The following is a 246,205-nucleotide window of genomic DNA, read 5'->3' as shown; positions in this document are numbered from 1 at the left end:
TCACTGAACTGCATTGTGCCTCACTTAAAATTACCAACTTGCAGCTACAGGTGAACAAGCAACATAACTACTATCTCCCTCGGGACTGTTACAGGGATTAAATATGATCACATATGTAAAGTGCCATGCAAACACACTGCATGGGTATTTTTCATTATTAATTTGCTGTTCCTTGTCCTATTCAGAAAGGATTTCAAGAAGCCTGATGGCTTAGTACAGTAATTTGTAATTATCATATGGGTAGGGATCTGTCTTGTTTAGCACTATATGTAGCACATAGTAGGTACCTTATAAATATTTGTTATGTAATGGTCTGCACAAAGACGAGCTGAATTAAAGGACTAATTAAGGATCCTTTGGCCCTGTGAGTTTGTGAAAATGTTTCTCATGACAAGAGATAGGTTAGTATGATACATGAGTCTTTCTCAAATTTTAAATGTTGGTATGATCACCAGTGTGCATTAGAAAAATGGAGCAAATACTTGGTCTTCCCTAAATAGTTTACCCTCACAGGGGCTTTCTACAAGGCAGGGTGCACATCATCACCAATAGGATGTCTTTAGGTGGTCGCAAAGCTTGGAGATGTTCACTGGGACCCTGATTCTGTTCAGTAGCCTCTACTAAAAAAAAAAAAAAGAAAAATTCCAAGCATATACCATAATAGAGGAGATAGTAGAGTGAATTCCCATGCATCCATCCTCCAACTCCAGTGACATAAATTCTTCAATGTGTATTTCTAATAGATACAGCACCTCAACATGACCATAATGTAATCATCATATTCAACACAAGTCACAGTGATTCTTTTCTATGATCCTCTGTGTTGCATACCCCCTGCCCCTTACTGGCCTCATGGCCTCAAGAGCCCATGGTTTGGATGTGAGGTGTCCCCCAAAAACTCATGCAGGAAGATGTTCAGAGGAGAAATGATTAGGTTGTAAGAGTCTTAACCCAATCAGTGGATTAATCCCTGATGGGATTAATGGAAGTGGTAGGGTGTGGCTATGGGGCATATATTTTGTGTCTGGAGAGTATAGTCTCTCTGCTGCCTGATCACCGTGATGTGAGCTGCTTCCCTCTGCCACCCTCTCCTTGCCATGGTGTTCAGCCTCGTCTCCAGCTCTGTGGAATGGAACCGGCCTTCTATGGACTAAGACTAAGACCTCTGAAACTGTGAGCCCTCAGATAAACTTTTCCTCTGTAGTTGTCCTGGTCAGGTCATTTAGTCACAACAGCCAAAAAGCTGACCAAAATAGTTCCTATGGCAGGAAAGATGAGTTCTGACCCTTAACTTGGCAACTGGAAACTCTTGGTGATCTTGATAATGTGGATGGTAGAAGTGAAAACCTGGGAGTGGATTAAGGAAGAGTTGGGAGAAGAGAAGTTATAATGAGTGAGCATGAATAATAGTTTTGAGGGATTTTATTGAAAAGGAAGTAAGAAGATGGAACCATAGCTGGAAAGGAAAGTGGAGTCAAGAAAATACCATTTATTTTACTCATTTCTATTTTTAAGAACTTTCTTATTGGTGCATAATAATTATACAGAATAGTGGGATTCATTGTGGCATATTCATACATGCACATTACATAATGTGAACAGTTTCATTACCTCCCCTTGTATTCCACTTCTCCCTCTCCTTCCTCTATCCTGTTGTTCTCCTGTCCAGACATTTTCATGTGATTCCTTCCTTTTTTTTTCTCTAGAGCTCCCACATATGAGAGAAAACACCCAACCCCTGACTTTGAGTCTGTTTTATTTTGCTTAATGTAATGCTTTGCATTTCCATCCATTTTCCTGCAAATGACATAATTTTTTCTTCATGGCTGAATGAAACTCCATCGATATATATATACCACATTTTCTTTATCCATTCAATAGACACCTAGGCTGGTTCCATAACTTGGCTATTGTGAACTGTGCTGCCATAAGCATGGGCATTTATCTCTACAGTATGCTGACTTTAATTCCTCTGGGTAAATAGCAAGGAGTAGTATAGCTGGATTATTTGATAGCTTTAGTCTTGAGGAACCTCCATACTGATTTCCATAGTGGTTGTACTAATTTAAAGTCCCACCAACAGTGTATAAGAGTTCCATTTCATGACATCCTTGCTGACAGTTATTTGTATTCTTAATTATTGCCATTGTTCCTGGAGTGAGACAACATCTGCGTAGTTCTGATATGCATTTCCTTGTCTGCTGAGATTGTTGAACACTTTCATATAATTGTTGTCTGTCCTTTTGAGAATTGTGTGTTTAGTTCATTTACCAATTTATTGATTGGGTTTGTTTTTTTTTTTAGTTTTTTTATATATTCTGGATATTAGTTCTCTGTCAGAAGAGTAGCTGATAGATTTTTTCCCATTCTGTAGGCTGTCTGTCCACGCTATTAAGCCAGTGAGTCCCAAATTTTCAATTGCAAATACTTCAACAGAATTGACACAGGTGCATTAAAATAGAATGAAATCATAATCTAGAGTTTATCCTTTATTGTCATTAAGAACAATAGTGCAGATTGTCCTATAAATAGGACACTGGTACAGTATAGTGTATGTGTGTGTAAATCTATAGGATAGCTTATATACATATGTGTATATCACACACGTATATAAGCCATCCTGTAAATGGGACATTGGGCAAATATGATATACATTATGTGATATAAAAAGTGATTTTTAATGATGTGTTCAACAACGTGGTGGAAAGGAGCAAAGCACTTCAAAGGGTTGCAGTACATTTTTGTAATATGTTGTTGGTTTCGCACAACATGGCTTATTTTGACGTTGTTCTTGCCACTTGAGAATAATGCTTCTCATGTCAAATCGACATCTGGGACAATAGGTCTGGGAGTGTGACCTTTCCTGATGGTTTCTCCGTACATTGCTTTAGGTACACTAAGCACATGTCTCTTTTTGAGATCTCTCTTGTCTTTGTTCATACATCTTGAATAATCCTTACATTTATGATGACTATATCAATTATTTGTGCAAAGATCAATACCATTTTTACCTCTAATAGACAATCATTTGACTACACAAAGACCATTATAATTTTTTACCTCTAATAGAAGTGGACTATTTGGAAACCAGTTGTGTTTGTCCACATCACCATTGAAAAAGTTATAGACACCCACTACCTTTGGTTGAGTTATATTGATTTTACTTTTTTTTTTTTACCATTTTTGAACTTTGCCAAGTGGTTCCACTGTATTATAGGTTGTTCCAACAATGACATGTTTATTATCAAATCATTTTGCAATGAGAATTTCATTATTTGTATTGAATTTATAGCATTTGTATTGAAATTGTAGCTTGCATTTTCATCAGTGTTGTTGGTTTCAGAGGACCCTTGTTTAATCTGTTTTTTTCCCTCATGATGCCCTTAGCTTGGCATTCAGTGTTTTGAAGGTATACCAAGTCATAACTAGTGAATATGTTGTCAAATGTGAGTGTGATTGTGGATTCTCTACCTTTTCAAACAGGTAAAATGACCTTACTCTCAAGCAAAAGATTATTGTTGGATCCTTCTTGAGCACTTTTTTCCCTCATACAAGTTAAAGTTAGAGCAATATCCCTGTATTCTGCACAGGGCCCCAAATTGTAGCCGAATTGCATGGGCTTACCTCTTATATATTGTTTCAGTGAGTTTTGTCCGTAACATGATGATCATTTCACCCACTGTCATATATTCTTCAGAGATGCCAAAAACTTACCAGAGATTTTATTTTTCTCAAGCATTCAGAATAAATGTTTTCTCTAATATATTCTTCAGAGTGTGAAACACTAGTCACAACTTGTCAGCAAATAACCACAACGAGCAACATGTTAGTGTTTGTCAGGTAGCAACACATGCAGTACAGTACACACTATCATGAAGTATATGTTGTCCCAGTGTCCTGCTTATACAACAGGTAACTTTGAACATTGACCATTTGAAATACAGTAAATTCCTTGAAATAAAATGAGAATCTAGTTCTAGAAAATGCTTTCATGAGTGCATTTCTTCAGTTATGCATGTACTGTTTTGTTCAATTGAACATTTAGTAAAAGTAACTTTTGAAATAAAGTTTGTCATTTTCACAATGAATTAAAATATTTCAGCTGGGCTGGATGGCACATGCCTGTAATCCCAGCGTCTGGGGAGGCTGAGGCAGCAGGATTGCAAGTTCAAAGCCAGGTTCAGCGATTTGGTGAGACACAAAGCAACTTAGATGACCCTGTCTCTAAATAAAATGTAAAAAAGGACTGGGGATGTGGTTCAGTGGTTAAGCACTCTAGGTTCAATCCCCTGTACCACCGCGGCCACCAAAAATTCAAATACTCTGTTACTTTTCCCAAAAGAATGGAACTCTAGAAACAATATTTGTTTCAAAGTTACTACGGGTAGTAAATTTTCTGTTTTTTAAAAATAATTGTCCAATACTTGGGATGATGGGACAAAATTTAATAGTTTCCTTTGCTGTGCCAAGGTTTTTAATTTGAAGCCATTCCATTTATTGATTCTTGGGTTTATTTCCTGAGCTTTGAGTCTTAACTGAAGAAGTCATTGTTTGTTCCTATAAAACTGTTAGTGGAAAAAAAGCAAGGTGGGAAAAAAAAACTTAGTGTTTCACCTTTTTTCTTCTAGCACTTGTAGAGTTTCTGATCTAATGCCCAAAACTTTGATCCATTTTGAGTTGACTTTTATGTAGGGTGAGAAATGGGATTTAATTTCATTCTTCTACATATGGATATCCAGTTTTCCAAGTGCCATTTGTTAAAGAGGCTGTAGGCTCTTTTCTCCCAACTAACGTTTCTGGTGCCTTTGCATCTGGGTTTGTTTCTGTCTTCTGTTCCTTTGGATTACTGTTTTTATACCAGTACCATGCTGTTTATTTTATTTTTTACTGAAGCTCTGAGCTGCAATTCAAAATCATGTACTGTGATACCTCCTGCATTTCTCTTTTCAATCAGAATTGCTTTGGCTCTTTTGGGTCTTTGTTCTTCCATATTAATTTTAGGACTTTTTTTCTAATTCAGTGGAGGATGTCATTAGTATTTTGATTGGGATTACACTGAATCTGTAGATTGCTTTTGGTAATATGGTCATTTTAACAATATTAATTCTACCTGCCCATATATATGGGAGGTCTTTCTATTTTCTAATGTCTATTTCTTTTTTCAGTGTTCTGTAATTATCTTTGTAGAGGTCTTTGACCTCTTTAGGTAGATTATCCTGTGTTTGTTTTTGATTTTAGAGCCTTTGTGAATAGACTTGTTTTTCAGATTTCTTTCTAAGCAGGTTCATTATTTGTTTATAGAAAAACTACTGATTTTTGTTTTTTAAATTCTGCTTGCTGAATTTATCAGATCTAGAAATTTTCTGGTGGAGCCTTTAGGATCTTCTAAGTATAGGATCATACCATGAATAGGGATAATTTTACTTCTTTTTCTATTTCCCCCTCTTACCCAATCCCTCTGGATAAAATTGCAAATACTATATTGAGTAGTGAGAGCAGACATCCTTAACTTGTTCCTGATTATAGGGAAACAGTTTGTTTTTCCCCATTCCACATGATTTTAGCTTGGGGTTTGTCATACATACTTTTATTAGACTTCTGTATCTTGTTTTTTTTCAGGGATTCATCATGAAGGGGTGTTGCTTTTTGGTCGAAGCCTTTTTCTACATCTGTTGAGAGGATCATGTAGTTTTTGCCCTTTATTCTGTTTTCATGGCATATTTACAGATATAAAAATGTCAAACCATCCTTTGCATCCCTGGATGAAGCCATATTGATCATAATGTATGATCTTTTTGATGTGTTCTGAATTTAGTTAGCAAGTATTTCATTAAGGAGTTTTGTACCTTTATATATCTATGGATATTGGATATATAAATTTTATTTTCTTGATGTGTCTTTATCTTTTAGTATCAGTGTGTTGTTGGTTCTGTAGAATGGGTTTAAAAGTGTTCTCCCCTCCCTGTTTCTCAAAATAATTTGAAGAGTACTGGTGTTAGTTCTTCTTTAAAGATGTAACTGTGAATCTGTCTAGTTCAGGGCTTTTTGCTGGGAGCTTTTTTATTACCACTTCTCATTGCTTGAAACTGGTCTGTTTAGATTTTCTATAGGCTTTGTTTCTAACTTTGTAGGTCATATGTGTCTATAAATGTATTAGTTTCTTCTAGATTTTCCAATTGATTGGAATATGGATTTTAAAAATAGTTCCTAATGATCCTCTGGAATTTCAGTGGTGTTTGTTGTAGTATCCCCTTTATTATCTCTGATTTTATTAAGTCTTTTTTAAGGGGCTTATCAATCTCATCTTTTCAAAGTTAACTTTTTATTGATCTTTAATACTTTTTTTAAAAAATCTGTTTCATTAATTTCAGCTCTCATTTTTGTTACTTCTCTCCTTCTGTTGGTTCTGGCATTGGTTCTTGTTTAAGACCTTGAGATGTATCATTATGTAATGTACTTGAGATCATTCTGATTTTTTTTTTATGCAGGTACGCATAGCTATAAATTCTTCTCTTAGAACTGCCTTTACTCTATTCCACAGGCTGTATTTCTGTTCTTGTTTGATTCTAAGAATCTCCATGTGTTTGTGTAGTTTCTGTAGGGTTTTTTGGGGGAGGGAGGTTGGGTTTTTTGTTTTGTTCTATTTTTTGCTGTTGATTTGTAATTTTATTCCATTATGATCAGATAAGATGCAAGGAATTATTTCACCCTTTATCTCTAAGACTAGCTTTGTGGCCTAAAAGATGATCTATTTTGAAGACAGTTCCATGGCAGCTGTTGTTGAATGAAATATTCTGTAGAAGTTTGCTAAGTCCATCCATTTGATATGCAATAAGTTTTAACTCTGTAGTATCTTGGTTGTTTTATGTCTGGATGACCTGTTAAGAGAGGTATATTGAAATCACCCATTGTTATCATATTAAGGACTAGCTGAGCCTTTATGTTGAGTAGTTTGTTTTATGAAATTAGGTGTGCCAACATTCAGGGCATAAATATTTACAATCATTCTTCTTGTTGGATTATTCCCTTTACCAATATGCAGTGACCTTCTTTGTCTCTTCTAATTTTGGCTTAAAATCTGTTTTGAGACTAGCTGTTCCTTCTTGTTTTTGGATTCCATTTGCATGGATTACTTTCCATCTTTGGATGAATGTCTTTGCCAGTGAGATATATTTCCGTCAGGCAATATATAGTTGGGTCTTATTCTGTCTTTTTTAAATTGGAGAATTAAGAGCATGTACACTCAGTGTTGTTATAGCAAGAAATAAATTACTTCATGACATTTTATTTCTAATGTTTGATTTGATCCTAATTCTCATTTGCTTATCTATTCTTCTAATGAGATTCATTCTTTCCTTATCTCTCGTTGTTTTTATCTTCTCTGTGTGGGATTCCTTTAAGATCTTTTTCAATACTAGTTTAGTGGTCATGAATTCCTTTAGTTTATGCATATTTTGAAAAGTTTTTATTTCTTCTTTAATTATGTAAGATTTCCTGAATATAGCAAACTAAGTTGGTAAATATTTTCCTGCAAGGCTTGAAATACATCCTCCTGGCCTTTAGGATTTCTATTGTTATTCTTATTGGTTTATCTCTCTAAGTGACCTGTCATTTCTTTCACAGCTTTTAAAATTCTTTGTGGATTTTTGGTATTTTAACTGTAATGTGACATGGAGAGTTTCTTTTCTGCTTTTGTCTATTTGGGGTTCCACATGGCTCCAGTATCTGAATTTCCATCTCATTCCCAAGGTTGGGAAAATCTTCTGCTGTTATCTCACTGAATAGTTATCAGTATCACTAGCCTGTATATCTTTCCTTCAATATGAGTGATCCTTAAGTTGGATTTCTTGATATTTCAGAGTTCTTGAGTATTCTGATTATAGGATTTTTGGTTTTGTTTTTATTGCCTGTGTTCAGATACCTTGGCTTGAAGGCCTGAAATTCTTAGACTTACTGATATCTTATTAAGCTTTCAACTGAGTTTTATTTGACTGAATTTATTTCCAGAATTTGGTTCTCTCTCCATTGTGATACTGTTGTATAACCTGCATTTTCTCCTTTAGTTTATTCCTTAGGTCATCTTTTAGTTCATTCATCATTTTAACAGTCAACATTTTGAATTCTTTATTGGGCATTTTTTCTACTTTGTCTGAGATCAGTTACAAGTGTTATGAATTCTTGGGGACATCTTGTTTTCTCCTGTTTCCTATATTTCTGTGTTATTTGTACATCTCCTGGAATGGATCTATTCCAGTGTAATATAAGGAATTTTTAGTGAGCTGCTTTCTCCTTACCATGTACCTCAGGCTGTCAGAACTCCCACTCAGTGTGATCATGGTGCTGTGTTCGGTCCCTAGAACCATTCTGAGATAATGATCACTACTGTGACCACCGAAAGCAAAGCTATATGCCAGTAAATCCTGAACATATTGAAAATGTTTTTCATGACTCCATTAATCTAAAAGTGGAAAAGGAATAATGCTCTAATATAGAGTGAGATACTGTGTATTAATGTTACTACTAAACTATAGAGGGCATGAAAAGGGGTGGGGAGAAAAAAACGAAGGGGGCAGAGATGCAAGAAAAGGGAGGAGAGTATAAAAATGAGCAGGGAGAAAAAAGACTAAATCCAATTAACATTTAAAACATTAAAAAATAAAGTTGAATAAAGGAATGAAATACCAAATCATGGAGGTAACCTGTCACATCAACACAGAAGATAATATCAGTGAAATTTTTAAAAAACCTGACTGTTAGAGGGTCTTTAAATTATTCCTTGCCCAACTATTTGAATAAATGCAGAGGTTTCTTATTGGACCATCGGGACTTGGATCTCATCAGGTTTTGGGATGGGGATGTTAGTAAATGGTCACACCTCAGCTTGTCCTCTTGAGTTTCTCTAGGTGTGGAGGGAGTATCCACATCAGTCATTTTTACTGTATTGGGAAGCTATATATTAAGTTTTTCCCTGTCTAGTTGAGGTTTTTGCTTCAAAAACTGTACAGAACTTTGTCATCTAGTCTGTCCCTACAGACCTTATTCCACTTGCCTCTGACATGAATCTGGTAGTCTCCCTCCATTTTTTGGTATGTCCAGATACCAAACTGATGGTACTGATAGTACCAGATATTAGCTCTTGGGTCAGAGAAAACATCCTGCCTGTGGCCTAGCAGCCAGTTCTCTCCCTGGTTGGGACTGCTATCTTGTGTAACTACCTGTATAAATGCTTTGTGCACCCAGCATTGTCAAAACAGGTGTGAGTTCACCTGTATAGTTTAGGGGGTGTGGATCATGGCAGCACATAGCAGAGGCATGGGGCAGTGACCCTTGGCTGGGGTATGTCTGGTTGCTGGCTTCTGAGGCACATGTATTGCTGATAGGCTCCCTGTAGCTTTGGTGGGTCACTGCTGGGACACAGTAGTGGCCAGCATCTGGGGCACACCCATCTGTGGGCTGCTTCTGGGGTAAGTGTGGCACTGTTGGGGTGTGGGCAGATTCTGCCAACTGTTGGAGTGCTTGTGGTTACACCTGCAGTGTCAGCAGCCTGGTGCTGTGGTGTAGTTGGTGGTGGCTGGTATCTGGGGCATGAATGTCTGCAGATGGCTTCTGCTGACTGCGGGGATGGCTCACTACTAAAGCCAGCAACAGGGCCTTGTACAACTGTGACCAGTAGCTAGGGCACTTGCCACTGCCCAGATGCCACACTACGAGTGACTTGCTTTCTGTTCTGCACCCCGTTCCTCTTTGCAGCATTACAGGGAGGGAGGTTTGGCAACCTACATTTAGCAGGGTTCCTCCTACCCAGATTACTCAGCTTGTTTCAGAGGCCTGCCTTATGATAGTATTTGCTCTAGGTGATAATTTTGCTCTAGTTGATAGATTTAACTCCTTCCAGCATGGCAGGCTTAGGAATGGTCTCTACAAAATGGCTGCTTGCCACAGATTTGCACCAGCAACGTGAGATAAGCTGTGCACTTCTCACCAAGTGGCTTTGCAGCTCCTGTCTCTGCTTAACAGTCTTTCTTTTCTATGGTCATTGTTTTTCAAGTATGCTTGTTGTCTCATCCACAGCCCAGTTGTGCCAGGACAGTGGGGTAAGTTGGAGAAGGGCCAAAGAAAGTCCCCAGAGACAGTGTATGAGACAGTTTACCGGGGAAGGCTTACAGGAGATCAGTGACTGCCCCAAGAAGAGATCAGTGGCAACAGGCCAAACAGATAGCACCTCCATCCCTCCAGGTGCTTCACCAAGCTGCTGTTCTCCACCCCATGATGTTTTTGTCCAGTGGTGGCTGGCTAGGTGAGTAACACGTGCCCTTCACAGTGCCCTCAGTTTCATGCCTGTCCTCTCTCAGGGGTGTTATATGTTAGGCTGCAGAAATAGTAACATCATCAGCATTAGCTTGCTTATATGACCATCCAAGGAGCAACTATCATGCAGGAGAGTAGCTTTCCACAGATAACACTAACTTGCCCTAGTTTCCAGTGTGCATGAGAAAGCTTGTGTCCTTCATAGTATATATTTGGCCTTTCTTGGCCCAGCCTTGCTTTCATTGTTCCCTCAACTTGGATAGGTTTTTGGGAACAGAAACCTAGCACTCAGGAACATGCTGTCCTGTTGCCTGGGGGATTTATGGACAATACTACTTGTCAGCTTTGCCTTTCCCTTTTTTCCTTTGTTCCCCTACCCCCCAACCCACCCTGGTGAGGGTTAATGAATTCTTTCCTTTTTTGTTTTAGTAATCAAAATTTGAGTCCAAGTGACTGCCCAGCATTGTGTCTTAGCACATTCCCTGTTCCCCATCTCTCTGATCTATGTTCTCACTGCTTATAATCCAGGTTGTGGAAGGGTTGAGATTTGCTGCCTAGTTCTACTCTTCCATCTTGCCAAACCCCTATTTGTTGTTTTTTAAACTTTTTATTTTGAAGTAATTTTATATTTAAAGAAGAGTTGGAAGATTCACATATACCCTTCCCCCAGCTTCTCCAAATGTTAAAAACATATTTATCAAAACAAATTAACAACATAGTTAAACTGGTACAGTATTAACATAGCCACAGATTTAAGATGAGAGAAATAGACCAATTGTTTGAAAACTGAGTCGTTCAATGGGAATCCAGTTTGGGAGATAAGTTTTTCTAGAGATGAAGAATTGATTAACTGTCATTTATTGATAATCTATATGCTGCCATTGAGGAAAGTATAAGACAAAAGTTATCTTGAAAAGTGAAATACCTTGATAAACTACTTTTTAATGAGGCTAAAGAATGATATAAAGTATCTTCTGTGAAGTATATTACTGAAAACATTTCAAAAAGATTAAAAACAGATGATCTGGAAAAAATGTGTTTTTTGTACCTGTCAATGGTTAGAAGAGAAGCTGTGGACATTGGATGACTGAGTAGTTGGAGTGATGGCATCATTAGGGGTGGAGGGTAGGAGGGGGCCGTGGGAAAAGGCTGCACCCAAGCTTTGCAGACAGTGCTTAGGAGGGTACTAGGGTTAGGGCTAGTTATACATGTGTGCTTGCAGGTACAAATACTTGCCTGTATACAGTGACTGCCAAATGATCCAAGTCTTTGAGAATTTTTTTCTTTCTGAATGGAAAATAGCAATTTCCTTCATTCCTGGTATTACAGATGATCATATGCTGATAATTTAACCTGAGAGCCATTGTTGGATTTTTACTTTAAATCAAACTGAAGTATATTTTTCTCATCTCAGAAAATAGATGTCTTTAATATTACTCTTCCCTAATATGCACGTAATCTGTCAGTGTGGTGATGACATATAAAGATATCTACTAACCCATCATCAAATCAAGGCATCATTTAAAAATGTTCTGTGCCTAGGAATCCAGACTTTCCCAGTTGCTGATTGGCCATCTTTACCAAGTCTGTTCAGATTTCTTAAAATGTTGCAGGAGCCTGTTGGCCTGACCTAGTCCTTTTTCTCATCCATATGTTCCATTTGGTGTACTCGAGCATAAGATTTTTTTTACTTTTTTTTTTCTTCTTAAATTACCTGATAAATATGACCATAAATTAAATGATATGAAAGTAGGAACTCTAAAATGATGAAGCCCCTTCTCCCTCATCTGTTCCCATCTCATTCCCATCTCATTCCTTCCTGGAAGAAACCTTTATATAAAGAGTTTGGTAGGCATCCATGTAGACATTTTACAGATTAACCTTGTATAATACCTAGCTATATGTGCTTCTGTGTATCACCCTTTTAACACACTCCACATTATGGGTATATACCATAATGTACTTAACCATACCTCTGTGGCAGACATATAGATGGTTTGCAGTTTGAGATTAGTGCAAACAGTATTGCAGCAAATTTGTTCATATAAATTTTCTACATGTATTCCTTTAAAATTACTGAAGTGTCATTGCTGGTAATGATTAGTGTTGATTGCCAAGTTACCCTATAAAATGCTTAATTTATATACTCATAAGTTATGAAAATGTCCAAGCCAATAGTTAGATACCCAATAGATGTGAAATAGATATTTCAGTCTTCAGATATTTTTTCCCTAATCTATTGAATGAAAAATGAGCTTTTTAGATACCCAGTAGATATGAAATAGATATTTCAGTCTTCAGATATTTTTTTTTCCTAACCGTTGAATGAAAAATGAGCTTTTTAGATTAACTTTTTAAATTAGATTTTGGATTTTTTTTCCATTGCATTTTTTACCTAATGTTTTCTTTTTGGCCATTTGTTTTTTTTTTTTTTTTTTGAGAATGGTGTGTTCTTTTCTGTCCATTTTAATCTTACTGATTCGAATTTCCTTATTAAAACCGTAAGCCCTAATTCTTTGTTTTATATATATATATATTAAAAATAATTTATATATATAAATATATATTTTTTAATATATATAATTTATATATAATATAATATATATTTATATATAATATATATAAATAAATATATATATTATATATTTATATATAATATGTATATAAATTAGATATTTTTGTCTGATCTGTTACTAGTCCCTGGATTTTGTTTCTTGTAACTAATATCAAAAATATAAATTGATAGTCTTTGCCCTTGCTTTTTTTGATATTTTCTTTAGATAATTTATAGATCTTTAATCCATTGGGAATTAATTTTTGTGCTTGAAAGGGATAGGGATCTGACTTTTTCCGTTGACTCTCCAATTTCCCAGCACCATTTACCAAATATTCTGTACTTTCCCCAGTGATTTCAAATGCTTCCCTTATCACATACTAAATTCCCCCCCAATAGATTTTTCCCTCTAGACTTTCCACTGTTTCATAGACTTGACTTTGCTTTGATATTATATTTAGTTTCTTAATATCTACTTTTATGAGTATATATTATGTTTTAATGGGATTCACTTTGATTTTCATACATGCATACAGCATGCACTGGATTTCCTTTTACCCTTAGCCCCCTGTTTTCCCTCACTCCCCACCCTCTGGCACCCTTCCCAAGTTCCTAGTAATCAGTCTACTTACAGGTTGGGTTTTTTAGTTTCATGTATGAGAGAACAATTGTCTGATCTCATATCTGGTGTGGCTTGCATAACATGATATCTTCCGCTTCCATTTTTTCTGCAAATGAGTTTCATTCTTTCTGGCTGAATAATGCTCCATTGCATATATATCCCATGTTTTCTTTATCCATTCCTCTGTTGACGGACACCTAAGCTGATTCTGTATCTTAGCAGTTGTAAACATAGTGGTGCAGTAAGCATGGACATGCAGGTATCTCTCGTGTGTGCTGACTTCATTTCCTTTGGATATATACCCAGGAGTAGTATAGCTGCTACAGTTTGGGTTTTTGAGGAACCTTCATACTATTTTTCATAGTTGCTGTACTAATTTATATTTCCACCAATAGTGGCTAAGAGTTCCTTTTTTCCACATCCTGGCCAGCATTTTTTTTTTTTTTTTTTTTTTTTTTTAAATAATAGCCATTCTTACTGATGTGATAATGGTATCCCATTAAAATTTTGATTTGTATGTCCCTGATGTTTAATAACATTGAGCATTCTGCATATATTTATTGGATTTCTTTTGAAATGTTTGTTTAGATCTTTTGTACATTTTTAAATTGGATTAATGTGAGCTGCTTCCCTCTGCCACCCATTCCCACCATGTTGTTCAGCCTCACCTCAAGCCCCGAGAATGGAGCCGGCCTTCAATGGACTAAGACCTCTGAAACTGTGAGCCCTCAAATAAACCTTTCCTCCTCTATAGTTGTGCTGGTTGGGTCTTTCAGTCACAGCAGTGTAAAAGTTGACTAAAACAGTCTATTTGTCTGTTTTTATGCCACTACCATGCTGTTTTGTTACTATGACTCTGTAGACCATCTTTAAATCGGTCGTTATTGTGATTACTCCAGGCTTGTTCTTTTTTTTGCTCAAGACTGCTTTGGCTATTTGTCTTTCCTGCTTCCGTATGAATTTTAGAATTTTTTTTTTTCTATAAAGAATTTCATTGGCATTTTGAATGGGGATCATATTAAACCTGTAGATCACTTTTGGTAATGTGGACATTTTAGCAATATTCTTCCAATCTATGAACATGGATGATCTTTCCATCTTTTAGTGTCACCTTCAATTTCTTTAATCAGTGTTTTTTGATTTTTAATTGTAGAGGTTTGTTACTTTTCCCATGGTTTCTGGCTGGGCTGGTGGGGGGGCGTCTATTGCAAATGGGATTGCTTTTAGGATTTTTTTCAGCAAATTCATTAGTGGTGTACAGAAATGCTACTGATTTTTGTATGTTGGTTTTGTGTCCTGCTACTTTATTGAATTTCAGTTCTAATAATTTTTTAGGTAACATCTTTAGGTTTTTTCATGTAAAAATATAATAGCATATGCAAACAGGAGTAGTTCTACTTCTTTTCCTATTTGTATGCCTTTTTTTTTTTTTTCTTGCCAACTTCTCTGGCTAAAATTTCTAGTACTGCATTGAATAAAAGTTGTGAAAGTGTATACCCTTGTCTTGTTCCTCATCGTAGAGGAAGTGTTTTCAGTTTTCTCCCATTCTGTATTAATGTCGACTGTGGCTTTGTCAAATGTAGCCTTACTATGTTGAGGTATGATCCTTCTGTACTCATCAGGGCTTCTATCACGAAGGGATGTTGAATTTTATCCAGTGCTTTTTCTGAACTGATATTTTTCTCCTTTCTGTGTATGCAATGTATTATGCTTATTTTGAATTCCTGGAATGAAACCAACTTTATCATAGTGTATATCATAGTGTATTTGACATCTTGTCAAATTCAGTTTGCTAGTATTTGGTTAAGGGTTAGTGCATCTTTTTATGTTGTACTCTTGTCAGGTTTTGATCACAAGGTAATACTGGCCTCAGAAGGAGTTTGGAGGGATTTCCTTTCAATTCTGTGGAGTAGTTTAAGAATCATTGGTAAGATTCAGCAGTGAACCCCATCTTTAACCCTGGACTTTGCTGGGAGAATTGTATTACTGATTCAGTCTCATTATTTGTTATTGGTCTATTTAGGCTTCTTATATATCCTTGTGGTTCAGTTTTGATAGGTCATATATGTTCAGAATATCTATTTCTAGATTTTTACTTGTTAGCATATAATTGTTCAAAATAATCCCTGATAATCCTTTGTATTGTTCTGGTGTGAGTTGTTACCTTTCTAAGTTTAATTCATTTGGGTTTTATGTCTCTCCTAGTCTACAGTTTGTTTCCTTTCAAAGAACGAACTCTGGGTAGTTAAGACTTACATCCTTGAGATGAATCATGAAGTGGTCTCAGGTGCTTCTCTTTGATGCAGGCACTCAAACTACCCTCTTAGTACTACTTTTGCTGTATCCTATGGGTTTTTTTCTCATTTTCAAGGAATTTTTAAATTTCCTTTTGACTTCCTCAGTGACCCACTGTTGATTCAAAAGTGTGTTGTTCAGTCTCTATTTGTATAATTTCTAAAGTTTCTCTTATTCATTTCTAGTTCCATTCCATTGTAAAAAAAAAAAAAATGAAACGATATCAAGATTTGGGGGTGGGGATATTCTCTTTTGACCTAATACATGGTACATTCTAGAGAATGTTCCATGTGCTGTTGGAAAAGTATATTCTGCAGCTTTTTACAGGAATGTTCTGTAAATGTTAAACCCATTTGATCCATAATATAATTTATCTCAATTTTTTTTTTTGTTTGGAGGATCTACCCATTGGTGAGTAGGGTATGAAAATCCCCTGCTATTATTATATTGGAATATCTCCATCACTTAATGTCTAATTGTTTTATAAAATTAGGTGCTCTGCTATTAGGTGCTTAGATTTACACTAGTTCTATCTTGATGAATTGGTCCATTGATCATTATATAGTGCTCTTTGTCTCTTAAAATGAGTTTTGTCAGATATAACAAGCTACTGCTGCCTGCTTTAGGATTCCATTTGCTTAGACTATCATCTTCTCAGTCTGCCTTTACTGGTGTTTTTTAAATAATTTTTTAGTTGTCAATGGACTTTTATTTTTTATTTATTTATATGTGGTGCTGAGAATCAAATGCAGTACCTCACACACACCAGGCAAGTGCTCCATCACTGAGCCACAACAGCAGCCCCATGGTGAGTTTCTTGTAGGCAGCATGCTATTGGATTTTTTAAAAATCCATTCAGTCTATCTTTTAATTGAAGAATTAAGTTCCCTTTACATTCAGCCTGTCATTTTGATTTTCTTCTATTCTGAATATTGTTTGTTACTTTTTACTCATCTTTTTGGTTTATTGAAAATGTGCTTCTTTTGTGCATCTATTCTAATAAGAGTTATACTCTCACTTGCTATTGTGATGGTAGTTACCTTTCACTTATGGATATAAACTCACATGAGCATCTTTTGTAAGGCTGGTAATGGTCAAATTCCTGTTTTTGCTCATCTTGGAAAGTCTTTATTCTTTTTCTGAAGGCTGCCCTTGCTAGGTGAAGTAATCTTGGTTGGCAGTTATTTCAGGACATCAGATACATCATTCCATGCCCTCATGGTATATAGGCTTTCTGCTAAGAAATCTGTTAATCTAATGGGGTTGCCCTTCTGTTGCGACTTGGTGCTTTTCTCTTGCAGATTTTAAAATTCTTTTCTTGTACTTTTGACAGTTTGTCACCATGGCATATCATAGTAATCTTTTCTGGTCATGTCTATTGAAATTCTGAGAGTATCTTGTAGTGGGCATCCATGTCTTTCCCAAGATTAGGAAATTTTTCTGTGCCCCTAACCTTTATTTCTTCCTCTTCTGATATGCCAGTGATATAGCCATTTAACGGGGTCCCAAAGATTTTGAGTGCTGGGTTTTTCTTTTCTGAATGTGATAATACAAGGACCTGTCTTCAAGCTCTGATCATCTTTGTCTTTGTTCCACTCAAATCTAGTTTTCTGTCGAGACTTTCAACTGAACTTGTTTGACTTATTCAGCTCTCCTTTTCCAGGATTTGTTTGGTCATTTTTCAGAATCTCCATTTCTCGGCTGAATTTCTCATTCAGACCCTGCACTGTCTTCCTTATGTGCATTTTCCGAGATCTCAGTGAGGTTTCTAAATTATTCTTTTGACTTTATCAGGCATTTCATTCATTTGTGTCTTTGCAGTCAGTTACTAGAGAGCTTTTTTCATATTTGTTCTTCATGTTTCTGTCACTTTTGTGGGGTGACCTTCTTAGCAAACAGCTGTCTTCCGAATATGTGTCTTGGGATATTGGTACGTTATGCAGTGCTGAGGTTATTTCCAGCCGGGTGCCTCTGTGTAGTCTGCCTATAGCTTGTTTGGCTGTGTTTTAGTGAGTTTGGGCACACAGAGTCAGACAGTTCCACCCTCTGTGGGTCGCACAAGCGTGTGGACACTCTAGCAGTGCAGACAGCAGGGTGTGGGTGCACCCTGGTTACTCCTGCCGTGGGAGTGGTGGCCTCCATCTGGTTGATGGGGTTTTCCCAGGCATTGATGATAGTGGCTCTTACTTGAAAGGGTCTCTGGCACTAGCTGCTCCAGTAATGGTGAGATGCCTGACAAACTAGATAGTTGTGCAGGCCCTGGTGTTGCATGGGGAGGAACCATAGCTCCCTCTGCGTGGCACGCACACCCATGCTTTTCAGCAGTGTGCAACAGGCAAGGTGCAGAGAGGTGACTGATGGTGTAGGTGAGGTTGCAGCAGCTGTAGTGTTCCTCGCTGCTGTTTCTGAGTGTGCCTGTTCAAGAGCAGGACCTCAGAATCCACTATCCTTGCCTGGGGATGGGACATGGCTGGGTCCAACCAGGAAAAATTCTATGGGGTGCTTCCAGAAGCAAGGGAGAATGGAATGCAGCTGACCCCTGTTTCTCTCTTTACCTAATTCTTAGGTTGTGCACCCACAGGATTGGGAGACGGCCACAGTTGCTCAAGACTGCTTCAAATTGGTTCCACTGCTCTCCTGCCCACAGGAATCTAAGAGTTCTTTTTCTGAATTGTTAGTGACAGGCGCCTGTGCACAGGGCAGTGGGAACCATGTGGGTAACTGTCTGTATCCTGGCACCAGGGTGAAACCACACATGCCTGGCAACACGTGGACTCAGAGGGCAGACTCCCCAACTTCCCAGTTGGGGGCAGTACTATCCTCTGAACACCTGTCCCCTACATTGCAACTGTCAGAGGGTTTATGTCAGAATCATTCTATTGAACAAGTTTGGTTCTTGAGGCACCTACCTGCTGAACCAGTGCAGTGAAATGTCTATGGTGTCCCAGAGGCCTCTGACCCCCAGAGCAGTCCAAATTCAGAAAATAGGTCCTTTCGAAGGAGGCTCCTGGTTATAGCCTCTTGGGGGATGATAGGAATTCCTTTTCCAGAGCCAGGCTACTGTGCAGATTTCAGGTTAGTTATCTAGTTAGACTGAGAAACTTTTCAGGTTCCTGTGCTAGATTTCTAGTACCTGTGCTGATAGTTTGCTGGGGTTCTTTCTTCCAACTTTATCTCTGTAGAGGGGCAACTCCCCATCTCGAGCTGTAGAGTCGGGCAGCAGGCTCTGGTATATATTGTTTCTCTTGTATGCTATCGTCCCACCTCTCAGGAGCTTACAAAGTTTCCAGCGTTCTCCTGTAATCACTCACCTTGATATGCCACTGTACATCTGTTGCTTTGGTGTTTCTTTGTGGAGGAGCTTATGAGTGATAGGTGCCTCTAATAAACAATCTTGCTGTCTCCCCTCAATTACTTTTGCTTTTTAATATATTGTGTATATTCCTTACTACTTTTTTTTTTTTATTTCCAGGTTATTTACATACAAATAGATCCCATGCTTAGCGTTATATCTGCAGAAGTTGTAATGGGAAATAGTAATTCTGGGGTTAACCTGAATTCAGCTGTGATCTGGATTTTGGTTGGCACTCTATTAGCAATTGAACATGACAGCAGTACCTCTCAAATGCCAAGTGTTTTATCTCATTAAATTGCCCTGTAATATTTATGTCAGGCAGTGTGAACGATGTTCTCCCATTTTACTAACAAGGATAATGAGACTGAGTGGACAGATTGCTTGCCTGAGGTCACATGACTAGGGAGAGCGACAAAGTAAGGACTATAGAACTTGGTCTTCTTCTCTTCATAGGACTTTCCTCTCTTACTCTTAGCCCCAGACTTCTTCCAGAATCTTCTGCACTACTAAATGGGGGGATCCTCCTTCATTTTTTTTTTAACCCAGTCAACTAAAGTGCCCATTTCCAGAGCTACCTAGTTAAATTTGTTTTGTTTTAATCCATCCAGTCTTATTCTTAAGAGACTTCAGGAGCCTCGAGAGAAGAAACCAAAAATGAATTAGAATGGTTGGTTTGGTGGCTCAATGGAAAGAACATGGCACCAGGCTTCTGGAAATGTTGGTCATTCCTTTTCTACAATTTGCTGCCTATGTGACTTAGTCCACCTCTGTCTTGTGGTCTGCTTTACTTATCAGTCAGGGTGGGGGCAGTGGGTAGGACTTTCAGCTTTGCCACTTCATAATTTCATGGGGGGAAAAATAGTCTTTAAAGAGCAAAGGGACTTGAGGTTGACCTTCTGTTGAGAGATGACTAAGATGGGTCTTCACTGGCTTCAAATGTTTGATGAATTGTTGCAATGACTTGTTTGCATCTCCAACGCTGACAGAATAAGGAGGAGCTGTCTTGGAATAAAGCAAGAGAACTTTGGCTTGATGTAGAGGACTTCTAAGTCTAGAAGTCTAAGTGTATACTATTGATTGGAGTCAGGGCTCAAGAGAAACGATAGAATCACCTTCAGTAAAAATTAGCATTTGCCTATTGGGGCTTAAAGTGGACTTGACTGAGACAGGCCAAATTGATAACACTCCAGCTTCATAGTGAGAGTTTGACAGGTACTAACTTAGGCATCTGATGGATCCAGAAATTCGTCAGTTTTGTGGCTATTCAAGATGGTTTTCTTGTTTTCATAATCAAGGTTGGAAGCACCCAGGACTAAAGGTTGTCAGAGAGGTCCATTACAGCATTTTAATGCTTCCCCTGATAAGCGAAATATATTTCTTACCATTATTAAGCCTTTGTGTTATTTAAGAGCAACAGAAAATACAAATGTTTGATTAACTGTTGCAATAACTATTGTTTGCATCCCCAATGCTGACATTAAGGGCAACAGAAAATACTAAATATAGAAGTGTAAGTTTTACTCTATCAGTTACCGGGTGACAAACTTTTCTTCTTTCACCTGTCAAAACCTGATTAAAAACTGTTAACCCAATTCATTCCTAATCCACAGTTTCTGCAGTTGTCAACCAGGGTGGCTTCCTTTGGATGCCTGGCCAAGGGTATTGCCTCAAGTACCAGCATTACCATTAGAAACCTTCAGAGTCAAGTCAGGCAATGCTCTTGTGCAATTCCCCTCCTTCCAAACTTTAAAGACCTAGTTCATCTGTTAGGAGGCTCAAGACTTTTTCTAAGACTTTGCTAGTGACTTTTTTGACTAATGCTCAGTTGATCATTCGAGCCCTGAAAACATCCGTGCAAGCAATGGCTGTCTCACTGGAGTGCTTGTTACTTCCACAAAATGCCTTTGATAAGGACAGTGCTTATCAAAGGTTCTGGTAGGGTGGCTTCAGTAACTCCCAAATTGATGACAAACTCCAGCCAATTTTTGCTCCTGCTCTCAGATTTGTCCCCCTTCTCTGCTATAGGCCACCAGCACTCCCCATCTGAATTAAAGTACCGATCTGTTCACTTGCCTCTGCGCACCATTCCCAATCAGTAGCCAGAGAGATCTTAAAAAATGCAAATAGGGTGTCATTCCCCTGCTTCTAGGACTGACCAGAGGGGTCCCCCTCAATGCTCTTACTACAGGGACCAGAATCTTTAGCCATGGGTCACAGGGCCCTTCAGTATTTCTTCTCAGCGCTTAGCACAGCATGTAGGAATTTAAACTACTGTGTAGTGAACAAGCTTATCCATCATTCCCATGTAAACAGTCTCACTGGGCACAGTGGCACATACCCATAAGCACAGCAGCTCAAGAGGTTGAGATGGGAAGATAGCAAGTTTGAGGCCAGCCTCAGCAACTTAGTGAGATCCTGTGTCAAAATTTTAAAAGAGAGGGCTGCAGCTCAGTGGTAAATTGTCCCCAGGTTAAATCCTCAGTACCTACCCATTCCCAAAATAAATTCTCCCACACAGCTTGGCTGCCTCTGCTGGAGGAAGTGCCCATGTCACTGTCTGGCAGGCCTGGGGAAGCAAGTGCCAACCAGGTTCCCAGAGCCAGCTGTTCTGCAACCAGAGTTAGTTTTCTTAGTCTGGCCACAGAAATGACTATCAACAGGAACCTGTGGTGAACATTGCTTTGCTTCCTTCTCTGGCAACAACCAGCTCAGAAATCATAGCCAAGGGCTTAATGGGTCTTGTCCTTAGATCTAACGTCCACGTGCTTCCCTGTTCCAACTCTGGGAGTCAGGTACAGGAAGCACGGACTCTCCTGGGAAACTGCATCGGTCATTTTGGTGGGTCATTGAACGGGCAGAGCACTATGCAGTAGGGGCCCACCCTGCACTGCTTATGGTCTGGCAGGACCTCTGGAAACAGGACCTACAGCAACAACTGGGAGTCAGTGCCCAGCTCCTGGCTGCCCATGTACCCTCTTCCACCTCTTACCAATCCTTTCATGGCTTCCTCTTTATCCCAGACTGCTGTGAGCCCCAGCAGAGTGCCTGGGTCACTGCTTCCTCAGCAATCACCCCACGCTGGGTATGAGCTCAACCAAAATGTGGTGTGTGAGTGATGTTTAGGGACAACATATTCCTATTAAGGCCTGCCACCACTGAAAACTGTCCCCAAAGACAGTCTGTGAAGGAAATTGGGCCTTGATTGACTTCTTCCAAGTACTGATAAAGCAGGCTTCATAAGCAAGGATTTGGAATGCTCCTGCTGAAGCTTTTTTTTTTTTTTTAAACTGCTGTCTTCAGGCATCAACTCTAGTGAAGTGTGATCAGTTTGGAGATTTGAAAAATTCAGATTTTCAACTGAAACTTTACCTTTTTGTTACTTAAAACCACTACCAAATAAATTAGGAGTTTATAAATATTACTGCAGTATTTCTATTAAGGTAGGATATACTATGCTGTAGTATCGAAAACACAAACATCTCAGTGGTGTGGCTTAGAGCAGAGGTTATTTAACAGCTATAATGGTCCATCTTGAACTATGCCAGGGGTGCTGGAAATAAAGGGCTAAGGGTTCTAGGTGTTTTTAAAGACCAGGCTCCTAAGTGGCTTCCATGTGCTCATGGCCCCAAATTGCAAGAAGAGGAGCCCATGAATCCTGGGCAAGGCTACACCAGTCACTGCTACCCACAGCCTAAGCACTTCACAACCATCTTTATGCTCACAAAAATCTGATAAGGTGAGTACTTTTGGCTCCTTTTTTAAACATTTAAGGATAATGAAGAAATTAACCTGAGGTTAAAGGCATAAATTGCATGTCCTAACCAGCTCTCCCAATTCTGAAGCTTGGATGGGCTTTTCCACTACATAAGCCCAGTGTAAAATAGCGTCCCACTTCACGAACATAGGTTTCCTCATGCTGTACAAATGTCAGTACTTTGACTTTGTGGTCCTGTCACTTGAGAGCAGTGTACCTGCATTATTTTAAACATTTGATAAGAATTCATCTCCTTCTTCCTCCTGCCTATGAATGATGCTAAACCACCCACTACTTTATCCTGACCCTCCAGAGGTGCCCAGTGGGTCTTGGAAATACATTCTCAGTGAAAGAATCGGAATTCATCCTCTGCTTCCTAGGAATGTCACATTTCAGTCACCTAATCACCCTCAACTCCCATTCCTTGTGACCAATCCAGTAGCCACAACCCCAAAGACTAACACCACATGCACAAGCCACGGTAAATCTGCAGCTTTTGTTAAGTTACTGGGGCCTCCTCGAAGGATGGCCTTCCACCCCGTCACAGTCACAGGAAGACAAGATTTCCTTCAAGAGCCCTCCCACTTGAAATGCACATTCAAGGAGGTTGGGATTGAGTGTTGGGGGCCTTGGTTCACCATTTGGAAAAAGTGTTTTATTTCCTGAAGAACAAGCTGTGATTCCATTCACAGAGATCCTGTGGCTGTTGGTTCTCAATCTTGGCCACACCTTAGAATCCCTAGGGAGCTTTAAAAAAAAAAAAATCCCCATGGCCAGGCCACCGCCCAGACCATTCATTCACAGACTCTGGGAGTAGGCCCTGGGCATCAGTGTTTTTTAAAGCACCCCCAGGGATTCAAGATGCAGCTAACTTGAGAACCTCCACTGTGGACTGATGTTTTGCCAGAATCAGTAGGAGTACAGAGAAGGGAGGAAAAAACAAGACCTTCTGGAATTATTTGTTAGCCTGACACTAGGGCAAACTCTAAGGAATTCAAATTAGCTACAATCACCTTTAATTCCTGCCCAAGCAAATACAGTCAACATAAATGTCACTTAATAATTGAGAAATGCACCCAAAGCTGAGTGAGATAAGGTCCTCCAGCCTGGGATTGTATAAAGTTTCTAGAGTGGTTTTCATCCAGCCTCTTAGAACTAAAATTTGTGCCAAGAGAGATTTGTATTAAAGTGCTGAATAGAAATTAACAGGGCAACTGTGGAAAATGTCATTTTAAAAACTAGGTATCTTTTTAAGAAAAAAAAAAATCTAAAACTAGGTGTCTTTAAATTTGAGTCTTCAACCTTTAAGCTCTGAGAGTTGAGTGGGGGTTTGTCAAGAGGGAACCACTGAATAATACAGCTGTATACAGGTTCTCAATTTTGCTTTATAAACATGTTACAGATGGGTTTTGTTTTAATAAACTTGCAAATGGAAAAGACTTGCTTCATTAACTAATTTACTTCAAAGTGTGGGAGCATGCTTAGAAACTGAAGTGGGGTTTTTGGTTTATTTAGGAAGGTATTTGTCTCCACCCCCCACACCCTTTACTCACCTGGTGGCATCTAAATGTCATTTTCCATCTTTCTACGGACGATGAGAAAGCACAGCATGCCCAGCTGCTCTGCAGTGTTCCATGGGAGCTTTGTTCTCTTCCCACAAATCATCAAGCTGCCAGGAGTCAGAAACTTGTAAAACATGAATAAGGGAATCCTTTGGACATTAGGCCAGGACTTTTGTCACACGATAAATACTCACAAGGCACTAAACTCAGATGATTTATTGCTTTAAGTAACTAAACAAGAAAGAGAAGAAACAGGCTGTTGTTTCAATCAAGACAATTGGCATTCTCTCTCCAAGGTTTGCCAGATGCGTCTACTTAAAGCCTTAACAATACTTTCTGAACAATATAAACACATGAGACACAGCATACATGGGTAACAACTTGGCCAATGATACACTGATTAAAATAGCACATAACGAGGGCACCCAACCAGCCTGGATGCCCCGAAGTGACAGAAGTAACATGTATTCATAGGATGTGCTGAATACAAAACCTTTCAATTCTTTTTTTGGCATTAATACTAACACAGAACACTTTTAAACATTCTGCAAGAGTAGGTGCACAAAGAATCACCTTTTCATTTCCCAATTCCCAGTGTCTATCACTGTTTTGAGAAAGCCAGGAGGCTGGGCACCTCCCCTCCCCACTGTTGTCACTTTTTTTGCCAAAGCAGCAGGGTCTAGCTGGAGAAGAGAGCCCACAGGACTCTAGGAGGTGGTTAAAAGTCACCAGGCAACTGCTGCACAAAGCAGCAGGGGGTAGACACTGCCCTGGCAGGGTGGGAGGGGAGCAACAGTCTTGATTTGGAGCCAGGGATATCCATGGATATGACCCAAATGCGCCCTGGTGGTCCTGTGGGGTGGTATAGGCACTGGATGGTCCAGACCCTCCCTCAGGAGGAGTGGTGGAGTCAGGGCTGGGCCGCCAACCCTGAGGTCTAAAGGAAGTCACCTGACCTAGAATCCTAACACAGGGTCATTACACCACCTTCCTATCAGATGTGCAGAAACCAACACTGTCAGAGACCGGCCCTGGGAGGGCCCAGGTGAGCTCACAAGGAGAGGTCAAGCCAAGCCAAAGGGTAACACACAACACTGGGCAAACCAGCTGCTGGCAAGGTGCCTCGGGTTTGCCAGCTCATCTAGCTTCAGCGCAGAGTGCCCGAGCCTCAGTTTTCTTCTGCTGGAGCAGGCTCTCCAACAACTTCCTCCGCACCCCCATTCCCAGCATCCTCTCCAGGATGGGAGTGCCCGGGGGCCACCGGAGCCCTACTGAAGCTGGCAGGACCATTCTGCACAGCCCCACACTCCACAGGCCCCCCACCCAGAAGGCCGGCAGGGGCCATCTCTTCTTCCCTGACGTCTTGCACAGGGACCTTCATCTCCTCGGAGGCCCCATCCTCTTGTTGCCTACCCAGCACACAGTTTCCCACATCTCCATCTTTGGGGAACTGGTCTTCTAAATTCTTCTCATTTTCTTCTGCTAGTCGTTTGTCTCTGGCACTGAGTTTACCTTTGGATTTTCTCATTTGCCTGGTGTGCATGTCTTCTCGGGAAAATCGCCACTGAAACTAAAGATCAGAGAATGGGGATAAATACACAGCCTGTGACCCCAGCTTCATGCTCACATCACACGAGCCTGACAAAATTGCCAGGATTCCTGCGTCAGCACCAACCCCCAGTCAGCCCACCCCTGTCCTGCCCACCCTCAGTCTGCTCCATGCTGAGGGGGCAATGGGGTGCCTGACGGTGATGCACCCCTTACCAAAGTGGAGAAAGGGATCCTGAAACCCTGTCATTTGGAGCACCAGGAATGGCAGTTACTGGGGCCATTTTTGCAGCTGCTCATTTCCATTCTGACCTTACTATGGGTTACTAAGCACTGGGCCTGCATTCTCCCCCCAGCACAGGACATGGGGCAGATGCTGTTCCGTGTCACCCAGAGCCTTCTGCAGGACTGACAGATCCCTTCCTCAGTTGTAGGGACTGCTGCCAGCCCTCAGACCATCTTACAAAAGGTCCTTCCCCGGCACCATGGTGACCTACAACCAACAGCTAGTCCAGGTGGGGCATCCTAAGGGCATGCCCTCCAAAAACTTCCTCCACCAAACTCTTATCTAGCAGGCTGCTTCCCAGGAAGCCCAACTCACAACCAAGCATTTCCCCATGTGACAAGGACTCAACAGAGGTTCAGAGTCCCAAGGTCACAGTACCAATAATAGACCTGAGCAAGAACCCTGGTCTCATCAAAGCTCTAGAGAAAGACTGCCCAGAAAAGAAGGCCCAGTCACGCCACTCCCTGGCCAGATTGCTCAGCCTGTTTTCTCATCTCAGTGACCTACAGGATACACAGGGATTTTGGTTTTAAGGTCCCACCATGGTCACTTCCTTCCGCTTCAGCTGTACCACACTGGTTACACCAAATATGTACTTAAATCTTAAGACACTGTGCAAGAAAAAGGGAGCCTTTAGTTCCTACAGTGTCTCACATGGCTGGAGAAGGGGGCCCAGGAATGCAATTGCGCCTTCAGTGGGAAACTTTTTCCAAGCACTCACTTTTGAGTGCTTTGCTATGAAAAACCAAACGTGATATGTAAATTTTTAAAAACCAGCCCATCTTTGCAGAGTTTCCCATGGCAGAGATCTATTTCCTTAAATAAAACATTTGCCTAAACACTCACAGGGTTTTGAGATTTAGTGTATCGTGGGATTCGCTGGATTTTATACCTTTGGACAAAACTGGTAAATTTTGAATATTTCATTGACATAGAGAAAAAGGAGTGAAATACATGTTAAGGTCAGGATCTGACATGTATCCTGTCCTCCCCACCCCACCCCCCAAAATCCCCAAACAAGTTCACTTTACAGTGTTGGGTGGGTTTCACCTTTGGTTGCTCATTTCTTGGGACATTTACACTGTGGCTACAGACTTTCCTTTGGGGACAATTGGAACTTCTTCCACACAAGCTACCTGTTTCCCATGGTAGGACCACTCCACAGGCTAAGGCATCTTAGACCCCACTCAGCTTGTAGATGTGCTCACATCAGCCAAGACTGCCCAGCAGGCATCTGGAGGTGACACAGCGCACCAGAGGACCCCGATTTCAGACCCGAGTGTGGCTGCTGCTGCCTGCCACACCCACCCTCCAGAGTTCTTGGGCACCGAGTTACCACAGTTCCTAACAGCTGCCTTGTGATATGCAGCTGCCATTGCACTTTGATTCCGGCCCAAACAGAAGAGCCCTTTTAAAAAGTGGATATTCCCAAGAAGTCAGAACCTCTTCACATTTTACATATTTTTAGAGAGAGGCCAGTTAAGCCTGCCTATATATAAATAATCCTCAGAGAAGGAGGTCAGCTATTGGGGAAGTCAGAGGAAATTTTGTTTCTACCATAATTTGGTGTGATTGTTTTGGCTAAGAGGCCCTTCATGCTAAAATGTCAAAGTGCTGTAGTGTGGCAGCTAAGCCCCGAGTTCAGATGCATTCAGGTATCTGTTAGCTGTCAGTCTTTGGGCAAGTGGTTACCCTCCGACCCTCTTCATGTCTAAAACAGTTCCTATCTCTGAAATAGTTGTCTCTGTGCCAGGGCCCGTCCACACCATCAATGATGTGAACAGCACCCTCTGCAGTTGTGCGGTGTACTGCTGAGAGCAGTTCTACCACCGGCCAGAACTTCCGTCCTTGAGACTTGTCAGTTTCTAACATGAGCCCAGATATCCTCTCAGGGGCTGCTCTGGCCAAATACACAGAACTCCCACGTCCCCTCTGGATGCCTGGCCACATCGTTTCCTGTTCACATTTTGTTGATCTCATACAGTCCGAGAGAAGTGCACAGGCTGTGGGAAGGCCCATGGCAAGCACACTGGTCACTTTCTCCATGACTCTTCCTGGATTGTTGGGCAGAAAAAGATTCGGAACTATCCGTGCTGAGCTTCGTGGGAACTATTTTGCCATTTTCTATCCTTCAACGTCATGACAGAAGAATCTACCAAGCCAGATGCCTTCTAGGACTACACTCTTTTCTGTGCCCCCAGATGGATTTGTGGGTGACCTCATGACTCCCTGGCTGCCCGTCCCACAACAGCTGTCATGGATGCTACAGACAGATTCCCAGGAAGCTCTGACCCTGGCCTTCCCTTTCCTCTGCCTCCCCTTTGCAGGGGGAGGCTCTCAGGAAGAGGCAGTGGCCCAAACTCAGGAGCTGCATAATCTGGAAGCTGAACTTAGATAAGAGTCACGAAAACAGACTGCCTTAGAATACCTGCTGAGGAAGGAACAGGAACACATGCAACAGCCACTGTGTCACTCTGGATCAGGGGTTCTCATTTCCCTGAATCCCAAAGCAAGACCCTCATTCAGCATGAATAGTGCTATTTTAAAGATGATCACAGAGATTCAGAAGTAAGCAACTTGCTCCAAATCACACAGCTGGAAAATAGTGCTGCTGGAATTCAAACTCTGATTTTCCCAGCTCCACCCTTCTAGCCTTTCTTTCTTGGCTACAGGCTTGAGTCTCTTGCTTCAAAAGGAAGTGAGGAGAGGAATTGACAGGAGAGGCCACACCCTTGGAATACTTAGCCCAAAGCCTGTCTCAGCCTTAAGGCTTTACAAGGACAAGATGTATCTGCTAGGTCAGGTGCTTGGCTCATTAGGCTGAGTAATGAGCTAATCAGAGTCCAGACTCAACTGCCATTAAAAATACTTCATTTCTGCTTATTACAAACAAATATCTACACTGAAGTCTCCTTGACAGGCACTTTTTGTTTTTGTTTTTGTTTTTTAAACTGGCAATTAGACTCAGGGCGCTTAACCACTGAGCTACATCCCCAGCTCCATTTTGTATTTTATTTAGAGACAGGGTCTCACTGAGTTGCTTACAGCCTCACTAAGTTGCTGAGGCTGGCTTTGAACTCGCAATCCTCCTGCCTCAGCCTTCTGAGCCACTGGGATTACAGGTGTGTGCCACTGTGCCCAGCAATAAGCACATTTTTAAAAAACCAAGCATGATAAAATTGGAATGGAGGTCCACAGTTTATTCTGAAAAAGGGGCCAAATTAGTCACTAAGATTCCTGGCCCTTTGCCCTCAGCAGATACCAGGATCACTGGAGGGATCCTTAAAACAGCTACCCACCCTCCCATAGGGTCTGCCCCAGTGTGCCTGGGAAGGGAAGGCAGACTCTAATCTGACAAACTCCAGGGTGATGCTGATACTGCTGGTCTATGGACCACATTTTGAAAACCACTTAACTAAGAAAAAACACCTGGGCAGGTTTTTTTTCTAGTATCTAAGGAAAAAAATATCTCCCCAGCCTCCCTCTGCCATCAGGGAACAGCTTCCTCCGTTTCCCTCCCTTCCACCTTCTGCCCATCTCCTTCACCATGAAGGCCTAGCTCTTTGTCCTGTAAGCAGAGGACAGTCACAGTCTTGAAAAAGCAACAAAAACTTCAAGACCCAAGGCTCAAAAAGGAAACACCTCAGAAAGCAAAGGAGAAGCCAGAGGCACGCACTCTTCTTTGGCCCACCTCAGACAGTGTGTTCTGCTTTCTGAGAAGAACCAGGCAAAGTCTGAGCTCAGCTACCAACAGCCTTCCAGAACCAGAGCATGTGCAGCACCTGGGTATGCCACCCAATCCAGCTGGCCACCCAACTCAGAACTAAGAGGAAGAAAACCCTTCGCCTTGCAGTAGTGTGTGTCGGGAGTTCAGCGGGGGCTAATGCATTTAAATTGCATGATTTAATAAGTCATCTACCATGTGTCCACTTCAAGCAGTTTAGCTGCAAGGAAGACTTCTGCCTAATAGAAATCACCTATTCCCTTTGAAGGAGTTTAGCAGTTGCTTTGGAAAAAAAAAAAAAAATCACACATACACAGAGGTTTCTTTCAAATGCTGAAAAGTCTTGGAGAATTTCATCCACGTTGCTCATTAAAAGCGGACTGGATGTGCCACGTTGTTGATGTGCCCATCTTGTGGTTTCTTTCAAAGTTTCAATGCTAGATTGTAGCATTGTTCTGGGCTCAGAATTGTGATTACTTATTCATCAATTCAACAGATATGTGTTGAGCTCCAACCAAAATCCAGGGACTGGGTGAACAGTTACAGAGGGAAAAGTCCTTGCTGTCCTGGAATGAACGTCTGACTCCCAGGAGAGGGTACATCAATGAGCACAAATCATGAGACACCCACCGAAGAGCTCTGTAGGGAGGTTCTTCCCCATTGTGCTGTGAAGAAGCCTGGCTTGGCCTCGAAGGAGAGAAGTGTCCAAGGAAAAGGGTGCCCGAGGGGAGAGGAAATGGGAAAGTATATCCTAGGCGAGGGAACGGCCAAAGCAAGGCCCTGTGGCCAAGGGGAGCAGAGGAATATGGACGCTGGAATGCAGAGTAGGGGGCTGGCTGAAGTAAGAGGGGGCCAGATCACACTGGACCTTGTGGGCCACAGTATCGATTTCCATCTTTAAAAATAACACCAAGTTTTTTGGATGAATGGATAAAAAAAATATGGTACATATGCACAATGGACTACTACTCAGCCAGAAAGAATAATGAAATTATGGCAATTGCAGGTAATTGGATGGAACTGGAGACTTAAGCTAAGTGAAATAAGCCAATCCCAAAAAACCAAAGGCTGAATATTCTCTCTGACATGTGATGCTGGCACACAATGGGGAGTGGGGAGAACAGTTCATGGGTTTAGATAAAGGCAAATGAAGGGAAGGGTGGGGAACGGGAATAGGAAAGAGTAGAATGAATCAGACCTGACTCTCCTGTGTTCATATGTGAATACACAACCAGTGACACTCCACATCCTGTACAACCACAGGAATGGAATCCTAATCAGAAAAGTCACACTCCATGTATGTGTAATGTGTCAAAACACACTGTCATGTATATCTAAAAAGAACAAATAAAAAATGGGTCAAAAAGAATAATACCAAGTTTTAGAAGTATCCTAAGGAGTGGGGTGATGAGATTCATTTCACTTTTTAAAAGATCACTTTGGCTGAATAGAGTACAGGCCTGTTACTCGTTGAGGCAAATGATGGGAAAGAGACATGGAGGGATTCAAGAGTTTCTAGGGCCTAAAGCTGATAGATCTTAAGTGTAGGCTAAATATAGAGGGAAGGAGAGGGTAAGTCAGGGAGGACCCCTGGGGGACGGGTGCTGTTCCTCTAGATGGAGCCAGGTGGGCCAGGTATGGAAGGGCAAAGTCCTGTGCATGCTCTTGGGTGGAGCAAGGGACAGGAGGGATGGAAAGTCCTGTGCAAAGCAAAGACTGAAAGTACAGGTGTAAGAGCCATCGACGCTGAGGTCCTGAGCAAAGCCCTGGGGATGGACGATTTTCCGGGAAGACTCTTGTTAGAGGAGGGGAGAGAATCCCAAGGAACTTGAGTATCAGAACATGGTGGGACAGAACCAAGAGAAAACAATGTGGCCCACAGTGTCAGAGATGTGGGTGCCATTATGAGGACTATATGGCATCACCAGGGGATACGGACCAAGGGGGCTGAGGCATGAAATGATGGGGACAAAGAGATATGCTGAGGGCAGAGGAGGCATTCAAGATGTTTGGTGGCATATCCCCTCTCTCTGGGACTCTACCAGTGAGGTGACTTGGAGGGTTTCACAAGAGCACAAGTGTTTGACACTAGCCACCTCCAATCTTGAAATGACACAGCAAATACACAGGCACATCAAAAGAGAAAGCAGTTTACCTACATTTATAGCACTGATTAGGGCTGGAAGTTCTTACTACATTGGGGGTCTTGGGGGAAGACTCCCATCTTCTTCAGTTTTCCCCCCCAAAAAAGTCCATCCTACCTTCTTGGCGATTGAACTCTCTGTAGCTCTACCACACTGAGCTACATCCTCAGCCCTTTTTATTTCTTTATTTATTTTTTAATTTTGAGACAGGGTCTCACTAAGTTACCAAGGCTGGCCTCTAACTTTCAATTCTCCTGCCTCTGCCTCCTGAGTCAGCGGGATTACAGGTGTGTGTCACCACACCCAGCCTGACTTATGGCCACTGACTTGTCTCTGCCCCGCCAGGGCCTTCCTACCAAAGTCAGATTGCACCACAGCAGACACCTGGCAAGGAAAGACAGCACTGTCTCCTTAAGGGCCAAAGCCGGATTCCTTCCAACGTCTGGCAGGAGACCTCATGTGTGCTGCTTGTTGAATGTCACTTTCTGTGAATAATGCCGTCCCGTGAGCCTGTGGCAGAGCAGCACTGACAGCGGGCCGTGGCCATTCATCTTCCAGCCTGAAGCTGACTGCTCCTGGTGGTTAATAGTGGATCAGCGGCTGCCTGCTGGTCCACTACTGCTGTCACCTGTCACATTACCATCCCGGAGCCTGGAGAGAGCCCTTCCTCTGCACTCCAGCCCATCTGGCTTCAGGTCCCCACTGCCTTGGCATTCCTTCTGTGAGTGGGCACCCCCTGGATTTGTTGGCTAGTGAAGGGCTACTCCAATCTGTTCTCTGGCTGGATGTTCCTGCCTGGGCCTCTGTGTCCAGAAAACACAAGGAACCAACCAAGAGTGTGGAACGCGGGGATGGCGCATCCGTGAAGAGGTGAGCAGTTCGGGCAGGTTCTGCCCAGAGTGTGGCCTTAGCCACCAGAGTGGAGTGAAGTGGCTCCAGGGGACATCTAACGAGCTTTGGTGGATTCGTTCAAGTTCCTGGACTCTTCCTGAGCAACCAGTGACAAGCCCACAGTGTTAGACAACTTTCACAAAATACCTGAGAAAAACCAACTTAAAAGGAGGGAATGATTTATTTTGGCTCATGGTTTCAAAGGCGGGTTCAGTATGTGGTCGGTTGGCACCATTGCTTTTGAGCCTGTGGTAAGGCAGCATGTCATCAGGTAGAGGAGCTGCTCACATTTTGGTGTCCAGGAAGCAGAGAGAGAAAGGGGCCAGGTCCCTGTAGCCCCGTCAAGGGCATGCTCTGATGGCCTAACTTCCTCCCACTAGGCTCCACCTCCTACAGTTTCCACCACCTTCCAATAGCTCCATCAGCTGGAACCAAGCCTTCCACACATGAGCTGCTGGTGGATATTGAACACTCAGGTAAAGGCTGCAAAGCATGGGAGTGTGAAGCCTCAGAGTCGAATGGGAGGACTTGAACTCAACTTAAGGAAACAGCCTCTTGGTACAACGTACCCAGGACCATTCATGAGCAGTCTAGCAAGGGGGAAAACACCCTGGGAATCCCTGACCATCACCTGGCCCAGGACTTGCTGCCACATTCTATGGCTAGCCTCCATCTGCCTCACCGGCTGTTACTGTGACCATCCATCCTTGACAGGTCAGAGCCTGTCAAGAAGGGACTCTAACAGGGTCTTTCTGCCAAGACCAGCAAACATTTATGTCCCGAGGGATCAAATGGGCAAGCCAGAGCGCCAACCAGCTTGTCTTGGGATTACAATACAGGGAAGCCAGCTATGAGCTCAAGTTGTCCACGGTCAGACTGCAGCTGATGCTGTGCCCCTGATTTTGGCCTTATGAGACAATCTGGCATCTGGGGGGTGTCTAGAAGAGCCTGTGTCCTCCCTCCCAGCCCGGCCTGCAGGAGGCTGGCAGAGTAGCCCTCTGGCTCCCTCGACAGCCCCATTTTAGCAGCCTCAGGTTTGACTCGGTTTGCCAAGGACCTCAGGTGTTCCCTGGGCTCCGATAGCCCTTGGAATTTGGAGCAGGCTCCCCACCCGGCTGCTGTGGAAAATGCACTGGAAGATGAAGCCCTGCTGGGGTTCCTTACCTTTGACTCCTTCTTCTTGATTTTCTGAGGTAGACACGGTCTCTGGAGAAAGACAATCTGCTTGGTGGAAACGCTCCCTTCCCTGCAACACAGCGAGCTGAGACTGAGTCATGCTACACCTGGAGGAACCCCAAACCCAGCCCGGTGCTACAGTCCCTAACTTCACAACAGTGAACATCATCTGGCTGCACGTCTGCATCGCATGCCTGAGCCTGTGGTGTCCAGGTCCTCTGCCCACCTGTCATGGTGGGAGAGGCCACCACAGGAAAGGCACCACCAGAAGGTGAGAGGTGAAGAGGTGGCTCCACTCCACTCACCCACCCCCCAGGCTGGGGGCTATCTCAGATGACCTGCAAAAGCATTCTGGGTATCCCTGAAAAACAGGCTCCCTAGCTGGAAACTCCTTTCCCTTGACGTGAAGGAGCAGCCGGCATCTTGGTCTAATGGGGACACACTGGCTGCTTCAGTGAGTCTCAGAGGCAGGTCCTCTCCCAGGTCTGTCTTTGGTAATTATGGCAGGGATGGGGGTATAGAGAAGGACCTGCGTGATGAGCTCGGTTCTCCAGCTGTGACAGGACAGCTGGCAGAGGTATGGCCAACGTGAGCTCAGCCACAGTGTGGCTCCTGCAGACACGCAATGCCAGGTGGGCAGCACCATGGCACCTGCTAATCAGCTCTGACCCACATGAACAGAACTGGCAAGGGTGGCTCGTCCCTGTGATATGGGAAGGCAGGCCCCACAGAGCTAAAGATGACAAATAGTGTAAAGGACAGCATCATTTTCTCTTGCCTCCACCCTTCTGGTTACTTTGTAAAATCTCTACCTTGCAAACATTTGGCCCAGATGGCTAATCTTAGTCCCCTGGGGCAGGACAGATTCACAGTGCAGAAAGGGGGAAGAGGAGCTCTGTGTGATGGTGGAGAAGGCCAGATTCTGGCTCTGCGCCTCCCAGCTGGAGGGCTTAGGCACCAGCCTTGTGGGCTAGTCGCAGGATTCAGTCATCCACGTGGAGTGCTTGTTAGGAACAGTGCCTAGCACAGAGTAACTGTTCGATAGTAACAAAACCCGGTCACTGTTACCTGGTAGTCTTGACGACGGGAGTTGGTAGCACACAGGTGAGCTGCCAGCCGTAGGCTGCCAGTGAGTTCAGCAGGGGCACGTAATCAGTCTGAATCTCCACACCCTGGGGGAGAAAGGCCACCATTAGCATCGCTGCTGCCTTGAGCCACCTCCAAGCCACACAGGACACTGTTCCATCTCCCAGCCCAACAAAGCCAAGAGGAGGTCTGATGTGTGCCCAAGAGTTAGATTTTGGAGCCAAACTGCCAACATGGGATTTCTCTGACACAGTCTGTGTAGTTGGCAAGGAACTAGAGCCCAAAAGATTAGTCCATTAATTTTGTTTTATTCTTGTCTGGACAAATAGCCTTCTGTGAGTTGCACTGAAGAAACACAATCACCTTGCCTCAAAGACACATCCAGCTCCTATGATAACACACACTGCTCCGGATGATTTCAGAGTGTCGAGGGGCATTAAATTGCATTTGACAAATGATGGAGTCGTTTGCATCCAGTCATGGCATGGCACGCACACCTGTGCACACGCAGAAACAGCTTTACCTGTGCTACCCACCCTGCCATCCAGAGAGTGGTGAATGCTGCCCGTGCTTTATTTCAAATTAGGAACCAGGGGACTAACACTGATATTTCAATTTTAAAATGCAGCCCTGCTCACACAGGGAGACGGCCCCAAGGTCAGGCCAGCATACCAGCTAGGCTCCTCAGCAAACCTGAGAAGACACCCGGGACTTCTGTCTCTTGCTTCTTGTCATTGGCCTCAGAAACTGTTGAATATGCTTCCAGATTCCCTGTGTCCCACAGGTCCCCACAACTCATTGTCTAGTGTTTCAGAGATGCAGTGGTGGCACAGGTGAAAGACAGCACAGCCCTGCCCCAGGAGGTCACAGTGCAAACAGAACAGTCACCAAAGTACAGAATGGTCTGCTGCCAGGCCCATAGACTTCAAAACGTCAGCAAAAGGGAAGATCCAGGCCACGGTCAAAGCAGGCTTTCAGGAACATGCACAAATTATAAGACGAGGCTGGGCCCCAAGCTCCGGGCAGAGTGGGCTTCGCTTGGAGGCTTCCGTGTGCTGTAGCCTGGAGCTCTGTGCTGGCGAGGGGAGTGGCCCTGGTGAGGCTGCCTGCTAGTGGCCATGGGGGAACAAAATCAGCTCATCTGGCTGCCCTGCACTTGGGAGCCAGAAGGAGATGAGAGAACAATCTGCCGGCCTCTTCAGATGGCGTTTAAAGTTTCTCTAACTGGGCACCAGTCCCACCGTGCCTACACCAACTCAACCGAGCCCCTTGCAACTAACGTATTCTTTGGGAGACTCAGTTTTCTCAAATGTGTACAGTAAGTATGGGCCTAGGCAGTGGCTTTCGATGCCTGATCCTGAAGCAGGCAGCATGGGCCTTACCTGGAACTTAGGAGAAATAGATTCTCCAGACCCACTCAATCAGAAACTCCAGGAGTGGGCCCCGGAAACAGTATTTTAAAAAGCTCCTCTCAGTAGTTCCTTTACAGCTAAGCATGAAGCTCCTGCCTCGATAATCTCTTAGGTTCCTTTGAGCAGTGGGGGAAAAAAAAGTCTAATTCTCCAGCCAGAATCTATCAGCTGTCACTCCCAATCTAAGCATTCCCATTATTCTCCATGTAAGGAAGAAAAAATAGATGGACTTTTAAAGGATCAGCTATCTCTGAGAAATGCTGCTGGGGCAGAGAGTGGAGCTGGGAGGGGAGTCGGGAAGAGAGGAGAGAACCATGTGATCCCTTTACGGGAGGGTGCAGCAGGGGATGCCACTGGGCCCCTCCCCAAGCCCCAGTCACAGGAGATGGCCCAGCACTTAGCCAGCGGGCTCCTTTCTGCAGGCCCCCTGGGTACACAGGCACCCTCCCTTCCAGCCCAGCACCCTCAGCCAGTATCCCTCCTGCCAGGCTGGAGGAAGAGCCCCGTGGCTATCGTGGCCAGAGATCCCCTGCCCCCACGCCTGCACTCCCGGTCTCAAGAGAGAAAGGGGAGAAATTTGTAAATCCACATTCTACAGCTCTGCGAGGTTATGATTACTTGGGCCTATCAAGAATAACCTTCCCACTTTATCAAGCACTGTGACAAACCCGCCACAATCAGACAGTAGCCATAGCAACCAGGACAAGCTTTGGCGCCTCACAAAGCCCTGAGTGGCAGAATGGAGTCCTTTTATTGGTGGCTGTACCCTGGCCGGGTTTTCTCTGCGTGAGCCCAGAGCTGCAAGACAATGAAGGACCCCTGCAGCAGCCTGACCCACCGGGGTGGCTTCTATTTTGCTTCCATTTTATTTCATTTTGTCACTACCTTAAAGAGAAAAACAGCAGGATTTCACCCAAACAGGGTGGGAGATGTCAGCCAGAGGGTGTGGAATCATAAAAAGACCAAAAGGAAAAGGGAAAACACAACCAAACATTACTGGTCCTTGGGAGGGTTCAATCCCAAGTGTTAATTCCTGGTCATCAATCACGTGGCGAGTTGATGAGTGAAATCCAAATGGTAGGATGAGGTGTGATGCTCTGCCAGGCTCTCCCACTCCGACTATTTGGGCCGTCTCCATTTAATTAACGTTCAGTGTGGCTTTCCGTAAGCATCTATCAAAGGCAGTTTGCATATTATCAATGCAGGAAGAAGACAGCACTTCTAAAACACGAGACCAGCCCCACGCAGAAGACACTTTTAAGTCCATTAGCCAAGAAAGGTGGTAGGAAACGGATCTGGATGGAAGGCTCACTTTGATCTGCTTTTTTGTGACACTCTAGTGAGGAGAGAAGAAAGCAGTAACCGGCACTCTAAAGCCAGCCTGCTTATCAAACGAAAAGACATTTCTTTCTGTGAGTCAGAGCAAAAATTTTAATTAACTCTCCACTCTCTTGTGGTGGATACGTAATCTCCCATCACACCTGGAGTGTTAAAAAAAAAAAAAAAAAAAAAGTGGAGCATGTCCTGTGGTTTTTCAACTTGTATAAAAGGAATTAATTTGTATTTATGGCTCTTTTCCCCCTTTGTTCCCTGTAATTTCTCCAGTGGTTGCAAATCAGCTAAGAAAACAGACATCCAACACAACCTTCCCTTAACCCTGCAAAAATGTGGCAACAGATCATAGAGTTCACTAAGAAATGCATTTGTCTTTCAATAATTTTTAAAGATCCTCTGTGCCAGCAAAGAATGAGGAACTCACATATTGGTCCAGTGAGAAAGTTCAGACCCTGAATACGATTTGCTCCTGCTTTTTTCCCATGTTTCGATTTGTAGAAACAATCTGGGAGAAACACAGTCTGAAAGAAAATATTTTGCCCTTTACACATGACAACAAATACATGATTGCAGATGAAGAGAGGAATTCAATTTCACTATTGAAAGGTGCTGGGAACCAAGTCCTGCACAGTTTCCATACCTGAACAGTGACTAGGGACAGTTTACTTCTGTTCCTCAAATCCACAGGACTGAGTGAGCCTTTACCTTTCACCAGGAGGGCATGTGAAGTCAGAGTCCTGCATAAGCACTTCTATATCTTTTGTAATTACTACCAAAATACAAATGCCCCAAACTCTGTCAGGGTATGTTTATTTGCTGGTATCATACTTACCAGTTTTAGGTATCTTCTGATTTTCTATTATGGAAAATAAAGGTTTAATGCTCCCATACACATTTCTCACATCTGAGTGTCCCAAAATGGTTATAATCTTGATTAAATCAAACATCAGCGTTTATATTATTACAACTTTGTAAATATGCCTCAGAGCTGGGTCAAGTAATACACTGTGACCATGCCTTCTTTTTAAAATAAAACCCTTCATTTTTCCTGGAGTTAACTATTACTTCAATTTTTTTCATCTCCCTGGTAGTACGTGAACCTACAATAAATTTGTTCTACACAATGCAGTACCTCTGTTTTATGCCTAAGTGCATTGTCCCCTATCTTTCTATTGGAGACATCATTTCTGGGAGCTCTCTGAATCGTTGCCCCAATGGTCTGGCTGCTTTCCATGCCTAGGTTCCCCATACACTGGTGTATATGGATAGTGTGTATGGTATATTGTCTTTTTTGGTCTCCTTCTCATTTTACTGAAGCACATCCTTTAGTGGCTCCCTAGCAAATAGTGTCCTGGGAGTCATTTGAATCCCTGCATTCCTTCCTCAAGATGCCTTTGTCTTTACCTTTAACTGACATTTAAAATAAGGAAGTTGGGCTTAAACCTATTTTCCATCAAGATTTTGAAAATACTGCTCCATTAATTTCTAGCTGGTGGCATTGCTATATATACACACACATATACTTATATACACACGTATATGTGTGGTGTGTTTCATTCCTAACAATTCTTGAGTATAACCTGTTATAATGCTCTGGAAATTTAAATCTTTTCATGGTATTCTAGAATTTCACAGTAGTGTGCCTTACTGCAGGTCTTTTTGACTCAAAGTGATGATCTTGCAATCTGAGTATTCTTGTTCTTTAGTTCTAAAAAGGAGATTTGTTTTTAATTAACTTTCCTCTCCTCCAATTTCTGTCTTCTCTCTGGACCTTCTACTAGTCTACATGTGGTATTAATGTATTAGTTTTATTACCGTCTCCCCTATTTTTTTATTCTGTATTTTACCTTCTTAGAAATTTCAGATTTCCTTTACTTTATCTTCCAATCTTTTTATTATGCCTTTATATTTTCTGTTGCCCTATTTTTAAGACCCAAAAGTTCTTTTCTTTTTTTATAGCATCTTATTTTTGTTTCGTGGATACATCGTTTAATTTTAAGAGGTTTCTTTTTATCCCTGCATTATCTCTACAGTTACCAGGTTGCACATGAGGGAGATGGAGAAGGAGGGACCTTAGGGAGATGGAGGAGGAGGGACCTTATGGCACCCAATTAGGTTAAGCCAATTTCCGGGATTTCAGCTCCGCAGTTCACTACTGGGGGTGCTCTCCCCTGGTAAATTTAGCCCTCTTCTCACCCAGGTGACAGCTTCCTTCACTTTGCTAGATCAGTTAGATTTCTCCACTTTCCTTCTTCTAAAACTTTCTTGAAATCACTCATCTTTTCCTTCCTCCTAATCTTTTCTTTCTTGTGAGTATCTTGATCCTCACTATAATCTTGGTAGTTAGGTTCTATGAATACTGAATCAGTGATTATTCAATTTCTTCCCCTAGAGGAAATACAGGGTTAGGTTCTTATGAGCCTCAGGTTAAACATTTTTGTTGCCTGATCAGTGCATAACCTTGTTTTCTATTGGTTTCGGCTTCAAGACACCTTATTAAGTATATATTGTTGATTCATTAACACTGAGCTCATAGTCAGCAGCATATCACTCAAGCCTGAATGCAACTGCTGTAACACCCATATTGCTCTGTGAGATACATGACAGCATTCTGTGCTTACAAACACTAGAGCACCTCAGCACTGTTCTTGGGGGAACCATTTAACAGCAAAATCACCGAAAGACAGCACAAAAATGTGAAAAGTGTGGCAGCAAGCAGACTGAGAAAAGGAGGGTTGCTCACAGCAGGAACACTGAGACAAGAGGCAGAGGAAGGCCTTGTTCCTCCTCAGCACATTGGGTAGCTCAAATCATCTGTTCTGCCCACATCTGCAAATGACCATGAAGATGCCTTGTGGATTGATTTCGGAGTTTCAAGGAAATTTCCGTGGGCTGGTGAACATGCAAACACAGAATCTGTGAATATGGGGATCACCTCTATTTTCTATTCTTAGCACTTCTTTAGTATCATTTCACTTGGATTTTTCATAATAGAAGTAGATGCCTGTGTCAAATTATCCTCATTTAACACGATTTTCTTATTTTAATGTTTAAAGGGCCCACCAGAAGCCACTTTCCTAATAACTTAAGACTCCAGAAACCAAAAAATAATTTTGATGACATAAAAATCCATCTGCATGACAATAGACAACATACACAAATTCAAAAGAGAAATGAAGAAATGGAAAAATATTTGTAGCTCATATTACAGATAAAAAGAGCTTTTAGGAATTGATAAGGAAAAAGTCCAATAATCTAAAGTTTGTCGGTTGGACAGGATTTGAAGTTAGATCAAAGAAAAGGAAAATCAACTGGTCATTAAACATGTGAAGAAAAAAGCAGAATCTCATAAGAAGAGAAATGCAAATTAAACTACCCTGAGATTGTTTTCTTGCCTATCAAATTAGCTAAAAAAAAAAAAAACCTGCAAGTTTGACAACATACTTTGTTGATAAGACTGTCGGGAAACAACAATTTTTTCACATTGCTGACAGGAGGGCAAACTAAGTCAACCCTTGTGGAGGACAATTTGACAGTATCTCTCAAAATTACAAATACATTTACCCTTAGACCTAACAATCTCACTTCTGGGAATTTATCCTACATATAAAAAAAATGAAAAATTTACAAAGTTATTCACTGGAAAACTGTGATAGCAAGATGCTGAAAAAGACCCAAATGCCCATCAGTGTTAGACTTGTTAACTACATCATGTTTTCATATGGAGGCTGGAGGAACTGGGAATTAATGGTGGCTCATGTGTTGAGCCAGGGCATATAGGACAAGGGGTGGGGTGATGAGAAGAATGGATGCTCCTCTAAACATGCTGAAGTTGAGGAACCTGTGAAGATGTCTTGGAGGCAGCTAAATGAAACAGCATGTAGGTAGACAGCATAACAGCCCCCAAAGATGTCTATACCCTAATCCCCAGAGCCTATGCATGTGTTCCCTTACATGGTAAAAACAAATTAGTACAAACACTTTGGAAATCAATATGGAGATTTCTCAGGACTAGGGGTGGAACTAGCACATGACCCAGCTATCTCATTTCTTGCTAAACTGTCAGACTACAGTGATCCCTGCACCCCAATTCAGAATAGTCAAGTTATGGAACCAGCCTAGGTGTTGGTCAACAGATGAATGGATAAAGAAAATGTGGTATATATCCACAATGGAGTTCTACTCAGCCATAAAGGTTGAGTGAAATTGTGTCATTTACTGGTAAATGGATTGAACTGAAGAACATCATTCTAAGTGAAATAAACCAGGCACAGAAAGTGAAGGGTTGAATGTTTTCTCCTATGTGGAAGCTAGAGAGAGACAAAGAATAAGAAAAGGTGGATCTCGCGGGGCAAGGTGGCACACAACTATAATCCCAGCAGCTTGGGAGGCTGAGGCAGGAGGATCACGAGTTCAAAGCCAGCCTCAGCAAAAGCAAGGCACTAAGCAACTCAGTGAGATCCCATCTCTAAATAAAATACAAAATAGGGCTGGGGATGTGGCTCAGTGGTCGAGTATACCTGGGTTCAATCCCTGGTAACCCTCGCCCCCTGCAAAAAAAAAAAAAAAAAAAAAAAAAAAAGAGTCCTGCCTATCTATGATAGAGGGAACAAAGAATCCTGACCAAGAACTTTTCAAAGAAACCATTCCAAAGATGTGAGGGGAAACAGAGCAGGTGTACTCCTTGAGGAGGAAATAAAGATCTGTTGATTTCTTAAAATCTGCCCTTCTTGTGATTCTGCAGCTAGAAACTGTGGCCATAAGCCAAGGAACAGGGGTAGTCTCTGGGACCTAGAGAAGATGAGCAACAGACTCCCTGGTCCTCAAGTTTCCAGAAAGAATGTGGTCCCGGCAACACTTTGACTTTATCCCCTTAATACCCATTCCTAATTTCTGGTGTCCAGATAATGAACCTATGTTGTTTCAAGCTATTGAATTTGTGGTAATTTGTTATAGCAGCAAAAAGAAGCTAATCCACCACCAATGTCAGTCTATCCTTAGTGTGGAGATAAGAACTTGGAGGTGTCCGCCGGCACAGGATGAAGTTGGCTGAGGACCAGGTTTCCTGGGGAGGAGGATGAACCAAAGATGACGCCAGCCACAGTGGTACATGGGCAGATGAAGGTCCAAAATGGAGACTCACAGATGGGGAAGGAGGAGAATGCCAAGCCAAAAGGGAACATTTCACCTATGATCAGATGCAAAGTGGATGGGACAACACTGGGGCAGGCTTGCAGAAGACTCAGCATGTCTGTCCCTCAGCATCCTGAAGAGTGAGGCTATGCCTGGTACCATGATTCGTTCATCAGTCTCCACATTCAGTAACCCTGGCTCTGTGCTGGGCACTGACACAAAGATGTGTGAGCTCTTCTGTCCCAGGGGAGCCCGGGCCAGGAGATGAGGAGAATGGGCACATGGCTCCCCACCAGATGGAAGCTCATGCACACATGGGGGAGGGAGAGACAGAAGTGATGGCTGTTCCCTGCATTTTCTCTGGATAAGAGCACACACCCCTGAAGCCAGCCCCGGGGCCTGCCGGCCTCACCCTCATCCTCCTCCAGGCCTCCCCTGTGCCTGCCAGCCAGGGGGAGGGACAGGCAATACTGGCCGGCTGGAGATGTTGTTTTCCTCTTTGTTTTACACACAATGCCCCAGAAAAACATTTTGCTGATATGTAATTAGGCCAACATAATAGAGTCTAAGAGAGCAGTCATCTCATTTTCCACAACTTTGGCTTTCAAAATGTTCAAAGAGAATAAGTTAAAAAAAAAAAAAAAAAAAAAAAAAAAAAGCTTAGTTCTTAGATGTAAAAAAGGGGGCAGATGAAAATACATGTAGCCTGTAGAAAGCTTCAATTCTAAGACCCCCTCGCCCACCCCTGCTGGTGAATTCATATCTTTGCTTGATTTTCTGTACCAGGCAAGCAGGGCAGCTAACTCCACTGTAGCATTTTAGGAGCACGACAGGATAATGGATAATAGTTTGGATAATAGTTGTTATTATTATTTGAAGTACATTGTTTGCAAAAATGGTCTCAATTACAACCTCCCTGAAAAGGCCACTTTACAACGTTACTCTGCAGCTTCTTGCATAAAGAGGGAGAGACCATTTCTCCACCTCTTGAATCCAGGCTGGTCTTGGAACTTGCTCTAACAGAATCTGGCAGATGAGATGACGGAAATTCTGAGCCCAGGTCTCAGGGGACCTTGCTGCATCTGCCTGCTCTCAGGGACCTTGCCCCTGCCATAAGGACAAGCCCAGGCTAGCCCATAGGGTGATGCCAGACACATGCCCAGTCCATCGGTGGACATGTGGGAGATGCCATCTTGGACCAGCCAGCGGCCAGACAATTCATCAGCGACTGCATATACTTGAGTCCCACTGAGCTTGGCGGAGCCTCACCCACATGATGAACAAGATTCCAGCCAACCTTTTTTTTTGGTACTGGGGATTGAACCCAGGCGAGCTTTACCAGTGAGGATCCCCACCCTTTTTTGAGACAGGGTCTCACTAAATTGCTAGGGCTGGCCTTGAATTTGTGATCCTCCTTTCTTGGCCTCTGAAGTTGCTGGGATTATAGGCTTGCACCACCACGCCCAGCCTCCACTGCTATTTTAATTCACTAAGCTTTGGGGTGCTTTACTATGTGACAGAAGCTAACCTGTATCTTATTCTAGGGAGAGCTGACTACCCAAGCAAACTTTCAGGAGGAAACTCTTAGTGAAAGTCACCTTGATAGGGAACAGACAGACCTAAGTGGAGGGCAACATGAGGCTAAGGGAGTAATTCTATAAAAAGGAACCAGTGCTGAACCCCACATGCTTTCTTTTCCAAGAAGCAATTTGCCTACAGCCCTGCCTGGCTTAAGTGGACAGAATATGTCACATTCCTCAGCAAAACTTCCTGCTATCTCTCTCTCTCTCTCTCTCTCTCTCTCTCTCTCTCTCTCTCTCTCTCATGTGTGTGTGTGTGTGTGTGTGTGTGTGTGTGTGTGTTGTTTTTTTGTGGTGCTGGAAATTGAACCCAGGACCTTATGCATGCAAGGCAAGCACTCTGCCAATTGAGCTATATGCCCAGCCCTCTTCCTGTTATCTGAAGGAGAAATGCAGACCTGAAATAATGTCAATAAGAGAACACAAGATGCCCTGAAGGGAAGACTTTTGTGACCCCTTCTACAGACCAGATGCTGGAACTCAAGGAGATAAGGATAATTCCTCCTAACCATAAAAATCTAAGAATTTATGGTTAAGAATCCAATTAGAACCAGTCAGCTTGGACCAAAGTGACCTAGAGTATCATGTCAGTGGGGACTTGAAAGTCTGATGTCACCCTGCTGTCAGTCAAAAGTCAAGAGGTGGACCTAGGCAGGACTCTGGAAACTTCTCCAGGTACCCCACTAAAGCTAGAGGGCAGGAGAGGCACTTTGAGAGTGTCACCTTTTCCCCTTTCTCATCCCTCCGAATAAACTCATTTCTTGTTACTCTGAGCAACATGTCTGAAATCTTACTGACCTGATGGCAAGAATCAGGGTTTAAGGGGGGCCTTCACACTGCCTCAGTTTTGCAGAATGTTCTAGCTGAAGGGTTATGGAAAACAATATTCCAAAAAGACAGCTCCCCAATAAAAACAGAGGGATAGTGTGGCTCGGGAGGTGGGAGAGGAAACTAGCCAAGGAACAATGGGCCCTGGGGGAAAGGGGCAGATACTGAATGTTAGACCCTAAGCCACGACCTTCCCGCTAAACAGAAGCTCAGCAAATACCAATGGGCATGATTTGAGTACTCATCCCTGGGATCTCCCCAGACAATACTGAGTTTCAACCATTTTACAACTACCTTCCTAAATTAAAGTTTTAACCTGTTCAACTAGCCCCTGACTGTCAAAACTGCATGTACGCAACTCCCAATGATGACATCGTTGTACCCTATAAAACCAAAATCCCCTCTGTAACTGATGGCCATTTTCCCATCTGGAAAATGGGCCCAAATGGCACCCGAATCTGTGAAGGAATAAAGGTTTCTCTCAATCTGTCCAGGTCTGCCTCTGGTCCTTTGTGCTTACACTAGCCATGTAACAACCTCATTGGATTTAAGAGAAATAAATAACATAGGTACCACCGGAAGAGACTCAGTGTTGCCAGTTTTTCACCATGCTCGATGCTGGCACGCCTAGCCTTCGTTTCCTCCATGCCAGACACATGGTGACTTTGCATGACCTTTGGAGGCCTGATGTCTAATGAATGGTAACCCACCATGAGGCCCAGCAGTGCCACCAGCCTACCCTGAGAGGGAGAGATAAAAACCCCAATGTCCTAGCTTAAGAAGCTGCTGCCCTGGCTTCTCCCAAAGTGCCATGCCAAACTGGCAGGAAAACCAAACCTGCACGTGTAAGATAACAGCGCCCCGGATTCTGGGACACGCTGGTGATCGGGTTCTGGTATGCAAGGTTTCTCTGAAGTCCTACTTGGAAGGCAGGTAGGGCAATGAAGAGATGGGATGGAGGGACAGGAGACTGACGGCTGTACCTGGTTGCATGCACACAGAGACTGTGGTCATCGGTAGGGACAGACGCTATGGTTCCGTGTGCAAACAGTGCAGTAACTCAAAGCTGACAGATCCTGTGAGCCACTCAGCAGGACCACACAGAGCGACAGCCTGGGGCTGGGAGCCTCCAGAAGCTGACACCTTACACACACACTGCCTGCCTGCATTGGGGGAAGCAGCTTTGTTTGATAACAATTAAACAAGAAACATTTTCTCCATCCAGGGACTTGCCAAGTCCTTCCCACTTGCTTTGATGAGTGGGAGGAAATTAGACTTTCTGGGAGTCAATGAGATTTATCACTTTATTACTCTCTAATTTTTCACCTTCTCTGTTAGCTAGAAAAGCAAGAAGATTAAAAAAAAAGTGCTTTCCTAAGGTATACGATTAAAAGATATTTATTTGAGAGTGGAGGGACAGGAAAGGGAACCTGAAGCGATGTCAGTTGTCACCTTTATAGGAGATCCTGACAGCTTACCAATAATCATAAAATGGTAATCCAAAAGGTTTCTTTGAATAAAGGTTAGTTCGAAATCTTGAGAAGGAAATGGAAATGTTTGTTCCACTGTCCAAGTTAACAAGGGACAGAGCCACATGAAGCACTTGTGATTTTTCTCATCCTTTCTCTACCTGGTATATTTGAGGTGCCACATTCCCAATCAGCATTGGGGCAATCACAAATTGGTCAATATTCTCTTTGTGGTTACCCAAATGTCAGCATCTTGTTGCTATGGTTACCACCATTCTAACTCAACCCTTCTTCCACGCCCCTCTCCTCAAACCAAATTACACTGTGTTAATCCCACAGCATGGCCTCCGAAGACCCTGCTCCTGGTAAGTGCTATCTATTAGGGCTTCTGAGGCACCAGGAACCTCCAGCTGGAATATCCAGCCTGCAGGACATGTCAGACCCCCTGATTATAAATGACTCCCCACTGCCGCAGCAAGCTACCTCCCACTCTCTCCAGCTCCCTGCTCTGACAGGGATAAATCCACCAGAGCCTGCCACAGATGCACTGCTGGGTTCCCATCAGCATCTGGACAGTGACCTGGACAAGCTAATGAAGAAAAAAACAAAGTCAAGAAAAGTAAAATAGTCCCAGAGAGTTTGGACAGATCTAGAAAATCCTCCTCCCACCCTCCGTTCCCTGCCTTAGCATTTTAAGCACGTCAATCATGCTTAGCATTTGTTTTCTGTTTATTCCTATCTCCTGCACAGGAACTCAGTCTTCACAAAAGCAAGGAGTTTATCATGTTCCAAGTAAACCCACACCCCCACTTAAGGAAGCATCTGCTCAATAATTAGTTGAATAACTAATTATTAGTTATTATTATTAGTTGAATAACTAATAATAATAACTAGTTAAATAATGAATGCACCCATCCTAGCAATTTGTGGGTAGGTTCTGCTATCATGTCTTATCTTCTCAAAGTCTTATCAAAATTCTTGTCAATTACTTCTACCAAGACTTGAGTTTGCTCCTGGAAATGTGAATTTATCTGCCACAATGCTGCATTACCATTCTTCTGGGCATTCTGTATATGGAAGTAGGAATTATATTTATATAAGAAGTTAAAAGCAGAGAGTCATATGGTGGTCACCAAGCACCAAGGCCACCTGGAATTTTCATAAACACAAGTTATTAAGCTGGCTACACACAAATTCATCCCTTCCCTGCTTCTGTATCACTGCAGTATGTCACTGACTGCCCTTTGGGAGGTAACATCTCCTTCTCCAACTTGACTCTGAACTTGGATTTGTGACTTTCTTGTCTCAATTTATGGCCTGCCTTCTATAGCGTTCTCTTGTGGTCCTTACTTTTTATTTCACTTTATCTTATGTGGTACTAGGGGTTGCACCCAGGGGTACTCTGTCACCAAGCTACATCTCCACACCACCGCCTTTTTTTTTTTCTTTTTTTTAAAGACAGGAGCTCACTATAGTTGCCAGGCTGCTTCAAACTTACAAATCCTCCTACCTCAGCCACCCCAGTAGCTAGGATTACAGGCATGTACTAATCAAGGAGACATTAACAAATGTGATACCCACTAGGGCATGAAATAAGCTAGCACTTTGGGGCCCCAGCAGTGTTTGCTGCTCTTGAGAACACCCTATGATTTCACCTTGTGAAGAATCCTAGGCCAGCCCATGGGTATCAAGATACCCGTGGCTCTGGTGCCCTAGACCACAGCCGGCCAAGTGCCAGACATGAGTGAGGCCATGTTAGATCATCCAGACATGGGTTGACAGGACAGCCCAGCAGAGAGAAGCCGACCCGCCCTAGAGAAGAATTTCCCAGCCGACCCAAAGAATCATGAGCCAAATCAATGGTTCCTGGAAGCCACAAGCTTGGAATGGCTGTTACACAACAAAAGCTAACTGATTAAATCTGGAAAACAAAATATCCAACAAACATTTAATAAGAGACATTCTACAGGATTCTCTCAAAAGTGACTACATATCAGAGGGTGTCTGAAGAATGCTATGGTCCTAGTAGATTTTTCAATAGGATGATGCTTTTGTGCTAATCCTGTTCCCTTTCTTGCCCAAAACCTTTCCTCAAGAATTTTCAAGATGAAATTGAAGGTAAAATGTGTTTCCATGGTTTAAAAGTTCACTATAGTAGTTTTAAAAAGTAAGGACCTCTCTGGTACCATGGTGCATGCCTATAATCCTAGCTACTGGGGTGGCTGAGGTAGGAGGGTTTGTAAGTTTGAAGCCAGTCTGGCCAACTATAGTGAATTCCTGTCTTAAAAAAAAAAAAAATGTGGTGGTGCTAAGGATGTAGCTTGGTGACAGAGTATCCTTGGGTACAACCCCCAGTACCACATAAAATAAAAGGAAATAAAAAATAAGGACCACAAGAGAACTCTACAGAAGGCAAGCCATAAACTGAGACAAAATATTTGCAAAAGCTCTATTTGATTAAGGACTATACAAAGAAATCGAACAAGATAAAACAATCCAATGAAAAATGAACAAAAAATCTGAACAGACATCTTACCAAAGTAGGTACACATTGATGGCAAGTCAGCATATGAAAAGATGCTCAGTATATGCCATTAGGAAAACACAAATTAAATAATACGATACCACTACTACATGGCCAAAATCCAAAATGTTAATGCCGTCTAGGGTACCTCTGAGCAACAGGAACTCCTAGACATTGCTAATGGGAATGCAAAATGATAAATCCACTCTGGAAAACAGTTTATCAGTTTCTTACAAAACTAAACATACTCTCACCATATAACCAAGCAACTGCACTCCCTAGAATTTATACAAATGAGCTGAAAACATTTGTCCACACAAAAACCTGCTCATGGATGTTGATATTGGTTTTATTCATAAAAGCCAAAACTTGGAAGCAACCAAGATGTCCTTCAGGAGATAAACGGACAGATAAACCATGGAAACCCATACCATGGAAAAAAAATTTGTCACTAAAAGGAAATGAGCTATCAAGCCATGAAAGACATGGAGGAACCCAAAGTCCACGTTACCAAGCCAATCTGAAAAGGCTACTTACTGTATGATTCCACCCATAGAGCATTCTGGAAAAGACAGAATAATGGAGACAATAAGATCAGTAGTTTCTAGGGATAGGGTGGGGAGGAGGAATGAACAGGCAGAGTGCACAGAAATTTTAGGGCAGTGGAAATTCAGTCTGATACTCTGAGGGTGGATCCATGCCATTATATATTTGTTAAAACCCATAGAATAGAGCTGGAGATATAGCTCAGCGGAAGTGCACTTGCTTAGTATATTTGAGGTCCTGGTTCAATACCCAGCACTACTTAAAAAAACAAAACTCCCACAACCTATGGAATACACAACACCAAGGGCAAACTCTAATGTAAGCTACAACTTCTTGTTATCATTGAAAGCTCAATGTAGGTTCACCAGTTTTCAAAAATGTACCCTGTGGTGTGGGCAGTGGATGCTGGGGGAGGCTACGCTTGTGTGGGCAGAGGACTCACAGGAATTCTCCGTAGTTTCAAGTTCAGTTCAGTTTTGTTGTGAACCTAAAGCTGCCCACAAGTATAAAGCTCATTCTTTTAAGAGTGAGGATGTTTGAATTAAAACTGATAATGAACTACAATGATAAAGAATATTCATGATTTACTGGCGCAAGAAAACTAACATCACTGAAAATTCACCAGTGAAAAATTAGTTAAATAACACAATTATTCATAAATTGGAGTATTTTATGGCCATTATAAATGATGAAGTAAAAGCCTACATAATGACACAGAAACATTTTCAGAATATACCACTGCATGCAAAACTTTATGATAGTATGAATGATGCAGTCCCATTTTTGTGTAAAAAAAATGTGCACCATGTAGAGAAAATACACAGTGAAAGGCTAGACACCAAGATATGGGGCTATCTTCTCAGTGATGATTACAGTAAGGCTATTTTTCCTTTTTTCTTTTTCTTATCTGAATTTTTAAAATTATCTTTGATGACCAGGTATCACTTTTTTCAACTTCTTTATTGACAGAATTGAAATGAGTCTCCTAAAATTCACCTATGTGATGTCTACAATTCAATGGTTTATGCTGTATTTACAGAACTGTGCAAAAGTCATAACAATCTAAGTTTAGAACATTTTCTACCTGTACCTACTAGCAGCCTCTCTCCTCTCCTCTACTCATCCTCAGACATCTACTTTCAGATTTACCCCATCTGGACATCGCATATAAATGGACTCAAATAATGTGATCTGCAACTGGCTTCTTTCACTTGAGCAAACGTTCAAGATTCATCCCTGATGTAGCAAGTATCAGTATTTTATTCTTTTTCATGCCATACAATATTCCATTATATGAAGGTACTACAATTTTGTTTATTCATTATATCATGAACATTTAGGTGGCTTCCATTTAGGGGGTATTATGAATAAAGCTGCTACAAACACTGACATACAGGTTGTTATGTTTTGAATGTGGTATCCCCCAAAAGCTCACATGTGAGAATGCAGGAAGGTTCAGAGGAGAAATGATTGGGTTGTAAAAGTCTTAACCCAATCAGTGAATTAATCCCAGATAGGATTAAATGAAGTGGTAGGAGGAGGTGGGAATTGGGGTGTGGCTATGGGGTATATATTCTGTATCTGGAGAGTGGAGTCTTTCTCTGCTTCCTGATGATGTGAGCTGCTTCCCTCTGCCATGCTCTCTCCGCCATGATGTTTTGCCTCACTGGAGCCTCAAGGAATGGAGTCAGCCTTCTATGGACCAAGACCTCTGAAACCATGAGCCCTCAAATAAACCTTTCTCCTCTGTAATTGTGCTGGTCAGATCATTTTAGCCACAGCAGCAAAAACCTGACTAAAACACAAGTTCTTCGTGTGGACATTTTTTCACTTCCCTTGGATATACGCCTAGGAGTGGAACTCAATAGTTATATGATAACCATGTTTAACATTTTGAGTAATTGTCCACTTAACACTTTTGTAAAAAAGTATAGGGCTGGGGATGTAGCTCAGTTGGTAGAGTGCATGCTTTGCATGCACAAGGCCCTGGGTCCAATTCCCAGGATCTCACACACACACATCCACAAAGCATAAAATTAAAACATAGAACTTATTAACCTTATCAGACCAGTTCTTGAGTCTTCCTAAGTCTACTTTCTATGTGATATAGGCAGTGAGAATACCCTCTTCAAACTCAGCCAGAGAGTGTTTAAGAGTCCCCTCAAAGAGAACATGGATTTAAAAGCAATGGATCAACTACACATCCAAACTTATTAAAGATGGAAGGCATGAGGTGGTCCACCAATTCAGTGGTCCTTGGGTCTGGCTGAATTTTTTTTTACACACAGATCCCCAATCCCCACCTGCAGACCTACTGACTGAATCTCCAGTGGGGACAGGGAGGCTTGGAAATCCATGTTTTCAACAAGCCCATGGTGAATCTGAGGATTGACAAGGTTTGGGAACTTCTCAAGTCCTCTGCCCACCTGGATCATTCCAGTATCTGGGAGTGGACAACCCCAGGCCCCAATCACCACCGAAGAGTTCCACATTCGCTCTTCAGCTGAACCTAGTTTCTCTGTCAAAAGTCAACACAAATAGAAGCTAGACCTTTTATTGCAAGTCAGCCCTTCAAAGATACAAAGCCAGCTACCTGGTGGCCCTTGCTTTTTCCTCCTCCAAGAAAGGTTATGCCCAATTGTTTTCAGCCACTTCCAGACACATCTTCTACCCATCTGTCCATGCTGCTCATCAAACATGGGGGTCGTAGTAGAGCACAAGACTCCAAGACAGCCAGCCACAGATGGAAGAACACAGGGATCAGTACCTCCTGTGTTACATCTTCAGAAACGTGATCAAAACTACCTTTTCTAAGCCACCTCATTCAATTATTCGTTCAGCCAATGTTTGTTAAAATCTCACACAAAAGGAACTAATGTGGATCCAGGGAGCATAAGTATCAGAAAAGGCTGGATCCTTTTCACGACAACTTGAAAATGTAAGTAATTCTAAGATAAAACCAAATACGGTTGTTTCAAAAGGAGGGGAGAGCAAATCCAGCTGATGGTGTCACAGATGGCCCCATCAAGCTGGTGGCATTAGGAAGTGTGAGTATAAGGGTCTCAAAAATAAAGACCTGAGGTAGAGAAGGGTACTAGCAAAGGGTGGGCAAGAAAGTAAGTGTGATCTGAAACTCCAGTTCGACACAGCCCAGAACCTTTGGAGAGGAATAGCAGGTACATCCTTGTCTTGCATTAAACTCTTTTTCATTAGAAGTGCTGTCAAATCAGATATTGCCCATTCTGTATTATTGATTCTTTTCATTTAAATGCCATTGAATTTTTATATATAAATGTATCCTTATTACATTTTATTGTACTGGTTTTGGTCCAACATTCATAAACTAATAGGTAATGAGATTGGAAAGGGTTTAAAAGAACAGTAAGCCTACCAAACAAGGAAACTAGATCAGTCATTTTCAAGTTTGACTTGTGTCTTTTTTCTTTTCTTTTTTTTTTTTTTTTTTTTTTTTTGAGTAGTAGTGGGATGCTTCCCATAAGCATCAGTTGTAATCTTATGCACCCAACATGAAAAAACCAGATAAATCCAGCTGGGTGTGGTGGTGCATGCCTGTAATCCCAGCTGCATGGCAGGCTGATGTAGCATGATAGCAAGTTTGAGGCTAGCCTGGGCAGCTTAGGGAGACCCTGTCTCAAAATTTTAAAAAGTTAAAAAGGCTGGGGATGTAGTTACATGGTACAGTGCCCCTGGGCTCAATCCCCAGCACAAGATGAAAACAAAACCAGATAAATTCAGAAAAAGCAGCCCTGGTTGACACTGGCATATGTGGATTATCCAGAGCCTTCTCCAAACACCACCGCAAATGTGCCTTGATCCTCTTCCACTATGTCCAACTGGAATGCTTCTTAGATCCAAGAACATTCTTCAGATCCTCATGGCCACCCAGGATATCCCATGGCCTTCCATCTTGGGTCTCTGGTAGGAGTATCATCTTCTAGACCTAAGCACAAGACCCAGAGAAAGGACAAAGCCCAGGACGACATCATAGGGCCCATGAACAAAGACCTCCCTCCAATTAAAGCGTGTCTTTGCTGAGCAAAGACTCTCAACACTCCATACATAGCCCCTAATGTTTAATTTAGCTTTATTAAAATTCTTGGCCAAGTGAATTTTTAAAAGAATATATTCCAATGCATGGTGACAACTAAACAACTATAAGAACATCCTCCAACCCTTTGGGTTCATTGATACTTCAATTCTCTTTGGAGAACCATTTGCTCTGACTTCATCTTCGGCTCTTTTTAAAAAAAATAACTTTGTTTATATTTTTTATGTGGTGCTGAGGATCAAACCCAGCATCTCACATGTGCTAGGCAAGCGCTCTACCACTGAGCCACAACCCCAGGCCCCACCTATGATCTTAAGTTGCCTATGTACTTTAAAAGTTATCACAGGAGGCCTGCCTTAATACATTTTCTGTTGCTATAACAAAATACCTGAGGCTGGGTACTTTATAAAGAGATTTATTTAGCTCACAGTTTGGGACCCTGAATACTCAAGATCAGAGAACTTCATATGTTCAGCCTCTGGTGAGGGCTCCCTCAGCTGGGTCACAACATGGCAGAGAAACAGAAAAGAAACTGGCTGCTTGCAGACAGTGCCAAGCTTGTGGGATAGCCTCGCTTTATAACAACCTACTTTCACAAGAAGTTACTCTGAGAACAGCATTGATCCCAAGGGCAATGTCTTCCTAACTTAATTACCTTGCACAAGGTCCATCTCTTAAATGTTTTCAATACCAGCACATGGGGGACCAAACTTCCACCACGCACTTGTGTCTTTGGGGTACGAATCACATCCAAGCCATAGCAAGGCCACATGGAAAGCCTGAGAAGGAATGTTCAGCCCCTCTAAACAAAGACCAGTTCCTGGCTCAGATCAGCAAGGAAACAAGGATCTCAGCCTGAAACCATAAGGAATAGAATTGGCCCACATACTAGAGTGAGCTTGCATGTGAAATCTACCCCAAAGCCTCCAATCAGGAACCCTGACCTGGAGATGCCCGATTTTGATCTTGTAAGACACTCAGTGGGACTGGGTAGAGTACTTGCCTAGCGTGTGCAAGGCCCTGAGTTCAATGCCTAGCACCACCACCATCACAACAAAAAGTCCTAATTAGAAGACCCTGTCAGATAACTGAGCTGTGACACATTCTTCTCCCCTCGATGCTACTGGCTCTCAGGCATTAGGGCTTGGGACCTGGCCTGGGACCTTCACCACCTACCTATGCCTCTCAGACCTTTGAACCACACCATTGGCTTCCCTGCGTCTCCAGCTTGCAGACTGGAAGACAGCCTCCATAATCACATGAGCCAAAGTCTTCTAATAAATATATACCTGTACACACATGCGTACGCACTCTCTCCCATTGGTCCTGCCCTTCTGGGGAGCCCTGATGCACACATCCTCCTTATGCAGCATACACCAAATGTTTTAAGCATACTATTTTTCCCAAAACCACCCTTGTCAAAGGACTTAAAACCGTGGTCACGTCTTTCCCGCTCTCTTCCCCGGCAAGGAGACTCTAAATTCACCGTGCCCCATGACCTCCAGAGAGGCACACTTCCTCTCCCGTCAACTCCACTTTAAAAGGTCCCTGTGATTGAGGGGCTGACACCACCCCACAGAAAGTATGACAACGAAGAGAAATTGCTGATGGGTGTGGAAAAGCCCAGGGGCAGGGGCGGGGGGTTCACTTTTCATGAGCGCAGTCCTTCCATGGAGTTAACAGCAATCAATCCTTCCTGCCCGAATTTCCTCCATCCATCATCCGTCAGTTGCTGACACACAGTAGGAACTGAATGCATTCTACTGTCATGTACAACTAATTAGAATAAAAACATTTAAAAAGTTTTTCAAAGGCCTAACTTTCTCTTATTTGTACACAGAGTGGAATAGGGACGTCAGAGAGGAGAATGGAGCTTACAGAATGGAAAAGTGCATCCGTCATTCCTCTGCCCAGGCTTGCGACAAGTCCACTCTTCCAAACACCTGTAGGAGCATCCCTTGCCTTTCTGGTCCCACTCAGTGGCACATGCTGTTGGCTGCCAGAGGCAATAGACTCTGGATGCCCAAGTCCCCCTTCCCAGCTGACACACCCTCTCCAGCTTCAGGAGACTGTGACTCTTGACAGGGTCTGTGACTCAGCCTTGTCCAAGGAGACCCAAAGGAAACTCAGCTGAGGCTTCTGGGAAAGGTGTTTACTTGCTAATAAGGATGGACACATGGCAAGAAAACACGGATTCTGTTCTTTACTGTGCTCAATATGTTCACCTGTGATGTCTGGATCTGCTGCAGCCACCTTGTGACTAGAATCATGAGGTGAGAGCTGGCAGACAAGCTGAGGATCAGTGTGCACAAAGGTCACAGGATCTGGGTCCCTAAGGATGTCCTTAAGCTGCTGGAATAAAGGTCACTCTGCAACCACCTTGCCTTCCTCCAGACGTCCTGTTCAGTGAGATGAGGTGAAAAATACCTACTCCCTGAGCCATTTTTAGATGGACTTTCAGTGACTGACAGCATCCTAACCAATACCCATGACCACTGTCCTTGTTCTCTGACCTGGGAACCTCTCCCCAAGCCTCCCCCCCTCCCCCAATTCTGGTTCATCTCTCCAAACCACACGATTTAAGAACTAGTCATCCTGATGTATTACACTGAGGAAGTCCCTACCACGGTTCCCTTCAGCCCCTACAAGAAGTTCAGGATCTTTCCACCACCACTAAGTTCTCACCAACTCTTCACATGCAAATAGGCTGTCAAGTACACCCTCCAGGGCATCCTTGGAGAGAGGTCCCCAGTGTCACACCAGGTTCCCAGGGCTGCTGTTTACACCAACTTGGTGGCTCACAACAGTAGAAATTTATTCTCTCACCGTTCTGGAGGCCAAAAGTCCCAAAGAAGTATCACTGGGCCCAAACCAAGGTCTTAACAGGCCTGCACTCCCTCTGGAGGCTCTGGAGAGAATTCACTCCTTGCTTCTGTCAGCTTCCAAGGCTGCTGGCATGTCCTGGCTTGTGGATGCATTACTATCTTCTGGCTTTACAACGTCTTCTTCCCTCCGTTATGCAAATCCCCCTCTGCCTCTGCTTATGTGGACGTATCTGATTGCGTTTAGGGCCCGTGCAGATACATCCCATCTCAAGACCCTGAATTTTAAGGCTCATCCAGATAATCTCCCATCTCAAGACCAGCAAGGATCCTTTATCCAAATAAAGTAACATTTACAGGTTTCAGGGATTAAGACCTGACATTGTCAGGGGGCATTATTCAACCTGTTGTGTACCCCAAAATCCCCAACATCTTATTTTTACTCCTACATAATCTTCCACTTGGTACTAGTACCCCCTACCTCAGGAAGCCAGAGGTCTAGCCATCATCTTAGTCCTCCACTGCTCCAATCCACACGACATTAGGGATCCCAAAACCAAGGGGCTGCTACCAAGGAGGGAGAAGGTAATTTCTGGATGAAAATTATGAGAAAGAGACTGCTATCTAGGGCCCTACTCCTCAGCATAGGACCAAGGCTCTGGTTAGAAGTCAGGACTTGATGACTTGATTTTGTGGATTTTTTTGGGTGGGGTGGGGGGTGGTCACCGTTTTTAAATATGATCCCTATGGTTTTGAGAAGATAAATGACTTACTTGGGGAACAAAGACTACACAAACCAAGTTCTCCTCTGTTGGGTTATGAAGCCCTTTTTGGAGACCAGAAGAGAAAAGCTTTCAAAAGTTCAAACATTCAGTTCAGTATGGCTCTGTGGCAAGAACTGGAAGGGAAGCTGGTTCCAGGTGGAAGTGTCCCCATAAAGTAAAAGTTGGAGAAACCAAGGAAACCTCCGTGACTGCAGAGGTTGGCAAGTGCGGATTTCTGAGGCTAGAAGTGGGTACCTGACTCTCCAGGAACAGTGACACAGTGGAGAGAGGAGAGAGGTTAAGGGGGAATGAGGTCAGGTGCACAGGACTGTATTTATACACAGGGACCTTTGGAGATTCAGTTCAAAGCACAGGATACAAGGGAAAAGAACACTGAAGAGGATAAAAGTGCAATTATTCAACTACTATTTTACCTCCTTTTCTACAGGGAATCAAATAAAACTAAGGTCTAGGGCTGGGGGTGCAGCTGATGGAGTATTTTCCTAGCATGCACAAGGCCTGGAATGAACACCCAGCACTGCAAGATAGATAAATAAATTCTAGGAGACTTCTGTCAACTATTTTCCCCCATTAATGGCATTGAGTTATTGGTATCTGTATTAGAGTTCTCCCAAGAAACAAAACCCACAGGATATACGTATAGACATTCATATCAGTTATCTATAGAAACTTATTTGAAGAACTGGCTCACACGATTGTGGGGGCTGGCAAGTTCCAACGTTTGAAGGAAAGGTTGACAGGCTGGAAATTCCAGCAGGACCTCATATTGTAATCTTCTCGAGTCTGCAGGCAGAATTCCTTCCTCTTCTGGGGACCTCAGTCTTTTCTCTTGAGGATTTCAACTTATTTGACAAGGCCCACCCACATCATGAAGGGTCATCTGCCGTAGCCTTCCACTGGTGTGAATACTAATCACATCTAAAAATATCTTCCCAGCAACATCCAGACTGGTGTTTAATCAAACAGCCATACTGGCACATAAAATGAACCATCACGGTATCATTCTGCAACTTTTTCTTCTTCACATTTTCTGGAAGTCCTGGTGTCAGTTTAAGGTGAATGACCTCCTCCATAATAATGTATCATCCTTTATTTAGCTGTACCCCTACCGATGGACATGTTTGGTGTTTCCTTTCTTTCTATTCGTAATGCTGAGATGACATCCTCACGTGTACATTCTTGGGAACACATGCATATGTTTCTCTAGGAGAGACGAATGAGAGATTCGGAGCTGCTCAATCATGGGCGAGGTGGGAATTTTAAAAATTTAATAGAGGCTGGTGATCTGTCCTCCAAAGCTCCAGCCTAGAGATTCTAAGGAAAGGGGACAGCACACCGGTCTGTCACTCTCAGGGCCAGGTGGGACACAAGGAGAGGATAAAAGTCAAAGCACTGAGAGCTGCTACAACAGACCGAGGTACGTGGAGCCTGGCCCATGCCCGCTGCAGTGACGTGCCCTGGGGTGGGAGGGGAGGTACCTGCCACTGGGAGGGCTGTGTGTCTCCATTCCTGTCCTCTTCATGGGAATGATTCTTCACAGAAAAACCATCTGAATGAATCACAGGGAAAAGGCAGAGAACGGCCGACTTTGGCACCAAAGGCTATGATCTCAAAGCCAAAATAATTATCTTGGAGAAACCATGGCAATGAAAAAAAAAAAAAAAAAGCCAGATGGTTAAAAAGAACAAATATTGGCTTCTTTGTCAGAGCAGAAGGAGGTACATTCTAACACCCTAGAAATGGATGGGTTTTTTTTCCTGGAAAATTCTAGTGTGGATTCTTCAAAGAGATGGTTGGGAGTCTCTGGAATCAACATCGATCCCCAGAGCCCAGCAGAAGCTCACGAAGCACAGGTGAGACCCAACGTACTGTGGCGCAGGATTAAGGGGCAGGATTTCAATTACAGCAACACTGTCTTACATAGCCTCTCGTGAGATCATCAGGGATAAATAAGATGAGGAAATATACTGGGCCCAAAGGGTCATCTGAAACGCCTACAGAAGGGTCAGGTTAGCACTAGCGGCTGGAGGAGAGACCCCCACAGCACACCAAGGGGCAGTGACCTTGATCCAGTCTGTTCACTGCTGGGATGACATGGGAACAACTTTACATGTGCAACTTCAGAGAAGCCAAAGTTAGGATGGCCCTCCAAATCCAGGATGATGTAACCATGACTATGAATGTCCCAACAGGCTAGAGAAAGAGCAGAAGTAAATAGAAGGAGGTGAACAACAGACAGAACTGAGGATGGAGAAGAGCTGCCCTCCTGGCACCTCACGGGACCAAACATAATGACTTAGAGGCCGTTATGGGTGCCTCCAAGCTATGTCCCTCTTCCGTACATCCAGCCCAGGAGGTCAGGGCCTCAGGGGCAGCAGCTGCTCTCCAGTCCACCTGTCAAGCCCTTCTGCCAATCACCAATGGAGCACATTGGTGTAGGACCCATGTGTTCCCAGGCCTGTTTAAGTCAGTAAGACCCAGCGCCAGCATTACACATCTTAATTTAATTTATCTAAATTGATAAACACCAAGTGCACAAAAAATGTGTTCCGAAAACCAAGGTGAATCCTTCACAGAGATCCAACGAAGGACAGCTGGTTAAAAATGACCAACTCTGGAGCCACACTGGGTGGCACACACCTGTCATTGCAGCAATTCAGAAGGAGGAGGCAGCAAGTTCGAGGCCAGCCTCTTGGCAACAGAGCGAAAGACCCTGTGTCAGAAAAGGCTGGGGTCTGAGCTCAGTGGTAGAATTCCCATGGAGTCAATCCTTAGTGCCAAAAAAAAAAGAAAAAAGAAAAAAAAGAAATTAGATGACTGTGATGGAATTAGATGTGGGGGAGGGGAGACTGGAAAAGACTAGAAAAATCAAGACGATGGACTCTGCAGTCAGACCCTTCTGTTCTACTTTCAAGAAACGAACGCTGCTCATTGTAGGGAGCACACCTTGAGCGGAGTTTATACAAGACAGGTGAAGTGGAATTCCAATAAGCGGAACCCAAATTCAAAATGACTGGCAAGTGGATGTGGATTTCCACATTTTACATTAAAATAAAATGTTAGGTATAAATACCATCTTAGGTTCTCTGTCTCTGGCCTCTTCAAGGAACCCACCCACTCCATACCAACTGCATCCGCTTTGTGTGCTTTTTCCACAAGTTTGTGTTCTTTTCTGGCACCAAATGTCAACAGGAGCACTAGTGAGCTAGAACACAGTCCAGGGAGAGGGACGACGATGGAGAAAGCTGGACACCTGGAGGTGTCCACAGACTCTGATGGGCTGTCCAGTCCAGATGCACAGAGAAGAGGGCCTCTGTCAGCCTGTCTTGCTCTTTCCCTGTTCACCTTACAGTCCTTCCCCTTCCTTCCAAAGAATCACCATTCCTGCTTATGCTACGGGTTGTAAACTCCAGGAAAATCAACAAAATATCTACTACAAAGGCCCTATGGATGGACCCTTACCTACCTCACAAATGCTTTTAAATCTTAAGCTGTGGGTTTGCAACTGAGAAAAACGCAGTCATCTGTATTTGACAGCACAGGCCCAACCCTCTGGTTTTAGAAGGGAAGGCAGTAGGTAGAGGATCTGTCTGTCTCACTGATGATACCAGGAGACTGATAAAGTGGTGTTTGCTGAGGGCTTACTCTGTGCCAGGTTCTAAATAGTTTCTCCTTTAAATTTTCATCAATTTTGACACATTGTTACCAGTGTCTCCATTTATAAAACTGAAAAATGGAAAAACAGGGATTGGTTTGCTTTTCCTATACTCAGTTGCTCAGCTGGGAGTTGGGGAGCCAGGATGCTCTCCTTGGCCAGACTCCGGAACCTACACCCTCTTCTCAACATGCCGCACTGTCTGCAGAGCTAAGAGCCGGGTCAGCTTTCTGGTGAAGTGGTGTGCACGTTCATGGTGTGTGTAAGGAGGGAAGCCAGGGTGAAGTGGCAGGGTTGGAACGGTGCCCCTGCAAACAGAGCTGGGGTACAGGGACAATGAGGCAGGAGAGGGGCGAGGGGCAGAGCAGTTCCAGTGGTGGGAAAAGAGAGAGAGCTGCAAAGAGTGTTTTGTGGTAACAGTCCAAGAGGTTAGGCGCTGGTCTGGGAGGACAGTAGTTGCCAGAAAAACAGGGTCAACTAGAAGCCAAAAGGGACCTGCCCAGGGCTGAAACAGGAAAGAGCTTTCCCACAGGTCAAAAGGGTAGGGAAGAGAGGAAGTAGCTGGACTCGGTAGTGGAAGATGTGAGAGCTGGACAAATACCCACATGCCCTGGAGAGGGGCTCTCTGTGGGTTGGAGCAGGGGTCTGATAGCCTCTGTGAAGAGTTTAGCCATAGAAAAAACTGTCCCCAAGTGAACACTGCTCACTGTGCTGGTAGCAAGCTCTAAACACTAAATTCCTCCAAGGCTGGAATTCTTAAAGTGTGGTCCCTAGACCAGCAACATTGGCTCACTTGACAATTTGCCAGAAATGCAGATTCTTGGCCCCTCAGATCCACTGTTACAGACTGAATATTTTGTGCGCCCCACCCCCACCAATTCACATTTCAAGGCCCTGACCCCCAGAGTGCAGATGGGGCTTCTAAGGAAGTAAAGTTAAATGAAATAATAAAGGCGAGCCCCCTGATCCTATAGGATTAGTGTCCTCATGAAGAGACACATCAGAGGGTTCACACGCTCTGCCCACCAGCATGCTCAGAAGAAAGGCCATGTGAGGACAGAGTGGTCACCTACAAACCAGGAAGAGAGCTCTTACCAGAAATCAAACCCTGGTCAAAAACTGATCTTGGACTTTCCAGATGTAAAAGAATAAATTTGCTGTGTAAGCCACCTCATCTGTGATATTTTGTTCTGGAAGCCCTAGGAGATTAGGATACCTACTCAGGAGGAAATCATGAGGTTAGAACCCAGACATCTGTTTTAAAAAGCTCTCCAGGTGATTTTGACACAAAATCAATTTCGAGAACTAGTCTACCCGTGGGCAGAATCAAATGGCCTACAACCTAATTCGGAGAGCGTTTATTGGAATGCCTTGGAGAACAGAGATGAGTATTTTCAGGCCAATGCGTGGAAAATCAGTCCATACGTAGGTAGGGGGGTCCTTTTACTCAGCAGGAAGTGACCTGTGAGCTGGGTCCTAAAGACTGCCCATGCCAGCTACAGGGGGAAGAGACCCCTGTAAGATTGGCAATCTCAGAGGCTAGTGCTGCTAATGGGGGCTGGGAGCTGCTTCCACTATGGTAAATTCAGAGCTGCTTCAGAGAACAGAGGGAAGAGCAAGCCTGAAGACTGGTACAGAGAAAAACCAGTGAACAACAATAAAAATTATATTATAAAAATTAATAAAATTTGTTTCTGCCTAATTGGCAATCTTTGTATCATAATGGTGAAAGGTGAAGAAATAAAGGCCCATCCAGTGGATCTGGTAAAGCTTACAACTGGCTCTCCAAAGAGGGGTTTAAAAAAAAAAAAAAAAAAGAATCCAGGGGTTGCCAATTTCCATCATGGTCAATTTCAAATTACCAGCCTGATGTCACTGAATGTGGAGTTTGGGAGAGAGGCGCAGAACTGGTTTTGAGGACTAGTGAATGCCATTGAGCCGAACATAGATCTTTAAAACCCAATTTCCAAGGATTCCTGAAGGGGGGAAACAGCGCCCAAAATCAATATCAAAGAGATGATGGCATCAAAATAAGACATCAAAATGAAAAAAGTTCAAACATCTGATAGAGAAAGCAGATGGACAAATATAATGGAAATCAACCTGCAATTCCAGAAAACAATTGTGATAAACATTATTCTTTCCTGATCGAACATTTAACCATACAAGTGATCTCTTTTTTCAACTAAAAAAGACAACTATCTTCTTATTTTAGTCTATAATCTCATCTCCCTCCCACAAACATTTTTATGTACAGATGACGCATACTTACAGTGGTTGGACTTTTCAGACAATGGTTCAAAAGTTATATGCATTCAATAAAAACCATACATCCGATTTGAATGAGCTCCTTCCCCAGGCCAGTGACAGGTAAGATGATACTCTGAAGGGCTGGGCAACTGCAGGGAGGTTCAGCTCCCAGTCAGCCACACAATCATGAGGAGAAACAACTGGGACTTCACGGTGTGCTAAGTAGGGTGTTCAATAGGCTAGGCATATCAAAGGCATTTTTGACTTTAAATATTTTTTATTTCAGATGTGTTCATGATTACCCCATCATAAGTGAGGGTACCTCTGAGTTCACCTACACTAGGTGTTCACTAAGGCTGCAGTTTCAAAGAATGGAGAAAGACAAATCCGTGAGTACTCTTCCCCTTATGCCCCTCATCAAATAATGCATGACCACAAACCTCTACAGAGTCCTTCTAGACATTGGTTTCTCCCCTCCCACACACACAAGAGATTTTATTAAGTGGACAGAGTGTCTGCTCACAGGGTGAGAGAAAGACAGAGAGAGTGCACACAAGAGAGAGAGCAAGGGAGAGAGAGCTAGACATTGGTTCTTAATGGAGTGAAGCATCAGAATCTCCTGGAAAAGTTTTCAAAATACAGTAGAGTTCTGACTCAGTAGGTCTGCTTTTGGGCCTGAGATCTGAATTTCTAACAACTGTCCAGGCGATGATGATGCAGCTGGTCCTGGGACCACACTTTGGGAACCGCGTTTGAGACAGCACTGCCATTAAGTCATCTTTTTTGAGGAGACCACAAAACCCCTCCCTGAATGGCCACATCCAGAGGCCAAGGAGATCTACTCGTCCCTGTGGCCTGCCAATCACTTCCACACGTGCACATTTCTGGGTGCAGTCGCGTATCACTACCGTTGCGGAGAAAACTGAATGGTCCTGTTTTAATCAGGTCCTGCTACTCTGCTTTATTTTATTTCATACTCCCCCTCCCCACTCCCGTCCTTCTCCCGTGGGCTGGATGAACAGCACTGTGCCAGTGGAGGAAGTGCAGGGTCCTGAGCGGTCACCTGCCCCGCCCACACTGGGCCCTGCATTCTGGACTGGGCCTTGCTTCTCCTCCGACTCCAATTCCAGTTAGGGGCACAGAGGCCAGAGAGAGTCTGGGGCACGAGGGTCTCATGAGAGTCACTGACGGAGCCTGATTGAAAACCAGCTCATCACCTGGTTTCTGATTTCCTTTACAACATACACCCTCAGGACTTCTGGTCCCTCCACCAACGGGCCCTGTATGCTGTGGATGTCACAAGGCTTGTTTTTGATTATTCCAGCTTCTCTGTGTCCTCACAGTTGGCACACTACAAGCAGTTATTCCCCATCACTGCTGGAATGAGGCTTGGACTCAGCAGCCCAGCTCCGCACCTCACACCCCCGGGAACTGCTGTGGCTTAAAGGTGAGTAGCAGTGGCCTGGGACATCTAATTTCTACCCACCAACCAGGCACCAGGGACTGCCTCAAGGCTGCAGGCATGGCAGAGACAGCAGGTGTGGCCAGCACTAGCTGTCTGGGGGCCTGTGTGCCCCACAAAGAGCTACATCCACCTCTGTCTCACTCTGGCCTGGAGAGCCCTGGGGTAGTACCAACCCTGGCCCTCAGGGCATTCAGAAATCAGTCCTTGATGTCCAAAGATTCCCTTTACATCCCAGATGCTGTATGCACGAGACTGGTTTACAACTTCTGCACTTCATAGCTGGGCAAAGGTCAGCGAATCTTAGAAGTCAGTCAGCTCCTTCAATGCACCAGAGGACCGTGGCCAGAGGAATTCCTCTGCCCATGGCTATTTGGTGGCCTCACGGTTCATCATTTCTCAGATACATAATGCAACACTGAATGCATAAACCTTGGGTGTGGGACTTCATCTCTCTGTGTCTCAGTTTCCTAACTGTAACACTGGGGCGATCACAGCACATATCTTATAGGTTTATCATGAAGATTAAGCCAGCTCCTGGGCAGAAGTCTCTTCTAGGGATGGCTGGCAGAGGGAGGCCAGGAACTGTAGCTCCAAAAACAGCATTGCTCTTATTATTACAGAGGCCACAAACTATACACTTCCCTCATTATGTCACTTAGAGTTTTCAGTGATGTGCAAATTAATGAAAGACGACTCTTTCCACCCGACAGTCTGGCACATGCAGCATAGTTAATTTTGCAGAATGGGACTAGTGAGACCCACCCCTACCTGGGCGGGGAGGCCTGGGAGGACTAAGGGGGTCCTCATAGTGTTTACCCAGGTGAGCTCCATTTCAGACCAGAGCCACAGCTGAGCCCCACCATCAGTTGGTCTGTCAGTCGCATGGAGCAAGCAGATAAAACAATCGCCGCCCAAACAAAAGAAGCGCCCGCTGCCAGCCCCACACTTACTTCCAGGACCGTCCATTGTTCAACAACAATAGCATCATAGCCCTGTATGGTTTTGCTATCTTCGGTGGAAACAGCTTCAAAGATGAATACTCCATCTGTCAAGCCGGGTAAGGAATCTGTGGAAAAAAAAAAAAAAAAAAAAAAAAAAAAACCAGGGGGGCTGTGTAAGCCGTCTGTGGCAGAAGCCTTACAAGCAGCAAAATTTTCACTGCATTCATTAATAATCCCAATCAGAACATCTTTTCAGCATGTTAATTAAAGAAGGCACACACAGCCATAGAGTCTAGCCCCATCAGAATGAATGAGACTAATTTACCTCGCAGTTTTGAATAATATCCTTGATTTATGAGCCCACATTTCATTGTTAGCAATCACCATTGATTTCACGCGTTTACCTTCCTTTTCACACTCCAGCGTCAGGATGCGCTGGGGAGAACTTATCCAGGGTAAAACACATCCATTTGGAGGATTTTTTTTTTTTTTTTTTTAAGAAGAAAACTATATTTAGGTGAGGGGGATTTTTTTTTTTTTAAGGAGGGGTAGATGCAACAAGATCTGAGCCTGTTGGGAGCCTTCGAGAAGCGTTGATTCTAGGAGGCTCACGTGATGTGGCTGTTGTATCCATGACATTTCAGGCAGCTCTTGTCAAGAGGTGGAATCAGGTGGGGGAGGTTGGGGGGGTGGATCTAAATGACTTGACCACTGAAAACCTTTCCTTGAGCAATTGCTCTGGTCAATGCATTGGGTTCTGAGTTCTGTACAATTCAACAACCACATACTAAACACACAGAGACAGTCATGGGCAATGGGGGTTTAAAGAAAAATAGAACAGGGTCCTGTCCCTGCAGAGGACACAAAGGGAAGCCCTTCTGTTCTTCCTATGTTCAGGGCTCCTAGATTCATTTAGATAAGATTGTGGAAAAGAGGGCAGATTTAGAAGCCTATGGTCTGGGTTCAGGCTCTTTCAAGGAAAGTTCTGTGGCCCTCTCAGGAGCTTGGCTTCTCATCTGTGAAATAGAGTTGTGGACAGATACTTCCTCCTGGCCTCTAGAGTCTACCAACACTGCTCCATCATACTTTATGGGCTGAACCTGTCCACATTGGTAAGTTGAAGTCCCAACCTCCAATGTGAACATATTTGAAGATAGGGCCTTTAAGGGTCATTAATGTTCAATGAGGCCTTAAGGTGTGTGGCCCCAATCCAAATGGCGTGGTGTCCCTGTAAAAAGAGACAGACAAACGCTCACACACCAGAGATCTCTCCTAGTTCCCCACCCTGGGTGTATACCCTTGGCCATGTGAGGACACAGCAAGATTGCACTGCCTGAAAGCCAAAAAGAGAGCCTCACCAGAAAACCAACCCTGCCGCACCTTGATCGTGGGCATCCAGTCTCCAGAAATGGGAGAAAATAAACATCTATTTACTTTATAAGCCACTTTATAAGTCTGTGGCATTTTACTATGGCGACTCTCGTTGACTAATACAAATAAAACAGTGCCTGACTCAACAATATACTATTTGCAAAGGACAATTTTTAATAGAAGAAATCCATATTAATGTGATTTTTTTTTTTTTTTTGGCAGAGAGGGAAGGAAGACAAATTCAGAAAGTTCCCTAAATCACACTGGAGTTCCTAGACCTATATTTTCCAGAAGTCTCTAACACACACAAATGACAAATGTGAACACACAACTATCTGTAGTGTGTCTTCCTACAGACTCCCATAAACAAAATGAAAAGGTCATCAACAGGAGAAAATCATTTACAAGCATAACAAAAATTAATAGGAGGCTAAGCTTAACATTCTTTGTATATAAAGTGTTTACAGATCTCTAATTAAAATATTAGAAACAGGCAAAGAATATGAACTAACAATTATTTAATTCTCTCTCCATAGCTAGAAAATATTGGGAATAAAACCTCAAACTCTTTTTTTCCCCTCAAATCAGCAAGTTTGAAAAGAGAATTCTCACTATGAGTAGAGGTATGTGAATATGGAAAATAAGGGAATAAGGGAATTTGACTATACCATCTTTTTAGAGGGCAATTTAATAATGTCTGAAGGGCCTACCACAAAATTTTTGACCCAGAAATCCTACCTCTTTTAGCTTTGTCCTGAGGCAATAATCACCAGTGCCATCAAATAATTATCTACAGTCATTTTTTATAAATTACTTAAAAACTTAATTGAAATGTGCAATAATCCAAATATTCAATCATGGAAAAATAGCTGAATAAATCATATTTCCAACAAATACTATACTGTTTTCCCCAAAATACCCTGGGATTTAATCTTTCAGGAGAATGCTTCCCATACAATATTATGGGGGAAAGAAAACAGATATGAAATTGCAGTATGAGCTGAGTACAGTTCATATTTTTTGTTAAAAATGTGAATTTTTATGTTAAAAATGTCCAGACAAATAAACTTTAAGAACATACAGAAGATCCTAGAAATAGGTGCGAGTGGTGGAATCTATAATTTGAATTTTCTCATTATCCTCCTCTGCAGGGTTAATCTAAGAGTCAGACAGGTGTGACAAAAGTAAATGGACAGCACTCCTCTGCAGCTCTGGAAGCAGAATTAGATTCCAAACACTGCAGAACAATGGGGACACCATCTAAGTGGAGAGGACCTTTCTTAGAGTTAAGTCTAGAAATGGAAGATTGGGCCTCAAAAGGGTAAGCAACATGTTCCTGGAAACACTCAAACTCACCCAAGTGACCTTCTGGCTACTGGCTGGTTCATTCTGACACCTCCTGACCACCATTATGTGCTGAGCTCTCCGTGGTCACTGGAGATCTCTGAGGCAGCAAGACAAAGTCCCTGACACCACAGAGCTTACCTTGCTATGGAGAAGGGAGACAAGAGCAGAACCTCAGAAGTGACAATGCTACAGAAATAGTGAGCTATGAGAGAGCCAAGGTGGGAGCGGGTGCCGGTGGCTACTTTCTTTCTGAAAGGTGTGCTCAGGTTCGGGCTTTTCGTTCTGAGTAGGTAAACAGGAACTGAATTAAGCAAGTAAGGGGTATGGATCTGCAGGGTTGGAGATCCAGGAAGAGGAGGGAGCAGCTCTTCATGTATAATGCAGAGTGGAAGGCAGCCAAGGCCGGATGAACCACAGAATCATGAGGGACATGAACACTGAAATGACTGATGGGGAGAAGACGTGAATAAGGGTTTATCATGTGCTTGGTTGACCAATGGGATGCAAGCAGGTGAGATACAGAGGCTAGAAGAGCATGCGGTGGTTTAGCTTGATCTCCCACCTCTCTGCTACACTGTGAAAACCAGTTAGTTCCCGGAAGATAAACAACACATGAAGCAGAGCTGCCCAAAGGTGCCAGCTTGTATTAGCTGAACTACAGATCGGTGAGTGTGCCTATCTGAGTTCATCAGGGCTGCCAACAAAGCAGCTCAGGCTAACCAGAAAATCCAGGGGGATAAACCCCTACTCTCTACACCAGTGAGTTCTGAAGCGATTGTTACACAGCATTATGTGGCAACAGCTGACTGATAACAGTGCCCAACCTATATGAGACCAGTGTGCTCTCCTCAGCCTGGGGGATAGGGATAGTCTTTATTCCAGAACGACACAGAATCTGAACAACCTAATAAACAATGGCAATGAGGGTGTTTCCTGGAGCATAGAAACCTTATCCAGATAATAACTCAAGCTGGTAAGAAAACGTTCCATTTCTAGTAAAATCCCTGTGGGCAAAGCAATGCCATGCACCAGTTTCTTGTTTCCTATTTGGAGAGTCTGTTATTAAGTAGCCTCGGCAAATGTAAGCTTGCCTCTTTCATCTGCTTCACAGAATAGATTCCCCCAAGTGTTAGTTCACAAGCCTCCTGGGATGTTTTTTATAGGTGACCTGGGAGAAAGAGCCACTCCTCAGATGACCATATGACAAATATTTCAGGGTCCAGGACAAGCAGCTCAGTCAAAACTCTCAGCAATACTCCAGAGTTGGAGCCTCTGTCACAGCAGGGTTGCCTGAATAAACCCCTTTGAATAAAACATCCCAGTCCTGACCTGGGGATGTTTGGGACCAGAACACTCAGTAATTCCTTGGGATCAAATCAAAACACATTTTTTCCTCGAAGCTTCTACAATAATGTGTTATAGTCAGCCCCTCGATCTGCAGGTTCCACAGCCATGGATCAACCACTACAAGATCAAGTTGAAAAGGGTTGTAATGAAACAGGTATGCATCTTTTCACCCTTCTCCTAATTCCCTAAACAATACAACTATTTACATAACATGCGCATTATATTAGATGTTGTAAGTAATCCAGGGATGACTTAAGTATACAGGAGGATGTATGTAGATTATCAGCCATTTTAGAGTAGGCACCTGAGCCTCCATCCACAAATTTTGGCATCTGAAGGGTGGTTCTGGAACCAAGCCTCTGTAGATACCAAGGGATGACAGTAATCTAATCTCCAAAGCTTCTACACACACATCTCCTCAATGGAGGACCTCAAGTCCCCTAGGCGTGCCTACCACGTGCTTTAAGTACTAAAGTGCCCAGTTCAACATAAATAACATAACGGGCTTTCACCTGCCAACAGCTGAGTGCAGCAGAGTTGGGACCAGGAAGAGGAAGGGGTCACTTGCAGCCCATCCAGACTTCCTCTCTGCCTCCTGCCTGGCTTCCCCTCCTTCCTCCCAAGTTCCAGGCCTAGGAGGGGGGCTGTGCGGGTCCTCATTCACTATCTGCTCTGTGCACTGCCTGCCTCCCGCCCCCCCCACCCAGGCTCTGCTCACCAATTCCAAAATGCTGATTCACCTGCTTGGCTAAGAAGCAAGTTCAGAACGGCTGTCAAAATTTGGTCATCTGTAACAGCAAAAAAGTCAATGAACCACAGAGAGCAGACAGCCAGGCTTTTAAAGAGCCCCTTGTTTTGACGGCCCTGTCCACTCCCCATGTCCTCATTACCTTCACGGCTCAGCCTCTCTGAAATGTGCACCGAGTTGGGTATAAATAGGTCTATCTGAGAGTGAAGCCTCCTGATGTAGAAAGGTTAAACTGCCCTCCGTCTATGGAAAACATTCCATTATCACTGCATTTTTTATTAAAGTAAAGATGCTTCCCTACTGTGCACAAAAAGCTATTTGCTCTGGTATTGTATAAATATTTGATGCTGGTCTTTTGGCAAAAGGCCACCTTGACATTCCAAGCTTATGATTTACAAGAAGGATGTGGGAAGAGAAGTTCTGCCATGCTATCTCAAGAGGTAAGGTCTATGAGGCAACCACTCTCCCCCATAGGCGCAAAGACTCTGCCCATCAAGCCCGACCCTTGTGTTGCTCTCCAGAGTGTAACCTGGAATGTGCACGCCAGGGCAAGCAGTCAATGTATTTGGTTTACTTTTGCAGGTTTACAAACAAATGTTATTATTATTCTCCTTTTAACAGGCAAGGCTGAACAAACTGTCCACACTGGGGTAGCAGGATCGTGGATTCCTTGCTCTCAGGGCCCTGTTCCCCACTGGAAACTGCATGATGTTCTCAGTACTGATTCCAAGAATGGCACTGGCCAACCACACAGCCATAATTGCACATGTGGTCATGCCGAGGTGCAATCCAGTGCAAACCTAATCACTGGCCAACCAATCTGGGACAACTGTGGCATGTTGCTTTCCAATCATGCTACTACTAATGTGCTCCATTAACTGAAGAATGAGCAGACTGCTGCCTTCTCTTACCTCTTGAGCCCCCCCTGCTGCTCTGGGCCTGCGTGCCTTCAGGATTCTGATTCTGAAATGCTGAAGCATCTAGAGAAGGTGTTACTCTTCTTCAGTGACAGTAGGGATTAGCCTATAAGTTTCAGTGTCATGAAACTGACCAGAGTATTTCTGGCTGAATGTGAGGCTCTCTGCCCAATTGGGTTCATGGCTTCTCATAGAATCCTCCTAAAATTTCTGCAAGCGTCATCATTCCCTTTTAGATGAGAAAACGGAGATGACGAAACTTAAATAATTTGACCATGTTCAAATGGAATGCAAGGGTCAAACTAGATCTGAAATGTGGTTGGTTTGATCCCAAAGCCTGTGCTCTTGTGACAACTAAGAAACATTTATTGAGCTACTACTAAAATGAGCCAGATGCAGGTGATGGACAGACAGACTAGATTTCCAGTCATGGAGCTGGTGCTCTCTGGCCATTGCACTGTACCCTCTGCCACAGTGTTAGGGTGTTCAGGCACTGAGATGCTAAGGAGTGGCCCAGGGACTTGCAAGCATGACTGTATAAAATGTATGTTTCTCTGTCTTTAAAATTTGAAATATGCATTTCTTTTTTTTTTTTTTTTAATGTCTGTAGGATATGCTAGGTGTCAGAAAATGTGGGGTAAATACACAGTGCCACTTGGATTTAGATGAAGCTGGGACATCAGGGAAATCCCAAGGATGATGTAGTGGGGGTTGGAATGGAGAGACATGGGCATAATGTGACCCCTGTGTCACACAACATGCAGATCACTGGGAATGTACTCTAGTCAGATTTTCATTTATCAAGGTTGTAGGACTAACTTCCGTTTAAAGGAAATAGTGGCAAAAAAAAAAAAAAATGACAATAGCTGGGCATGGTGGCACACACCTATAATCCCAGCGGCTCAGGGGGCTGAGGCAGGAGGATCTCGAGTTCAAAGCCAGCCTCAGCAACATGAGGCACTAAGAAACTCAGTGGGACCCTGTCTCAAAGTAAAATACAAAAGTAGCTGGGGATGTGGCTCAGTTGTTAAGTACCCCTGAGTTCCATCTCTGGTTCAAAAAAAAAAAAAATGGTGATTAAGGACCCCACGAGGCACTGATCCAGATAGATCTAATGCAGGACATTCTGCAGGATATGAGGCGAGCTTCCTCTGAAGCAAGCAGGGGCAGAAAAAAGGACTCTCGCAGGTGAAGAGAGATATGAGGACAGGGTCATCTTGTGCAGCATGTGTTGCTGGACTGGATTCTGGTTTGGACAATCAGCAATAAAAGGCATTTTTTGAAACAAAGAGAGGCAGGACTACCAGGGTAAGAAAGGGCAAGGACAGGAGAAGGCCAGGGGAGCAGAGTGAGGGTGGAGATGGGTGAGGGCAGAGTAAGGAATGCAGGGCAGGTGACAGAGGGGGCCAAGGCAGGGAAGGGAGAGATGAAGGTGGCAGCCAGCTCTGTGGCCGATGATGGCAGCAAGGATGATGAAGCCCTTGGTGAGGAAACAGCCTCCCAGCCAGGCCTTTGGGTGGGGCCTCTCCCACTCCTCATCAAGAGCCCGGTCAGGAGGGTCCCTCCCCATCCCTAGAAATACAGACTCTGGCCTTTGCCTCACTGTATGGGGGGCTCCTGAGGCTGCTGTCTGCTCTGCCGTGTGGTCCCTGGGCTCATTCCTGCTGTTCCCTATGGTGACCTATGAGCCCTCCTCTCCCCATCGGCAGGCCACCCATGACCCTGTTGGTGGCCTCAACCTCCCACCACATAGCCACCTCTCTCCTCCCCTGGCCTCACTCTTCTTTCCACTCACTGCCTGGCCATGTTCTTACCAGCTGGCAACCTTGGCAATGACATAATGTCTCTGTGCCTCAGTTTCCACATCTATGCTGCATTCCACTGGACTGAGGACTGAATGAGCTGCTCTGTTAGAAACACCTGGAGCAGTACCAGCACTGAGTCCTGCAGGCCCAGGTCCCCTCACTGTGCTCTCTGCTGTGCCTCGAGCTGGCAGGGCTCAGGCTGGGGCCTCCCCAGCCAGAGACACTGGCCCAACCCTGGAAGAGGAGTCCTGGAAACCACCAGCAGAAGCCCAAACCTGGGGAAGGTATGGGTGTTTCCATGTCCTTGGAGGTGTGAAAACAGAAGCTGGAGTCTGAACTGGGTGATCTGGACAAAGTTCTCATGAGTTTTATGACTCTGGAGTATAACTTTTATGATTTTAGACTATAAATACCCTTTTAAGAGTCATGAATGATACTTTCCCAGGTGGCAAACAGCTTGAAGGTGTGTCTAGCTCTGCCAGGTTTATTAGTAAGGATACTAATTACCTCTTAGAAATAGGTTCCTTTCATGATTATGATTAGTTTGCCTTTTTTTTCTTTTCTTTTCTTTTCTTTTTTTTTTTTTAATTCTGGGAAAAGAACATATGCCCGTTTCTTCCCTGCAACAGAAACCCTGGGCTTTCCCAGAGCCGAAAAGCCTTAACCCACTAACATCATCCCGATTCACACGGTCCTCCCAGCAGAAACACACCGGGAAAATCACATCTCAAGCCAGTGTGGGTTTCAATAAACTCGGTTCAGAGGCTTCTCAACCCTGGCTGTGATGAAGCCGAGCCACTGCCTGCGGCGCTAGACTAGATACTGTAGATGCCTCGGGCTCAGCGGAGGACTTCACGGTTGCACTTGCCAGGGGACATTTCACGTTCTGTCTTCAAGGCAGGAAGGCTGCCTTTAAAGCAGCTAGAGCCAAGGGAGGTTATAACAGCCTTTCACACGCTGAAGGCAAATCTGAAGAAAAAGCTGTACAAATTCTCTGTGCTTTTGGATGCATGGATGGAAAGAGGGGGAGAGGAGGTGAACTCAGCCTTGACTGCCAAAACCATAATGGTGAGAGACACTCAACAGCTTTGTGAACTTTCAAGGTGTTCTCCCTGGGGGGTTCAGCTTGCCCCTTGCATATTCAGACAGAAAAAACTTCTGTTTGGATGCACCATAATCCTAAGAGGAGATAAAATTACCAGGGGCATCCTGTGCTGCTGCTACTGCCAGCGCATCCTTAAGAAACTAGCCATCAGGTGCCCAGGGAGAAATGTAAAGCTCCACACAGTCACAGACAACTTCGAGGGGCACTAAGATAAAAAAGCTGCTATTGCCCCAACCTAAGATGAGTGACAGAAGTCCTGCAGGAAGTATCGGGCAAAGAGCCCCTCTCCACCCACCCCCACCAATACTTAGGAATAGAGCATGCTGCCCCTGTATTCTATGGTGCCTCTGGCCAAACAGATGGTGCCTAGCCCTGGCTTCAGGAGCCCCTGCAGGCACCATGGAGGGTTTCCTTGTGCGCAGAGAGGTTATCAACCTTGCTGCCAGGGAACAGAGGTTAATTTAGTTGCATCCATGAAACATATACTCTAGAACTGCACTGTCCAATACACTAGTCACATATGGTTCAATTTGTGAAAATGAAATAAATTTCAAGTGCTCAGAGCCCAAAGACGGGCTCCCACATTGGTTCATTCTGTTAGATTCATTCCGTTATTTTTGCCACATTGGATAACACAATATAAAATGTTCTACCATCAGAGAAAGTTCTATTGGACAGCATTAGTCTGGCAGTATTCTTAGTGAGCTGATCGCCTTCTTTATGTCATTCATCCATTATAACAAATGGCTATGGCCCAGTGCACTACGCAGTGCCTGCTGCTACTATGACATGTTGAGACTGGACACGGATATTTAGAGAGCAACAAGGGATTGCATCCAAACTAAGACCTATTAGTGCTGTGTCATCTTCTGAGGCATTGAATGATTCAAATATGTACATTCAGAATTAAGAATAGCATCTCTATTCTAAGGATGCCTGTTGGCATTTCAAGGATTGCCAATAATATGGAATCCAAACTCCATCCCTGACTCTGTTAATTCTTGAGAGAGAAAACTGTGGTGCGGTTGATGCCCCCTGCCAGGTTTTGCTGGAATCAACAACTTTGGTGTGACGCTTTGCTTGCTTAGGAACCCTGCTGACTGGCAGTCCTCAGGATCTGCACATGCTGGCAGGTAGGCCCGCTCTCCAAATTGCCTCCCAGCTTCAACACACCCTGGTGACTTAACTCGCCTTCATGTTAACCCGATGCACATTCTTTTCTTGACACCTTTTCCCACTGTGGGTAGACTTACTTCCCACCTTGGAAGCTGATGTTCATAGTACTATTTCATGCAGCAACTCCCCAGAGATAACCCACTCCCGGGGAGGGGCCCAGGTGCCATGACACCCAGACACTGTGTGTGGAGCTTACAGAAACCAGGCAGTGCCATTTGTTTCTCTGCCGACAATTCCAAGGTGCCACTGCTACTTCAAACTGTAGTAGCATCTGCAAACAATTCACACTCTGGCGTGACATGATCCCAGGGGATAATTAACAATCCCAGGGAGTCATCTTTTTTTAAGAATCTCTTAAAAGCAACAGAAACAGAGGCCATCTTCATTGAAACAGAATCCCGCCTCCCCGCCTCCCCCATTTCCAAAGATACCTGGCTGACTCCTACTCAGGTCACTGACTTCGTGGGAGCTGCTCGAGATGTGTTAATTAGAAATCAAATGCTGCATGTTTATTGGCTGAATGAACAGCTTTCTAAATGGAGCAGGCTCCAAAGACAGGTTAAGGTTATGAAAGTTAGAAGCAGAATTCTTAAGGACCACCCAACTGTGGTGGATTCCTTACCATTCGCCATTCCAAGGTGGAAGACTGCATTCACCAGCACGCCTCCCTTCCGGAAGTGGTCACTCATGTGCTCCAACCAGTTGGCATCCAAACTGCTCACCGTCTGGCCATTTTTGGAGACCCGGAGAGGAATAGTGACAGGATAGTATTGCCGGCACTTCTGATGGCTCTTCGGTTTGTTGAAAAGGGCAAAGATCTCTATTTCTGTTGAGATTTGTAAAGAGGGTGGGGAAAGAAGAGGTCAACCAGTGATAAAAATCTGCCTCAGTAGGTTTAGTGAAACCTCTCAGGAGCCTAAAGAAAGGATACCAACAGTGAAATCTGTGAGGCTGCACTGTTGCCAAGTAATAAAACTTGATTCCAAGTAGTAAGTTGTGGCTGGGCCATGTCAAGTGACATGGGCCTCAAAGGCTAGGCTTCAGATGGGGGACTTAGGTTTCGAATCTGGAGTAAAATGAATTAATATCTGGGATTAGTTTGTACAGTTAGGAGATAGAGCAGAAATTTCTAGAAATACATACAAAGACATGTTGGAAGTGAAAACAGACATACCTGAGTGAGATATGGACTTTTATTAAAAAAAAAAAAAAGCAAATGTACAGGTTCACATAAAAATAAACACACTGCTCTAATTCCAGGAACTTTGTCCACCCCTGAACTATTTATAGACTGCAGTGGTGTTTCCTGGGGCTGAGCCCATAATACTTAATCAAGTACATCAAAAATACATCGATATGTAAAAATAAATATGCACCTGTAATGAGGGTTCCTGTCTGCAGTGGCAGATCAGCTCACTCAGCGCAGCAGGCTCTGGGAGTAAGGCTCTGAGCTTTCCATTCTTTCATTTATAGCTCAGTTCTTCAGAAATCAATAGTCACTACCACCCAGCTGATCTGTGCCTGCTGTACATGCTGCCAGGTATGAGTTAGCAGTAGCTGCCTCCCAGAGCAAAAATCTGCAATTTCAACCTAACTCTGAAGGTCTATTTTTGCAATACTCATTTAGACAAGCAATCAGAGTCGACCCAGCTTAGAAAGCTTTGCTTACATAGGCTTCTCAAGAATATGCTTTGGTTTCCAAAAATATCTTTTGGAATCTTAAGAAAATCCCCAGTCTTCTATCAAAGAAAAAAGTTAAAGGTCATAAACAATGGCTGACATTAGCAAAAAGGACAAAGGACATTCTTGTTCCCCACATGGGATACCTAGACCTACATTGTGGGATGCTGTTTCCCAAAATGTAATATTTCACAATTTCTGTGGTATCCAAATACTGGATGGATTATTATTTTCTTAAATTGATGTACTTTCCATTATTTAAATAACTGCATTTTCAAAGGAAAATTTGCTGCATGACCATAAAGGCAAACCTCTACCATTTGCCATAAATAAGTGGAATAACAAGGCTCATTAATACAAAATATAGTAATCCATGTAACATCTGAAAGTTTCTCATACAGGTACTGTATTCTGGGACAAAGGAGGTCTTCTCACAGTCACATCTGAGTAAGCCTCAGTGGTGTTACCTGGGCCAATGATACTTATCAGCAACAGCTAATGAACAGGAAGGTCATTTCAAGATGTCCACTCAAGAGAACCAATACCCATCTGCAGAAGTGACCACCAGGATTTTAAACACCAACTCTAGCCTGGTCATCATCCCTACCCCGTATTACCTTACCTTTCTTAGTCCACCTGACTGACTTGAGATGCCACCTCCAACTAGGAAATAATTTCATACAAGAAATGAGGTCCTGGTGTATGGAGCCAGCAACCACTAGACTATTTCATGACTTTTTGAAATATCGGGCGGGCATGGTGGCATATGCCTGTAATATCAGTGGCTCAGAAGGCTGAGGCAGGAGGATTGTGAGTTCAAAGTCAGCCTCAGCAAAAGCAAGGTGCTAAGCAACTCAGTGAGACCCTGGGGCTGGGGATGTGGCTCAGTGGCCTAGTGCCCCTGAGTTCAATCCCAGGTACTTCCCACCTCCAAAAAAAAAAAAAAAAAAAAATGGAATGATAAAGAGGAAATCAAGCCATACACTGGGAAGTGGGGGTCAGGGTAAGGATGTGAACTGAGCAATCAGGGGTTTTCTATCCCAGATGCCAGGGATTCAAATAAAAATGGCAGCTACAAAGGTTAAGAGGATGAACCATGCTTTAGTGAATCCCTGAATCATTTGATCATTTGTATTTCTTCAAAAGCAGACTCTGCAACCCTTCCATGTGCAGGCTGCCTGGAGAGTGATGCTAAGAGAGAGAAGGAGGGAGGTGGGATGGGAAATAAGGAGGAGATGAAGCCAATGAAATATGCATTAAGGAGCAGGTTACCACTGGGGCAATGGGGGCAGAGTCCCACAGGCCACCCTGAGACACTATATAGAAAACACCTCAAAGGGACCCCCCAAGAGCAATGCAGCTGGAGTATTCACTCTCATGGTCTGGAGGTCACTCCCGAGGAACTAACTCCCCAGAGTATCTGCCCTGCATGTTCCCATTCCCGAGAAATGCTGGTGAGCGTAGAGGCTAAGGAAACCATTAGCTTGGCCAGAACTACCTGCAGGTGACCCCTATGGTGGGCCAGAGCACCAGTCCCTATATTATGTTACAGTCACGCACAGACGCCACAGAATTAAAAAGAAATCACAGTTGCTTCACAAGGAGTTTGGAAGTGACCAAAGTCCAAACCTACAAAGTAACACTGGATCCCACAGAAAGATCCCACACTCAAATGACCAGGCAAAACCCTCAACTTTCCCCAGTGCGTAATGAAACAGAAAATGGGGAAGTGTCAAAAGGAGAAGCGAGGAGGCTGGAGTGGGCGGAAGAAGAGACTTCTGACAAGGTACTCGGTGCTCACAGCGTTCCGGCTTTCCCGTCCTGATCCTCCCCAGGGGCAGGACTGAAGCCAGAGACAGAAATAAATTTTTTCAGGAAGGAAAAGGAAATGCTGCTGGAATGGACAGTCTCCAAAGCCTCAGGGGCAATGAAATATTGGGAGAAAACCTGATTTCAGATGTGTAACCCTTTAGGAGACTCCTCTGTGCCACCACCTCCTTGGCCACAGTCTTCTCTCTACTCACATGGAAACCAGCCAAGAGAAACTGTCCGAACATGATCCCCTTTGATGTTTTTATAGTCCGATTCTTCAACACACATCTTCACATGAGCAGGCATCAAGGATTCCAAAAAGAAGCCCCGAATTTGTCTAAATTTTCTCAGCTGCTCTGTGACTCTGCCATGACCTCAGCAGGAAGATTTTTCTAGACATGGGACAAAAAGTCCCAAAAGAATAGGGAGAGCATTGCTTCCGAGAACATTCTGAGAACAGTTGAAGCGCTGCTCTGGCTGAGGGTTGGAGAAGCACCTACTGTCTTCTTGTCCTTCCTCCCCGGTCCCTGCATGGGGGCCTTGCCTGGTGGCAGGTAAGATTCCTCATGTACAGCAAAGTGCTGGCACTGTGACAGGAGCTGTGATGTGTCTGCTGGATTGACCTGAGCCAGACAAGTGGAGAAAGCTGGGAAGGACAAGCTGGGGCTGGCTAAATGGCCCCCTCCTTTCAGGCCTCCTGGGCTACGGGCAAGTGGGAGCAAAGAGGCAGGTGGCCAGCTCTGAGGCCTATACCTGGGCACAGGGACTTGGGCTCAGAATGGAAGTCTGCACTCTTGTCTTCAGGTTCTGCCCCAGCAAGCTGTGACTTGAGGGTGAGCCAAAGGGGCTGGCTGGTCAGGATTGGAGTCAAGGCTGAAGAGAGAATATAGAGTTTGAACTCAAGTGTGGGCTCCAAAGGCCAGACTTAGGAGGAGAAGGCTGCCAACGAGTTGGCTATGTTGGAAGGAGGAAGTGGAAGTCAGATGCAGCGGGTGGCCTGAGCTGGGTGGAGTCTGCACTGTGCCAAGGCCAGGCGCAGGGGGAACAGATGAAAGGTCTGCCCTGGGAGGGCAGGCAGTGGGTGCTGTGGAGGGAAGGGAGGGCAGAAGGGCCGGAAGCTCTCCATCTAGATTCCAAAGTCTGGGGAAGGCTGCCTCAGGCTCCGTCAGGCTTAGGACTAATACAGGGCCTCTTGGTGGCCCACTTGCTAGGACAGCAGAGGTGAAGTGCACACACAACAGTCCACAGGTATTCAAGTGGAAAGTCCACAGCAGCCCAGACACCTGCACCATGCTGATACCGCCCCCTGTGACTCTCCACTCTCCAACCTCCAGAGGGGGCAGCACTAGTTCTAGGCCCAGAAGCATTAAGCAGATGTCCCAGAACCACAGATGGTGTGGGAGAGCCAGGAGTCTTGCAGATCTGGAGCCCTGGGCTCCTTCCCTAGTCCAACAAGAGATCAACTTCATCAGGACACAGAAAGTGGGCACCGGTGGCCACAGAAGGGACTCAGTAGCTGTTTTTGTTTCTGGACTGAGTCAAAGGACTGAAGGAGAGGCAGAATCACAGGGTCAAACTATCCTGAGGGTATGGGGAGAGGAGGGTATTGGCCTGGGGAGGGGAAGGGCCCACACATCAGAAAAGCCCCCTGAGTTTCAGGTATCCACACTGAGCTGGCTGCCAGGGAGATCTACAGAACAAAATCTCCTCAGCCAGAACTGCAATTGAGGCAGTGACTACAGCTTCTGGCTGGAAAGTCTCAGCAGGTAGGAAAGCCAGTGCATGGAAGACTTAGAATAATGATTTTGGTGATAGTGAGAACAATCAGAATTTGAACGAACCCGTTCAGCCTCATTTCTCTTGACTGAAGTTGTCGCAACAGAGACAACTGGGGCTCAGAGGATCACTGCACAGCCAGGATTTCAAACCAATAAGAAATCCCCTGGTGTGTGGGGCGTGCGGCTGGGGTTGTAGCTCAGTGGTAGAGCACTTGCCTAGCATGTGTGAGGCGCTGGGTTCGATCCTTAGCACCACATAAAAATTTTAAAAAATAATAATAAATGAAGGTATTGTGTCAATCTATAAGAACAAGAAAAAAGAACTTTAAAAAAAAAAACAAAAAGAAAAGAAATTCCCTAGAACCAGGAAATAAAATTCAATGAGCAGGAAGAGAAACCCAGGAGGACCTAATTGGGCCCTGGGCTGCAGGGGTGGGAGGCGTGGCCTGCCCCTGCTTCCAGGTGGAGACTCAGGGAAAGTCCTGTCTGAGCTGTCCCCTCCTGGAGTCTTCTCCCCTAGGCTTCCTATATAGGAAATAAATTAAGCGAGAAGGAGAAGGAGGGGGAAGGGGGGAGACTCCCTCTGGATGTTTTTTAATTGTCTTGCTGTGATTGCCTATTTAAGCCCACCTGGCAGAACGAGGAGTAAAAACACTTCACCCTCCTTAGGGGGGCCCCAGGAAAAAGGCAAGCGAGATGAGAGCGGCAGGGAGGGGGCCGTGTGTGTGCTGGGGGTGACGGTGAGCTGTCACCTTGTTCCCAAGGAAGGAAATAAGATTCCACAGGGGAAAGATTAGGAGTGAGGCCAGGGTTCAGGTGAGGGCCATGATCCATGGGGACAGGGTCCTGCATATCCAGCTGTGGGGAGGCCAATGACCTGACTGTGGTAAGAGACTTAGCTGCATGCAAGGGACCTTCCGTATCTGTGGAGTGGGCTTCCTAGTAGTGTCTTCTGTTAGGAGCCGTGATGAGGAATAACTGAAATGACAACCAGGGAGGAGTCAGAACAATGCTCTCAGGGTGACCACCATCGACAGCCTGCCCCATGTAGCCACTAGGGTGTTATCACTGATGGAAAAGCCAAAGGCTCATTTTTTCTACAAAAAGATAATTTTTTTTTTTTTTTTTTTTTTAAATAACAGTGAGATCCTAAATTGCAGAGCCCTGTAACCTCACTTACTCTTGAAAGAGGTAGCTGTGTACCTGGAGAGATTGGAATTGGGGAGGCTTAGAGAACCCGCATAGCTGAAGTTCCCCTCCACTGTTGGGCTTACACCTTCATTAACACCCATTAGCCATTTACCAGCACTATCTGGGTCACCAGCAGAAAATAGGGTCTTGGGGTGGAATGCAGGCCCACATGCTTCGGGAGGAGGGGTTCCTGTGCATTCAGCTATGAGGAGTCTAAGTGAGGTAGACAGGTAGCCACAGGGCAGCAGGAGGGCACTGGGCACCTGGGGACAAGTCTTCCCAGTTAGTAATTCTCTGGGGTCAAACACAGAGGCAGGAAGCTTAGAAGGAGTCTCTGAGAAAGGTGGATTCTGGAAGGCTGCGGGTAACGGCACACTTTCTAGGGAATCTCAGTGTTAACCACCTCCTTTCTCAAACCAGGGTTCCATGAGGGGTGGAGGTCAAGAGCCAGGAGCACAGTGCCTGAGCCCCAGTGGTAACAGCTCACACTGGTGAGCTGACAGCACTGAGCAGCTTTGAAGGTACATCTCACCTTCCCATATGAGAAGGCAATCACGGCGTCCAAGGCTACTGCCTAGCCACAAGGTGGCTGGAATGGACAGAAAGACTGGACTCATGTCTTTCTGATACCATCTGCTTCCTCATGACACCTCCCCTTCTGCAGGCCCTGTGCCTGGCCTGAACCCTCCCCCAATACTGGACAACAGCAGGTGTCCCCAGTGGCCCACCCTCCTCCTTGGGATCAGCATGCACACCTTACCTACACCTCAATGAGAAGACAGCTTTGAACACTGATTGGGAGGTGCCTCCTAGGTCTAAATGCACTCTTCGAAAGAGTGGAAGAAGTCTTTCAATCCCGTGAAAGAAATCAGGCAAAGGGAGAGCACTACTTCAGCACACGTTTAAGAAGGATCCAGACCTTGATTAAATAATAGCCCTATATATCCCAGAATTGAGGTAGCTCCAGTCTCTCCTTCCAAGTAACTTTGCAAATAAACCCCCAGAAAAAAGCATCCTATAATTTTCCTTTCAAGAAATACAAATGTAGCAAAAGAAATCATTTCACCTTGTTCTTCACTCTCAAAGCATAAAATGTTCCTTATCATTTGTAAGAGGCCAATTTCAAGAACGAGTAACTAAATAGTAACAACATTAACCAGGCATATGATCCAGAAAGTCCTAAACAAACAGCCCTCTGGGGGCCGGGTGATCTCCGGCTGTCAGTCTCAATACTTGTTCATCTTCCAAAGACCGGAAGAGGCCCCACTGCTAATGTTAAGTACCTTGCTGTCAGGAAGTAGCTGGATGCTAGATTTCCTGGAGAAAGTAGAGAAGAGGGAACTCTAGGGAGGGAAATGAAGAGAAATGTCACTCCCTGTCAACCAAGGGCTTCGGGAAATCTTGTCAGGAAAGACCAAGCAGAGAGGCAAAATGGGATGGAGGTCCAGTCCCATGGCATTCAAATTCCAGATCTGCCAGTTTCCCGCCCAGGGCAACAGGTTTCCTCTCTAAACCCCGGATTACTCCTCTGACAAACGGGCAATGATAACAGAGCTCACCCACATACAACACAAGGCTGCCTGGAGAATTGAGGTCAGTCTTTTAAAAAGCGTATGGGCACAGGGCCCGGCCCTCAGAAGTACTGATATATGTTGGCTATGATTGTTGCTGTGCTGTTATTTGAAATCCTCACGCCAATGTGCCGGCTCTCATGTCTCCTTACAATGGGACGAAGAGGATTCCCAGACTGGTGGCCTTTCCTCAGTGGAGTGTTCTACCACAGTGATTTGTCCCTGAAAGCTGGCTGTTTACATTGTCATGAGTTGAATCACAGTTTTCCGCACAAGCTGCCCTCAAGGGTGTTTGTGATTTCTTGCTGTAGGCAGACAGTCAAAGCAGTGACAGGCCGGGTCTCAGTGGTTCCCGGCAGGCAAACACTTCCTGTGCAAGGGCACAGTGATGCAAGAGTGCAGGAGGTGCAGTAACTCAGTGTCTAGAAGCCACTTAGAACCGCATCTTTTAGAACAACTGCAAGTCAATTTCACATGGCTCTGCTTGACCCTGAAGTCAACTTCAGCAAGTAACTAGCTGGGCGGCCCAACTACGTAATTGAAAAAGTTTCTAGTGTTTGATGGACTGCTGTGTCTACGCTTCCCTCTCTTCCCCCTAAAATGCCCTGGGAAGGACCGGAAAGCCGTTAACCTCTCCAGTGGGTCAAACGCGCAGTGCTTCATACTTACTCCTAGAGAGCCGCCCTGCATGTGTGTCCGATGGGTCACCATCTGGTCCATCCAGTATAGGGCTCATCCCCCGTGGGGAAACTTCTCCACCCTCTCCAGAGGATAAGCTGGGCTCCTCAGTGAAAGGCGGCTCTCCTGTGTGGCCTGGGCCAGACTCTGGGCTCCCATTCATCCCTGCGGGAGCAACACACACACCTGCAGCAGCCCCTGGGTTCTCATCCTCCAGTGATTCGTGGTCCCCACGTGCCTTTTTTGCAGCCCTGGCATCTGTGGCACTGTTGGCCCTGGGCGCGAGAGGGCTGCCGTCCACCGAGTTGACCGGGGAGTGGTACTGAGGAATAACGCCCACAAACTTCAGGCCCCGACTTGCAGCCTCCTGGACCTGGGAGGTCAAAACAAAGGCAAGAGCATGAATGGGATGGTTTATCAAAGGAAGCCTGCAGCACCCTGCATCTCACTGAGCTGCTTCACTGTGAACAGGGAGAACAGCAGGCTGCAGAGGTCCCGTGCCAGCAAGGCACCCTGGCCCTGGCCCCCCAGGGATATGCAGGCTTGGTGTGTTCACTACCCATGGGAGAACAAAGCTTTGGGGAAGGGTTGGGACCATCCCTCCTTAAGATGCTAATGGTCCCTATTGTTTTTTTTTTTTTTTTTCTTTAAACAGGTTCTAAAAGAATAAGCTCAAATAAATAGTTTGAAAGAAGTTTATTTTGATAACAATTTTTTTAAATTTCTTTTTCAGATGAATTACCTACTTCCTGCCCATCGGGCTACCTTATAAATATAGTGCATCTAGCCAGGCATGGTGATATATGCCTATAATCCCAGAGGCTTGGTAAGTTGAGATAAGGAGGATTGTGAGTTCAAAGCCAGCCTCAGCAACTTAGCAAGGCTCTAAGCAACTCAGTGAGACTCTTGTCTCTAAACAAAATACAAAAATGGGCTGGGATGTGGATCAATGGTTAAGTTCCCCTGGGTTCAACCCCTGATACCAAATAAATACATAAATACATACAGTGCAGCTTACAACTGCATGGTAACCACCAGATGGCATCTTATGACCCAAAGAGCTTCCTTTTTGAGTCCCTAGTTTTGACAGAGAAGGGTACAGAGGTGGGGAAAAGACTCCATGGGACCCTCAGGCCTCAGGGAAGCCAAGGAGGCTAGTAGTCTATAACCGACCCACTGCTGCAGGCAGGCCCTTGGCTCTCCAGCGCCTCATATAGCCCAGACAGCATGGGCAAACAGGAAACTATTCCTTCTTGCTTCCTGTGCCCCCAAGATGGGACAAAGAAATCTACAGAGTCCTGCAAATACTTGAACTCTCTTTGCCCTAAAAAGTAGCCCCACCGTCAGTGCATTTAATAGGCAAAACTTTGAAAGAAAAACTGAAAGTGGTGGCCTAATAAAATCAAGAAGAGCCAGAGGGTGGGCGTGTAGGGACTTTCCAAGCAGGATGCTCAAGACACTACGTCACCACTGCATAAGGAGGCAGAAACCCCAGAGCTGTCCTAAGTCTTAGTCACCACCCCTAAGTGGATGACCTCAGAAAATCTGGAGTTCTCCACAGAACATCTACTGCTATTAAGAATGAGTAAGAAATACCATGGGAGGCTCTCTGCGCCAAGGGGAAGCTAGTCCTCACACTCTCTAATACACCACCCTAACGTGAAGTAAGGGTCGTTCAGTTCCACACTTACATTCTGGAAAAAAAAGTCTAGATCACGTGCAAATGTATGGTCCCAATCTTTCCACAATTCCAGCCTGTACTAGACATAACACAATAACTATCATCTGCTGCAGGCCTACTATGCGCCAGGCACATGACTAGGCATTTTACAGTAAGGTCACTTTGTTTAATTCTTTCAATGACCATTCATGGCATCATAATCTCTATTTCAAGATGAGGACACTGAGATTCATATCAAAGTCATAAAATAAGCAGTGAGAAGCCAAAGTTCAAGGCCAGGCCTGACCCCAAAGTGGACTCAAGATCAAGTGGACACATGTCAAGACATCGAATGCATACATGTCCACGGTCACGTCTATGTCCACTCACACACATGCTTCGGTCAAATCATTCATCAAAGTTAAAAAAAAAAAAATACCCCTTAAAGTATCCTTTCCATTCTGAAAATTTACTGTTCATTCATTAATCTGTGATGTCCACCTATTTTAGAAGTTATCTTGAAAAGTTCTAAAAGAAAACACAGGAAACGAAGTTCTTTAAAAGAAGTTTGGGGAGATAATTTATACCAAGAACCTTATGCTAGGCAAGCTATCACCTACAAAGCATAGCTCTGAGCTTCCCGGTGACAAAGGCAAAAAGAGAAAAGGCAATGAGTTTTACAGGCCCCAGATGAAATGATGAATCACCTTGCACTAGCTCCTGAGACTACCGTCTCGCCACACAGGAAACGTTTCTAGAAATGGATTCCAACCGAGGCTCAACCACAGCCAAATCTCAACATGAGTCAAGGCAATGGCAGAGACACATGGTCTGAAGGCTCTCAGAAAGGCTGGGCTTGGAGCCCAGATGTATCACCCCTGGTGTGGGGAACCACAGTGGATGAAATAGCTCTCTGTGCCTCAGTCTTCACATCCATAAATGGGGAGGGTTGTGTTTCCCTTTTGCAGCGACTCTGAAGGTCAGACATAACATAATGGTAAGCATGCTGAAGGGGCCCAGAGAAGGTACATGTGGCCCATCATGATTGCTGAAACCCAAGATCAGCCCTGGGGCATCTGTTGCCCTGCAGAGACTGCTAAGAGTCATCCATAGAGAAAAGAGGAGGATTCTGGACACAGGGGCATTTTTCTAGTCCCCTTCCTTCCTCTCTGAGATGTGAAGAATCAGAAAGGCTTAGACATGTAAGTCAGACTTCAGCCCTCTTCCCCACAAAACCAACAGCTGTTTCCCTTTTGCCACATTGTACCATGAATTTATCCCTTAAGCCGGGAATTCTCAAGTGCGGTAGCCTCAGCATCCCCTGGGAACATGTTAGCAATGCAGGCTCTCAGACCCTCAGACCTACTGAATCAGCAGCTCTGGGGGTGAGGCCCAGGGACCTGCAGTTCACAAGCCTGGCTGGGGATCCTGGTGCAGCCTAGTGTGTGCAAGTCACTGCTGGGGAGCACACACTTCACGAGGCTGGGACATTCTGCTGTGTCCCCAGTGATAGAAGTATGTCTGGCAGATATATAACAGTTGAGTGGATGAATAAATACATTAAACAATGAGTGAATAAGCATGTTTTGTCTCCTAAACAAGTTCCTTGAAGGCTGGATGGGGACAGGCTAATTTTTTAGCTTCAGAGTTCAACACATATTAAGTCCCTATACTGGTCCAGACCAACACTCTGCTTAAGTACTGGGGAATCTGGACCCTCAAGACGATCCAGCCAATTACTGTAAACACATTTTAAAAATAATTACACAAACACAGAACAAGTAATGCTCATATTATGTTTTATAAAAAAATAAAGATTCCAAGCTTTATAGACATAGTATTAAGATGACTCAAATATTCATACACAAACCATACCCAGAAACATTCGCTAACATAAAAACATCCATGTTCTTGGAGAAGGGAGATAAAAGTGACTTTTTCCTATCTGTGGGTAATTTTTTCAAAATATATTACCATTAGAATTGAAAAAGGTAAATATTTTAAGAATTACTCATAAGGGTGGTAAATGGAGTCATGAATGTAAAGGTATTACTAAATTAACAAGGACCAAAGATACACTTTCTACCTGAAGGGAGGTGGATAAACATTTGTCACTGAAGGTCAGGGCTGTAACCAACAAAGTAACACAATAGGGAGGAGGGTGGTAGAAGTGGAGTGTGAAGCCTTCACACCCTATTTGTTCTTCAAAATGCTGTGCTTGACAAAATCTATTTGGGGAAGAAATCTAAAAGAGGCTTTGAAGGATGAATAAGAGTTCACCAGAGAGGTGAAGGAAAGAAAGCAGGGCAATCCATGTAAAGGCAAGAAAGAGTTATGCTGAGTAAAAACCTTGATGGTGTAACAGCCTGCTAAAGAAACTTCTAGAAATATTTCTCAAACATGACAAGAGAAGCCAGGAGCACAAAAAAAAAAAAAAAAAAAAAAAAAAAAAAAAAATTGAGGCTGGATTAGAAACCACCAGGGCAGACCACATACATTTTTGGATATCAAGTCAACAAAGGCTATTAGCCAGTAAACCCTGGGCTTTCCCACCACAGTAACTTCAATAGGAGAGAGTGGCATCTAAGGGCAAAGCTAGATTTCTCTGAATACTCATCTTGTATTTAAACATCAATGCAGATTTCACATCCTGTACCATGGTACTGTTGTGGTATTCAAACCTTTCTAGCTATAGTTAAATGCTCCCTCCATCCCAAGTCTTCCAGAAAAACTAACAAGATGAGAAGTATCTTTGCGCATAAATCTTTATCTGCACCCTCTACTTACTTGCTTCAAATGGATTCCTGAAAGTGGAATTAATAGGTCAAGGGTTATTAACTTTTCAAAGGATTGGTACAGGCTGCCAAATTGTTTACCAGAAAGGATGAGTAGTCCTTTGTAACCAGAAGACTGCATTTAGATTTTTTATAAAAATCGATATTTGGCTAGCCTTAGGGGCCTTGAGTCTTCTGGGTTTTCTACCTTACCCGAGGATAGACACTTCAATTTCTCTTTTTTCGTAATGTCATTTGACCATGTATATAGCTAAATGGAATCCTGTTTCTTGTTCATTTACGGCCTTCTTTGGACAAGTCTCAAGTGCATAGTAATGGCAGGCATAAGTGGTGGACACCAGGGTTCATCCTCAGCCACCAGCTCTCCTCAGCTCTACTCTACTCCCCCTTGGTGACTCTATTCACATGGTGTAGCCACCAATCACATGTTATTATTCCCAAATTTGGACCTCTAGCCCTAACTTTCCTTGGAGGCTCAGACCTACAGGTCAGCAGTCACAGATGAAAGGTCCACCATCAACCTCGTCTCTGAAGCTGGAGTCACTCAGACTCCTTCCTCAGCTCTTTCCCTTTCTCTGATCCTATGCATCCATCCACCACATTCACCCCCCGATGTTTCTGTAACCCTGCCCCCATTCTCCACACACCCAAGGTCACTTTACTTCAGGCCCTCTTCATCTGTAGCTGGACACCACCGTGACTTCATGCTCCATTAGGGTCTTAATGAGCCTGGGATCAATTCAGTATGGAAGGACAAATCAAGGACTCGTCAGGTCCCCTTAGCTGTGGAGTTCCCAGAGACCGTCACATGCATGACCACAACTGTGATCAGTGAAAATGACTATTGACATTATGCAACTCTTCCATAAAGAATTTTCACTTGCATTTCTTTTAGGCCTCAAAATACTACCTTACAGAAGAGAAAAGTGGTTAAGAGATTATAAGAACTTCTCAGAGTTAATCAAAGGCTTTGCCTGGATGTGACTCCAAGTATCTAAGGCCCCAATTGATGCTCCTTCAACAATACTAGTCTTTCCACTTTGTATAATGCAGCCTGGACCAAGGTGCCCACTTGCATACCAGTGTAAACTGAAATGTACTCTTATTTCTGCTGTCTTTTTAAACCATCCTGCACCTAATGCTTAAAGGAGTAACAATGGTTGGTTCAGGAACCAAGAATTAAATAGAATCATTTTAACTGATCCAAGACTTTATTCAATTACTCTATATTGTGTAAGAACAGTTTCATAATAACCATAATCTAGGATAATGTTATGAAAAAGATTTCTTTTTTAAATTTAGTTAAATAAGAAGTCTTAAGTCTGTGAAAAATCATATCATCTTTGGTTATTTATCTAAGGGATCATTTTTATTAAAAAACAACATGACAGTGGGATAGCCCCAGAAAAATTTAAAGTGGATTGTGTGTTGGTCAGCTTTGCATCACTCCTGCCAATTCACATGACTGGAAAAACTTAAGGGAGAAAAAGTTTACTTTGGCTCACAGTTTCAAAGGTTCGGTCCATGATTGGCAGACTCCATTGCTCTGGGCCTGAGAAGGCAGAACATTATGGAGGAAGGTTGTGGCAGAGGAAAGCAGCTCAGGACATGACAGCCAGGATGGACAGAGCTTGAGTGCAAGAAGTCAGAAATAATATAGTCCCCAAGGGCATGTCAGGAACCTACTTCCTCCTGCCTTACCCTACCTGCTTACAATTACCACCCCGAATCCAAAGTATTAATCCATCAAATGGATTAATCCACTGATCAGGTTATAGCCTTCATAATCAATTACACCTCTAAACGTTCCTGCCTTCCTTCACACAAGTGTTTTTGGGGGATACTTCATATCTAAACCATAACAGGAAGGTCACTCTAGCCCAGGTAAAGGAAGCTTCTCCCACCATGTTTGACAGATAGCTGCTACACATGTGTAAGTTCCATCTGAATGATAAACTTGATAGAATCTCTATCATTAATGAGCTAATTAATGCCCCAAATCAGAAACGTACTGCTTTAAAAAAAAAAAATACAGAATTCTGCTACCCATGATAGTTATTGGCCACATGTGGTTATTTAAATTTAGATTAATTAGAATCAAAGAAAGATTGAAAAATTCAATTCCTCAGTCACATTAGTCACATTTCAAGTGGTCAGGAGACACCTGTGGCTAGTGACTATCCTATCAGACAGTGCAAACAGCATTTCCATCATCACAGAAAGTTCTATTGGACAGTGCTGCTGAAGGGCCTGATAAATCACATAAATGCTGAAAAACAGAAATAGGAGTTTTTGACAATGATTTGGGATATAACCTAGGTTAAAAAACAGACTGGTGAAATGAGACAGACATCATTACCCTATGTACATGTATGATTACATGAATGGTATGAATCTACGTCGTGTACAACCAGAGAAATGAAATGATGGACCCCATTTGTGTATAATGAATAAAAATGCAGGCTGTAAAAAAAAATAGGGGCTGGGGCTATAGCTCAGTTGGTAGAGTGCCTGCCTCACAAGCACCTGGCCCTGGGTTCAATCCCCAGCATTGCAAAAAAAAAAAAAAAAAAAAAATCACACACACACACACACACACACACACACACACCCATCCCAAGTACACCCTAGACCAGGACACTGTCCACTCTGACCCTCGTTCCTCACTCATGGCCACTTTGGGGAGCCATGGCATTTGCAAGGAGCCCATAGACAGACATGCACTGTATGTCAAGAACAGCCACAAAAATGCTGTTCTGGATTTCACGGTTAACATGAGAATTTACAGTGAATATTTTATCATACCCACTCAGCCCTTCCCATCTTTTGTCACCTAAACTCTTGTACAGATTTTTGAAAAGGAAGACTCAAAAATAACACAGGTTTTAGCTCACATCTGAAGCTGTCTTTAGTTCTGATGTGTTAACACTTCGCTTCAGGAATTGAAAGACTTGCCAGGCATTTCTGGGTGTTCGGCTTTGTTATGGGGCTATAAAGAAAGATCACATCGACCTTGTGGGTAGTATTTTCTCTTTTGGTGACTGCCTGTTCTTAGCACAAATCTTGAAAGGAGACTGAAGACCTAACGCTTGAACCCCACTCTGCCACTCACTAGTTATGCTACTAGTCAGATGATTTATCTGGGCTTTAGTTTCTTCCTTTTTAAAATGGGGTCAATAATATTCATTCATTCATTCCATTAAACTTACTGAATACCTACTATATTCTGGGTTCTAGAGAAACAGTAGTGAGCTGGGGAAATGGGCACTCCTTCTGCCATCTTGGATTTCATGATTTGGCTTAACTCAAAAGGTAACTCAGACTCTGAACAGTTAACTGGTTCCATTTTTCTCAAACTATCTTACTCAGTTTCAAGGACCTCTGCTTGTCCTTAGACCCCTGGCAGAGCTGGGGTAGCAGGGACGAGACAACCCTTTTTTCTCCTCTTCTATGAAGGGTGATTTGGTAGGAAGCTTGAAAATGCTGTAAGAACTCAACAAAATAAAATCCCCCTAAAAAAAACAAAAGGAAGAAGTAGAGGTCAGCGTTCTAGTGGATGTATGAAACAGATTTGTCCTTTGGTAGCTCTGTTCAGAGCGGACATTTCTGACAAAAGGAGTTTTAGGTATCTGAATTATCTGTTAGTGAACTCAATTTTTTCACTTTGATGGGCGTTTAATTTCACAGCTCATGGAAAATGGAACACACAGGGGGTTAGACGGCAATAGGACTGAGAAGGTGCTGTTGAACTACTATTCCTCAAAGATCATCAATTAACTTTTAGTGCCTCTCCCAAGCCGACCTACCAGAAGACCCAACCTCAGGTCAAAAGTAAAAATGAAATTTACAAAAGGGAGGTGAAGAAGGAAAGGCCTTCCTTTAAGGAACAAGTGACCAGCAAGGCAAGGCCAGAGGTGGACTCAGTAAGACCTGAATGTGCATCCCCAGCGTTATGAAGAAACTCTCTCCAAGTGTTGCCCCTATTTTCTCTTTGTTAGCATTATGCTTTCTTATCTAGGACCACTTTCCTCTAATAGCAGAAAATATGACCATTGCCAATGTCTAAGTTTTTTACTAATAGCTTAGCAACTAGAGACAGAAAATTTAATTTCCTGGTTACCCACAGCACAAGATCCTAGGGAAGGACTCTGATTGGCTTAGCTTATGTCAGGTATCCATTTCTGGACCAATCACCTCTGACTGGGGTGCAGAGTGGTTCACATGGAAATCGTACAGCTCTCAGATGAAGAATTACTTCAGGACAAACAAAATGAACACCTAACTATCTCTCTTATATGTACATTATTTGATACAAAGTAAAATCCAAAATTTGCTCATGACATGCAAATACTAAAATGAAGAAAATATCAAGCAAATGTTATATAAGACAATTGATATGTATAGCAAAGAAAACCAAATAAGCAACCAAACACTGTGATACATGCCTGTTATCCCAGTGGCTTGGGAGGCTGAGGTAGGAGGATTGTGGGTTCAAAGCCAGCCTCAGCAAAAGCGAGGCACAGAGCAACTCTGTGAGACCCTGTCTCTACATAAAATATAAAATAGGGCTGGGGATGTGGTTCAGTGGTTGAGTGCTCCCGAGTTCAATTCCCAGTACCAAAAACACAAAAACAAAAACTAAGCAACTCTACATCTATTACAAAAATGTTGATATTCTGTCAAAACAGTTTATCAGTGCTATTGATTATTTATCTTCATAGACACAGCCTTTATCTACTTCACAGAAGACAACTCTGCATACCTCCCTCAGGCTGTTTATGATTGTTTATTACTTTCTGGAGTCACTATGCAACCTCCAACCACTTCACTCTACAGAGCAGGCTGCCCTGATAGATGGACAGTCAGACAAGGAGTGGCACAATGCAGAGCCAACATGCTAGAGTCCCCAGGAGTCACCTCTGGGCTAATTTTCATTGGCCCAGCAAATCCTTAATCTCCCTCAATATATGACCCTCTGCAGAATTGAGCCTTGAGTGGTTTCCTGTGCTTGGACCAGAACAATGGAGCTAAACAAAAACTTCAACCCAAAAGGATGGTGTCTCCTAGGTGGAGCACTGAAGACAAGAGTTGGCAAGAGAATCTGTCACCTACCACTCAAGATATAAGCCCCTCAGCCTTCTGTTAAATTCTGGTGCATACACACAGAAAAAGAATGGATAAACCAAACCTCAAAAAATTTTGTAAGCAAAGCACTTAAAAGAGACTTTCATCAGCATTCCACAGGAGTCAAGAATGTGTGCCAGACTTCAGCTTGTTTGTTTTGAGGTTGCCGCAATCCATGGCTGGCAAAATAACCATACCTCGGGTAGAATCTGTGAGTGCAGAAATGGTTTGGGGGAAGAATTCATATAAGGATCAAAGCTAGCCAAAGCCAAAAGGTAAGAAAGTATCAGAAATTCTGTAAGGAAAAGCAAACATTCCATGTGCCTGCACCAAAATCCATAATCCCAAGAGTTAACATTTACTGAGAGTTTACTGTGTGCCCAACACTGTTTCAAAGACTCTACGTGGATTAATTTGTTCAATCCTTATGATAATTATAGTAGGCATTCTTTTTTGACTCCCATGTTACAGATTAGAAAGTTAAGGCACAGAGAGGCTGGGCAATTTGCCCAAGGTCATATACCCAATAAATGGCACATTCTCGTCTGCTATGATGCTCAGCACTAGCATTCACTATAACATAACCTATACTCTAATGTATACTGACAAATATCAGGGGCTATATCTTGGAGTCGTGAATTTTTAGAGTCTGGACTTTTTATTCAGCGAGATGTGTTTTAGTAAGCTTTTCCCACTGCTCTGACCAACAAACCTGACAAGAACAATTTTAGAGGAGGAAAAGTTTATTTGGTGCTCATAATTTCAGAGGTCTCAGTTCGTAGACAGCTGGCTCTGTTGCTCTGGGTAAGAGATGGGAGAGTGTGGTGGAGGAAAGCAGATGGGAATATGGCACCAGGAAGCAGAGAGAGCAGGTTCACCAGGAACAAACTATACCCCAGAGGCATGCCCCCATCAACCCAGCTCCTCCAGTCACATCCCACCTGCCTACCATTACCACTCAGTTAATCCTATCAGAGGATTAGGTTAAGACTCTCATAGCTCAATCATAGCACCTCCAAACCTTCTTGCATTGTCTCACACATGAGCTGTTGGGGGATGTCCAATATCAAAGCCATAAGATGCTACGCCATGGTTTCTAAGCAATCAGACCGGCCTAAAGAAAATGAAATTTCCTACCAAGATGCAGTATGGATGGAGGCTGGGATTGGTAAGACAAGAGAGGCGATAGGAAGCAAAGAGTGGCTGGGGGCCCTGTAGTCACTTCAGAGTCTCTGGGAGAGGTCCTGAGAGCCTGTGCTTGCCACAGGAAAGAACGTGAGAAGCAGAAGGTAACCAAAAGGAGAGACAGTAGCCTGTTGACTAAAATGTGACACACACTGGACTCTTACATGTAAAACCTACCATTCAAAGAAGGACTTTTTAAAGCAAAAAGTGAAGCAACTAATTATGCTAGGATGACTGACATGAACTGGGACTGTCCAAGCAAATGGCCACCTATTAAACATGATCAGCAGGGGAGACCCAGAAAGCTGCTTGAAAAGACACACAGATGACTGCTCTTTCTCATCCTTCCCCATCCAGCACACGATCCACTTCTTCCAACACCATCCTGCTCCGACATCCCCAGCTCTCTCTGTCTGGCCCATCCCATGGAGGTCAACCCATCGCAGTCCACCTGGGCCACAAGGAAGGCTGCTGTAGGCTACACTGTCCTACAGTTCTCCACTCATCCCCGCCCAACTATCTGTGCTTCCCCTCAGAGCTTCTCTCTCCCCTCTTCAGTCCCACTTCCACTCCTCTCCTGTCCCCTTATTTTCCAGAAATGACCAAAGATGAATCAGGCCAGCTGCTGCGAACCCCTGGCCCCATGACCTGTTCTTGCCACCTCTAAGTACAGCACCCCTCTTTCTGCCCCCACATCAGTGGGGTCTGGCCGAGGCTAAACCTGGATGGGGGAGGTCACCTTTTTTGGCCAACTGGAGGACCTGATTTCACTTTTCTGTTGTAGCCTCAACCTCTCCCTCTCTACTGGCTCTTCCCATTTAGCATACAGTTCAATTTAAGCCATCTTAAAAAAAAAAAAAAAAAAGTGGGGTAAAACCAAGCAGCAGGAAGTAAGCTTCCTGCCCCGCACCCTACCTCACTGACTCTACCTCCACTTCCTGCCATCCCCTGGACCACACTGCTAAATTCCTCAGGCCCTTTCACAGTCCTTGCCACCATCCTCTCTTGGACATGCCAAACAGCTGAGATTCCCTCCCCACGAAGATGCTCCGCCTTGGCCTCGCTGCTACACCTCTGCTGATTTTGCTCTTCCATGCTTGTCTGTTGATAGTCCTCACAAGCAGCTGGACTGGCCTCTGGAAGGTGCTTATCAGTTAGTGTGGCTTGTTAAACACTCCAACAGATCCCAGCTTCTGCCCCTGTCTGCAGCACCCAACACCCTCCCCACGCCCCCACCCCACTTTGGGCTGGGGTTTGCCCACCTCTGAGGCCATATCCCCTGCCTCCTTCTTCACTCCCTGCCACCTTCACAAGACGTGTGTGTGTGTGTGTGTGTGTGTGTGTGTGTGTGTGTGTGTGTGTGTAGTCACTGCAGTGGCTGAACTTTATTGGAAAGAAGAAACTTTACATCCTGAGTGAGCGAGCTCAGGGGCTCAGTGGGCAAACTGCTGGGGAACCAGCTTGTAGCGGGTTCCACAGTTTGGGCAAGCTGAGTCTCGCCATTGTGCAGCCAGAACCAGATACAGCACTGCTGTCCTCATCACAGATGCAACCCACAATTCGCCTGTTGGTGATGGATGGGACTAAGTTAGGGTCTTCCTTGGTGCCTGAAGCTGCCTTTGGGGGAAGTATATTGTACGGGTCCTGTCCCTTCCTTGCAGCCATCATGACCTCCTCCTCCAGTCCCGTGGCCTGCTCATCATCAGTAGGAATACCACCTCCAGAAGCCATGGAGCGCACGGCAGTCACCCCATTGGGACTGTGGGCCCTCAGGGCCTGCACAGCCAGCACTCCCGCTCTGAGAAGTAACCCTGAAGCCATCGCGCCCGCTTCAGGCAGCAGCACTTTCGGGCACTTTTTTTTTTAACCAGCAGGGGCTGCGGTATGTGCAGATCCCCATTTGGGATGCGCTCACTTCAGTCTTCCAGTGACTTACTTCTCCAGTTGAATGAGAGCACCATGAGGACAGGGACCTTGCCCATTTCATTCTGAGCTACGTCCCCAGCACCTGGAACTATTCCTGGTACGTAGTACATAGGCAATGAACATTTATTTAAGGAATGAATAGGCAAGACATTACATTTTAAGCATCTGAGGCCACCTCCAGATGGAAACTTCTATGGTTCTACAATTACAGGAAATAGCCATCTGAGGCCAATCACGTTTTGAAAATACTTTTATCTGAGGTTCTGAAAACCTGCACATCATTTGCTATTCCTATGGTCTTAATGGCAAAGAAAACTGAGGCCTAGAGAAATGAAGGGAGGTTGTGGGTCTAGGGGAACATTTCAGAAAGCATCACCATTAAAATGAGATCATTTGCAGCCCTTAGGTTTCCTTTCCATCTCTTAACAAATCAAGTCAATCTTCCCCTCAGGACAAAGAAAGAGGCAGCAATACAAAATTTGTTAACATCAGTACTTCTTATCAAGGTAAAAAATGCCGTGAAACCAGACTCACCAAGACTAGGCAATGAATTTCCTTAAAAAACAAACAACAACAACAACAAAAAAAACCCCAAGCTTCCCCAAACAAACAACCCTGGAGCTGTCAAGGTGACAACCCCAATTTTACACTTTGGTAATACCAGTGACCCTGGAATTACAAGTGTGGGGCTCGGAATCTCAAGGGCTTATTAGGACTCCTGAGAATGTTCTGGAAAACCAGTTTTAGAGTCCTCATGGAACCCAAATCTCAGCACCACAGTCAAATGATTGAGGCAAAAGAACATAAGTTTTAAAGAATTTAACCAGGAACAGATGTTTCCCTTCACACCATGTTGCTTTAACATCTAGTATTCCGACTTTTCCTCCCCACACCATTCCCTGATTTACATAGACTTCCAAAACATTAATGAAAGGCACTTTAACAAAATGTTGAGATGATGTGGTCAGGCACTGCTATCCTAGTTTTAACCCTTGATTTAAAAACCTTGTTCTATTCCCATGACTCCAGACCAACAAAAATATAACAAGGTCCTAATGGCATTTGAAACTCCCATGGTAAACAAAGCAGTTAAACTAAGTACTTGGGGATGGTTTTCATTACAATGTGCTAAAGAAATGAATGTTTTATTGTTCTTTTGTAAATACCCTGGAGAACCCTGGGATGGTTTTTCTGGAAGATGGAAATGATTTGAGAGTTTCAGATCTCATGAAGATATGTGATCCCTTTGAGTAATAATATGTTCTGGAGGGGGGAGAGGGAGAATTTTAAGAAATATATAGTTAAAAATTATTTTCAATGCTCATTACCCTTACATTTAATACTACATTCAGTTTCTGTTTATCACAAGTTACAAATGTACAGAGCATGAATGAGCAATGATGCTTTGTTCTGATGTCTTGCCTTTGTTTTTATTTTATATTCTCAAAGTTCTCTCCTAGTAGGACTAACTGAAAATGAATACAGCACATCTGATTTCATGTAGGTGACAGACTGCATTTTCCCAAGATGGTCAGGACAATACTCCCCATCTCATATGGTCACACAAGAACCCTGCTACACCCCCACCAAGTGGCAGAGTCTGTGTTCTCTCAACTTGAACCAATGTAGATCTTTGTGATGCCTCATGAGTAAGGTGAGAAAGAATACTCACCTCGAGGTCCACTTAAGGACTGGTCATAAAAATCCCATGAACTTCTATCTCGTTCTCTTGGGATACTTGCTCTTAGAACCCAGCCAGCATGTTCCAAGGATGCCCAAGCAGGTGGTGGAGAGGCCCATAGCTAGCATCAACTCTTCAGTCATGTGATTGCGCCATCTTGAAAGCGGATCCTCCAACCACCAGCAAGCCACCCACTTGGTACACGTGGAGTAGACATTAGCTATCTCTGACCTGTCCTGCCTGAATTGCAGACTTTTGAACAAAATAAATGACTGCTGTTGTTTTAAACCAATACGCTTTGGGGTGGTTTGTTACACAGCAAGAGACATCTCTAGAAATACAATAACGCTCACTAATTCATACCCATAGGCAATACCAAGCTACAGTGATTTCTTGAAGGGCAAAATCCACAATCATCTATAAAAGATGCAGTTAGCAGCACCTTCAAATATGCAGAAATGTAAACAAGGGTAACACAAAAGCTCCCATGAAGTGGGTGTTCCAGGACTTGTTTTAATGAAGAGGTAAGAGCAATTTGTAATTAGCCTCTCAGTTTGTGATGCTGCATCCAAACTGCTGGAACAAACAGGTACCCTGAGGTAAACAAACACTGCCCCTGCAACGTGGTTTACATTATTAATCGCTTAGCAAACCTGTAGGCAAACGTAGTCTCAGTTCTTGTTTATCACAAGTTACAAATGTGCAGAGCATGAATTAGTGATGATGTTTTACTATTCAAGAGTGACAGAGTGATGCCCATGTTCCCAGGCACAACTGGAGTCTGCAAGGGTCACAGAGATGTCATGCTTGAAGCTTAGGAAAAATTCCATCTGTGTTGTTCTGTAGGCATCATAGAGAGAAGCTTCCCTCGCCCCCTGGGGAGTGGCTCAGAAGTTAGAGAAGCAACTGCAGCTCATTCAAAATGAGAAGTCATTGAAAATAAACTTTCTACACCAACTGAATGATGAACAGTTCCATCAAAAAACTATTTCCACCAGGAATACATTTAAACATTTTCTTTGAAAATTTTCTATCTCTTCAGGCATTTTGTTCTTCTGACATCTACTCCCTGTATCCTCCATATCCCAGCCTTTCTGAAAGTTTAACTGCTTTCCGCCCAATAACTCCATAATCCCCACCAATAATACCCCAATCATCTAAATCAATAACATGCCTACCTCCCATCTCCCCAAGGCACCTTCTCAACCTAGGAATGATGCCATTGGGCTAACCAACTGAAGATGTAGAATGGGAGAAGTAATGAGATGGGAAACCTTAGTTTAATTCTGTTTTCTGTTATTGTTTAGGCTCATATTAATAATTTATTATTCAAATATTCAGGCCTTTTCCTGACATACATATCTTGGTTTAGAGCTACAAATTATAGCACCACCGTCCTAATGGTAATCTGTCCTGTTTTCCATTGTTTTAAACACTTAGGCCAAAATTTGTTATGGTTGAGATATAAGGTGTCCCCCATGTGTGAGACAATGCAAGAAAATACAGAGGTGAAATGATTGGGTTATGACAGCCTTAACTTAATCAGTGGGTGGTAGCTATAGCCGGGTAGGTATGGCTGGAGGAGCTGGGTTGATGGGGGCCTGCCTTTGGGGTATATATTTTGTCCCTGTGAACAGAGCTCTTGCCATGTGCTGAGCTGCTTCCCTCCACCATGCCCTCCCACCATGATGTTCTGCCTCACTTGGGCCCAGAGCAATGGAACTGACCATCTGTGGACTGAGACCTCTGAAACCCAAAGTCAAAATAAACTGTTCCTCTTCTAATTGTTCTTGTCAGATCTTTTGGTCACAACAATGAAAAAGATGACTAAGACCAAAGTGATCCAAGAAATGAATCATTTAAAGTTTAGATTTTTCTCATGTCAGATGTGTTCTACCAGAGCATCAGAAGGCAATGTTTATTTCTAACCTTAAAAAAAAAAAATTGTAAAAATAGCAACCCTTGAACTCCAATTACATTTATTAAGAAAAGGGACAATAGTTACCCACCCACCCACCCACAGAGCTGTATTGGATGAAGACTGGAGGGAATGCTAAGAAGTGCCAGCAAAGCCACCAAACCAGAGCCAAGTCTCAGCTTGCCACCCTCCTAGTCCTGACCTAATCGGGATTCTAATGAGGGGGAAATCATTTAAAAGCGAACTGATCATAGAGTCACAGACTATTAGAGTTATCAGCAATCTTAGGGATTATGATTCTAGGCCAAAGGTTTCCCTTCAGAGAAAACCAAAATTAGAGAAAGTGGGAACTTCACCCTCAATGACAGCTTGTTATTTGTTGGTGAGTTTCCTTTACTGGAATCAGAAGAAAATTCTGGAACGAGCTTTTAAAGTTCCAGATTTCTCCTGGAAGAGGTAAATCAGTTTCAGTAACTGAGTGTCTGGTGTCCAAGTGCCTTCTCCCCCTCCCCCAGGCCCTGGGGCCACCTTTGACACTGCTCGCTTGGAACCCAAGGGGATCTGGCTCTTTGACTAGGAGTTCTCCAAAGGCAGAAAAGGGAAAAACCTTACATAAGTTGTAATCCTGCTTTCAAAACCCTCAGGAAAGACAGCACAGAATCACAGGCAATCCAAGTGAAAGTTTCCAGTGTCAGGGGAAAGATACCGCAGGCAGCTGAGCCGGCTGCCAGGATCAACTGCCTGCTTCTCGGAGGAGACACCCCGCCCTCCACATGCCTCGAGGTTAGTCCAAACTCCCACTCTCATTATCTGTGCTGGATCCCAGACAACCGTGACAGACAGGAGGCTTCACGGAGGGGGGTGCTCAGCACCTCTTGACACGCAGATGGGGGGGCAGTTCAACTAGTGCTGTAAACCCAGCGGCTCACATGTGTTCACTGGCAGTGCATAATTAGCACTCAAAACATGCTCCATCTTCATAAAAAAGTGTACACACACACATACACACATCCTTCTTTTCCCCCCCTGGTGATAACAGCAGATTCCACATTTGTCAACCTGTCTGCTGAGAAGTATGAGGTGGAAACAGGTGACATCTAACCCTCACCAATCACTTCCCCGAGGGTTGACTCAAGTTTCAACCACCCCAACCACAGAAAAAAGCTACTGCAAATTACGGGGTTGGCGGGGGAGGGGGTTCGGGAGACTGTATAAATGTCTCCACCCTCTTATCTACTTATCCTCATGGGGTTGCCTTTCAGGGACAAGGTCCTGTGCAATTCTGATGGCCTGTCAGACTTGGAATCACACAGTCCCTTGTTCCTTCATCCCACAGCTACTCATCGAGCACCTTCTACATGACCAATGGTGTTCTCAACGTGGAAAGAAGAATCAAGAAACGAACAATAACTAGGTACAAAGAGCAACTCCAGAGGTGACAAGAACTACAGATCAAAGTAAAATGGAGGGGTTAAAAAGAATCAAATACTAGAGTGGAGAAAGGCAAGGGGAAAGGTGCTCTTTTACAAATGAGGGGGCAAGGTGACCTTGAGCAAAGATTTGCAAACAGGTTCCAAGGAGGTATCTGGAGAAAAGAAGCCATAAAAATCATCTCCCCTGCCAACAGTTAGACCCATATTTGGCCACTCCAGCAGGATGAGCCAATTCATGCTGAGCTGGGAGGTGACCCACAGTGCAGCAGTACTCAGACACCACACAGCCTGGGCACAACATGGAGATCGCCAGCATTTCACCCAAAGTGCCCCTTCTCTGAAATGAGGGAACTGCTGTGTAAATTCACACCTTTATCGATCCTCACAACACAAGGACTCTCGACTCCCAAGTCACTTTAAGTGGGACAACGACGAAACATTTATTGGGGAAAATAATACATTCATCAAAGCAAGTTTGGAACATTGAAGTAATCTGATGGACTTTAATTATTTTTTTTAAAGTAAATATGTTTAATTAAAATTTAGGGCTGGGGTTGTGGCTCATAAGTAGAGTGCTCATCAACATGTGTGAGGCCTTGGGTTTGATCCTCAGCACCACATAAAAATAAAGGTATTGTATCCACCTAAAACTAAAACAAAGTATTTTTTTTTTTAATTTAAAAGAATTCCTGCAGCAGAAAAACATTTAGGGTGCTGTAGTAGGCAATCTTCCTTAAGAGAGCCTTTAAAAAGCTGGAATTCTATGCACAAATGAACGGGAATGTACCATCACGATGTGGTGAATGCCACAGTCACAGGGCTGAGCTACAGATCCATTTACATAAATAGTCTGGATCGTGCCCTCTGCTGCTAGGAATCACCTTTGGGAGGAGTGAGTGGCTCTGGAAGGGTCCAGCTAGTGGTCCTGTTCTTCCTCCTGACCTGGGTGTTGGTGCTCTGGCACGTCATTTTGTGCAAGTTGTACACTCGTGATTTATGCACCCTCCTGTATGCATGTTACCTTCAATAAAGAGTTTTTCTTTGAAAGTGACAGTGGTTCCGTTATGCAGATTTCTCATTCACCTCTGAGCTGCATGAGGAAAAACAGCTTATCCTAATGTTAGATGAATGAGCACTTGTAACTCAGGACAGAGTTTCCAGCAATGCGTCATTCACAAATGATCACAGTGCTGAATCCCAAACGATCAGGATGACAATAAATAAGATGAACCTGAAATCTATTTGATGCCGCTGGCCCCCCACCCCCCAAAAAAAGTCACTGTATGTATGAGGTTCCTGAAGGCAAAGATGGATGAGAAAAAGCACAGGAATAAAATTGTCCCATGAAATGTAAGCATGTGGGGGTGGTGAGCCCTATTTTCAAATGTATGTGATTTAAAACACACATGTATAACTAAATTAATATTAGAAGCAGAAACATACTTATTTCAAATGTATTCCTAAAAGGTAATATCTTAAAGCTGGCCCCAAATTATGTTTTGGAGGATTTTTTCATGGAGAAATGGGAGATTCTCTTTAGTGACCTTATATTTGGGCACATATGCCACACACAGTTCTGGACTCCACCTTCCCCTGGGGAACATTTGTGACTCAATCACAAATGTTTTGTGTCAATTCAACTTAGCAAACTGAAAACTGTTTAAATAAATGAATTCTGTATAACGGTAGTCAGATATGTCTAATAAGTACTTACAAGTGTGGCTAGTAAGACCAAGAAGTGAAATTTTTTATACTATTTAACTTGAATTAATTTTAATTTTAAAACTGAAGCAGTATAGAATGTGTTTCTGTTCAACACTACTTTATTTTGTGGGATGTTTTATTTTATTGAAAATTTTGCGTCTGAGCTGAGATGTGATACAAGTGACAGGTTTTGAACACACACACACACACACACACACAAAAGAAATAGATCTCATTACATGTTGGGAAGGATATACAAGGTTACATGAAATATATTAAGACAATTTCATTCTTTTTATGGCTTTCATAATGTTGCTATTAGAAAATTTAAAATATATATTTAGGTGGCTCATGCTGGATTTCTATTAGAGCAGTTTAAAAAGAAAATGCTACTTTTGATCAGAGACCTTAGGGGAGAGATTTAAAAAACGAGAAATCAAAGCTGGAAAAGAGGATCTACGTGAATATCTCATAAACAGCTATTGCAGAAAATGTCCAGGGCCGGGGAGCAATAAAAGAAAGTAGAGGCCCAGGAAGGGAGAGAGGAGTGGAGGCAACCAGCGCATCTTTTAAGAGTGGTCAGATTAGCTGGGGCTGACCCAGATAGCAAAGTAAATGCTATCTATGATCCCACAGCTGTCAACAAATCCAATTGACCCAATTTTTGCTGACTAGGTGTTGGAAACCCACTATGTCTGTTATTAAAGAATGACAGAGGTGCCGAGCACTCGCCTTTTGAGGGTGACAAAAGAGGGAGATTTTGATTGCTCTGGTCCAAATCTTCCCTCTGTTAGAGGTTTGAGTGAGGATGAGAAAACACACAGTTATCCAGAGTATCTGGGCAGAAAGACTGGTTTTAGTGAACCAAGAAAATACAATAAAGTACTTGACTCATGGGAGTCTATAGTGATTCTGCACAGTGTTGGTGTTGGAGATGGAACTCAGAGCTTCATCCATGGGAGGGAAGTGTTCTAGCACGGAGCCACATCCCCAACCCAGTGACTAATTTATTTATTTATTTTTATGCATTTTTCCCAGTAACTCATTTTAAAAAGAGGGGAGACCTGCTGATGGATGGATGAAAATATTGTGGTGTGTGTGTGTTAATTAGAATATTTATTCACTGCTTTAAAAAGGAGATCCTGCCCTTTGTGACAACATAGATGAATCTGGAAGGCATTATGCTCAGTGAAATATGTCAGACACAAGAGGAAAAGTACGGTACTGTATGATCTCACTAGTATGTGGAATTTAAAAAAAAAAAAAAAAAGCCCAAATTCACAGAAACAAAACAGTGGTTAGTTACTAGGAGTGGGAGGCAGGGAGGAAATGAGGAGCTGTAGGGCATAGTTACAGGTCTGCAGGATGGACAAGTCTAGAGGTCTAAGATATATCATGAGCACTATGGTTATAATATTATATTGTGCCTTTGATATTTAAGAGATTTTATGCACTCTTGCCACAAAAACAAGGATAAAAAATGATGGACATGTCAATTTACTATAGTACCCATTTCACTGCACGTAGCAAAACATCATGCTGGATACCTTAAATATATCTAATTAAAAAAGAACTTTTTAAAAAACTCAATGAAAATAAAGAGAACGACCCTCACCTCTGGTGACTACCTGTGATTATCTGTAGATAGTAAGTGGTCAACGGATTCCTCATTTATTTAGTACATTTTCCAAACCATGCTCCATGATCTAAATAGCAGTTTGGCAGGGAGAGGCAAGGGGAAAGATCTCAAGCTGTATTTAAGACATCCTGAGGTTAAGTAAGCAGGTTTCTCACTGCAGACCTTTTCAGAGCTTTGACTCTTCTAAGAAGCATCATGAGAGCTTCTAAAAGACCCTCCGAGAGGTTTATGATGTACATGTCTCCCAAACATACTGGACTACGGGAACTCATGGAGGAGCATCCCAGGGTGGGCACACATCCAGAGCCACTGGCTTAGAAGAAAGAACTCCAAATCTTCAACTCTTTTGGCTTCGTTCTCAACCCAAAAGGAACAGACTCTCTATTGTAAGCAACGGCAGCCAAAACCTGGTGGCTGCTCCAGCATGTCCCTCACTAGACTCCTCTGGACCCATCTCATGACTGTAAGAACCAGGTAACCTCAGCTACCTATGGCCACAGCCGTGCCCCGGAGAAGCAGCCATTTGACCCTCACTTTCAGGGCTCCCAAGCTGCTCTATGAGCAACCCCATGACCAGGCTTCAGGCAAAGTGGTGGGAATCTAAACACCATCTTCCTCCTCCTGACAGGGGAGATTGTGGAGACCGCTCCAGGAGGGTGGCCAGTCCTCCTGAGGTGACAGTGTTGCAGACAGGTGACAGCATTCACTGGCACATAGCTGACACCTCCCTTAGGGACCTTCAGCTTCACCTCCAATTAGGCTCTAGAATAATCTGTTTTTCTGAATTTGGGGCAATTTCTCTGCAGAGACCATACAGGAGCACAGGCCTGACAGATGCAGGCTGCCCACAGCAACAACAGGCCACTACTCTGTTCTTATGCCATCGTAAGGGATCTCAAGTTATTTTTTCTGATTTAACTATGAGTTCTTTCATTGTTATTCCATGTGACATGCCCTCTGAATGCTAAAAATTACATAAAATGGCATGAACACGTTCTAATCCCCTGGTGGGATATTAAAATTCAGTTGCTTCATAAACAGTTACATTAAGGAGAACAATGAGGATAATTCCACAAATCAATGGAGACGACCTTAAGTTTTAAAAAACAAGACAAAACTTCAGAACTATCCTCAGAATAACACAGGAACACATGAGTTCTGTGGGGGAAAGGACAGTGGGTTTTCACTGGAACCCAGAGATATTTTGGATCAGGCTTTGAAAAGATATGGACTGGGAGGGGCAAAGTCACCCAAACAGCTACCATGGGATCGCTGTGACTTACTGGCCCTCCAGTGATGGCTGTTTCTGACTATCAGCCCTTGGGGCACTGAGAACACTGACGATTCCCCCCGAATCGTCCCTTGGCATCACCCCCAAGCCTCCCTCCTGCCTCTCGAGAGTACTTTCTGTCTACGTTCTCTGCCCTGCAGTAAATGCTGGAATTCCCCGGGCTCAGTCTTAAGCTCTCTTCCTTCCTGCGTGATTTCATCCCTGACCACAGTTTCAACCACCATCCTTCAGCCATCGTCTCCGCTCAGACCTCTGCCTGGGCCAGTTCCACACTCATCCTATCTCAGCAAAGTCCCCCGCCCTACCATGTCCTGCTGCACAAGTTAATCTGCCCAGTCCCCTCCCTCACTATCATGCCCTTGTCTCCCAGACCACCGCTCCTGCCCCAATTCCGGCACTACCCACAGTTGTTCCGATCTTTCCAAAAGGTTGCTGGGTCACCAGAATCCTTCTCCTCTGGCTTCCTTCCACTGCACTTAGGACAGGGACCCAAATCCTTAGCCTGGACTGAGCTTGGCACTGGGGACTCTCCAGCCTCATCCCATGTCACCTGACCACCCTCCATTTCTGTGGTTAAGTCAAAGCAACCTCCTTTCTGTCCTAAAACAGAAAATGCTCCCTCCCACCACATGGCCTTTGTCCAAGCTATTCCAGTGCCCACAACCTCTACCTCTGATCTGGGTGCAAACACTTCAGGGACTGCCAGCCTGGGCAGGATCCCTGCTCACTCTACTTCAGGGCACCCCCTCCCAACCTGCCATTATACATCTGTCACATGACTCTGCACTCATGTTTCTGTCTTCCACTAGAATGTAGGCTTCTTGTGACCAGGACAGGATCCACATTGGTTAAGGCATTCTCGTACTGCCACAGAACAGGTCTCCCAAGATCCTTTCAGAAAAACATGAATGAACCCTAACCCAGGGGCACTGGGGCATGGGTCCATGCAAACAGAGGAAAAACAGAGTGTAAGAATATAGCCCCTTTTCCAGGGAGTGTTCAAGCCAAGCTAATGACCTCCTGCCTCCCTGTAGGCTCAAGCTGATTTCAGCTAATCTCCCCGGACAAACACGAAGATCACAGGCCAATAAAAATAGCAGGAGGTCAGAGGATCAAGAGAGGCTGGGGTTGGGGAGAAGAACCTTATAAGACAACAGAGGAACTCCAGACAGCAGTTCCTCCATCTTCTCCCCCACCATGAAAATCGAACCTTCCTCCTACCTCCTCTCTGCCCCTCAAAGGAAGAGGGTCTCTGTTTCCAAGTATAAAGCAGATGCCCCTGTGGTCTCATCCCACTCTGGCCAGTCTCCGTCTTTTATTATCTCTGATTTATATGAACTTTTCCCTCACTACTGGCACCTTCTAGTTTTAAAAAGACTCAAATCTCTCACCTTACAACATAATTTTCTTCTACCTGGACCTATCGCAGACACCACTCTCTCTCCTCTATACATTTACTCTTAAACTCTGGCAGGGTGACCCCCACCACCACCACCACCCACCACAATTGCTCAGGCAAGACTGATCAGAGGTCTTGGGTGCCCAAGTCCAACAGGCCCTTCTGACTTGAGTGATTTCCTGCTTTTAAAACTGTTATCTGTTTTTGTTTGTTTGTATCGGGGATAAAACCCAGGAGCACTCTATTTCTGAGCTATAACCCTGGCTCTTTTTATTTCTCAGACAGGGTCTCGCCAGGTTGGCCTTGAATTTGCAATCCTCCCAAGTCAGCGGGATTACAGCTGTGCACCACCACACCTAGCTCTGGTTTCTTCTTCTTCTTTTTTTATTTTTTTTTTTAAATAAAATATTTTTTTTTAGTTGTTAATGGACTTTATTTTATTTATATGCAGTGCTGAGAACTGAACCCAGTGCCTCACACATGGCTAGCCAAGTGCTTTACCACTGAGCCACAACCCCAGGCCTCTGGTTTCTTCTTGAAGCAATGCTTTTCCCTTGGATTCTGCAATATCCCACTCTCCATTTCTCCCCCTACTTTGTCAAAGTTTTTTTTTTTCTCTTCTGAGTGACACAAAAATATTGCTTTGTCACGTATTGGAAAAACCTGTTCCTTTACTGCAGTCAGTTTGAAAAATTCTGGTCTAGATCTTGCAGTATTTTTTAAATTGATCTATGTGCTCACATTAAAAAACCAAGAGACTTCACAAGAAGAAGATAAACACCATCAACTTCCCTAAAACAAAGCAAAACAACTAACCAATCAAACAAGAAATCTCATAATGCTGGCTATGTATTTCTACCGGGCAACAATGAGTTGTCACTCAGCGGTGGCTGCCCGCTGAGACAGGCACGTGCCACCCAGATGACACATCCTCACGTTTCCTCATCGTCTTCCCCTGCCTGGCCTCTGTGGGCCTCTGAGTTTACAACTACATCTCCACTCCTAGCCTCCTCCCAAGTTCCATCCCCACAGCCACAACGGCCTCTGGAATGTTCCATCGAGTGTCTCACTGGTCCCTGACATGCCCATCACCAATCTTACCATCTCTCTGCCTGCAAAAGGCTGCTCACGCCCATCATCACAGATGACCCCACCTCATACCTCAGTGTCCCAGCATCATCCTGGGCTCCTCTCTCCCCTTCTATGACACCAAGTCTTAATGATCCTTCCTCCAAATTCCTCTTAATTCATCCATGACTTGACAAACTTTGATTTAGTTCTGGAGACACAACAGTGGATAAGACTCCCCCACCCAGCAAGACCTCTGCCAGCCTCCAGCCTCCTCCTGCCTTTAGGATGCCCTCATTTGCAGGATTCACCACCACCACGACCCCCATTCCATTTTTTTTTTTTAACCTTTCTCTCAACTCTCACCAGATTTGTCTTTTTTTAAAAAATGTCACTGTTCTCTTGGTCTGGGGGTTGATGGGGATAAGTGAGGATAGGAAAGCCTTTGTAACATCATTTTCTTTTTACTCTGAACCAACGTCTTGTGCTAATTAAGACTGTACACAGTGTTTATAGAAATCAGGCTCTGAATATTCCATAATCATCCAGAAAGTAAATGAGGAGTCATTCACACACTGCGGACAAGGTTTTACAATCCTGGGATTGTGCTACATTAAGAGGAACCATTAAGATTTTAGAAGTCGGGTCGTGGGTGCAGGCTAGGGCAGCAACAGCAGCATTTGGGTGTCTGAAGGGCAGTGCATCTTGCTTAGTCCAGGCCACTGAGTTTGGGAGCACGTGTTCTTCAGGCACTGGACTAGGCAGGGATGGGCCTCAGCCTCCCTGCAGAGGCTCAGTGTAAGACACACTAGTTCATAAGTAGATCATTTGAGTCATTGGTTCTACCACATAAGGGAGTAACTCTCAGGAACAGAGTCCAGTGCTGAAGGCCTAAGAGCACAGGTCGAGTCTCACTTGGACAAGAGCAGGGAGTGTGGTTTTCTCCTGCGGGCAGGATGAAGCAACTTCCATCCAGAGAACCAGACACCCAGGCCTGGAGCCCCAGCTGTGCACCAGACACGGGTTACCCACCTGCCTGTCATGCCCAACCTCACTTTCGGGCTCAGAGAGCATCAGTCTCTGTCCACAGAGTGACGTACTACGCAGGACAGGTGGAATAGCCAAATGACCAGGAGTGTGGTCTCAGAGTTTAAATCCCAGGCCTGTGGTTCATAGGCACAATTTTGGGCAGAATGCATCTGTGCCTCAGTTTCTTCACCTGTCAAATGGTGATCTCCACTTGACTTCATAGGAGTGTGATAAGGGTTATGGATATAGTGCATGCAAAGCACCTCCTGTTAGGTTCTGCCTCATTAATACATAAATATGGGTCCCTGAATTATTATTATTTTTTTTAATTCTCCTGTATTTCTGCCCTGGGACTCTATGCCATTTCCTGTATCTGACACACTTGAGCTCAGCTGAGTAGGGCCCTGCTCCAGGCAAGCAAAAGAAACTTGCAAGGACAGACCTCCTTTTTCCTTTGTCCATCCAAACAGGACTTGGAGTGCTCTTAGCCACAGGCCTTCATTCATGCTCCTGCTCACGCCAGGACAGCACTGCATGCCTCCCTCTGCCCCTTGGAGCATCCATCCCTCACTCCACACTGTCCCCCACACCTCTCCCCAAGCTTCCCCAGCCCACCTGGCCAAACAACCTTCCTGCTGCTTCCAAGTCCCTCTGCTGCTCACTGGGGCCTCTCCTAGGGAAGCACTGATCCAGGCTCCCTCAGTTAATGGTTCCAGCTCCTAGGCAGAGCCCTCATCCCCTCTGAGCTTAGTGTCCTCATGTCTAGAAGGAAGATGTCACCATCAGCCTGGCCTCTTGACAAGAATTTCTGTGAAGCACAAGTGAGAAAATGTATGAATGAATCTGAAAACTAAAGTGCTTTCTGAACATAATGCACTGTCCCAAGAAGCTCCAAAGACTGCCAAGTCACTAGAATGAGCATGTAGATTCCTAATTCTGTCCCTCAGTCTTCTTAACATGCCTCTGTGATCTCTGACAGAGTAGGAAGTCCCAAGAGACTCCCACAGACCCACCAGCCACACAAGGCAGGCTCCAGATGTACCTTGGTGGACAAGGGCTCAGTCCTCTTCCCAGAGGAATTCAGGGGACACTGTTGCTTTCCCACAGACTCTCAACTCTTCGTCCCTTGAGCACTCAAGCTCTGGGGCTTGGAAAACACTCTCTCCATGTCTGCCTGTAATCCTGTGCTTTAATGTTCTGTGGTCTATAATAAAATTTCCATAAAGGCTGCCTGGCTGAAGCACAGCAGGATAAACAAAACGTAGTAACTCAGAGCTTCCGTGACTACAACCAAGAGAATAGTCACCTTAACACAACTTCACCTTCTGCAAAAAAACCACGCTGGAGAGGGGCTGTGAATCGTGGCATCTCCAGCTAATTTTACATGACACAGATACAAATGACTGTTTTTCCTAATTATGAGAAATAATGAAATCTCCTCTCCCTTTTTCTATTCATGTTCTCTAGTCAAAGGTTCCTGCCAATTTAAAACATTTGGTGCAAAAAAATAATGCTGGGACATTGTTCTTAAGAAAAAAAAAAATTAATGGGCTTAATTCTAATATGCGGAGAAGAATATGAGCTTATCCTGCACAGTGGTACAATAAGTTAATTACCATCTCATCCTAAGAAGATCTACTTGTCACAGAAACAGGAGTCATTATTTCACAGAAAATAATGACCCACGTAAAAAGTAATGACTGCAAGCTGTAGCAGTCAGTGACACAGCTTCATCTGGCCTAACTGAATGGCAATTAACAAGTGTCACCATACATATGTAAACAGGGACCAAGCTATTCATTAAATATTTACAATGAGAAAGCACAAATGGCATTTAGTCTACTTCTCAGGAAGCACCTGTGTTCTTCTACCTGTGCGATGACAGAAAAATTTACACACATAAAATTCTGCCATCCATGGAACAGTCACAGGCCCTGGAGAGGGGCATTTGGATTCCCTCTCCAGGAATACAGAGGTGGCGTTTTCTCTAGAAATCGTGTCCAACAACAGAAAACAGGAGCAGAGGGAGAGACACCCAGTCCCATCATTTCATCCCTCTTCTTGGGTTGTCGTGGCCACTGGCCCAGAAGCTAAAGCCACAGAAAGCACTGACAGTCAGAGATGCTAAATCTTTCCAAGCCCTGGTCTTCGCTACTGGTAGACAGGGTGGAGGTGATTGCTGGGGGGACCTCAACACAGCTGGCTCCTCTAAGGCAGCAGTGATCATAAACCACACTTCTGTTGAGAGGTAAGGGACTTGGGGATACACATCTGGTGACAAACTCCAGGTCAGAAATCTCAGAGCTGCCCTACTGTGCAAGATGTCCAGTCTGTCCAGATCTAATAATTTCTATGTGGAAGCCAAAGTTACAACAGCAGCAGAGTGACATGGTGGGCTCTAAAATATATACCATTTCCAAATGTTAAAAACAGAATTCTCATGCAAGTACAGAAGGAGTATATGTCAATCATCTATTTAATAAAATACTGAACAAATCTTTAGATACTGGTGTGTATGTGCATGCACACACATATATGTACTGAGTAGGAAATAAAGATGTTAGAATAAAATCTAAGTAAAACTTGTTTGTGTTGGTCAACTTTTTGTCACTGACCAAAATACCTGACAAAACAACTTAGAAAAGAAAAAGTTTATTTTAGACTCCTGGTTTCCAAAGTCTCAGTTTATGGTTGACCAATTCCATTGCTCTGGGCCTCAGAAAAGGCAAAACATCATGGTGGAGGAAGAAAGCTACTCAGCTCAGGAAAGCCAGGAAGCAGGGAGAGAGCTAGGTGGCAGGGATAACATAATCCCCAAGGGCACACCCCCAGTGACCTACTTCCTCCAGCCATGCCCCACCTGCCTACAGTTACCACCCAGTAATCCATTCAAATTATTAACCAAATTATTAATCAAATGGATTAATCCACTGACTAGATCACAGCTCTCGTAACCTAATAATTTCACTTCTGAACACTGCTGCTCTGCCATGTGAGTTTGGGGGATGCCACATATTCAAACCATAAGATTGGCGTAGAGGAACACCGCATCTGAGTGGCCCATAAATTAGACTCTGGATTCTTTAACACCCTACATAGGCACAATTCAATGGCTAGTCATGTGATAATCTGGTTTGGTTGAGACCAAGACACTATGTCCCATGTTTTCCAAAAGCATATTTGATAAAGTAGACAGAGCCTCAGGTCCTTATCCAGATACTCCTCAGATATTCCAAGCATCTCGGTTTTCATTACGACACCTTCTTTCAGAATTGTGTCTTCTCAGCCTTCAGATCCTCAGGTGATTTCCCCTCTAGGAGCCCCTACCCAGTTGACTAGAGAATTGTATTTGCAACAATCCAAAGGAGATGGTCCCATTTACACAACATCTACATGAGTCAGAAAAACACTCCTGTTCTCAGACTTAGATGTATGTAAACAAAACTCACTCTCCCCCCGCTTCCTAAATCATCATCTGAGTTCTACCACCATCTTAGTAGAATTACCAGAAACTTTGACCTAAGACATCATCCGATTCCTGATCTAGAGGTCTTGGCTCTTTCCGTAAGAGTGGTTATTCCCAGGGCCATTTGGGGCCTGGATACTCAATAAATGTTGAGGGGACAAGAAATATCCTTTAATTTTCTACAAAACTCCTCGCAATGGCTTCCCACTGTTTTACCACTGAGTGCTGGCTCTCTCTAGCCCCTTCTCTGGCCCATTTCTCTTTGTGTAGTAGCTCTTCTGATCTTTTTCAAAAACTAATCTTTAAAAAAATTTTTTTGGTTGTAGGTGAGCACAATACCTTTATTTTATTTATTTTTAAAGTGGAGCTGAGGATGTAACTTAGTGCCTAACCTGGGTTAGGCAAGCGCTCTACTCCTGAGCTACATACAACCCCAGCCCCACTTTGGATCTTTCGATTCCATCAACCCACTCCTACCTCAGGCCTTGGATTGGAGGCTTCCCAGCCTGCTCCAGTGTAGCTGCTTCACCACCGACTCATCCTCATCTTCCTGCCTCAGCTCAAGGCACCATCCAGATCCCTGCACACACTGGACCTGGCATCCACTCGCTCCTGGGCTCAGCTGCTTTCCTCCTGGCAATGCTCATGGGCAGGGTCTGTCTCCCTGCCCATCAAGACAACTCCAGGGAATCACCACAGCTAGTTTGTTTCTGCATCCTGGTACCTAGTACTATTCCTGGTCAATGCTATTTATTAGTGAATTCACTAACTGGCTCATTTGGCCCCAAACCAACCACACCTAACTGTACAGGGTGCTGAATTGTCAGTGACAGACTGCATATACCATTGTGGTACCAGAAGGTGATAATGGAGTAGAAAATTTCCTATTGCCTAGCAATGCCATAGCCACCCTAACATCGCAGAACAACACACTCACGTGTTTGTGCAGATCCTGGTATAAATAAACTGTCAGTCCTATAGAAGTGTATCACACATAAACACATACAATTCATAAAATGGATAGTAAATGATGGTTACTGGTTCATTTAACATACCACATTTTATCTTTATTTTAGAGTGTACCTCATCTACTTAGATAACTTTAAAAGTTTACTGTAAAATGTGTGCCATGTTCTGCTTGCAGCAAACTCATGCTCCATGGTTTTCATCAAAGAGGTTTGCACAGGTCGAGTTTCAGACCTATACCGCATAGGTTAGCGTACGTACACTCCATGATGTTTGCACAGTGAGAAATCTCCCAGTGACGCAGTTCTCAAACACATCCCCATCATTAAGTGACTCACAGCTGTACTCTGAAAGACTGGGTAAAGGAGGACAAGACGAACATTAAGAAAGAACTCAGCCCAGTTGGGGGCAAGGACATCCCTTCTGCCGTAAATGTACTGATACTCAAGTGGACCCTTCAATTAGGCACAAAATCTCATATGGCATGAGGAAAAGCTCAAAACCAGGCACATTTCTGGGTGGATACAAATTCCTTACTTCTAGGCAATTATCTCTGATATGACTGCAGGCCAGTGCCCATAGACTCTGGCGTGTCCCCACGTCAGGAAGGAGGGGGCTGCTGGCAATAAACATTGGAGTAAGGGTGGGATCTGGGCACTCACACCACCTTGAGGGTTTGAAAGCAAGTCTCAGTCGTGGGCCTGCAGGTCTGGCAGCTGTTAGCAACACTCTAGCCCGAAAAGTCAGGACCCAGGGTCCTGATGGCCTGGGGTGGTGGGGGCAGCCACCTTTGCAGAGTCAACTCCAGCCTGAGCCGTGAGTGAGAGGGGAAGCTCCCCAGGAGCACGGTTCAGGGCGTCTAGGTCGCCGTTCCCCCAAAGCCTCTGGAGTGTGTCTGACAGACCCTAAACCTGTGTGCCGGCCTGGTCACTCAGGCAGACACGCCGTGAATCTTGCCATTGAGTCCCGCCCCTAGCACGCACCTTCTTAACGAACTCTGGGATGATTTTTTGGTCCGTCAGGTGGTCTAAGGAGGAACAGCAATCTAGTTCCAAGACGTAACCTTCATTGTGAAGATCAGTCTTCTGAGATCTGAAGAGAGAAATATGCACACAAAGACTGAGATGTTGCATGATAATTTTTTTTGTTTGTTTTAAAGAATCATTGGATGTTTTATGAACTCCCAATTTTTTTTTCCTGAAAGTAACTGCTCAACAATAATTTATGGTACACAATTCAAAGAATATATATACTTCTACACCATAAAAAGTCCTTCAAGACATATGGACCATGTGGAAAACCTCACTACAGAATGATAGGTTCAGTATAATATGGCTTATACAGTAGGACACACACACACACACACACACACACACACACAAGTACACAGACTCCAGGAACATGTGTCCCATTTGTTTCCAGCTTCCAGGGAAAGACCTAGTATGACCCACTTCGTGTCAATAACAGAAGTTACTTCCAGGCATGGGGAGGGTTTTGGGGTGGCATGGGGGTGTCAATTCAAAGACACTTTAGCCATAAATCTCTCCATTTTTCATTTTTAATGAAGAGAACATAATCCTATATTGCTTAGAAAATTAATTTTTAAAAGACTTTCAAAGGGTTCAACCCCTACAGAGGGCGATCTGGCAAAAATCTATCAAAATTAAAAATTGAATCAAAGAAAGACCATGAGGCAAAACTCCATGTAGAAAGTCTGGGAAAACTCAATGTACAGGGTGGTATAAACTAAAGGCTTTTGGACTTGGGGTCATGGAGACTCTCACCAGCATGCCCGGCCGTCTCTGCACACAGGGTCCCTCCCTGCGTCCCCACCATGGAGACCTGTACAGCTCACAGCTCAACGCTGTGCCATTCAGGAGAACCAGCAGCAAGTGGTCACAGAAGGAAGCCCGACCCTCAGAGTCATCCCTTCTCAGGCCTCTGTGTGACACTAAGGGGGGGTTGGTCTAGGGAGTTCCTGGAAGCTACAAAGTTGTGGGAAATTGAAGGGGATTTCACTGGCTTAACCAGACCAAAGGCAACAAGAGGAGCAGTTAGAGATCAACAGAACCCACTGTCTCTCCAGGAAGGCTGGCTGTAGGGAGTAGAAATTAGAGACCAGGGCTCTGGACTGCTGGTCCGGGGCTCACACCACATACACAGCCACTCTGCACTGGGAAAGGAGTGAGCGGGGCCTCCTGGCCCACTTCTGCTCCACAGAAGAGGGGTCCCTGCCACTCCTGGCCAGAAAATACTTCACTTCTGAGGCACAGACATCTCACCAGTTTCTGAATGCGGATTTTTACAATATTTTAAAAATGAATTTCCAAGATTCTTAGGTAGCATTAAAAGCAATTTATGCTACCATTAACCATCTGGGTATGATTTATGTGAAATTTAAAAATGAAAAAAAAAATGAAAGAGGATTTGCTTTTCCGCAGGTGTACAACTGTGGTTTGGTAAGCAAACGTCAATAGCATATTTTTGTTTTATTTTTCCTTCTAACACATCCTTTCTAGGGTAGGGTAATGAGGTGCATATGCTTGAAATGTGAAAGAATAAATTATTTCAAACTGGTCAACCTGGAATAAATGAAATTCTAACAGAATAAACCAATTCTGAACCCTAGTCTTCTTGCCTTAATACTTGATCAGAGAACTAGATGCGTGTTTTCATTTCTCCCCCCTTAGAAGATCTAAAACAGAAGAGTCTAGACTTTTTAAAGAGAAGACTTGACCAAGACTTGCTATCATATATATCATATGGGGTCTCAAACAACAAAGATTGGGATAGGGCTGGAAGTTCCAAATGTAAAATCCAAGTTGCTCTCTCTGTCACACAGAGACCAGAGTCACACTATACAATGTTATAAATATCCATTGAGATTTTAAATGATTAGGTTGAAACATTATGATCATTTCAAAACAAGTCAACACACTGGGTGTGGTGGTTCATGCCTATAATCCCAGCAACTCAGGAGGCTGAGGCAGGAGGATCATAAATTTGAGGCCAGCTTGGGCAACTTAGTGAGACCCTGTCTCACCATAAAAAATAAGGACTGGGGATGTGGCACAGTGGTAGAGCATCCCTGGGTTTAATACCCTGTACCACATACATACATACCCAAATAATAATTCAACACCCAATTCACTCATTAACACTCATAAAACAAATGGAGAGAAGATGGGTCCCTCTGTAAGCAACCCCCAAACCAGATTCATAAGGAATAATATTCAGCACAGGAGGAGTTAATAGCCACCATCTTTGGTTCTGGAAGAAGTTCTGGAAGAATACAAGCAGCTCTGGTTCACGTCACCAAATAATCACTCCAGTCACATCTGAACTGAAGGAGGACAAGGATCAACAAGAACAGAAATTACAAATTTTCTACATGAACTCTGAACAAATTACAGCTCAGCTGATGGTTTCTTGGAAAAGCAAACCAAATGCATGCTGGGAGAATATGTGAGCCACTGGTAAGCCCGCCCTTGCCTTTAGGAATTTGCACCACAATTTGAAATGAAAGGATGATGACACTGAGGAAGAGGTAGTTAAGGTTCCCTCTTAACCACCTCTGAGGACAGGACACCAGCTGCCCTGGCCTGGAAGTTTCTCTTTGTGAGGGTACAGTTGTGGCCCAGGAGGGGCAAGACTGGGTGGAGGGCCACAGTTACACAACACCTTCTCCCTGCCACTAACCCTATGGGAGGATCCACTCGCAAAGTTTGCCTACAGAGCTCCTGGGTACCAGCTGGTGAGGTAACATGGTTGTCAAGGTGCACACTCCCTAAGGTGACTTCCCACCCCTTAAACCCTACCTCCTAGAGTCCACACCTTTGAGCATCCCCCTCCCTCAAGTGGGAACAAGATTTATGTCTTGCTCATACTCAGTGGCACATGGTAAGGAGGTACACCTTACCATGTGATGCCACTCCTGTGGCCACATGACCTCCTAAGACTCCACTTTGCAGGTTGGAGCTAGAGATTCCCCTGCTGCCATGTTGTGAGAGGCCACATGGCAAGGAACTGTGGGCAGCCTCTGGTCCACAAATGCAAGAAGACAAGATCTCAGTCCTATGACTATAAGAATAAAAACTCTATCAGCAACCCTTCCAGGGAGCTTGGAAGAGGATCCCTGCCCAGTCGAGCCTCTGAGGAGACCACAGCCAAGCCAAATGAAATCCTGAAGAGAACAAGACAAGCTGCAGAAACTGAGATAATCAGGGCATGCTGTTTTGAACCCCTAACTATGTCAGAATCCACTCCAGAGCAAGAAAACTAATACAGTTCCTGAGAGGGAAGACATGGCAGCACTGTGCTCAGAACAGGCCTCTTGCTGGTGGACACTTAGGCTCAGACCCATGAGATCCAGCAAGACACCTGAGAGCAGTCTCTTGTCAGGTGACCAGTGCTCTAGGTCCCTGAGGGCAGGAGCCACCCTGGGACAGAGAAGCAAACATGTCCTAGAAGCAGCCTCCACGGGCCAGGGCCTGGCTATCCAAGGGACCAGCACAAAAGGGAAGAGAGACTGTGAGTCAATCAAGTGTCTAAGGAAGAGGAGCTAACATGAAACTCCCAGCTGAGTAGTTTCCTGCTACCTCCCATGGGGAAGGTGACATGCCAGTCACGTTGCCCTAGAGATCATGCCATTTGTATTATTTCTGTTTTTGTCAGCTGATTCACCACTGTGACCGAAAGACCTGACAAGACAATTATAGGAGGAGAAGTTTATTTGGGAGCTCACAGTTAGAGAGGTCTCGGGCTGCAGATAGCCAGCTCCACTGCTTTGGGCTGAGGGAAGGCAAAACATCAGGGCGGGAAAAGTGTGGTGGAGGACATGACAACCAGGAAGCAGAGAGAGACAGCTCCCCTCACCAGAGAAACTATTTACCCTACAGCACACCCCCAATGACCCGCCTCCTCCAAGTTTACCCTACTCGTCTACAGTTACCGCCCAGTTAACCTCTGTCTGGGGATTAATTCACTGATTAGATTAAGGCTCTCATAACCCAATCATTTCACCTCTGAACTTTTTTACATCGTCTCACACATGAGCTTTTGGGGGATATCTCAGGGGTAAACCATACCAATCCTGGAAAAGGACATGGGAAGCCACCAAACTTCCCCTGCATTGGAGACCTGATGGCTCCCAGTTCTGGAAAGGACTGAGATCTGGGTTTAAACAGTAAGGAAAAGGAAGGACCCAGAACACGTTTCTGGAGATGTGGGATTGACTACCAGCAAAAGTCTCTCAGTCTACCTCGTCTGAAGTTCAACACCAATGGTCTCCGATTAAATAAAGGTGCTCAGAGAAAGCGTGGCTAACAGGGAAACGCGCTGCCTCACGACTCCTCAGCCCCAATTGGATAAATCCCACTAGATTAGTTGGAGGCTGCAGGTTCTAGGTTAACTAGACGTGGGTCATTTGCTAGTTGTGAGACTTCAGGCAACTGACCAGGCTTCACTTCTTTCACTGTTAAGTGGGAATATTGTGAGCAGCTCTCTCTCAGAGATCCCATGGAGAACTGAAGAATAGAGACCCTACCGGCCACGGGGAAGATGGTCTCGAAGACCTCGGAGGTTGCTGAAGTACTGTAAGCTGCTTAATTTTTAAAAGCTCCCTTTGGGTATGGGCAGGGAGATAAGAGACCACCTCAGGGGTCCGGGGCAGAGAAGATGGTGGCTCAAAGTGGACTGGCAGCATTATGGTGAGAAGATCTAGAATCTGGCTACATTTTCAAGGCAGAATCTTCATCATTTCTATGTGGACAGTCTGTAGGAAGGGAAAGGAAGAAAGCAGATGATTCCAAAGATCCTTGCCCCTGGAATTGGAGAATGGATGAAGGTGTCACAACTATAATGGGAAGGCTCAGGGAGCACAGGCTTGGCGGGGGTGGTGATTGGCAATTCAGTTTCAGATGTGCTGACACTGACCTACCCAGCCTATATTCCAGTAGAGATGTGCTGTGCAATTGAAAGTCTTTCCAATCTAGAGGGGACCAGAGATATAAATTTGGGGGTCAACAGCTTACAGGGGGTCTTTAAAGCATGAAGCTGGATGAGATCTTTATTAATGAGGAAAGAGAGGAATCCAGGACTGAGTTTTGAGACCCTGTATCATGAAGAGGTTAGGGAGAAAAGAAGAGGTAACAGAAAAAAGGACAAAGGAGGGGTAACCAGGGAAAAAGGAAGAAAGTGAAGAGGGCAAGTTATTCTAGAGGTTAATTCAAGGAAGTGTGTGTCCCAGAGGACAGAAGGAACCACCCTGTTTACTGCTTCAATGAACAAACTCACAATCCTCACCCTAACTTATCTTCGTGAAATCCCAAGAGGGACCCATCCTATGAAAGCAGATATGAAGAATCTGTTTAATATGTGATTATCCTGTTAAGTGGGCAGATTATCAAATTATTATGTCCTTTTGGTTCAGAATAGCTTGGGTCTTGGACATGTCTCAGAAATGACAGTGGGAAAAATGAACTACAGAGAACTCTGACGCATCTCACTTCAAGAAACCCCCACCTGTCCAAAGCACTGGGAAGCAGAGGGGGGTCTAATCTCAACCCTGCAATGGGATTTCCTAATAGGAAAGGGGAATGAAAGGATATTACTGAGCAAAGATGCAATATCTCAAACATTAAGAATGAAGAAGATGAAATGAATTCAAATTCTTAAGAGTGTAGCAATGTGGTATCTACAGGCATGTAAGCCTGGAGATTCTGACGGCTGGAGACAACAGAGTTGCAGCTAAGACATTGGAGCCCAGTTAAGTTTTTAGAAAGTCATCATACCAACTAAATGCAGTATGGGTACCCTGGACTGGATCCCGGAACTGAAAACAGACATTAATAGAAAAACTGGTGAAATCCAAATAAGATCTGCAATTTAATTAGCAGTAATGTACCAATGTCAATTTTTTAGTTTGACAAATGTACTATGGTAATGCAGGATATTAATAGCCCATTAGATTGAGGTGAGAAACTTGGTGAAGGGCATATGAGAATTCTCTTTAATATCTGTGTATCTTTTCTGTTAAACCTGTAATTATGCCTACCCTGGGTACACTGGATCTGTCACTCTCAGGATATTTTTCTTGGGAGATAACAGGGAGAGTCCTTGGAAAAGGGAAGACACAGAAAGACTGGTGAGACCAAAAATGAAACTCTGACACCTTCAGAAGAAAACGTTCAAGTAAAAGGAACAGAGAGAGGTGAAACCTGAAGATAAGGTGTATGTTTCTTTTCTCAGAAAAACTCAAAGGTACTTCCAACTTCTTGCTTTCCTCACATTTTATTTTTTATTGTGGTAAAACATACATCACGTTTACCACCATCATCATTTGAAAGCATATAATTCAGTGTCGTCAAAGTACATTGACAATATTGTACAAATACTATGACTATCCATTTCCAGACCTTTTTGATCATCCCAAACAATCCTCATTTCATGGACACTAGGACTTGGATCAAAATATAACTTGGATCAAAATAGAATGTCAACAAGTAAAAAAAAAGAAGAAGAAGAAGAAGAAAGATTAAACACATGCTTCACTTGTTAAATAAACACATAAAAGTAGTTTTATACACTGAGCATGTGTACACAAATCTTTGCTAACTGCAAGGTAGGGGAGCCAAGAGCCCTTGTGCCCATGTGCTGAAGTACCTCAACTGTCAACTCCTCTGGCCACAGATGTCAGACTGCTCAAGAGCACGGTAAGAGACCACCTGCGCTGTGTCACGCCGACCTCCTTACTCAGACACAAACATAACTGAAATAAAAAGTGCACAAGCTCAGAGACCAACCTGGAGATCCTCACTCATCACAATGGTCGCTTCTGCTAAGGGCCGTGTGTGCATTCCCCGGGCCAAAAGACAGTGGCAAATGCAAAGGTCCACAGGCAAAGAACGAAAGAATGTACATATATGTTCTTTCATCATCCACATGTCCATACGCGCACATGCAACATACCTACACACACTTTGTTCTGATCAGAATACAGGAATGTCCACCAAAAGATATGTTCTTTCCTACTTTTCTTTTTTTAAATATTTTTTTTTAAAATACTTTTTTTTTAGGGCTGGGGATATAGCTCAGTTGGTAGAGAGCTTGCCTTGCAAGCACAAGGCCCTGGGTTTAATCCCCAGCACCACAAAAAAAAAAAAAAAAAAAAAAAAAACTTTTTTAAAAGATGTTGAGAGACTTTTATTTTTTTCATTGATTTATATGTGGTGCTGAGAATCAAACCCAGTGCCTCACACATGCTAGGCAAGCACTCTACCACTGAGCCACAAACTCAGCTCCCTCCTATTTTTCTTTGGAGACCTATCAGATGACTCCCTCTCACATTGCCACTTCTGAGAGCAATGTGGTCCCATGATAAAAGTCTGAGCACAAGATTGGTGACATGTGGTAAGCACTGTCATGATGCTGGGGAGTGTGGTGGTTTACATATGGTCCCCCCAGAGGGTTTATAGGTAGGAAGCTTGACTCTAGCTAGGTGATGTGAGAGGTGACGGAAACTAAGAGGTGGGGCCCAGTGGGAAATAATTTATTAACTGGAGGCTCTGCCTCGGAAGGCATTAATGTAGTTCACATGGGACCCTGGTTACATCTCATGAAAGGAAAAACAGCAAGACAGGTCCCTGCCTGCTCTCTTGCTCCTTGTTTCACCCTGTCTCCTTCTCATGCTCTCTATGATGCCATTTGCCATGCTATTTTGACTTAACCTCCAAAACTGAGCTAAATAAACCTATTTCCTTTATAAAGTACTCAACCTCAAGTATTTTGTTACAGCAACAAAAACAAACCAATACAGGAGGACAATGGGGAAACTGTTAAACTGAGCAAATTAAGAAGGTGAAAAGAGAACCTACAGAATGGGAGAAAATCTTTGCTAGCTACTCTTCTGACAGAGGATTAGTACTCAAAATGTATATAAAGAACTCAAAAAACTAAATACTAGTGCTGGGACTGTAGCTCAGTGGTAGAGTGCTTGCCTCACATGTGTGAGGTACTGAGTTCAATCCTCAGCACCACGTAAAAAAATAAAGATATTGTGTCTATCTACAACTAGAAAATTTTTTTTAAAAACTTAATACCAAAAAATAAATAACCCAATTAGTAAATGAATTAGACACTTCTCAAAAGAATACAAATGGTTAACAAATGTATGAATAAAATGGCCAAATTATTAGCAATTAGGGAAATGCAAATCAAAACTACACTGAGATTTCATCTCATACCAGTCGAAATGGCAGTCACCAAGAAAGCAAACAATGATAAATGCTGGAGAGGATGTGGAGAAAAAGAAACACTTTTATGCTGTTGGTTGGATTGTAAATTAGTACACCCACTATGGAAATCAGTATGGAGCTTCCTCAAAAGACTAGACATGCAGCCACCATATGACCCAGCTACACCACTCCTCAGTATTTATGCTATAAGAATTAAAGTCATCTTACTGCAGTGATACACGCATACCCAAGCTGATAGCGGCACAATAGTCAAATGTGGAACCAGCCTACGTGTCTGTCAATGAATGAACGGTAAAGAAAATGTGGTGTGTATATACACAATGGAGTTTTACTCAGCCATAAGGAAGAATGAAATTATGTCATTTGCCAGAAAATGGCTAGAACTAGAGACCATTATGTTAAGAAAAATAAGCTAAACTCAGCAGGTCAAGGGTCACGTTTTCTTTCATATGTGGAAACTAAAGAAGGAAAAGGAAAAGAAAGGTAGCAGAGGGGTATCTCATGAAAATAGAAGGGAGATCAGTAGAGTAGGGGAAATGGATGGGGGGAGGGAGGGAGAGAGAAAGGGGAAAAAACTGATAAATGAGATTGGCCAATTTATATTGTTAAATCGTGTGCAATGAATCCCACCATTATATACAACTATAATGCACCAATAAAAAATATGGGAAAAGAAAAAAAAATCAGTAAGTACAATTTAGGGCCAGGAGTAAAAGCATTAAACACAATTTAAAATTCTTTTGAAAGGCAATACTCTGTAGGATTTCATGTCTGATTTTAAATTACTTTTGTTTACTTATCCTTACTTGCTTAACCAAATTTATTCATTTTTATTCCTGTCTTTGAATTTCAACTCAGTGATTTCTGGAGCACATATTTTTCAGATAGTGTTTTTTGATGACTCTTCTCTTTGCCTCTAAGACAAAATAATGTATTTTTTTCTCCTTACCTTGTGGACTCTTTTTCTCTTTTATCCTTCTTTAACCAGCCTTTAAAAGTTGACATCTTGGAAGAGCTCAACCCTAGATTTTGTTCTCTATCCACTTTACATTTCTTACCCAGGTGATCTGACCCATGACTCAGAATTAACTACTTGTTTTGCTTTATGTGTTATATATTTTGCTTTAAACCAAATCCTCTGAGTGGCAGATCTGATTCCTTTTTTCTTTTCTCACTCTCTTTTTTTTTTTTTTTGTACTGGGGATTGAACCCAGGGACACTTAACCACTGAGCTACATCCCCAGCCCTTTTTATATTTTACTTAGAGTCAGAGTCTCGATGATTTGCATAGGGCCTTCACTAAGTTGCTGAGGCTGGCTTTGAACTCATGATCCTCCTTCCTCAGCCTCCTGAGTCACTTGGATTACAGGAATACACCATCATGCCCAGCTGATTCCTTCTCTTAAGAGTCTCAAAGGCATCTCAGGCCGATTATATCTAAAACTAAATATATAATCTTTGTTTCAAGCCTAGTTCTTTCCTTGAATTCCCTTTCTCAACAAATTGTGTTATCTTCCAAACACTTGCAGAAGCCAAGGAGAGATGATCCCTCAAACCTCTATTTTCTTCAATGGTGTCTAATCTATCACCAAGTCCTGTTGATTTCACTTTCCAAACATTTCTGGAATCAACCTGTTCTCCATCTTCACCATTAGTCTAGGCCAACAGACTACTGGCACCTGCTAGAAATATTGAAGTCCTAAGAACCCTACAGTACTTAAAAGGTATTCTGAGTACTCCATAGACTGCTACTATTCAAATTTAACCAGAGTGATTTTTTTTTTAAAACATCAGTCAGATCTTGTCAAAACAACTGCTTTTACCTAGAAGACAGAACTACAATTGATTTTTGTATTGATTTTGTATTCTGTGGCTTTGCCAAATTAGAGGTCAAATCCTTTTGTAGATTTTGGGGAACTTTCTATGTCTATGAAAAAAAGACAATTTTTCCTTACCAAAAACAAAAACTGAGTTTATACCCTAGCCATTACTAGGAATTCCAGGCCAGGATTGCCAAATTTTCTAATTTTTTAAATGAAATAATTTAATTGGATATTTTTATCCAGGCCACAACTGTCAAATCTTGGCTCCAAACAATGTGGTTTTGTTTGTTTGTTTGTTTGTTTTTTGCTTTGTTTTATTTTTAAATGGTATGCAGGCCAATGTCTTCGGGATTGAAATTATTCTATTGCCACTAGACTGTGATCTCTGGGTTACAAATACAAAGTTCCAATGGGAGCCACAGAAGGCTGAATGTCAGGCATGGATAAGAGCAAACAGATTATCTAATTGTATCATAATCAAAATAACTAACGCATCAACCTAATAGATATATCACTCATTGTAACGGCTCAGCAGGGTTTTTCCCCAGAGAGAATGACAATGAGCAGTACATTTACACAGCCCCCAACTCCACTCTCCATGGTTGGGGCATAACCTTTCCTAAGCCATTAACAATACCCGTTTCCAAGAAAACACTATTAACCTGTATGAGTGCATTAAACATCCCAGATCACAGCAAGTGTGACAGGGTGCCAACTTGTAAGTCAAACACTTGTTCTGGTCTCATGGGCAGATCTGATCTAAAGCTAGTAAAAAGCAAATGTCTGTCAAAAAACGATTATAAACCATTCTTTTAAATAATAAGCATGTGACTAAAAACTATCATACACATCACTCTTAAGTAATAAACATGTAATAGGTCTCACTTCAACACATAAATCCCTTAGCTCACTTCAAAGACCATGAGTTTAAACAATGTCTTCTTTTTCCAGGCATGGCTTAAATTTCAGTTATAAAGAGAAAAAAGAATGTGTAGTTCATCAACAGGGTTATTTTTGCTTCGTTTGGAAATAATCATAAGAAATGTGACAAACACTAACTTAAATTACAGGGCACTTCTCCAACCAGAAAAAAAAATTTACTAAATGTCAGTTGATAGAAACAAAATTTTTTTATCTCTGGGAAACAGAAAGAAATTGTAAGCTATGTTTTTCCTCCAAAGCAATACCAGGTTCAAGTAGAATGATAGAATTTTTTTTTTAAAGGAACAGTAGGGAAATAAATTAGCTTATGGATCTGAAAAAAGATTTGTCAATGAAAGAAAAAGAGGCTATATATACTTTTATCAACTTATGCATTACTAGTGGCAGTAGAAGTATTTATTCATTCATCTATTCACCAGCTACTAGGCCACCAACCACACATGAGAAGCTGAAGGCACTGATTTAGATTCTGCCCTCAGGAAGCTTACAGTCTATAGGGGAAGATAAACCATACATGAACAGAAGTGCTATGAGAGTTCAGTCATTTCCAATATGAGGGATCAGGGAATTTTTTAAAAGCAAAGGAGCACGTGAGCTGCTGGAGGCTGTGTGGAAATTAGCCATGGGGCAATGGATAACAAGACATTCTAGGCACTGAAAACAGAAATTAGTAAAGATCTAGATGGGAAAAAAAAGAGCATGAGTTATACAATGGAAATAATAAATGTCAGTTTGGAAAAAGGTACCTGAAGGTAGGGCTGCTTGTTACTCAGCTGAATCAAAGTCATGACCTAACAATTGCATGGATGAATTCACTGTTAGAATGAACCTGTGATGGAGGCCTCTGCAATGGCTAAAGCAGAGTGGGAAACAAAGATGCAAAGATGGGACTCACCTTAATTCTGGTAAAGGTGAGTCATGGGTAGTGTAGAAGATGCTGAGACACAGATTTTAAATAATTAGGCAGGCGATATTGTGTACAATGTAGTAAGAGGGGAAGAATGTTCTAGGAGAGCAGGACTGAGAGGTGAGCCAAGATTCTTGTAGAGGGAGTGGAGTAGCTGGATAGGACAGAGTTCTAGGGTATTTGCTCATCCCTACAGTTGGGTGGTGGTAGTGGTAGTTAGGGTAATAAACTGGTATTTGCCCTGATGTTTTCAGAACAATGGGGAAGAAATTTCCCAGAATGTTTAATGACTACTCTTCTAAAAAATGAATCTACAATAAAATGAGGTATAACTAAATAAAACAAAAATAAATTAATTAATAAAATAAAATGAGGGTGCTGGAGTGGAAAGTTTCTCTTAATTGTGACGCTTAATACTCAAGGGGAAAAAAAAAAAAAAAAAAGAAGTCAAGTAAACAAATCCAAGTGACTTCAAATAAAGCACCTAACTATAAAGTCCACTGGGGGAGTTGAAAGGATTTTTCATCTACCAGAATATTCTAGAAATAACGGGAAAGGATAGGCAACAGAAGCCCTCACCACTTTCTCTTTCTCAGGGAGCCCAGAACAGCCTGCTGCTTATGCTAGAAAAATCTTGCCACATCCTGTCTCCATGCTTACAGTTAGGGCTGGCTCCCTGGTGATAAATCAAGCAACTGTGCATGACAAGGAGTTCACCGCTAGTCTTAAAAAGCCAAGAGAAAAAAACAAATACACTTTACCTCAGTGCTCCATGGATAACACAGCTATGAAAGAATTTCAATCCCCACTAAGCTGGGCTACAGAGAAGAAGAGAGCAGTCACAGAGAAAGGGATTAAGGAGAAGTCCTGCTCTCCTGTAGGCTACTCCCTTTCTTTGAAAGGAGTAGAAGGAACTAGCATTAGTAATAACACATAATTAATATTTTATCACAAACAACACTGAATAAAAGCATGTCTTCCTGACATCTGCTGATTCAGAAAAAAGTCACGATCTACAAACAAAAAATAATGATAGTAACACAAGAATGGTCTTCAAAAGACTCTCCTGGGCTGTGACCAGTTGCATGACAGGAAGTCTCTTCTCTATTTGCATTTACAGCATGTGTTCTAAATTCCAGTTTGCTTACTGTGTCTTCTGTTCTAGATCTTCCTGCCTGCACCCTCTGACTGTGTCAGGCAATTGAAATGTTCTATATTTGTATGTCTGATCAAGAATCATTTTGACACTTGGTCACCTTGAAATGAGGCTAGTGCATCTGAGGAAGTGAATTTTTAATTTATTTGAGTTTAATGAATTTAAATGTATGTGGTTACTCATGGAGTGACTACAATATAGGAAAGCACAGCTAAACTCTATTCTCAAACTTTAATGTACCCACCCATTATGGCTTCTTCCTAAAACGTACATTCTGATTCCAGGTCTGGGGGTGCAGGGCTGAGAGTCTGCACTTCTAAGAAGCTTCTAGGCTATGTTGATGCTGCTGGTCCATGAACCACACTTTGAGTAGCAAGGATTTAACTGGTTCGAGAGTGACCAGTGTGGCCCAGAAGTGGCATGAGTCAATTATCTTCTGTGTGTGTGGTGCTGGGGATTGAACCCAGAGCCTTGTGCAGGCAAGGCAAGCACTCTACTAACTGAGCTCTATCCCCAGCCCTCAATTTTTTTTTAACACATACTCCATCAGAAAATCAGAAAAAACTCCCGAATATCACTGTACTAACACCTAACTTCTTACATGTTATAAAGCATACACACAAAGCAAAAAAAAAAAAAAAAAAAAAAACTGAAAAGATAAGCTTTTCTCTATAAATCACAAGAATTTCATATGTACTATCTTGAAGCATAATGTCCACTTGAAAGGAGATTCATTGTTAACAATAAAACTAGTAGATCCACATTTCACAAAGTCTTCCTGATAATCCCAAATTTCTCCAGATCAGTTCTAAATAGGTGGGCACCAATGCTTTAAAATTACACTATCAAAGCTCTTACAAATGGTGAGAAGGATCAAGGAGTTACGTGTGTGTGTCTGTGTGTGTATGTGTCTGTGACACAAAGACAGAAGGAAAGATTTTACATTTATATTACTGATATTCTCTTCAACCTGCAATCACCTGATAGAACTTTTTTTAAAACCGTAAGTGTATTTCATGAGGTTTAAACACTACAGAAAACAATCCATAAATCCACTTTGCTGAGATCCCAGCTGAAAGTATCCTTCTGAACCCAGCCTGCTCCTAGGACACTGCCCAATTCCTATAGGACATGTGACCTGTGACCTTCACAACAGGCCAGTGCAGCTTCACTCTGAATGCTAAATATTAGCAATGCTTCATTTCTCTAATTTGTCAACAAAAATGAAGAGGCTCTTCAGTTCTTCCTCATCGAGAGGGGTATGCCTATCCCTCTCTGGTAACCATTGGTCTACGTATTTATTTTCAGAATAATTCCAAAACTCTAAAATAAAATTTACTTCCAACAATAACATTGAACTTTATGTTCTTGAAAATATATGGTGGACATTATTCTCAAATTAGTATGTTAATGTAATTACAATTCCAAAAGATTTTCCTGGGAATTGGAGAAAATTGCTTTAGGCTTTATATGGGAAAAAAAATCCATGTACAAAAGTTGGCAAGATCCTGTAGAAGAACAGTGCTCTCTCACCAGAAACACCACAGGTTATAAGCAGAGTAGTGTAGGCTGAGTAGGGGCTGGGGCATAGCTCAGTGGTAGAGCAGGTGCTTAGCAAGGGAAAGGCCCTGGGTTCCATTCCTAGGGTGTGCGTGCACGCACACGCACACACAGTGTGGTAATAGTGTCATAATCAGTAAATACAGCAAAGGAACAATTAAGAATCAGAGTTAGATTAGGGCACATACGGAGGATAATGTAAGAAACGCCATTGGCAAAGTTGGCTAGAAGAAAATAGTTAGGTTGTCCCAATGGAAAACCTCTCACACAGTGGTTTTCCACTGGGACAATTTTGTTCATTAGCAGACATTTGGCAATGTCTGGAGATTTGGGGGTGCCACAACCGTGGGGATGTGGGGCTTCCAACCAGCACCTAACTGATAGATGCTCAGAATGAAGCTAAAATCCTACAATGCAATTATCTGTCCTAAAATGTCAACAATAGAATCAAGGCTGAGAAATTCTATCCTAAGCCTTAAGCTAATCCCACCCCTACTCCCCAAAGGTTAAAAAAATTAAAGAGGAATAGTACAGAAATAGACAGATTGGGACATAAACCCTCATTCCTCCTCTCGTGAAGTGTGTGGACTTCGATCTGGACAAGTCATTCTGAGGCTTATTTTTTCTTTATTTTGGCTTCAAGAGTAAAGATAACATTCATCATGAAGCATGAGCAAAGACTCAAGCCAGCCCCAGCAATAATAAACAATTGCTATTGCAATTATTATCCCAAATGATAAATTGTACTAACAGCACCTACAAACATGAATATTCTTCACAAGAAGGTTTTGTTGTTCCTAGTAAGATCCAGGTTTTATACCAGCAATCTTGGGGATTTAAGCTATCCAAGTTTGAGAATGAACATTTCAAGGACACAAGTTAGGTACATTATAAATCCCTGATGCGGGGAATACATTTACCTCATTCTTTAACAACCTCATTCTTTAACAAAGGCTGCTGTCTTAGAGGACACACAACAGACACCTAATAAACACATTTTAATTTTGAGGGAGCAGAGAAAAAATAATGTACTTATGGCCCTAGAGCCATCATTTGCAGACACTGATAAGCCCCAGACTGCTTGCTGAATGGGGCCATCCTGGGAGCTCTAAATGGTTATGGTGGCAGCCCTAATTCCAAACCAGTCTGAGGATTAGCAAGACCTCTGGTCCTCCAAGCCCAGTCACAGGGACTGAGGATGCTGCAAAGTCCAGAGCATCATTGGAATTCTCTAAGGGAATTTTCTGTACGTGCCAGGTACAGAAAATTTACCATGAACCACGAGATGGACGTAGTCCTAAACTCACTGCACATCTCTCCCAGAACACACACACTTCAATCCTGGATAACTTCTTCAGCCTCACTTTCCCAGGATATAAAGTGGGACATGGGAGACAAGGGAAGATAAGAGAATTTTTTTGTCTACAAAATAGCACAAGTATAAAACCTCTGATGCACGCATAATAATGTTTTCAACAAATATTAACAAAAACAACCATCATGAGGACACAGTGAGAATTAATTATAATACTTAACACACACAGGAATGAAGCAAAGTGCTCTCAGACCCTCAGGAACAGGTGTTGTATGAATACAAGCTACTAATTTGGTTTTTAAAGTCTTTGTAGCCATTTTAAGTTCCAACTCAGGGTCTATGAATAGGAAGCAAATGAAATGATCTACTCCACTAAATCATATTTATAGCATTTACCTCTTTGTAAAATGGTTCCATCTTTCAACTATTTAAAATATTATAGAAAACAGTTGGGTAGATTATAGAGATGATCATTACACCAAAATCTCAAGAACATTTAAGTCACTAATAATGTCTTCATGTGCATGTGACGGTTATTTCTCACCTGCTTCTACATTCATATCCAAAAATGTAAAATTCAATTAGTACTAGTCTTTTCTAATACTTATCATAACCAATAATGTCCGTTATCTTTTGGTTTGAAAAACATACAATCTAAGTTATCTCTGATTGACAAAGAGGAGAAAAGATTTTTTAAAAAAGACTGTTGAGAAGATTTAAGAGTCAGACAATCTGAGTTCCTAAATTTAATATGGAGTAGACTATAAATCCAGAAATCTAACACTTTGATAAAATTATTTGCAACTAAATTACCTACTCTGCGTGCAGATGGCCCTCAAAATCGTATCTAAGTGTCCCTATGGTGTAGGTACACCTGCAACGCCACAGAATAAATCTTCCTTAAGAGTCTGTTTTATTTCAAGATTGTACACACATGCAGGAGGAGAGGGCTTTTATTTTTTTAAATTTAAAAACAAACATGCATACTTCAGGGTACTATGGTATTTGCTTAAGTTTTAAGATCCACAGGAAATTCCAAAGAAATTTAAAGCTGGTGCTTCTGTGGAGGTTACCGGCTAGAGGTTCCCAGCCATCCCAAAATACTTCTGGGGAAATCTTGGAAATCACTAGTATGCTAATTCTCACTCTCAGAGGAGACAAAAAATAAAATAAAAAATAAAATGTCGGGAAAGACACAGGCAATCAAGGCCAGCTATAAAACTGGGGGAAATGAGCTCTCACACAAACTGAGCACGTCCCTCTCACTCTCTCCGCTGGGATGAAGGCAGACACTTTGGAGGAAGAGAATAAGAGTAAGTAGGCAAGCCATTTAGGGGTGTGGATTGGAAAAGAGCTCTCCTTCCCCAGGAGAATGTGGCATTCCGCTGGCATATTAGATTGGAAAGTGCAAACACAATAATTAACAGTGAATCTTGAAACTTCAACACACCAGAAAAGGGTGTTACTCCAGAGCAAGACAGGGAAATAGGAGGAATAAATTAAAGTAGCCTTGGTGGTGCTGGACAGCTCCTCGGGGGGTAAGGTGGCAGCCTGAGAGCTAATCAAGTTCTCCACACACCTCGGGAAGCCGGAGAAAGCTATAAAGGATGATACCACTCCAGAAATGAGGGGCAGCCGCCAGCAGGAGTGGGCGCCCTTCCTAGTGCTGAATCCAAAATAATGACCTCTGTGCTAAACAAGCACCTTCTTATTCCCTGATCTGATTTAAGAATAGAACTTCAAATCTCCCTCCCTGGATTTCTGCTCTCTGGGAAAACAACCGCTTCTGCCATTTCCCCATCATAGTAACACACGTCAATCACAGCTGAACCCAGTGCTACTTTCCTTCCCCATGTGTGGTTCCAACAATCAGCGCCGCCCCAGGGCTGATCCCTAGCCTCGCTTGTGAGCGTTTTTCTAGGGCACACCCCCGTAGGCACTTCCACCCCCTGTGTATTTCGCTTAATTATGAAACCTCTTTCTAGAAGCCCTGTAATTCTCCCAAGAGTCAAAGTAATTGGTAAAAATTAGACATAAAGAGATACAAGTCCACTTAAAGAGGATACTTTTGACTGTAATTTTTAAAATAATTTCCTTTTTAGTTTCAATATAATTTTGTACTTTTCCCCAATTTTGCCCTTTTCAAATGCCAAAGTAAATGTTCGTGCTATCTTGCGGACTATAAAAAAAGCAATGTAATGCATTTATACCTCACTTAAGGTCTACAAAGGGTTTCTTTTCTTTGAAGGCCATCCTATGGATGTTTTTCTTTAAAAAAAAAAAAAGAGAGAGAGAAATAACATACTCTTGTGGCAAATCACTGTTATTCTGGCAGTGAAAGGATTGTGTGTGTGTGTGTGTGTGTGTGTGTGTGTGTGTGTGTGTGTGTGTTTTCCATTACTCGGAGTCCATGCTTTGTGGCTGCATTATCAATATGCACTTTTGGTATTGGTAAACAAGTAAACCAAAGACAAAGCCACCTTGTAATGAATTTATGATTTTTTGGGGGGTGTAAACAATAGTGCAAAATTCCATGGCATGTTTTTTTTTTTTTTTTCCAACTTTATCCAAGAAAATTGTCAAGTAATACCCACTAGCACTTGAAGTAGTGAGAATCCAAAGATGAAAGAAGGTTTGGCAAGGAGGAAAGGAGGTGGGAAGACATAAAAAAACAGTAACAGAAGCGTATGAGAAGTCCAATGACTACCATGTGCGAAAGGAAGAACCGGGGCTGGGGTTGTGGCTCAGTGGTAGAGCACTTGCCTAGCATGAGTGAGGCACTGGGTTCAATTCTCAGCACCATATAAAAATAAATAAATAAAATAAAGGTATTATATCCATCTATAACTAAAAAAATTAAAAACAAAAAAGAAAGGGGGGAGAACCGGCCACCTGAAAGATGTGTGATTAACTCCACCAAAGCATCAAACAGAAATCTGAGGCGGCATGAAGGCAGTCACTGGGATGGTTTGGGGATACACAATGCTATCTTGAAAAAATGAGGCCACATTTTTAAGAGAGAAGTTTTCACAGAAAAGTCCAGTCTTCTGATTTTTCTCATAAAAATACAAAATCTGGAAACAACAGGGCAGAGCAAAGGCACTGGGTGTCTAATTCCCTTGTCCTTGCTCAACAAGCCCTGTGGGCATCTGAGTTTGCAAGCCCTGTCTTAGATCAAAGGCAGAATCTTCAGGAATTTAGACTCCTTGCTTTAAAAGGGGAAACAAGAGGTAACCACTCTTTAATACCACTCTCTAAGATTTGCTTTCCTGGAAATAAAACAGCAAAAGCCAAAAGAATTTTCCCTCTGTGCATCACTTGACACCAGGTGGCCAGAGCTGACTCATTCAGCAATCTGTGCTGCTCATGAGTACTGGGGAGCACAGGCTGCTGATGTGGTCTAAGAGGGAAAATTTCTCAGACTTCAAGCATATGGTCAACTTGGAACAGGGCGGTTCACTACAGCTCTCAGCAATCCCTTACATCTTTTCAAAGAATCCCTGGAGGAATCTGGAATAGAATGAGGACCCAGCAGCCTTGGCTGTTTCAGCACATAGAGCAGTGGGCCCAAGCCTCATGGGCTTCCCACAGCTTCCCAACAGCCTCACTCCAGATCCAGGACCCAGTCCTCTCATGCCTCTTCTCCTCAACCCTGTGTTCCAGTCACTCTGTGGTCCACGTTCTGCTTTTCCAGGCCGCGAGCTGTCTTGGGCATCACTCTGCCTGGGAGGCCCTTCCCACTATCTCTCTCTCTGCTCAAACCCACCCATCATTCCAGTCCCAGAGCAAGAGCCACAAGCCTCCTTTTCTAAAGCTCCCCCATTATCAAATTCCTGTTAGAGAGGCAAAACAAGACCTTTAGACTAGCTGGGCAATTAAGTAACTTGGACAGAAAGTTTATGGCCCCATGGTAGATTTTGAGATCTCAGGGCTCCTTAGTCATCTTCGCACAGTACAATTATATAACAATTATTTTAGAAAAATCCAACATATGGGGAGAAAGATTTACCACTTAAAAGAGTACCAGTTGTTCTACTCAACAGAAAGATGAGCCCCAGAAATGGAAAAGGGATACGTTGTGTTCCTGTTCTGCAGTTCTCTTTCCCACAGATGCCTCTCTAGGGCAAGCATCCACCCCAGGGGTGAAAGTCCAATGAACACTCACTGCATGCCCAAACCAGCTGAATTCCCCAAGGGGTTCATCAATGGAAACAGTCATCTGATCTAGTCCTGAAGGAAAACACATACTGGTCAGGCCTAAAGCTGCTACAGTATTACATTTCAAGGGCACTCAAAAGACTTTCAAGGGCAATTTTGATCATATGCATTTTCTACCCCTGTGCATTAGTTATAGTTCCTCTGTGTGCTCCACCCCTGGTCAAAAGGCACCTGATGGTGCCTGCAGAGTTTCTAAGTGTCCTGGTCCCTGTGCCATAGGAGGCATTAGTCCTGGAGACCTAGACCTGAGAGGCTTCAACCCATTAGTGAGGAAACATACACCAACAATACTGAGTGAGCTCTAAACTCCAGCTGTGTATGTGAACAACAATGGCCGAAAACAGGAGCATCACAATGAATTTTGTACTGCCATCTACAACTATAAAACAACCTAGAATTGAATCAAACTCACAAAAATTCAGAAGTGACATTTTAATAACTGAACTTCTCTTAGCTATCAAGTTGTGAGATCTTTAGCAACCCATTCTAAGGAAAACTAGTCCCACCAAAATGAAGGATAACTTAACGACACGTAGAATTCAAAGTGAATTCAACTATATTGTCTATTAAGAATCACTAAGTGATCCAAAGAGTCGAGGAAAGGAAGCACAAACTTTTCCCACATATTCGTGTAGTATTTCACATATTCAGCTATTCATTCCTGAGTCAGTTTTCAAAGTAAGTGACTTTGACTCAATTCAATGCACTTAAATCAAGAACAATTTACAGTAGAAGTGTAGTTGGGCCTGCCATCTTCAAATGAAATGGCAGTTATCAGAATTTTCAGAAAGAAAAGATCTGATAATTTCCCATGGATTCAAGTAAAATTTGTCAAAATGGTAGAGATTTCAGAGGAATGTTAGTGCCTCTGGAATGACTCGTTAATCGTTTAGCTAGACTATCAATGATGCTCTCAAATTACCTTCACACCACTAGAAAATGTTATAAAACTATTGCACCCCATGTTCAATTCTCCTATGTTTGCCCAAAAGAAATATGGTCCGAGTTAAGAGCTCCTTCTTTCTTACAATTCTTGGTTTCCTTTCCAGTAGCAGGTGACATCTCCTTTATTTCAGAGTCCCACAGCATAAGAGACACACCTGAGCTCAGCAACATGCAAGTGTTCTCAGACAACAGGTACCTGCAGGGTAGGCTCCGCACCCAGCCTAGCCCTGTACCTGTACTGCTACCTGCCCACTAAATACAGCTCTAGGCACAATACCTTAAAAAGGGTATAGGCATACCTTGTTTTACTGCACTTTGAAGATTTTTTTGGGGGGGTATTGGGGAGTGAATCCAGGGGCACTTAGCCACTGACCACAAACCCAGCCTTTGTATTTTACTTAGAGACAGGGTCTCACTGAGTTACTTAGGGCCTCGCTAAGTTGCTGAGGCTGGTTTTGAACTCATGATCCTCCTGCCTCAGCCTCCTGAGCTGCTGGGATTACAGGCGTGCACCATCATATCCAGTTTGAAGATTTTTTTTAAAATAAAAATTGGAGGTTTGTGGCATCCCTATGTTGAGCATGACGTCTATTGGTGCCATTTTCCCAACATCTCAGCTAATCTTAAGTGTCTTAGCAATATTTTTTAGCAATAAAGTATTTTTAAGGTGTGTACCTTGGTTTTTTTAGTTACAATGCTATGCACTTAAGAGACTATAGTATAGTATGAGCATAACTTTGATATGCACTGGGAAACCAAAAATTTTGTGACCCACTTTTTTGTGATACTCATCATGGTGGTCTGAAACCAAACCTACAATATCTCCAAGATCTGCTTGTACAAACTCAACAAGTGTTCACGAATGAATGAATGAGGGAATAGACGCAAGATCCAATTGTTCTTTCCTTTTCCTTGGTGTTGCTAAATACCCCAAAGCCAAGTTATTTGCTAAAAACGTTGCATTCACCTTTCAAACACAATAAGTTGATAGCCAAGTTTCAAGAAGTCATGTCATGTTGCTTCTTAGTCACAAACTTCATTTGGACAGATAGTAACATAGAAAGTCTAGCCAGATCTCGTTCAATGTGCCCTAGTTAGAAAATGTTAAACAGACATTTACTCCCTTTTTGAGAGCTAAATAATTTCATTTAACAGCATCTACAGCTGTCAGAACTTTGGCAGTCTTTGTGAAAAATATCACTTTAACTGTCCATATTAAAAATTAATCACATAAGGTTTTCTTTGTTTTGTTTTTATTACTTGAATTCCCTACTGACACAGAAAAAAAAATTCTGTGGGTTTCTTTGCTTATTTTTAGTACAGTGGGGGTCTTTCCCTCATGATGTGAAAACATATGGTTATCACACTGGCCAGGAGAGAAAATGCCTGTGCTTTAGAATTATATTTATAATGACCCTGCTTCCAACTTCCACCACTCCACCCGCCCAATACCACTGAGGATGGAAGTGCAGGAGATTCTCTCGGCCATTTCTGCCTTGCTTCATATGGTTAATTATCAAGTTTCTGTGACTTTCTTCTTAAAAAGCAGTTCTAAAGATCCAACATGAAGTTAACATAGAAATTTCTTTCTGTCTCTCTCACCAAGGAGCTCGAATGCTCACTGAAGTGCTCAAGGCAAGTCACTCAGGCATGTTGGACGAGAGTGAACTCAAACCCAAGGAGACCACCATCTTCCCTGTCATGAAAGCCTTCCTGCACACCAGTGTCTTATTCTCCTTAAGAGCTTTACCCATTTTTTTTTCTCTTGTGGAAATTTAGTTCATCTGCCTGTACCTGTTCTCGGCAGGAGTGAAGAACTCCTCTTTAACCCCTGTCCAGTTCCACTGCTGGCTTATAATGAACAATCTGTCAAAGTGGGGGTTCTTATTCCTGAAGAGGCACTTCCTCACTCATTTCCCATCAGACAAAGTGTGAACAGGACTTGCAAGTCATGTGGTACCAACCCCTCACAGTATCAATTAGATAATGGGAGGCCCAGAAAAAGCCACAGAGGTGTTCCCCATGCTCCACCACTTAGTAGGAGCCAAATGCAGCCTGGAACACGGGTCCTCCCACCAGAAGCTCTGTGTCCTTGCTCGCTTTTCCTGGTCTTAGAGCTCTTCTGGAAGTAGAGTGGCAATCCCCAATAGTGTTGCTGAGGCCAGGCACGGAGCTAGACAAGTAGTCAGATCTTCTACACCCTTGCTATTCAATGTGTGGTCTATCGGCCAACAGCATCAGCCTCATCTAGGAACATGTTGGAGATGCAAAGCCCAGGCTTACCCCAGACCTGCTATTTAATAATATCCCCAGGACAGTCATCGGCACTTTCAAGTTGAGAAATGCTACTCCATGGCTTGGGGGGAAAAGGACACATCTTCACATTTTGAGTTGATGTATTTACAATGTGCTGACTTCATGCCCCTGCTGTGCTAATATCACCTTCTGTTGCAGAATTACACTGAGGGATACTCCTGCAATATGACCCTAGAGGATTTGTCTCTCTCAACACTAAGGTCAACAGAAAAAATCTAAAGAATAGGATCACCAGGGCCCACTGAATACTTTATGTAACCTGAAAAGCACATAGTCAGTGTTACTGTTTAGATGAGGTACCCCCAAAAGCTCATGTGTGAGACAACGCAAGAAGGTTTAGAGGTGAAAGGACTGGGTTATGAGTGCCTTAGCCTAATCCGTACATTACTGGGCAGGGGGGGTGTGTGGAGGAGGTAAGTCATCAGGGACATGTCTTTGAGGTATTTTGTTCCTGGCTTGTGCTGTGATATATATATATGTTGTCTCTCTGCTTCCTGGTGTGATGCCTTGAGCAGCTTCCCTCCACCACACTCTTCTGCCATGATGTTCTGCCTCACCTTTGGAATAGAGTCAGCCATCCATGGACTGAGATCTCTGAAACTGTGAGGGGCAAATGTTGTTGTCAGGTCTTTTGGTCACAGCAAGGAAAAAGGTGACCAAAATAGTAAGCCTATTTCGTTTTGTTGCATTTCTGAAATTGTTTTATTTGAAGACACGTGAGTGATAAAATGGAAGGAAGAATGACTTCACCCAAGATCAAAGATACCCATCCTCACTTTTTTTTTCCAAAAAGAGGTTGTGCACAAGAATTGTGGGTGTAGGAACACAGCAGGTGTATCACGCCAGCATTAAGAATGCAGGATAGGAGCCAGCTGTCCTGGGAGCAAGTCAGAGCTCTACCTGTTGCCATCTGAGTGCCCTTGATAAAGTCTGTGCCTCAGTTCCCTCCTCTTTAAAAAGGGAATGCTGGGTTCAATTTGCAGCACTGCACATAAATAAATAAAATGAGGGTCCATTGACAACTAAAAAAAATATTTAAAAAAAAGGGAATGCAAACAGCACCCATTTCATGGGCTGATGGAGAGGAAATGATACTTGTAAAGCTTAGCACATAATGCATGTTTCATAAATGTGAGCTGTAGTCATTACACATATCCTATGTGTCAGTGTAACTTAAAACCACTCTGGTCCCCAGAATAATTTCCTCTTACAATTGACCCAGGTATTGATCCACAGCCAGTTGACAAAGTACGAAAAAGGCAGACACTGAGCAAAGTTCCACCCTACAAAAAAGAAAGGGTTTCTAGACTCTAGCAAAGGAGTGCACCACCTTCCACTTGGAATTCTAATGCATGGTGACATGGACTAAGTGCCCTAGAGCATGATCAGCCATGAGGAAATAAAGGAAAGAGAAGTCCACCTTAGTCACGCAACCTCATGCCTTGCAGCTGTCCCTTGTGGACACACTAGTGAAACACTGTCCATTGCAAAGCAACTTTTACACAGAAAGAAAGAGGAGCAGTCCTTAGCACCCTCTCTCTCTAAAACATGCCCGGTGTTATCCTTCCTTCCATGTGAGTTAGCCAAAGGACAAATCTGTTTTCCAGACTTCGTTTCAGTTTTTATTTTTATAAAAGCAGCAAAAACATTGCACTCTCCATTCCATCCTCTTTGTTTAAAAAAAAAACAAAAAACACTTAAAATTAAATTTGCTCTTTTGGAAGGATCAGTCCCACTTCTTTTCCTAATTAGGCCCAATCAAAATATAAGAGTAAGCATTCCGCTGGACAAGCTAAACTGAAAAACATCCTCCAAGCCTTGAAAATCAAAATCATATCAAACCAACAACAGTACATGATTTGAATGTGTTTTCATTTTACCCCTCGAAGGTGACCTACAGAACTTTATGGGAGGGGGTTTCAAAATTTTTAAAGCATTCCTAAGACTTTTGGGGGGAAGGCATCAATTGTATATGGTCTTTAATAAAATCACTGTGTTTTCCAGCCATGCTTTTCAGATTAATATTATTATTATATTTTTACTAGCTGCGCCATGCGGGGAGTATACCTATTCAGAAGAAACATTTTTCTAGCTGAGTTTAACCCAAGAAATTAAAGGAGGGGATATAAAAAAAGAACACTCAACTTGCAGTCAGGCGTGGCATTTGTTTTCCATCACGGAAGGCTCTGAGATTTCTCTCTGGTTGTCTTTTCCCCTAATCTGCCAGAGGGCAGAGGCCCCGGGAACAGCATGCATACTCCCTCCCATCCTCTCCCCTCCCCTCCCCTCCTCCATTCAACACAAAGTAGTCACCACGCGACGCTCACTGGTCCTTACCTGTCAGTCTTCTTGATCAGGATGGCTCTAAAGATGTGCTCAAGGGGCATCTTCTCCTGCTTGTGAGTGGGCTGCACAAAGGGGTGCAGGGTGGCCAGGGAGAACCCCTGCTGGTATAGCTCCAGGAGCTGGGCAGGCAGGTCCCTCAAGGAGGCCAGCCTCACGGCTGAGGACCGTGGGAGCTCCGCTGGAAATGGAGAGAGGAGAGAGGCTCATCAGAGACCCACAAAAGCTGCCCTCTGAACCCCACTCTCATCCCTCTCCCTTTGCCCTGGGGGAGGACCCTCAGAGTCACCTTTTGCCAAACATGAAATGACTCCTGTCTTTACTGCCTTCAAGAGACTTTATAAGCAGCCTGTCATTCACAACTCATCCAAAGGCTTCGGTGATGGGAGGTCTTACATCTAGACTCACTTCTCTCAGTGACCTCAATGGAAAAGTCATTTCCACCCCAGGGGGAGGAAAGGAAGGGAAAAATAAAAAGACTATACGCAAATATAAAAAGGCCACGTGGCAAAAAGTGACATAATTGGTGTCAAAAGACAAAAAGAAACAAAATGTCAGTGACACTTAAAGGTGTAAGTTTCTTAATTTGCAAAGAAACTACCATCTTCCACCTACATCCCCTTCAAAATAGAAAAATGGGCAAAGTATATGAACAGGCAGTTGCTTAAAAAATGTAAAAGGTCAGTCTTTATTTGAAAAGTCACATCAACATAACAGAAGTTCACATATCAAAACAAGTAAGATTTTCCCCTATTATACTATTTTAAAATTTGGATCTTAAATTCAGTTATTTTTGAGAAGGGAAGACAAGGCTCAAAAGTTAAATGTTCATGTGTACACGTAATGAGAAGTCTATATCCTGGCCCTACCTCCCATTTTATCCCTAGAGGCAATGATTATTACTTTTTTTTGTAGATGCATTAACAATTGTCGAATCAGGCATAATAAAGACTTGTGTTGTGCATAATCTCCCTCCCCTTCTACACAGATGGCCGGATAACATTACACACCTGGTTTTTCATCAATTGATAGTACAATTTTCCTACAGACCATTCCGCAACAGTACCCAGAGCTTTTCCTCATCCATTTTCAAAGATCAGTAGTGTGTTATGTCATAGGTTATATAAACTTCTGCTTCTATAAGGCTTTAATAAAAATATTCCTTCATAATTTCACATATATATATACATATATATCACATTAAAAATAAATTCTTAGATGTGGAATTGCTGGATTACAGATGATAATTTTTTTTAGATATTGTCAGATTTTTTCCATAGAATAGTATAGATTTACCCACTGTCAGTAATATAGAAGAGTGTTTCTTTTCCCATGCCTTGGATAATCTCCTAGGAAAAAATGATCCCTGTAAGGTATGAATTTTTACTTCTATGTAATTTGTATTTTTTCTTATTAAACATATCAGATTTTAATGCTGTTTCTATTCTGTGAACTGTCTTTTGTATAATCTTTACCTAGTATTCTATTGTATTATTGGTCCTTTTTTCTATTTGTTTGTAGGAACTCTCTATATATTAAGGAATTTAGTTCTGACTTGTGATACCAGTTGCAAATCTTTCCCCAATTTGTAGCTTGCCTTTTGACTTTGGATTTTATCATGAATTCTTTTATGAAGCTATATTTGTCAATCCTGTCTTCACTGGCTTCTGAGTTTCATGGTATAGAAGATATGGGATTATAAAACAATTTTCCTGTGAATTCTTATAGTACATATTTCATTTTTCAAATACATCTTGGATATATTTAGACTCTATCTGGTCCAAAGTATGAGATGTGAATTCAACATCTTTCCCCCAAAGTTTATCCATTTTTCCTCATTGATTTGACTTTTATCATATATTAATAAATTTACTTAAGTTTAAGACTGTGATCTATTTGTGTATAGCACTTTTTTTTTTTAAACAATGTTTCATATTATGTTTTCATATTTGGTTAGGCTATTTCTTGAATCATCCTACCTTCCTATTTATTTTCCAAATCTTGTCCAATTTGTTTTATTTTCCAAATGGTCTTTAAAAATTAGCTGATTAAATTCCTCCTTCTCTTCCCCCAAATGTTGGTAGTTTTATTGGCGCATGTTCAAATTATAGCTTAACTGAAGGAGAATGGATATTTTCCACCATGCTATCCAACGTGGCATAACTGATTTATTCAAGTCTTCTTTTGGGTCCCTCAGGAGCATATTACTGTTTTTCACTTGGATATTGCATATTTATCAAGTTTATTCCTAGTTATTTTATTTCTATTAGAATAATAGATTGTTTTTACTTCTATAATGCCCAGGCCGGCCAAACAACCACACATCACAGCTGGTAGGAGCAGACCTTTGTGGAGGATGCATTCAGACCTAAACACCAAACACACACCCCTGCCCAACAAACCCATGTCTGGTGTTAATCCTACAGTGGATTCACAGATGTCTTTCAAGATATATGGAAATAGCAACAGCATCACAGCCACACAAAACAGGCCAAGACAGTCGCCAGCTCGCCAGGTTCCAACCGGCACAGAGCCACTCTCGGTGGAGGAGGTCGACCTCTCATTGTAGGGGAACATGAGGGCAGGACACCCACATGGGTACAGAGATGGCTGTCCTGGAAGATTATCCTTTCCTGCCCATGCTCCTCCACAAGCTGGCTGGTTTTCTCTACCTCCTCTTCCCCAGGAGATGGTCTTTCAGACAAAGGGGGCTTTGAATAGCCACTGTTTTCCTCCAAGCACCACTGCATCCTGGACATGGAGATGTATCTCCTGCTGGTTACATATGTTCACCCAAAGAAATTTGTCACGACAGACCTGAGACTTGTGTCTCCCCTGTTGAGTGTACCCCCAATAGTCAGTGGATTCAGCTTACACCAAGTTATTCAACAACAACAAAAATTCTGCTTCCGATTCAACATTTCTCAAAGTGGTAAGTCAGTTGGGGAGATGTGAATACTGACTGGATATTGAGGAACTGCAGAAATAGTTTAGGTGTGATCATGGTACCTGGGCACACACAAAAAAATGAATCCTGACCTATTAAATGCAGTTTGAGACATGATGCAATGAGACCAGATGTCTTAGATCCATTTTAAAATATGTGCTGTTGGGTAAGTGGCTAAGTCTGCAACAGGAGACTGGACAGATAAAACTACCTGTAACACCTGGATAAGGAAATCTGGGGGTCATCATTCTATGTTTTATCTTTATAAATAATTGGTTGTCAAAATGAAAACTGCAGAAAAATGAACACTAAAAAATATGGATATTCACTATACTATTATTAAAACAGCAAAAACCTGGAATCAAACAGTTCTTTTTTGAGGACTAGTCAATACCAGGTACCCTAATGATGAATCCTATGAACATTAAGAAAGTTAAGGTAGGGGGCTGGGGTTGTGGCTCAATGGAAAAGCGCTTGCCTGGCATGTACGAGACACTGGAATCTATTCTCAGCATTACATATACATAAATGAACAGAATGAAGGTCTATCAACATTATAAAAAAATTTTTTAAAAAAAGAAAGTTAAGGTAAATCTATTATGTACTGATATGGGTTATATCCAAGCTGCATTGCTAAGTTAAAAATAACTGTCTCACGGTGATGACATAGTTACTCTTCCATTAAAAAAAAAAAAAAAAAAAAAAGACATGAATAAATTTTTTTTTTTCTGGAAGAAATTACAAAGATGCAAACATTGGACAGGGACAAGAGTAGGGAGAAAGATGTAGAGAGGTCATTTTTACTTAACACTATCAAAACTATTATAGGGTCTGGTGCTGTGGCACACAACTGTAATCCCAGTAGCTCTGGAGGCTGAGGCAGGAGGATCACGAGTTCAAAGCCAGCCTCAGCAACACAGTGAGACCCTGTCTCTATAATAAAATATAAAAAGGGCTGGGAATGTGTCTCAGTGGTTGGGCGCCCCTGTGTTCAATCCCTGGTACAAAACCAATAAAAAACTACTACGGGGATCATTTCAATGGAGAGTTTATAAAGTATTCTTATTTTCTTTATTATATTTAAAAATATTTAAAGGAATGTTTTTTAAATGCTCATTGTTTTTAAATATTTAAGGTCAAAATCTAGGTACTTAAGAATTCTGTGTATCATTAGATACTGTGGCTCTCATTTCCATACATCACGCAAGAAATTTACAGGAAAAAAAAAAACCATAGCAATGATTCACTCTAAAGCAAGTGTCCAGCACCTTGGCGAAACCTCCATTAATAACAATGACCAACTGTAAGACAGGTCAGAAAAGCAGAAAAGCATGCAATCTCTCCCCTAAAGGATAGTTTCCGGGTATATTGAGAGAAGACAAAAATCCAAAGGCAAGTAAATCCAAGTCTGGTAAAGACTGCAAGAGCTAGAGTTGGAGTTCAGTGGCAGAGATCTTACCTAACAAAATATAAGACCCTGGATTTGATCCCCAGCACTGCCAAAAATGAATAAATCTGAGCCTTTCTGCAATTTTTTCTACAGTCCAACCTTTTTTAAATGTGTCAGGTATTTCAAGTTCTTATTGCCGTAATAAACCTTTGCTAAGATTTTGTATTTATATATTTGTTTCCTCTTATGTAGAAGTCAGTTCTTTTTTTTTTTTTTTTTTAAGTAACAAGGTCTCACATTGCCCAGGCTGTCCTCAAACCCTGGAGGAGGAGCTCAAGAGATCCTCCCACCTCAGTTTCCTGAGGAGCTGGGACTATGGGTATGTGCCCCCAAGACCAGACACAAGATAGGATTCTACTGTCAGCAGCATTCCTCACTGGTTGTTGACCATGGCCTGTAAACTATTTCCACTTAGAAGTGGAGAAACCTCGCCTGTCTTTCATCATAAGCAGTTGTGACAATCAGATGGATTGATGTGCACATAATCAGCAAAGTCCACCACCGTCTGTCAGTCAGCAGCGCTGGCAGTGGTGGGCGGGGGTGCCTGACTGGGGGCCTGGCTGGTTGAGCATGGTGATGACAATATGGGACCAGGGCCATTAAATTGTTCTCCACTCACGCCCCTCAATCTCCACATTCCCAAACCAGTGCACTAAAAATATTAGTCAATCAACTGCTTTATAGTTAAATACTTCCTGAATAAAACATAACGCCTTTTAAATTTTTATCTTAAAATCTAAAGATGTACCTCCTGTCAAAACTCAGCAATTTTACAGCTTTAATTTTTGGTATGTGTACCATCAAAGTAAGTTTAGCTTCATGGTTAAAAAACAAAAATGAATCTCAACCATCTTATCACAATAAAAAAAGACTACCATTGTAAATATGATTAAGAGCCTTAATTTCATTTTCTTATTTGAACCTTAACCTTAAAAGGAGAAAACAAACGAAAACCTGAGTTCTTATAAAGTGACCAATCCCCCAATGTTATTACTAGAAAAGTAAACAAGGGAATGACTTATCTATTTGGATGTTCATACTAATGGTAAGCCGGTTGGTCTGTTTCCCACCCTACCCATCAGAGAAATCTCTTTGCTGTTTTGTCATAGTTGTCCGATTTCATTTACTGATTATGTAACCTTGGATAAGTCACAAAACTCCCTCCCCATCTCCTGGGTCCTTCCCTCATTTATGAAATGAAGACCCTGGACAGACTATTGCAAAAGGAGTTTTCAGCTTTAAAAATGTAATGACTTTATTCTTTCTACTTGGAGACTAAGGAATGGGTTTCTAACTAAAAAGTAACATTGGATAATACAATGAATGTTTCAGTGTGTACTGAAACAGTCCCCCTTCCCCCACCCCGGGTAGAACCAAAACAGGAAGACATCTGTTGCCAGCAGGCAGGGTGACCGCCACAGCTGAGGGTGTCTGCCTCCAGCCTGCCTGGACAGCAGAGGCAGCTCACCAGGGAGTGCAGGGCTTCCCAGGGGAGTTCTAGACGGTCCGACGTTTGCTCAGGGGTAGGGTGGAAAGGGGTGTTCTAGGAGCATCGCTAGGGAAAATGGGTCCCTTTCATCCTGGAGGAGTTTTATCAGGAAAATGGTATTATTCTGAAGTTACATAAACCACTATATAACAAGTTAAAATTTCTAATCACAACTTCGTATGTAGAAAATAAGGAACACTGATGAGGCAGCCCCAGCCACTGCTACTCTACATGCAGAGGAAATGCCACCCTGCTCAGAAGCCAGGGAAAGAATGATGATCCCTGAAGTCCCACCTGGCTCAGGGAGGCAGCATCTTGCCCTACCTGGTCAGGTTATTGCCTATGGGCACATAAGCTCACTGGTGCTGGAACCTCTAATTCTACCTTTAAGAAGTCAGAAATTGAAAATCTGTCAATTTTCAACCCGATACAACTCAAAGTCAAGACCTGGCAGGCTACCAAGTCTAGATGGGGCATTTGATAAATGTTCCTGGCACCGTTGAGGGGCAGCTGGAGCATCAGCAATGACGTATTGAAAAGTGCATGCAACCAGTCACTCCCACAACACCATCATGTGTATCAGACTTCAGGGACACCTGTGCAGGTGTCTGACACTGGTCTCTATTTCCTAACCCCCCCTTTCCTATATTGGTGTGGAGATGAACAAAGAGTTTAGAATCCCATAATTATATTTTGAATCTCTTGAAAATCGTTTTTCCTGACAATTACCAAAAGCAGGCTTTTCTAAAATCAAAATATGGAAATGGCTATTGAACAAAGGTATTTTGGGTAGCATGAGAACCCCAAGTTCTTTTTAAATAAGTGGGTTGTTTTTCTTTCAGAAAGTAACCATTTAAATAAATAAACCATTATTCCAAGAGTTAAAAAAGAAAAAAAAAAAAAAAAGGAATGAAAACAGAGGAAAAAACATAATCCACAAAACCACACATTTCTCAACACTCCTGGGATAGAGTAGGTTTTGTTTTTGCTATGACTATGTTTTGTTTAGCAAAAACATTCACAGCCACAGTTACTCCCTGGAAATAAAGCTCATCAGACACCCTTGGAAGAGACCAAGAGATGATGTCTTTGCCTCTCAGACCTAATAAGAAGCCGCCACAGGCCATAGCTGCACGCCCCGTTCCACTCCACCACGCAGGCCACGGCGGCAACAGCCCCTATTATTTTACCCAGCAATCATTTGTGACTTTAACCTAATTATTCAAAGTCCGACTTTGCTTTTCTAATTACATCTGCTAATGGATCTGTCAATATCAAGGAGCACAAAGCCAGGGCGACAGCACCTCTCTGGGGGAATTTCTCACAGGTGAAGCTGATAATGACACTGTTCAACCAAAAAAACATTTTAAGTTCCTTAAAGACTGCTATTTCTACATCAGTCTGCCTGGCCTTTGTAGTAGAGTCCTTTTAGCAAACTACTAAAAATCAATCATTTCTAAATGTGGAGCTTTTCAACCTATAGGTAAGGAAAAGGAATTCAATTCTCTAAACCTTTGCAACCCATGTTGTCTATATGTGTCATTTCTAAATCTGTGAAACTAGTTAAAATGTTCACTGTAGGGCTTTTAAAATTCTCATTTCTGTCATCTTATTTTAAAAAGTAAAGTTTCTAAAACGCAGGGGGAAGAAACGAAAGAAAGGAGACCACACCACTGTAACAATATTTTTTTTAATTAAAGTAATTCCCATAACATAAATTTAATCACTTTAAAATGAAGAATTTGGCATTAGTACATTTATAATGTGATGCAGTCATCAACCCTCTAGACCTAAAACATTTTATCACCTCAGAAGGAAACCTATACCTGGGAAGCACCACTCCCCAAACCTCTGAACTCTGGCAACTACCAGTATGCTTTCATAAAACACCATTTTTACTTCTGTTATTGCATATATTTAAGGTAAGCCCATGCCTTGATACACAGGTATTGAGTGATCCCTACAAACTGCCACACCTCCTCTCTTGGTGACCTTTCCCTGACACGTATGCACATGCACGTGTGAGGGGATCTAAACTCTACTCTTGGCAAATGGCCAGCATACAATATTGACTTCACTTCACCCTGGAGTTCTAAAACCACTCGCCCTATGTAACTGCAACTTGGTCCCTTCTTCCCTGCCACCCAAACAGCTATTCTACCGTTTACATTTATTTTTTTCAGATTCCACATACAAGTGAGATCATGCAGCACTGTATCTTTCATTCTGCGTCTGGCTCTTTTCATGCAGTGTCCTCTAGGTTCATCCATGTTGTTGCAAATGGAGGACTCTCTTCTAAGGTTGAATATTTGTGTGTGTCTGCACCACAATTCCCCTGTCCGTTGACAGATTCTTGGGTCGTTTGTGTCTTGGCTATTGTGAATAATGCTTCTGTGAACACAGGAGTGCAGATACTTTTTACTTTGCTTTGAGTATATACCCAGAAGAGGGATTGGCTGGGTCATAGGTAGTTCTCTTCATAATGTCTTCAGGAACCTCCACACTGTTTTCCATGGTGGCTGCACCAACCTACATTCCCAACAGTGTACAAGGGCTCCCTTTCCTCTCTGACACTTGCTACCTCTTGTCTTTTTGATAAAAGCCATTCTAACAGGTGAGGTTATACCTCACTGTGGTTTTCATTTGCATTTTCTGGATGATTATTAATAAGCTCTCTCTTATTTATCTGTGGACCTTCTTTATGTCATCTTTGGAGAAATGTCTATTCAGTTACTTTGCTCATTATTTCAATCAGGTTATCTGGCTTCCCGCTATTGAACTGTGTGAGTTCTAAAACACGCTTCTTAATAACTTAACTAAATCATGGATAAATACAGAAGGGAAATCTCTGAGACTAAAAGCACTCCTTTCAGCTTCTATAAACCAAGGATTCTGCAGGCCAATCAGGGAGTAAGTAGCAAAGCCAGGGAAGCCTCATCTAGTGAGTTCTTAAGAGGCATCCACCAGACTCCACAACACTAGCAAAGCATCAGGCTGTCATGGCAACAGGGAGGTGGGAGGAGGGGGGAGTTACTGGTTTGTCATTTCAAAGGGTCACATACAGTCACTGAATTACACATACACACAGACAACGCCATATTGTAAAAACTTCAGTGTTGAAGTGATGAAAGGAATCTACCTGAGTAATTCCCATGACTGTACCACTGATGGCATTATTGCTTATCTCACCATTTTGTCAGAAGACCCAGGCTAATATTCTTCAAAAAATACCAGGCTTCCTCCTGCTTAAGTTTAGTAGTGGGTACTCATATTAAAAAAAAAACAACGCATTAGAAATTGAACCTGGACTATTAATAAAAACATTTCACACACTTAAAAATACATGTGGTAGAGAAGGGAGGATACAAGGATCACCAAGTCTTCAGAACTGCTAACCAAAGCGGTCCGTGCCAAATCCAAGGAGAGTTTATGAGTCAGAGGGAAGCTAGGTATCAATATTTTATGCCGTTTTCCTAATTGAGTACAACAGCATGATAGCTGACACTCTTGGTAGTTCTTTTTTGATTTTGAGAGTACACTGAACTGATTGCATCAAAGACCAGCCGCTAATGAATATGTACAAACAACATGGCAATTAAACTATGTAGAATGTGAATGAGACCCTATATGGATTTCTATGGCAAAGTCTCAAGATGCTGTATAGAAGTAATCAGCACTGAAAATATAACACTATTGTGGTGATATATCAGAAAAATAATGCATCTTTGCAAGGTGCTTACGAGAAGTCTCAGCTTCAACTAAGTGTGATCACTCGGATGGCTTCTAAGACGGGCATGTGAAAAGCTGAGGATCCCATCAAAGGAGCGCTTCCACAGACAGCAGGTACTGAGCCTGCAAACCCATCCTGACCCTGGGGTCCACGTGACCCCTCTACAGCTCACACATGCTCTCACCCCTCCATTATCTGGAAAAGCCTCTAGGAGCCAGGCAGGGAAGGGACACTGCAATTTCCAAGTCTGCAACGACCAAGCACCATTTAAAACCCCCACACCCACACAATGTGGCCCTTCCACAGTAGAAAGTCTGGCGACACCATGGCTCATCCATAGCATAGACTGTTTAAAAACTTTAAAAAATAAGTTGGGGGGAGGTTGGGATCATGGCTCAGTGGTAGAGCACTTGCCTTGCACATGCAAGGCACTGGGTTCGATCCTCAGCACCACATACAAATAAATAAGATATTATGTCCATCGACAATTAAAGATATTTAAAAAAAGATTTAAAAAAAATATGTTGGATCCATAGCTCTGACCTGGAGTGACATGTAGCACAGACTGAGAAGAACATGATGCAAAATGATACGTGCACTCTGTGCCCATTTTAATACACCAAACCCCCATGAATGTGTCACTGGGAGGTTAGCATTATTAAAATCAGGGGACGGGGAAGGGGGAAAACAGATTATCAACCCTTTTTAAAATTACTTGCAATGCTTCACTTCAAAATAGCAAAAATAATGTCAAATGAGACAGAACTGAGTAAGAGGGCAATTACAGTGGAATAACACTATTAAGTTTTTGATGGTCACTGTCAGGACCTGGATCATCCTCTAAATTTCATGGGCTTAAAGAAAAAAAAAATTCATGAGGGGGAGTGATAGAGATTTTCTTTATATCTACTAGTTAATTATAAATACCCTACCAGAAGCTCCCTCCTTCTCTAATACTCTCTCTCTCTCTCTCTCTCTTTCACTCACACACACACACACAACTTGCTACCTGCGTTGTTCAAGACAGCAGCCACTCATAGCTACTCAGCACTTGAAAAGTGGCTAGACTCACTGAACGTGCTAAAGTATAAAAATATAAACCATTTTCAAAGACTTAGCAAGAAAAAGAAATGTAAAATATCTAAAGAAGTTTTTTGTATTAGTAACAAATTGAAATGACAATATTTGGGATACACTGGGATTAAGCTGAATAACATGAGTAATTTTACTTGTCCATTTTTCCCATTTTAAAATGTGGCTACTAGAAAATTCAGACTTCCACATGTGGCTCCATAGAAGCGTATTTCCATTGGGCAATATTTCCATTGGGCAGTCTTGTTCTATATTACCACTTACCAATCATTTGTTTCACAGCATTAATCACAACTTTTAATTACACAAACTATTCAATGACTCCCCCCGACCCCCATCTTCCCCACTAAATAAACTCCACTAGACCAGGACCCATAGGACCCAAGCCAGGTTTATTTGCCAATAAGCAGGCCAACCCAGAGTGCCTGGAGCAGGTTTATTAACAACCATCATTAAATGAAGAAATTCTCCATTGACAGGGCCACAGCCCACATTGAGAGATCAGCATTTTCCATCAGACAGAGTCCAGTGTAAGATGCTACCTGTGGTCACTCTGGGGGTTGGTGAGGTCTGAGGTGCCCACACACTCTGGGCCCCAAAGTAGATTAGCTATGAGATGAAGTTGAAAAAAATCATTGTTCCCAGAAAATCAGTGGTCAATGTAAACTCTGAAAAAATTTGGGAATCTTTTAAAAATTGGGGTAAAATTCACATAACATAAAATTTACCCTTTTAACCATTTTAAGTGGCATTAAGACATTCGGGTTGTAGAACCACCCCTCCATCTGTCTCCAGGAACTCTGTCGGCTTCATCTCCCACTCTACCTCGCACCTCACCTGCAACAAAGAGAAAGGCTACCTTGCCTTCATTTCGCTGTCCTTCCTTTCTCTGTCCCCGTGAGTATGAGTGGGAGATACAGAAGCAGCAAAAAAGAAAAACGCTGGTAACAGGTAGTCTAAAGAAGCTGCTAAGAGTCGGAATAATTCACGACAGTGCCACTGAGAAAATCAAAGAGCAAAGGAAGAACATCAACACTGCCCTTTGTAGAGAGGGCCAAATAAAGAATGGACAAAGATCAGGGCTGCGTAACAAGGAGGGACTGGGAACCTTCACCCCATGTTGCAGAAAAGGAAAAACCAGAAATTTCCCAGGAGGTCTGGTACACCCCAGTGTCTAAGCACACATCTGTTTGGCATATACATAGGGCACGAGGTAATATGACTATTTTTATCCCAAGTTGTTATCATCAGGGTCCCAATGCTGTAACAGAATTTTACACTGGTTTAATGTCTTGGGAGACTTTTCAAAAATTTCTGAATGATATAAAATAATGCGTGATGGAAACAGTTGGAACGTTAAAAACTCACCATATGCAATACTTATTTCAAGAGGCTTAAGGCAGAATAAATTCCACCCTCTGTGGGCTGAGCACAACTTCTGCCCCTAAGTCAAACCCATTTGTTTGTTCAGAGGTGCTGCCCCACCCCCACACCATGCACCAGAAAACTGCCACCAGTGGATTCTCCCTTTCCTCACTCTCTATGGAGACAGCCTATGTTCACTGGGACAGTCACATAAGCCATTCATAAAACTCACAAAAATCCCATATGTTGTAAATGCATTTTAATAAATAATGTTCTTCCATGTAAAATGTCACAAAAGATTCAACAAAACTCAGTCAAGTAAGAACAGGAGCGGACAGTCCTTGTGCTCTAAATAAGGCTTCCACACCTGCGTTCTCGGCTTTGCATGAACAATTACCATATTCACGTGCAAACTCCCAAATTGGTGCATGGAAATAGAAAATCGTACACATGAGTTGAGAGGCTCCGCTCTGCAAGCCAATTTGCATGCAAAATTGTCATCAGTACCTCTGGTTTATTTTTTACCCGTATGAGATGGAGTCTGTGATGCCTTGGGAGGCTGCTTTCATGAGATATTTTTGCTCCCCCTATAAAAATGAGGTCCCTAAGGGCATTTAGGCGTCTATACACACCCATATGTCTCCCCCACGCGCACACACACTGCCTTCTCATGTATTCCAATGGAAAAGGAGGAAAGTTTGAGAATAAGATCAAGTAGAACAATAAGGTGAGACCAAACGGCCAGCGAGCCATTATTCAGAATAATAAAGGAAAATAAATTTAGTGAAAATCAACAGTTGGCACAAGAAGGCAAAGAGGGATTTTAACCAGGCAAGAGAGAGGACCTTCCTAGCTTGCCAGAAATGACCTACTGAAATGGACCCCTGGGAAGATCTTGGAGACCATCAGTGAGAATCTGACAGACATCTACTCTAAGTGTGAACGAACAGGGAGTCTGGAGGTTTTCTCTCACACTGCCCTTCTTCCCTCCCTTCAGACCCCCTTCTTTCCTCTATTCTACCCAGTGGTCACCAGCCACACATGGTTAAGCATGAACTGAGATGACTGAAAGTGTAAAATACACAGTATTTCAAAAACTTAGTATCAAAAAAAAGGAAAAAATCCCTGCAAAATTTTAAGTTGATTACAAGTTAAAATAACTTTTTAGTGTACTGGGTTAATATTGGGTTAAAATACATTGTTAAAATTAGTTTACCTATTTTCCTTATTTATTATGGATATTAGAAAATTTTAAATGACATGGCTTATGTTCTATTTCCATTGAATAGGTTAGTCCTGAAACCTTTTGTTTTAAGCATATGTGTTTTATTATATCCTCCCCCCAAAAAAAACTCTATGATTTCCTTCTCTACAGTTTAATATGGTGACAATTTAATTCCTTATCAAGCATCCTTTAGCTATAGCTAAACCCATGACACTAAGGAATGGGGAAAAGCTACCCAAATCTTCAGTGTGGGATCAAATGAGCAACTTTCCTTCTAGCATATTCAATCTTTGCTTTTTTTTTTTTTTTTATTAAGCTTTTTTATTTGTTTTTATGTGGTGCTGAGGATTGAACCCAGGACCTCATCCATGCTAGGCAAGCACTTTACCACTGAGCTACAACCCCAGCCCTCCCTCCATCTTGGCTTTTTACTAGCTGTTCCTATTCCACACTGGAGAACACAAGCAAAACTTCGTCCTGCCTTCAGTTTGATGTTTTGCTCCCCGAGTCCCTTGAATGCCTGCTCTTCAAGAATCGTTAGTAACACAATCACACCGGTTTCTAAAGTGTTTTCTTCTCAGGAGCACTTGGGTTTTCAACCCTTTCCTGACCCTACACTGTTTGCAAGTCCAAAGCATCCTCCTTAGTCACACCTTCCAGCCTGCATGGAATTGGGGAGTTGCAGGCTGCGAATCCCTGCTCTGCTGTAACTGCTGGAGGCTACCAGCCTGCCTGCACCCCAACAGAGACTATCCACAGCAGAAATGTCAACAGATCCTGTGGCCCCTCTGGTTTGTTTTGTGAAGTCCCTAGAAGTGCTTTGTACTGGATTTTCCAGAAATGCAACATCTCTTCATAAATGTGTCTGTGTGGTTTTAATGTCCCAGCTTAACCTCCCTTCCTCCCTTCCTGTTCTTCTTGCCCGATTCCTTAGTGGGTGGAGTCCGGGTGCTTCACAATATCCAGAATTCCCATGCAATACCAAAATGTGAGGAGTGGAATCATTTTGTTATAACCACAAAGTTGGTCTTTATTCTACATAAAGCAGATCAATGCAAATAAATAGAAATTTGGAATTGAATTATAGGACAGAAAACTAGTTATTTACCAAATCTGGCTGAGGCAGAGTGATGGGTGGTGTAGTGGCTCAAATTTCTGCTTCAGATTCAGATTATCTGGGTTTGAAGCTTAGTGCCACCCCCTTACTAGTTATATATATGACTTTAGATGAATCATAAACCTTTATGGACCTCAACTTTGTTGATAAAGATAAAACTAACACCTGCTATCTCATTACTAATAATAACCCTCACAAATTATTGCCAAGCATGACAGATCATCATTGCCATAAGTTGATCTTTATGGCTGAAATCGGCCTAGTGCTACATCACTGTTCTTTAGTTTTCACACAAGACTTTAAATCCACAGCCTTGGCCATAGACCTGCGTGTTTTCTTGGTAGACCCTTTTGAAATGCTAGTATAACTTCTGTTCTTTTCTGAATGGGAGCCCAAAAAATGGGACCATAACTCCAGGACTCTGAAAAATAATTAACACACCCAAGCTACTGCTTGGGTGAGTAGTTGAGGGAATACTGCGTCCAGGACAGACTCCGCTGTAGCTTCTGTGATACCTACGGCAGGGACATGAAGGGAAGGGAGAGAGACCTCTGACAGAGGCAGCCCAAGCCTGTGGAGCTGGTTCCAGAAAACAGCACTGTCCCTATGAGGGAGCAGAAACCAGATGGAGGACAGCAGGTCTCAGTGAAGTCCTGACAATAGTGCAGAGAGCTAGAACCCTGGTAGGAATATATTTAGGGCACAGCACACAAAGGGCACGGGCAAGAGGGAGGTGTCAGGCATCAGATGAAAGGTGATGGGATGTGGTACCCCCATTCTGACAGAGCTCCTTGCTGTCTTAAATCCATCCCCAAATGTGTAAAATTAAGCATGTGATGAGCAATTGCTTTTATGAGGGAGTCACAGAATGTCAGTCTCTCCACTTCCTTCCTGTTAAAGTTTAGATATGAGGTGTCCCTCAAAAGCCGGTGTGCGAGGCAATGCAAGAAGGTTCAGAGGAGAAACAATTGGGTTACGAGTCTTAACCTAATCACTGGGTTAATCCACTGATAAGATTAATTAGGCAGTAATTATAGGCAAGTAAGGGTGTGGCTGGAGGGTGGGTCACTGGGGATATGACTTGGGGTGTATATTTTGTCCCTGGTGAGCAAAGTTCTCTGTTGCCATGTCCTGAGCTGCTTTCCTCATCCGTTCCCTTCTACCATGATGTTCTGCCTCATCTCGGACCCAGAGCAATGAGTTGGCCGTCTATGGACTGATACCTCTGAATCCATCAGCCAAAATAGTTTTCTTCTCATTGTTCTTCTCAAGCCTTCTGGTCAGTGATGAAAAAGTATTAACCCATAATTCCTAAAGTCCTCTAACTGCCACAAACACAGACTCCTATCCTAAATTCTCCTATCCCAGGCCCACCCTGCCTGTAACTCTACACGGGAATACTTTAGGAACAACGTCTAAAATGAAAAAAATAAGCCCTAAATGTCTGTCCTTAGCTATGGCTAAGAAAGGGGAGGCTAAAAATTTATGCCCAGCCACACCCTGGCACACAGAGCAGGCAGGGCCAGAGAGGGACTGCAGGCAGGTTGGGGGACCTCAGGTCTTCACTCCCCCAGGATAGGATGTGACTTTATGGGTTTAAACAAAAAGATACAAATCTTTAATCAACCTAAACCCTATCAAAGGGACAACCGTACGCCTAAAGATGGGTGGATGAATGCACATTTTGTGTTTTATGCTGAAATATTTCATACACATAGACATAACATATATATATACACACATTATATATAATCAATATAAACTTAAAGATAATTCCTTGTCCCAACCAACTTTTTGTATTTACTGACCAATTACAATCTAAGCTGTGATGATGGGGGAGGGGGTTCAGGACAGTGAGGAATGGTACCATCCCTCCCTAGACTCAAAGATAGTTCTGGGCAGAGAAACGCAATGAAGGCCTGTGAGAACAAGTCAACAGTTAACTGACAACCTCCCTACCTGTTTTTCCCCAACTATCAAATTCTTTCCCACTTTGTGTTTTAGAGTTTGTTTTAAGCAGATGGTTTCAAAGGATTTTGCAGCTGAGAAAGCCCTTAGACATTATGCTAGCATTAACAGATAATATTAACACCAAAGAAACTGGCATCCATTGAACATATGTTATACACCAAAGTGTTTTATGAGCTTTACAGGTATTCTCACTTGACTCTCAAACAATCTCTCTGCTCTGTACCATTATTATCTCCAGCTTAAAGATGACAAAACTAGACCAGAGAGGTTGAATAACTTCCCCATGGTTGCAGATGCAGTAATCTAACATTCAAATCCAGGCATTCAGCATCTATGTTCTTAACCTCTACCCTCTGAGGTTTCTCGAGTTCTCTTAGCCAATCTTCTTGTTCAACCACTGAATGAACCAAGTCAGTCTTCTTAGATCATAAAGTGATATCTGAAGGAAATAAACAATTGGCTGCAGGGACATAGTTAACAGCAGAACAGGACTGGAGAAAACCCCAGATTTCCCATTTCTGTGCTCCCTCCACTGTGCCTTAGAACTGTAGTGAGGGCAGCAGTACAAAATAAATCTGATCATGAGCACCTGCTCTCTTCTTCTGCACAGCTGTGGGCCCTTCAGTCTTTGCATTTTGTTTAAGTCTGCCGATAGTCTACTGCTTGGGCTCAGTGGTTGCCTTGAAAGGTCGATCACAGTTGAGAGAAACAAAGCCTTTTATAACTATGAGAAGGTTTAAGTTGTTCAGTGAATTTGGAAGTGTAATCATGATTGGAAAAAAATTAAGTATGAATGTGTGCAACATGTTTACTGCCACAGAAGCCTATATTGGGAAAACCAGATAAATAAGAATAGCTCTGGAGTGATATAAATAACCACCACAAGCCAGACATGCTTAATTTCAGGGTATGACACAGGAAAATAAACAAAGCTAGTGTTTAAAAGCAAATCTGATTTTCATATTTAAGTTTTCATGGTGATATTTAAAGATTTATAAAGAGGAGGAGATGTAAATCAGATGAGCAAATGCAAATAACATGAATAACATGTTATTGACCTTGTCTACGTCCCCAGACTTCCTGCCCACAGTGCAGAAATGGAAGGTGGAAGGGCCAAAGCCAGAAATAGGGCATCAAGCCAGCCCCTCCACAGAGTATGCTCACCACCTGGTCTGAGCCTCCCCTGGTCTGAGACAGGGCCCACTGTGACCAGGATTGCTCAATCACGAATCTGTCTTCCCAAAATAATCATGTGTACAGTTTTCAATAATTTCTATCACAAGGATGATTTTCTAAAACCTATGCTCATGTATCTTTATAGGCTCAAGGTCTGATCAGCATTGTCAAATTGCCTACGTTGCTCTCGTCAAGACAGTCCAATCTATGCCTATTGCCCCATGACATCACTAACTCAATAGGTGACAAATGATCTTTCAGCTTTAATCTGAATTTCTGTAATGAGGTAAGAATCTTTTAACATATTTCACAGGTGATATATTTTCATAGTATATAATTCTTCCTCTTACCTACATTATATGTACATAAACATGTACATAAATACAATTACATATTTCTTGACATTGAATATTTGACCATTTTTCCATAACCTATTTTTAAATCTATAGTAACATTTTATGTAAGATGGATATTAGTCCTTCATCTCAGAGTCCTTACACATATTGCAGTTGTATTCCTCTTCTCATTACCTAAAAGTTTTTAAATTGCATGTGGTCAAAACTTTTAAAACTTTAAAGCTTCTAGACTGCAGGGTATGCTTGGAAAGAATTGGGACAATATCTTCACATTTAAAACTCCCTCTAATTACAAGTAATGCCACTCTTCCCCAAAATAAATGCTCTGAGCTAGGTTTCCACAGGTGACAGGTTGGGCTTGGCCTCCAGAACAGGCCTGAGGAGCAGAGTATGCACATGCACTGAGGCCCCGGAACAAAGCATTTGAGTAACAGCCTCTGTAGAGGCTGAGTTAGAGATCTAGGATCCTCATCCCTCTGAAGTTACTAAGATATCTTTCTTTCTCCCTGTTTAATTTAATAAATTTTTGTGTTCACACCTAAGGTTACATATTTCTTGGTTATTAAACAAACAGTTAGAAACAGAGTGGAAGAGACTCCCGTTTTACATAAAGGGCAACTGGGATTTCTCTGTTCCTGGCTCAACGTTATGGTAAGTACTGCCGGAAAGAGTCACAATAGAGTCACGGTCTCCAACATCAGCAGGATCGTCGATGCCCATGTCCCTATCACCCCTCTCCTAGGAGGAGGTCCTGACCTGAACCACACTTCACCTACGTCATGGCTCCAGCCACCATTTCTTCCCCATCACTTCCATGTGCCCCCTACTCCTAAATCTCCATTTCCTGCTGGGTCTGTTCTCCTGAGTCCCAGGGCCACATCTTCAGTTGATTCAGAAAAATCTTCACCTGCAAACTGCAAAGGCAATCTAAACCAAACCCTACCATCTTCCCAACACTGGTTCTGCCTCTTGCATGCCTACATGGTCTATGGCATCCCAACCAGGCAGCATGAGCTCCAAACCTCCAAACCTCCTCTCCTCTCTTGATCATCTGTACATCTGATTGGTCACTGAGCTGTCAGTGCTCTCCTGAGCTCTCCTTTCTACACCCCTTCCTCGGCACAGCTGCCATCTCTGCCTTGAGGAGCCTCCTCTCACTGCCGACCTCCAGGTCCCACTCTGCACTGTGACCACGTGCAAGGCAAGAGGGCTGAAACATGGCAGGCACATCTTCTCCCTGCCTGAAACCCAGGCCCATCATCTGGCTCAGAGAGTCTCAGAGAGGATGGTTCTGCCTCCTGCGGAGCATTCTGGCAATTTGAGGGGCACCACTGATAATCACAATGGTGGAGAGTCACTACTGAAGGTGAAGACCAGGCAAGCTAGACACCTACCATGCACTGGGCAGCCCCACAAAGAATCATCCAATTCCTACACAGTTTTTGAAAATCCCACTGCATATTTTTTTATATATGAAAAGCCTGTCTAATTATTTAAGACTAGATTCTCACTCTGCTTTACATAGAAACAAAATAATTTTGTAGGTTTTTTTTTTTTTTTTTTGTCTGTTATTGTTTTTTGCAGTGGTGGGGATTGAACTCAGGGCCTCACACATGCTAGGCTAGCACTCTAATGCTAAGCTACATCCTCAGCCCTGCAGTTTTAGTAGAATTGATGTTTCCAGGAATATACTCCTGGTGTAAGTCAGTGAAGATCAACTGCTAGGAAACTTTTCCTACCCAGTTGTTGAGCCCACATGCATCAGGATCACTTGGGATGGGGAAGAGTGTAGTTTTGGAAAGCAGATTCTCAGGCTGTATACCAGATCTACTAAATCGGATCTGCATTTCAAAAACCAGGACCATGTACTTCCTCCACCCACTCACATCTAAGGATTGTATGAGAGGCTATCTGGAGTTACATTTTGTAAAAGACTGTTAGGCCAAAGATGTGTTAGGCCAAAGATGAGTTCATAGAGAAATAGTCCCCCATCAATTAATAATGCCTGCATGGTGGCAGGAATGGGGGAATGCAGATATAGTCAACCCTATCTGCTCCAGGTCTTCAGGTTCCAGATCTGTGGATTCAACCAAACTCCAATCAAAAATAATTTTTAAATAGAAGAAAGATCGATGGAGTAAAGGAGAGAGGGAGAAAGGGAGGGATAAGGTAAAAACAGTGGAAAGAATCTGAGCTAACTTTCCTATGTACCTATATGAATATACCACAGTGAATCTCACCATCATGTATCCACAGGCACTAAATTATTAAAAAAAAGAAAAAAAACTAAAAAGAGCAGAAAGATCAGTAGAGTAGAGGGAAAGGAAGAGGGGAAAAAAGAGGGAAGTACTGAGGACTGCATTACAATAATTATATTCTATGCTTTTATAATCATGTCAAAATGAATATAACTATAAAGAACCAATAAAAATTATTTAAGAAGTTACAACTGTATTGAACAATTTTTCTCTTCATTGCTCAATACAGTATAAATAAAATAGTATAAAAGTTTTCACTGTATTATGTATTATAAATAATCTAGAGAGGATTTAAAGTGTAAGGGAGAATTTCATAGGTATATGCAAATGCACCTTTTATTATGCTGGGAATTGAACCCACAGCTTTGCACATGCTAGGCAAGAGCTCTGCCACTGAGCTACACTCCCAGACCTTTTTGAAAAATTTGAGGCAGGGTCCAAGTCGTCCAGTGTGGCCTCAAACTTGTGATCCTCCACCTTTGCCTCCTGAGTCGCCGAGACTACAGGTGTGTACCACTGTGCCTGGGTAAATGCACCATTTTATATAAGGAACTTGAACATCTGCAAATTTTGGTATTTGCAGGGCACCACAGAACCAATGTTCCATGGAGACTGGGGGATGGCTGTGTACATAAAGATCCCAACTCTCCCTTCTCCTCCCCTTCTCGTTCTCTGTCTACTTAGGGCATCCTTACCCTTCTTCACAACCCGCCAGCCAAGGACTCCCTCCTCCTCTCAAGGCCCCATCTAGCAGTTGTAAGTATTAATATCACAGCTTTCTAGTGCGAATCTCTAGGGAAGGCAAGAGAAACCTTGCTGGTTTTGTTCTCACAACTAGCGCTTTGCCTAGCTCATAACCAGAATGAAATACTCAGCAAATGAATGCATGAGCAAAGAAAAAAAAAAAAGAGCAAATACAAGCAGTTACAGGGAAGGCCTAGAACGTGGTATCCTCCTCTGCAACATGTTGCCTCTCGTCAAGATCCTGGTCCACCAACAAATGGCAAGGAAGGGCAGGCTGATAAATAAAGCCTGGCAGTCAGCAGCCCTCCCATGTGGGGTCCGAGATGGAGACCTCCAGGCCAGAAACACCCACGTACTCACAGGAGCCAGTCGCTGTTAGGATCAGCAAACAGCTGCAGCAACAGCCACACAGGACAGTCCAAGTTTGTTTAGCTGTCATGCGTTTGTGAGGACAACTTGCCCTGCGGTGTTTTTCTTCAACTCTCACTTGGAGAAACGATGTTATTTTTAGCAGGTGGGAGACACCAAAGAGGCTTACTTGGCAAATGAGCACAATCTGTTCCCCTCCGCTTTGTGTGTACACATGAAATGTTCACGCTAGTAACCGGAGGTTTTCAAATCCACCGGGGACAGACCCCATAAACAGGTTGGGGGCAGGAAAACAAAACCCAGGGATGACAAGCGTGCAAATTAACCCTGGAACCAAGCACAGAACTAGTGTTGATGGACAGAAAACAACGCAGCCAGCCATATGCAAGGTTTAGAAAGATTCTGAATAAGGGAGCATTCTGCCCAGAAGTTTTCTTAGGAGAAGACGTTAACACCATTTATGGTCCTCCAAGTCCAGGATATGAGCATTGGGGAGGAAGTATCCACTGTGTTCAAAGGACAGTGGCACTGGGAATTCACAACTTGGGGACACTGCCATCCTAACTCAATCCTCAAGCTCTCAGATAATCAACTAAGAGTCAACATACTCTCATGGTGAAGTAATAAACGCACATGGCAAAAATGCCACAGCTATCCTGCTCCACAGAATCCCGCACACGTCAAGATGATAACAAGCATCAATCTGTGAGGGGACGATGCCAAGGAGAAATACAAATTGGGCTCCTCCGTCCCGCATGGAAATGAGAAGATTCTGAACTAATCAATTAGCTCGCTGTCCCCGACCCCCGCTCCCCCTCCATCTCTGCATCATCCTTCCTCTTCTGGAAATTTCCCGGGAATCCACTTACTACTTTGTGATCACGGACGGTAAATGAAAATCAAGTTCTCTGCCGAACTCGAGAGAAACTTTACATTGTAATGCAAGACGAACTGATTAAGGGCACTTATCTGCACACAGCTAATTCTTAAGACTGCAAAGCAGAGGGATGAGATATCAGGAAGGGGGAAGCGTAGTTCTGATCACATAGAAAAATGGGTCCGGGCTCTCGGCAGGTGGCCTCATTAACAATTACAGCAACCAGGGCTCTTCTCTTCAAAGTAATGCCTTGGACATCGGAACGAAGACTCGAGCTTTGGGGGACTGAAGCGGGAAGAATACCTTCCCCTTTAGAAATTGAGTTGCTCTGGGTTTTGGGAGCATGCTTAAAGATACCAGGTAGCTCAAAGAGGTCAGTGGTCTATATTTCTAAGGTACATTTCATCTCACCTGACCTTATGCCTACTGGAAGAGAACTGCAAATTCAGGTATATTTAGAATATATTTATTATGAAAAATAACATACACCCTTCACTGACCTCACTTAAGAATCCCAGGATGACTTTCACTTTTAAAAATTGAGGGCTCCCTAAAAGCTCTTTTTTGTAATGTGGGTTACATGTTTTATCTATTGGCATTTATCATATTAGCAAATTTAAAACTGAACTTCCTTTTTTTGGGGGGGGGGGGGGTTCTGGGGATTGAACTCAGGGGCATTTTACCACTGAGCTACACCCAGCCCTTTTTATTTTGAGACAGGGCCTCACTAGGTTGCCAAGGATGGGCTGGAACTTGTAATCCTCCCGTCTCAGCCTCCCAAGTCCCTGGGATTACAGGTGTGCACCACAGCGCCTAGTTAAAACAGACATTTTTCCCATCCCCATTCCTTTTCACTGGTGCATTATAGTTGTACATAATGATGGGATTTGTTTTCATATATTCAAACATGCACAAAATATAACGATATAATTTGGTCACTGTCCCTCTGCAGCATTTCTTCCCTCGCTCCCCTCTTCCTACCGCCTGGCCTCCTTCCTCTAATCTACTAATCTCCCTTTGCTATTGGTGCAATCACCCCCCACCCCCGCCACACACACACACACACACACACACTTTCCTTTTTCCTCTCTGGCTTCCACATATTAGAGAAAACATACGACCCTTAGCCTTTTGAGTTTGACTTATTTCACTTAACATAATGGTCTCAAGTTCCATCCATTTTCCTGCAAATGACAATTTTATTTTTTCCTTTCTGGTTGAATAAAACTCCATTGTGTCTATATGCCACATTTTCTTTATCCATTCATCTATTGACAAACACCTACGCTGGTTCCATAGTTTGGCTATTGCTGTTATAAACATGAATATGCATGTGTGGCTATAACATGACAACTAATTCTTCAGGATAAATACCAAGGAGTAGTATAGCTGGGTCATATGGTGGTTCCATCCCTAGTCTTTTGAGAGCCCTCCATATTAATTTCCATTGCGATTGTACTAATTTATAGTCTGACCAACAGTGTAAAAGTGCTACTTTTCCTTCATATCCTCTCCAGGATTTATTTGTATTTTTAATTTTTTTTTTTTTTTGGAGTTGTAGATGGACAGCATGCCTTTGTTTTTTTAATGTGGTGTTGAGGATTAAAACCCAGTGCCTCATACATGCTAGGCAAGTGCTCTACCACTGAGCTACAGCCCCAGCCCTTATTTGTATTCTTCATGGCTGCCATTCTGACTAGTGTGAGATAGAACATGGTGATTTTACAATGTATATGTAGAGTTTATCAAAACATCACTTTGTATACCTTGAATGCACAGGACTTTTATGTATCAATTATACCTCAATGAAGCTGAAAAATAAAAAGGAAAAAAATGTCAGTGTAGTTTTGATCGGCATTTTCCTAATTGCTAATTATGCTAAAATTTTTTTATATATTTGTTGGTCATTTATATTTCTTCTTTGGAGAAGTGTCTGTTTAATTCATTTGCCCATTTAGTAATTGGATTGTTTGGGGGGCTTTGTTGTTAAGCTTCTTGAGTTCTTTATATATACTGTATATTAGTCCTGTCAGACAAATAGCTAGCAAAGATGGTCTCCCATTCTATGGGTTCTCTCTTCACATTCCTAATTGTTTTCTTTGCTATGCAAAAGTGTTTTAATTTGATGCCATCCCATTTATTAACTCTTGGCATTGTTTTCTGAGCTTTGGGGTCCCACTGAGAAAGTCATTGCCTGTGCCTAAAAAAGCCAGAGTGTGGACCCTACATTCTTTTTTTTTTTTTTTTTTAAACAAGGGATTGAACCTAGGGGCACTAAACCACTGAATCACAACCCCAGCCCTTCCCCCACCTCAGGATTTTTAAAAATTTTTTATTGTAAACAAATGGGATACATGTTGTTTCTGTTTGTACATGGAGTAACAGCATACCATTGCATAATCATACATTTACATAGGGTAATGAGGTTTGATTCATTCTGTTATTTTTTCCTTCCCCCCACCCCTCTTTTCCCTCTATACAGTCCCTCCTTCCTCCATTCTTAACCCCCTCCCACCCCTCATTATGTGTCATCATCTGCTTATCAGTGAGATCATTCGCCTTTTGGATTTTTGAGTTTGGCTTATCTCACTTAGCATGATATTCTCCAATTTCATCCATTTGCCTGCAAATGCCATAATTTTATTATTCTTTATGGCTGAGTAATATTCCATTGTGTATATATGCCACAGTTTCTTTATCTATTCATCAATTGAAGGACATCTAGGTTGGTTCCACAGTCTGGCTATTGTGAATTGAGCAGCTATGAACATTGATGTGGCTGTATCTCTGTAGTATGCAGATTTTAAGTCCTTTGGGTATAGGCCGAGGAGTGGGATAGCTAACCCCAGCCCTTTTTATATTTTGAGACAGGGTTTCGCTAAGTTGCTGAGGCTGACTTTGAACCTGAGATCCTCCCGCCTCAGCCTCTCAAGCCACTGAGATTACAGGCATGCACTACTGAGTCTGGCTGAGCCTACATTTTCTTCTAGAAGGTGCATAGTTTCTGGTCTAATTCCAAGGTCTTCGATCCATTTTGAGTTGATTTTTGTTCAGGGTGAGAGATAAGGGTCTAGTCCCATTCTTTTTACTTATGGATAACCAGTTTTCCCAGTACAGTGATTAAAGAGGCCGTCTGTTCTCCAATGTATGTTTTTGGCATCTCCATCAAGGATCAGATGACTGTAGATGTGTGGAATTGTCTGCGTCTTTTCTAAAACAGACATTTTTAAACCAAGAATATCCAAGCAGGAATGAATCACTGACAATGCCTCTGGAAAACTCCACTGTGTGTTTGAGAAATTAAGAGTAAAAAAGGCAAACAAAGAACTTGGTATTATTTTGAAAACAATTTGGACCATGGGAGTTCCCAGTGGTCCCAGACCACACTCAAACACTGGCCTATAGACATGTCTGCTTGACACAGATGTCAACTCTGCCAAGAACCACTTCTGCTCTAAAAACACACACTCTGTGTATTATGTGTCAATAAAAAAAGTTTTGTTTTATTTTTAAATGACAGATGCCAGCTCTATAAGAATTTCTGCAAGTATATGTGAGGCTTTCTGGTAGCTGACAGGAAAACGGGCTCTTTAATCTTTTACAGCTCAGCACATTTGTTTTACAGCCTCTGCAAGTACAGATGACTGAGTGCTTCTACAGAGTGGGGCCGCTTTCTCACCAAGACTGGGCCTGTCTGAGCAGACTCGGTCCCTCGCATCAACCCAGCACGCAGGTGGGCCTCTCCCAAGAGGCAGTTTAGCTTAGTGGTTCAGAGTGAAGGCTCTGGTTTTAGGCTTCCTGGGTTGGCCACTTGCCAAGCGACACTGGTGGGTGACCTAGTCTCTCAGTGTCTTGTTTTCCCCAAGTAAACAAAGGAGAGTAGCTGTAATTGTCTCAGTAATTATCTGTTTGACACCTCAAGAGATCTAGGTCTGCTTGGGGTGTGGGGTTGGCCTCAGGAACCGGAGTCCTGATCCTAGGCTGGAGCAGAGAGGAAAGGGTCAAGTTCTGTACTCACTGACATTTGGAAAACATTTTCCCTGAGAGTGAAGTGAATTTTTCCTTTCCCTTGTCATTAATTCTGTTCATCTGCAAGAAGCCCATCTATCTTCAGCTTTTCCTTTGCGCCAGCTCTTCAATATTGGATTTTTATTGAGCTTTTCCGTCTTTGTAAATCGTAAATTGTCCTTTTGACGTCCATGAGGACAAGCAATTTGACCCCCACACTCTATTTGCATATCACAGTAACAGCCTCTTATTTAGATGTCAAATTCCAGCAACTAAAAACTCAGATACATACACACACACACACACGCCAAGAAGCCAAAATAATTCTCAAAAACCATAAAACTTTCCATATACTTCAGGCCCCCTCAGAGAGTCCCTCAGGCCTCAGCTGCTCATTTTACACACATATATAACGTGTCCATTCATCTGTTTTTCCAGTAGATTAGAAGTATAAAAATCAGAAAAATAATTTGAAAATATGATCCTCAGTTCCATGAATTCTTTTGAAATTACAACCAGTACTACTGGGTTTTGTAAATGAAATTAGTCTTAACAGAACCAAAACAGAGTTAAATCATGCCCAGAAGGTATTTTAGACATCTTAATTCTTGTATGAAGAAGAATTTGCCCTAGTGAAAGCATTTTTCATTTTCTTGTATCTCAAAAGACCAAAAATTAAAAATCAAACTCCACACCTGAAATTTTAAGATGTTCTTCAAAATTCTAGTCCATGCTCCAAATTCACTTGCGTAAATGGCTGTCACTTATATCTTTAAACGACTTCATCAATGTCATCTTATATAGGGGAAAACATGAAAAATGAACCATTATAGAATTGCTGGCATTATTTGTTGAAATGCTAGGAAAAAGTAAATTCTAAGATTTATATAAAATAGGTTTTAAAAGAAGTTTATGGATTTTTGTTTCTATAACTTTTAGTCATATGGCATTTGCAAACTAAAACCTAGGAAAATTAAATGTGATTTTTTTTTTCTTCTCAAATGGATGAAGCCAAGATGCTTTTGAGAGCATGAATTTTCCAAATGATTGACTTACTTCAGCACTTTGTATGAGGCACAGCTTTGTTCTGAATTTTCATGAGTTTTAGAGTTGGTCCAGAAATCATATGTGAATATTACAGGAAAAAAAAAATCAGACAACATAGTATATGTATAAACATGGTGAAAGAAACAAATCCTATGGATAATTCTGGCCCTGCACAATACCAGAATAGTCAATTTCTCTTCCAATGTGATTTCTATCTATTATTTGTATATTTGTATATTTATTGGGGGCTGGCAAGATGAAGTGCAAGAGTTTTTATATGAAATAAGTTCAGAACAAATTCCTCTTTTTTCCTTCCCCCAAAGCCCAACAGGCTTATTAACAACCCCACAGTCAGGTACAGTGGTACACACCTGTAATCCCAGCAGCTCTGGAGGCTGAGGCAGGAGGATCACAAGTTCAAAGCCAGCCTCAGCAACTTAGCAAGGCTCTAAGTAACTCAGTGAGACCCTGTCTCTAAATAAAATATTTTTTAAAAGGCTGGGGATGTGGCTCAGTGGTTAAGCACCCCTGGGTAAAGTCCCCAGTATTTAAAAAAAAAAAAAACAAAAAACCCACAACCCAGAGAGAGTACTTGAGGTGGTTTGGGTAGACATTTCATTAACTCATGAGCCTTGTTTTATCTCATCAGACCTCGTTCTCTTTGGACCACAATCTGGGCAAGCAAAACGAAGCGGGAAACAGTGATGACATCGATGATGTCAACAACCAACACCACTGCCCAGGACCAAAACCTCACATTTCAATTAGAAGTTGGTTGGGTGGGGAGTACACTTTTTAAAACCTCAATTATCTTCCCAGTTTTCTCCTTTTTTGGCTAGGGAGAGGTATCATGAAAGAGGCCTGTTACACAGGCAACTAATGTAAGAGACATGTAAGCAGATGTCTCTTGGGGGTCTTATTTTTCCAAGCCATCATTCAGGATTTAAGGTCTAAAACTGTAAAGAATATTTTGGAGCCAGTTGGTTCCAGAAAATCTGAGACACGTGGCCACCACAGCCATGATGTGGCCCGTTCTCTCCCACTCACTCACCCCTGCCCTGACTCTGTGCTGGACCGGATGGATTTCAATAAATGACAAAGTCCATGGTCCCATGGTAAAACAGACGGGTCTCAGAATGCAGTTTAGTCATTCTGGATCATGAAATGGAAAGGCCACCAAGGTCTTCAGCACATCACAGCTGCAGTGACAACATGGGCCAGAGCCAGGAAGAAGAAGGATCAAGTTCAATGTATGTGACCTGATAGCACAATCACAACATGGGCCCCATTAGGCAAGGTGTAGGTAGAAGCTAATTACCTGAACCTAATTTTCCTTTGACCATCTTTGAAGAGGAATAAGCCCTTGCTATAATGAGTCTCCTAGGCAATTTGAATATAGACATTACTGCAGGGCTCAATGAACAAAAACCTCTTACAAAGGGTAAGTCTCTTGGCATACACTCAGGAGGTTTAAGTTGGAGACATTTGTTTAAAACTCTTCCATGAATTCACAATAATCGAACTTTAAAATATTCCCTATATTCCCACTTTTAGTTAAAAATACATCTACATGCACAAATGCATACACATGTATGTACTTTCCACTAGGAAACCCAAGCTAAGTACCAAGGCCTTGTCTGTAATAATCTGTCACACTATAACCCAATGGCCAGGCCCTAGACAATGGTAGAAGCTTTAAGAGAAAGAATAGAGCCCTTTCAGCCAATTATACAATTACACACTATGACCATGTTTACATTATCAAGGGGAGGCAGACCAAATTACCTAGCTACTTCAAATTAATAACCCCATTTACCTCAATTATCTGGCAGGCAAGGTCTAAATAATCTAAGTAATTACCTCAATTCATTCAGACAGTATAGATTTGGCCTGTGCATTCAGAAGTAATTTTTTCCTTCCAGAACTCTTCAACCATCAGCAAATACCAAAATGCACAACAGCGAACTCACATCGGCTTCGTCTATAAGCAGTGTAAGCAAATTCTCCCCATTATCTGGCAGATTAAAATTTATGACACTCTTGATAATCCAGGTTTAAAGTTATGGGTTTCTTTTTTTTCACCTGACAAAAATTCATAAAACCATAGAATTTTCAAAGTAGAAAGTATTGACCAGGGCCTGAGGTCTAAAAGCCAGTTACCAGCAGCAGTTCATGCAGAAATTCTGCCTACTGACCCACCATCGCTAAGGAGGAAGAAATCCAAAGCCCCAGAGGTTGGGTTCCAGTCCTAGCCACTGAGTAGCTACGACACCTTCGTAAGTTTCTTCACCTCTCTGAGTCTTCATTTACATGATGGTGGGGATAATGGAACCCAGCTTACAGAATCGTGAGTAAAATGAGATCACGCATATAGTACATTTAGTACAGTTCTTTGCACATAGCTACTGAGGCTAAGTGCTTGCTTTTATTATTTCAGCATCATTCCTTTTAATGGGCTCCCCCAAAAGGATATGTCCATGTTTTAAATCCTCAGAACCTATGAATATCACCTTCTGTAGCAAAAGATATGATTACATTAAGGATCTTGGGAAGAAGAGATTAGTTTGGATGATCCAAGTGGCCCCCAGAACAATCACAAGTACCTATACAACAGATAAGCAGAGGGAGTTTAGAGCAGACACACAGGACAGAGGTAATATGGAGATAGAGATGCAGCTAGAAGTCAAGGAATATTGACAGCATCGGAAGCTGGAAAAAGCAAAGAAAGGCTTGGCTCTCTGGAGCCTCCAAATGATGTGTGGCCCTGTGACACCTTGATATCAGGACTTCCAGGCTCCAGAACCAAGGAGAACATTTCTGTTGCTTTTAAATACGGTTTGCAGTGATTTGTTTCAGCAGCCCTCAGAAACACACACTACCTTACTGGACCCAGCTCTCGTCCAACCATTGAACTATGCAGATGATGTTAACAATGACAATAAGGCCATGCGTAAGGTGCCTGGGAATGGGAAACACCAAGCATTACAAGGTAAGCTTGAGAAAAGCAAAGCAGCAGGACCATCCAAGTGATAGTGAGCAAAAAGGTCTGGTTGGAGGAGAGGGTTCAGGAAAGTCAACACACTAAGCACGAGGCTGGGGGTTCACCCTGATAGGGTCTTATCCACAAGCTACAGAAACCTAAAATGCCCACATATTGCTTGCTTCCAAAGTACTTTTGTCTGTTTGCCACTCATTTTTTCCTTTGTATTTTGTATGCTTGGAGTTTGTACAACTTCTTAAATCTATGGATTGATATCTCAAAATCTGGGGAAAGTCTTAGCTATTATCTCTTCAAATACTGCTTCAAATCCCCTCTTCTCCTAATAATCCAATTATATGTATCTTAAGATTACTATGTCTGACCTGTTCCTTATGATCTATTCTAAATATTCTATTTTTCTCCTTCTGCACTTCAATTTGAATGATTTCCATTAACCCTTCTCTCAGCACATACTATCATCTGCTGTGAAACCCCCATGCACAGGGTTCCTAATTTCAGATATCTTCCCTCAGGAAGAGAATGGCTGTTAATTCTTTATACTTTCCCATTCATATTGAAATTTTCCATATTTTCATCTTTTTAAAAACTTTTCTTGAACACATTAATCAATTATTTTAAAATCCTTGTATGCTCTGTTCATTCTGGATCACCTGCGAGTCTGTTTCCACTTTTTTTCTTTGGGAGGGGGGTCACACTGGCACACCTAATAATTTTTGACTGAATACTAGACATCATGAATGAAAAACTGCAGAGATTTCTGATGCATTTATCTTGCTCAAGATATGGCTCTCCTCTTCTTCCAGGCAGATGGCACTGGGAAGGAAGCCAGGGCCAATCACCTAAGCCAGTGAAGGTTGCTACATTCCCGCTCCTGGTTTGCCCATGTTGCTAGGACTTGGGCCCCTAGGACTTTCCATTGCCTGATGTGTTTAACATGCTCCCCTCCTCCTGGCCTCCCAAGCAGATCCCGAATTTCTAATCCTGATCATCTCGGCACCTCCAGGCTTAGATTTTGAACCTCCTATCCCATGTAGTTTCAGAATTTAGTATCTGTCTTGATGGGGAAAACCAACTGAACATCTGAGACTCTAAAGTCTCCAATTCTCTCTCCAGTCCACTCCCATGAGACTATCGAAAGTTTTACTCGTTTTTTTCTGAGAAGCAATCCTCTGTCCAGACAAAGCCAGCATCCAGAATCAACACCATGCCCTTGCCCCCACCAGGGAGAAACCAAGCTCACCTCTCCTCAGCTTTCCGCTTCCTGGAACTTTAGCCCCCTGTTCATGACTGTTTCAACACTTCCCAGATGACTTTAAACATGATTTGGAAAAAAATTATATGGGATTTTTTTTTTTTTGCTGGAGGGGAAATTATTAGTTTGTCTCAAACCACCCAATCCTAACTAGAAGCAAAAATCCCCTCTTTATATTTTTCAAAACCCTCTCACTATAATATATAATTTCCCCTATCAGAAAATCAGGGCAGCATTTATTACTCTCATTTAGACCAGGGGTGGGCAAACCACAGTGAGTCAGCCAAGTTCAGTCACTGCCTTTTTTATAAATAAAGTTTTATTGGAACACAGCCATCTCCATTCCTGTACATACTGTCTCTGGCTGCTTTGGCACAACACAAGCTTTTGCAGAGTTGAGGAGTTGTGACAGAGGCCATGTTGCCCAAAAGCCCAAAATATCTGCTATCTTTCTCTTCATGGAATAAGGGTTGCCAGGCTTCCCTTGCTTTACTGGGTAGTGACTAGAAAGAAGTCACTAGTCACTAGTCTGGAAAGAAGACTGCATCCAAGTTTCCCTGATTCTTATTCCGGTCACTTCCCCATTCTTTTAATTTTGTTCTTATCACAATGATTTATTATAACCATTCTTAAAGATGAACACAAGTCTGAGACAGTCCTGGTAAGGAAAAGGAAGCAGTCTGAACACAATAAGGTAAGGTCCCTTCTGTCTTTGGAATGTTAGGGGAATTTCAACAGTCACCTTGGAAATCTGCTAACACAAATAACAGAAGCAACTATTCAAGGATGCCACTTTGAGGTAAGAAAATCCTAATATTGCACAGCACTTTTTGTTGTTGATGTTCAGAAAATGAACATATAAGGAAGAACAATGAGAAGAATCCTGAAGAATGTGTTCAATTTTTATCCATTTGATTGCTAAAAGCTTTCATCAAGGCGATTCTCTAAGCTGGAGGGGAAAGAAATCCCCAACAGAGGATGGCAGCTCAGAGGGACACATACATGCTATGCCTCATTAAACAAAACAATTTGAAAAAATCTGATACAGTTCCAAACTTAACAATGGCTCAAAAGAAAGGCCAGTTGTTTCATTTTCCTCCCCCCCCCCTTCTGTTTAATACAAGTACATGGTAATTTACTTCTTCTTAATAAAAATTGTACAATCTGATGAGTGGTACAATTTAGCACCCAATGTCAATTATGGATGCTAAAATTTTCAGAATCTTAACACCACCCAAATTATCTATTCATCTCTCTCTCTCTCATACACACCCCAACCCCTCTGTTGGAAGCAGCCAGTCTTTTTCTTTTTACTATATCTTAAGCAGAAGGCTGAGCAGGACATGTCCACATCCTGACAACAATGGAGCCCTATCTTCCCAGGGAAGGATGGCTTGAGAGAGCAAAGCAAGACATGAGAGAAAGACTAATTTATAAAATAGGGGAATCATGCCCTTAAAAAAGAAACTCCTCTAGTGGGGAGGAAGGAAGGTCTCTCAAGGGCTCCCCAACAGAATTCTACAGTTGTTTCTCCCAGTATTTAGATTTCTCTGTAAACTGAAAAGCAAAAGCAAAACTTAGCTCACATCGACATGAATGATCACCTGCCCACTCTGTGCCACTCCTGTGCTTTGAATTCTTCAATGGCTCCCCAGTATCGAATTTTGGCATCTACAGCATACACAGTGCTGCACAAGCCTGTCCCTCATCACACTGATTTTTTTAGCCACTTTTTGCCCTGGATGGTCAGTTCTTGCAATAAAAAACACTGCCAAAACACATCTGGTGGGAAGGCAAACTGGTGCAACCACTCAGGAAAGCAGTGTAGAGATTCCTCAGAAAACTTGGAAAGGAACCACCACTTGACCCAGCTATCCCACTCCTCAGTACACACCCAAAGGACTTAAATCACCATACTATCGTGATACAGCTACATCAATATTCACAGCAGCTCAACTCACAACAGCTAAGCTATGGAACCAACCTAGGTGCCCTTTATTTATCCAGATGAATGGATAAATAAAATATGGTATACATATATACAATGGAATATTACTCAGCCATAAAGAAAAATGAAATTATGGCATTTAATAAATGCCAGTAAATGGATAGAACTAGAGATTATCATGCTAAGTGAAACAAGCCAATCCCCAAAACACCAAAGGCTGAATGTTCTCTTTGATATTTGGATGCTAACACACAATAAGCTAGGGAGGGAAGAATAAAAGTTCACTGGATTAGACAAAGGGGAAAAAAGGGAAGGTAGAGGGGATGGAAACAGGAAAGATGTAAAATAAATCAGACATAACTTTCCTATGTTCACATATAAATACAGGATCAGTATAACTCCATATCATGTTCAAACACAAGAATGGGAAGTTATACTCCATGTAGGTATAATATATCAAAAGACATTCTATGGTCATGTGTAACTAAAAAGAATAAAAATTTTTTAAAAACCCCACACCATCCATGATCCCAATTCACAAAGGAATACAGTTACACTGTATATTAAAAGGGTGGTATATTAAAAGTTCAAGCATTTTGATTTACTTTTAAAGGAAAAAAATCTCTGTAGTCATGAACCTATGATAGTATAAAAAGATAAAAATTACTAAATTAGAGAGCTCCAAGAGACCTCTGAGGTCATCTATTCCAAATTCCTCAACCAGTGGTTCACGAGGCCCATAAAAGAATTCAGAGGATTCCTTCCACTCCCTCATAAACACTACAAAGGCGGTGTCAAGGGAACAGCCAGGCCGGTCCCTTTCTTTCTGGGCCTAAATCGGGTCATTCCCGATTTTCAAAGAAAACACCAACCACCCTCAGAAACCAACTCCCTTTTTAAACGGGAGTTTCTTTCAACCTGTTACTGGAGAATTTGAGAAGCAAGCCTGCAAAACAAAATGACCTGCTTCACCAGGCCAGGACGTACTACTGATGGAGACGGACACACACGAAGCTGGACACACATGAAACGGGCAGGCTGGAGGCCCACGCAGATGGCCAGTCAGCAGTCACGCCAACACATGCGCACATCATGGGCTCTCCATCCATGATGCAGCCCCACAAGTAGCCCCGGCCAGCACCAGGCAGAACCGCCCTGCCAGGTCCGGTTAAGCCACAGATCCACAGAGGCGTGGCAAGTAAGGCAGTTTGGTTTGTTTTTGTTTTTGGGTACTGGGGATTGAACTCAGGGGCACTCGACCACTGAGCTACATCCCCAGCCCTATTTTGTATTTTATTTAGAGACAAGATCTCACAGAGTTGCTTATTAGCACCTTGTTTTTGCCGAGGCTGGCTTTGACCTCACAATCCTCGTGCCTCAGCCTCCCAAGCTGCCAGGATTACAGGCATGCCGTCACTGGGCCCAGCACGTAAGGCAGTTAAGTCACCAATTTCAGGGTAGTTTGTGACACAGCAAAAGACAACAAAACAAACCATCTCAAGCCCCTTCTAGACAGGGTGCCCGATGTAAGTCGAGACACAGTGGTCATGCTACAGAGAAGGGGGGAGCATGAGGGGAGGCCACCTGACAAAAGAGGCTGGTTAACCAGGAAAGAAACACGGAGGCCAGCCGGGGATGGAGGGAACAAAGCAGCACACTGAGGTCAATTCTTCCCTCTCCCTCGACGGTGTGGAGAATGGGTTTTTATGAGCAGTGCTCAGTCTAATGCCACGTGTGAGGTGCACAAAACGAGAAGCGTGGGCGAGATCTTCAGGTAGCAGAAAGCCACCCCACAGGCGACTCCTCAGGCTGAGGGCCTGCACCGGGGAGCCAGGAAGAGGGAGGAGTGAAACCAAGGGATAAACAAAGATGCTGGAGAGAGGGTTCTAGTTCACAATGCGTGATGCATTGTGAGTGGCAGAAAAGAAAAGGATCAATTAGTGCACCTTGGGCTTTCAATCAGGGGAAAAAACAAGTAAAGGTCAGCAACACCTCACTTATACTGAGGCCATTTAGCTCACAAAGCCAGCTGTCCAGAATAGTCACACCCCCTGACACTCAAACAGCTTCCGTGGCATACCACATCACTCAGTAAAAGTCACCCTCCATACCGCGTGGCCCGTGCCACCTCGGGGCTCACAGCTACTGTTCTTCACCTTCTCTACCTGACCCAGACACCTGACCCTTTTCTGATGCTCACGAGGTGAGGTGCACTCCTACCCAAGAAGCCTCACATGAGAAGGGGACAAGGCCAAACTTTAGTGAAAGCCCAGAGATTAAGGGTGTGGCAGAGCAAGTGCTTAGATGAGGCCCCAGAAGCAATGAGGGGACAGAGCCAGGGGAGGGGAGCTGCAGATGCAAAAGAGAACAGCATGCCAGGTGCAGTGGTGCCCACCAGTAATATAGTAGCTCAGGAGGCTGAGGCAGGAGGATGGCACATTTGAGGCCAGCCTCAGCAACTTGGTAAGGTCCTGTTTTGAAACTCAAAATAAAGAGGGTTGGGAATGTGGCTCAGTGGTAAAGTGTCCCAGGTTCAAAAAGAAGAAAAAAACAATAACAGCAGTGGACAAACTCCATGCTTCAGGCAGATTAAAGCAAATGGATACAAAGTTCAAGGAAAGGACAAAAAGAAAGAAGAAATGGAGGCAAACCGTCCACAGGCAAGAGCTCTACAAACAGAGCAGGGAGAGGGCCTGGGGGGGGGGGGGGCTGTAAAAGCAGACTGTCCCCCACCCCCCACCACATGGCACTTCAGCAACACCCAGAGAGAGATGCCACTTTGGGGAAAGAGGCTGGGAGAATCAGGCTGTCTGACGAGGAACCCAAATTAATTCCTCAGCAAACCTTTCCCATTCATTATCGTCATCTTTTCTTCATAGATCAAGTCGGCCAGACTCGAAGACCAGAGCCTTCGGGAAGTGCTGACTCAAAACACAAACATCAATATGGAGCCTGCAGACCCCGGGACGGTAAAGGGCGAGACGTATTCATATTCCACAGTTGGCAAGGCCTCAGCACGCTGTTCACTTTCTAGAAATTGTCGGCTTCATTTATGTGGCTCATACCTCATTCCCTTTCAGACGGCAGGCTTTTTATCTTTTTCATTTGGAAACTTATCTTTAGGATTTTCCAAATCCTCGCTGTCATGAATTTTTGATGTACTGAATTCTGTCTCGAGTTTCCTCACAGAGAAGCAGGGCTCCTTTCGAGGCTGTCTGCCGACAACCCCAGGACTGTCAAATGCGTCCCCAACCCGGAGATCAGTCATCGGATCCCGATGGCAGCGACACAGCGAGAGGACCAGGCTGCTCCCTTTGATGGGGTTTTCTCTTCGAGCCACTGAAAGACTTGAAGGCATTTCTTCCCATCTCCACCGTCTTTCAAGGAGATGCTTCATGTGCATCTCAGTCCAGTGAGCAGGAGGGCAAGGGGAGGGGGAGGCATTTACCAACAACCCAGCATTTCAGCTAAAAATTTTTTTAAAAGATTTCATTCAAGCCAGGCACAGTGGCACACGCCTGTAATTCCAGTGGCTCAGGAGGCTGAGGTAGGAGGATCAAGAGTTCAAAGCCAGCCTCAGCAATTTAGCAAGGCCCTCAGCAACTTAGTGAGACCCTGTCTCTAAATAAAATATACAAAAGGGTTGGGAATGTGGCTCAGTGGTTAAGCACCTCTGGGTTCAATCCCTGGTATCAAAACATAAAAAATAAAATACTCAGAAAAGAGACCAAACTCAAATCAGATCTGAGGTGATCAATGGTAAGGGAGTTGTGACTAGCTGAGCCAATTCAAGCTGAGTCAACCATCAGCCATCGTAAAAGATGACTTATCTGAGCCCCTGCTGCCCCAGGACAATGGGACAATAAAATCTTTATAATGGAGACAAAAAAAAAATATGCCACATAATTAGACAAAGCCAGAAAAGGGTACGTACGCTTCCCCTTCCTGTGGCTGACCCGAAGGGCACACGTGCAGCCATTTCTATGCTGGCAAAAGGCCGTCTGCTCCCCGCTCACTCAGCCTGCCTGAACCACATCCGGCACCAGGCCACCGAGGTGGAGTTTCCTTTGGCAACAGGCCACTAACAATCCTTGAGTTCCCTGGCCACCTCAGGCCCAGATAAATACCAGAATAAGTGTCCCTATTGCACAGGTACCCAGCTATGTGTGAAACAGACCCCAGCTGTGTAACGAAGCAGCCAAGCACACAGCTTCTAGAGCTGGGCACCACGGTTCGAATCGTAGCTGTGCTCCTCCCCAGTGGTTTCCTCATCTGTAAAATGGGTATAATCACAAAACATACTTCATCGAGTATTACGGAAATTAAATGAGTTGAGATTCGTTTTGAACAATGCCTGGCATATAGGAAGTGCCGCACAACGTGACTCTTGTTGCCATTATTGTTCTTAGTAAGTACTTTCCAATGGTATCATTGTTATTCAGCACTCCACAAAAGCATGAATTGCTATCCGCTGCCAGTAATGAGGAGGAGGAGGAGGAGGAGGGGGGAGGAGGAGGAGGAGAGAGGGAGGAAGAGGAGCAAGAGTCATCACTCCACAACAGGATCTTTACTATTACAAAGCACTCCACAATAACAAGAGTTGCCATCAGTAGCCAGTTGGGAGGCTAACACATTTAGGACAAATCTGGGGCACTGGCCATAGGAATGAGAAAAAGAGCCACACCAAGAGGTACCATAAAAGCAGATGTGTTGACTACAACAAAAGCCAGGTGCAAAAGGTATGGGAATGCAGATGTGAAGTGGGACTCCAAGAAGCCACACCAAGAAGAGGAGGAGAATGGGCTCCACAGAGAAAGGGGGCAGGACAGGAGACCAGGAGCTTGGGCACATGCCCAGGTCCGAGGCCCCTCCAGGACTCCCCCGGAAGATGGCCCCCGAGCTCCACAGATGTTTGCTCACCTTGACCATGAAACTGCTTTTTTTTTTTTTCCTCCTCACACTCAACACTGACTAGACACAGAGCCTGGCCTCCATGGGAAGATGGGGCAAATTATCACAGCAAATGCATCCCAGGGACACTTTCTGTTGACAGAGACATTTCCAAAAAGTTCGCTCTGCCCCGGGCACTTTAGGTAAGTTACCTTATTTCACCCTGACAATGACCCTAGGGCTGAAGACTCAAAGGTGAGGTATCTTGGTCAAAATGGCAGGGTCAGCCAGGAGAAATGACGTGTGTTAACCTGGAGATGGCGGACTGTAAGCCTGCCCTCTGAACCACACACCACAACCCCACCCTCACCAAAGAGGGGCTCTTCAAGTTCACTGGAATTGGCAAGGAAGGGCTCAGGTATATTCTCAGCAACTGTGAAGTGGCAAGGAAATTTCCCTTGGACAACCACTAAGCAAACTCACACGAGTGCAGAGCAGATAGGCAGCAACAGAGAAAGAGGGTACCAGGCCAAACCAGACACTTGGATTCTGTCGTCACTAACAAGCTCAGAGATGCAACTGCACAGGACCTTCATTCATGCACCTTGAAAACAGGGATGGTAATATCTGCGCTTCCAGCTCCTCTTCTGCTATGGCTGAGGAAGCGCCTATCAGATCAGCTCTCCTGCAGATCACAATTATAAACTCAGGACACAAAAACCAAAACAACTTTCTAAGGGCATAAGATAAGCAGACACTGTGGGGGAAGTTAAGTACTGAACTGGGACAGTTCTTGTTATTGATGGCTGTTAGCCCAAGAGCAGGCCCAAGTCTACACCACAGGGGCAAGGCAAAAATTCAGACGGAAACCTACAGTCTTACTGGCTTGAAGAAACAGGACAGAACACAGGGTTACTTCAGTTACTGGAACATGAAGGGGAATTCCCAGAAAGGAGAGATCCAGAGAGGCCTGACATCTATGGATAAACTCTGGCAAATTCTCTGGCGGATCCCTATACCACACATACACAAAATACTGTCCAAGCAGCTCAGCCAAGGCTAAAAGAACAGTTCTGCTGCCATCCAGGAGACAAAGCCTGCAGCTGGAGTCCAACTGTTTGCCAAAACAAAATCAGTGCTCATCAGAGGAAAATAACAGAATCCAGAATTTCCATAACATAATAGACATGATGTCCAGGATACAATCCAAAATTATTCCAAATGTCATAAAAAAATGACCCAGTCTTAAGAAAAATGACAACCTACAAGGAGTAATCTCAAGTTACCCTAGATGTTAAAATTCAGACAAGACTTTAAAGCAACTATCCCAACTACTCTCAATATCTGTCCAACCTATGTCACTGATGTGTTTAACACTAAACTATGGTCAGGCAAACAAAGTGTGCTTTGAGAGGTTTCTTATATACCATGCTTAAAGAACAAAAATATAAGTGATCCCATTTTTCAGACTAACCATTTAACTATGTATCACCTTTCTCCTAAGAACAAGTCATATTCAAGGACTAAATTGGGACAGGTGGTACCAGGGATTAAACCCAGGGGTGCTTAACCACTGAGCCACATCCCCAGTTCATTTTTAAAATATTTTATTTAGCGACAGTGTCTTGCCAAGTTGCTTAGGTCCTCACTAAGTTGCTGAGGCTGGCTCTGAACTCCTGATTCCCTGCCTCGGCCTCCAGAGTTGCTGGGATTACAGGCATGTACCACTGTGCCCAGCTTCAATGGCTGAATTTCTTTTTTTTTTTTTTTTTAAAATCAAAATCCTGTTTTGGGGGCTGGGGATATAGCTCGGTAGGGAGAGTGCCTACCTTGCATGCACAAGCCCTGGGTTCAATCCCCACCACACACACACACACAAAACAGGGTTTTTTTTAAGTAAATCACAAAGACAACCAATAATGAGTTGTTATAATTCAAAACTTATAATGCCTACATACCACCATAGATCATTTTTAAAAAGCAAAATAAGTCACATAACAGTCCCTCTCACTCAGTGGGAAGGGTCAGTATCATAGTGGTTCTCATCGTGAGCTCTGAGGTCGGACAGCCTGGGCTCAGATCCCAGCTTCTCAGCATAAAGGCTCCCCAGCCCAGGTGAGTTACTTAGCCTCTCTGCACCTCAGCATCCTAATGGAAAAGTTGAAAGCAAAAGCACCAGCTTCTCAGGATGGTTGCGACAACTCGGACTCTGCAGCAACTTGGTACACACTCACAGAACAAGCAGCGACTAAAAAGAAGGTGAAGAAGAAGTAACCTGCCCAGCATTGGCCAGTCAGCCAGTGACAGAACGGGAGTCCAACCTGCCTTCTAAATCACCTCTTGGATTAAACACTTATCCTGTAAGTGGACCCCAATGCATTGTAAACCATTTATCCTTAGTTCCTTAAGTATTATAGAACATGCCAAAGCCAAAAATCACAACTTTGTCATGATACAATCTTAGAAAAATCAGAGTATTTTAAACTTCTGTTTATCCCTTTGAATTTGAAAGGCTTCACCATGTGATTTAGAAAGACACCACCCTTTTTAAAAGGTGCTCTTAGGAAATTCACACAAGTCCCTTTTCTAATCAATCACTTTCACCGACACCTCCACGGGGCCTCAAAATCCACTTGCCCCTCATCACCAACAGCATCCTCAGACAGGAGGATATCACTGCTGTGTGTCAGTGTCAAATGGGGTCTTGTCCTGAGAACTTGCAGGTTCTCATTTCTTCTCACCAAATGAGGACTGGGCCAGAGGTTCTCGGCTCCGATCTGTACCTACTTAAGATGATCTCTGTTGCTTCCTTATATTCAGTGCTTAATTAATAGCTATATTTTACTTCTACAGCCCTTTGCTCAGTCCCAGGGAGGAAGAGCTATGTGGCGAAGGGCACGTCGCCTCCCTTGTGGCTTCCCGTCCTCCCACCTTTTTTTTTTTTTTTTTTTTTTTTTTTTTAAAGTTCCTACTCCTTGGACAGCCCTCTGCCTGGACATCATGATCCAGGGCCAAGCACCTCCTCAACATGGTTCTCGACTTCTCTCTTTCTTCCCATTTCCCTACAGCTGGCACAGCAGTCAAGAAGCTGAAGCTGAAATAAAACTACCTGAGGCGTCTAGGAAGGAGAGTCACACTGAATACATTTGGGACTTGGCCTCTTAAAAAGCAGGTGTGGCAACGGGAAGCCACCGAGAGAGGCGACGTGTCCTTCCCCACGTAGCTCTTCCTCCCCTAGAAGTGAAATATAGCTTATTAAGTAAGTCCTGAATATGAGGAAGTAGCAAGATCATATAAATAAGAAGATACAAATCTGAGCCAGGAACCTCTGGCCTAGTCAGAGAAAGAAGAAATGAGAACCTTAAAAGGGCTCAGAATAAGACCCATTTAAATGACAGGCCCAGAAGAGGACTGAACTGAGAGAAGTCCAAAGGGTTATGGAAACTTCTGGCAGGCATATATGGTGGAACACTGGACCAGAAGGCACTGATGAGAAAAAGAACATTCTAGAATTACAAGGATGGACCGGTCTGACTGAGTTGTGGCACCTCACAAGGCCAAGGTAATTCTTAGTAATGTTTCCAATTCCAGGAGAATGTGATTTCCTGTCTGAAATAGAGGTGGGCTTTGTCCCAACACATGATGATATTCACAGGTCTGGTCTCCTGATTACACGGGAACCATGACTTCTTAACTCAAAGTAGCTAACACAACCTTAAATGATTAAAAGTTGAGGAGAGAGTGGCCACCGTAGAGAGCATGGTGAGAGGAGTCACCGAGAGATCTGGATTCTTCCAGTGGCTGGCACTAGGTTGACTGGCCCCCAGCAAGTGCTTTCTCCACCAATGGCCTCAGTTTACACATTTGCACAAGGTCAGACTTGGCTGGGGGTGACCTCAGAGGGTTCCTCTCCCTTTTAAGCATTCCTGGGAAATCACTGTTGTCCATAAATGTCCTCATCAATAACATCCATTTCCCAGATTTTCTGAGGAAGTGACTTTGAACTGTCACACACACATACAAATAATAACCTCAGGCTGCAATCGCCCATCTAACCCTTTAGTACAACTCAATTCTGTTGGCTACAGTACACCACCACCATCCCCAAAACTAGGCAAGATGCCATGATATCAGGTCACGGGGAATGTTGTCCACTGCCAGATTTCCAAACCTGATCATCTTATTACACTCACTGATAAATTCACTAAGACCCAAAGTTTCTTAATTGGATGATCACACAAAAGCACTCTGTATTCTTGAAAGCACTGTCAATATAAAGCATAACTACTACACCCCACCCTACTGGCTTCTGTTGCCAAGAGACAGCTTCCCCAATGTCTCCCTCCTCTTCCCTACCCTGCCCTATATCTCTGGGCCAACCTTGTCCTTATGAACACCAACTTCTCTGACAGATGCCTATGGCCCTGGTGATGCCACATTCCACACTGTTCTACCCTGGGGTTGGGGGGGCCTCTCTGCCACATCCCGTGTAATTGAGAAAAGGGTTAACTGATGGAGGAGGATGTTGGCTGTATATCACTCAATTGCCCAAAAATTTATCTGCTCAATAAACACACAAGAGCTAGTACTCCTTTTAAAGGAGAGGGGGCATGATGGATCTGGCCATATCAGCTCTGGCCTCTAACAACAACAACCAGTTGCCCAACTCTCTTATTTATAATATGCAGGTAAAGGGGGTCCAAGACCAGGAGGAGCTGCCTGTGACGGACAGGATAGGATGGAGTTAGGGGAGCCATTCTCTTAGGGGGAATATTTCAGAAGGAGACAGGGAACCACTCTTAGGCAGCACCGCATACTTACCGGCAGTTCCTAGAAGCTGGGCATCTACGTCCCATGGCTCAACCTAGTCCGATTCTGCTAAATAAGGACGGCTTCCCACACTACCCTGCTGATAGGCACCCAATAGGATGCTCAACATGCCCTCTGACAACATCCTAAAGGTAGACAGGACCTTGGAGAGGGGTCCATTAGGACAAGCACCCTTATTTTTCAGATGAGGGGAAAAAGGTCCAAAATAATCATCTCAATCACTTCTTCTTGGGCAAGAAATTCTCCACTCGTATTTAACTCTTCTCTGTATTTGGGAATAGTTACCACTAAGAATTATCTATGGTTCCAACCAATGTCTTTTCTGATAATTTCATTCATTTCTAACACTAAGAATCTTACAGATAAGAAACTGAGACACACAGGGGCCAAGTTACTCACCCAAGGTCACAGAGCAGATGGGACAGGTCTCTCACCAGGTCTACAGGCCTCAAGCCCAGATCTGTGCCACATCAAAGTCCACACTTTTAATCGCTCCACCAGCCCTACTCTCCAACGTGCAGGGTGATGGCCTGGTAAACAGCTGATTAATTAGTTGATGCTGCTGCCATTTATCCTTCCCCAAGATAAACCCAGGCTTATCCTGGGCCTTGTAAGAAAGATGCCAGCTTGTCCCCAGGAAGCCAGCAAGCCTTCTGGTGATGACTGATGCTGGGAACAAGAAGCTGGACATCTATGGGTGTCTGATGGCCACTTTAAAGCACTCAAGAGAGGTAAAGAAAAAAAAAATAGGCTCCCATCCAAAGCAATTTTTAAACCACTGGTTCACCACGCAGCACAGCACTGAAGTCAAAAGTGCCTCAGCCACCACTGTGTCTGCAAGATTCTGTACATTTACCAAAGCACCATTTATCAGCCCAACAGTCCCTGTGAGGCCAGCTGGGAGACAACACCCCGGCAAGGTACAGTGGACTCTTACAGGATGGGAATAGAAGTTGAACCAGTTCTATTTCTTCCAAAGCCAGAATATAAAGGTCTAGCAATTGCAGGGTAGGAGAAGTGGGTCCTCTCTTAAGCCTTCTATACTTAGAATTTTTCTTTCTGGCCCCACAGTTTCTGGATCTGCTGGTTTGAAGGTCTTGGTTCCTGAGAAAAGCGTGCTGTCTCCAGGAGACACAGCTATGGTTTCAGGACATTGAAGCCAAGATGTCTCCTTGGCCATTTTTTGGATTATAAATGCCACAGAAGCAAAAAGGAAAGTTGATTGTCATGCTTGTCGGGGGTGAATGATCCCAATTCCCAAGGGGAAACTGGATCCCTGTCACAAGGTTGAGGGCAGGGAAGGGTATGTGTGGACCCAAGGGTCACTGGAATGTCTTGTCTCTTGTTCCTTCCATGTCCAAGAGGAGACAGCAATGGAGAACTAAAGCAACCGAGACAGGAAGAACCACAGAGGACTCAGCTCCACAGATTGTTCTGGGAGGACCTAGACCCCTACCCCAGGCCACAGGCAGAGCCAGTTGATGGTTTCCACATCTGAACAAGGCTAATCCCTCAACTCATTCCGCCAGCCCCATCTTAATATTCTACATCCTTCAGTCTGAACCAGGAAGATAACTCATGCCATCTAGAGACAGACACCACTCCCACTGGGACTTCACATCATTGAGTAGAGGAAGCACGGTTGCATGGAGCCAGGAAGAAACAAAATTGTTTTGTCATGTGAAATTACAAATGAGAGGGGCATGTGTGGAGGCTGTGAATCTGAAGGAGCAGGTTGTGCTGGTCCCTTAGCAGCTTCAGCTCCAAATGCACCCTTCTAGGTTCTGATGTGTGGAGGGCCCACACTGCATTCCTCTCGTACCATCTGAGTGCCTACCAGGTTCCTGCAGTGGGGAGATGAGGTGGCAGAAGCGAGGAAAGGGACCTCCTCCTCCTCCTATTTCCAGCACTTCTAGGTGGTGCCAATCTCCAGTGTCTATTGCTACCCTGGGAACCAGTCTCACCTAACTCCTCCACACATACTGAGGAACAGTAACCAAGATAGAAATGGTCTCTATCCTCCACATACTTAAAATCCAGTAAAAGACACTGCCAGGAAGGGTGTCGGTGGAATGGCGACATTCTGGGACTTCTGACCACTGGCACAAATAGATAAGGATAATGGTAGCAAACCACACTCAGAGGGTCAACTCAGACTGCCGTCTATGGGAAGTCAAGGTACCTTTAAAGAAAGCCAGTGTGCACATGCAAGTTTAAATTATCCTGCAAAAAATGGAGTTTTTACGTGAATCATTTCACTAATTAGGCTCTCAACAAATGGCTTTGGCCTGGAGGCTCAGCCGTGGACAAGGCCAAGTCACGCTCTTGGGGAGCTTAGTACAGCTGGAGGACACCATAAATAACAATGAAATGATAACATAACAAGATTTCAGATGATGACAAGTTCCATGAAGAAGATAAAGCAGGGAGCAGGGGTCAGGAATGAGGAGGGCGAGGGGAGGGAATGTTTGGGACAGGGCGGGAAGAGGAGGGTGCTCCAAGCTTGGAGGAAGCCCTGAAAGACCAGGGACGAAGCCTTCCCAGCAGAGGGGCTCCAGGACACCATCACAGAGAAGCACCCAGGGTCACATGTCATGGGGTCCTTGGAGCCATGCCAATGCCAAAGGAGGGATGCCATTAGCTGGCTTCCAGCAATCCCTCAAGTCAGACACGGCTCAGTGGCCGAGTTCACGTCCCCACTCCGGCACGCAGTTATTTTTCTTTACTTTCAATTTGCATCGCAAGCTGGAGAGAAATGAATTACATCCCCCTGGGTTTCTCTGTTCCGTACAATTAAGAAAAGCTATTTCTTAGTCACAAGGCGGATGACGACACCAAGATTTCCCATTTTCTCTCCGCAGGAAGGCTGTCATCACTCAATATTAATTGATCCTACTTTTCATCCATAAAGCAGGGCTGAAACAAATTTTTGGTCCCCAAAATGGCAACTATTACACTATTAAGGTAAATTATTAATGGCTCCTCCATCAAAGCACACTCACGTTCACAGGGCATCAGCTGCTTCAACTCGTGCCGTGTTTCCTTAATGGGGAAAAATGAGTAAATTATTATATTTCTTCCCCACGCTGGATAAATCACCAGCACCCATTCGCTTAAGGTTTGCCAGGGATTTTCCACCATTTCATCAAAACTAGGAACACACAGAAAGGGTGCATTGTGTCTTCAGCTCCCAGCAGGAGAGCATGTCAATCGAATGCAATTTCATTTTCTTGCTAGAGAGTGGATAACGCAAAAACAGCAAGAAGATGCAAGAAGCTCAAAAACTGGGGACACCTACTGCAGTGTGTGTGTGTGTGTGTGTGTGTGTGTGTGTTTTCCCATAGACAAAAAAATTTGATGCTTATTTCTAAAGCAGGAGGACTGAATTAGAGGATCTAGTTTTAAAAAGAAAGGAAAAAAACAAAATAAAACCCTAGTCGTTCATATCTACAAGTGAACGGCCTACAGTGAACTGAGGGCCTATGGGAAGAGCCAGCCCTTGTTCCTACTGAGGGTGCTCGCCAGATGCGGGCATGTAGGGAAGAACAAGTCTCAAATTCAAGGGAGGGCTCTGCGGCGCAGTCCTTCCAACCCCTGCTCAGTCATTTATTTACCAGGAGTGCTGGGGCCTTGTGGAAGGCGACCCACGGGCCATTTGCATTTTGTCAATATGTTTAAATGTCACAAGGCTTGACTTCCACAGCCAGAAGCCAGGCTTCTCCACTCACAACCAGGCTGCTGAAAAACTGTGGTCCAAGCAGAAGGCTTTTCTTAAACATATAATTTAGTTTTGAAAAGAGATGAGCTCTATTCAGCAGGGCTGTGGCATGAAATTAGAGATGCTGGGAGGTGTCTCCATGGTGTCAAGGAAATGATAAGGGTGGAAAAGTGAACACAGCCATCATTTGCTTCCAGACTAGGAGAAAATCACTGCGGAGATCACTCTTGTTAATGGCCTTGAAGGACCAGTGCACTGCTAAGGACTCACAGCCGCCCCTTCCTCTGGAAACTGCCCTCCACCAAAGTCACCAAAGCCACCTCCACAGAAGCCACCTGGTGGGTGAGTTTAAGAGAACTAAAACCCATTTATACCCTTTTTTCTAGCTATTTTTTTTCCTGGAACAGAGAGGCTGGAAACAGAAGAAAAAAAAAATCCCAATATTTCCCATTTACAGATGGGGAAATAGTGACTTTCCCAATGTCACACAGCTAATAAATGGCAGAGCGAGAATTTGAAGCCTGTGTTTGACAATTCCACAGGCTACCTGTCATGGGGGGAAGATATTTGTAACATAAACCGCCTGTGTTAATACATAATGATGTGTAACAAATTACCACAAAACTTACATTTATTCTCTCACAGTTTTTTGAGTCAGAAATCCAGGTGCAAGCTTAGCTGGGTGCCTCTGGATCAAGATCTCTCAGAAGGTGGCCTCAGGTATCACCCAGGGCTGACGTCACCTCCAGGCTCCCTTGGGGGAGGATCCACTTCCAAACTCCTGCACATGGTTGTTTGCAGGATTCAGTTTCCCTGGGCTACTGGACTGAGGGCCCTATTTCCTCAGTGGCTGTTAGCAAGTCTCTCAGTTCCCTCGCACTTGAGCCTCTCCAGAGTACCATGCAAAACATGGTGGCTGGCTTCCCTCAGAGGGAGTGAGCAAGAGAGCAAAAGTCCAAGACAGATGCTGCAGTTTTTCTGTGACCCAACCTCAGAAGTGGCAACCCATCATTTTTCCTGTATCCTATTCACTAGGAGCAAGTCACTAGGTCCAGCCCACACTCAAGGGGAGAGGATTCCACAGGGCTTCCATACCAGGAGGCTGGGATCATCCTAATGGACACCCACCAATGTTACAATAAGCAGAGAAGTGGAATTGAAAGTTGCTTCCCCCACCCCCTCAGTTATCTTGGTTCCCAGCTCCAAGTTCACTATAGCACTCCAACATTCCTGGGGGGAAAAACCTTGATGGGTTCACCTCGCTGGGACACTGATTTCCAACAACTGCTTTAAAGGTTTCTTTTTGATTTTAATTGTTTCTGTCTCATCCATTTATATGAAGTTCACAGCAAGAAACTACTAAGTAGAAATGGGAAAGGGTTTTTTGTTTGTTTGTTCGTTTTTTGTCTTTTTGTTTGTTTGTTTTTAACAGTTTACAGATTGGTAAGAAAAGAGGCAAGAAGAGGAGCAGCTGGGCCACCAGGTTGGGGGATAAAGCGAGGCAATCCAGAAAAATGTCAATGACTTTCTCTCCATTCCTAGTGCATCTTTGTGGCAGGACCTCAGCCTAGGCTGTTAGGAGAAGCTGCAACTTTTTTTGTTTTGTTTTTTTTGTGGTGCTGGGGATTGAACCCAGGGCCTTGTGCATGCAAGGCAAGCATGCTACCAACTGAGCTATATCTCCGGCCCAAAGCTGCAACTTTTAACAGACTTCATCACATTCTTGTCAAAGAGACCATTTCTCACCTAGGAAGCCATATGGACTGCAGGGGTACACGCCCAGGACACCTTCAAGGCATCTGAAGTCCCCAACAGCTCAGCCTGTCAACATCAGCAGCCAACCCAGGAAGCTGGTTTAATAAGACACTAACATAGGAGTATTCAAAATTACAGCTGGGTGGACCCAAAGATTAGACTTGACTTAGGATTTCCAGGGCCTTCTTGGACCATCAAACAGCAGACAAATCTACAGGCATGAAGGATCCACCAGGGCAAAGATAAATGACGTGAGTCAAGACAAATGCTTCTCCACTAGGGCTGTGCCTAAACTAGGCTGGTTTCAGAATACATTCATCACTCTAGAATTCAGTGGAATGTTTTAGACTCCTTTTTCTACACTGTAGGTCATCAGTAAATATTCAGTTAATTAATGTTGAATGACTGTCAGACAAGACTACTTCTTCCATTAAACCAAATCTACCCAACAAGCATACCAGGAATATGTTTCTCATCTGTGTCAAAAGCAACAACGATTCCTCATGACCACACGTGCTCATGCCTACAAACCAAGTTTAAGCCATGATGCCCAATGGAAATAATCCTCTTCTTAACAGGGCTCAAGGAAGCCATCAAAGAAATGTATACTCCTCCTGATAAAAATCACATATACGCACCTGAAAAGCACATTCTTACAAGAATGGGAGAAAAAAAAATCAGCAGCCAAGTATAGAAAGTACTCCTTGCCTACATAACCTTTATTTATCACAAGATCTGACCTGTAAACAAAGAACAGCATGTTTGAAACGGAGAACTCAGGAAATGACTTTCTAGACTTGATGACAACGACATGCACCTTGAAGCCAGACTCACCCACCTTTTCACACCAGAATTGCTCTCAAAAATATTCTATAGATAAAATTCAACAGGTCTCCCTTCCTCTGAAATAGCAGTGAAATCTGCTCAAAGTCTAAAATGATTCTGAACCCCAGTGAAATGGGATAAAACCTCTCAATACAAATTCTCTGAAGTAATATTGATAATAATCATTAGTAGGGCGCGTAGAACATTAACTTGTTTTCTCTTCCACTTTAACCAAATTAGATTAAGAAATTATTACCACTATCACAGGGCTGCTTTTATGAATCCCTGCAGAAAAAATAATTTGGTTTTGCTTTGACAGATAACAGCCATCACTAGGGAATTTCATTTTACTGAAGACAGCCTTAAGTCACTGAAATTTACTAGTTGGGCCACACACACACACACACACACACACACACACCGAGTCCATTTTCACACAAGAATGAGTATTGTTTCTTGGGTCTGGATTTCAAGTGTCTGGGAAAAGAGCATGAAGAGTTTTTACATTAAGAAAGGAATGCAAAGAATGTCAGGCTTCTCTTAAATCTAATCTTACTACCCCCATTAGTGTGTATATAACAATAACATTAGTGCTAACAGCAGACACGGTTGCAACATCAAAAGTGACCATAGAGAAGGCATACAGCAGCTCAGAAAGGTCGAAAGCCATGTCACTCATACTATCTCATTCATCTTACAAATCCCTGCAAACTGCACAAGCACGTTTACCTGCTGTGAGACAAGTCCAATGGGAACCGATTTCCTTACCACTCTGCATATTCTGTTTAAAAACAGGGTCTGTTTTTAGCACACCTCCCAACAGTGCCTCAACCCATAACTCATGCCACTGACTTCCTTGCATGAGTCTTAAGAACAAAAACCAACCCTGAGCAATTACAGAAACCGGAAACAAAAATGAAACCCAGGTAGAAAACTGAGTAAGTTCATGGCACCCAACAATTGCTTTTGCCCGAACAAATTAAAGAAATATACACAGGCACACTCTCCATGAAAACGCTGCTGCACAGTTTATTAATGAACAGTGAAAGGAAACAGAAGCTGAAAGTGGGTCAGAAGAAACTGTTTAATCTAATAGTCTAGAAATTATACTGGAGGGAACAGATGGTTTCACAGAAGTTGATGCTACCTAGAGGACCAAAGAGCAATTTTCTAGGAAAGAAAAATGCTTCCCTACCCTATTGCACATACTGTTTTTAGCAAAGGAGTCTATATTCAACACAGGACAAACTGAGCTTGGCATGTTTACAAAACTAAGTGGCAGCCATCCACACATCCAAGTTCACACTAGGCCTTCTCGATCTGAGTTAGAGGTCAAACTCAGCCCTATTAGCAAAGAGTAACACGAAATTCCAGCGGGTGATTAACCAACATTCACAACCTTGATAGTAAGAAAAAGTGACCTTCAATGTAGCTCGCAATGCCCAGACACCCTGGGCAACAGTGAAACGCACGTGCCACAGAGAGATGGAAGGCCTCAGTGCAAGATGTATCTGCACCAGGCAAAACCACCCTGCCCTGTGCCTCCCTGTCTGTCAAGCAGAGCTAAACAAAGCAAGCACCTCCAGAGCTATAAGGACCAAATGAACCATATGAAACTGTGCTGCAAACCACACAATCCGGTACAACACAATCCGGTACAACACATCCCACCACCTTTGATTCACAAAACATACAGGTAAGTTCTCCCTCCAGGAGCACAATCCAAAGGAGACCAGTCTCTGTCAGGGGCTTCAAATGACACGTCGGAGCCTCCTCAATCTCAAAGTCATAAACTGCAAGACCTTTGATATGGTCCACATTGCTTAAGAGCAAAGGATTTAAAGACGGCAAGTCTGACTCTACCCTACTACATATTTGAGGCAAGACCGTGGGCATGCTGGGTAACCGCATTGAGCCTTGTTTCCTCATTTGTAAAATCACGATCCTTCTGAGGATTAATTTACACCAAACACAGGGTGTGGAGCCTCTGCTTTCATGACTGTTAACACCAATAACATCACCAAGCCTGTGGCTCTCCTCACAGTGGGTCATCTGCAGGAGTGCCCTGCAAGGCCAGGGGCACAGTGGCAGAACAGCCTTTGTGCCATTAAGATTATGTGCTGTAACATGAGGACCCTCCCTCCAGAATGAGCTTAAGATTTGGGGGAGGTAGTAGGGCACAGTGGTGCATGCCTATAATCCCTGAGGCTCCAGAGGCTGAGGCAGGAGGATCATGAGTTCAAAGCCAGCCTCGGCAACTTAGTGAAACCCTGTCTCTAAATAAAATATAATAAGGGCTGGGGATGTGGGTCAGTCACTCCCAGTGATGTGGGAGTTCAACACCCTTATACCAAAAAAAGAGGGGGGATATAAAGAGTTAACACCCCAACTCACATTGTAGGGCCTCCTACTTTCTGCCATAATATCAAGGGAAGCTTGGGGCCTCCCTCCTATCCTTCCACTTTCCCTCCTCCCTGGCTTCTAATATTTTGCCTCAAGGTTTTTGTTTGTTTTTATCTACCAAAATATGCCATCAACGTCAGGGACTTGCTCCATCCTGAGGAGTTGCAAATGTTATAGATGAATTTGTTATGTTCTAAAGCGGCAGGTATCGTATTTAGAGAGAGATAATAAATACCTCATTAAGGGATTGCAAAACAAACACTTCAGGGTCCTTGAAGCTCTATCTAAAGGAACCCCATGGTGAAACCCACTTTAAACCAAGAATCCTCTTGTGATGCAAAGAGCTACCCAGTTCCCCCAATTTTTACCCCCTCCCTTTCCATAGTTTCCTAGGTGGGGCTTCCTTCCCAGTGAGGGGGGCTACACCTGCAGCCAGCCGTAAGTGCTAGCAATGCCCTGATACATCACTTAAAACCTTAAATGGTCGTCCACCAGGAAAAGTCAGCATCTTCTAATTGGCTCACTTCTATCCACCTCATTTCCCCCTTTTATTTATTTTTGTGCTGCTGGGGATTAAACCAGGGCTTCATGCATGCAAGGCAAGCACTCTACCTCTGAGCCACATCCACTCCTATCCATTTTACCTTCCTTTCTCACCCAGGAACTAATCCTGTCCCTCTGCCTTGCTGTACCTTTCCTCCACCATGTGCCCCCCATGTGAATCCTGGTCCTCCTTCTCCTTCAAGGTCCAGGGCTAGAAGTCCTGTAGGGGACCTTCCCTAAGATTCCAGCCTTTGGAGCAGCTCATCTGCATGAACAGCTCATTTTTACACCACTGACTGTACCAGGATTTCCCACTTTATGCCATATCACATACTCACACAATGCAGTAGGAGAGACCAGCTACTCAGTACTGGAGGAACTGCAGGAGGTTTAAGCAGACCTGAAGGGAAACACAATCTCCGTCCACTGCAACCCTCCTGAAGGTCATTTATTGGGATGGTCCATGTTCATATCAATCACTGGGCCCTAACACATGCCTGCTCACTCATTAGCAACCTCAGTTGCATATTGGCATCACCTGTAGTTTCAAAAAGTACTGACATCTAGGTCCCTTCCTCCAGACTGACTTAATTGGCCCGGCAGGCAGTCTGGGCATGGGAATTTCTTAAGCAAAGTTATGCCAATTCATGATTTTTTTAGGACCATGGTCTGTCTTCCCAAATACAGTACAAAGTCACTTTAAGGAAGCACTTATAAGTTGGTCATAATATAGAAGTAGATAACTATTTACTGAATTTATTTTAAGCTAAAAAAAAAATCATGCCAGCATCTTCATTGGTACCATCTCTACTCAAGTAAAAGATATCTGTACTCTATGTGGTAAAGGTTCTCAAAGTGTGGTGCCCACAGAGTGTCTGTAGGTACGACCTGGGAATATGTTACAAAGGCAGATTCTCAGGCCTTACCCAGAGTTACCAAGTCAAAAGACTCTGAGCTGAGGCCTGTTTTAACAGGCCCCAGGGTGATTCTCCAGGTGATAACGCTCAAGCTTCAGGGTAATGATCAGTTCCAAAGGCTTGCAGTCTTGTCTGGAGGTTAACATTATTTGAGGCAACTCCTTGGAACTTGCTTATCATCTCTGACTTCAGGAGCCCTGAAATCAGAAGGGTGAACAGTACCAGGATTTATGACTAACTATTAAGTACTCAAGCTCTTAGCCAAAAAGAAAGAAAGAAACCCTTTAATTTCTTAATTTTAGAACATGTGACCCATCTTTTCAGATTAGCGTTTTTCCCAGCTGAGAAATGAGCCTAAAAGGACAGTTACGTGGACAACCATCAGCAGCTGCTTCTGTCGCTGTTTAGGGTTAATGTTACCCAGACTTGGAAGTTAAATCTGGACCAACCATTAAGTGATTCATTGCACAATATACAATGTTTTGAATAGTGACTATCACCCTGTGTTCTTATCATGACCACCCAAAATTTATATACAGTTTAAGGCTCAAATGCTGGCAGCCCAAATCCAAGTATGAGCCTGGTCAGCACAATGTGGAAGAAAACATCCCCAAGGTCAGCTCTTAAAGACCCCTCAGACAGGAAAACCACAAAGATGGGAATTTTAAAAATGTGGCCATGCAGCCCAATCCTCAAAATTGTAACATGTGTCGTGGGAATGTTTTATAAGCAAGAATTTAAGAGGGGAAAAAGAAGGCAAGCTAGAAAGGATAGGCAATGGGACATAAAGACAAACCTTTGAGCGTTTTCAGGTTGACACCCTTTGATTTAAACTCACCAGTGTGCAGGAGACTAAGAAACTAAGGAAGCCCAGAGAGAAGACTCAGCCATCAGAGAGGCAAGGAGTTGGTCTACAAACTTCCAATAGTGTAGGGGCCTACAGCAAGTGACTTTTTTTCTGTGGATTGAACCTGGAGGTGAGCCACATACCCAGTCCTTGTAACTTTTTATTTTGAGACAGGGCCTCACTAAGTTGCTGAGGCTGGCCTTGAACGTGCAATCCTCCTGCCTCAGCCTCCCAAGTTGCTGGGATTACAAGTGTGTTCCACCACACCCAGCAGCAAGTTACTTTTATAACATCTCCAAACATATTTTTTTGGTGGTGTTGGGAATTGAACCTTGGGCCTCAGCACGTTAGGCAAGCACTCTACCACAGCCCTTATAACCTCTCCAAACTCTCACTACGTTTTGCTATACTATAGAGGTGACTCCACCCACCTCATATTACTGATGTTAGCTGTTTTAAAAGAGATGAATATCCTGCTGAAAAAATAGTAGCTCGAATTATTACATGTAAAAATTTAAGCTACTAACCCACATACCTTCTTGTTGGACACGTAAAACTTACAACCCCTCTGGAAAACAGGCTGTGTCTTACAAAGGTAAATATACATTTGCCAAACAACCCCAAAATTCTACTTCTGACATATTTATTCAATAAAAATGAACATATGTCCACACAAGACTTGTTCACAAATGTTCACGGCAATTTTTTTCATAATAGCCCCAAACTGGAAATAGCCCAAATATCCAATGGGAGAGGGATTAAACAAATTGTAGTGCATCTAAACAATGGAATATCACTCAAAAACAAAAGGCAATGGGTTCTGGATTCATACAACAGCGCGGATGCATCCCCAAAACATTATGCTGAGTGAAAGAAGCCAGACACTAAGGAGCACATTCTGTGTGATTCCATCTATGTTATTTGCAGAGAGGCAAAATGAATCCGCAGTAGTGGGAAGAAGATCCGTTGTCTGGACTGGGGCCCCCTGAGGAAGTGGTCCTGGGTGAAGGGAAAGTTCTGCATCTTGAACATGGAGGTGGTTCTCCAGGGGTTTATATATCGAAGCTCATCAAACTATACACTTAATACGGGTGTATTTCATTGTGTAGAAATTAGACCCCAGGACATCTGTTCACACAAGCAGCACTGAGAGAGCATGCAACAGCACTCACAGGTTGGCCCTGAGCTCTCCTTCATGGGCATCGGACAAAGCCTGGGGAAAGAAACATGGGCTTCCGGTCTGTGACTTACTACCTATGGAAGCAACTCCCTCATCTGAAAATAAATAAGAGAAATAATGCCTTGCCTCCAGCTCTCAGGGCTCCTTGGATGATTGAGTAAATGCATTATTGGAAAATGCTTCAAGAAGAATCAAGAGCACCTGGTGTGTGACCTCATGCCATCCACCCAGGGGCCCCATTAAGCCCACCTTCTCTACATCCAGCTCTCCCTCAGCCTCCAAGCAGGTCCTGGGACCCTACCTCCTGATCGCTCTTGACCCACCCACTTCCTCTTGTCCCCACTGCCACGATCTTGGCTGAAGCCATCTGCGCTTTGCTGATGACTGCAATGACTTCCAAATGGTTTTCCCTCCCCGGCTCTTGCCCCTTCTATTCTCCTTCATTCTAAACTCAGAGAGATCTTTCTAGAATTTGAATCTGATCATGACGTACTCTCTTCTGACCTTAAAACCTTAAGTGCTCCTGAAAAAGCCAAGACTCTTTAACCCAGCACTGAAGATCTTTTGTCCTCTGCAACCCCCCCTTTCTTCTCCCAAAAGTCACACTTCAACCAAACTGTGCCTTCCCATAAATGGAATATCGCCTCTAAGTTGTGGTCCTTCCCGTGGGTTATCCCCTCTGCCTGGAAAGTTTCTCTCCTCCCCCCCTTTCTCTTCCACCCATCTTTTGCCTGGCTAATGCTAAATATACCTATACCTCGTAAGCCTTTCACCCCTCCATCAATATCTGAGGCTACCACCATCCCCTTTGTCACCATCAATCTTGTTCTTCCTCTGAAAGACATTTTGAACCAATCTAGAGTAGTGGACAAGACTGGTACTATAAACTGAACCATATCCCCCAAATTCCTATGAAGTCTTATTTGCAGCTGACTATATCTGGGGTAAGCAATTAAAGTCAAATGAGGTCATCAAGGTGGGATTCTAACCCAGCAGGATTAGTGTCCTTATAAGATAAGCAACCACATGCTCTCTTTTTTTTCTCCTTCCCTCCCTCCACCTCCTCTCAAACTCCCTCTCTGCTATGAGAGAACACAGTGAGGACATAGTCAATTCTCACAGGTTACTGTCTGAAAGCCAGGAAGGGAGTCCTCACCAAGACCCAACTATGCAGCATCCTCTCCAGTACACAGACTTTCAGTTTCCAGAACTGAAGAAAATAAATGTCTATTGTTTAAGCCACCAGCGTGTGCTATTTTGTTACAGCAGCCCAAGTGGACTAAGGCCATTGGGAACATCTCCTGTCTGGTTCACCCATAAATTCCCAGAACACAACATCTGGCCCCAAGCCAACATTTAGTCAGTATGTGTAGAATCAATAAAATGTCATCCTGTGGTCACTATGAACCCAAGGATAAACACACATGATAAATTTGTACATTATTCTGAATGAGAAATGCAGATTCTGACCTAAAACCCAAGTCTTTCTCCCTTGAAAACAGAATAGTGCTGTCTCACATAATTTTCTGAGATGCTGGAAATGTTTTCTATCTGTACTGTCCAATATGGCAGCCACCAGACATGCACGGCTACTGAGCACTTGAAATGCAGCTAGTGTGAAGGAGGAAATGAATTTTTAATTTTATTTAATTTTAATGATTACATTTAAAAAGCCATGTGGCTGGGGGATCCTGTACTGAACAGCACAGGGCCAGAGAGTTCAAGCAAGGCCCAAGTCCCATGCACTGGTCTCATTATATTTATCACTCTCTGTGCCAACTGTCCCTAGAACCAAAGGAATAAAACACAGTTGATTCTCACAGAGTCGACGCAGGTAGCTTTCAAGTGGTATTAGAGTGGCCTGGCACAGAGAAGCTGGCAAAACACACACATCAAAGGGATAATGAGGCACCGTTTTGCAGAGACTATGATGCTTTAGGGGCCTCCGTCTGCGATGAAACCCAGCGAAGGGCAGGTTCATCCCTCGGTGACCAGACTTAATTGAAAATTTAAGACCCAATCAAATCACCCAGAATTGAGATTTTTGGCAGCTTATGTGCGTTGCTGTGAGGTTCCTGCTGCTTTTCGCCTCTGCCAACCTTACAAGTGAGGCTGCATGTTCCAATATCATCCACAATGGCACCAAGCTTCAAGCAAGGGACAAAGCCACGTTAACTCTAATCCTGATTTTTTTCAAAAGTGCACATAATCCCTGTCCTTCCTAAGCCATGAGATGAACACTGGCCAATACTCTTCCCCTAACTTGTATTTGCTTAAAAGTCAGAGGAGCATCTTCTCTGTGAAAAATAAGGGTATTAAGTGCACTTTAAAAAATCTCCTGTGGAAAATTATGTCAAAATCTTATGGAAGGGCTGGGGACATAACTCAAGGGTAGAGTTTGCCTAGCATAAGCAAGGCACTGGGTTTGATCCTCAGCATCACATAAAAAAATAAATAAATAAAATGAAGGTGCTGTGTCCATCTACAACTAAAAAAATTTTTTTAAAAACCTGTGGAAGAGGAATATATCATATGCCTTTCCACATAACACAAGTTTCTCATGAGAGTGTTCTAACTGGTATTAATGCCTTATTCACCTAGAATCTTGTAATTTACATGAGTTCTGATGCCCAAAAGATCCAGGTCACTTCCTAGATCTAGGTCACTTCTCCTGTCACTTCCCAATACAGCATCTTTGGGCAGGTTACTTAACCTCTCTGAGCGTCTGTCTCCCCATCTGCAAGAAGGGCTGAGTGTACCCATATAATTTGCTGGGTTACTGCAATGATAAAAATGACAGAAGCCACACAAGATGAATATTCATAGCAACTTCATTTAGAATGGTCCCAAACTGGAAACAACCCAAATGTCCATCAACAGGTGAATGGAGAAACAAATCGGCACATCCATACCATGGAATACTACTTAGTAACACAGCAGGGATGAACATATGCAACGTGGATGAAACTCCAAATGGGCAAGCTGAGGGAGTGACAGAGACTGCATACAACATGACCAAAAAGAATACACACTACCCGACTCCACTTATAAAAAAGTTCTAGAAAATAAAACCAGTAACTGAAAAATAAAAGAAAGCAAATCAGTTGTGAAGGGGGAGGGATGATAAAGGGGCAAGAGGAAACTCTGGGGCAAAGGAAATGTTCTGCATCTTGATGTGGTGATGGTTTCACAGGTTTGAACACTTTAAATACATGCAGGGTAGTGCACTGCATTACCATTTTAAAAAGTTGAAAAATCAGCTAGGACAAAGCGAGATCAGGAATATAATGGCACCTAGTAGGCACTTAACAAGTCCTAGCTCCATTCTGGACAAGGGTGAATAAGCTCATTAGAAAAGTTGGGGAGGGCCAAGGATACGGCCCAGTAGTAGAGCGCTTGCCTAGCATATGAAAGGCCCAGAGTTCAATCCACAGCACCCCCCAACAAGGAAAAAAATAAAAAAAGAAGAAGAAAGAAAGAAAGAAAAAAAGAAAAGAAAAGCTGAGGACGCTGCCAGGGAAATGGACTAACAGAGAACACACACCTCTGGGTTTACCAGGACCCAAACATTTAGGACAGGCTCTCCTCAGCTAGAAAATGGGAACAAGGAAGAGGAACAGAAAGATGAACAGGCTTCGTCTTTGCCCTGAAGGAAATACAAATAGGTTTAATGCATGATGCAATAAAAGAGTCATAGGATGATGCTGACAAACTGCAGGCGTGCAGGTGAGTAATGCTGGTGGGATGGATGTCAAGAAGGAAGATGCCAGGTGGGTGGGGTCCTGACAAGCGGTAAGGGGTGGGGCCTGGCGGAAGCAAGGAAGCTGGGAAAGGAGGGTCCTGGGGGCGCAGGCCGTGCTACAGCCACAGCACATGCTGTCCTCCAGGGCATGCGTGGGAGACAGGCCCCGAGCATCAGCCTGAGCCTCAACTTCATCTGCCCAGGGGAACCTGCCAAAGAGTTGAGCATGATCAGATGTGTGTTTTACACAAACAGGTCCTATCTAGAGGGCAATTTGGCGATTTATCAAAAGTCCTGACGTTCGCATCCTTCAACTTGGCAATTCCTAAGGAAATAATCAGAAATGTACACAAAGATTTATGTACAACATTGCTTATCACAATATTATTTATAATAGCCCAAAGCCCAAAATAACTTAAGTGTCCAATAAAAGGGGACTGCTAAATAAATTATAGCACACTGAGTGATTAAATCATATATAGTCGTTAAATCATACTTGCAGAGCATGTGGATGACAGAGCACATACCTCACCATACAATGTGAAATTGTAAAAAAAGGCAAGAGGCAAAAACACATGTTGAGCATCCATTTGACAAATATTTATTGATTAGGCACAATCCTAAGCACACAGGATGCAGTAGATAATAAAACAGACACCATTCCTACACTAAGGGAAGGAGATTCTGCTTTTCCAAGAAGGAAGGCAAACAGAAAACAAGAAAACAGCAATAAAGCAAAAGCCTTTGATGATATGAAGGAACTCAAGAGAGGAAAGAGATGGGGGAGTTGCAGGGGAGGTAGAAATTTCAAACAGATCAGGAATATCTTCAGAGAGGAGGGGTTTAAGAAGACGAGGCAAGGGGCTCTCTGGGGAAGACTTGCAGGCAAAGATGGGCAGCGGGAAAGCCCTGGGAAGACCTGGGGGATCTAGAAAGAGGGAGGCAGAAGCATCAGAACACAAAAGACAAGCTGCAGGAGAATGAGATCCCAGGGAAGCAGTGACACCAGCGTGGGAGGCGGGAGGCACGGGAGGGCTCTGAGCAGAGGAGCAAAGTCATCTGTAAGACAGGGGTAGAAGCAGGGAGGACAGGCAGGACTTTTCCCAATTGTGGTCCAAGCTCATTATAATGGGCTTACATTCATTTTATAATCAAAAAACAAAAGATAATACAATCAAAAAACTCAGAGCAGCAATGCAGATGCAGCACTCAAGCACAGGGAAAGTAGCAAGGAGGTCAGGGAAACTGACAAGAGACGATGGTGGAGCAGCAGGAGGCAAAGAAGAGCACATATAGCTCATGTTCCTGGAGCTTTCATATGAGCAAAATTATAAAAAATTACTGAACAACCCAGGGGTGCCTCACCACTGACCTACATCCCCAACCCTTTTTATTTTTATCTATTTATCTATTTATTTATTTATTTATTTATTTATTTATTTTGCGGTACTGGGGATCGAACTCAGGGCCTTGTGCTTTCGAGGCAAGCACTCTACCAGCTGAGCTATCTCCCCAGCCCTTTATTTTTTATTTTGAGACAGGATCTCGCTAAGTCACTGAGGCTGGCCTGGAACTTGCAGTACCCCTGCCTCAGCCTCCTGAGTCTGGGATTACAGGCATGAGTCACTGTGCCTGGCTTAAAATGACTCTTCTTAATAATAAATATAACCAAGATGCAAAAGTCATAAAAGAGAGAAGAGGAATTCCCCCGTAATCTCAGCACCCTAACAATGGCATTTACCAGCTTGGATACCTCCCTCTCGCTTTTTCTAGACTTGTCTTTGTTTCTCCTGAAGCGTCCGTCAGTGCCCAGCACAATGAGGCACTCAGACATTCACTGACCCAACAAACCTATGGCCCAGTGCTCCATAACCCCGGTTACGTTGGCGTGTGAGAAGCCTTTCCACACGTGGCTTTGACAGGCTTTGGTGAGGGGCAAGGAGAAGCTGTGACTAAGGCACCAAGCCTGGCTGTGTAAGAGGACAGTGGTGCCGTGAGTCTAAAGGTCACTGGGAGGACACAATCTGAGGAGGAAGAGGCTGGGTTTGGTTCTGGTGACTTGGAGGGGTACACAGATGTCACCTGCGCCCAGCTGTCTATCCCTCTTGGGCTCAAGAAACCACAGAACCTTCACAGAGGGACAGTGACAGCTCAAAGGAGGAGGAGGGATACTCGAAGCAACTACTATGTGCCAGACTTTGTGCCAAGGGCTTTGCACACATCCCTTCTTCTTAACTTCACAGCCTTCCAGAGATGTGCATGTTCCTTTTAAAAGACGGGGCTGCAGGCCTGAGAGGCTGAGTGACTTTCCTGGTTACTCCAAAGCACAACCAGGACAAAACCCATGAATAGGAGGTTTCCCGCTTAATTCTCCAATATATTTCACAGAAGCCCAGAGAGAGAGTGTCTTAAGGTGTCCTAGTGATACAGTGCCTGATTTTTGCTCTTAACTTCCTGGGACTCAAAAGGAAGAGTGCTCTCTTCCTTTCCCAAATCCACATAATTTTAAATCTCATACAACTCATGATTACAACATGTTGAGCTCTTCCCTGTCACTCCCCCCACGCCCCATGTATTTGAGTCTCCCCTCTCCCACCAGGTAAGTAGCTCCAGAACCAGGACCTGCCTCACGACTGCCCCCATTTCCCCACCACCAAGCAGCAGCCTAACTACACACAGTAGGTGCTCAGCATATGCTCTGGGATGATAACCTTGACCACAACTTGCCAGTCACCCCAGAGCCATTCTCTGCTCCCTCAGTCCCTGGACATTAGTCGTGGCAGGTGACCCTGACCTTTGGCTCAGGTGAGGCACAGGCAAGCCCAGATGGACAAGAGACTGACAATGGGCAGGTGAACTTCGGTTGATGGGTAGAGTCATTCAAGAAGATAAGGAAAACTTCCTTTGTCGCGAGGCTTGCCATTAGAGTCTGCAAACTGGCTGGCCCGTGGGTCAAATGCCACCTATCCAGGTGAACCACTTAGCTCACACATAGCTTTCATTTGTTACAACTTCAACTTAAAAAGAGAGAGATTTCAGGGCTGGGGAGAGAGCTCAGTTGGTAGAGTGCTCACCTCGCAAGCACAAGGCCCTGGGTTCAATCCCCAGCACCGGGGTGGAATTTCATATAAACATCTGGATTATAAACATCTGGATTCCTGTAAACTGTCCCCTTCAGGCAGGCCTGCCCTGGTTCCTCACAGCCCCTCTCCTGCCCACTCTTCCTCTTAGGCTCCAGCCAGAGACCCTGTGAGGGGCAGGGCTATATAGCCAGGCAGGCCCAAGCCCTCGGGTGGGTCACCAGGAAAGCCAGGCTGGGGGTGTACTCACCAGCACTCAGCGTGGTGAACTCCAGGAAGCGGTACTCATAGGCCACATCCACCTTGGTTTCCACCTGAGGCCTCTTCAAAGTTGAATAAATATTCCCAGGTCGTTTCTCATCACGCTTCTCGAACTTATTCAATCCACAACCCATTTCAGCAGCTGCGGGCAGAAGGAAAACAAAGAGGGGGGACAGGATTGATCATTTTTCCAGAAATTTTGATTATAAACACCAAAACATCTCTAAAAAACAACAACAAATTTTCCTGAGGAATGCATAAAGGAACTCAGCCTGAAAGAAATCGTGGATATAATTTCATACAGGTCCTGAAGAGAGGACTCCACTCCATGTCCAGGTGCTGTGTCCTTCTTTAGGATGCCATTACTAGCCATCCTGTGATTTTTAAATGACACCAAAAGTATACCTGTTTATATCCTTTTTTTCCCTATCCGAGGAAAATAATACCTCAGAGTGCTTCAGTTCCATGGCAGTCAGTATACATGATTAAAAAATGGGATCTAAAAAGCAATACAGTGCATTATGGTGTCATCTCGTCTGTAGAAAAACAAGAGATGTGTCACCTTCCCTGTGGTTGCTAAGAGAGAATAATAAGTTGTTGTTACAGTTTCTAAACTCTGGAGTCCTTTCTACCCTCAACAGTAATTATTTAGACAGGATATTCATAAAACATCTCTCAGAGTAGAGGGCCATAGTTTTATGGGCTTGTCTAAAAGTCCGCCTTTTCTTTTTTAGCCCAAACCACAGGAAATAATAGCAGCCATCCACACTCCGAGAGTCATTTCAGACCAAAATGAAAACTGACTGAACACTGATAGCAGAGCCAGGGAGATTGGAAGCAGAAATCCATGCGTACTAGAGTGAAGATCTATAGCTTCTGTTTGAAAAGAAAATGGAGAAATGTTAAAATAATGTGCACACTCTGGTGGGCTGAGCTTCTACCCTTTCAAGGGATTAAAAACAGTGAAGCTGCTCTGTTTATTTAGGCAGAATGACATTCACAAAATGACTCCATCCACTCCCCAGACTTCAGGGAAAGATATTTCCTTTTGTGCCCTGAGCATGAGCCATATACTTCCCTCCTGTCTGGGGTACCGGGGCTGCCACCAAAACATACTTCACAAAAATATTAACTGGCCAAGAAAATCACCCACAGAAACACGGTGACTGTTTCCTCTTGCAGATAAGAATTTCCTTTCGCTCAATCCATTCACTGGGTATCCAGCTTCCTAAGGCAATTTAGCAAGTTCCAGAAAAACAAATGGAACCTCAAAAAAGTCATGAGGGTGGGGAGAGTGGAAGGAGACGGGTGATATAACCATCACCAGGCTATACTTTTTCAGTAATTAAAAAAAAAAAATGTCTGAAAGAATGGATGAGAACAGGAAGCCTTACTTATGCCTTAATAAGGGAACATTAGTGTCCAAAGGGCCAGAGTAGACATGATTTATGTGCAGTCTGCATGAACTGATTACTTGTAAAATACTCTGTAGTTCTGCAGATATAATAGCTGATGTGTACAGAGGCCGCATATTTAACTGCCAAAAAGCAAGCCGATTGGCATCCACTGCAGCAAAGCAAAGAGGAAATGAATGGAGAGGTTCCTAAGTGCTGGGCACAGAGAATACTGGTGAGATGGCAAGATAGGCACCATCACCACAAGAACAAGAATGCAAATAGCCCGAAGGCTATTGCTCACTGGGTGCATTTCCTGCACGCATACTATGGGCAAAAGAACCATCAGGTATCCAGAGAGCGTGGTCTTTGCCTTCAGGAGGTTAGCCTGGTGAGGGAGATAGGACCCTCAAATTATAACACAAGACCGACCGGAAGTGGAAGTCTGGAGAGGGTACTGCAGACAGCCTTCACCGCACAGATTTGGAACAGGACTAGGTAGCGATGGAGCAAGAGCCAGGCAAGGGTTTAGGCACGGAAGCAGGAAGCCGTGAGGTGTGGAGGGGAAAGCAGGCCGGAAAGGTAGCCTGGGGTTAGGGTGTCAGAGAACAGGGGCCACACACTCACCCACTTGGTGTCTTTGTGAAAATCAGAAAAGGTGTCCCCCTCTCTGAGAAATGCAGTCCTGCCCCAGCTGTGGTTTACTGAGCGGATCAAGAGGTGCATTTAAAATAAGCTCCTACTTAACCCCTTTACAACCACACACGGCCAGGCTGCCTCTGCAGGGGGAAAGTTAAGTAGAATATTTCAGGATTGAGCTAGTCATAGACAAAAGCATGGAGGTGGAGGCAAAGACTTCTTAAATAGGACACAAACGTTTTCTAACTACAAACGGTAAATCTTTATAGAGTGGCGTAGATGAAGACTAAATTTTTCTGTTCCTCAAAACACATCTTGAAGAGAAAAAAGGCAATCCAGAGCATGGAAGATGCTGCAGTACATTTATCTAATGATCTGCTGGTCAGCCGGCTCTCTAAGAAGGGGAAGAAGCCCTAATTTGCAGTGTTCGCCCATTTCTGCAGTGTAAACGCTCCTACTGTGCAGATTTCAGGTGACCAAGGTGATATCACTGAAACTCTCATGAACCTGTGTGAACTGGCTCTGCACACGCCGCCTTCACTTAACAGAGTGATTTTATCCACAATCAGAGGACTCCGACGAAGCAGCAAGGAGTAGACCCACTACCCCACAGCAAACTGGTGAGATGCCTGAACAAACTAGTCACAGTGAGGATGTATAGTGCCCACCATGGAGGAACAGTAGCTCAGCCTCACTGCTCATCAGGGAAATCAAAGGAGCATTATTATGAGCCACAACACACTCCCTATCAGAACAGCTAGTAAGGTTTTAAAGTTGATCCTTTAATCCCAAAGTCCAAAATCTGAAATGTTCCAGAATTCAAAACTTTTTCAGAGATGATGCTTGAAAAGATTGGATTTTAGAGCATTTTGGAAATCAGATTTTAAGAGGAGGTAGGGGAGAGGTGCTCCACTGATAAAAGTCTCAGCAAATATTCCAAAATCTGAAACTCCTCTGGTCCAGAGCATATTGAATACACCTGTACTAAGTGTTGGTAAGGACACGAGGCAAATAGAATTCCCCTATACTGATAGCAGGAATGTAGGTTTGTACAACCACTCTGGAAATCTGGCAATGTAAGGAAGCTGAATATAAGCCTCTTCTGTGACCCGGCAATTCCTCTCCTAGGTACACACAAACCACCATGTTTATATAAGGGCATCAAAGGACATATACAAGGCTCACACTATCACCCCTCCTAACGGCCCTGCACTGGAAACCACCCAGATGCCTCTCAGGAAAAAGACATGAACAAATCGTGGTATATTCATACAGCAAAATATTATAAAGCAAAGAAACACAGAAGCTAAGAGTACACTTGGCAACATGGTCCAATGTAAAAATAAAAAAGGAGAGGGGGAAACCAGACACGAAAGAGTACGTCCCTCCTCTTCTCTCTACACAGAGCTCCAAAACAGGTAAAACTACAGCACAGGGTTAGAAGCTGGGGTCCTGACCATCCTGGGAATCGTGACTACCTGAGAGCACCAGGGCACTTCTGAGGAACTAGTCATGCTCTTTCTCGATCTGGGTGCAGGATACTCAGGTGTTCAGTCTGTGACAATTCACTGAGCCTCTCAGTACTGTGTACTTTCCCACACTCAAATTTCACCAAGGTTGGCTGGGGATGGAGCTCAGCAGCAGAGAGCTTGCCTAGCATGTGTGAGGTTCTGGCTTCAATTTCTAACACCATAACAAAATAATCAATTTTCCCTGGGTTTGATCCCCAGTATTGCAAAAAACATTTTTTTCTTTCCACTGAAAAGTTCAAAAACTAACGAACACGTGGTCCTGCAGGTGTACAGAAACATCTCCAAACAATAAAAGTAGGTTGAAGTGGCAAAACAGAACTGTCCACACACTGGGAGTGGAGCCCTCTGAATTAAAAGGGAAGGCAATGTTATAGTGGGCACGTCATCTGAGGTCAGCTGCTCTGATGGAGTTACGGTGTGTACACCACAGAGCTCTGAGGACAGAAGACTGTTTCCTATATCAGGCTGGAGGCATGTTTTCTATCCCGGGCCCGACTTGGGACTTACGGGACACAAGGCTGAGGAGTGCACAGGTTGTCAAGCAAGGGAAAGAGTCGGCCTTGACCTGCCACACACTCATGGAGACCGCCTAGCTCTGGAAGTCTAAGCGACTGGGGACCCCCAAGAAGAAACCTCTTCTTCAAACTTCCTCCCATTTTTATTACCCTATGTTATGGTTTGGATGTGAGGTGTCCCCCAAAAGCTCATGTGTGAGACAATGCAAGAAGGTTCAGAGGAGAAATGATCGGGTTGTGAGTCTTAACCCGATCAGTGAACTAATCCCCTGATTGGGATTAACTGGGTGGTAACTGAAGTGTAGGGTATGGCTGGAGGAGGCAGGAATTGGGGTCATGGCTTTAGGTATATTTTTGTATCTGGTGAGTGGAGTATCTTTCTCTGCTTCCTGATCACCATGTGAGCTACTTCCCTCTGCTACTCTCTTCCGCCATGAAGTCCTACCTCATCTCAAGCCCCCAAGAATGGAGCCTGCTGTCTATGGATTGAGACCTCTGGAACCATGAGCCCTAAAATAAACTTTTCCTCCTCTACGATAGTGCTGGTTGGGTTCTTTTGTCACAGCAGTGAAAAAGCTGACTAAAACACCCTATTATGTAAATCCTAGCATTAGAGATTCCTTCTTTTGAAATCATAATTGCCCTTCACCACCACAAATATCTCCCGAGAAAAGGCAACAAACTAGGCTCCTGGCAGCCACGAGCACTAGAGTATGATTTAATCTTGTCTATAGTTTTCTATTTAATTTTTAAATTTTAATCTAACTTCTTCTACAAAGAACAGACTCCCTGACATCGGAATGGAAGGTGTTATTAGGATATATAAGAGAGACTCAGAAACTGTAGAAAATGGCAGAAGGCCAGCAGGTACCAAGCAGCATTAGAAAAACTTCCAATACATAACTCTGAATTTAAGGTTTCAATCAGACTGTTTCAAACTTGAAGTCTCTGTCCAAGTTCACCCCAAAAGTTCATGCACTTGATATCAGAAGACATAAAAGAGTTCTAGGCAAATCACCCATGTGATCAGACACAGAAAAGATAAAACAACACCAGCCAGACCTGAATCGTTGGGGTCTAAAACTTAGAGATCTGTTTCTTTGGAGCATGTACAACCCTGGTTAAGCAATCACTTTTAAAGCATGGCTCTCTTTGAGAAGGGAGACACACAGAAGAGTTGTTGGCCATCCGAACTTTGGTATGAATTTGTTCCCCTTAGTCGGGAGTTGTGGGCCCTACCCTGCTGGCTAAGGGCACACCTGTGTTCCTTTTGGTTCCTCCCTGTATTCTCCCATCAACCCCTACACCTGTCAAAATAGGAAAGAATTTTGCTAACTCCCAAAATATCAATTACAGTGCCTACTATGCACAAGTGGGAAACAAGTAGGAAAATGAGTAGGAAAAAATCTAGCTTGCAAAAGGAGGAAAAATACAATATAACTGTGCTACGTTAACGTAGAGTTTTGTGAACTTTACTGTTTACTATGCCAGGTTCCCAAACCATCTCACATCAGAGGCTGGATGGGTATGGACCTTTGAAGGCAATGGGAAGGAAGCAGAGAGGAGAGTCCATGTAACAGTACTGTTGGATGCAGACAGAAGACCCCTGGTGTGCCACTCAGGGAGTGTTTCCGTACAGATATGTCTCCCTCACGGTTCAAGGTCTCTAGAAAGGCAGAAGGTAAATGGTGAGTGAGATGTTTTTAAATATGGCTCCCAAGTCCACTGACACTTCCCCACATTGAGAGGTGAGGTCTATGTCACCTCCGCAAGATTGGACTCTGGGACTGCTTAACCAATAGAATATGACAGATGGGGGCTGCAGCTGTGGCTCGGTGGTAGAGCACTTGCCTAGCATGTGTGAGGCACTGGGTTTGAGCCTCACCATCACATAAAAATAAATAAATAAAAGTATTTAATTTTTTTTTAAATGAATATAACAGAATGGCAGTGTCAGTTTCTGGACCAAAGCTTTTAACAAATGAGGAGCATCCACATTCTGACTCTTGGAATGCCTGCTCTTGGAAATCCAGCCGTCATGCCATGAGGAAGATCGAGCAGCTTCAAAGAGAGGTCCACATGTAGGGGAACCAACAGTCAGCACCAACTTGCCAGTGAACCATCATGGAAGTAGGTTCTGTATGTCGGGCAAGCCACCAACACCATGTGGAACAGAGACAAGCTGTTTCCATCAAGCCCTGCCCCAACTGCAGGCCCTGAGCAGAGTGAACCACTGCTGTTTTAAGCCTCTACGTTTTGGAGTGGTTCATTAATACAATAGGTAACTTATACACCAAGTTGCTCAAGATAACCACCACCAGTCATCTCTCAGTTGAGCACTAGTTGAAGTTGGTCTGCATTCAAGGAACCTGAATGGTTAAGTCATTTACCCTTGACAGGACATTTTGGTTGTATCTAATTTGAAGTGGTCATAAACACTCATGTAGAGATTTTTTTGTGTGTGGATATATGTTTTCCTTTGTTTAGGACAAATGCCTATAAGTGGGGCCACAGGGTGCTATGGTAGGTGGAGGGGCCCTGTATATAAGCAATGCTTTTCTTTGCATGGGCAGGATGGCCAGATACTGCTGCCACTAACAATGTGGTGGAAAGCATGACCCCTGGGAGACTAATGAACTGGCCCTCCACCACCAGCCCACACTGGGACACTGGAGCTCCAGGAAGACTCATGAGCAGCCATGCTATTCACTGGCTATTTCTCCTTTGGTGTTGCTTGTGTTTATAAAGGACACATGCTAAAAAATCCCTGTGTCTAGTGAAACTCCCTGGTCTCACCAAACTCCTGTAGCTCCACCCCTCCAAATTCCTATGGCCACCTCACCTTGACACTAAAGTAAATCAGTCTACTTGTTTTGTATGTGAGCTGATTGATCGGCTTTCATGGACAGCTATAGAGAAGTTCAGTTTTCTTCTTATGTCCTCGTCTTCTCAACAGACATCCCTGCAACTATGTCTATGGGGCCAAAGGACCAAGAAGATCCTTCCAGGAAGTCTTCAAGTAAAAGAAAAAAAGGAGGCCTTTCCTTATTCCTACGGGGAAACTGGGAAAAGGGTCAAAATATACATCTATTTCTCTAGCAGAAATTGGCTAAGATTATTAGGAACTAGATGCTTTCTAAGGAGAAAGAGACGTTAATCAGAGGAAGGTTCTGAGACTCTAACTGCAAGGAGAGGATGTCAGACATCCCCTGAATTCTGACATCCTGGAAAATCAATTCTTTCTGAATCAAATCTAAAATCCACAGTGGACCAGCTGTCAGCTCCATGAGGGAGGGAACTCCTGTTCCAAATTTATTCATGCAGCCACTGAATTAACACACATTTAAGGTCTACTCTGAGTCAGGCACTAGCTCAGCAAACTCAAAAACTGGGAAGGCTAGGCCTTGTACTCAAGGATGTCCCAGATGAAAGGAGGACAAAGACAAGGAGCAGTTACACAGGATACAGAAGTCTGGACAGAGTGTGGGGCATTGGACAGGTATTTGGAGAAAATCACTGTTATGTGAAACAGAGTAGATCACCATAGACTTGACTTCAGATGAGGGTGAAGAGTAATGGGGCACAATGCCCTTTGTCATTTTAAATGTTGAAATGTTGAAATTTTTATTTTAAAAGCATTGCTAATTTGTTTATGAATTGCTTCCCAAGATACCCGTAAGACACTGGAAAATCACTTCAAAAGATCACCTTCTTGAAAGATGATTCAGTTGGAGTTTATAAAAGCCTCAGTTTAAAAGTTCATTTTTACTATGAATTAAGCATGCACACATTTAAATAATGGGGGCAATAAATGTAGTTATATTTTCAAATACAAATTAAATTCATTAAGAGTGAGCCCTCATTTACCACACTTGCCAGTAATCTGAAGCAGCCTGTAAAGCTAATTTTAACAAATGCCAACAGCTCATGACAAGCAACCAGAGACGGAGCAATTATATGCAATGATGCTGGATCAGCTGGCAAACTCATTTTTTTCATTTCTACACTCAAATCCCATATTTGAAGACTCAAATGTGTTTATTACATCATTCAGTCACTCAAAGTAAGAGCTGATGATCTTAATTAAGAAGTCTTAGCATCTCTCTCAATCCAGAAATATAAATGAAAACTTGAAATTTCAGTCAACTATTCAGTTGGTGTCAAATTTTGATATCCTGCAAACATAGTCTAAGAAACCCAAGGAAAAATAAAATTTACCCGTTGAAAGCATTCATGATCCAATGCCAAGTATAAGGAACAATCTCTATAAAATGGCATTATAATATGTTACCAACTTTTTAAAGTGTCTATGGGTGTATTTGTATAAAAGATCCAGTCTTTTTTTTTTTTTTTTTTTTTTTTTAGCTAGCAGGACGCAGACCACATGTTAATAGAACTTTCCTCTGGGTCATGAGAACATGCGTGACATTTTCTTTCAAGTTCTCTACTTTGAGCATGCATGGCTGTCACAGTTGAAAACAGTGGCTTTGGTGAGCCTCCTGGTATTTCATTCTGTGTGGTCCCCTCCCACATTGAGGAGGGCCAACTCCCGTAGCCAATAGCTACTGGGGAAATGACAGAATGGTTTCCTAGGATGTTGTGGAAAGGATAGAGTGTGATTTCCAAGGTGAGATTCTACCTATCTCTCTCCTGGATCATTTGTCCTGGGGGCAACCAACTGCCATATTGTGAGGACTCTCCATCAATCCCCAAGGCAAGGAAATGAGAGGTCTCCGGCAACTAACAACTAACTAACTTGACACCCAGGTGCAAGAGGACCTGCTGCCCAGATGACATCCCTCACCACCCCCCCCCACACACACACATCAAGCTGGGGCTGGAACCCAGAGCCCCACACAGACCAGGCAAAACACTCTACCACCTATCCACACCCCTAGCCCACCAGACCACATCTTGAGCACAACCTCAGCAGAGACCCAGTGGGATGATGAATGTTTGTTATTTTAAGCCTCAGAGTTTGGGGATAATTTGTTATACACTGATAGATGATATACAGACAGTTTAGGTTAAAACTCTTGCTTCTATATGAGAAGCTGCAAGGTGGGGTTGTTGAGAGCAGACTTTTCAGCTGCCAAGTTTTGGAGTAATTTGTTACATTAACAAAAGATAACTAATACAAGTGGTGTTTACAATATAAAAAGAAAACACTTGCCTACCACCCCCATCCCCACCCTACAACCTATCAACATCTCTGTGGGGGATCCTAAGTATATTTCAGCCCTGCTGTTGTCTCAATCACAAAACAGCTCCCTCTGAAAACCTGCTACACAACCTGACCAGCACCATCAGCATCACCAGGAACCTTGTTAGAAATTAGGTTCTCTGCCCCACTCAGGCCCGTGGAATCCAAATCTACATTCTAACAACTAGTGAAGTGTGAGACACCCTGGCTGCAGCTGTGGCCTTCAATCTTTGGTTGCACAAAAGAATCACAGGAGATCTGTTAAAGGTCTCCCAGGCATTGGGGGTGGGGCCCAAGCACCAGGACTTTATAAACCTCCAGGTGAGAGCATACAGTCAGGGTTGAGAATCAACACTCTAGGAGTCAACCTAGTCTTTTTCCACTCCCAACCCTGTCCCAACAGCCAGGGCTCAATGGGTCCCAGGATCTTTCCTGAGCCCCACATTCAGGGCTGAGAGCCAGAGAGCAGAGCTCAGTCCTTTGGTTCCCCACCCCCAATCTCCTCAATCTCTTTTTACCTCTGATGTCCCTTCCCCAGTTCCTTTGCCATCCTCCCAAACATAGGCACACCCTGAATGAATTCCCATCCTCAGGCCTCCTCCTGTCTCATTTTCCTACAATTATTTTAATTATAAATCACTTCAAACATATGGAAAGTATAGAAAATGAGACATCCAAGTGCCCGCCACCTGGATTTAACACATGCTTACACTTTACCTTATTTGCTTCACATCTTTTTTTTTTTTTAGTTGTCAATGGATCTTTTATTTCATTAGATGTGGTGCTGAGTATCGAACCCAGGGTCAAGGACATGCCAAGCAAGCACTCTACCACTGAGTCACAACTCCAGCCCCACATCTTTTATTTTTTGCATAAATAAGACTACTTGGGCACAGCTCTATGCCCTCTCTCTGTAATCCTGCATTTACTCTTTTACTCTCTATGCGTGACACCCAGAACAACAGAGAACAGATTCTGAGACATTCCCAGGGCCCGGTGACCTTTGTATTTCAGTACCTTTTGCAAGGCACCCCAGGCTACAAAAATGCCTACCAGTCCTGCTGATTGCGTAATGAAGTCTAAACAACTTAGTATTTGTTTGTAGTCTGATAACCTAGTGGGATTGTGAACAAAACAGTATGCTTAATTGAAAGAAAACATTTTCTTTCCTTCTTAAATAACCATGAACACTTAACTAATTACTTATTAGAAGGTGGACCTTGCACAGCTTCTCAAAACTTGAAGTCACATTGGACATCGGCATCCTCATTTCCTGATCTACAGTGATTTTCTTAGTGACCACCCAGAATCCAACTTGACCAAGATATGATGTGGTCCAGAGGAACATGTTGCTCTCTTAATACTGACTTCGTGAACCACCTCCAGTTCATAGTGCCATCTGACAGGTGTTGCTGGGTTTCCCTTAAAATGGCAAACTATCCTTTGGTCCTGCTATGAGCTTGCTGCAGTGTCCTGCTATGAGCTTGCTGCAGTGTCCCGGGGTGCAAAATTTGGGTTCCACCAATATATGGCATTGTTGGATGCTCTAAGAGATTTCCATACATGCTATTGTCCCCCCCTTAGCAATCACATCCCCTCTCTTGCCCTAATTGAAAACTGTTCTAAGCAAACACTTTCCATCTCCCTCCTCAGACTGTTATCCTCTCCAGCTCCAGACTGACATCCTCTAAGACCTGTTCCAACATCTACATCTGGAACTTTCTCACCACTTCCAGAAGTCTATGCCCCGAAGAGAACTTGACATCTTGCCCAACAAACCCGTTCTTCCTCCTGTTTCTGTGGGCAGCACCACTGCCCTGTTAACATCCAAGTTCAAAACCCCAAGTATCAGTCTGCTCCTGCCACGGTCCTCACCCTGCAACTGGCCTGGTGACCAGTACCGGAGAATGTTTCCATTCCTCTACTCCATTTTCTGAACCAACCTGCCATTTCAGGATCATCCAAAGCCTTCCTTGGATCTGGCTTCTCCTCACTCATCTAATTCCAACACCAGCTGCCAGATTAACTATTCCATACCACATAATGAGAGTGTAATCGCGTCTGCTGTCCAACCTGGAGTCCTTAACCCCAATCTCACTCCAGCCTCCCTTCTGTCCAGTCCTGTCTCTCACTGCTGACCCTAAAGTCAAGTCAGACCACCTGCTGCTAACTCTTATATGCACCCAGAATTCTTCAAACACCATGCCTCTACCTCCACTGGACCTTTCCCCTGACATTCCCTTCTCTTCTTCCAGGTCCCCTATATTAGTCAGGGTTCCCGGAAAGACAGAACCAACAGGATGTGTATGCATGTGTCATGTGTGTATGTATGTATAGACAGGTAGGTTGATAGACAGACAGAAGAGATAGTGACAGAAAGAAACAAACATGTTTATTTTAAGAATTTGGTGTATGTGATTGTGGAAGTTAGCAAATCCAAAATCTTCAGGGCAGGCCAGAAGGCCAGAGACCCAAGGGAAAGTTGATATTATAGTCTTGAGCCTGTATAGAGTCAGAATTCCACCTTTCTTGGGGGCCTCAGTCTTTTAAGGACTTCAACTGATTGGATGAAGCCCACCCACATTACAGAGGGTCATCTGCTATCACTCAAAGTCTGTTGATTTAAATGTTAATCACATTTAAACAGCAAGAGGTAAACTGGTGTTTGACCAAAAATTGAGCCCTGCAACATAGCCAAGCTGACAGAAAATTAACCATCACACCCTGCTTCAAGGCTGGATTCTAGCAAGACTGCCTAAGTCAATCCTTCATTCTACAAATATGTATGGCACATTCAGTAGATGCAAGGCCCTGTTCTAAATGCTGGCATTACCAAAGTAAAACAAAAGAGACCAAAAAGTAATAATAGTAACTTTACCTTCATGGGCCCAACCCTCAGGACCAGAGAAATAAACAACAGACATATAAATAAAAATAATAAATAAAATTCAATTTTTAAAATTATGTCAAATAGAAAAATAAAGCAGAGAGGAGGGAGAGCAAGAGATAGCAATCACAAGATCAATTTGCAGGGCTGGGGTTGTGGCTCAGTGGTAGAGCACTTGCCTAGCATGTATGAGGCACTGGGTTCAATTCTCAGCACTGCATACAGATAAATAAATAAATAAAAATAAAGGTCCGTGAACAACTAAAAAAAGATTAATTTGTAAGTTATATATATATATAGATAGATGGATTTTGGTACTGGAGATTGAACTCAGGGGCACTCAACCACTGAGTCACATCCCCAGCTCTATTCGTTTTTTTTTTTTTAATATTTTTAGCTATAAACGGACACGATATCTTTATTTTTTTATGTGGTGCTGACCCAGTGCCTCACACATGCTAGGCAAGTGGTCTACCACGGAGCCACAACCCCAGCATCCCCAGCTCTATTCTTTGTATTTTATTTAGAGACAGTCTCACTGAGTTGCTTAGTGCTTCCCTTTTGCTGAGGCTGGCTTTGAACTGGCGATCCTCCTGCCTCAGCCTCCCAAGCCACTGAGATTACAGGCATGCACCACCACGCCCAGCTGAAATTTGTATCATTTTTAATATAGGATGATCAGAGGATGCCTCATCCTAGTGACATTTAGGCAAAACCATGAAGACAGCAGAACAAACCCTGGGATAAGGTGAGATAGTCCTGGTAATAAGTGCAAACAAGCTACAGTTTGGCGGGGGGGGGGGGGGGGGGGGGGTCAGTCTGCCAGAGGGCAGCCAGCCTGCCAACACAAAGGCAGACCCCACTGGGGAGGCCAATCCTGCAGGCCTGGCTGACCGCTGTAAACATTTTGGCTTTACCCAGACTGAGCCGGGAGTCTGGAGGACTTGGAGCAAGGGAAGAGCTGTCACTTGGCCATGACCAACCATGCTGTGGGGAGACCAGAGCCAATGAATAGACGCTGGAGCAGCGACCAAATTCTAGGTCTCTTCTGAAAGTAAGATAATGAATTCATTGATGGATTGGATATTTAGGAGGAGAAACAGGGCATCCAAGACACCTCCGGGGTGGGTCATCTGACCAAGCAGAAGCTGGAGGGACCATCTTCTGAGGAAGCCAGGAGTGTGTTTTAGCCACATTAACTGCATCCCAGTGAGGGCGGGGGCGTGGTAGGCAGCTGGATATACCAGCCTGGAACTTCTGCCACATCTGTCCACCTGAAAGCAGACCCTCGGAGGCAGCAAGCAAGTCTTCTTCATCCCCAAACACAGCATCCCAAGGTCCTCTCATGGAAATGCCATAGATACTGACTCAGTCACATTCTTAGGGAGTAGGCAAAACACTTTTGTACTAGAATGAAGAGTAGTCTTTGAATTCCCCACCCCTGCCCCTTGCCACCAAATTCCCTTTCATAACAGTCCAGCAGAAGGTACACAGGTTCTGGAACCATTTTTCCTGGGTTCAAAACCTACTGAGCATATTTCCTGGCTCTGTAACCTTTTCAGGGAAGCCTTTTAACCTCAGTTTTTTCATCTGTAAAATGGGTATGACTGTAGGGTAAGGATTAGATGGGGCAGGATGAGTTAACATTTGACAGTGCTTAAGAAGGTTCAGGCACACAAAATGAGCAGTATAAATGTTAACCACTTCAGTACTATATGAGCATTACTTGCTGTCCATTCTAAAGAGTCCTTTTAACCTGCTCAAGCCCGTAGCCATAATGACACCACACTAAAAAGGGTGCTTTAAGGTGTCACAAGACACTTCAAAATCCCAAAACCTCTCCAAACTTAAAAAAAAAAGAAAAGAAAAGAAAGAAAAAAGAGTATTTACATTAACAGTCTGACATCTTTGTATTTTGTAGTTCTAAAATTTGGTCACACACAGTGCGGTTGAGTTCCACTAACAAGAATCCATGATTAACCCAATCTCTTCTGTTTTAGTCAGCTTTTTTGAGGCTGTGACTAAATGACCAGCACAAATATAGAGGAGGAAAGGTTCATTTGAGGGTGCACAGTTCCAGAGGTCTTAGTCCATAGGAGGCTGGCTCCATTCTTCAGGGTTCAAGGTGAGGCTGAACATCATGGTGGAAGAGTGTGGCAGAGGGAAGCAGCTGGCATCATCAGGAAGCAGAAAGAGAGAGACTCCACTCACATGTACAAATATGTACCCCATAGCCACACCCCCAATGAACCACTCCCTCCAGCCACACCCCACCTGCCTCCAGTTACCACTCAGTTAATCCCATCAGGGATTAATTCACTGATTGGGTTAAGACTCTCAAAACCCAATCATTTCTCCTCTGAACCTTCCTGCATTGTCTCACACAGGAGCTCTTGGGAGACACCTCACATCCAAACCACAACATCTTCTTAACTAACTTTATGGGTACGATCTGTCTGTTACAACAGCATCCCCAAATCTGAGGAATTGAACACTTATTCCTTAACACTTGAAAGGCTCCTCAGGACAAGTGTGAAATCAAAACAGGGAGTTTCAAAACACACACACACACACACACACACACACACACACACACGGGAAGCTGGTGATCATTTGTAAAATATTAATTCTGACCCTCAGGGAGGTCTGACTGTGGAACAACAAAATGGGACAAATTCAGTGATAAAAGTCAAAGGAAGTTCTTAGTGAAAGGCAGCTGGCTGCCTAGTCAAAAAATACGGAAACCTCTGGTCCAGGATCATAAAATAGCACCAGTCGGTCAGTATCACTCACACAAAGTGACCAAACATACCTTGTGTTGATTTTCCACCTCTGACTGTTCATGCTGCCTCTGACACCTGAAGATTAGCTTCCCCCATCTTTTTGAACCAGATTCTGGTACAACAAAACTCACAGAAGGAGGAGAAGCCGCAGTACAACTGGGACATTGAGATTGCCAAACCTCTCCATCACCCTTTACATCCCAGGGCAAGTCAGACCCAGGAAAACCCCAAATGAGCCTTCAAGTACACCAAATGGAGTCTCTTCCATCTCAAGTCTTGGCAGATAGCCATCAGCATAGAATGCGACCTGATTTTCTAGCTCTTGGGTTCTGGCCCGCTGAGAGTGATTTTTCTTCCTGAATTCAGCCCAGGTAGGGAGTAAGTCACACAAATGCATATTTAAAAGCTGAATCGAATCCTTATTTGGAGAGCAAGGAATTAGCAGGGCTCAAGCAGTGGCTATCACTCGCCCGCTGTACTGATCTTTTATGAAAACACATCTTGGTGAAATATGCAATGATAATAATGAAAGCCCCTCAGGGGGGGCCCAGGAGAACAGGGAAATTCAAATTTATGTCAAAAACTGAATGTGAATGGGAAGAAAGATTACAACGCGCGCGCACACACACAGACACACAAAACCTTTAAAAGGTAAACATAAAAGAAACATCAGCTAAATTTATCTCTTTGTCAGTGAAAAATAGCCTAAGCCTTAGCCATAGCTATTGCCAATTCCTTTTCCCTCCATATTTTTCACTGGTACATTATAGTTGAACATAATGGTGGGATCTGTCACGACATATTTGTACATGCACACAGTATAGCAATATAATCTGGCCACTATCATTCCCCGGTATTTTCCCTTCCCCTCCCCTCCCCTCCTCCCTCCCCCTGGTCCTTTTCCTCTATTGATCTCCCTTTGATTTTCATGAGACTACCCTCCCTACCTTTCTTTTCCTTTTTCCTCTCTAGCTTCCACATAGGAAAGAAAACGTACAACCCTTGACCTTCTAAGTTTGGCTTATTTCGCTTAACAGAATGGTTTCAAATTCTATCTATTTTCCTGCAAATCCCATAATCTCATTTTTCTCTATGGTTGAATGAAACTCCACATTTTCTTTATCCCTTCATCCATTGATGGACACCTAAGCTGGTTCCATAGTTTGGCCATTGTGAATTGTGCTGCTGTAAACATGGGGATGCACATATCACTAGAGTATGCCAACTTCAATTTTTTTAGGATAAACACTAAGGAGTGGTATAGCTGGGTCATATGGTGGTTCCCATGCCTAATATTTTGTGAAACCTCCATACTGATTTCCATAGTGGTTATTCTAATTTGTAATAGGAAATGCTTACTAGGGAGGTGCACTGTCAAACAGCTTCGGGCAGTGAAAAAAATATTTCATATCTCTGCTATTCAACTTGGTGGCCACAAGACACTTGGGAGTTAGTGAAACTGAGGAAGGGAATTTTAATTTTATCTAAGTTTGATTCATTTATATACACATGTAAATAGCCACCTATAGCTAGTGGACACTGTTGGGGCAGCTCAGCTACGGACACTTCAGCCCAACAGCTGGCAATATTTGTTTTTCTTTCAATAAAATCACAATCCTAGTCAACCAATGTCTTAAATTGTGGCCCAAATTAGTACTTCTACATAGGCCCTGGCCATACTGAACTCTGCAACCTTAAAAGAAAAAGAAATTCTGAAGAAAGTGCTTCAGTGTGCCATTTCCTGTAACTTTGTTCTGACTAACTGGCTGACATTTCTATTAGACGATGGCTTCATGTATTTGGAACTCTGTGCCTGTAGACGGATTCGGTATTCATGAAACCAGAATGTCATAGTCTTTCCCTTTAAGGTCTCAAAAACACGACAATGAGAAGTTAGAGCAAATAAACTTGGCTAAGTTTCAGTTTCCTCAAGGCTAACATGAAAATAGCATCAGTACTCACCTCTCATGAAGATTAAATTCAGATAAGGCATATAAAGCTCCCAACAATGCCCAGCAGAGAGTAAGCTCTCAGTAACTTCTAGCTGTACTTATTTTGTTAACAACAATCACAAAATGTGGTACTAATAAAAAATGGTGCTAAACAATGTAAGTTTACAGTTGGCAAAGTTTTCCTAGGTTCAAATATCTGTCTCCCAGGCTAGGCTAAAGTGACCTCTAGTAAAATTCATCTTGGGGCCCTGACATTTTGGGTCCCGTTGTCAAACTTCAGAGAAGCAATGGCTCAGATGGACCCTGTGAGTTATTCAGCCAATGGGCAGGCCCTATGCTCTATACTAGGTTGAGTGGAACAGTCCCCAAACACAGCACAACATCTCAAGACTGCCCTATTGGTCATCTGACCCCCTGCAAAGCTTGGTCAGCACTGGGACACCTTGAGGAAACGTAAACATTTCATCCTGGATCCAACCAGGAAAACAGGTTAACTTTCTGCTTCCTGACCCAGCCAAAGTCAGGTTCCGTGGCAGGCCCCATGGAGAGGTGTAAGGGGACCTGAGGGGGCCCAGCCCATTTTCTCAGCCAGGATAATAAGAGGGGTGTTGACAAGCCATGTTTCCCACTGAGAGGCCAAATCACTGTCACAGGAAAGCTGTTCTATGAGCCTTCAAAAAGCCAAATCTGACCTGTCTCACAAAGCAAACACAATCCCTTTCAACAGCCAGCTGCCCAAGCTAGTGAAATCCAAGGGGAATCTCCACCAAATTCACATGGACAAGACCAACAGGCCAGAAATCCCACCAGGAATTTCTAAGCAGAAGTTTAGTGGAATTCTGTGGGGCCCAAGGGTTATTTTTCTTTTTATAGAAAGCACTCAATCAATCTTTCACAACCAAGGGTACATTCCCCAGTGGAATACCCTTCTCCGATCTCTAAAGATAAAATATTCATCAGATCATCTGCAATAAAATTTAAGCTTAAGCCCACTTCCTGGCGGAGTCAGGGACTCTTACAACCCCTCTACCTACAAAAACAACATGTTCCAGACTGTCTCAAGTGGTCCCAATTTCTGGGTCCCTCTGGCCCCAGGAGAACACTAATCAAACCATGGTCTTGAATTTGGGATAGGAAAACAGGATTGTGGTATACTTTTCAAGAATCTCATACTTGTGTTCTTTCCTGGTAGGACTGTAAAATGGTACCACCATGTTGAGAAAAAATCTGGCAATTTCTTACCTCCTCTGGGACCCAGCAATTCACCCTATTTATCCATGAGAAATGAGAACATATGTCCCTGGAAAGACTTGTACACAAATGTTCAAAGCAGTGTTGTCCACAATAACAACAACAAACAAAAAATCCTGTGCAAAACCCATGTGTTCATTGACAGGGGAATATATAAACACACTGTGGTACAGACCTGCCTCTGAAATATTACACAGCAGTAAAAAAGACAAAATTACCAATATACACAACATGCATGAATCTAAAAAACAACATACTGAGTAAAAGAAGCTTTACATCCTACTGTACACAGAATTCAATTTATATGAAGTTCGAGAACAGGCTAAACTAATGTATGCTAAAAAATAGCAGTGCTTGCTGTGGATAAAGTGGGGACAAGAAGTGACTGGCAATGGGGATGAAGAAACTTTCTGGGGCGATGGTAATGTTCTCTGTCTTGATAGGGACTAGGGTAACCCAAGGGCCTGCCTCTGTCAAACATTCTGCAAATGGCACTCTGAAGATTAGTGCATTTCATTTTATGTATATAATTTTTTCCTTAAACCATGGTTGAACTTTCATAAAATGTGTGCTGAGATGTTTGTAAGTGACCTGTGCCAATGCCTGTAATTTACTTTAAAATGAATAAAACAATAAGCTGCTCTGATGGATGGGTTAAGGGGCAGATGGACAGAGATATAATGATGCTAATATAACAAAATATTAATTAGAGTCAAGGTGTGGTATTTGGGTGGTCTCTGTTCTTGTAACTTAGCTTAAAAATGGGATGTGGAGTGGTGGAATAGAGTAACTGCCCTTCCCTTAGTCCAGCAAGTGAGAAATTTGGCAAGGCACCCAGGACCACCACACCACAGGACCACCTAGTTTCAATTCTGATGAGAAGTGAAGACTGGAGGAACAAGTAGCTTTACAGGAACCCACATCACTCATGCCAAAGATTTTCTGCCTGTTTCCCTACAGACAAAGCAATTATTTGAACATAAGCCAAAAATTCCTGCTCCAGAGGGAGAAAAAGAACTCACTGACTTGTATTCCCAATTTATTCTATTTCAATTCCTGCATCAAACCTATTAGCCAACTGCACAATAATCCACTTCCATTTGCCCCATATCCATGCAGCCAAAAAACAAACAAAGAAAAACCAACCCAGTGACTTGCTATACAAATGCAGCCAGAGGATGCTGTCCCAGTCCTGGGGCTGGAATTTCTCAGAAGGGCCAGAAACCCCACTGAAGGCAAAAGAGGATGCAGAGCTCAGTCTGAGGTTAGAGTGATTTCACTGAGGTTATTGCACATGCACCAAAGAGCCCCAAACAGCTTGTTGCTTAACCCCTCTGTGGGTTGGTGACATCTGGGGTCACTTGCACTTCCTTGGAATTCAGCTGTTCAAAAGTACAAATTAGGAATCCCAGCGGCAGGGGCACGTGGGGTGCACAGTGGCCCTATCCACAGGCCCAGAGGTCGCTCACATTACAACTGGCTTCCTTCCTGGCAAGGCCTCACTTATCCTGAGATGACACGCGATGGCAGAGGTTGGAAGACGCCCTAGTCTGACTGCACGCCCAGCATCTGAAAACTGCTGTACCAACGACAAGAGGAGGCTATTGCTGGGGACCAGGGAAGACACTCACATACGGAGATCTGTGCCAGACTTAAAAAAAGAAAAAATACTTTTGACTTGTTTATTTTTAAGCCCCCAAACAAACTCACTGACATCACCCAGCGTCCCTGGGAACCACCCACAGCTACAGAGGCAGCTGAGCCCAGCAACAGAGGCAGCAGAGAGCCTGCCTGGGTCTAGACTAACCTTGGCCTCCACGCGGTTCTCCCTGCCAAAGACAGTGATACCTGAGGTGAAGGGCACCAACCCTGGCCAGGGACCCAGGTGCGCGTGTCTGACAACCGGTTTGCTGAAATATACACCACCTCCTCCCTGCACTGACTCAAACCCATCCTAGTGTCCCCTGCACCAATGAAAGTAGTTTAGGATAAAGGAAAAAAATCTCTTAAAGAAGGGAAGATCCCCATTTGAGTGTCAGGGACTCTCCGCGTCTCGAGTCTCTGTGCCTACGGTGGCAGCAGTCCCTCTTCTGAGAGCGCGGCACGTCTGCTTCCCCCTATCCAGCGCCTGGGTCCTGGGTGCAAGCCCACCTCCGGGGCGCATGCACAGCGGCAGCCAGGTGCAGCTCCACGCCGCCCTATCCCACCCACCCCACCCGAGGCCCGCGCACTTCTGAAAACCTGGAGTCCAACGCCTGACCTTTGCCGAGGACCCTTGCAGCAGTGTACTCCGAACCCACCTGTAGCCTCGAAACTCCCCCTCTGCGTTCTTCCTAGGCGCCCCTGAGATCCCAAAGCTCACGACCCCCAACAAGCTACTCCCGAGTGCCTCTCCACAACGAGCCAGGGAAGATGTTTTTTTTCCTCCAAAAAGTTGGTCCGAGACCCTGGCGTCCCATCGATCTGCCCGGGTCCCCATGCCACCCGGGGCAGGGGGGTTCAATTGGCACCTCCGGAGCCCCGGCACAGGACAACCTGCAGGGAGGTACCACGGAGGGCTCGCCCTGCCCGCCGAGGACCTGGTCCTCAGGGCCAAAAGGAGGGGCCTGTGCACGCCGACACCCCGAGCCCTGCTGTGCCCCCACCTACCTTTCGCGACCGGCGGAGGAGAAGGCGCGGACTCGGGTTCCCTGAGACAGCGTGTTGCGTCCCGGGAGGAAAGTTTGTGCCATACAGAGGAGGCGGCGCACGGAGGACGTGGGCGCCAGTAGTGGGGGCAGAGGGTGGTGGCGCGGCGTGCTCTTGTGTTAGTCCCTCGGGTGATCAGTGCTTGCGTCCCTCCCCGGAGCCCGCGGCCGCCGCGCTCCCGCTCACTGCGCCCTGCGCCCGGCGCGCTCCGGCTCCAGCCCCGACGCGCCCCCGCCGCCGCCGCGCGTCCGCCGGCTACACTTCCTCTTCCTCTGAACTCATGTGCAAAATATGCTGCGCTGCATCTTCAGGGGAAGCCAAGCGGCCCCTGACAGCCGCCGCGGGAGCAGTGGGCCCGCCCAGCGCCCCCTCCGCGCCCTGCGCCCTCTCCGAGTTCTGCGCGGCCACATCCACGCGGCCAAGCTGTGAGCGATTCTCGATTCTCACAACCCAGGGGTCCGAGGCTTACGGACCCTCCCTCTCGACCCTTCCTAACCAAGGTTGTGTGCAGTCAGGAGAGCGAGTGGGAGACTAGGATCCCCCAAGATTTGAATCAGGATCCTGGAAGGGCGACTGCCATCAAGGTGCTGCTGCCTGGGGGCAGAGGGAGGGGAAACCTTAAGAGAGGACCATTCCTCGACCCCATTCCACAGGTGGGTGCGTCTCCAGTGCTGCCCAAGTTCGTTCTTGGAAGTTGGTGCTTCGGAAGAGGATTAATGCCACTGTTCCCTAACCGAACGCTATTCTACCTACTCCAGGTGTCCACGGGTCTGAGACTATCTGGGAATCATCTAGCTTGGCATCTTGAGCCGCCCAGGGGGACGACATAAAGTGCCAGGGCAGGGGTGCATTACCAAAGTGAAAATGTGAGGCATTGTGTCCATTCTTTTTTGTGGGGTTTGGGGGACTGAACCTGGACAGGATTTACTAGGGAGCTACATCCCCGGCCCATTTTCTTTCTTTCTTTCTTTTTTTTTTTTTTTTACTTTAAGACAGGATCTCACCAAATTGTTTAGGGCCTCGCTAAATTGCCGAGATTGTTGCCCTCAAACTTGCAATCATTCTGCCTCAACCTCCTGAGCCCCAGAGATTACAGGCATGTACCGGGAGTCCAGCAAGATTTTCTTCTTGAAACTGTTTAAACAAGGCAAAATTGCCATGTAGAGGTTAAGAGCGAAATCCTAGAGCCAAATGGTCAGGGTTGGTTTCCTGGCCTCTGTGCTTACTCCTGTGTGACTGCTTTGGGCCTGTTCATTTGTCAAATAGCACTTCCCCGTGGGTTATTAAATGTAAAGTATTTAGGAAGCACTCCATAACTTAGTTATTATTATTATAAAGAGACTGGAACAAGAAGGCTGAAATAATTTAGGTAATTATCTCCATTTTCTGGTTGGACAAGGAGGGGTTCCTAGGCATCTGAACCTTCATCCACCAGGGCTGGTTTAGGCCCCAGTGTGTTTTAATGAGGTTCTTCTGGCACTAATAACACCCCCAGGGGGTAAGGAAGCACTATTTTGTTTTCAGTAACTTGTCTTGTTAGCACAGTTTCTCAGAGATATTCCCTTTACCCCTTCCAGTTGTCTTCCTCCCCTCCCTCCACCACTGGGTTTTTGCTGCTGTTGTTGTTTGTGTTTGTTTTGTTTTGGTTGGTGTTGTTTCCCCTTTTCCCTCCCACCTACCACTTTCTGGCAGCACTCACTAGCATTACCCTGATTTTCTCCCTCCCCGCCCCCATACACAACTTGAGCTTACCATCTTAGAGAAAATAATAAGACCAGGTGCCAGTTCACTCCCAGGTTCAAATGGTACTGTGTGGAAAAAGGGTCCAGTGACACCCATCCATGAAGCCAAAGGGAGAGGTATTTATGTCACTTAATGATCCTGCCTGAGGCTTTGAGTTGCTGTCAGGGCCCCTCTGAAAAGTCAGGACCCCTCTGAAATCTTTCTGATCCTTTGATGGCCACTACCCTGGAAAAAAGAAAGCAGCATTTATAGGTGTTAACCAGTAGTTGACACGTCAATTCGGGGTATATAAGGGAAGAAAAAAGATAAAAAAAGGAGTGCCACATCACATGGTGGTACTTGGGGGAGGTAGTTGATTTAAGCAAATCATTCCCACTCTAAAAGAGTTTTGTACACAGTTGTGTTCTGGTGCGTGCTTTCTTTTGAAACACCAGGTCCTTCAGGTTAATAAGCTATTCTGATTGTTTCCATTTTTTTCCACTCAATATTTTCCTGAGTACTAATACTGTGTAATTGCTTGGATCTTTGTCTTTGAGGATTTTCTAGAACTCTTGACCTTTCTTCCTAAATATTCTGATGCTTCCTATCTGGCACATAGTAGGTGTTCAGTGAACATTTATAGAATTAAATGGAAGAGGCATTAGCATCCAGAGCTCTTAAAGCTCTGTGTAACCCACATTCGGCAATTCCTATTCTCTTTCACCTAGAATATCCAGCGAGGAGCCAAATGTTGTATTCGCTTATGTTATAGAGGAAGCCACCTTGATTTTCCACTTGGCTGCCACGGGCTGGCCAGCCAGGGAACAGATCCTGGGCAGCTGGGCCTTACCTCTAACTGACCTCGTCTACCCAGCATCAACCCCAAAGATGCTGGAACTGTATCCTGGTGGGTTACCTTGGCAACCTCACAATGTCATCTGTTAGAATGTCCTAGGGCGGCAGCTTTTAATTCTATCACAGCGGTCTCATCAGGGGTCATGTAATAGTGCTGTTTTTCCTCTGCTCACACTTCCTCCCCCTATGATTTAACACTAAGTACTTGGGGAGGGAGCCGAACACGGGGAAAACCAAGCTATTACTGCACAACAGGTCACAGATGTCCCCAGAACTGGGGTCCCGAGTGATCTAAATCGATAAAATGCAGGCCCCGAGTTAATGGGGCAGCTGGTTCTTCTCGCCCCCACCCCCATGGAAAGAAGAGGAGTTGAGCCAGTCTAGGCAAGTGTAAGAAACAACCGTGGCCAGACTGCACAATTCTTATAAAAAGCTCAGTTAAAGGAGTCCCTGCTGGCGCAATTCTTTCTTGGCCTGAGCGGCACCACCCAACTCTGGAGATGATTGAGCCCATGGGTACCAGCCGATGAGCAGTTTTGCTATATCCTAGCTATGCTGAGGCTTGGAAGGAAGGACGATCCTTCTATTCTGCCTACCTCCTTCCCACCCCAACCCGTGCCCAGCCCCATAATCTCACTTAACTCAACTATGCCTTTACTCCCAACTCTACTCAAAATAACTCCATTCCCCGTTATTTTGTAGAGAACAATAACAACATGTGGCAGAAAATGAGCCCATCAAAAACTTTGGGACTTAAAGAGTTATTGTCCTAATTGTTTATTTACAGGACCACAAAACCCAGAACTTATACCCATCACTTGAATGGCAGCATTTTGGGACTGGTAAGAGAGATAAGAAAACTCAGCTCTACCCCAGAGGTACAAGAGTTAGTCATCTTTATTATCACCTTTAATATTTTAAGTGGTTTTATAGCCATAGTGAGATCACAATTTGGCCAGTGTTTTACACCGCACAGTCACCAGAAGCCCCGTGGAGGGTAGGCAACAATGGCTCCTGTAAGGAGACAATGGCAGAGGCTCCTGTGCCCCAGAGCCAGGGATTTCGGAGTTCCCTGCCCTTTGTTCATTGTGACAGGCACAGCCCTGACAAGCTCTTGCCACCAGGTTACATTGGAGCAGAACGCACTGGTGCTGCTGTCAAAACATGCCTTTGACTCCCACAGTGGTGAGGGAGTGTGAATTAGGATGGGGGACAGGGAGCTTGTTAGGGTGTTTTCTGCACATGCATTGATCTGCCAAGGCCAGGCACTTTTGTCCAAAGTATAGTCAAACTGATACTTCGAAAATGCCACTCACAGGCATCACCAGTTTGAGAAAAGGTTGAATGACAGCCAAATATTCCATTCATTCCCATACAAAAAATATATATTTCATTATTATTATTATTAATTATCCAGTTCCTGAATCCACTCCTCATTTTACCTCTGAATTCCCAGTCTGAGTTAGACAGGCAGTTCAGGAAGCAGGAGCCCTCCTGTGGCTGAGACAGAATTTGCTCTCTGGAGCAAAGAACCATTAGAGACTGAATTTCAGGAATATCATGTGAAGCATGCTGCTATTTGCAGCCTTGTTTCCCTCAGCTGCCTCAAGAATTGTCTGGCTTTGCCAGAAGCCATCCATATCCACCCTTCTTCATGGTTTAGTCCACTCGTGAGATGCATTTGTGGACTGGCATTTGTGAACAAATTATTATTAGAGATGGGATTATTTTACACACACACACACACACAATGTGTTCCACAGCTGTCAAAAAGAAAAAGGAAAAAGAGGGATTGTGGCAAAATGGTTATAAGAATATTAGGATGTTATTTGAGTGTATTGATTGATATTCTCCTTCCACCACCTATCCTCCGCCTCCCACTGACTGCACTGTACTAACTGACCTTCTTCCCATCAGTGTAGACAGGGAGAGGACACAGTGTTGACATTAGGGAGAGTTAGCATAAAAATACCAGAAAAATAAAAGTCAAACTCTTGGCTTATGGGTTTCCAAAGTCAAGGTCCAAATATAAAATGGACAGATATGGAAAAATAGGAAATCAAGCAGAACCATTGTTCCCTACTATATCTCTTATCCTTCCACTACCCACCCACCATCCCATACACGCATGCCTTCCAAGAACCCATGAAAGCTACCAGACTAGAGAAAGGGGAGCAAGGAGAGTCAGAGGGGATATATCACTAGGGAGGGACTGGGAGGACTCAGGAACTGACTGGAGTCAGAATTCAAAAGCCCACCGCCCCCTACTCAAGTGAAAATTATCCCTCCATATCCTTGGGAGAGTCTTGTGCAGAACTTTTGAGCTCTGGGAACTTATACAGAGGGAGCAGTGTAGACCTTCAGTGAGGAAGGACATGTGCCATTCTCCCACTGACACTGGGCAATGAACTCCCATCAGCAGCCAGAGCACAACCTATGGACCTTCTGGAAAGAGTAACTCTTGTTCCATAGGTTCAGCACTCACCTAATAACTGGGATGCCCATAAGCCCTTGAGGTCGGGGGGACAGCCCCGGTACTCCAAGAGGCAGCGAGAAGATCCAAACTCCTGAAACTTCCCATCAGGCCTGAACTTAGAAGAACCTGGATGAACCAGCTCAGGATCTCCCTTATGAGGCAGCACTTGATTGTCATCTATGCTGTCCCCCAAGTATTTGTTCCTCCACTTCCATGGAAATTGCTCTTCTGGCTCCTTCTGATTGCACGAAGCTGTGACTCATTCAGCTTGATGAATTATGAGCAGAAGTGATATGTATCATTCCCCAATAATTAGTTAATTGTTAGGACAAGATCCTCCAGGCCCCTCTCTTCCCTCTATCAAGGCCTCTGGCAACATTTCATACGATGGCTGCTCATCAGTCAATGTTACCGAGTGACTGTGAGAAGCTAAGCCCTTTATCTGGCCTGTACTGATTATATAACATGAACAAGAAATGATTTATTTGTAAGCTAATGAGATGACAAAATTGTTTGTTTCTGCAGCATAACCTAACCTATCCTAACTGATATACCCTACTAGAACCCATGGTGCATTCTGGAAGGCATCACAATCTTATGTGGGAGCTGGAAGGCCAAAAAGAGGGATCCAATTAGAGGAGCATTTCCCACATAACCTGGAATCCTAGTAATTCTCCAAGCACCCTGTAAGAAAAGCCTGTAATCCAAACAGCAATAAAAGCAATCACCTAATCCCTCATTTAACAAGTTTCTATTGAGGACCTGCTATGTGCCAGCACTATGCTAAGAACAAGCACTGTTCCTGCCCTCAGAAAGCGTTCGCACTGCACCCTCAGCAATTATCCATAAACCTAAAATGAAATACTGCCTAGAGAAATTGGGAGACTTGCCTAAGTGACACAGTTAATAAATGCCTAACTGGAACTTAAGCCGACTCCAAATTTTGAGCTCTCTCCATTCTTCTGACTACTTTAAAATAACAATCAGTATAGCTTTAAGTTTGCTCTAAAGAGTAAGTGGAATTCAATTCCAGGCTACCTTGCCTCCCTCCTTAATGTTTACTGATACCTGAAACTTCTCATTCCATAATTAGTACCTCAAACAAGGCCTGACAAATAATAGGCATGCGTGAATGAATAAACGAGTGGATTGAGAGGCTTAAATAATTGCAACTATTGATTGAAATATTGGAGGCACTCGATCTCACTCATACTGAATCCATAACCAAAATTTCACTCTTGTGCCTGCTATGAAGGAATCGTTTTGGAAGTACAGATTGATACTTTTTAAAATCCCTGGATTTCCTGCTGTTTCCTGTTAATTCTCCCTTTTTTAAATCAATTTGGAAGCCAGCTTAACTATGTGGCATCTGAAACTCAGGAATGGTTGTTTTAGAGGAAAGATTTTTTAAAAAATCTTGGACGTCTCAAAAATCTTGGACTCTTGAGTTTAAAATATCCAAGGCAACTCAGAATTTAGAAGAAGAAAAGAAAGGAAAGGGTGTGAGAGAGGGAGAGGCAGGCAGCAAAAAAGTCGTCCCCATCCCCTCAGATGCAATAACACATATCCAGATTGCAGAGAGGGAGAAAAGGCTGTGAAGGGAAGCAGGAGGGAGCACACAGTAAAAGGTGAGCAATAACCTGCCCCTATGGCTTATTCAAGAGGAAGGGCAGCAAGTGTCACTGACTTCAAAGTAGTTTGTATTGAACCAACTATCCTACAGAGAAACTCTAAACACAACTCTCTGAAGACAGTGGAAAGCGATTACAAATAGGCAGAAACTAGACAGGAATTGACATTTAGAAAATGGAAGCATCAGTGGGAGGGTTGCCCACATTTTTATGGCTTTTCAGCAAGGACAGACCTCAATTAGTGCCCCAGAGGGTGCCAAAACTTGGACAGAAACCCACAGTCAGGCCAGCTGAAGAATCAGAGGACAGAGTTCACAGCGACCACTCAGCTGACGATAGGGACCTGAGGAACCCCCCAGGGTTCCCTGGACCCCCAGCATACCATGGAGACACAGATGACTCCTGATGTGACCCAAGAGAATAGTGAAGTGCTAAAGGACTCTTAATAGTCCCACAAAGATGCCCGTGAAGGTACAAAAGCAGCAAGATACTCTCTTGTCCTGCAAAAAACAGGGAAGTTAGCTGAGGGACCTGCCCAATGGAAGCCTGGTGACCAACCTGAGAGACGCTAGAGCAGAGAGCAAAATGAAATGCCAATTGGCCACCAGATGCTGTGAAGACTCCCTCGGACGCCACCCTGGTTGTGGACGACACAGATGGGGGCAGTACATCCTATTCATGCCTTAGCCCAGAACTCCAGGCAGCTGGGAACAAACTTAGAATTGATTAGTTACAAGTTTCTGTCACCTCTCTCATCCTCTGATATGGGCTTAGAGAAACAGAAGGGAAGTTTTATTCCTAGCACCTCTGAGTACCTACTAATATGCTAATATTCTAATGCTAATATGACCTAAATGTGTGTGTTTGAAGCAAGGGAGAAGTTGACAGTTGAAGGTTGACGGATGATCCGCAGATAGGAACAGAAACTCCACCTAGAGTTATTTCCCCCACAACTGTCGGGGACAGTTCAGGCTCTTAAGCATGAGCCCAGCTTCTTCAGATACCTGCTCCTCCGCCCCCTCCAGCACAATTTCATATACAGGAATGTCCTCCCGCAAGGTTTTGTTAACTGAAGTTTGTCTGCATAGCCATTTATTCTTCTCCTATTTCCCCAACCACTGAGGGTTCTGATCCAGTCACTTTGTTGCCATGAAAATACCCTGGCTTTTAAAATAATACAATGGAAGAATGAATGGACAAATTTGAATGAAAGAGTGAGCAAGTGGCTACAGTCATGCCAGGAACCTGTGCTTGCCTCTTGGGTTAATCTGGTTTCTTGCAAAGCCTGCTCTTTCCCTCCTCCTGACTCCTGCTCTCCGATCCCTCTGCAGAGGCATTTAGAAGGTTTGAGTGTCATGGCCCCAGCCTATTTTCCTCCCTCCCATTGTCTAGTCGACTTTCTACTCAACTGAAATGGAGGTTTTGGAATAGACCTCTCTGTCAATCACTGCTGAGGTCCTTTCTTTCAGCCCTGGAGTGTCCAGGCCCATGTATGGCAGGCTGACAGCCCTGGCAGCCAGGGAAAAGCATATGAGAGGCTTTTTAACAGGACTAAAATCCTGGTTTTGGCACCCGGCCCTGGCTGAGGAACAGCTGGATGGCAGTAGGCCAGGCTCAAACATCTGCCTTCTTCTCTGGGCATTAGTATCAAGCATCGTTGTTAATGCTATTATTAAGGAATTATCAATATTTTACAAGTGTTGCCACTTCTTGAAAAGACAGCTAATTAAGTCAGGCAGGACAGGACCTCGGTGGTCAAGACACAACAAGGGAGGGCCTTAATCTCAACTCCCCTTTCCTCTCAAGGTCATTACACTGATTATCTTAAAGAGAGCAAGGCTGAATCCGAAAGGCACGGCTCCCCTTGTCCTTCCTATAATCCCAGTCTAGTCCCCAAGCAAGAGTCCTTAAGTAACTTTCATTTTGGATAATTTAGAGTGTGCCAGCCAGGGTAGGGTTTCTATTGCATTCCAGAGAGATGGGCTCTGGTCACCTTAAGGTGTAAAGAAAATTACAAACACACGTTTGGATAGCGCACAGGATTCACGGGCACACTGAGGAACCAGGCTGGAGCCGTGGCTGTTTTCTGAAGGTGGCCCACAGCTGTGTCTCTGGCCTCACTTGCTCTTCCAGAGTCCTCATTCTTCCTCCAGGAGGTAGAGACTAATTCTTTTCTTCTCCTTCATCTGGGCATTTTGTGACCAATGTAAAGCCACAAAAAGCAAAACTGTATGATTTCTGTGGCTGGAAAGTAAGGTTTCCACCTAGATAGCTGGAATATATTCACAAACAGCTACCATGCAAGCAATCCAACAGCTCCAGGCCACCATGTTTTGAGGACTCCTAAACTGGCCAACACCGAGACCACAGAGAGGACTTGAGATCACATGGAGAGAGAGGGAGAGAGAGAGAGAGAGAGAGAGAGAGAGAGAGAGAGAGAGAGAGAGAGAGAGAGAGAGATGCCCAGCCAGCCCTCAGCCACTCCAGCCCCTCAGGGACTTAAACTGTAGGAGAGACTTGAGTCAGAACTACTACCCCAGCCCAGCCTTCCCCAGATCCCGACCACAAATATTACAAGAAATAACAAAAGTATTATTGTTACTTTGGGCCACTGTGTTTTGAGATCAGTGGTGATACAGCAACAGTCAACCAGAGCAATCGGGAATGAAGACATACAAGAAAAGGATCAGAAATGACTTGTTCCAACAGGACCTTCTCAGGAGCTTGATTCCTGTCACCTCTCCCAGAGTTCGCACTGCTCAGTCTCTGGTTCTATAGAAATGTATAAGAAAGTGAACAATGCAGGGCTCAGTTGGTAGAGATATAGCTCAGTTGGTAGAGTGCTTGCCTTGAAAGCACAAGGCCCTGGGTTCAATCCCCAGCACCACAAAAGAAAAAATAAAATAAAAGAAAGTGAACAATGCTTGTGAACCCCAAAACATCAGAGCGTCAGATGGATTATTTTCTTAAGGACAAAGTTAATAATCTAAAGCCTCAATTGTGCAAAATGATTTCCTCCTTCCCCACCCATGCCCTTTACTACTTGTTCCCACTATCAACCAAAACTAAGTTGGGTGCTCTTCTGTCTGGGTAGACCCCTATCTTGTGACCACATACAAATTTATTTTTAAAAGGATACTACAACCTAAATGTTCCCACAAAAATCATTTGGAGAATTAATCCCCATTGTAAGGTATAGTAGGTAGAAATTCAATCCGACTATGGTGTTTTTGAGGTGAGACATTTGGGAAGTAATTAAGGTTAAATGAGGCCAGAAGTTTGGAGCCCTAATCCAATGGGACTAGTGTCCTTTTAAGAAGAGCAGAGACCTGAGCTAGGATGTTCTGGCCACAGGATGCCCTGTACTGCAAAGTGTCCATCAGCAAGGACCTTACCAGACACAGCTGCCTGAACCAGAGCTAAATAAACCTCTTTTTCTTACGAATTACCCAGTCTGTAGTATTCCCTTATAGGAGAAAACAGACCCAGACGGGCTGTATTTGGAGGGGGGTGAGTCTCATTTTTTATTTTGAAAATGTTGGTTGAAATATTCAAGAAAAATGCCTCTAAAACCTTTAAAACACACACACACACACACACACACACACACACACACACTTTGCGGGCTTCGTATATTAAGACTCATCAACCTCAAATTATTTGGAGAGGCAGCCCTGTGGCCCACAAGGGGACTATGATAAAAAGTGTTCCTGCTAGTTTTTGAGAACCTCTAGCTTACCTTGGCTTCCAGTTCCTATTTTTGGTTCTCATTATGACATTTAGAAGAAACCTTCATTAGCATTTTTACTTAAACAAAACCAAGATACAATTAGCAGCTGCTTCAGGGTTTTCAAACCCTGACATCTGGGAATTTCCCGGAAAGCATTATTAATATTACAAGCAAAATGTGTTCAGGAGGGGAAATATAGCCCTTGACTCATCTGCCTGACCACACAGCAAGCACAGCGCCTCCTGTTCTCCATGCACGACCCTCCTGGATGTACCCGAATGACTATAACTACACACCAGTACCCATGCTGCCCCATTTCAGGATGCTAGAAACCTGAAGAGCCACAGCCTGCCTGCCTGTGTTTGCCAGTGGGAACATCAACAGCTGTTGCTAAGACTTGATTATTTTGGGGTTGCCAGACAGGACCAAGCAAGATTAGGTCAAAACATATACTTGATAAAGTTTTAGGATTGGCATCTTGGGTGGTGTTTCAGATCTTATCGCTGAATAACAAATGTATTGATCTAAAACAGAAACGACCATTTAAGATTTTCTCATGGTGTCTGTGCAGCAGGAACTCCAGAAAGACTCAGGTGGGGATTTTGGCTCAGGGTCTTTTACATGGCTGTTGTTAGACGAAAGACCCTGAGATGGAGCAGAGTGCAAGATGCTGGTGTAGCCAGGGCTGGCAAAGTCTGTCCATTTCCCCCTTCTCCCCAGGCCTCTCTAAGTGGTCTCTCTATGGGCTAATCAGAACCCTCACACAGAGGCCAAAAGTTCCATAGAAAAATTCCTATGAGCAAGGCAGAAGCTCCTCCTTCTATGACCAAGCCTCGGAGTCACAGACAATCACTTTCATCATACTCTGTTGGCCAAAACAACAAGTCCACCCAGAGGACAGGGATACCCACCCAAAGTGAAGAAGGACCTTGTAGAAAGAGCATGTGATGGGTAGTGTGTCGGCCATATTTGGAAATGGTAATTTTGCTTCAGATTGAGTACCCTAGAAGCAGAAGTTGAAGTAAGAATTCTCGTGTGAGTCATTTATGAAGGAATAGGGAAGGAGAAGCTAAATACCGATATAGTTTCAAGCAATAACTCCTTGAGCCTGGTTTTGCAGGAAGGGCTGGCATATGCATTATCTGCAGCATCTGTCCTGCCATGAGGCAAAAACATTAGGGCTTTTGTAAATGCACATCAGTCAGTCACTACCTTAGGGAAGCCCCACGTACCTGGGTTATAACCCCCCGTGACCTCATCTCAAGGTAACTCCAGTTGCTCAAGGGAATTTTTCAGGCAAGTTTTGCTATATGAGACCTTAATAGCAGTTGGTAGAAAGGTCACTGAAGATGGGAACAGAGCCTCAAGAACCTCTGCTACATTAGGGTGTGAGGGCTAATTTCTGTAGTGACTAGCAGGTAAGGAGCTGAGTTTCAAGGTAAGTTCGAGAGGTTGGTCCTCAGGATGGGCGGTGTTGAAGAGATGAGTAGAAAGTACATGCTTGGGGCATCCAAAGTATCTAATTCATCCAGGATTTGGGGACTCAGTCAGAAGACACTTAGGATCCACTTAAACTGGTTTAAGCATAAAAAGAAAATGTATTGGTTCATGAAATGTAAAAGTCAATAGAAGGTGCTAAAGCAAGCTGGATCCAGGGCTCCAAGTACTTTCAAGATCTGGTTGGCTCTTTCTCTCTCTCTTTTGCTCTCAGCTCTTCTTTCCTCTTTGCGGATTCTATTCTCAGGGAGTTAGGCCTTTTTAGATGGCTGGATGACTGCCAGTGATGCCAAGCTCATTTCCTCTTCTCTCAGCAACTCTTGTAAGAAAAGGGTCTTCCTTTTCCAGCCAGCTTACCAAAGTCCCATCACTGAGTGTCATTGTCTCTGATTAGCCTGGTTGGTCCCTGAACGAATCACTGTGGACAATGTGATGTGACATTCTGATTGGCCAGGCCTGAATCACATACCCACCCTTGGGAATGAAGATGTAGTTGATTCCCTTAAAAAAGCACGGATTGAAGGTAAAGGAGAGGCAATGTCACAGGAAAGGCAGGGAGCACTTACCAGAAATGGGATAAGTCTAGAAAGGGAAAATATAACAAAGGAAATTCAAGACCACACCAGAATCCAGTCACTGGCGAACTAGAATAGCAGAGTTATAAGGACCATGATGGACACACTGACTCTATTCAGAGTCAGACGTCCCTGAGCCTACGTTGACTCCAATTCCTCTGCCTGGGGAGAATCTCGATTCCAGAATTTGGAGCCAGAGTCATGCATGTGAAGACTTAGCCACCCAGGAGAGGCTGTGTGGCTCTGGTTTGGGGGCTGAGGATTTGAAAACAGGTCAAACAGCCGAACCATTTTGTTCTCCATCTAGACCAGAGGGGGTCCTTAGTGACCACCCAAACTTTAAAAACTCTACCAGTAGGTTTTGTTTGATCAAATCTTTGATTAAGATTTGAAATCTGTAAAATAAGATCATTGAAGAAAGTCAAAGAAGTTGATGTTAATTAACCAGGAGAAACAAACTGAAGCACATACACACAACAGAGATGGGAGAGTATTTTAATTAAGTCATCTTTCCTATTAAAGAAAGATGGTAACTAGCCATTCTTGGGCTCTACTGAGGATGAAATAAAAAGCAAATCAGCTTAATTGAGCCACTGGGGAATTAAACATGAGAAGGAATTCTTTGTTCATCATTGGCCTAAATTTTAAGCTTTATTTAATTGTAAGATTCCTCTGGGTAAAAAGTTGTGTCTTCCTCATCTTCTCCAAAGTCTGAATGGAAGGATAACTGAAAACTCTGAGAGTAAATCGGAGAGACAAAGACCTGAACTAGATTTTTTGAGATTTTATGTCTGGCTACAGATGAATTTATTGTATCAGATATATTTTGATTACAAATACCAGATAACCTGATTTTGGTGGTTTAAACAAATGGCAGTGGTGGGGGAGTGTTACTCTTATAACAAAAGTTCAAAGGCAACAGCAGCTGGCTCGGTTTACAGCTCATGATGCTTTGGGCTTTTCCCTCACAGTTGCAAAATGGCTGCTGTAACTCCAGGTATCACAACCATCAGAAAGACAAAGGAAGGGGGAAAAGACAATATGCATATCAGGGAAAATATATAACTGTCCAAGAATCTCAGAGTAAACATACACTTACGTCTTACTGGTCAAAATGTGTAGCCTGGCCACCCTACCTCAAAGATAGCTATGGGCAAGAGGTTCAGAATGGGGATTAGATCAACCCAACCCACAGTAGTTGCATTATTTTTGCAAATATATACCTGTGAACAAGGTGTGGACACGTACATATTTACTATGGTCAGTCTTCTTACCCCAGGGATTTATATGGATCACTTATCCCTCTCAAACTCAACTTCTCTTATTACTTGTTCACAGTTGGCTCTATATGTAGGTTTGGGGAGTGCTTCTCCCCAGGCTTAATCATGAGATGCTTGATCCCCAAAGATGGCTACTCTGGCCACAGGTATAAACACATGACCTATACCTAGCCATTCCTGATAACCCAGTTACCCAGTCCCGGTGATTAGCCTATAGGTGGTCAGATGGCCCTAGCAAAACCAACCAATTACTCCTCCCCCAGGATTTTATAATATTTAGATTTAGAGAAAAGGATCTCTTATCATTTTTGATGATAAAGCTGAAAACAGGACCTACTGGCCAACATCTTCCTGCCATGTGGAGAAAGCATATCTTTAAAGGAGAAAATGAGGCCCCACAGAAATGTACAGTTTAAAAAACATGTGAGAGGGCCGGGTTATAGCTCAGTGGTAGAGTGCTTGCCTAGCACGTGTGAAGCACTGGGTTTGATCCTCAGCACCACATAAAAATAAAATAAATAAGATTTTAAAAGTATTGTGTCCATCTACAACTAAAAACATTTTCAAAAAATTAAAAATAAAAAAATAAAAAATGATAAAGTCTCACTGCTCTAGGTTTTACTGCCTGTCTTGGAAAGCCTGCAAGTTGCCTCACCATGTCGTCCAAGTTGTCTGTGGTTCTGGGTTATGGGGATATTCGTGGGCTGGTGCATGTGATCCGCCTGCTCCTAGAGTTCACTGATACATCCTATGAGGAGAAACAGTATGTTTGTGGGGAAGCTCCTGAATATGATGGAAGCCAATGGCTGGGTGAAGTTTAAGATAGACCTGGACTTTCTTATTCCTCCCTATCTCATGGATGGGAAGAACAGAGTAAAGCCATCTTGCACTACATCACTCACAAGCACAACATGTGTGGTGGATTCAAAGAAGATTCTAATCGACATCACAGGGAACCAAATAATGGATTTCCACATGCAACTGATTCTCCTCTGCTACAACTCTGACCATGAAACAATGAAGCCTCAGTACTTGGAACAGCTACCTGGACAACTGAAACTGGTCCCCTTGTTTCTGGGGAAATACTCATGGTTCACAGGGGAAAAGGGAAAAGCTTACCTTTGTGGATTTTCTCACCTAAGATGTCTTAGACCAGAACCATATGTTTGGGTTTAAGTACCTGAATGAATTTCCAAATCTGAAGGCTTTTCTGTGCCGCTTTGAGGCCTTGGAGAAAATAGCTGCCTACTTGCAGTCTGACCACTTCTTCAAGATGTTCATCAATAAGATGGTCAAGCGGGGCAACAAGTGTATTTGCTGAGCAAGAGAAACTGCTTGTTTTGCTCCATCCTGTGCCCAGGGGCCTGTACTCTTCTCTGCTCATTCCAATAAGTAGCACTTAGGTTAAAAATAATTAATTAATTAACATAAAAAGCATGTGAGAACAAGTGGGAGAGAATTGTTGCCAATCTTGTTTGTGTCTTTGAATCTGGTTGTGGATAGACATCCACCTATGTGGCCCATAAATTCCCCTTCTTGCTCTCGCTGGTGTAGTTGAATTTCTCTCCACTGCATGTAAAAGTCTTGATTAAATAAGAGGTTGGACCAACACCCAACAATGCAAATGGTATGAAGGAAGAAGTTTGCCAAGGGGAAACCAGGGAAATGCTTAGTGTATTTATGTTCAGCTAATAAGATTTTTTTGAGCACTTAGAAACACCATAGTATGCAACTGCTGCTGTCAGTTACATTTCTGTAATTGTTTTCTGTCATTTATTTTTAGAGGTCATTTAAGGATCTCTAAGATGAGCTGCAAATGCTGGCTGCCCCTCTGCTGTAGTTACTTTATGTACTGGAAAATCTTACCATGGAAGGGACTTAGAAAGGCAGCCTGGTCAGATGAGAGTGGGCTAGAATAGGAGCCAGATATCTGAGTTCCTGCCTGTGCTGGGTGGCTTACTGGTGGTGTGGTCTAGTGCAAGTTTCTTGGTCTCTCTAGGTTTCATTTTTTTCAACTGCTCAACCAAAGGGATGACCTAAAAGCCTTTGAGGTCCCTATCCCCTCTACTGCTTTTTGTAAATATGATCACTTAGACCAAGGCCCTGATTTTGCTCACAGGTTTCAGGGACTTCTCAGATCACACAGCCAGGACACAGGCTAACACTGAGAACTCCTGACTCCTAGAATGTTCTCTGGGTGCAACTGATTTCCTTGCCAATTATAAAAGAGCAGGCTCTCCTAGGTTGTTAGGACTTTCTTTCTTTGAACAGCATCCTGACTATCTACCTCTGTTTTTCCAAGCATGAAGAACAAGACGTCACAAATTCAGGTCCCACCATGGGTCACTTCTCTTGCCTCTCTTCATGGGCCAGGAGTCACCCCCAGTAACTGACTGCAGTCTTGCAAATGCTTGCACTTGGCACAAAAGGGCTAGAGACAGAACTTAAATGCATCCTGAAGTTCTGTTGGGGCATAATGGGGAAAAGGCCATTTGGCATCCATGTCCCATAGTGGTGGCTCTCTGTGTCAGACACCAAATCATCAAGGATGATCAGACACCGCGGCAGCTTGGATTAACTCAGAACATGTCCAGCCACCTCTTTCTCTCCATTGTCACACCAACAAGAATAGTGTAGGGAGTGGGAGAATGGTCCTGATCACTGTTTCCCCACCATCATGTATGACTGGGGAAGGGGTCACGGGTGCTCCACAGTAGTTAAAATAAAGGGAAGAAGGCACTGGGCTCTCCCATGTGCCTGGGAAATTCTTGGTTTGATAGATTTGATGATGCATGAAAAACATCTCCAGGCAGTCTGGGTGCTACTGAAGAGGATCTCTTCTATGAGAACCTGCCACTCGCTTAGCTTTGCTCTGCTAATCTGATGAGGAACTTGCTTTGGAAGGAACATCTCAATTGATAAATGTATCCTGGAGAAATGCTGAATGACATGATCCTACCAGATGAGAGTTTTCCAAACATTTTTGACCATGACCCACAGGAAGAAATACATTTTACCCCACAATCTGGTACAAATACATTTGTATGTGAAAAATTGAAACCAAGCATTGGAGACACGAAACCAGCTCCTACTTTGTGTGTGATATTTATCTGCACCCTGTTCTGTTCTGTTTGACTCAGTTGCACTATCTTTTGGTGGTTGTTGTTGTCGTTGTTATTTTGGTACTGGGGATTGAGCCCAGGAGCACTTAAACATTGGGCTACATTCCCAGTTCTATCTATTTATTTATTTATCTATCTATCTATCTATCTATCTATTTATTTATTTACAGGATCTCACTAAGTTGCCGAGGCTGGCTTTGAACCTGTGACCCTCTTGTCTCAACCTCCAGAGACATTGGGTTTGGAGGCATGTACCAGCATGCTAGTTTCTTGTTTTAAATAAGGAAAATTGATCCAACTGCTGTTAGGAAAACAATGCTTCTGAGACTTCTTGTAGCTGTTTGTTGAGTGTCTAAGACTTTGCTTCCTGGGTATGAAGGCCTATTAGGGAGTTGTTATGATTTGAATGTGAGGTGTCTCCCAAAAGCTCCTGTGTTAATGCAGGTATATTCAGAGTGAAGTGATTGGACTAATCAGTCCATTCTAGCTTCATGAACTAACTAGGTGGTAACTGTAGATATGGCTGGAGGGGGTGGGTCACTGGGTCTAGAAGAATGCATCTTTCTTGCAGCCTCCCAGGCCCTCTCTCTGCTTCCTGGCCATCCATGAGCAGAGCAACTTCCCTCCACCACATTCTTCTGTGATGATGCTGTGCCTCACCTGGGACCCAGAGCAATGGAGTCAGTAGACCATGAACTAAACCTTTGAAACTGTGAGCCAGAATAAAATTTGCTTCCTCCAAGTTGTTCTTGTCAGGTATTTTGGCCACAGTGATGAAAAACTAACACAAGAGTCTTGGGCCAAAGTTGGCCATTCAGAAATGGATGGAGCTGGAGAATACCATGCTAAGTGAAATAAGCCAATTCCAACAAACCAAAGGTCGAATGTTTTCTCTAATAAGTTGATGCTGATACATAACGTCATAGTGAGGAGGTAAGGGAAGAACGGAGAAATGTTGGATTGTGTAGACAGAAATGGGGGAGGGGAGGAAACTGGGGGAAGGAAAGATGATGGAATAATACAGATATCATTACCCTATGTACACATATGATTACCCGAATGGTTTGACTCTACATCATGTACAACCAGAGAAATGAAAAGTTGTGCTCCATTTGTGTACAATGAATCAAAATGCATTCTGTTGTCATGTATGACTAAATTAAAAAAAAAAAAAAAACTTGAAAAAGAAAGAAAATTAAAAATTGGCCATTCAGAAAGTCCCATGTTTCCCAGCAGGACTGCCTCAGGGTCCCTGCTGTGCTGAGCCGTGAGTCATGGTGACATGACTCTGTCATTGGAGGTTGACCTTAGAGCAACAGCAATGGGGCCCTTAACCACCTCTGCTCCCTGTCCTCGGAGGTCTCCTCCTTCTCCCTCTTGCTCTTTCCTTTAATTAACGGTAAATGAATGTCTGTCCTACAAACAGCTATAATAGTAGAGACTGGTGAGAACCCTGGTTAACCCAACCCAGTCCCTGCCTCCTGGACCACACCAGTTATGACTGGTTGTCCAGGTCTAATTGACAGTGCAGTTGTCCTGGGGATAGCGATGAGGCCTTGGCTGTAGTTATGGTGGGAAGGAGGAGGATGGCAAGGTAGGAGAGATTAAAGAGGCTGTATGAGTAGAAATTAGAGACAGAACATAAGTAGTGGGGGAGAGGGGACCGGGATGCCTCCCACATCTCTTAACTCACAATGGCGCAGGTTCTCCTTTTAGAAGCAGTCATTGGCAGTGAATGCAGAGACGGGACCACTGCCCTGCCAGGTCCCCATGTGGACAAGACTACTTGCTCTCTCACCCCCAGACACCCTTTTACATTCTGTCTTCCTGCCAACCCCAGGACCTCTGTTCCTCTTTTTTTTGGCATTTATTTACCTCAGCTGCACTGAGTTTTCTGGATTCAGCCTCCAGGGATGCTGCATGTTAAAGAAGTCATGCATCCCTAAAGACCTGGAATAATTCAAGATTTACATAATTCAAGAGCAATCCGTCCAAAGCACGATGTGTAACTCTGTTTCGGGACTGCAGTGGCTCCTCCATGTGCCAGCAGCATAAATCTACCTTTTAACCCACTCAGCCCTCAGCTCAGAAATATCACCTGGTCCTTAACAAGTTTTAAATTTAAGGGGAGTTGAGTCATTTTTGTGTCTTGTATATAAAGTAAGACTTTATAATTTCTATTCCTGTTTAGAATGCCCAGAATGTAAATTCAAGTAGATCGTGGTTACTTTGGGTTTATGCTTCCCTGCAGCCTCTGCAGTGTGCAGGCAGCCTCCCACACCTCCTGGAGCCAGATGCTTGTACGCAGGTTTGTCCACGGTCTTGGTCTCCTATTCCAGGCCCTGGTCTGGCTCTTTCCAAAGTGGTCAAGATCTGTAAGCAGACCTTGAAGGAGAAGACAGGACTTCTTGGGCAGGGACAGGCTCAGAGGGCTATATGGAGATAGTAGAAAAAGAACAGAACTTTGAAGGATGGACAGGGCTGAAGGACACAGAAGGAGGAGAGAGGCAATGCCACTCAGCACAGCATACCTCTGATCAGGCAGTCTCAGGTATGGGGACAAGCGGATAGAGGAAGTTTTCAGGGAAAAAAAGTATTCCTGTTTCCCCATATCCAGGCATCTTTTTCCTTTAGGCATCTGTTTTGACTTCCACAGAAGGGACAGAGATGCTATTTTACATATATTTGCATTGCCAGAGCTCAGCACAGTGGCCTATATTAGGAATGCAATAAAAGTTCACTGAATGACTGAACGTGAAAGCATTACACAGGGTCACAAGACACTTGTCCTGCTTAAGAGCTGATTAGTTTTCCAACATATGTTAATGGAAAAATTCAAACCTGACAAAGCATTAAGAGAATTGTGCAGTAATCACCCATTTGGTCTTCACCTAAATTCTACAGTTGATATCTTATTTACTTACTTTTTCACATCCCTCACCATTGGGAAACCTACCTACCCGCCTGCCCATGCATTTTCTTTTTTGATGCACTGTGAAGTTGCAGATGTAAGTAGGCTTCACCCCTAAACATTTCAGCCTGCACGTCATTATCTAGAGTCTGATATTTGTTCACATTTCTTTTTCCTTTTTTTTAAAAAAAATATTCATGTGGTAAAACACATAACATCAAACTCACTGTCTTGACCATAATTATGTGTACAATCAGTGGCATTAATAATTTCACATTATTGTGCAAACTTCACTGCCATTCATCTCTGTAACTGTTTTCATCTTGCAAAACTAAAATTCCATGCTCATTAAACAGTTACTCCCAATTCCTTCCTCTCCCAGCCCCAGAAATCCATCATTCTTCCTGTCTTTCTGAATTTGACTACTCTGGGTATCTGATATATATGAAATCATGAAGTGTTTATTCTTTTGTGCCTCATGTAGCATAAAGTCCTCAAGGACTCTGGGTCCTTTATAAGGCTAAATAATATTCCATTTTATGCATACTTCACATTTTATCTGTTCCTTCACACTTGAATGGACACTAAGGTTGCTTCCACCTTTGGGCTCTTGTGAACAATGCTGCTATGAACACAGGTGTACAAATATCTGTCCAAGTCTCTGCTTTATAATTCTTTTGACTTATACCCAGAAATGGGATTGCTGGATCCTATGGTAACTCTATTTTCAATTTTTTGAAGAAAGCACACCATTTTCCACAGTGACTGCACCATTTTACATTCCTTCCAATGATGCACGAGAGTTCCAGTTTCTCCAAATCCTCTTAATGTTTGTTTTGTTTTGTTTTCCATTGTAGTCATCCTCCTGGTGGATGTGAAGTGGTATCTCATCGTGGTTTTGATTTGCGTTTCTCTAATGATTAGTAATGTCCAATATCTTTTCATGTGCCTTTTGGCCATTTTTATAGCTTCTATGGAGAAATGTCTGTGCAATGTCCTTGGCCTCTTTTTTGCTTTTGAAGTGGAATTTACCTGTGATGAAATGTGCACACTTTAAGTGTACCACGACAAGAGTTCTGACAAATACATCTCGAACCTCTGCCAAGGTATGGAAAATTACCATCATTCCAGAAATTTCCCTCTGACCCCTTCCCAGTCATTTCTTTACCCCTCACCCTTCAGAGGCAACCACAATTCTGGGGGATTCTCTGCCATAGATTAATTTTGCCTGTTACAGAACATTAAATATGTGGCCTCATACGGTATATGTTTGTGTCTGGCTTCTTTCACTCAGCAAAATGGCTTTGAGACTCATCCACATTGTGAATATTGTCATTCCTTTTGATTGCTGAGCAGTATTCTTTTGTACAAATAGGCCAGAGTTTGTTTATCTCTTCTTTTGTTGGTGGACTGGGCTGTTTCTAGTTTGGGGCTCTAATGA

At 43.5% G+C, this 246,205-nt stretch overlaps 1 protein-coding gene and 2 pseudogenes across 3 annotated transcripts; 1 reads left to right on the top strand and 2 right to left on the bottom strand.

The window, feature by feature from the left end:
* Positions 1 to 24,651: 24,651 nt before the first annotated feature.
* Positions 24,652 to 225,152, bottom strand: RFTN1 (raftlin, lipid raft linker 1). Its single transcript, XM_079116481.1, has 10 exons — positions 224,927 to 225,152; positions 204,111 to 204,263; positions 141,703 to 141,889; positions 115,913 to 116,021; positions 84,637 to 85,018; positions 76,558 to 76,761; positions 66,129 to 66,244; positions 35,288 to 35,391; positions 34,208 to 34,289; positions 24,652 to 26,020 (listed from the first exon to the last, which is right to left on the bottom strand). The coding sequence occupies exons 2-10, from the start codon at positions 204,253 to 204,255 to the stop codon at positions 25,619 to 25,621; spliced, it is 1,731 nt and encodes a 576-aa protein (XP_078972607.1). The 5' UTR covers positions 204,256 to 204,263; positions 224,927 to 225,152; the 3' UTR covers positions 24,652 to 25,618.
* Positions 96,828 to 97,273, bottom strand: LOC306647286 (cytochrome c oxidase subunit 5B, mitochondrial-like; annotated as a pseudogene). Its single transcript has one exon. The product of its transcript is annotated as a cytochrome c oxidase subunit 5B, mitochondrial-like (transcript).
* Positions 225,153 to 234,087: 8,935 nt separating the features above from the next.
* LOC306647258 (glutathione S-transferase Mu 5-like) lies at positions 234,088 to 240,338 on the top strand (annotated as a pseudogene). Its single transcript has one exon. The product of its transcript is annotated as a glutathione S-transferase Mu 5-like (transcript).
* The last annotated feature ends 5,867 nt before the right edge of the window (positions 240,339 to 246,205 follow it).

Source organism: Sciurus vulgaris, assembly GCF_902686455.1.
Source record: "Sciurus vulgaris genome assembly, chromosome: 16".
NCBI classification, from domain to species: domain Eukaryota; kingdom Metazoa; phylum Chordata; class Mammalia; order Rodentia; family Sciuridae; genus Sciurus; species Sciurus vulgaris.
The sequence above is the reverse complement of the archived record's forward strand: the minus strand, read 5'-3'. Positions and strand labels throughout refer to the sequence as shown.

Bases quoted from the DNA above. Each gene is read 5' to 3' on its own strand.
- RFTN1 (XM_079116481.1), bottom strand. From the start codon at position 204,255: ATGGGTTGTGGATTGAATAAGTTCGAGAAGCGTGATGAGAAACGACCT. The intron at 116,022-141,702 runs GTAAGGACCAGT...TTCTCTCTTCAG, and splicing joins CTGATCAAGAAGACTGACAG to ATCTCAGAAGACTGATCTTC. The intron at 35,392-66,128 runs GTAAGTGTGGGG...TTTCTCCCCCAG, and splicing joins AACAATGGACGGTCCTGGAA to GGTGTGGAGATTCAGACTGA.